This window comes from Diospyros lotus, chromosome 11 (genome assembly GCF_014633365.1).
Source record: "Diospyros lotus cultivar Yz01 chromosome 11, ASM1463336v1, whole genome shotgun sequence".
Classification (NCBI taxonomy): Eukaryota; Viridiplantae; Streptophyta; class Magnoliopsida; order Ericales; family Ebenaceae; genus Diospyros; species Diospyros lotus.
In genome coordinates this window covers 28,626,309-28,882,030 of record NC_068348.1, presented here as the reverse complement: position 1 = coordinate 28,882,030, position 255,722 = coordinate 28,626,309, and the positions used below count along the sequence as shown (strand labels likewise).

The 255,722-nt window shown below is 35.2% G+C and overlaps 19 protein-coding genes across 43 annotated transcripts; 12 read left to right on the top strand and 7 right to left on the bottom strand.

Annotated features, from left to right (window-relative positions):
• The first annotated feature begins 12,832 nt into the window (after positions 1-12,832).
• On the top strand, positions 12,833-14,354 carry LOC127813617 (zinc finger CCCH domain-containing protein 20-like). Its single transcript, XM_052354666.1, has one exon. It carries the CDS (start codon positions 12,901-12,903, stop codon positions 13,933-13,935), a length of 1,035 nt encoding a protein of 344 aa, XP_052210626.1. The 5' UTR covers positions 12,833-12,900; the 3' UTR covers positions 13,936-14,354.
• A 14,776-nt stretch (positions 14,355-29,130) lies between these two features.
• On the top strand, positions 29,131-30,562 carry LOC127813434 (transcription factor MYB87-like). The gene is made up of 3 exons (XM_052354394.1): positions 29,131-29,335; positions 29,562-29,691; positions 29,864-30,562. The coding sequence occupies exons 1-3, from the start codon at positions 29,200-29,202 to the stop codon at positions 30,390-30,392; spliced, it is 795 nt and encodes a 264-aa protein (XP_052210354.1). The 5' UTR covers positions 29,131-29,199; the 3' UTR covers positions 30,393-30,562.
• A 9,135-nt stretch (positions 30,563-39,697) lies between these two features.
• LOC127813680 (vacuolar protein sorting-associated protein 32 homolog 2-like) lies at positions 39,698-51,084 on the bottom strand. Its single transcript, XM_052354783.1, has 8 exons — positions 50,917-51,084; positions 50,716-50,808; positions 47,044-47,143; positions 46,442-46,527; positions 46,247-46,338; positions 44,212-44,326; positions 43,920-44,118; positions 39,698-40,190 (listed from the first exon to the last, which is right to left on the bottom strand). Exons 2-7 carry the CDS (start codon positions 50,785-50,787, stop codon positions 43,924-43,926), a joined length of 660 nt encoding a protein of 219 aa, XP_052210743.1. The 5' UTR covers positions 50,788-50,808; positions 50,917-51,084; the 3' UTR covers positions 39,698-40,190; positions 43,920-43,923.
• A 1,564-nt stretch (positions 51,085-52,648) lies between these two features.
• Positions 52,649-64,702, top strand: LOC127812969 (clathrin interactor EPSIN 1). Its single transcript, XM_052353590.1, has 11 exons — positions 52,649-52,860; positions 52,937-52,988; positions 54,863-54,942; positions 55,031-55,109; positions 55,239-55,322; positions 55,442-55,587; positions 55,673-55,936; positions 56,669-56,826; positions 60,629-60,822; positions 63,148-63,532; positions 64,128-64,702. Exons 1-11 carry the CDS (start codon positions 52,820-52,822, stop codon positions 64,328-64,330), a joined length of 1,686 nt encoding a protein of 561 aa, XP_052209550.1. The 5' UTR covers positions 52,649-52,819; the 3' UTR covers positions 64,331-64,702.
• A 1,371-nt stretch (positions 64,703-66,073) lies between these two features.
• On the bottom strand, positions 66,074-92,165 carry LOC127812970 (uncharacterized). Of its 3 annotated transcripts, XM_052353591.1 has the most exons (11): positions 92,007-92,125; positions 86,299-86,516; positions 85,524-85,690; positions 75,091-75,222; positions 74,959-75,009; positions 73,755-73,851; positions 69,401-69,447; positions 68,247-68,463; positions 67,187-67,316; positions 67,035-67,077; positions 66,074-66,400 (listed from the first exon to the last, which is right to left on the bottom strand). In XM_052353591.1, exons 1-11 carry the CDS (start codon positions 92,060-92,062, stop codon positions 66,323-66,325), a joined length of 1,236 nt encoding a protein of 411 aa, XP_052209551.1. In that variant the 5' UTR covers positions 92,063-92,125; the 3' UTR covers positions 66,074-66,322. The 3 variants fall into 3 exon arrangements, with proteins under 3 accessions (XP_052209551.1, XP_052209553.1, XP_052209552.1); XM_052353593.1 differs by lacking the exon at positions 86,299-86,516 and having other exon boundaries at positions 92,007-92,165; XM_052353592.1 differs by lacking the exons at positions 86,299-86,516; positions 92,007-92,125 and adding an exon at positions 90,530-90,605.
• A 6,105-nt stretch (positions 92,166-98,270) lies between these two features.
• LOC127812619 (F-box/FBD/LRR-repeat protein At1g13570-like) lies at positions 98,271-114,159 on the top strand. Of its 11 annotated transcripts, XM_052353069.1 has the most exons (9): positions 98,271-98,513; positions 99,343-100,193; positions 100,300-100,458; positions 100,543-103,858; positions 103,941-104,056; positions 105,369-106,753; positions 112,221-113,107; positions 113,207-113,365; positions 113,433-114,159. In XM_052353069.1, exons 2-4 carry the CDS (start codon positions 99,381-99,383, stop codon positions 100,840-100,842), a joined length of 1,272 nt encoding a protein of 423 aa, XP_052209029.1. In that variant the 5' UTR covers positions 98,271-98,513; positions 99,343-99,380; the 3' UTR covers positions 100,843-103,858; positions 103,941-104,056; positions 105,369-106,753; positions 112,221-113,107; positions 113,207-113,365; positions 113,433-114,159. The 11 variants fall into 11 exon arrangements, with proteins under 11 accessions (XP_052209029.1, XP_052209030.1, XP_052209028.1 ...); XM_052353070.1 differs by having other exon boundaries at positions 100,543-101,036; positions 103,357-106,753; XM_052353068.1 differs by having other exon boundaries at positions 100,543-101,053; positions 103,357-106,753.
• On the top strand, positions 112,268-113,876 carry LOC127812825 (F-box/FBD/LRR-repeat protein At1g13570-like). The gene is made up of 6 exons (XM_052353351.1): positions 112,268-112,522; positions 112,721-113,107; positions 113,207-113,365; positions 113,433-113,465; positions 113,517-113,666; positions 113,850-113,876. The coding sequence occupies exons 1-6, from the start codon at positions 112,268-112,270 to the stop codon at positions 113,874-113,876; spliced, it is 1,011 nt and encodes a 336-aa protein (XP_052209311.1).
• A 6,763-nt stretch (positions 114,160-120,922) lies between the features above and the next one.
• LOC127812660 (F-box/FBD/LRR-repeat protein At1g13570-like) lies at positions 120,923-140,374 on the top strand. 2 transcript variants are annotated; one of them, XM_052353154.1, is made up of 5 exons: positions 120,923-121,066; positions 125,668-126,551; positions 126,657-126,815; positions 126,900-127,237; positions 139,998-140,374. In XM_052353154.1, the coding sequence occupies exons 2-4, from the start codon at positions 125,715-125,717 to the stop codon at positions 127,191-127,193; spliced, it is 1,290 nt and encodes a 429-aa protein (XP_052209114.1). In that variant the 5' UTR covers positions 120,923-121,066; positions 125,668-125,714; the 3' UTR covers positions 127,194-127,237; positions 139,998-140,374. The 2 variants fall into 2 exon arrangements, with proteins under 2 accessions (XP_052209114.1, XP_052209115.1); XM_052353155.1 differs by lacking the exon at positions 120,923-121,066 and adding an exon at positions 121,126-121,273.
• Positions 140,375-142,924: 2,550 nt separating this feature from the next.
• Positions 142,925-145,264, top strand: LOC127812663 (L10-interacting MYB domain-containing protein-like). The gene is made up of 3 exons (XM_052353158.1): positions 142,925-143,168; positions 143,842-144,192; positions 144,283-145,264. Exons 2-3 carry the CDS (start codon positions 143,842-143,844, stop codon positions 144,904-144,906), a joined length of 975 nt encoding a protein of 324 aa, XP_052209118.1. The 5' UTR covers positions 142,925-143,168; the 3' UTR covers positions 144,907-145,264.
• Positions 145,265-152,724: 7,460 nt separating this feature from the next.
• LOC127812659 (F-box/FBD/LRR-repeat protein At1g13570-like) lies at positions 152,725-159,293 on the top strand. Of its 4 annotated transcripts, none has more exons than XM_052353153.1 (3): positions 152,725-153,062; positions 157,663-158,489; positions 158,596-159,293. In XM_052353153.1, the coding sequence occupies exons 2-3, from the start codon at positions 157,671-157,673 to the stop codon at positions 159,094-159,096; spliced, it is 1,320 nt and encodes a 439-aa protein (XP_052209113.1). In that variant the 5' UTR covers positions 152,725-153,062; positions 157,663-157,670; the 3' UTR covers positions 159,097-159,293. The 4 variants fall into 4 exon arrangements, with proteins under 4 accessions (XP_052209113.1, XP_052209111.1, XP_052209112.1 ...); XM_052353151.1 differs by having other exon boundaries at positions 157,616-158,489; XM_052353152.1 differs by lacking the exon at positions 152,725-153,062 and adding an exon at positions 156,423-156,834 and having other exon boundaries at positions 157,616-158,489.
• On the top strand, positions 153,060-155,178 carry LOC127812664 (F-box/FBD/LRR-repeat protein At1g13570-like). Its single transcript, XM_052353159.1, has one exon. The coding sequence runs from the start codon at positions 153,890-153,892 to the stop codon at positions 154,649-154,651; it is 762 nt and encodes a 253-aa protein (XP_052209119.1). The 5' UTR covers positions 153,060-153,889; the 3' UTR covers positions 154,652-155,178.
• A 13,010-nt stretch (positions 159,294-172,303) lies between the features above and the next one.
• LOC127812661 (F-box/FBD/LRR-repeat protein At1g13570-like) lies at positions 172,304-189,957 on the top strand. 2 transcript variants are annotated; one of them, XM_052353157.1, is made up of 4 exons: positions 172,304-172,319; positions 185,118-185,999; positions 186,112-186,273; positions 186,358-189,957. In XM_052353157.1, exons 2-4 carry the CDS (start codon positions 185,193-185,195, stop codon positions 186,634-186,636), a joined length of 1,248 nt encoding a protein of 415 aa, XP_052209117.1. In that variant the 5' UTR covers positions 172,304-172,319; positions 185,118-185,192; the 3' UTR covers positions 186,637-189,957. The 2 variants fall into 2 exon arrangements, with proteins under 2 accessions (XP_052209117.1, XP_052209116.1); XM_052353156.1 differs by lacking the exon at positions 172,304-172,319 and adding an exon at positions 184,416-184,579.
• LOC127812824 (uncharacterized) lies at positions 187,915-189,612 on the top strand. The gene is made up of 2 exons (XM_052353350.1): positions 187,915-188,211; positions 189,478-189,612. The coding sequence occupies exons 1-2, from the start codon at positions 187,915-187,917 to the stop codon at positions 189,610-189,612; spliced, it is 432 nt and encodes a 143-aa protein (XP_052209310.1).
• A 10,405-nt stretch (positions 189,958-200,362) lies between the features above and the next one.
• On the bottom strand, positions 200,363-206,466 carry LOC127813296 (uncharacterized). 7 transcript variants are annotated; one of them, XM_052354205.1, is made up of 10 exons: positions 206,294-206,466; positions 206,148-206,206; positions 206,004-206,054; positions 205,609-205,856; positions 205,403-205,502; positions 204,462-204,682; positions 203,969-204,384; positions 201,772-202,177; positions 200,896-200,973; positions 200,363-200,758 (listed from the first exon to the last, which is right to left on the bottom strand). In XM_052354205.1, exons 7-10 carry the CDS (start codon positions 204,352-204,354, stop codon positions 200,678-200,680), a joined length of 951 nt encoding a protein of 316 aa, XP_052210165.1. In that variant the 5' UTR covers positions 204,355-204,384; positions 204,462-204,682; positions 205,403-205,502; positions 205,609-205,856; positions 206,004-206,054; positions 206,148-206,206; positions 206,294-206,466; the 3' UTR covers positions 200,363-200,677. The 7 variants fall into 7 exon arrangements, with proteins under 7 accessions (XP_052210165.1, XP_052210167.1, XP_052210164.1 ...); XM_052354207.1 differs by lacking the exon at positions 204,462-204,682 and having other exon boundaries at positions 205,973-206,054; XM_052354204.1 differs by lacking the exon at positions 204,462-204,682 and having other exon boundaries at positions 205,983-206,054.
• Positions 206,467-209,401: 2,935 nt separating this feature from the next.
• LOC127813310 (vacuolar-processing enzyme) lies at positions 209,402-215,950 on the bottom strand. Its single transcript, XM_052354230.1, has 9 exons — positions 215,639-215,950; positions 213,644-213,808; positions 213,399-213,555; positions 212,462-212,547; positions 212,182-212,381; positions 211,780-211,828; positions 211,323-211,535; positions 210,474-210,680; positions 209,402-209,898 (listed from the first exon to the last, which is right to left on the bottom strand). The coding sequence occupies exons 1-9, from the start codon at positions 215,846-215,848 to the stop codon at positions 209,716-209,718; spliced, it is 1,470 nt and encodes a 489-aa protein (XP_052210190.1). The 5' UTR covers positions 215,849-215,950; the 3' UTR covers positions 209,402-209,715.
• A 3,243-nt stretch (positions 215,951-219,193) lies between these two features.
• Positions 219,194-221,120, bottom strand: LOC127813418 (probable protein phosphatase 2C 72). The gene is made up of 5 exons (XM_052354378.1): positions 220,895-221,120; positions 220,387-220,698; positions 220,172-220,289; positions 219,857-220,080; positions 219,194-219,736 (listed from the first exon to the last, which is right to left on the bottom strand). Exons 1-5 carry the CDS (start codon positions 221,069-221,071, stop codon positions 219,533-219,535), a joined length of 1,035 nt encoding a protein of 344 aa, XP_052210338.1. The 5' UTR covers positions 221,072-221,120; the 3' UTR covers positions 219,194-219,532.
• A 2,596-nt stretch (positions 221,121-223,716) lies between these two features.
• LOC127813740 (uncharacterized) lies at positions 223,717-233,280 on the bottom strand. Its single transcript, XM_052354871.1, has 4 exons — positions 233,262-233,280; positions 230,661-230,928; positions 224,621-224,779; positions 223,717-224,299 (listed from the first exon to the last, which is right to left on the bottom strand). Exons 2-4 carry the CDS (start codon positions 230,919-230,921, stop codon positions 223,943-223,945), a joined length of 777 nt encoding a protein of 258 aa, XP_052210831.1. The 5' UTR covers positions 230,922-230,928; positions 233,262-233,280; the 3' UTR covers positions 223,717-223,942.
• A 2,048-nt stretch (positions 233,281-235,328) lies between these two features.
• Positions 235,329-242,783, bottom strand: LOC127812886 (uncharacterized). Of its 2 annotated transcripts, none has more exons than XM_052353430.1 (6): positions 242,365-242,783; positions 241,269-241,558; positions 240,986-241,078; positions 240,824-240,895; positions 240,497-240,613; positions 235,329-236,721 (listed from the first exon to the last, which is right to left on the bottom strand). In XM_052353430.1, the coding sequence occupies exons 1-6, from the start codon at positions 242,687-242,689 to the stop codon at positions 235,543-235,545; spliced, it is 2,076 nt and encodes a 691-aa protein (XP_052209390.1). In that variant the 5' UTR covers positions 242,690-242,783; the 3' UTR covers positions 235,329-235,542. The 2 variants fall into 2 exon arrangements, with proteins under 2 accessions (XP_052209390.1, XP_052209391.1); XM_052353431.1 differs by having other exon boundaries at positions 242,392-242,783.
• Positions 242,784-245,764: 2,981 nt separating this feature from the next.
• Positions 245,765-250,349, top strand: LOC127812530 (uncharacterized). The gene is made up of 5 exons (XM_052352940.1): positions 245,765-246,678; positions 247,759-247,811; positions 248,100-248,266; positions 248,350-248,501; positions 249,590-250,349. The coding sequence occupies exons 1-5, from the start codon at positions 245,883-245,885 to the stop codon at positions 250,021-250,023; spliced, it is 1,602 nt and encodes a 533-aa protein (XP_052208900.1). The 5' UTR covers positions 245,765-245,882; the 3' UTR covers positions 250,024-250,349.
• Positions 250,350-255,722: the final 5,373 nt, after the last annotated feature.

The window sequence follows — 255,722 nt, the reverse complement described above, 5'->3', positions numbered from 1 at the left end:
GCACACAGCGCTCGCGGCCCCTTCGCCTACCGGCCTTGCTGCCGCTACCACGGCCAGCACATTCGCCGTCGGTTGCACCCCGCTCAACCACGCACAGCCACCGCAGCCACCAACCGACCTCTTGTGCGCAGCCGCCCAGCTGCAACAGTCGCGGCTGCCATGGCTATTTCCACGCACACCAGCCTCCGCCTCCCCCAGCCGCACACTGCTCGTTGGCTTGCCTCCTTCTACATGCTGCTGTTGTTGGTTCGTTCGGCTGCCATGGCAGACTTCGGCCCAGCTCTCACGAGCTCTTTTTCTCCTATTCGATCTCTCTCTCAGCTTCTCTTTATTTTCGGCCAGCTTCTCCCTCAATCTCCTAGACGATTGCTCAATGCCTCAGCCGCCCATGTTTGCTTCGGCCATTGCTTGCAACTATCTCTGCTTCTTTCCATTTGCTTCCATTTATCTCTATTTATAGGCCCATGCCACAGCCTCACGCCATGCCTCAAGCCATCCCTCAATGCATGAAGATCACTCGAGTGCAGCCACACGTCATCTATTGCGTGCAAATCCATCCAAATGTTACAGGAGATTGGCGGAATTGCAGGGGTATGCTTCATGCCTCTGCCTCGTACATATATATATATATAATTATATAATTATACATTATATTATACATTTAAATCTCTTTTCTTATTTTTTTATTTTATTTAGACAATTTCGTAATTATAATTATACCCCCAAATATTGAATTAAATTGCATTACAATACCGAAAACGCATAATTAATAACTTCAAAGTTACTTGATAATAACGATTTCGCCCCAATATTCTCACCGGGCTGTTGTTTCATCCCGAAACCACTGAAAGGTTGCTCATTACGCAAAATCGGAGCCCTCCTAGGGTTCCGTTGATTTTTCGAGAGTCTCCTACAATGATTCGTTTTTACAGCCTAAATAGCGGCTGTATTTTAGCTGTACCGAAAACCGTTCTCGATATGATTTCTCTTGATACCATAAATTCTATCTCGGAACGCTCATCGAAACCATATAATTTTTCTTAGACAATTTCACCTCGAGACACTCCCTATAACTGATTCGGTACTTATAATTGCTATCAAGCTAATTTTTCGATATTTTAAACTCATCAAAATTACGTGACATCCTCATACGAATATGGGGTATTACAGTAAAACCTTCAATCATTGGGCCATGTCAATGTTCCATTTTATAGGCCTTATTCTATTGCCCAACCTCCTAAATTGACTAATGCGAGACTAGGAACTCATTGGAGATAGTAAGTTGCTTAGAGTACCTTCATCGTAACCTACCATGCAAGGATGCATCATCGTCAATCGATATGCAAGTTTTTTCTTGAATTTTCACATTGACTCTCGCGGCTCCTTTGAGAATTACGCCCATGTCCCTCTTTTTTTTTTCTTCTAGTTATTCACTTGATGCTTCTAAAATTGCATTTTGGTCTCCGTCAATGTTTTGATTCCTCCACAACCCTTTAAATTTGCAGATTCTCTCATTTCACTTTGTTTTGGTTAACAGTTATGAATCTTTCTATTTAAGAAAATTACTATCTTGCCATTATATATATTATTTTATTTTATTTTATTTTTTCACACACATTTTTTCCCAAAAATTTTATAAAAGAAAATTATTGGGGTATTATATGCATGCATAGATGCGACACCTATCCTATTTTTTTGTCCCAATTACTATTCTTTTTTATCTATTGTCAAAGTCTAATTTAGTTATGGAAGGCCCATCTTTGGGAAAGTCCACAAGCAGTTGGCAACATTTATAGACGCATAATAGGCAATGCCACGAGCCCCGCGTCTGATCTAACTTGACTTTTAATGGACTTGACATGCATCATCAATTACTAATACACTATTAGTGATATTATTAATATTATAATTTTAATTATATACACTGGTAGCAACAATGAGACTATTCATTTGAGACAAAAATATCTTAAATATGTACACCAACCAGAATGGTATAAATAGGGGTCACCCCTTAATCGCATTATCAACGAAGTCTCTAAAGTCTTTTCTACAAACTCTATTATTCTCTTGTTAAAAATTCGAATAAAGGTTCGGATTAGAGAGAGATTAACTTAATTATGATGAGAATGAGTGATTGGGAGTTTAAATGCTAGTACAATTCATTTGGGATTTTAGGATTATGACAATTTAACGTGAAAACAATAAATATATTCCTCACCAGCAAATGTTCTTGTGCCTCTGAGATAATTTCCTTAGTATAATAAATTATCTACCATCAATTAATTTTTATTTATTGATATTTTTGACATTTATATTATAGTATTATAATTAGTAAAATTGAAATTGCATATTTTTACTATCTACATTGAAATTAACATTAACACAATTACTATACTTTTGGTTTAGTTGAAATCTCATTTTATGTTTTCTATTTTAAAATGTCTATCATTTTCTGACTTGTCGTACTTTTTTTTTTCATTAGAAATATCAAATAAATTTATTATTTGACATTTGTAGTCAAACAATAAATTTATTTGATAATAAATATCATCGTCAAGTCATCTAAATTTGTAAAAACGAAAACAATCAGAAGGCGTAAGAAGTATCTAATACTTAAATCAGACGTTAAAAATAATAAAAATTATATTAAAATCAGTATTAGAGACGTACTTTTTTTAGAACGAGTGTGTATCTATTTATAGAAGACCATGGCGTAATTTGAAATAGTCAAAGATTGCGATTTTTATAGATAACTTCTGTCTTGAATTTTTCTAACCTGACTAGGATTAGAATTCTTACAGATAATGTTTATCTTGACATTCTGAAACCCGTTAAGATTAAAATTCTTATATTTTGGAACCCATTAGAATTAGGATTCTTTTGAATAATATTTATCTCAATATTTCGACATTCTTTTAGAATTATAATTCTTTATCGATAGTTGCTTACTTTTTCTTGAAACATTCGAAGGAATTTTTAAATGTATAAATTATTTAATTTGTGCATTGTGGGAGACCCTTATTTCTCCAATTATGAAAAAATTTACACTTTTAACCCAAAAAATTATTTTGATCGATCGAGATTTTCTTAATCTTTTAATATGATTTTGCCTATAGTAAAATAGATTTTTTAGTTAGTAGGGGAGGAGCTTTTCAAAGGGCCTGGCCATCCCCCACCCCACCAAAAAAGAAACAAAAAAAAGCGAAAGATAGAGATTTACATTAGTTATTTATTGGTGAGGAAAAGTTTTACGAAAACTTTGATCTATGCGTCTTTATATCCGTATGACACCTCATTTAACATTGCACCACACCCACCCTCAAAGTATTGATATTCTTTGAATAATATTATACTAAAATCGCAAACATTCTCGTACTTAAATTAGACACTAAAAATGAAAAAAAAATATATTGAAATCAATATTAGAGACGTACTTTTTTTAGAATGAATGTATGCCTATTTATAGAAGACCATGGAATAATCTAAAATAGTCCAAAATTATGATTTTTACAAATAACGTCTATCTTAATTTTTACTAACTTGATTAGGATTAGAATTATTACATAATGTTTATCTTGACATTTTGAAGCCTGTTAGGATTAAAATTCTTACATTTTAGAATCCGTAAAGATTATGTTTATTTTGAATAATATTTATATCAATATTCTGACACTCTTTTAGAATTAGAATTCTTTATCGGTAGTTGCTTATATTTTTCTTGAAATATTCAGAAAAATTTTCAAATGTCAAAATTATTTAATTTGCGGATTATGCGATACCCTCGTTTCCCCGATTATGAAGAACTTTACACCTTTAACCCAAAAAATTATTTTGACAGTTCGAGATTTTCTTAATCTTTTAATGAAATTTTGGCTATGATAAAATAGATTTTTCAATTAGTAGGGAAGAAGCTTTTCAAAGGGCCTGGCCATCCCCCACCCCACCAAAAAAAGAAACAAAAAACAAAAGATAGAGATTTACATTAGTTATCTATTGGTGAGGAAAAGTTTTACAAAGACTTTGATCTATATGTCTCTTTACATCTGTATGACAGCTCGTTTAACATTGCACCACACCCACCCTCAAAATATATTGATATCCTTTGAATAATATTATACTAAAATCGCATGTGACTTGAGATTGATTTGTGTTGTGCACCATCCATCCATCCATTCATTTAATTTCTCAGCTGATGGTTCATTTTCTGAGCTTCCAAACAAGAATTTTTGGATGGGAATCAGTCAAGCAAGCCACGCCTTCACAAGAGCATGACTTTGAATTGTATCTGTCTGAACTGAAATAATATTGCTTTCGGCACATTTGCTTCCACGTGAATTCATACACTTCCCAAGGAATTAATGTCCTGTGGCTGTGGGGGGCATCGTGGCCCTCTTGGACAGGAGCCTTTCGCCACCACTTAAATGAATTTTTCACATATATATAAATATATATATATTTAGGAAAATTGTATTAGAAAATACTTTTTTATTTAAGAAATTTCGTAGTAATGGAACGGTGCTCGTTTGCTATCCTTTTGAGTATATATATATGCAACAAAAAGGAATTTATGGAGTATAAACTTAGGGTGAGTATATATGCAACAAAAAAGATATTTCAAGATATACACATCTCTCCTCCCCTCAAAATAAGTATATTTTGGTTCCTATATATAAGAAAAAAATGACTTCTGTGTTCTCTGATGCATTTCAAAAAATTTAACAAATAATTTGATAAAAATTTTGCTATCTTTTTGAGTATATATGCAACAAAAAAGAATTTATGGAGTATAAACTTGCAAATTAGGTGAGTTATGTCCGGTACACAAAGTTTTTGGTATCATTTATTGTCTTCAAATAAAATGGCAAGAGATTCTAACATGAATTATGTAACAATTTTCATAAAAATCATAAGAAAATAAACTTAGGGTACGTTTGATAGGAGTGAAAAATGAGGGTAGAATTCATTTTCTATTCAAATTTTAGGAAATTTCATCAAACATCTTCTTTTTTTTTTTTCCATGTAACTTGAATTTCATCTTGTTTCAAAAAGTAAAGATTTTTCTTGAAATCAATAAATTTGAATTCCTAGGGGATGGGCTAAGAATTGGAATTCCATGAAATTGAAATTCCACCTCACTTTCCATCCTCTAATCAAACGCACCCTTAAAGATAACAAAAAGATTAATGATTTTTATAGTTACCGATATCTTTGTAATGAAAGGGTATGATATATAAGGGGAGCAAACGTTTGATTTACTCAAACTAATTGAACCAAATCTATTGAACTTGTCAATTCAGTTTGATTTTTTTTTACATCAATTTAGTTCGGTTATTTCTTTTTTTTTTCAAAAGTTCAGTTTTTAGTTCGTTTTTTTGATTGGAAAAATCGAAAAAATTTTAAAATGATATTATTTTGATATTTATAAAACAATATCATTTTATTCAATTGAACATAAATTATGTAACAATTCCTTAAAAATCATAAGAAAATAAACTTAATAATGACAAAAAATTAATGATTTTTATAGCTATCAATATCTTTGTAATGGAAGCGTGTGATATATAGAGAGAGCAAAAGTTTGATTTACCCAAACTAATTAAATTGAATGGACAAAACTTGTCGGTTTAGTTCAATTTTTTTTCTTACATCAATTCGGTTCGATTATTTTTTTTTAAAGTTTAATTTTTTTGTTAGAAGAACCAAACTAACCAAACTTTAAAACGATATTATTTTGATATTTATAAAATAACATTATTTTCTTCAATTCTGTGTATTTTCTATCGGTTACTTAAGTTTTATTCGATTTATTTGCATTTAATCAATTCGGTTCGATTCATACTGTTTGGGTTCAATTTTTTTTGTTATTAATTAGTTTAGCTTTTTTGGGATTTTGTTCTTCAATTTAGTTTAATCAGTTAATAAATTTTGATCAGTTCGACAATTGAACCGACCGTTTACACACGCTTATTAATATACAATACAAAAAGTTTATTGTACAAACAAAAGATATGTATAAACTTCATATATATATATATGTATATATATATATAATACACTATTCATATTATTTATCATACTTTTTACATGATGGACGACATTGATGTACTTAAATATTATAAAACTCATAAAATATCAAACTTTGGTTTGGCTGTCTAACTTTACTTCCCATGCCAACCATATAAAAGAAGTGGAGGACGCAACGCATCATGGCCACCTCAAAAGCAAACACCAAAAAGAAACAAAGTTAACAAAGTCAGAGTGACAATAAAATCAAATGTCACAAAGACAAGGAATGTGTCTCATTTCTCCATATTAAATAATTACCATGACTCACACCCTTGTCTCTATTTCATGGACACTTGTGGGTGGCTGGCTGGTTGACTTATCCATTAAGTAATGAAATCTCTGCACCAAAACATATAAAATAGAGGGAGGCTGCTTTCCAGCATCTTATCCCCACAAAATTGGTAAATGTATGAATTGAAAGAAGTCAATTTGGGACATTTTTTTAGTACTAAAAGTATTTTTTTAAATATTTTTATTATATTTCTTATAAATTTGGTACTACTATAACGTTTTTTTGTTGCCGTAAATGATTTTGTTTGATGTGAAAGCAAAGTGACTTTTTAAAAAATATCAATTATCTCGGAGACAATAGATTGAGCTTTTTCGAACAACTACTCTTCGTCTAAACAGACTTATTCTTCATTAGGGCCTGTTAATTTTTAAATTTTTTCGAATAAACGTATTTTAATTGTTATATTTCGAGTAAGAAGAACAACTAAGTATACGAGAAAATATTTTATCTATTCTGATCTATCAAAATTGCTTTCCATCTACACACAAAAATCACTTGATTTTTAAAAGCACAACCGCCAATGCAGCCATTGAGGATGAGGGCGACCAGTTACTATGATCACTCCCCAAAAACCAACCCAAGTGAGAAGAATTTGGGCTTCTTCTGTTGGGCTTGCGGCCCATGTGGGCTTGACAGAGAGGGATTGTTTGTTGGGCTTTCACTATTTTGGGTCAGCCCAACCCATCTGTACCATTGTTGGGTTAGTTCTTCTTCACTTAATTCTTTTGTTATTTGAGTGCAATCTAATAGGGTCCGTCAGGAGGTTGGTGCATTATTTTCTTCACTTTTTTTGTAGTCAAATCGGTTCGAGTTTTATATGAAATCAACTTTGACTAGCTGATTTAATTATGATTAGGTCTATGATCTTGGACCCAAAACATAACAAATCAAATCACGGGATAAAATCGAACTAACTTAATTCAATCAAAATTGAATTTACCCTTGGTTTGAATATTTGGTATAATCGTACTATAGACTATCTTTTTAATAATCTTTTGCAAATCATTTGCAACTAGAACATGTAAAACCAATCCATACTAAACAAGAATATTGCTTTTAATTGTATCGATTGACCAAAGAGTTCGAATCTAAGCTCGAATATCTTATTTTTGTCAAGTAAATTTTTTAAGTAAAAAATAATTAAATATTAATAAATTGTATCCAAACCCAAATCAAAACTAAACTTAAAAAGAAAAATGAATCGAATCAAACCGATCTAATTTTCAATCATAGACAACCCATGAGCAGCTCTCATAATAAGTTTTATAATCTCTCTCATGGTATTAATATTATTAAGTTATATATTTTATATCAAAATTTTGGATTTTTTTTACCCGTGTAGTAGACAGATAACTGTACCAAACGAGGATCCGTACGATTTGTTGGGCATGGCATCAATCAACGGTGGAGGGGGAGCCCAGTGGGCCCAAAATCTTATCAGATTGACTGATTGAACAAGGAGCAGGCTCGATTCATTGGATTTGGACGGCTCTGATTTGATCACCTGATGCTACAAACATCCATGTGCAAAACTTCCCATCAAATGTGCTTCAAAACCAAGTCTTCTTTTTTTAAATTTTGTTGATTGATGTGCTAATAATTTATATTATATTTTAGGACAAATTATCCTAAAAGCACCTTTAAAATTTCATTAAATTAAGCATAAATAATATATATATATATAAATTTATAATACCCATTTTGAATACGAGAGATAATTAATGTGTTTTTCGAAACTTAAGAGATCTAATCGTATTTATATCAAATCTTAAAATATCCGATATACTTTACTCTTTATTTTTTAGTAACCCATCTTAGTCAATTTTTATTTTTAAAATAAAATCATCAACCATAACACCACTCACAAAGAGAGAAGATTGGACATGATTAAAATTTATAATATAAAACTAGCAACTGGTGTGTCTGGCTGGCATGTGTGATAGATAGGTCACCGGTTAAAGCTACCATTAAAGATTAATCAGGGATTAACAAGAGATTATAATGACTAATTTTGCAATTAGAATTTAATAATAATAATAATTATTATTATTAAAATCAAAGTGGGTCACTACATGGGGAAGCATTTGTGAAACCCGAGGCCATGAATTGCGGTCCAAGGAGATTTGTTTGGAGCAATCTTCTGAATTAAGTAATTAATTAAAGAGTAATGTTAAATATTATTTGTAGTTGGTTAAGTGTGTTAAGAGGGCAATTATATGGGTTAGTTCCATTTGTGACATAGACTAGGTTAGGTTAGGCTTAACTACTAAGGCTAAGATTTAAACATTTATTAATTTATTATTACAAGCTAACCCCTCAATTATAGTTCCCTTGTCCAGGGGTAATCTATTATTTGTTTTATTCGTCTCCAAAGTCATCACAATATTTATTTACACTTATTAAATGAATTATTATTTGATAAGTTAGTTTAAAACCTATGCAATTACATCCAAAATTAGGCTAGTTTAATTCTTTAATTTTTAAAATAATGTCGACTTTCAAAATTATACATATATTTATTTATTTATTATCAATAAAATTTGTATCACTATCCTTTTAAGTATATTGAATAAATTCATCAGACATGCAATATTTCACGAGCATACATTTTATTCTTAATAAGCAATAAATGACATTTCAATTTTATCATATATAATCTCAATATAGTTTTACTTTTCTTATACATGATTCGTAATATATGTTCATAACAACTATACCCACATATATATAATTTATATACATTAGCATTTTATCGTTTGATGTGAGTTTTAGGGTTAATCATCATTTGATTCATGATGAGGGTACATTTTTTTGGTTATATTTCTTTAGTTTCGAGATTGTCCAAATGATCCTCAAGCATGAACTTATCTAAACTAACTCTTCTCACAAAGAAAATGCATGTGAGGTCTAGTTCCCCTAATAAATTATTAAGCTCAATTTTATTTGAACTACCTTTTCCTGTGAAGACAGGATTCAATCATTTAAAAAATCTTTAACGATCAAGTCAATCACTATATTTTGAAAATAATACAATAGTAATGTAATAAATGTCTTATTTAAGTTGTGGGATATAACAAATTTATATAGACAATTTAAAATGTTAATAAGAGCCATGATAAAATTATGTACAATTGAATTTAATTTTTAAATGAATCGAGCAAACTAGCCACGGGCGTGTGCTTGGTTTAAATGTCACCTTGGTATTCGTTTAGGTTGTCCTAGATCAGACTTTCAAGCAAGCTCAACCTTTCGAGTCTCTTCTAATTTGATCTGAATTGTAGATTTAAATTGTTTTGAATTTTTTATGAGAAATTTAAAACCTTGTTATCACCCCCTCAATAATACATGCTAGCATAATTAAAATTATCTTACCAAACGTTATTTTTATATCATTTTTGTTGTTTGTGTTATAGGAAAACTTCAATAATTTTTACTATTTGAAGCTAAGATGTTTTAATCATTTTAGTTTGGTCAAATAAGCATAGAGGCCGAAGGGGAGTATCCTACTCCTAGTCGGGTCGCCCGTACAACAAGCGGAAGGATGGTCTGAATGGAGCTTCAGATCCGACTCGAAGGGAGCCGACAGGAGATGGAGTGGCAATCGGATCAAAGACAGGCGTCGCTTTCTGTAGCCTTGCCGCCAAACATGTCACTCGAAGACCCAACCAACCACCACACCACACCACGCCACGCCACTCCACTCCCTCATGATCCGCGTAAACACGATTCGACCCACCAAACCTTCTCCCCGTCCCGGGGGGACCCGCCCCATTTAAGGTTCCATTATCCGAATGCCACGCGGCGCAATCGCCGCTGAGTATCGTACCTGCCATCTTCATTGCCACCGCACACTTGCAATCAAAAATCAGCCACTGCTAGCATAATTCATAGGTTATAAATTCGAGTAAATGCTAGGCGAATTTTTATCCAATTTAATGTTGATTTTAGTTAACAATTGATTATATTTAATGCTTGAATAATTATATTAATTAATGAGTGACTATGCAATGAAACCCTAAACGATGCGTTGATGGGCCGACTGAGGTTGAATTCTTAAGTTAAATCGGACTTAATTCAATCAAATTAAATTAATATGATTGCTAAAGCAATTGCTTATTCATCTACCAAAGATGAAATGGATTTTGTTAGATCTGGCGCGATTGAAATGAAAAATGACGATCTGCTTCGAGTTGCTAGGAATAGCCACGTGGCGTGATAAGGGCGGGGGACGCAGCAGCGTCCTTGGGCTCGCTGGCGCAGGGGACAGGAAACCTGGTCCTGGAGTGGATAGGGTCGAAGATGTGGAAAATAAAAGTAAAAGCAAAGGAAGGAAGAAAACAAAAGGAGGGTCAAAATCATGAGGATCTCAAGGAGAGAGAGAGAGAGAGAGAGAGAGAGAGAGGCAGAGGCCATTATCCTAATCCGGTGGTGGTGGTGGTGGTGGGGTCGGTCGCACAGCAACGTGTCCCCGGCAGAAGAAAGCGCCACCGAACACGTGTGCTACCCGCCATTGCTACCATGCCCGCCTGTCACGTGACTCTTGCCACGTGGTTGTCCTTCCCGATTGCCGGATATTTTTATACGGTACGGGCGGACGTCCCCCAAACTCACCTCCTACGTTCTGGTCCGAAGCTTTTCTTCTCCTTTTCCAGTTAATAGCATTTACAGTTTCATCGCTTCTTTTGTGGGAATCACACTTTTCACCCCGTCTTGCTTCCTTGAAATGCGATAGTCTCCCCTTCAAGTGAAGTAATATTACCTATTACTCTATTAAACATTGAGATGGTAGCTCAAGTGGACGGCGTGAGCTTGGCCTAGTTTGGTAATCTTAAGATTTACGGGAAAAATATGCTTAATGGCTTATATTATGCCTTTAATAGTCTAACTCAATTATGGAGATTGTTAATTTTATTTTCCCTTTTTGTATGTGTCTTAATTAGTCGAAGAGTTTAAAAGTGTGATAATAAGTAGAGCTTATCACCTTTATTATAGAAAAAAAATATTATTATTTTATCAAAATGTGAAAAATATACTTTATTTTAGATAATATAAATGTATCATATTTTGTCTTAATTTTTAAACATATTTATTGGTTAATAATAACTGTATTATGTTCGAGGACACGTAATTAGTTAGTAAAATTATTTATTGTACCTTAATTATGGTAATGATTAATATTACCGAATTATGAATAAATTCCATCTCTAGTTGCTAAATTTTGTATTTTGTAACAAATTTATGACTATATTTTAATTTTTATCATTATAATTATCAAAATTTGATTCTGTTAAAATTATATAATTCTTTTAATCTTTTGTCAACTTGCCTTGAGATTGACGTGACCTACATTAATTAATAAAAAAAATCTCAAAAGTATTTAATCATAAGGTTTAGGTTAATTTTAATATTAAATGATTTTGAAATTTAATCTTTTTATGTTATATATAGAAACTAAACAAAGTGTATAATTTTTTTTTTTGGGTTTTTGAATAAAATTGTATATTTTAAAACAAGAAAATTATAATTCTCGTTTTGTTTTATGTCGGAACAATAAAAACTCACCTTGGATTATTAAGTAAATAAATAAAGTATGTTAAATTAAAATTAACTAAATAATAATTGACACTTGTAGCTTAGCTTATTTTTTTATTTTAAAAATAAAATTTGGTAAAAATAAAAAAATTATCTAATGATAAAATTAAATTTGTTTTGAACTTAAAATACATTTATTTGTTTTATAAAAAATATATATATTTCCTTCTTCTTCTCCTCCTGTTTCATGTCATTATCTCTTAAAAAATTAGTATGAATTTATAATTAACTCTTAAGGGGTGACACTAACATCACCCACCTGTCATCATTCTAACTGGAAAACAGCTCGTGTTGTCGATCTCAAACTCCAGTGGAGATGTTGGAAAATAATTTGTATAAATAATGAAACATTAATTAAATATAAAATGATTAGATTGTTTAATGCTAAATTACTCTTTATTTATTATTATTATTATTACGCAAAAAGAAAGAAAAAACACTAAATTTAAGGATTTCTGCCTTAGAGTTTTGAAATCGACTGGGCAACCTAATGAATAGGGCATTTGATATTTGAAGGAGAGAAGTGGGTTTAGAAGGAAGGATCCAACAGTTTCAGCAATAGCAGGGAGACCCTTTATATGGAGTCTACAGCTCAATACAGCTACAGCTATAATAATAGATGTATGAAAAATAAAATAAAATTTAAAATTCACAAAACCAATAGATTTTACGTACGGAAATATTAATATCAAAATGGGCCAACGAGGAAGAAGGGAGATGGATGGGTGTGTTGTGGGAGCGTTTAAGCCCACAGTCACCGAAGTTATCTTCCCACCTTATTTTAACATATAGTGGGAGGTGAATGCCGTAGATTTTTAGTGACCATGGTTAGGTTAAAACTTAACCACGGTTAAGAACACACTATATATCCGAGAGCGGTGTCCTTGCCCATACTAGACCGGGTATTGCGCAGAGAGAAAGAGAGAGAGAGAGAGAGAGAGATAGACCGCATGATGATCGCCGGCGAAACTATTCGTCCGCATCCCACCGTCCAAGTCCCCCCGTGGGACCCCCTCGACGATCCAACGGCCAGCATCGCCTCCCCCGTCAACCTCGACGCCCTGGCGGCGCTCTACCGTTATCTTCCATCAAACAGCAATAACTACCTCTCCGACGGCGATTACCTGAGCGACGATTGCGACGTTCCGGTCGACGCCTTCTCGTGCGATAACTTCCGGATGTTCGAGTTCAAGGTGCGGAAATGCGTTCGTGGACGCTCTCACGACTGGACGGAGTGCCCGTACGCCCATCCCGGCGAGAAGGCCCGCCGCCGGGACCCACGTAAGTTCCATTACGGCGGCACGGCGTGCCCTGAGTTTCGCAAGGGCCAGTGCCGGAAAGGCGACTCCTGCGAGTTCGCTCACGGCGTGTTCGAGTGTTGGCTCCACCCGGCTCGCTACCGGACACAGCCCTGCAAGGATGGGACTCAGTGCCGCCGGCGAGTCTGCTTCTTCGCCCACACGCCGGACCAGCTCCGAATCGTGCCGCAGAGCAGTGCCGGAGTGAGCGACTCGTATGATGGGTCCCCCAGTCGACTTGGTTTCGGCTCCTGTTTGGGCCTTTACTCTCCTCCGGTGTCGCCTTCATCGGAATCGCCGCCGATGTCTCCGACTGAGTCGGTCGGGATGAACCCCGTGAGCGGACTTGCCGAGTCGATGCGGAACCTGCAGGTTGGGAAGACCAGGCCTTCATGGGGACTCCAAACGGGTTCCGGATACTGCTCGCCCCGAAGTCCGTCCACTTTCCGACCCGGATTCCTAAGCCTTCCCGTAACTCCAACCCGGCCGACGAACCGGGCCGGACTCGGGGTGTTCGATCTCTGGGACCAGAAATGCGAAGAGGAGCCCGTAATGGAGCGGGTGGAGTCCGGGAAAGGCCTGCGCGCCAAGATATACGCCAAGCTGAGCAAGGAGAACTCGCTCGATCGAGTCGAGCCAGCTCCTCCGGGGCCTGATTTCGGGTGGGTTTCCGAGCTGGTGAAGTGACTGAACATGGCGATATCGGGTAATGATTTATTGTTTTGGGTTGGGGTCGGCGGCCTTTGAATTCTTCTTGGAGACGTGTAAATAGCAGTATTTGGCTTGGAAGCACAGATTAAATTTATGTAAATACTGGCGATGAAGGAAAGAGATGAATGAAGCATTAATCTCTATTTTGTAGCGGTTTTTCCTCGGAAAATGGAATCGCAAATTTTGTGTATAAACTGTAAGGGAAGGGGGAAGGGAAGGAAGGGGATTTAAAGAGGCTGCCGAAGCAAGCAAGCAAGCAAGCTGGGTAACGTTTTGTTTTGTTGGATTCTTCATTTGTATTTTGCCTGCGAATTTTCTCGAGAAAGTGTTGGATCTCTGTGATGATCTGTAAGCTGCTGCTCATTAATGTAATATATAGTTTCTTCTTCTTCTTATTATTATTATATTATTATTTTAATGATGATTTGTACTGCGTAAGTTCTTCTTCCCATCCGCAGTCTGCTGTTTGGGAGGTGAGAAAAGGGCAGGAAATCAGAAGGAAAATTTGCAGGAAGTTGTACAGTACTGTCTCGCCGCAGCCAGGGGAGGGCGGGGGTGGGTTTCGGGAGTGTGTGTATTTTCATCCTCTTTTCGGAATTATTATTTGGGCAAGTACAAGTTGCCTTTTCAGTATGTAATTTTATCAATAAAGTATATTATATTAATTATTAAATGTAGTTTCGTCAGTTTGATTTTTTCTCAAACCTTCACCTTCAATTTTATTATTATTAAAAAGCATTTGTTGTCACTGTCCATGTATACATACAAAAACATTAAGATAGATAGATAGATAGATACTATGCATGATGATGAGTTGTCCAAAGAACACTCCAAACAAAGCCATCTCTATTGGCCTTTAGGAAAGAAAGTTGAATAAAAGCATAACAAAAATTTAAGTGCATTTAAAACACACACTCTAATAATGTTTGTTTGTTTATAAGAAGTTGATTTGACAAAAACCAATCATTTTTTATGAAAAGTAAAATCACAAACACATGGCGACACAAATTTAACAACACCAATGTCAATTTTTTTTATAAAAAGTGACAATTTGCGCATTAATACTAAAAAGAGTGTTATGTAAGCTCAACCCGTGGCCTCACCCATCAAAGTTTGATGTGTAATGTGTCGGGCAATACTTTCCCTATTATCTCCAATAGATTTATTTATGTGAGAGATAATATCATTTGACCCTTTTAAGAAAAAGATAAATTTGAGGTTTAATTTATATTCTTATATGTGATTATTTATTTTTTATTTTGATTATATTTTTTAATTTAATTTATTTTTATACTTTTAATTTTTTTATTGTGTGTTTTGATTATATCTTTAGATTAATTTAATTATTATATTTTTATATTGAGGTTGAATATAATCATTATATTTTATTATTGTAATAAGATTGAGATATTAAATTAATTTAAAAATATAAATTTAGAGATATATAAATATAATAATAAAAAAGAAATTTATAAAAAAAAGGGACCCACCACTCAAATACTCCAATTGGAACATTCGTTGCCTCCTGGTAAAGTAAGCCTCATGTGAGATTAACAAATGGGGTGGAAGGTGGGCCCTACGTTATCCCAAGTAAGATGATAATTAAACGAGGGGACGTGGGAAAGAAAAAATCCGAATCCATCATAAAATATGCAAAATTATCTCAAGTGCACAATATATATATATATATAATAATGTTAAGAATTATTATTAATAATATTATTAATGATGTGACATTCTTTTTAAAAAAGAAAATAGACAAAAAATAATAATAATACATGGTTACCTACCATCTGTGACATCAAATATTTGAGGATAATATTATTATTTATAACTCTTAATATTATTTATATATATATATATATATGGGGGAAGAGATTAGACGTTGTGATGTGGACGTTGAACAGATAATCCCTGTCCTTATCTCATCTTATCTTTTGTGTTTTTTTATTATTTATATTTAATTTGTGTCAAAGCCCCTGTCTTTTTCCCTATTTCAAAATGTGCCCACTTGGTCTCCAATTGAATGGACTGGACATGGTCAAGCCACTCCCCTCTGCCTCTGGGGCCCACCCCAAAATAGTCCCCCGGCGGCTCCTTCCCTTCTCCAATTCCAAAGTCTCACAGTTTATTTTGTTTGAGTGAAACATGCCAGCCATTTTGTTAGGGTAGGCAGCCCTTAAAATCAAGGACCCACCCACCCTAAACCAACTGAACACCTTATCATTTACACCACGGACCATGATAATAACTTTTTTGGCATTATTACATTAAGCCTATCTAATGTGACCATAATAAATTTTTAAAGGATGGTGATACCCAATGAAATGAAAACCACATATATATATATATATTAAATATGACTAGATCTTTTAGTGATTTAGGTAATTAATTTTTTGAGTTAATTATGAAAATAAATCTTAATAATATACTGTTGTCACCTGCTCTATTAATTGTGTATTCATTAAATAATGCGGTGATAAATTTAAATAAATTATTTAAAAAATAAGATGATAAAGTTCACTTTGTCACCTCTCGTGACAAACATTAATGTTAGACCTTACAAGTGTGACAATATTTTCACTTCATACTTTAAATAACTCTATATATAATTTATTTCTGTTTAAAATATTATAAATAATAATATTTAAAATTATTATTTTTATTATATATATTTTTTAACGTACAAATACACAACGCAATCTACTATTTAGTGTTTGTTAAAACGAATAAGATAAGATTAAAATGTCTTTCAAATTAAGATATAGAATGATTAAAATAAAATTAAAAAATATTCTAATATTTTTATTAGACTGTTAAATTTTTTGAAATATATTACATAAGATATAGGAGTTATTTTTTTTATCTATAAAGTTTCAAAGATAATTTTATTTAAACAATTTTAGATACAAAATTATGTAAATTTTTTTATGAGTTATTAGATAAATTTAATAAATATAATAAAAAATATTTTTATCTATACAACTTTCATGTTGTTCTTATCAAATAATTCTTATGTTATGTAACGAAACATGTAGGGGGTATGTGAGTCCCATACCCCTATGAGTCCATGTCTTATCTCTCATTTTGTTCACGTCGAATAATATAAGAGTTACTTGACATAAACAACAGAATGAAATCGTTTGTTTAAAATATTTGTTATATTTTATTTTTATTTTTAAGGTATAAGTAAAGTAGTTAAATTATGATAAATTGATATTTATATTAGTAGATATTGGGTTTGATTCCTTGTCTTACATAATAAGATAAAATTTTTATCTACGATTTATCTCATTTATTAAAATTAAAATCATAAAAAAAAATTAGGCAAGAGCGATGAGATCAACTCAATATATATATATATATATATATATTAGATATTAATGGGGTTTGGATTAATGGGTGGTGTATAATAATTAATGGATTGAGTGGGTGATGGGAAAAGTGCCGACAAAAGGACGGGGTTTCCGAGATTTTTACTTTCATTTATTATTATTTTTTTGGGGGGTGGGTTGGGGTTTGTGTCCTGTCTTTGATTTTTTCAGTAAGTTAAAAATTAAAAAAAAAAAAAACAAAAAAAATTTAGCGTCACCTTATTCTCGTCGACTGCCGAGATTTATTTTCGCATGATTCAATCTTAATAAATCAAAAATAAATTAATGTTCCCAAATACGCCTGTTTGGACGAGCTTAATGAATTATCGCTTCATCGAACTAAGATAAATGTTTTTTTTTATAGTTAATATAAAATATTAATTTCCACCGAAGCTATCTTAATGCTTTCTTTTGGACTACGCTTCTTTTGATGCGTAAGTGAACACAAGTTGATGGCTTTAAGAATAATTACTGAGCATGAGCTTTTAGCACATATTGTGGGCCCCGGCCCGCCCACAGTTCAAAAGGTCCACTGGTTTCAAGGCCCACGAGATTCACTCATTAGGCCTCAACCGCACTACCCACCATTTGTATTTATTAGGGGTTCCATCATTGATGAGTTGGCTTGCTACGAGTTTTATATAAATTTATTTTTTCCTTCTTGTATAAATTGATTTATTAAGTGGAGTCAAAGTCTATATACTGCAAGGTCTAGATTTAGAGTTGACGCGAAGTAATATATATATATTTTTTATTTTACGGTGGTGAGAGTTTCTCAGGCAAATCATTACCTAAGTTGGATAACGATCGTGTGCTTTCTTCTTGTTTTTCTTGATTCGAAGTATTTCTAACAATCTTCAAGTCCAAACTTATTTAGATTAGCATTACCTACAAAAGAATGACAAGTTCGATCATTCAATAGATCTTTTGATGCTCAAATAAGTTATTGTACTGAAAAAATAAGGTAGTGATGATGTAACCGATGCATAATTGAAATACCATTCTCTTTAGTGTATATTTTTATGTCATAATTTAGCGATTAAAAAAAGACATTTTTTGTAAATTTTTTTTGCCAACCCTATGATTTACATATTCTTTTCGACACTTTCATTCGTTTGACCTTCCCTTTTTATTATTTATTTTTTCTAAATTCACTAGAAACTATTCTCATAAGTGATTATTTTTAGTAGCCTCGTCTTTTAAGCTAAACTCTTGTATTTGATATAGATTGTTAAGGCGAAGTCTTTGTGGACACACTCATTTTCACTAATTGAACCTAGTTTGATTATAATTCGTATTAAAAAGCCAAATTTTCTGAATCATTTTGAAATATCAAGTTTAAAGGAAAAGAAAGACTTTTTGAAGGCGTCTCGACCTAAAATCTCTAAAAAGTTTTAAAATAAATTTCTTAATCACTATAATTCAATATATGAACATTAAAATTGTTAATTTTTGCCAAAATAAAATAACATACTTTAAATAAGAATTGAGTTTGTAGAACAAGTTTGACATGTTTAATATATTTGATATAATTGAAATAAAGTCTATACATCATGTAAAAATACATAAGCATCTACCAAACATGACATACCACAAAAAAATATAGTGAACCTTCTAAAACCTATGGTTCAAAGACTTCCTTCTCTCTCGAACCATATGCATTGCTTGAAACATTTGAATATTTTAGGGAATAAACCCCAAGTTAGAAAATAAAATTTCTAAGTGAGAAATCCTTAAATTAAAATATTTATATAAAATATATGTATAAAAGAGAATGCAAGTTTCTATTTTATTATATCACTTGAGACCATGCCAACCTTCTTTTTAGAGTTTTTTCACCTATTGTCCTAAAAAAATATATTATATATATGTATACATTTTTTAATATATATATTGATGTGCCCAATGAAAAGCTCAAGTTTAAGGAAAGAGGCCCACAACCTATCAAAAGAATTAGATTCATAACCTATCAAGAGACCTAGGCGAGTGATTGACCAACATGTTAGTTGAATAACTCAAAAGGTTAGTTGAGTAACCCAAAAGACTATAGAGAGGTTAACCAAGAGACTAATCGATAGGTTAGTTGAGAAAGACCAAGAGATTAGTCGAGTTAGATCGAAAGACTGAGAAGATCAATTGATCTCACATCGAGAGACTCGAGTGACCTCTCTTGAAAGCCTCTCTTGACATCATCAAAGGAACTTTCCAAGAAGAGTTTCATAGGTTACTAACTCACAAGAAGAACTATATTTGGGACACTCTCGTGGGCCACCCAAACTTGGAAGCCTTTCTACAGATAATGCAAGAAACCTTTCAGGGAGACTAGTCGAGCGTAAATTGGGCTCCCCTATATTAGAGAGAATATAACGAATCCATTCGCTTGATTTTGTCTTTAATGTCCTTGATCCTTACAAAAAAAGACAAAAGGCTCGATTACACTCAGCACGATTGTGGCTATATGCTCTTCCAAATCCAAATGCAATGTAACCTTTTCATTAAGTTGAGGACCAAGAGTGGGTAGAGGGACCTTTACGTGATCAACTTTAGGAGGAGAAGCAAGAATACCTTTGGGTAGTGACATAGGACTAGAATTTGGAACGGGTATGATTGGCTTGATAGGGGGTACGACGGATGAAGTACCAACCTTTCCATCATGAAGGCGAATGCGCTTATGAGTTGAGGAATCGACATCTCTTCTTGGAGTGCGATGCACCATCACGCCTTTTCTAAGTAGTTTCTCAACTAGAGAATATGACATCCAGTTTCAACCAAGACAGATAATTAAGGGACAAACTCTAGCTAGCTTCACTGTGGAATGTACACTACGCAGTTGAGTTAGAGGGAGAAATAAATCAAAATGGATGTTGTTTGTTGAATGAGCAACTAGTTCGCAAGGAAACAAGCATGAATGGTCATGATATCTCCTAAAGGAGAAGTCCTAGAATATTCGTTGCAATTTTCTCTTCCCAACTCAAATAATATCGCAGAGTGTGAAGCATTAATTGTTAGCTTAAATTTGGCTCGAAAGCTTGAGATATCCCAACTAGTGGCCTATAGTGATTCTCAATTGATAGTTTAACAATTCCATGGGTAGTATGAAACTAGGGAACCAGTTATGAGACAATATCTACAAAAGGTCAAGGCTCTCGCGTAATCACTCAAGAGCTTTCAGTTAATGCAAATTAACAAATCACTCAATAGCCATGCCGATGCCTTATCTAAATTGGCATCAACGAAGGAAACAATTGGAAGAATTGTAACGACCCATCAGAGGGTTTAATATTTATTTAGCATTGATTAATTTATTTCATTAATTTTTAGTTTAAGATATTGTCAGTTAATTACTTAATGTGGCAATTGAGATTTTATTTGAGAAAATAATATTTAAATAGCATTAGATTCTTATTAAATTGTGAGGATTGAATATAAGGACATGGCAGTCTTTTAGAGGTTTGTTAATTAGAATTAAATTATTTAATTAAGAGTTATTATGTCGGAAGAATCCTTGCGAGAAGAGGGATTAAATTATAGTCTCCTAATTACTAAAGGAGCGTGAGTTATGGGATTTAGGGTTGTATTTCCTACTTATATATACATATATATAAGCCTTTAAACTCTAGCATAGAGTCACGCCGTGAAGAACAAAGAAAACAAATTGAAGAAGCCTAGAGTTCATCCAAGTTCCATCCGTTGGTCTTCATCGGTTGATTGATCAAATCAAAAGGCAAGTTCTTCTCCTTGTAAATCATTCTTACAAGAGCATATGTAGCAATCAAACTCAACTTTTGTAGGATCTATATTGAATTGCAGATAAGTTTTTACATACATATATATCAGCGTAACAGTGTGCATGATCAGATTATTCATTGGATCTTTATCTTTGATTCTTCAAGTTTTAATCCGTTATTCGTTCATATGATTGTTTCTTATCAATTAGGACTTGTTTTCCCAAGATTTCTTTCGGAATGGTGTTGTTATTTAGCTTTAAATTGAATCCATGGCGTCTCTGTCCGTGTCTCGTTTCTGGGTTTGGAAGATGAAGGTATCTGGATACAAGAATTCAGTATTCGGATACCCGGCATTCCAGAATATTTTTGTTCTCTTGCGGGCCAATTTTGACCTTGATAGAGCCCGAATCTCGGAAACTTCAAAACATAAAAGTTGTAGGTATTCATCTTTTCTTTCCACATCAATTTGAATCAGTTAAATCGGAGTTGAGAAGAGAGAGTTATGTCAAAAATACGAAAGGGTAACCATCTGTCCCGAATTCCGTGTTTTCTTAAAGTTGTCTCTTTGAGTTTTGTTCTCTTGCGGGCCAATTTTGACCTTGATGGAGCCCGAATCTCGAAAACTTCAAAACATGAAAGTTTTAGGTATTCCTCTTGTATTTCAATAGAAATTTGAATTAGATCAATCGGAGTTCATAACAGAGAGTTATGGCAAAAATACGAAAGAGTATCAATCTGTCCACTCAGCATTCGAGAAAGCTTTTGTTCTCTTGCGGGCCAATTTTGACCTTGATGGAGCCTGAATCTCATAAAACGTAAAACATGAAAGTTGTATTTATTCCTATTGGATTTCAATATAAATTTGAATCAGATCAATCGGAGTTCATAACAGAGAGTTATGGCCAAAACACGAAAGGGTATCAGTCTGTTCCGAATTCCATGTTTTCTTAAAGATGTCTCTTTTAGTATTCGAAAGCCTTTATCCCAGATTATCCAAATACCCTTCAGAGTATCCATATGCTCTTTATCTAGTATCCAGATGGGTCTCCTCAGAATTTCAAGTAGGCTTCCAGAAAGTCCAATTCAAGTTTAACTTCGATAAAATAGTCAACACACCTATTGAATTTAAATGCCAGATTATATTGAGCTAATCATGCCCATGCCATAAAACATAGTTCATGGAATCTTTGTATTCTAATACATTGAAGATTATATTACATGTTTAGTATATTATTATGACATGGTCAGCATTATTTGTGAGATTATGTACATACATTTTTGGTATGAACATTTGGCACGATTTTATATGGAGCACTACATATTGTGTGCCAGCATATATATGTGCACAGCATTGCATTAAGCGGGCCAGGCGGCTTGTTCGCGGGGATCCCACTAGTTTAGTTTTCAGTTTTGTTTTGCTCGCCTGTTGTCGACCAGGGAGCCAGAGGCATATTGCCCACAGTATGTGTTTACAGTTTTTGTGTATGCATGATTCAGATTAGCAAGGTATGTATTACAGTTATGTGGGTCTACGTGCCAAAGCTGCATACCTGTATTTAGTTTACAGTTTATGTGCATTACATCTTATAATGCCATCCAGTGATTATTATATCTCTCAGTACAAGTTCAGTAAGTTTTAATCAATATCGATATTTCTCGATTCAACTTCAGTTTTTCCTTTCCAGTTTATTACTTGCTGAGCTTTGTAGCTCACTTTGTACTCTTCACCATTCCAGGTCCTAGCGGGGGAGTATCAGATGTGGGGCCTAGCAGCAGTGTCCAGTAGTGTGTGTACATGGAGCCACTCAAGACCAAAGATGTCTGGGAGTTGTCAGTTTATTAGTTAGCTTTTGATCAGTCTAGGTTTATTTTATATTCCAGTTTAGGGATTTCCCTTAGATGCAGTTTATCATTTTAGTTTTTGTTGACTCAGAATTTTATTACAGTTAATTGACATATACAGTATTGGTATCAGAATTCAGTTTATCAGTCAGTTTATTTTCTTTTTCCCGTAGCATCTCTTCTCGGGAAGATCTAGGAAAGAGGGTGTTACAAGAATGGTGTTTGTGGAAGTTCTCCATATATAGACGTAATATTGAAGACAATGAAGTCTCGCGCATTGAAACCATGGAAGACTAGAGAACGTCCATATGTTAATATCTCACTGAAGGAGAACTGCCTAGTGGCCCAATGGAAGCAAGAAAATTAAAGGCATGCGGAGCTTAATTTACCCTCATCAATGGATCATTATACAAACAATTGCCTTCACTATGTCACTTCTTAAGTGCCTAGGTCCTTAAGAGGCTAAATATACTCAAACAGAGGTGCACAATGGAATATGTGGGGAACATCTGGAAACAAGGGCCCTAGCGAAAAAAACATTGCAAGCCAAATTCTTCTAGTCGACGTTACAACAAGATGACTTGGAAAAGGTTAAAAGGTGGGATAAATGTCAAAAGCATGCCCTTATCCAATCTGTTTCGGTGTCAAAATTACAAGCTACATTCTAACCTATACATTTTGCCCAATGGAAGTTGGATATCTTGGGTCTTTTCTGCTAAGCTTTGGACCAAAGGAAATTCCTCCTCGTGGTAACGGACTACTTTACGAAATGAATTGAATCCAAGACTCTACAAAGAAAGTGTAATCCATGGTGTGGATATCTTGGAAAAAAATTCCATCTCTAACTTTAAAGATGGAAAAAATTCTGTCTCTAAACGTAAAATTTGATCGATTTTAAGACTGATTACGCAACCAAATTAGAGACAAAGTTTGTTTTTTGAAACAAAAAAAATTTGTCCCTAAAACTAGAGACGGAACAAAAATATATGTCGCTAATTGTTTAGCAACGAGCCAGTTAGAGACGAACCAAAATCCGTCTCTAATTCTGTCTTTAATATTTTAAAAATGGAATTTTATGGGTTTAGAGATGGGAAAAATTTGTTTCTAAACTCATTTTTTTTTTTGGTAATGTTTGATACCCATGGAAGTTGCAGTAGAATCTCCCAAACTAAGTGCTTTCAATGACAACAACAATTTTAAATCCTTATGAGAAAATATAGATCTTATAGAAGAACAAAGGGATAAGAGACTACCATATGCATAACCGCTTACCATAGGAGAGTTGCAAATATTGGAAGCCTCTCTCAACGTCATTAAGGGACTCTTCTAGGAAGAGGTTCATAGGTCACTCACTCATAAGAAGAACTATATTCGGGAGAGTTTCATGGGCCACCCAAACCCAGAGAGTTCTCTATAAACAATACAAGAGACCATTCAAGGAGTCTATAAATCTTGAGAGACTTAATTTCTAGATACTAGTCATAAGAGACTGTGAAAAATGAGCCAAACCTATCGTCGATGTGTCTGCTTACAAATCCGAAAGAGTATTCGATATGTCATTCGAAGAATGTGGTCTTTTGGGTATCTTTCTCTCTATAAATAAAAGAACTCTTTTCCAGGTGAGGTATATTCAAAACTTTACACTTATGAGACATTTGGTATGGGAGAAGTTTTTAAATTTCAGGGATTTATAATTCTTGGAAATGCTTTTGAAATTTTTTTATTCCCAAAATTTATACAATTCTATATTTGGTTAGGTTTAAATATTCCTAGAAATGTTGAGTATTCTTTTCTAGGAATCTTACATTTTTATCTTTGGTTTAAATGAAACATTCTTGAAAATTTATGTTCTTTTTTCAAAATTACCCTTATTTGATTTTTTATTTAAAAATGATAAATTCCTTCTATTATATAAAATATTAGGACCCACAACATCTTTAAGAAGTTAAAAAAATGTCATTTTTTATAAATTATGTATATATATATAATATATACATAATATATATGTTTGTATGGAAATTTACTTTAATATATATAATATTTTATAATAAATAAGATAAATATATATAATATGTTTGTATGGGGTTATAAAATGATAAGGGGGTGTTTTAGTTTTCTTCTTTGTTAAAAACATTCCCAAGTTCATGGAAAACTTGGATGCTCACCCCCCATGAAAATTTTTTTGTGAGAAAGTTACTTAAAAATCATTTATGAGAATTTTATTTTTTAGGATTATTTTTATAAAAAAATTGTACCAAGTATGGGAATATAGATTTCTAATATAATATTCTCAAGAATCTTAAAATTTCTCCTGTACCAAACACCCCTTAGCAAATCTTTAATTGCTCAGCATTCTACATTCTCATTCAAAAATAAACTTAAACATCAAAGGACTCGCGGGGCAATCCACCCACACCCTGATCGATTTCTTTCTTGTAGGATGACTTGCAGGCTCTCATTGAGATATTCTCTCACTACAATATATATATATATATATTATATTCAAATAAAATAAATATTTTATTATATATACATATAAATAAATGTATATATATACCTACATACATTATGCACATATATACAATCATGTATAAATAAATTTAAGTCATTTGACTCATTCAATTGGTCAATTAATTTTTTTTTTTCAAAATTAAGCTCAGATTTTTTTTTTTAAATCTCTAAATATTCTAAAAATATTTAAGATAATACCATTTGGATATGGCTGAATTTAATCATTTTAAGTGAACTTGGGGAGCTAGCTATACTTTATGGTGTGAGGTTGGGCCGAGACCCCCTTAATTCAGGCCTTGAGCCTGTTCCAAGAAAGCCTAAATTTTCAAATCTAGTCTTGTTGGAGTGTCCAATTAAATCTAAATTGCTGAGCACAGGTCTCATCTCCCAAAATGGACATTTTTGTACTTGTCCCCAAGGTGGACGTCTCATCGATCGTCATAAAGCGAAGGCAAAGTTTGGTGGAAAAGAAAGAACAAATGGGTTCTTTCTCCATATTTGCCTGCCTCCATTTCACTTCACATTTCAGAGGTATCTATGACTGTCATCAAAGGGGTTCTCACTCTTGTCGGTTCTTGCTTAGAGACTGTAACACGTCTTCTTTCCAACAGACAGAAGAATCATCCCAATAACAAATGGCTTTGCAATCTGAAGTCAACCATGGTGCCCAATTATAATACCAAATGGCTTTGCAATCTCAAGTCTGGTTGCGTGGCATCACCAAAGTACGTAACGCCTTACAATTCTCTCCGTTTGCAAAGCAAAAGCAATTACAAAAGCCATGCTAATTATATATATTAATAGGGTGTTGAATCAAAGCAGTTGTCCATTTGCAGTACTTATGAACTCACGACGTTAGTCTAAGTCGCAAAACTTTTAATGATCCATATTAGATATGAAGAGTCATTTTTGTTTATATATAATCTTATTTATTAAAGATAATAATATAATTAAGTTGCGAAGAGTCGTTCTTACACATAATTTTATTTATTAAAGATGATAATATAACCAATTCGATTAGGGTATGATAATAATATACTTGTGGTCACTTTTGACTTGCTCTAGCTATATGGGTGTTTGATGTTTGGAATTGAAGATTTTTAGGGTTTTTTACTTCTAGTTGCTTGGTGTGTATTCAGGGCCGGCCTGAGATTATAGAGGCCCTAAGCTAAATTTTTTATTAGGCCCTCTACGACTATCTTTAAAAATAAAATTAATATAAATAAAAAAATTATTATATAAAATTCACAATATTTCACTTTAAATTTATTTTTTAATAGTTTTAGATGAAAAATTAATAGTTAAACTATTATAATTAATTTGTTCCAATATATGTTTTTCAATAGACATAATCGTCAATCCATTAGTGTAGATTCATAAATAAGAGAGAGATCACAAATATTGAAATATAAACACAAAATTAATTGATAATTTAAGGGCTAATAAAAAAAATCAAAAGACATAACTGATAAATCACACAACGGAATGATGAGGACAAAAATAGAATCACCAAAGAGAAGGCATAATTATGAAATCAATTGGATTGAACACCTACACCCGTGCAAATTGATGACATGTGCAGTGATAATGGATGGATAAAAACTTGGGAAGGAGTGGAACTGAAGAAGACGATGGAGTCGCGACTATTGCCATATGCATGGAAATGGTTGTGATACAATCATATAAGGGGGAGATTGAGATTAATTAAAAATACATGGAATAGTTGTGAGGGGATGAGTACTACTACTACCAGACCCATAGGAATGGAATTGATTATTAATAAAGGAAGATGAGAAATTGAGATTAATTAAAAATTATATTGATACTCATGGGAGAGATGGAGATTAATTAAAAATTTACAATGATTTTAAATAGGCATGCCCCTGATGTCTCTTTTATTTTAAAATTTATTCTTTTTAATTAATTTTATTTTATTAATTAATTTAAAATCTGAAAATTAAAATGGACATGTCCCTGCTGGCTGAAAATGGGCATGTGCCCTAGGCGGCTGCCTAGGCAGCCTATGCCCAGGGCCGGTCCTGTGTGTATTGGCCTTTATAATTATTAATAAAAGGTTTCTGTATCAAAAAAGAAGAATAATTTTACTATTGCTATTAAACTTAATCTTTTGTCTATAATAATTTTATACACATAAATTTATTTTTTTACGAGAATAATGCATGCAAACTCATTTTTAATCATATTACCATGAAAAGAAGGGAAAAAAATTATATATTAAAGTGAAGCATAATTGCCAAAGTATGATTATGATATTATTTTAACAAAAATAATATATATATATATATATTATAAATATCATGTTATATAAGATGAATATATGGAATGAGCTAAGTGGAATTGACATATAATCTCACTTATGTTCACGTCTGGATCTGTTGGCCTATCAACGTTGCTTATTAATATTTAGTTCCCAAAATCTTTGCATATTGCACTTATTATGATTAATTTATTTTCTTCGGTTTGTTTTGACTAAGCATATACCAACCTCTTTATATTTTATGGCAAGTCCGTACGGATCTGGCTTTAATTATATAATTCAGCCTCGTGGACTTGGTGATTATCTGTACGTATTGAGAACCCATTAATTTATTAATTTAAACCTAAGACGACTTGGTTAAATCGAAAGAGTTGATCTAGCTTACCACATTATTGATGATATGGGCTTAGACAATTCAAAGGTTATTAAAATCGTATAATTTAATCATTCGGGTTCCCATGACCCGTTAACCCGATTTAATGATGACACAAAATTAGTGGGTTTTGATTTAAGTACGTTGTTTATGTGTTAAAATAGGATTAACCAAGATACAACTTGAATATAATTAACATGCCTGCATGACCCGTTTAACTCTTATATCTTAGTTTTAATGAATTATCATTCTTGTAATAACTAATAAGTAGTGGATGGATAAGCTTATTTATTTTTATGTATTTTATATAATTTAATAAGACAGGTTGTTGGGTTATATATACATATAAAAGGCAAATATTGATCTCTCATTTTAATTTTTATTATGAGTTGATAACTAAATAGGCTACTTCTATCATGCTATCTCATTTCTTTTGTTAAATGAGTTATATGAAGAATTATGCGAACTCAAGTTGTGTTAATATAATTTATTAATTAAAAGACTATTATGGTATTTGTGTAAGCAATAAATGAATATTGTGTTTAAGTTTAGATATTTGACATGATTAAATAATTGTATTGTTCGTATTCAATCGAATAGAAACGTGTCATCTTTTAACACATAATTACACATTATAAAATTTATATTGATTGAATAAGATTAATAATAAATAATATTAGTATTACTTTTTTTATAATTAAAAAATTACAAATTAGAATCATAAATACTAAAGTTACGTATAAAAATGGTTCTTTGTGTGCATCACCATCACTCAAACCTAAGTGCTAGCAATGTGAAAGAAAGAAATTAACCTCAAAATCATCATTAGCAATGCCCTAAGATTCAATTCAAAGATGCAATCTTGGATAAGTTGGCCCTAGAAGAAATAACACAGTTGATTTATCACATGTGGATTTTTGGTTATTGGGACAGTTGACTGAGTCCCTAATTTTTACCCAGCAAGTAACAAAGCTAGCCAATAGGAGAACAGGTCATGCCAAAGTCCAGCCAATGTGTTGTATATATATAGAGATAGACAGCTCTCCAAAGCTTCTCACCAAAACAACAGTGTCTGTCTCCCTCCCTCTTTCTCTCTCTCCCTCTCTGATATTAATTCAGCATCGAGAGGCAGCCATGGGAAGAGCTCCGTGCTGTGACAAGACAAAGGTGAAGAAGGGGCCATGGTCTCCTGACGAAGATGCCACTCTCAAGAACTACATTCACAAACATGGCACTGGTGGCAACTGGATCGCCTTGCCTCGCAAAGCTGGTCTCTCTCTCTCTCTCTCTCGTGCTAATGCTATTGTCGGCGAGATAACCCCACATCGAGTGCTGAGTTACAAAAAATTGTGACTGATAACTAGAGCATCAGATCCGATCGATCTCCTTTCTTACGAGAACCCTTAATTTTCAGAATAAAGCTGTAAAGACCACATCCTGCACCTCTGGTCAGAGCGGACAATTCCTAACTAATCGGAGTTGATTTGATGTTGCAGGGCTGAAGAGGTGTGGCAAGAGTTGCCGGCTGAGATGGCTGAATTACCTGAGGCCTGACATCAAACATGGGGGTTTCACAGGGGAAGAAGACAACATTATCTGCACCCTCTACTTAAAACTAGGCAGCAGGCAAGTTGAATATATGTATATATTAAGATTACAATAAGAATATTGTCTCTATGTTTGGCTTTTGTCTATGTTTAGTTAGGTTCTAAGGATAATATGTTAATTATATATATTCTAATCCAAATTGGCAATATTTTGTTTTTAATTTTTTATGGGTTTTGATTTAATTATACAGGTGGTCCATCATAGCCTCTCACCTTCCAGGAAGAACAGACAATGATGTGAAGAATCACTGGAACACCAAGCTGAAGAAGAAGATAACAATGGCTTCAGCAGCCCAAACCAACAAGAACCCTAATCCTAAGTCTATTGTTGCCGTTGACATTCTTCCAAACGTAGAAGAAGAAGAAAAAGACCCAATAATCCATGGGCTTCCATCTAATTTTCTCACCGACCAATCTTCCACTTATGGAAGCTTCAATGGCTTCAACAATCAACACTGCTGCTACCCTCTTCCAGAGCTCACACAAGTGTGTGGATTTGGGGCAAGTTTTGAGAGAAGCCATGGCGGCTATGGCACTAATGGCACTTCACCATCTCAGCAAGACTCTACAAGTGTTGTTTCAGTTGCCATGGAAGCCAGTACTGGCTTGCCATGGCCCTTTGATGGGCTGCCTTTGATGGACTTGAGTGGCTTGCCTTCTGAATTTGGAAGCTCTATTCCAAATCTGGCGGTTAACTCATTTTATCCTGAGATCAATTAACCACTGCTGATGAAATTAATGGAGGCTGGGATATATTTCATTATTGGAGATTCACCTTTCTACTAAATAGCTTTGTTAAGTTAATTCTTAGGGATATATTTATATGAATTACATATATATGTAAAGATCTTTATTCAAGTTAAATAGAAGTAATTGGTAGATCTTATTATTATTATTATTATTATTATTATTGTGACTGTGTGAAGCTTGATAGCAGCAGCAAGGTTATGGCATTTTATGACACGATGGTCGTGGTTTTAAGTTATAAAAATGGTTTATTTGAAAAAATTAAGATTATATATGAATATGATCTATTATCAATCACGGGCTTAAGTTGATGAAATAATGTTAAAAAGAAAAATAAGAAAAAGAATACTTACAAATACAACTATTATCCGGAGTCCCCAACCTCTACAAAGGAATTTTATGTGAGAAGACACCATCCCTATAATTTAATACCCCAATTATAAGGTATCAATACCCCATCCCTATAATTTAATTATATCACACACCCTAATGTTATGGTGCGTTTGATTACAAGCATAGAATTTATATGAAAAAAAATATTTTCTAGATAATTGAATTGCTTAGAATTAAATTCTAGGGGAAAGGGTCCAGGGGAGATGGAGAGGAAATGGTCGCTCATTTTTGACTGCTCACCCCTTCAAACCCAATCCAAACCCCTTTAAACCCCTTGGCCGCTCATCGTCGCTCTCGTTCACTACCCCTCTCTCTCTCGGTCGCTCACTATAGATCTGCTTCTAGATTTTTGGGAAAGGGGAAGATGGAGAGGAAATGGAGGAGACATAGAGCCCTTCAACCCTTTTGGTCGCTCGCTGACCTTCTCTGGCTGCAGATCTACTTCCAGATCTTTGAGGAAGGGGAAAGGGAAGATAGAAAGGAAACATATGAGACATAGAGCCTTTCAAACCCAATCCAAACCCCTTAGTTGCACACTGTTGCTCTCGCTCACTTTGTCGTTGCCTCTTGTTTGCTCCTTATCCTTCTTTCGTTGCAGGTTAGCTTCCAAATCTTCGGGTAGGTCAGAAATGAAAACATAATATGGTCAAAAACTTTACCTTGAATAAAGATGAAGATGAACCCTCAGAGGTTTGTCTTCGGCGGAGATGGCGATGAATAAGGGGAAGATTTGACGCTGAATGGAAGAAAAACTCGAGGATGAATGAACGGTCGGGAGTAATGAGAAAGTACATGAATTGCCTAAAAAATGTATTGATCTCCCTCCCAGGAAAGAATTTCTTTTCTAGCAAAAGTGAAAAAAGATCATCATGTGACGAAAAGTTAGAATTTGTATTACCTAGAAAATATAGCCAATCAAACACCTCAAAAACTAGAATTTAGATGGAAAATGGCTATTTTTTATGAAAAATATGGCCAATCAAACATAGCCTTATTTCTCGACCTTTTTTGTTTTTTTTTTTAATACCAGATTCTTCTTATTTTTACTTTACACCATTTTATTTTGACATCACACTACTCTTTAAAATATATCATCGCAACCCTTTTATTTTTATGTTGCACTCTTACACCATAATATTCAAACAATGACCAAAAGTATATTTGTGTCTCTAAACTTTTGCATTTTTTCTTTTAAAACCCTAAACTTTTTGTGGTTTCAAATGTGTCACTGAACTTCATAAAATCACTCATTTAAACACCTACCTAGCAAGTGATATGTACGCGTGTTGACATGCTAGTTCTTCAGCATTTTCTCAACTATCTACCTCTTTCTCTCTTCGACGGCAACTCCTCAGCTCCCTTTCTCTCTTTGGCTGCGTCTCTTCTATCTTTGGTGTTTTATGTGTTTCATTTGATTCTATTTTTTTGTAAAAAATGTTACCCCTAGACTGTCCCCATCTTTGATCCCCCTAGATGGCGGGGTGATCATCAACCGGCTTATGTAACTCAATTGGAAGAGACGTAAGAGATGCTGAAGAGAGAGGAGACGTAATTAGAGAAAAAGAAGGAGTTGAAGAGACGCCAAAAATCTACCATGTTAATGCGTGTGTGTATTATTTGTTGGTCAAGTGTTTAAATGAGTGATTTTACACAATTTATATGCACATTTAGAACCACAAAAAACTCAAAGACATAACTATACTTTTAGTCTAAGTTCAACAACATATTTGAAATCATGAAAAGTTTAAAATTAAAGAAATAACTACGCTTCTGGCCCCGAAACAAACAATACTGCAGGGGATCCCCTTTCTTGGTGAAGGGCTGTGATGGAAGGTGTCAGAGTGGTGCTGAGTTATGTGTGATTATATTTAGTGTTTAGAGCAGTGGGTAAAAGATATGGACATGAATGTGAGGAGGGAGGAGGGGGGCTAGCTAGCAAGTGTTATCCTCCATCGGCATGCCTGGTTGTTGCTTGCTGTTGCTGTTGCTGGTCATCAATGTCATGAAAGTTGCATGCACGGTGAGGCCAGCAGTAATTGTCAAAAATATCACCTTTTCTGAAATCTATATATTCTCAAAATATATAACATCTCTTTGAACTTATTTTTCAAAATATCACACCTTGTCACTCTTTGAAATATTCAAGAGTCTCTCATATGGACAACCATCTTACACAAGAACCGCTAGCTAGTTAATTTCACTAATGGTTTCTGTGACCCTAAAAATTATTCTAAATACTAAAAAGATGGTATTTTGAGAATTATTTTCAAAAAAAGTGATATTTAAAAAAAAAAAAAACTAGTATTTTTCCCAATTACTTTGGGGAATTACCTTCTTCTTTCCTGTTCAAAGCCCTCTCCGGATCTCTCTCTCTCTCACTCTCTCTGGTTTTGAATCTGTCAGCTGCCTGGCCATCATTCATGGTCTTTAAAGGTCATGAAAAGCTAAAAGAACACTTTATGTCTTTGACACTTCTACGCAGAGTGGGTGTGGGTGGCCAGTTTTGGCAAATGAGAAATGTTCCCTCAAAACAGAATTAATGCATCCCATAAATGATTAAGTGAACAAAGTGCAAGCAAGCAATCAAACTCATGGCCACATGCCCCCCCCCTCCAGTGTGGCTGGCCTGCTGTCTCTTAACTCAATAAAGGACTTTGATTCTACATTCACACCACTTTTGTGACACCAGATTTGAGACGTCTGGAGATTTATCTCTGGGAAACAGGAAAGAGAACATATATGTATAAAGCAATGACATACATATTCTATATTTGTGTGCTGGGAAAATCAGCTTTGTTATTTACTTTGAAAGTCCAAACCATGAACCCATCTTGTCCACATTTCTCATCGTCACAAGCCCTTAATTTGTGTTAAATTATCTTTTGCTAATAAGCAATGCAATTTTGACTTTTGGGTTCATGGAAATTTTTAACATGTGTTACGAAATCGATCACAATGAAAAGCCAATTATGTCTTCATGTGGAGACAATTCAAACCTTGGGCATACATATTCTGACATTATCCTCATTAATATTCATAGGGTGGTGTACTAAATAAAGTGGGTTTTGGCTGTTTGTGGACAAATTAATTAAATATGAAGAATTCATAAAAAAATGCCTTTTAATAGTAAGAATGCTATTAAAATGTTTTCTGTTTTACGAGTAGAGTAGGTGAAATAAAATAATATAAGTATTTGACCACAAAAAAAAAAACAAAAAAACAAATAGAGGAAGATAAAAATATTAACTGAAACAATGTTAAATTTGATTTTATTTATATGAGCTTAGCGAAATTAAGACCATATACATGCAAATGAATAAAAAATAGAATTAATCTCTAATGGACCTTCATATATATATATATATAAACTAATTAAATAAAAGTCAATATTTTGATGTTATTATTATGTGTATTGACATTAATCAATCATTAGGGCTGATTCATTGATTTTGGTAAAAAAAACTGATGTGTGTAGGGTTTAAGTATTATTTTATGTATGAATATTAATAGGCCACGTTGTGGTTCAATATGAATTAAAAATTGAGTTCACAAGAATTATTGATCTTTTCATTTCAAAACGATTATTATTAGGCCATTGAATAATTGAATTTGGGAAGACAACTTCACAAAAAAGCTGCCATTCAATTGCGTGGTAGCCCCCCCATAGCTTACTCTTCGCTCTTCAACATTTTCATAGGCAAAGTTAGACATTTTCTTAGAACAATACCACACATTCTGCTTAGCTGTCATTCTTTTATACATCCACACACACACACGTGTACACATATATACGTGTATATATATATATACACATACACGAGAAGTTATGTTAGCTACGTCGAGTAATATAATATTTAAATATATATATATCCACATATATATATACACGAGGTATTATGTTATCTGTGTCGAATAATATAATATTTATTCTATACAAACATATATATATATACATTCACACATATATATATATATACACATAAAATGTTATGTTATTTGTGTTGGGTAACATAATATTTGTCTAATGCGAACAAAATAAGAGGGGTGGCCCCTTATAGGAGAACAAATTTGTATATATATATATATATATGTATGTGTATGGGACACAATAATTGAGCATCATACAATTATATTATTTTGTGAAGTTGAATTAATGATTATATTTATATGTATTTTTTTTATAATTTTAATATCATAAATGACTAATTTTATTATTAATACCTAAGCTCACTCCACCTCAAGATATTAATAAAATAATTGAGTGTTTGAGGGAGTTATCAGTTTTAGTTTCTGTTTAGTTTTTATATATATATTTTAAAAAAGATAAAAATTAGGCATATTATTTGATAATTTTGTCAATTCTTTAAATTTTAAAAATAAAAGTTGAATATGTTGTTTGGAGTAAAAAAAATATTAGTTTTGAGAGTAAGCAACAATTATGTGGAGTTTATAACATTAATTTTTATAGCAAATGCCTTATAAGTTAGAATGTGATTTGTTTATGACCATTTTCTAGCCTTTACGTGGCTAAAAGAATAATTTGATTTAGATATACAAAATATATTAATTTTAATTTAAAGGTAAACATTATTTAAAGTTACAAAATATATCTTAGTTTAAAAATATTAAAATAAAACGAGCTTAGAATGAGACCTCACGAATTGTTACATTACTTGACCCGTAGCTTGACGAGATAGTTTGGGTCAAACTAAGTTAACTCATTTGACATGAAAGGAGTTGGTGACTATTGCGTTAATACGAAGGAAATATTAAGTGAACTTGAAAAATGAATCAAAAAAAAAAAATGAAGTTATTTTTTTTTTTTGTATATAAATTTTAAAATCTTAAGTTTTTGAAAATTGAAATAAGGAATCAACCAAAATATTCTAATTTTATTTATAAAACTTTTAAAAATAAAAATAAAATATAATAATCACCACCTCGTCATGTAAGCTAAAATGTCACAAGTGACTAACTACTTTTGACTATATATATATAAAATGAGTTTAATTAATCATCTTAACATAAAGTTAAAACTTCTAAAGGTCAACATAGTGTAACTTGTTTCATACTTTTGCTATGCAAATTTATTTTTTAATATGAGCATCTAAAGCATATATAGGTGGTAGATCGTAAGGTGATAGATGGTAAATATTGGTGAATTTAACACTTTATGTTTGAATTTATGAGTTTTAAATGTGTTTTTTTGTTTTGTTTTATGTGCTCACTATATTTCATTGAATTTATGAGGCGGATCGACTATTCATAATTCAAAACTAATAAAATATTCTTAAACTCAAAATGAGACGCGCAATGCATAGAAGGATAAGTCTGCTTCTACAAATAATAATGAGGAGATTGAGATTATTTGAAAAAAAGAAATTTCGCCATAGTTTATTACTCATAGAAAAGAATCTACTCTCGTGTCCCTAATTGCAATTGCTTATGGTGTGTCTAAGGCCACTCCTATTTACTTAGCTGAGGTGAGATCGTTGATGCAGAATAGATTATGTTCGTTTATAGAGAAAGATATGAACATTCTTTCGCTTGGAAATTAACCCTCTGTATTGAAGAAGGACATGTGACTGGGCGTAGAGATGGATATAGAAAATAGGTGTAAGGGAGGTCGTGTGAAGGACGAAGATTTTATATCAGACAAGCCAAATAATCCCAACTTGAGATATGTGTTTGTAAAATCTAAGTCTTAGTTAAAAAAAGGAGAGGAAAAAGAAGAATGCTTTTGAGAGAACCAAAAAGGGCTCTAATGCAGCGGATTTGATTGTTACTAATTTAGCTTGATAGTTCTAGTCTTCTTTTCTTTTCAAATGTTATAAGGTTAGTTTTGTGTTAGCTTTATGTTTATTCTTTGCCTTTCATGCAATGTGTTTGATTTCGCTTCTTTTGTGATTGCTCGAGAAATACCCTAATATAAGCTGGAAACGCTTTGTAATTTTTTTTGTGAATATATTTTACTTACAAAAAGAAAGAAAGAAATATTCTCAAACTCATAGATGACATCTAAGTATTGCTTAATTTTTCTTACAATAAAATTGTCTGCTACATCATGTTTAACCTCATACGTGAGCTTATAAGATAACGAATTGGGTACAAAGAAACAATATACATGACATCTTTAGTCGTTTAAATTTAACTTTTTTTAATAAAAAAGAAAATAAATATCGAATGCGCATTTGAAATCGAGCTAGTTCAAACACCTAATAAGGATTATGTTTTTGTCATACATTTGGTTGGTTGAATCCCCACTTACATAATTTTTAGAGTCAACAGGGAGGAATCTTTGTTTAAAATGTTGGTTTCATTATGATTTAGATGAGGCATCACTTTCAATCCCATAAAATGCAAAGCTTCCAAGTCAAAGAATCCATAATCATTTGAATTACACAAAAGTTTCATTGGACCTCCACGAAGCCATAGTCATCCACAACTTGAATTAACTAATGCCCTCGTGGAATTAATTAATAATTATCAATGGGATGCGTCTGTAAAAGAACCCATTCAATTTGATATGTTCAACTAAAATGGGATAGAATTGACAGTTAAAATAAAAGAAAACAAGCCCTTGAGAGTTTTTTTTTTTAAAGTAAATTTTAGTCAGATTTATTATAATTTGAGTTGTTTTCAAGATGATTTTATGTGGTTTAGTTTTAATATTTAAAGTCTATATGATTTATATTTTCTTAAGACAAGTCCCTTTCTAGTTATTAAAGAAAATAACTAAAAATATAGAGCGTGACAAAAATAAAAAGTAAACCAGAGGGAATATAAAAAATATCTCTATCAAAATCACCCAAATGAGAAGAGAAGAGGGGTCCCAAAAAATTTACCCACTCTGAGATTCCAAAGACTAGGTTTAGATGTTTGAACTCAATGAAAGAAACTTCTAATCCTGTTTATTGTTCATATGAAGTAGGAAGCTTTCATGTAAAATTTTAAGAGAAGAGAACAAGACTTATTCCAACTAGTAAAAAAATAGCAAACAAGCTCTTTATTGGGAGATTCTGAAATTATAAGGACTTGGTTTAGTCTCTTGAAATCAGTGTGAGAACCTATCAATCTTCCAGAAACCAGCTTCTTCATTGTTCATATAAACAGGTAGCAAAGAAATTGTTTCAACCACGTGAACTCACAAGTTTGACCTTTCAATCACAAGAAAACAATCTCGTTGTTGCTATCAAAATTTCCTAATTTTTCAGTATTTGTACATCACTAAACCTTTTTGAATGCCACCAAAAGTTTCTTAAATGAAACACTTGGCAATTGACTTTCAGTAATGCAAATAAGTGGAATATTTCACATGCAAGCTGTTCAAACTTATCTATGTCAATCCCTCTTAATGTACGATATCAATACCTTTCATTTTTTTGTTTTTTTTTTTAACGTAGGAATCGAGGAGCTTCGCCTAGCGACGCCTTTGACGCGAGCGTTGCCAACCCTATAACCTACGGGCTGACTCGAACCAGACCATCGTGCCAAGCCAAGGTAAGTCCAGGTCAAAGACCCGTGCCCGTGGCCCCTTGTGTAGTTAAGCAATACCTATCGCATTGCCCAAAATTCGAACACATAACCTTGACATACCTAATACCTTCCATTAATTTATATCTTGGAGTTATTCAAAATACCAAATGGGAGAGGAAAATAACCACTAGTCTATCCCTATCTTTTCTATCCAAAAAAAAAAAAAAAACAATTGAACGCCCAAAGAAACAACGCAATATAGCACAGCATTGAGCTGTCTAGTTGATTATTTATTGCCCAAATGCCAGTCGGTCGGTCACTCCCAACTGTCACAGCACAGATGCTCTCTTATTATTACACATCTAATGATTTTAATTCAAGTTATTATTCTCTTAAAAATTAGTAAAAATAATAATAATAATACATGAAAAGATGATGCTTTATAAACAAAATTATGTACCAAGTTATCATATAGATGATAGGACTAGTCAATATTCATGAACTAAGAAGAAAAGGGAAAGTAATAAACAGAAATTATAATTGTAAAATGACACAACTATATGGTTCTTATAATATTTTATATACAATTTCTGAAAAAAAAATATTTTCCGGACAAATATAATAACCATCAAACTATTCCATCATGGCCCAAGTTGCAAGGCAGAAATATAGGCCATCTGTACCTCACCTTCATACTTTTAAGAATACTTGAAAGCACCGACTTTATAATTATTATTATATATTTTGTTATAATCAGTCTGAATCCATATCCCTCCTACTAAATGATGGGGCCTCAACATGGCTTCCCAATCTAAGTTCCAGTCACTCCATCCCATAAATATAAAGTTGAAATAACATTGCCCCACGGGTTGCCCCAACAGTAAGCTGGGGAGATGGACTAGTATGGGTAACTAGGTTCGAATCCTCCCCCAATGCAATTGCTGATGGATCAGACCTGGGTTAAACTCCTCATCACAAAAAGAGGTACTGTGGCAAGGCGTCCACCCGCAAGGGGACGTCATCCCAAAGTTGAAATTACATTAACTGTCATTGTCATTATTCATTTTACGTCTTCATGTATATATTATCTGTCATCAATTTCAATTCCCTTTTTTTATATAAAAGGACCTTTTCGCCACCTTTCGTGATCTTTCGCATATATATAAGCTAACAGATTCCTAATACAGATTCCTAATAGAAGACCAAAATGGTCCTTCCAGATGAATAAGGAGATTTAATGTCATAATTTATGCATGAAAGGAGAAATGCTACTGTTAGATAAAGGCGGTTAGTGTAAATTTTCCTAAATATAATCCCCAAAATAAAGGCAGACTACTCATTATCCTGTTTTCTCAAACTAAACTAACCATCCAAGCCAATCCGTCTGATTCTTTCATTACTAGACAGAATCACAGCTAAAAACAGATTTAGTATAACAATCATTTAACTGTCACAAAGTGAAACAAAAAAAATAATTTGCTCAGTTGACAATGGAGCAGGGAAAGAAAGTAAATTTTGATATCTCACAGCAGCCAATGCAAATATCAACTGTAAACTGATATCAGATTCTATGTTCTCCTCCCCTTCTAAACACCATCAACGTGAAAAAGAAAAACTCACGGTCAACTTAAATGCTCAATCAGGAATTTCTGCAGTTTCGAGAATTTCAGTTTCCAGTTCAAAGGATGTTTGGAAATGGAAAATAACAATAATTTAAAACCAGGGGGCGGCGGGAATATTCCGCATTCAAGATGAAGATAGCTTACTTGACTTTATCTGTACAATGATTTTTTGCTCAGCAAGTAAACTAAATTAGGCCACGGGCAGTGCAGACACAAAGCAATCAACCTTCATCTTTACAACACATCCAATCTTTACACAATTCCTCTTCTTACTTGATAACTGCAAAAACAGCGAATATAACAGAACATAACATTGTGAACATAAACCAAAATTACCATTAATGTAATATGATATTTTGGAAGGTAAATGACCCATGCCATCCTTGAGGTATGCCAAAAATGCAGGCAGTCTCCAATTTGAAATGTGACATTAAGCATCTCTTCATTCAAAACTATAGAAAACCGTGTACAAGAAATATAAACAGTTAGGCAGTTAGGAAAAATATAGAGGTAGTTTCATTAATTATACAGTTATTTGTAATATATAGTTAATTTTTTTTTGTGTGTAACTGTCTCCGTATGAGCAGTTACCATTTCTAATATAAATGTGTCAAATTAAGAAATTTTATAGTCCAAGCTTCTACATGGTATCAGAGCGGTGAGATGGATAGTTCAGAGGGGTAGACAGAGAGAGAGAACGATGAAGATGGTGAAGTTCTTTCTCGAGAGAAAAAACATTGCTATTGTCGGCCACTGCCCATCTCCATCATCTTTAGTCATCTCCTTCATCTTTGTCTACCATCATTGCAACCACAGCCGAAACCAAACAAGACAGTGATCGTCCTCCAAGGCTAATTTGTCGGCCGAAATGCCTTCATCATGTGGTCATTCAATGACAGCACTCGCAGTTGCCCCTACAATCACTGCATTGTCGTTGGCCTCACCAAATACCCCAAGAAGGTGATTCGCAAGGACTTAGCCAAGAAGACCGCCAAGAAGTCTCACGTCAAGGTGTTCATCAAACTCGTCAATACCAATAAAATAAATCTACTATTAGTGAAGACACAAGAAGTTGGAGTAAATGTCATCCTCCATAAGATGGCACAAGAGATTTGGGATGTCACAAAGGAGAAGTATTCCAACCTTGAAGACACAGGAAGTCAGAGTAAATGTCATCCTCAACAAGATGGCATAAGAGATCTAGGATGCCACAAAGGAGAAGTATTCTGACCTTGAAGACACATTAAGTCGAAGTAAATTTCATCATCTACAAGATGGCACAAGAAGTTTAAGATGCCGCAAAGGAGACATATTCTGACACTAAAGACACAACAAAGGCGTTGTCAAGTAGATCTCTCAGTCACCTAACATGTTAGTCATCTAACTAGATATTGGCAACAACTCAACATGTTCAACATGACCTAAATAGACAGGTGTCAGAACTCAATTCTGACAAAGGAAATTCTCTTGCAATTCAGTGGGAATTGAGGGTTCGAATGAGAGAATGGAAGAATGAAGGGAGAGAATTAAGAGACAGATTGAGAGAAATTTGGACGGAAAACAAAATCAATTCTTTTCCATTCATATGGTCGCAGGACTTCGTTTATATATCAAGCCTTGGCACCACATTTGAATTACAATCACCATTTGAATTATTCTCTAACTACCTTTTGATCTTATTACAATAATACCATTCTCTAACTACCTCTTGATTTTATTATAAGAATACCCTCCTCCACTCTCACCTTAATGTTTCCAACTACGGGACCATGACAACAGACACTTTATAAAGAGAAAAATTGAAGGTGGACAAGGATCTATTGAAAACTTAGTTTGAAGATATGAAAATCCAAGATGGGTTTTCTTAATATTTACCACCCAGCTTGAGGGGGTGTGTAGAAAACCATGTACAAGAAATATAAGCAATTAGGTAGTTAGGAAAAATATAGAGGCAGTTTCATTAATTATGCAGTTATTTATAATATAAAGTTAGACATTATTTTTTTTTCTGTGTGTAATTGTCTACATATGAGCAATTATCATTTGTAATAGAAATATGTCTCAAATCCAAATAATAGGTAAGGAGTTTTACGGTCTAAACTTCTACAAAAACTCTTATAACAAATAACTCCCTACCATTAGAACCCTGCTAGTCAACTAGTAGGAACAATTTTTGTCAAAATCTATAAATTTTTTCATTTTCCAATCTATCCTTCTAGATGATTGGCAAGGCAAAATCCATGCCAGCTAATGGGATTAAGACTTGATGTTTAGGTGTTCCCAAGTCAAAATTCTTATCAACAGCCAAGCACTTCCTCTGACCAAAATTCAGCCATCTAATTCCCAGTCATCACCACCCCCTCAACCGAAAAACCCTCACCATCGTTGGCCATTATTCAAGGCAGTTTAGACCTTAATTCTCATGTTTATTGCTGTGTATTCCTATGTGTGTGTGTGTATATATATTTTTTGCTGAGAGTTTCCCTATGTATATTTGCATAAATATGTTGAAATAAATAAACATGGAGAGAATTGTGTCAATTATTAGTCACTGAGTGCTCTTTCACTACTAAAAACATAACAGGAATTGATAATGAGCCAATTCTATATTTTCCACGCATCCATTTTTGTTGTATAACCCCTGTTCAATTTTGGGGAGGATTCTTGAAAGAGTCTATTTGAGTCAAAAACAGAGAAATTCAGTTCATTAATTTGTGTGGTGTTAGTTCTATAAAAAGAGATTGAAGGATGAGTTGTTTGCCAGATGATCAATGCTGAAATCACTGAGTGCTCCTCTTTTCATCTCTAGTTAAAATCCAAGACAGGTTATTCTAATCCATCTCTAGTTAAAATATCTTTTTACTTTACATGCCAACACACTTGCAAATATATAGAGAGAAAGGGGTTAAGGGGGGATATGCTGTTTTTTATTAGATGGGGAAAAGGAGGGGAGGAGGTTGTCACTGCCCTTGCTGTATTTCCAATTTTTTCTTTACACTTTTTTGTTGACTTGTTTATTCTTTGTTAATCTTTGGATTAAAAAAATGATTTTACATTGTTTATTGGATTAATAAAAATAGGTAAACAAATGATTTCATTTTGTTGGTAATTTAATATCATTTTATTTGTTTTCTTTATTTTTATTGACCTATTTTTTATTTTTGTTGACATTTACTTATTTTCAACCTTATGATACAGAGACAAATATTCTAGAATCAAAACACGTTTTTAAAAGTAATGGCCCTTATGTGCAAAGTAGTATTTAACATTCACATCTAATTTTGTCAACTGAGAAACTCTTACAGGAGAGGTAAGTGTAATTTTTTGAAAATCAAGGATCAGCACCTATATTTTGGACGTAACTAAAGGATGCTGTGTAGAATTTATCATATTTTAAATGATAGATTAGTTATAAGCGACTTGCCAACCAATACTGCCCCGAGAACATACTAATAATTGCTATGAGGGATCACTATAGTCCTACTTAACTTGATGACTGAAGCAGAGGTGTAAAACAACCATCGTTTTTTGCATGGAAAAAACAGTACATTAACAAAAGATAGCATGATATTCCACTACTGTATTAGATGACAATCCAATTGTTACATACATTCTAAAATGTAATTACGTCAACATAAACAGTGGAAGAGAAGCCGAAGTGGTAAATCTACTCTGATAATGTATTAACCGATAGAATGCTTAAAAAAGAAGGTTGACTTCATTTTTTATCCCATTATATGCCAAAATGAACTTGATCAAATACAAAAAAGGTGTCCACACTATAACTGTCACACAATGCTAGGATAACAAGAATGGAGCATAATAAAGTAATCATTCTTTATCCTTTTTATGAAATGACTCCCTCCTGTAAATGAGGGGTCATAGTAAGTGCTGAATGCAAACAACTGAATCAGCACGGACAAGAAGTAGATCAGAAGTACGATGCTCCAAGTCTCATGAAAATTTGACACATTAAGCAAAAAAAGAAACATCAGAATCGGTATCTAACCTCCTTAAAGTGCCATTTCTGCCTGTAATGCAGCAAGCTCATCTTCTTCGGCTGTGTTCTTCTTCTGAGGAGTTGGACGGGCAGGTACCCTTCCAGCTGGAACTTGCATGGGCACAATGGGAGCAGTTGTGGCAGGCTGGAGAAGTTGTTCCTCCAACTCAGCTCCTTCCAGTTCTTCAAGTTCAGCTTCTAATTCGTCCTGCAACAGAGAAGTGTGAAACTACATCTTTAACAAAAGAAAGGCAATTAATGAAAAATATATACTTCCTCAAAGGAGTTGTAAGATGCATACTTCATCAAAGTCAGCTGCAGCACCAATAGGAGTTGATAATGCCTCCTGGATTTGTTTCATGTTCTCAGTTTGCTCATTAATCTCATCCATTGTTTTGTCCACATCATCAATATTCCTGCATTGTAAGTTTGTATCAGATATAATATAGGTCAGGAAATTTATAATATACATAGGAAATATGTAGATCACTATATATATATATATATCTCCATCTCTGCAGAAATATAAAAAGATCTCTCACCATCATCCATATAGGGGAAATTGGACATATTGGAACGGCAAATGCTTAATCTTAAACCAGCAACTACCACATTGCTAGAATGCTATATTATGTATGCTTAACATAAAAAACTTGTTACATGTGCTAAGGCCTTGCAACAAGGAATACTGTGAATAGTCGGCATTAACTAATTTTAATTATTACAGAAGAACATATTTAGGCTTTCGCGATAAGATATCTCAGTTTTCCCCATGGCTACCTATGGTAAAAGGCCTGTAAACACAACTCATTGATCCCAAAAATGAAAATATTAAGCTTGTATGCAAAAACAGTGTTGCCTAACCATGCCATCTTTTTCCAAATTTGCCTAAATATGAACTATAACCAGTTTCATACTCCATGCCATACTTCCTATTAGATTCATATTTGTTAGTAATAAGGCAATGGTGACTTAATACTGAAATGGGTAAAATACAGAAAAAAAAAAAAAAAACACCCAGGTTTCTGAAAAGTACAGGAGTAAAGTCCACCCTCCTAATAATGCACTGACCCTCCCTGTGAGGCTATCAATTGATCAGAATTTACATAGGCTTGGGTTCCATAGTTAAATAGGATCAATTACACCAACACTACCAAAACAACCCTCCCCCTTCCGCCCCCCCCCCCCCCAAAAAAAAAAAAAGAAAGAAAGGGCTTCGTATAAATCCAAGGATCCTAACTACAACAACAATGATCACAGAACCTTTAGGACACTAACTATGACAACAATCCCAATTGGTGGGGTCAGCCCAAGAATACCAACTATTTGTCCAGAAATTTTACAGGATGTTGGTGTAATTTACCATAATTAAAAACTTGATATCTATCAAAAGGGACCTATTCTTCTATGAAATTTTTTCCTCTTGTAGTTTTATTGAAACAGTCAACAAATTTGCTTGATTTCCTATGTGAGGGTAATGTGGTGTTTGTCAAGCAATATACAAACACTTTAAGGACTCTTCAATTTTTAATCTTCTATTTTCCTTTTTATGATTTTGGAAATGAAAACAGGAAAAATCATTTGACTGTTTTTGTTTTCAATTTTTTTAAAAAAATTCAGAGAAAACAACAAAAAAAGGTGTTTCCACATTTTCCAGCAAGGAGAAAAGGGAAGGAAAAAGTCAAGAATCGGAATCAAAACTGGAAACAAACCAAAATTATCAAATAAAATGTAAAATTTTCATTTTGAAATGAAAATTGGAAACAGAAAACTGGAATCTCATTCAAACGCCCCTAAACAATCAGAAGATGCACTAAGACAAAACCAGCTAATAATGACATCAGTTATTAATTAGGTCCATAAATTCTTCTAAACTATTTTTTTTTCCCTTAGTTGCATGATAAAGTGTGATTGCTTCCTTCATATATTATTACCATACTTTTTTTCTTTGGAAAACTTGAATAAAGTTTTTTGCGTGATTTACAAATTCAAATTGTACTTGGTATGTTACATTTCATTAAGAACATAATTGTCTTTCATCCCACCCAGGCTATTTTTGTCTGAAAAATTATCTTATACACATAACAAGGTATTTTTGTTTTATTTTACAATATTAGTGATGTACAATCTTCTGCTAGGTCATTAACGTCCTGTTACCACAAGGCATGGTCTTGCATATTCCCAACCAAAGCAAAAGGCATAAGTATCATTTTTTAAGACAAGAAGATGTATCTCTGTGTTTTTCAGAAACCAATGTGGGTGCGTGTGGATTTCATACCCATAAAATTTACTTAAGAGCAAAAAAATAGCTACAAAAATACCAAGCTGCAACTTACGTTGCCTTCTGCATGGCTTTCATTGCAGCAGCTCCAGTTCTTAGAGCATCAACAGTCTCTGTAGTAGCTTTTGCACCTTCGAGCAAGATCATCTGATATAACAACCAAAAAATCATTATTAATAGACAGAGTTCCTAATTACCTAAAACAAACATATTGCATGAATTGATTTGAATATAAATACTGCAACAGCACTTGATCGTGAATGCGCAATTGGAAGTTGCCCAGCTGTTCAATTTGCTGTTCGTAGAGTCTCTTCCTTTTTAGACATTGTATTGCCGCTGCACAAATGGCAACAAGGTGCAAAAATTTAATAGGAAAGCAGTCAAACAGCATGGTAAGTGGATTAATGTGTATTCTAGTATTTAAATCCAGAAGAAGGAAAAAAAAATAGTTTGGTTTCCAGTACTCTTTTGGTTATTGATCTATTATGAACAAGCCAAACATTATAAGTTCTGATGAGGAAGCATGATGTAACCATTAAGTGCAGTCTATGCGTGTTGACAAGATATAATGATTGCTCAAAAAGTCACAGGGATTAGCAACAAGAAAATTAGAGAAAATATTAAATCAGAAGCAGAAGGGTTTCCTTCCAGTAAATCCTATGTTAAAATAAAATTAAGTGACAAAAATTCAATGCTCCTAATAAGAATGCAGAGAAGTTCCACAACCTCATAGAAAGAACAAACAACATAAATCTCATACACTAAATGCTGAAGAAAATATCAGACAGCATCCACCTTCATGAAATAGTAATCATAATAGTGATAAAATACTTTTAACAGTTTCAATGGTACCTCTTTTGTTCTTTGCTCGGGTGAATTCCTTGGCCTTTTCAACCTCTGCAGCAGCCTTCTTCAGTAGTACTTTTTCTTTTTTCTCCAGCATTTCAAGTGTCTACGAGGAGTACCATAGAAAATTCTAAGAAATCTACATGCAACAGAGATGATTGCTAGCATTCTATGGCATGAAAAGTAAATTTACACTTTCATGATTCATAAGAAGCATCATGTATTAAGCTTGCATTGCAAAGAGTGAACAAGTAAGGATTCACCTAACACTTGCATATTTCCCATGGTAGTTTTTGAGAAATATTATCAAAACACCATTCACTATACTGCAAGTGTAACAAAGTAAATTCACATTCCACATTATTCTATTATCCAAACTTCATACCATGGTTGCTTGTATTGGGGAAACTTATTGTTGCTAAGGCTCATATTATGTTTTCATAGGACAATACTAACAGACTTAAAAGTGATATGTAGGTGCCAAAATTCAGCCAAAGGTATTTAATGAGCAAAAATATCAATACTATGTGGCATGTATAACTTGTCTTTCCTTCCTAGAATATAGGAAGCAAAAGAGAGAGAGAGAGATTTCTTTAATGACTATAATAGCTATGATTCTATTAAGACTCTATGAATATGATAGGATACTGATTATCGAAAGGAACTACAAGCTGGAAATTAACAAAATGAAAAGAAAACTGGGCATTCGAGAGGCCCTTAACTTTCCCAAGAACTCAATACCAAAATCTTCTCTCTCTACCAATATCTTCACCCTCTACATATATCCCTCTCTCCTCCTCAACCGCATTCTGTTACGCACACTTGCTGGGTTGTTACACAACTCAGCAATTTCCCCACTCTATCCTTTACGCACATGGCTGATTGTTATGCCAGCCAGCCAATTTACCACCCTACCACAGCCTCTTGGACCTTCTTTGATAAGTCCAATGAACCGGGACCTATCATTAGTCCCCCCCAACTTTCACCTTGTCCTCAAGGTGAAAAAAAATGGAAATTGTTGCTGGATCAAAAGGTAAGGCTCCCAAGTAGCTTCCCATGGGAGTAGCCCCTTCCATTGCATGAGCACCTCTAGCACATACGTTGGGGGTAGAGACCGCTTGTACGCCAGCCCCCCAATCCTTTCCTCCACCTCCATAGATAACTTTCATGCCCAAATTCCCATCAATATTAAAGATCTTTGGGTTTATACCATTGGGCTCCACAACAGAATGCAAAATGAGCCCTCGACTTCTAGAAAGATGCTGCCCTTCCACCATCATGACCTGCTTGGATGAGGCACCCACCCCCTCATGATGGTGAGAATACATGGGGGGCCCTCCATTATCAACCAACCCCCTGTACAATTTCTAAGAAACATGGCTAAGAATCAAACCATCTTCCCAGACAACATGGACTGTTGATGGCGCCCCCTTCCTTGGCAAGATGCTCTCCTTGGTTGTCACCGGATCGGCTGTCTGTGGCCTTTTAAATGGACCGATTGTCGGCTGCCCTTCTGCCTCGCCGTGGAACTCCCCAACACCATCGTCGTCGGCAGCCACTCTGCCTTGTGACACCCTGTTCTGCTCAACCGCCAACCCCCCTTCAATATGCAACTCGTCCGACTTCTCCCCCGCGCCTTCTTGCATGGACCCTAAGTGATTCCTTAGCATCCCCATCAACTCTTCCCAGCTTCTCACTCTTCGTCTCTGTTGCTCGCACTGGACCCATGAAAGTGCAGCACCCTCCAAACACAGTGTTGCTGTGTCCATCTTCTCCTTGACCGCCAACCCATTCACCGCAACTCCCAACTCCTCACCTGTCGCCTTAAGCTCCCCTCAACTCCTCAACCGTCGCCTTTGCTGCTCCCACTGGAACCCAGCAAGAGAAACTCCTTCGAAGCCGAAAGCAACAGAGTCTAACTTCTCCGCATCCGACAACTGAATCATGGAAAAGTATCGCTCGGCCCGAAACACCCAACCGTCCGGGTTGTCTTCTTCAATCATCGGCATCTCTAGGCGTCGGCCCCTTCCTTCCGACCTCCCATAGACGTCGTACTCACCGCCAACTTCCTTGTGCCGATTTCCCAGCTCCGGCGTGGCTTTCTCAGTGAGGGACGACCCCATCGGTAAGTGCTCGCCAAACTGTTTCGCCTTCCTCTCTTTCTCCTGGTCTTCCTGTCTTTCCTTGTTCTTCCTCTCCCATTCCTGCTCTTCCCACCTCGTTCTCATCCAAGCGAACCGTTCCAACAAGCTCGCTACCTTCTTCCCCACCGATTGAACCACACCCCTCATGGCATCAAGTTCCCGTTGCATGCCTTCCATCCTCCCTTCCAATTTTCCTACTCAGTCCGTCAAGTTCACCATTAGGATCGATGATGCTCTGATACCAATTGATAGGATACTGATTATCGAAAGGAACTACAAACTGAAAATTAACAAAATGAAAAGAAAATTGGGCATTCGAGAGGCCCTTAACTCTCCTAAGAACTCAATACCAAAATCTTCTTTCTCTACCAATATCTTCACCCTCTACATATATCCCTCTCTCCTCCTCAACCGCATTCTGTTACGCACACTTGCTGGGTTGTTTCCCACTCTACCCCTTATGCACATGGCTGGCTGTTATGCTAGCGAGCCAATTTACCACCCTACCCCAGCCTCTTGGACCTTCTTTGATAAGTCCAATGAACGAGACCTATCAAAATAGTGATAGAAGGATCTACACGGCTCTTAATTTGAATCAGTAATCCCTGCAAAGATGTCAAAGACTTGCAGAGGAAATAGTTCAAGTTTTGTTTTGTGCCTAGCAAGATATAGATACTTAACAGCTTGGGTTAATAGCATTGCCTTCGGAATGTTCTTTATAAAGCCTAACACTACAAAAAACAGCAGACAAAACAAGCTCAGTCGGACTGAAAAAAAAGTACATAATAACTGTAAAAATTAGTAAGCACTTAATGGCTTTATATTCTTTTTCTTTTTCTTTTTCTTTTTCTTTTTGGATAAGTAAATCAATTGGATTCTATATTAATCTGCAGTCTTCAGATCAATTTCTCAGTTATCGATGTTATGCAGGCTATAAAAACATTTGAAAGGGCCTAGCACTCCTAAAAAAATTCATCTATTTCACTCCAGATCAATTTTTCAGTTAAACTATCAAACGGCAATGCAATACAATCTGGCTTAGTATATTTATGACTCTCAACAATAAGAATTAACCCTGCCCCTGCAAAGCCAAATAACAATGGAACCCATTCAGGATTCAGCAATGAGGTAAGATCCATACCAAAGCAACCAAAGTCATGAAATTGCCAATATGCTGTAAAAGTACATCCATATTGATACAAATAATCTGTCATTCACTACCTGAACCATCAAGCATCTGTATATGATGCGGGGTGTCAGGGATGAAAATCTACCAAGCAGCTTGAAAACTACTTGAAAATAAATGCAATTATACTAGGGGAAGGGATGAATTTAAATGACTCATGGACAGAGGAAACTCATAACTGCACACATATAACACAGGAAGTTCGAGTTCCAAAAGAATCCACAGATTTTGCAGTTCTCTACCAAAGAAGATACAAAACTAAACAAATTAAAAGTCACGAATGAAGAATAACATCCTAATTATACAGTACAATCTGTATAGTTAAAATCATATTAATCGTAACTATACCTCGTTTAATTTCTCCAAAGTCGCTAGCGCATTGGTTTCTTGCTTCGGCTTTCCAAAAATTCGCGTAAACATGGTTGATTGAACTCCAACGATCTGCTCAACCAAATCAAATTATGTAAAACACGTCAATCTTTCCAATAAAAGCACGTTTACACATATTCAAACGTCGATTGTCTAAGACGCGGAAGATCAAAAACTGACCTATGAATTGGAACGAAAAATCGCGGGGGAAGAGATCGACGAGAGAATCAATTTGGACTTGGAGATTGTGATGAGGAAGGAAGCCTTAAATAAACTAAAATTTGGAGTAGAAGGAGGGGTCTCTCTCTCTCTCTCTTACTCCCACTTGGAGATTGTTTGTGCAGAGATAGTGGTTAACAGTAGGTGACTTAAGTTTTTGTGACAGACCAATCATAGCTGAAGTTGGCATTAGCCGACCAACCGCAGTGCCACGACATAATATTGGCATCGTCAAAGATATAAACTATTCAACTAAATTTATTTGCTTATGGTTAGGGAAAGGGTACGATGCGCGGAGGGATTTAATACGTGGCCGATGCTGACGTGGCACAACCATATCTCAAATCCGGATGAACGGATTCTCCTATTTGTTCTTGTATTCATATTTTCATTTTTTTTAATTTAAATAAATTTATATTTATAACTTAAATAATTGTACAATAATTTAGCAACAAGAGATTCAAAATTAAAGCAACCAAGCAAAAAAATAACAAGTGTAGTATTTTAAATTTTAAGTAATAGAAAATATTAAATTAATTCGTCGATAACTAAGGTAAAAAGTAATAGGACCTTATGTATATATTTTATTTTTTTAAATATATTTGATTTTAATTTTTTAATATATTAATTAGATATATAATTTATTAAAATAATATATATATAATTATATTAAGTATGGTATAAATAAAAATCTCTATTTTCGTCACGTTATTTATATTTAATAAGTATTTTAAATACATTACCTTTCACATTTCAAAGAGTATTTTTTGATATCTAAAAACTTCTTATTAATGTAAAATTTAAATAAATTAAAAAAAACTATTTACTTATAATCCAAATAAAAAATATTCATTATCTTCTTGGTTGATTTTGATATTAATCATCCATTATAACAATCTTTATACTATGTTTGGGATGAAAGTGTGAAAGTAATTTCTAAATAAGTTATCATATTTAATAATATAGAATTAAATTAAAATTTCTAAATTTATGTTTAAAATAAATTAATAATTAAAATTCATTTGTTATAGAAACAACATGTTTATGAATTGTTTCGTCTTTGATCATAGTCTTTAAATATTTTAAAAATTAAAAATATTTATATTTTAAGAAGTTACAAGAACTTTGAAAATTAAAAATATTTATAATTTTTGAAAATTACACATTTTTTATATAATAAAAATGTTTATTTTTCTTTATTTTTTATTAAAATAAACCCAACATTCAACAACCACTCAAAATGCATATATAGTATTAAATGTTATTACTTTGAGAAAATTGATTTACATCCTTAAACTTTGATTTTTTTAGTTTAAGTATTTTAAATTTTATAATTTATTTAATTAATTATAAAAATTTTAAAATTAATCATACGACCTCTTTAAATAGATAAAACTTTTGTGACTAACTTAGAAATGCCTTGAATAATTTTTAAAAAAATAAAAATTGATTAAATAAATTTTAAAATTGAAGAAATATCAACGACAAATAAGCAACCTTAAGGCATTTGGTTAATTTACCTATAATATTATCAAATATGTTAAGTAATTTTACATTGAATCTGGGTAGAAAACGTCAAGTTTTGAAACTATGAGCGAATTTATGCATTTCGCGTTAAACAGAGAGGCAAAGTGTAATTCCTCAAAATACCAAACCATCCTCGTTTTCGGTAGATCTTAGCCATCGGATTATGAGTCCAATACAGCACCCAACCCCCCTCCCCCCTCCACCTGCCGGTTTTCGGTTCGAATCCATCCAGTCGAACGGTGCTTCAAATATTCTCTCTGGATCTAATCAAGAATTGTACCAAAATTGATTCACACATCTCCGATCTGTGATTCGCGTTTCTTTTCCAGATCTAACCATGGATTTCATGAAAGTCATCGATCAAACGGTCCGCGAAATGTGAGCTTCGCACTCTCTCTACAACTTGCTATTGATTTCCCGTGGCTTTGCATTTACGTGTTTTTTGGTATTGCAGAAAGAGGGAGGTGAATTTGAAGGTCTTGAAAGTTCCCGAGATCGAGCAGAAGGTAAAAGCAGAACCTAATTTGCCATTTCAATTCTCGAATCCTTTTGTAATTCCGTTTCAGAAATATGAACGAGATTATCTAGGTATGTAGAAATATACGTGTATTGTTTATTCTTGGGTATGCTGCATGGGGCGTAATTTGGGTTTTGTATGAGCGTTCAATCTTTTCGAAGTCTTTGAATTTAATTGGTCCTATGTTAGATGTCACCAGGTTTATATTGCTGACCAATCGATTCCACTTATTTGAGGATGCTCATTCAATTCTGACGAATTGCCTCAATAACTGGCCACTTTTCATTTTGAATTTATTTTTTGTTTGTATGAGAAACTTCTTTCATTTATAATTTTGAGAAAAATAATGATGTAACAGTGATATATACTCTCTGCAAATATTACAATACTCTTCAAATATTATTTATGTAGTTGTAGGGGAAATTTGGTAACAAATGAGAAAAAAAGAAAAGAAGATGAATGAATTCTTTTGCATTTAAACAAAAGGGATTTGAATGATAGCTCTTTTTTATGACGTGCCTGTAAGCAGGATATATGGCTTTCAACTTGGGCTCTCACATATATATATATATATATATATTGTATAAAAGCGTGTATTGCAGCAAGATTAAAAGGAGTGGCTTTGGTGGAGTGTTAAGAGAAAATGTTGAGCTAATCTGTCATCATGGAACTGTAGCATTGATTGCATAGGTTTATTCCTTTTCTCATGACTTCAACTTATTTGTAGGCTGCACAAGTTGGATATCAGCAGTCAACTCTTTTATTCATGTCTTGTCTACATGGGGCGATCATGTTTGATGACACCCTCTTTCACAAACACCTGATTTTCCAGAGTCTGATACTATATCTGTCTAAATGTTAAACCCTGAATATTTTACATCTGATGTCTTTTTGGATTGTTAACACGTAACTACTTGTTGCAAATAAGGATACGGTTGGATAGAACATTCTTATTTCCGCTCCTATCTATTTTCAGAGTCACGATCCTATAATTTCTAGCCTTTCTTGGATATCCGGTAAAAGAAAGTATGTAGTCAGAATAGTTGCAATGGAAAATTACATGAAGTTTCAAACTATTGAGAACCAATAATTCATGCAAAGAATGCATATTGGTAGAACAACAAAGCTTCTTCAAACAGCTGCAGTCTTATAGAATAGAGGTGTATTGTTACATTTTCTGCCATATTTGCATTTATGTTTCACAAGATTTCCTTGAATGACGTTGAACTTCTACAAGGTTCTTGACTTTTTGGTTAGTTAACACCTCCTCCTTCAGTAAATGATATTGAACTCCATAAGGTTCTTGGTTAGTTCACATATTCTCCTTTGATAATTGTACAGCCTGAAGTTTTCTTAAACACATTTCTTTAATTATTTTTCCCTTGACCATTAAAGATATATGGAAAAACCTATTATGTTAGAAATACAGATGCTGATGTGAAGCAGTTTATATTTTTCCTTTTCTGATTTACAGCTACAGTCTTTACTTTCCATACAGCATCTGAAGTACTGAAATGGAACTACTAGAAATGGATTTATGTTTCACACATATCAGTTACTGCCCCCACCCTCCGGTGCTACCGCCGTGAAAAAGAAGGAAAATTCATGTCAACTTTTAGTATTCTGATGTAAATTGTGTCTTAGCTACTCAAATAAATTCTGCCTCCTCCCCAAATTCATTTTATGGGTGAATCACTATAAGTGTGTGTCCATGTTGAAGTGTTTTCAGTTTCTAGGACTAGTCTATGGGGTAAAATTATGAAGTTTTGTATTGCGGATTGCAACTGTTATGTGGTAAAAGACTTCAATTTTTTTTTTTTTTTTCAATATTGCCACTTTTATGACTTACCTCCATTGCTACAGGTGCTGGATGCAACAGACGATGAACCTTGGGGTCCTCATGGTTCTGCTTTGGCAGAGATAGCACAGGCCACCAAAAAATTGTAATTTCAATTTTTTTGTTATTTTCATTTTCTTGAAATTATCAGTATGATATTTCTCACATAACTGAACTGTTGAGAGACCTTCCAGCTCTGAATGTCAGATGGTGATGAATGTTCTGTGGACAAGATTAAGTGAAACTGGACGGAACTGGCGCTATGTCTACAAGGTGGTACTTTTGCTATTTCATGTAATTTATCCTTTATGGTGTGATAATTTAAAAATAAGCTTCTGCACTTCTAATTTTATTGGCCTGTATAGTTTCTGGATTCTTGTTCTGAAATCATTTCTATACCAGGCATTGGCTGTTATAGAGTATTTGGTGGCTAATGGATCTGAACGTGCAGTTGATGACATAATAGAACACACATATCAAATTTCAGTATGTGCTCTTTCTTCTCCCGGTGTATTTCTAATCCTGTTCACTATGCTGATTGAAGGATATTAGAATTTCATCATATGTTCTACTTACTGTTCTTTTTTTCCTGAAAATTTGTGAAGTCACTGGCAGGTTTTGAGTATGTTGAGCCAAGTGGGAAGGACTTGGGGATCAATGTCAGAAAGAAGGCTGAAAGTATTGCGGCTCTACTGAATGATAAAGATAAGATACAAGAAGCTAGAAACAAAGCTGCTGCGAACCGTGATAAGTAAGCATGCATTTTGATCTCAAACTATGCTTTTACTTGATTGTCCCTGAATATTGGCAATTCTGTTTCATGTCACTGTTTTTAGGTATTTTGGACTTTCATCTACTGGAGTAACATATAAGTCAGGTTCAGCGTCATTTACTAGTAGCAGCAGTAGCTTTCAGAGTAGCGATCACTATGGAGGTTTTAGTGGTAGAAAAGACAGTGACGCGTATAAAGATAATTACCAGGACAGGGATCAATTTAGTGAAGAAAAATTTGGCCAGAGTTCTTATACCAAGTCACATGGAGTGACTACCAGTGACAAGCAAGGCAACACCTCGAAGTTGGGATCCATACACTATGGCAGGTTTGTATATCAATAAATTTGCTTCTGTTAGTTTGCAAAGAGATTGCAGATTTTCTTGTGAAATCTATCATGCTTGTAGCATGAGTATAGAAGGTTGTGTTAAAATTCCAACCTATTTTGGTGGTTGGGCACAAGATGCTGCAGTCTCCACCCTAATTTGGAAACAACACCATGTATTTCATAAAACATCGGAAAATGAAATTTTGTAGATACTAAAAAAGTGAATTGCTTATGCTAGTTAGGAGAAAGATATCTAAAGTCCTCTTGTGGCTGCATGCTTCATATTGAGAGATCGGCTGTATGTTGCACTGTTCCTTTGTTATAAAAGAGAATTATGTCTGTTATCTTTTGTTTTGTAGTCAAATTCTTATTTGCCCCTTTTAATTATAGCATGACTTCTAACGAATAATACTGTCCTACTATTTTGATTGGGACAAGTGAAGTGATATTCACCAGTTTGGCAGAGGGAGAAAATTTACAGAAGTTGCTTCAATAGGTGTCACATTCAATGTATTAGCCTTGGATTATAGAACTTGGTAGTTGTGTGAGGATGGAACTCTGTGATTGACGAATACCGAGATAATCTTATTATTTGATATTACCTGATCAGATTAGTCAAACCTATAAGTAATGAAATCAGTGTTTTATTGAAGGTTATGTATTGGCAGAAGCAGATATGCCTCCTCTACAAGTTCATTCTTGTTAATAATCTTGATAATTTTTGTTCTCCAGCAAGGGTCAAGGTACTTCAGCATTTGGTGCATCAAGGCCCACAACAGCACCTGGCGATTCGAAGCATGGTTCAGTTCCTGAACAAAGCTCAAGTTTACCATCAAATGGTTATGATGATGACTTTGATGATTTTGATCCCCGGGGAACTTCCACTACCAGTAAGTATTTGTAAATAGTACCCGTTGATTTATTTCTCTTTATCTAACTCATAGATGAAAAAAGAAAGAAGCCTTGTGCTGCATGCATTTCAATTGTTGTACAATATTTCCTTAGTGCATGTTTCACCTATAATCAGGGTGTTGTTTCATGATCTTGTTGGTAAAACATGGAACCACATTCATCAGACTTGAGAAAGGTGCTGCTGACATATTGACTGAAAATTTTGAATTTATCAATGAAGATTCTACTCTTGAATTCAAAAATTAATCTTTTTTCTCATTTGGAAGGCTAGAGATTTGGTAAAAAACAAAGTGGGAGGCACTACTATATTATATATTTTGGTGTACTTTAACACATTTTTTGCAGGGCTCCCCATGTTGTTGAAATCAATGCAAAGTTTATATCTGATGGTTTTGTTGTTATTTTACTTCATCTGCTCAGCTTTAATTCTACGTAAATCAACTTGTATGGAGGTTTACATTTATAATGGAACCTACTTGTTGCCTGACAAAATAGAAGCTTCTAATTGATTCTCTCATCAAAGCTCACTTCCACCTGAGTTTTATGCTTATGGCACTTTTGCTTATTCATAAACAAAAGAAACAAGGACATCTAGAAGAAAATTTACATGTCTATGCTGGAAACTGACACGTGTGGCATTTCTTAAAATGTGCCCAGACACATCTCCATTTGTCATTTTTGTCTTTTTAAAGTTTTCTATGACACTTTATAGGTATCTGCCCATTGCTTCAATACACGTGTCATGACCCCAAGGACATTAGTTGTAATTGTTTCCTGTTTGCACTTCCTTAGTTTGTAGTTACTTGAGTTGGTTAGTGTGTTAATTAATTAGTTGGTTACTTGAGTTGGTTAGTGTGTTAGTTAATTAGTTGGTTAATAATTGAATGGTTGTAAACAACCTATAAATAGGTTGTAGGTTAGAGAAGAAGGGCTATCAATGAATTGAATGAACATTATATTTTTCTCTCTCTTTGTCCCAACCATTCCCTTCTCTTCTCAATTTCCCCCTCTTTCTGTTCTGTTTCCTTCCTCTATTCTATCCTATCTTCTGCAATTTCTTCCAAAATCCCATTCTAAACCCTAGTAAATTCTAGGGTCGTGACAAGTGGTATTAGCTGATGATTCTCGGCTGTGAGTTCGAGAAGTTTCAATAGTTGTTTTGATCTGATTTTGAAGGAATCAAAGTCAGATTCTGAGCAGAGCAATTTGATCATTGGAAACAAATTCTAAGAGTGATTCTCAACTTGATAGGCGATCGTTTTCAATCCAATTATAAAGGAATCAAAGACCAATCCTAACGCAGAGAGAGAGCAAAACCAGTTCTCAACCTGAAATTGAAGGTGTACAGAGCCAATTAAGTCCGAATCCCATTGGAATTCTTAAAAGCCGATCAAGAAGTTGTTTCAGAGGCAAATTTGCAAGGATTTGAATTGATAAGATGGATACATGAATTGCAAATACTTGGGATAGTATTGACAGGAAATTGAAAGATCTATCAAATAAGTTTGATGAATGTTTGATTAAGTCTATCAAGAAGAATCAGGTTGGAGACGAGAGTTACAACGAGGAGTTCAACAAACTAAAACAGGAGACTCAGTTATGGAATATTTGGTCAAGTTTGAGAAACTAAAAGCGCAGGCGCTCCATTCCCATCCAACCTTAAATGAGTCTTATTTTGTATCGAGTTTCATTAATGGTCTTGACAATACACTAAGGATTATGGCGAAAATGTTCTGTCATGCGATGATACAAGAAGCAGCCGAGAGGGCTAGGATGCAAGAGTGGGCGCTAGAAGCCATTTACAGAAAGTATGGATTGCCGCCTAAAAGTTATCTTAAGAGCAGTCGACAGAATGGAAGTAATTCTCTGGCTATTCCCAGGTTGTAGCAAGAAGTTGATGGATTTTCCATAATTGATCAGGAAATTCAAGAACTAAAAGATAATATGATTGAGGAGATATCTATGGAAGATGAGGAAGTAAAAATTGCTGTGAAATCGAGAATGGATATGATCACAACAACTATGGATTTTGAAGACTTCATGTCTGTTTTTCTTGAGGAAATAGGTACTCCTTCAATACTTGATAATACAGAGCTAATTTTTGAGGATCTATAGAATAGAGCCAAAGAGGAGGAAAAGGTAGTTCGAAAATGTCAATGTGTGGCAAAAGAATTTGTTGATCTTTTAGGCACTACCATGGAAGTCACAGCGGATGCTATTGTTGGATATTTCTTAGCCGCTGAAGATGCAAAAGAGTTGGTGCTGATTTTAGAGCCTCTTTCATTCATCAGATAAAGCCAAGAAGGAGAAAGAAAAAATAGGCCAAAGCAAGTAAGAGAAAAGAACAAGAAAAGGCGAAGAAGAAATCAGATTGTGAAGGCTAGAATTGGATGAAGAACAGGGTCAGCAGCTGCAAGTTCTTGGGGACAAGAACTCTTTCAAGGAGAGAGGAAATGTCATGACCCCAAGGGCATTAATTATAACTGTTTCCTGTTTGTATTTCCCTTAGTTTGTAGTTACTTGAGTTGGTTAGTGTGTTAGTTAATTAGTTGGTTACTTGAGATGGTTAGTGTGTTAGTTAGTTAGCTGGTTACTTGAGTTGGTTAGTGTGTTAGTTAATTAGTTGGTTGATAATTGAATGGTTGTAAACAGCCTATTAGAGAAGAAGGGCTATCGATGAATTGAATGAACATTTTGTTTTTCCCTCTTCTCTTTTCTCTCTCTCTCTTTGTCCCAACCATGCCCTTCTCTTCTCAATTTCCCCCTCTTTCTGTTCTATTTCCTTCCTCTATTCTGTCCTTTCTTCTTTAATTTCTTCCAAAATCCCATTCTAAACCCTAGTAAATCCTAGGGTCATGACAACATGAAATATATTGTGAACTTGAATAAAATAACTTTATACGCAGAGATGAAATAAGGGCAGTGTAAATTTGTCAATATTAAATATTAACAAACCCCCCCCCGCGCTTGCGTTATCCCAAAAACAAATAACTCCTGATTTAAACTTTCCAATTTTAGGATTTTCTAGAGGTCAAGAAGTTGATTCCGAGATGAATATTAGGACTTTATTCGTATCTTGTTGGCAGCATGTAACACATGGAAAATGATTTGTTGCCTAGATTTGTGTAATTAAATAAGTATTTATTTTTGAAAATAAAGAAATTAAATTATCATTTTGTGTATAGAAATATATTCTTTTGTTGTGTGAATTCCATGTTTTGTCTCGATTATTTTGGAAATGATCATGTTGGCATGTTCATGTAGTGTCCTATTTGTTTTTCTTGTACATCTCTCTCCCGCTCAGTCCACAAGTAATTTAATGATACTTGAGAATGAATTCCTTAGTGTTAAAATATGGACTTATGTGAAATGGAACACATTGATTATCCTTTTGTCTCATTGTAACTATGGAAATACCATCTTAACATGAAGCTCAATTAAAATTAGTAGTTATTTTCAAATTACTCAATTGGAAGAGAGAAATTTCTCTTGAATTGAAGTTGCTTCTCCAGAGGAGAATCCTTTTTGTGTCTCGACTTTGGATGATTATTGGTTATTAAAAAGTAAAGCTAGATGTTTCTACTAGCCAAATTCTTGTGTGAATTCTGTTTGCATAATTTCAAACTTGAAAGTAGAAACTTCTATACATTAAAGCTGCTGTCTTGGCTAAGTTTAAACTTGTGGCCACTAACAATCAAAATGCTTGTGATCAAATCTGATTGCTAGAGTTTGGACTACTCTTATGTGACACAAAACACTTTTATCCCTTCTGTTTAACAGAACCTGCAGCTGGGAATCCTATTGAAGTGGATCTGTTTGGAGAAAGTTTGGTTGGTGATCTCATGGATGCCCCATCCGCTCCCAAAGAAATATCTACCGTAAATATGAATTCATCAGAGGCTGATCTATTTGCTGATGCAGCTTTTGTATCAGCGCCAGCCAATGTAGAAGCAGGGGGAACTTCTGAGGCCAAGGTAAGAATCTTCTTGGGGGGGGGGGGGGTTGTCTTGATTCACTAAAAATGTGGTCCCTACAGAGTTCCTTCCTAGGAACCATGTTAGAAAAAATAACTTTTTCATTAATTTCAATTGCTTAAATAACCTGAAAACTTTTCCAGTTATATGATAACGTTTGCTGCATTTGTTGGATTAGTCATTCTGCATATTACTTGATCTCAAAAGTAACGCATAATCAAGATTAACAAAAACATTTACTCCCTTTCTTTTTTTGAGACCATGCTTTCATTTCCATTCTTTATCTTCCTGCTGATAATATTTCTTAACTCAACTCAACCTTATGGTTTAGAGCACGACCTAGCAAGAGTCTTTGAGAAAAGAATGAACACGCCCTGATTTTATTATACATTTCTGTTATCTGAAACTAACTGGCTAACTAACCACAGTTATTACTCAAGCCCTAAGGGTTGAAATTGTCTCAACTGTCAAACCCTAAAATCCCAAATAGCAGATAACCTGCAGAGCAGCTGGGTACACACACACACACCTTGGGCGTCCTATCTATTAAGGCCACATAAACCCTAGTCCCAGCCGCCCGTACTGAGAACCCTTTGATACTGGAACGAACACCTACATGGTCCTTGCCTCAGGTATATTGGTGACTTGCCGAAGTTGAGTTTCAAGTATGGAATTGGATGGACTGCAGTAGCCCCTTACTGGCTGCTTGCAGGCCCTGACCTTTTTTTTTGTTTTCTAAAAGCTGCAAAGCTTCAGTTCATCTGAGCAACGTATGTTGGCATCAATATCTTTGTTTAGAAGCTGCAAAGCCTCAGGCCCTGACCAATTCACTTGAGCCTCAACGAGGAACAAATCCCTGACCAGTTCACTAGACCTTAAGAAAGCCTTTAATTTCTGCCTATTCAGTTGACAGCCTAAGAAACCTGAGCTGTCCATGGTGAATTCTCTACTCATCATCCACTAAGTCCTAATTTAGGTCACTAATGCCCTTATTCTCCTTGATTATTCTGAGCTCAACCTCAGAGAATTAAGAGAATTGGCTGACTCTCCCTCAATTTCATTTTTGTTGACATTTCTTTCTCAGGTTGATTGCTGTGTGCAAAACAGCCACCTGATCCCATTCTAATCCATTTTAATTATGTAATTACAAGCTTAACCTGAAACCTATGCTCTGATAAAGACATTTAAACAGATTCTCCAAATAAAAACCTCAACTCAAGCAAAGTTACAGGCTCTCGACCTCAACAGCACCCCTCAGTCAGCTGTTGCAGCCTTTTGCTGCACAGCTTCCTGCTTTCTGAGCACTTCAGCTCAGGAGCAGACTGAATCTTTATGCCTACACTCTAGCCAAGGTTCTAAACCGAGGATAGGTTCTTAAGAAAAATCTCAATCCTTAAACCCAGTAATACCACAGCTGTTATCTCATTGCTCATGCTACAGACAGCCTGGCATGTAGCCTGACTGGAGACCTCTAACCAGCTAGATTTTTGTTTGTGTCCTGCATGCTACCTAGCATGATATGTCAATTCAGCAAGCAAACCCCCTTTTCCCAATCAATCTTTTATGCACAACATGGTGTGGCAACCAACATGCAGGCCATACCCTACAGCATGCACAATACGCCAATGCATTCAAGGGTATTACAGGGTGTTTTCTGAAACTAGGCTCCAGAATTGGAAAAAAACTGCTCTTTCTTTTCCATATGCGGATTTTACTCATATAAAGTTTGTTATTATTATTTTATCCGTTGCTGCTAGAACACCACAACATTTGTCCCACTGGGCTTAATACTCTCACTGCGAGCTGATCTTTTGATATCCTTTTTCTTTAATAAGGATGGTGTGGAGAAAAGCAATGAGCCATAAACGTAGAACTGCTTATTGGAACTGTATGACTGTTATCTCTAGAATAAAAAGTTAAGAAATAACATCTGCCTTAGAAAAGTGAAAGAATAAATGCCAAAGTTGTCACTATTAGAAGAATTTAAGGTCCTGTTAGTTGTAGAGAACATTTTCTAATTTTTCAACTACAATTTTCTATTGAATCTCCAATTAGAAAACAGAAAAGTCAATTTTCTAACTTTTTGAACTTTATACTATGTATTGGAAGACGAAAAATATATGTTTTCTAAATTTTCTGGAAATGAATGCTATTGGTTTTTGAAACATAAAATGTTAGGGCCTGTTTAGTTGTAAAATTGGAGTTGAAGAATTAGAAAATGTTCTCTACAACCAAACAAGCCCTAAGGTTTTGTTATTTTTACATCTGGAGCTAAAACCAGTTTGCTACAATAACTGTATTAATGTATTTTGACCATTCATGCAGACTATGGTTGATCTATTTGCTTCACAACCCGCATCCTCTCCTGCTGCTTCTTCAACAATTGACTTTTTCGCTGCTCCTGAACCAGTTGTGCAACCTGGGAAAATTGCTTCAATACCTGATCCGGTGAATGCTAATGTTGTTGATCCCTTTGCTGCAGTCCCACTGAACAATTTTGATGGGTCTGATCTTTTTGGTGCATTCACTTCTAATACTGATTTGACATCAAAAGAGGCCACACAGATCCCTGACAGCAGCCAAAATAACTTGAATGCAAAGTCTTCAGTGGAGTCTAAGCCTCCACCCAAGAAGGACACGTTCCAAGTAAAATCTGGAATTTGGGCTGATACTTTGAGCCGTGGACTCATTGATCTGAATATATCTGCTCGTAAGTTATTCCCTCTGAACTTCAGTAGTTTCCCTTTCTACAGATCTGTGCACGTGTTATTAAAACTGCAGGAGCTAATTAATGCTTTCCTGAGTTTTTGATGATACTAAGTGATTCCTGGCATGCTGCATCCAAAAGTATTCACTTGCAAATTAAATATGGTTGACTTTCTTCCAGTAGGGATCAACTGAAATCTGGGTTTTTAAGAGTCCACTAGATTGGTCGCATACAATTTCCCTTTTTGGACAAGTAAACAAAAATTATATGAAGTTGCCATGACATCAGCACCAGCTTATTAGTTGTTTCAACTGGTTGATCCACGATTTTAGACCAGTGACCTAGTGTCCAGTCTCCTAAGATTAAAACTTTCTCCTGGCCTGACAAACATATGATATGGACTTTTTTTTTTTCAATTTTTATTAGTATAAAAAAATTATTCAAATTTTGAAGCCATTGTGTTGCAACAGCAGATGTTATCTCCCTGTGCAGCGTTTTTTTTTTCTTCTTTCAAAATGAGTTATTCAGCGTGTGAGAGCAGGTGCTAGGCGTTTTTGTTGTTTTAATTGCCTTTTTCCAATCTAAATCCTACTTGCAGCCAAGAAGGTATCCCTTGCAGATGTCGGCGTTGTGGGTGGGCTGAGCTATGGATCGGATGAGAGGGAGAAGGCACCCTCAACTTCATTTTACATGGGCAGAGCCATGGGTGTAGGGTCTGGCCTTGGTAGGCCTGGAGTTTCACCATCAACTGGGACAGCAGCATCAAATGACTTTTTCTCAAACTTCGGCAACCAACAATAGCAACCTCTGGTGGCTTCAAAAAGTAATATTGCCCCATTTCCTGGTTTGATTTTCTCCTGGTATCTTTTGAGTGGCACAAAATTGGAAGGCCATTGAATATATTTAGGGTGTCTGTCCATGCATGCATCCTTTTGATGTGTTTGTTTGTCTGTCAGATGCGTATGTAATGTGGATGACAACCATTCTGAAAATTGTTAGCATATGTCCCCAGAGGACAATTGAGGTGTTTTCTGAACAACCAGCCTTCATATAAATCGCGCTCTCTCTCCATCTCCCTCTCAATTTTTCTTTTGTTTGTGTGTGTTTTTCTCCCTACTTTGGATTTGTTGATCATTTTCAACCGACCTTTGTAATGCATGTTTACATTTTTCATATTCCCCTGTTGTCACGATCTCTTATGTTTTCCTTCGGAGGCGACCTCGTTAAGGAACCAACAGAGACATGAAAATGTCGCATTTTGTACCTTAGTGCATGTGGTCAGTCGTATACCTTATTAGTTTCCTTAAACCAATGAGGAATCCGGCATGGCTCCATGATTCGAGCTTTTCAACCTCAGATAAAGGTACATGAACAACCATTTGATTCCCCTCAAAGTCTGCATTGAATGAATCCCTTCCAAACTAATGGACATAAACAAATGGCACACCCATCGACAAAATGGGCTGGAAAGCTTGTGTGCAGTAGGATGCCTCTGCATGCATAACTTCATGAAGTATTTATTTCCAATACAGTTAGTTGATTTCTCCGAATTTTACTCTTCGCAACTCCTACATTGGAAGAAGTAAGATTTTGTCTAATTAGACCACGAATTACTATAAATGTTTGAAAAACCTCTATTGCTATTTCGCGGGGCAATCTGCATCCATATAATGAATTTTGCTGTGTATTATTGTTTTTGTATATGAACTTGGCGTGATACTAAAAGGCCAAAAATAACACACAATCAATAGGTTCGGCAAAATAAATAAAAAATTCACCACAACGGGAATTAGGACATTTCTATTGAATTTACATACAAAACATTAACAGGGTAAACTGACATTTTTTTTGGCTGATTGAATTAACTATTGTTGATTTTTTTTTTCTTTTCTTTATAAGCAAGTTAATAAAATAAAATAAACGTTACTCTGAATAGAACCCATATAATTTTTTTAAACTTTTGACAAATAAATTTCTCTTCACACACATAATTGGAAAAGACATCTTAAAAGTTGAAACAAAGGTCCATTAGATTTACCATTAATACAAAGCATATGTCCTTCCCTCTGACCAGATGCATCTCATTAATATCAACCAATTAAAGATGGAGAATTATATCATGCATTCGTTCTTAAATGAAACTTCCAATACCTTAAAATGTTGCAAGCATAAATTAAAACGTAATGCAAGTCTACCAAGGTTACTAAGTAGTTACATGCAGTAAACTAAATTACTATATTTATCGAGTACATATCAATCCTTAACTAATAAAACTAGTGCCAAACAAAAGGTCTTCCTAGTGTACTAAATTTTTGACTTTCCAATTTTCAAAGAGGGAGAGGGAGGATTATTTTTTTGTTTGTAAAAGAGAGTTTTCATAATTTGAACCTACAATATTCTATTCATAAAGAAACAATCTTACCATTTTAAGAGACCAGGCTATGATCATTTTCAAGAATTAAGAAGGCATATATATTTGGCAAAAGACGCAGAAAATGAAAAGGAAAAGGGAAAAGAATAAGATAGAGAAAGAAGGAACAAGGAGATCAGGCCAAACAGATCAGATTTGCAATCTCGCCAAAGCAGAAGGGGAGGATAGAAGGCAACTATTGCCTAAACCAACCCTGTCTGTCTATATATACAGAAATGTTGCAACAGCCAACAGCTCACAGGGCTGGGCCAACAGTTCACAGGGCTGGGAATTCTATAAGAGCGAGCAGGACTAATATCCAATTTCAGGTCTATTACTAGGAAGATCAGGTAAAAGAAAGAGAAGGGAAACAGATTGACTTCTTAGTACATTTCCATCAGTCTTCCTCTCAGCATTGCTTCAGCCTTCCTGACCTGCTTCACTGGTCCTATGATGAAAACCTGCAACAAAGCAACAGTATTACAGGCGTGGACCGATGACCCGCGAGTTCTTTTTTCTTTTCAGTATTTGAGAAACAGATTACAAATTATAACACTCCCAGAGCAATTTCAATTCAAATGGGATACCAACCTGAAGTTTTCGGCAAACCCAAAAAGGTTATTTCACTTTCATTTGTTTGAACCAATTGAATTTTGCTTGAAGTTTACCATATTTTCTTTGAAAATGTCACACAACCGCAATACGACAACGTAGCAGGTGAATCCAAAATTCTTTGGGAAATATATTCTGTGTATCATTTTGTAATTCAAAAACAATTTCAAGCCCAATATGGCTTTGGTTCCATTTTAGGATTGCCATATTTAACCCGCTGAGAATGGTTGAATTGGGTTCTGGATGAATCAAGAGCATAAAAAGAAAGATAAAAGTAGGAAGGTAGAACTAGAAACAACATAGGATTCTAGAATTCCAGAAACAAATGTTTTGAGTTTTGTTTAGCATGCAAATATGAAAGATTTATTACCAATGTGACACATATTTTCATATCTGCTGAAAACCTCCCGAGACTGGTTCCAATGTTTCTAGATGAGACACCAGACAAATGTGCAACAGAAAAATTTGGGACATCCGACTAACCTTGTCAGGTGGACCCTTAGCGCCTCCAATGAGTATTTCAGCACTGCAAGTAGGCAAAGAATGACAAAAGCAAGGTTGGCACTTCCACAGTGAAAAGAAACAATCATTTGGTTGTATACACATATACATAAATGTTGAGATTGAGAGAATACTTGCAAGACTCCTTTATGGACAAGATGGAAGATCCTTTTCTTCCGATAACACGCCCCATTTTTCCTGGGGGAACATTCAAGACTGACAGAATTTCCTCCTCTGGGAGATTCCCTTTTGCAATAAGAGTTTCTGCAGCAACAAGTGAATTAAATCAGGAATGAATTTAATTTTTAAAACTCTTCAGGTCAGGTCCTAGCCTCAACTCATCACCATCATCAACTACGCATTCATAATGTCAATTGATTTCTAAAAGTCACATTGACAATACAAACCAACACAAAAGAACAATGTGACAAATTTTACGCTAGATGCCCTTTTTGACACAACCCTCTATAGGAGGATGATGAGATAAAGTTTTAACACCATCTTCATGTGGAAAAGTTTAATGAGATGGCAGTAAGTGAGAATAATTGATATGGTCGTATTCCATCACATGGCTGATATTGTGAAAGGCCTTAGCCCCAACTGAATACACTTTTTCAATTTTTCCAAGACTCAACTAAATACACTTTTCAGCAATTAACAATAAGTTTATCTATTTCATAGTTAAGATTCTAATTTTAGTCAACGCCATCACCAGCACAGGACGTGATACACTTTAGGTTTTAATTTAAAATGCTTCAAAATCTTGTTTTGATGAAACAATGGAACTCCACTAAATAGCCTTATCTATTGTCGCTAAAGGATCCATCTCTGCAAATACTAGCAACTGATTCATCTATAAAAAATTCAGGGTGGTAATAGAAATCAAAAGAAGAATAAATAAATCACAAGGATGGCACCATTCTGACGGTTAAAATGACTGAAAAAAGGTAAATTATACATTTTTTTATGAAGGTAAATTATACATTTGGAACCACAGATGCTTCATGCTAACGCACTTTCAGCCTATGAATTTTAAGCCTTCCCAGACTATAGTGATGAAACAAAAAGTAAAAGATCGTAAAAGAGAGAAATGCATGGGGCATTTGTTGCTCTTAAAGTCTTACTTTGTAGCTCAACCAAAAGTTGGCATGCAGGTGGTCCCCAAGACCATAATATCATCTAAAGGTTATATACCTGGAATTGGTGGAAGAGGTGGCCAATCAGCATAAGCATTATCAATGTAGCAGAAACATCGACAATACAGTGCACTACGAACTGCAAGATACCACAGGGATCTTTCATTCAATTTCTCCATAAACTTGTGGTGTATAACAAGAAGAAAACGAACATCATCTGCAGCTGCACGGACCATCAGTTCAGATAATGGTCTGTATGTCCAAAAATTAGGATCCTGCATATGTCAATGAAGGTATTATATATTGGTTTAGACTTTCAAGAGAGTTAAATGTAATCAATATGCTACAGAATAATGTAATTCTCAACACCTACACTTCTTGCATGCCACTCACAGAGCATGCATGCAGCAAATACCCAGTTACCATCATCAGAGAAAGATATATATATATATATATATAGAGAGAGAGAGAGAGAGGCTCAAGTTTTGTTGCCACAAGTGTCAGATCTTGATTAACGGTAGAGGCACTTCAGAAATTCTTTTATTCTCTTCCAAGATACTATATGCTTGGAATAGGTTATTTCAGAAAGCTGTTTACAAATTCAACTATATAACATGAGTGAGGTAAATAATTTTGCTGAGCCATGCTTCTATATTACACACAATATATACATGTCCATGCAAACCAACAATAGGACCCCAGTTGTGTCCACAAGTATCTTTAAGGAATCAAATGAAAACTCTGCAGAGTTCTTTTTTCTTTTTGGGATAGGGATAAGTAACTCTGCAAGTTCCAAAGAAGAAATCCACGACTGCCCATTACAACAGAAGGGTGACAGGGAATATCCTTATTAGTTAGATAAGTATAACAAAACAATCCACCAAAAGTGCGACCGATGGCAACACAGAAGTAATGTTATATTTCTGGGTACCCACTGCCGCCCTTGGGGTGGGGGGGATTTGTGGGATTTACACCTTCCAACTATTGGCTCTAGTAACATGCAGATATAACAACACATACTAGTGGTCTGATGAACTTCTCCTAGTGCTGTGACAATTTCTTTTTCTTTTTGAGCCAAACCCAACATGACAGAGTTTCTTTTCTTGTTTTTACATCGAAGCCACTAGAATGATTTTTTCTAATCCCTCTAAATGAAGACAAAAAGTATTATAACGATGATGGTATCAGAATAATCAAGATATGAAGACCAACCTGCCTCAGAAGGACACGGACTTCTTGCTTCTCATTATAAGAGACACCTGCATTCAAATCCCCAAGGTCAAAACCCCCAGAATATAGGGAATTAATTTTGCAATGAGAACTAAAAACAAACTAGTTCATAGCATCATTGGCAGTTAAAGAAAAAGAAAAGCTAAAAAGATTACGCACACTTGTACTACACAGCAGTTTCATCAAGCTGAAAAAGTTTCATCCAAGAAAAGGTTACTTAAAACAAAGAAAAGCTACAGAGTGAAAATCCATGAATTTGAAAAATGCACACCACCACCACCACCAAATATCACAAGCCTCTATCTCACTAGGAAGGTCAGCTACATGATCTAGACCTCTAGCCACCTCTATTCATCATGTTTAAGGGCTTCCCATCAAGATTTCATTAGTATTCCTGATACAGTGAAAAGTGGGTACCAATTCCACGTTGAAAAATCACCAGACTCCCTTGGGAGTGATATAAAAACCATTTTTGTGCTGTAGAGAATACACCTTTCGAGAATATCTTTTGAGTCTATAAATAGAAGGTTTTTCCTTGAAATCTTTTCTCTAGTTGAAGATTCCTAGAGCGTGAGTATTTTGTATCATTGAGGTGGCCTCTTAAGGTGGTGATTAGACCAAATTGTAGTCATAGTGGGGTTATTAACCTCGCCAAGATCAACACCTTTTAAAGGCGTCCCTATGTTAGTTGGTATCATAGCTCTTGGTAATTGGTCTGGCTTAGCCAACTATACTTTAGTTTCTGTATTGGTTTGACTCAACTGACTACATTTTAATTTCTGTCATTGGTTTGACTCAGCTGACTCTATTTTAATTTTTGTAATTGGCCTGGCTCAGCCAGACATATTTTAATTTTTGTAATTGACTTGGGTCTGTCGCTTATATTTTAATTCTTGTAATTGGTCTGCATCATCTATTACATCAGTGCACAGTCATTGCCATGCCATAGCCAGTCAGCCTCATGTCCTAACAATCAATTTTGGACCTGCAGAGTTCATTCTCAAGCTTCATTCTCTCATATTTTACTTTCTTGAGGTGTTTTGAGATATTGTGGTTGCAAAAGAGAGGGGAGGAATGTAGAGTTATTCTGGTGTTTCGGGTGTTTGGTGTGTGGATTTGAGAGACAAAACAAAGGAAAGTGAAAAGTTAAAAAAAAATAGTACTGATGATATCTTTAAAAAAAAAAGGAGAGAAAGAGAGTAAACATTTTGTTCATGCAAGAAGGAAGACACTACAAGGAAGTCATCCACCATTGTTGGGGTGGGGTTACTGACTTTGACAAAATCGGCATCCTTTAAGATGTAAGTCATTAGAAAAGAAGCTGATCAAGACTCAAAGGCAAGTCTTTTCTAATCAGGGGAGAATCATACAGTGAAAATTGGGTAACCCCACATTGAAAAATTAGCAAGCCACAATCCCTTGGGAGAGTTACAAAAATCCTTTTGGGTTAGTTGTAGAGAACACACCTTTTGAGAATTTTTTTGATTCTATAAATACAAGGTTTTTCCTTGAAATCTTTTCTCTAGTTTAGGATTCTGAGTATGAGTATTTAGTATCATTGAGGGGTGGCCTCTTAAGGTGGTGATTTAGCCAATAGTAATCTTAGTGGGGTTATTAACCTCACCAAGATCGACACCCTTTAAAGACATTTCTACGTTATTAACCTCTCCTTCTTTTGCAACAAAACTTCCTCCATTTCATCCACTCGCTTCATAGGCACAGCTATCAATCATCTTCTCATATATTCCATCTATTTGAATCAAGTCTCCCACATCTTATCTTCAATAGGTGTCCAACAACATACCAAGCCTTTAAATTACTATGTCAGGTCGGCTAGATAAATTCTAGCTCTTGAACTATTTCTATCTATGGCCTTATCTTCTTCAAGGCCCTTACAACTCATATAATACTTAAGTGTCTCTAACCAAGTTTTTCTGAGTCTTTCTCTACCTCTTTTACTAAATACTTGTTCCATTTCATTATCTCCTCACAAGAGCCTCCATTGGTCTTCTTTTCACATGGCAAAACTATCTTAATTGTGTTTCATGCATCTTTTCTTCAATATGAACCACTTCAATCTTATTAAAAATAATCTCATTTCTAGTTTTATCCTTTCTTGTATGGCTACACATCCATCTTAGTATCCTCATCTCTATTATACTCATATTTTGCATATGACAGTGTTTTACTACCCAACATTCTATGTCATACAACAAAGCATGTCATATAGTTGTTTTATAAAATTTTTATTTTAGATTTAATGGAATCTTACTATCACATAAAACGACTGGATATATTTTTTCATTTTAACCATCTAGCTTTAATTCTATGGGTAACATCCTTCTTGTGGTGAAGTTCTATACTATGGGCAATAATTGATCCAACATATTTGAATTAATCTTCTCTTGGTATGATTTGATCTTTCAATCTTCAATAGGTGCCCAAAGAAAATAACCTTAAAAGGTGCTACACAAACCAAAAGGCCTTCCCAAGAAAAGAAGTAGTGCCCTTGCTTCACTAAAGCTCCAAACAACTTCACCACCAAACTACCGTATCTTGAAGTTGGTCCAATGGGCAACATCCTTCCTTTCTAGCCAGGCGGTAAGGAATAGAGAATCCAACAACTCAAAAAACTCCTCAACCTCCCAATCATTAAGATTCCTCCTTAAAGCAATGCCTAAACAATTTGCAAATGCCAAATCTGAGGTAATTGCAAACTCATCCTCTAGCCTCAAACCACTTAATCCATCAGTGTCAACTCATAACACCACCATTGATTCCAAAACTACCAGCTACCACCAAAACCCATACTTGGCTAACATTGTCCATCTCTCTAGCAACTAAGACTTCCCATGGGTAAATATAATGCTGGTACATAGGATTTTATTCAAATTCCCATATTTAAAAATTTAGTCAATTGGCTTTGATATGCTTTATTTTGGAATTGGAAATGATTATACATAATAATCTTGAAGTAATAGCTATTGAAGATAAGATATGCAAGATGTCATTAAGATAGTTTAGAGATATGAAAAGAAGATCAATGAACACATTTGTGACACGAGTGGATGGAATGAAAAGAAGATATGCTTTATTATGGAATTGGAAATGATTATACATAATAATCTTGAAGTAATAGCTATTGAAGATAAGATATGCAAGATGTGATTAAGATAGTTTAGAGATACGAAAAGAAGATCAATGAACACACTTGTGACACAAATGGATAGAATGGAAGAAGTTTGCAACAAAAGAAGTATAGGAAGATTGAAGAAAACTTGTGGGACCCTTAGAAACTACATGAGATATTATGGCCTTAGAAAAGATATGGCCATGGATAGAAATCCTTGGAGAGCTACAATCTTGTACCTGACCCCACCTAGTGAGATAAATTTTGTCGTTGATTGATTAGCTGTTTTAACATACTTTACATTCTAAGAGTTATTTCACATTATATAACTAACGAATCCTTATAGAAAGAAATGTAAAAACCTTATTAATGGGACCCCTCTTAGAGAACCAAGTCAAGAACAAGCACACAGATAAAAACAACCATGCCCTAAGACCATGATTACCAAGCTTACTAATTTACAGGCCTTACTTTTTGTTTCTTACTTATATACATCATTGAATACTTTAGGCACCATGGAGCATAAGTGAAAGTAATACATATCAGATCACTGTGCGTGTATGCATACACAAAAAGAAAATTTCAACATGAGATTTTTGTTAAAAGTTGGGAGCATACAACACATCATGATGCGGGACAGTAATGAATCACAGAAAGTTGAAGACAGGGAATTGATTAAGAAGAAGCTGGAGAAGAGAAGAAGCCAAGAAGAAAAGGCAAGTAGAAGAGAAAAACAGAGAGAGAGAGAGAGAGAGAGACAAGAGACAAGAGAAACTCAAGAAGGGGAAAGATATTTAATCATTTATCAAAATCTGAAATGTTACATTATGTTGCCTCTTTATAGGCAATTAAAAGATAATCTATTGAAAAGATAACGACTAATCAAAGTATGATTATAACCTCTAAAATCAAATACAACTCTATCTAATCCCTAAATCAAATAAAATTCTATCATCTAAACAACAATGACATATCAAAAACAGAAAAAGATAAAACAAGATAAAACCTAATCTAAACCTTGTTTCTAAAATCAAAATAGAAAACATATCAAAATATCTCCATCACATCAATCTTTGAGATTCTTGTAAGCATTTATGATATGCAAAACTGCAACCAACAATTCCAGAACCAAAAGTGTAGAAAAGAAATAGACAGAAAAGCTGAAAAGATAAATAAAAACAGGGGACATAATGGCAAATTAAATACCACAATAGCGTGGATCTCGGAGGAGGTCAACAAATGATATGTAGTCATCTATCATCCTTTTCCTTCCTTCTTGCTCCTCAATCAGAGAATAAGCAATCTGCAGGCAAAAAATGACAGACACTAATTTGCTAAAGAGTAAACCTTGGTTTTGCTTAATCATGAAAAAAAACTACTTCCAAATAGTTACGAGAACCCTCCTTGAACCCTAAGAAAATAATGAAAGTCGAAAGTTCATTGATTTGCTCCAAAGTTGTTTCTAGATCTGCTCAACCAACAAAACCTTAAAACACTATCAAAAGAAAAGAAATGAAGCAATATCTGATCAAAGCAGCAGAATATCAAATAAGAGACGAAAACCTAAATACCAAGAAAAAAATTAAAAATAAAATTCCGGTATCAGCCACAATTGCTTGGCTCTAAACCTCAAGAAGGCATAAGCCCATCACATAACCAGCTGCTCTTAAAATTGGTGCTTTGTCTCTGACCACTGGTCAATGAGAGTACGAGTTTTGGCACCAAAAAGGTGTCCCTGACTGCACCCATCACCACATCCCAACTACAAGTGAGTTTTGCACACAGATGAGTAACTCACCAGGCCAGTAATAAACATTACAGAAGCAAAATTGAAGAGTAAAACCATAAGAATGCCAAATCATCTTTTACAACCTTGAAGCAATATGGATCTTTGTTCTGCCTATGAGTTGAGTAATCCCTTTTAACACTTTACTGCTAAATGTATTAATCCTTATCAGTACCAATCCCAAAATTGGATAAAGGAGAAGGATGTTAGGTAGCTGACAGCTAGCTAAGAATCGTCAGATCTCTTATTATATATTCTAGACAAAATTTGATTGGCGAGATAGAATTCATGTTAACAATCCCACTTAGTGAGATTAAGGTTTGATATGTTGTCATTGAAGTAATACAGACCTTATAAGCAAAATCCTAAAGGAATAAGCCTGGTTAATCCACTAGGTCCATGTATCAATTGACTATTAGTTTGGCAAGTCTAATAAATAGATAACAATAAAAATCATAACGTCTTTTCTGCTAGACATTCAGATTGGCCTTGCTCTCATGTGTTTGAGAGATGTATAAAAATATGGTCAGCTACAGCAAAATCTAGACACCACAAAAGAGGGGGAAGAGATAAAAGAAGATAACAATCTGATCCAATAGTTTTTGGCAAGTCATTAAGGATTACCTGTGTATCCACAACATTGGCCAACTTGATGCCAAATTGATAATACAGCGCCTGCAAAATACGAATAGCTTTATGAATTCCAAACTTGGGTAAAAAATGCACCAAGCAGAAAATATTGCCATTTATAGAGACCTCACTATCTCGCTTGCAGTCATGAACAACTTTAGTGACGTTACTAGACTCAAGTGCTGCCTTACAGGCTTTCATAAGCATCTCTCCTCCTTCTATTGCATCAACCAAATATATAGCATCTGGAAAGGCAAGCTGCAAAATACAAAAGCCTTCTATTAAGTAAGATAGTTACTCTCTTGTGATAACTACATGAATAAAATACATGCAGGTATGTTTAGTATTTATGGTTGCAAGGTCTAAAGAGTCAAGAAATGATGTCAATGTACATTAAAATGCTCCAAAACATCAACCACTCAACTCAACTAAGCCTTTTCTCACCTACTTAGACTCAGCTACAACAATCCTTTTCTAGCATTCAGTTCATCAAATGCCATTATCAACTACGTAACATTTCCGTTTGTGTTTGCCTAATTCAAGTTGGCATTGACCTCTCAAGTCCCAGTTCAGCATCCACAATGTTGATGGTATCATTTATCTTATTGTTGATAGTATCAGTTTTAGTTTTACATGCTCAAACCATCTTTATCGAATTTTCATCATTTTATGCTTAATAAATGCTGACTCAGCTGTATCAATAATTTGTTAATACCTAACTTTAATCTCTCTTAGTATAGAACTCTCTAAGTATCAACATGTATAACTATAAGTTTTTCCTTAACATACATTATGCCTAGGTATAGTAAAAAAATTCAATCTATTGGGCCCTTGCTCTTTGGTTAATTGGTCAGGTTTGGAGAGATCTTAAATGGATAAGACTGGTTTGAGTTTAAAGGCTAATTTGCTAAGCAACCTTGGATTCAAGCTAGAGTCAGGAAAAGGGCAGCTTAGCCTGACTGCAATTGGGTTAGAGATTAATAATATAATACACCTTTTTATCATTTCTACAGGCAACACTTCCTTATTTTGTTTTCCTGAATTTGTATTCAAACCAAAATTTCAACAATTCAAATACAATATTTGAATTTTTTTGAAATAAATAATGCAATTTTTATTGTGTGCTCATATGCAACTATCATGACCTAAGGACATAGTAGTATTAGATAATAAATGAATTTCTTTTAGTTGTAGTGATTTGAATATTTGGCAGCCCTATTGGCGCCAAACCTTAGCTACTGGATCAACATATAAGGCTGATCCAATCTAATTCAAGACATACAAGAATATTATTGAATGAAATCTGATTTCAAATCTCTCAATTTCCCTCTCCTTCTCTCGGTTCTCCCTAATCTCTCGCACTATTTTTGTTCTTCCCTTATGTCCTCCCATTTCTTCTGATCTGTCTTCCCCATTTCCTTCCCTTTATCTCTTAAACCCTAGGTTGAACACCCTAGGTACATGACAAATTGGTATTAGAGCAATCGTTCCTTAGCGATTTTCTCTGTTGATTAATTTCTGACGAATATCAACGGCTACTTTCCAACACAATTGATTCTCGAAATTTGATCTTGACGCACAAAGGTTGATTCTTGGAATTTGAAGGCGAGTACAGAAATTGGTAGCAACAGGCAAGTTTAGGCGATCTAGGATGATTCCTCGACTCCGGCAATCTAGATTATGAAGGAGACTCTGGCAGCCAATCGCGAATTGGGAAGCAATTTCATAGACAACTGCAGCGATCGATTCTCACTTTTGATGAATTAAGGTTAGGTGATAATCAAAGTTGTGCATCGGAAGCCATCTGTACGAAGGCGATCTACAAGTGAATTCCAAAGACTCTGCCAAAGCAATCAAGCAGTGATTTTTCGCGTTTCAGATCTAAGTCGGAAGGAAACAAAGATTGATCGAAATCGAGAGGAGGCAAGCAAATCTCGCTCGACTCAAAATTGTAGGCGACTCTACGGTGATTTCAAGCATTGTTGCAGTCAATCAAAGAAGGCAAAGCAGATTCAAGAGGCAGTTTTAGAGAATTGACTCTGTAACCCTAGGCGATTGTTGTGGTGATTTTCAACTGCGTTTTCTAACGCTCCATGACGATTGTGAATTTTAGTAATTTGGTTCGGAATTAAAAGGCAACATCGAGACAAGTAAATTCAGCAAAGTGAGGTTTCAAAACTAGAGGATTGTTGATAGCGAACAACCGCAGTGAACAAAGAAGAAAATTCAGAGCAAATTCCTGGCCAACGATCTCTCAAGCGATCAAACCACAAATGGTTGACGACACCCGAATGAAGCAAGTGAAGGAGACAATTGCAACAAGTGACGACAATGGTGGTGGAGTTGCAGACTCATATGGGATCCATGGAGGAGAAGATTGGAACGATGGTGGATAAGAAGCTAGATGATGTCGGGGATTGGTTGCACGAGGATATGCGCAATAAGATTCGAGAGGAGATGCGAGAGCAAAGCAACATGCTGCGACAGCAAATGCAACAGTTCATGCTCATGTTCTCAAGCCAAAATCAAATAAGGATCTCACCTAGCTTTCCCCTTAGAGATAGGTTGGAACCAATCTTCCCAGGAATTGGAACCAACCACAAGGTGGCGAGATCCTTAGAGTTTGAGGGTGAACCGGCCATTGTGGGAGAAAATGTGGTGGAGAAGAGACAAGAGATACAGGTGACCACCCACCAATCCAGTTTTCTGGTGCCAAAACTAGAATTGCCTCTATTTGATGGGCAAAAGCCTAGATGGTGGGTGAGGCGATGAGAGAAATTGTTCAACATCCACCACGTGCTTGATAACCAGAGGGTTACCCTAGCATCTGCCTATCTAAACGATGTTGGAGATGTGTAGTTCCAAGGATGGTCCAGAGTTAGGGATGGTTCCACCGATAGCTCTTGCAATGAAGCACCCTCAGCTGCTTTCTGCATTGTCTTAGGCTTCAACATCTTAATTGTAGGCCTAAGGTCATCACTCAAGCCACTGATGAAACTTGAGACGAAATATTCCTTAGTCATGTAGGGGTTATGGCTCAACATGAGTGATTTCAACTCCTTGAATCTGAGTAGATATTCCTATACTATCCAATCTTGTTTCAACTTATTAAATTCCTCAACTATATCCATCATGATATGATCTCCAAACCTCTCAAGACTAAATTCGGACACCGGTCCTTGGTTGAGGGATTTCAAGTGGGGGTACTTCAACCGTAAATACACCTTCTCTCCAACTTCAAATTCTCTTTCACTCCTCTTCTTGTCTGCATATTGTTTCATCCTATTCTAGGCTAAGGCTAGTTCTTGCTTAAGTTGTTGCAATACCATCCTCCTCTGTTGCATATACTCCTCAACAGATGCAGCTATCGCATGTCCCTCTAAAGCTGGTAGGATGGGAGGATTGTAATTGTAGTTGGCCTCGAAGGGTGACATTTTTAGGGATGTGTGGTGGTTCAAGTTATACCACCATTGGGCCAATGCTAACCACCGGTGCCAGCTCTTAGGTTGTAGAATGCACACACACCTCAAGTAGGTCTCCAAGCTTTGATTGACTCTTTCCGTTTTCCCGTCCAATTGGGGATGATAGGCCATAGACATATTAAGCTTGGTTTCCATAGACTTCATCAATTCTTGCCAGAACACACTCATGAAGATCTTATCATGGTCTGAAACAATGGTGCTTAGGACCCCATGCAACACCACTACCCGATCCATGAATGCCCTTGCCATTTCTTGGGTTGTGTAAGGATGAGCCAATCCTATGAAATGGGCAAATTAGATAGCCAGTCAACCACAACCAAAATACTATCCTTCCCTTCAGATTTAGGCAACCCCTCAATAAAGTCCATTGAAACGTTGGTCCAAGCTTGGTCAGGTATAGGAAGGGGTTGAAGGAGACCGGGGTAGGCCACATTTTCATGTTTACACCTCTTATAGGTATCGTAGGTCAAGATAAACTCCTTAACATCAGCCTTTAGCTTGGGCCATTGGAACAGCTGCCTTACCCTAAGGTAAGTATTTTGAATTCCTGAATGTCCTCCTATAGGAGATTCATGCAAGGATTGCATAATCTTCCTCTTGAGATTCCTGTTGCTGCCAATAACAATCCGGCTATTAAATCTTATCACCCTTTCACTTAAAGTGTAACCCTCAACCTTCTTAGATCCCTTTGCTAGTCTTTCCAATATCTTGTTCACCTGTTCATCCGCCTCATAGCTATCTACAACTTCTTGACACCATTCTAGTATTACAGTTGTGATTACGAATACGCTTCCCTCCTCTTGGCACCTCGAAAGAGCATCAGCTGCTACATTTTCTTTGCCCTTCCTATACCGCATTATGTAATCTAATCCCATCAATTTTGCCATCCCTTTTTTCTGAAGTTGTGTTTGCAATTTTTGCTGCAACAGATACTTTAAACTCTCATGATCTATTTTGATTATGAATCTCCCACCTTCCAAGTAATGGCGCCATTTTTCTACAGCAATAAGTACTGCCAAGAACTCCTTCTCGTAAATGCTTAATCCTAAATGCCTTGGGCTTAATGCCAAGCTTATAAATGCCAATGGCCTCCCTCCTTGTAACAGCACAGCCCCAATGCCTACCCCACAGGCGTCTGTCTCCAGTACAAAGGGTTTGCTAAAGTCTAGCAAACCCAAAAGAGGTACCCTTCTCATCTCCACCTTCAACTTTTCAAAGGCTTCTTCAGTCTCCTGCCCCCAACTGAAATTGCCTTTCTTCAGCAGGTTGGTTAGAGGTTTACTAACCACTCTATACCCTCTAACAAATCGATGATAGTACCCGGTAAGGCCAAGGAACCCCCTTAGAGCCCTCACTGTTGTGGGTTTAGGCCAAGTTAACATAACTTCCACCTTTCTGGGATCAGTTCTAACACCCTCGCCTGATATCAGATGGCCCAAATACTCGACCTGATCTTGACCAAAGGAACACTTAAGACTTTTTGATGAAGAGCTAGTTAGATCTACGGACTTTTAGGGTGGTCTTTAGGTGTTGTAGATGTTGGTTCAAAGTTGGGCTATAGACATGGATATCATCAAAAAATACAAGTATGAATTTTCTTAAGTAAGGTTCAAAGATTTGGTTCATTAGGGATTGAAAAGTGGTCGGTGCATTGGTGAGCCCAAATGGCATCACCAAGAACTCAAAATGTCTATTATGGGTTCCAAATGCCGTTTTGTGAACATCATCAGGGTTCAATTTTATTTAGTGGTATCCTGAACAAAGGTCAAGCTTTGAAAAAAATTTGGCATCATGCAACGCATCCATTAGATCTTCTACAAGGGGTATGGGGTACTTGTCTTTGATGGTCAAGGCATTTAATTGGTGGTAATCCACACAAAAATGCCAAGATCCATCTTTCTTTTTTACAAGAAGGACTGGTGAAGCAAATGGGCTCTAACTGGGTCTTATAAAGGATTGCCTTAGCATCTCCTTCACCATTGTCTCAATTTATGTTTCCTGGGCTGGAGAATAACGGTAAGACCTGATGTTTACTAGTTCAGGGTTCAGGTAGGGGGTTGTTATCCTAGGACTATGCGGAATGACCCTTGGATGATATATGCCTCTCTCAACACTCTCAAATCCACCCAGCAATTATAGGAATTGAAAACATAAAACATAAGAACAAGAAACAGAAAGCAAACCACACAACACGAAGATTTATCCTGGTTTGGTTTCATTTGAGGAAACCTACATCCAGCCTTCAAAGAGTCCTCCTAGCAGTCTTTATTTCCAGAAAGAAGATCAGTACATCACAGCCCTCATAGCCCACAAACCCGAATACAATACCACACTGTTTCCCCAAGAAAATAAACCCAAGACTTGCAAATAGTCTTCCTTTCTTAAACAATGCCTTGCACTCATAATACAAAGGACTAGAGCACTCATAGAATAGTTCTCTCTCAGCAGGCGCCTTGCCCTCTTATTTATAGAGGAGGCGGACACACTTAGGCAACTAACTAACTTAGGGAAATTACATATTAACCCCAACAAAATGTACTAATTACACTTTAACCCCTAGCTGCCTAATTTCTTCAGCCGAGACTACTCCTTCAGCTCCTTTCTAGTTCTGCTATCTTCTAGGACAAAACTCGAGGCAAACTTCAACAGGGGTAAAGTAACAAGTTCGGTAAATAAGTCCTTAAACTCTACCAGCAGTTCATCAATAGGGGTTTGAGGGTGTATCTGGTCAAGTTCACATTGCTGATTGTTGACCGTCAGGTGCAATTCTCCATATAACTTCTTCTCAGCCCTTTCTTCTATTGCCACAATGGAGAACAATTGGGTCAACTGGCACCACTTGTTTTTGAACACTCGGTAGAGCCTCTTCCCTGTTATCATCCTGCAAACCCCAAATTCTTTTCCCCTTGTGACAGTCATTCTCTTTCCCCCCTTTGTCAAAGGATACCTCCATCCTATTGAAATCAAAACTTATGGGGCTCACCCCCTTCATCCAGTCAACCCCCAATACCACATCACAACCTCCTAATTGCAACAGTCTCAAGTCTGCTTCAAACTTCTCCCCTTACATCTCCCAATTAAATCCCGGACAAACTGACTCACTGATCACCCTATTCCCATTAGGCACAGTCACACTTAGGGGTTGAGTTTCCTTAAGTGGACACCTCAATTTTCTAGCAGAACCTTCATCCAGGAAGCTATGTGTGCTTCCACTATCAATTAAGATCAACAAGTTGTCGTCCTTTACCTTCCCTTCTACTTTAATTATCTTATTATTGGTCACCCCCTTCAGTGCATGCAGTGAGATTTCACCCTTATCCCCTTCTCCGAACTCCTCATCCTCTTCTCTTTCTTCTTCTTCTAGCCTTTCCCTAGAGTCTCCCTCTAGCAGCAACAGCTGACGTCTGCATTGGTGCTCGGGATAGTACTTATCCTCGCACCTAAAGCATAGCACAGGCTGCCTCCTTAGCTCATTGTATTTTCCCCCAGAACCAGGTCCCCCTAAATTCCTGACACCCTGATTGCCTCTAACCCAATCATGGTTGTGTCCCTTTTCCCCTTGATGAGACGTGCCCCCGGTTATAGCCCGATGTTGTTGCCTCTACTTCCTCATCAAGGCCTCCACCACCATCTCTTGCAAACGTGCACTTTCTACCACTTGCTCCACTGTCCGTGGCCTAATCATCTTCACCATAGGCCTTAAATCATCGCTGAGCCCGCTCAAGAAACTAGACACAAAATAAGCTTCCAAGAGGTGGGAGTCGTTGTTGATCATCAGTGATCTCAGCTCCTTAAACCTCCTCAGGTAGGTATTCACCTCTCCCGCTTGTTTTAATTTATTAAACTCCTCAATAACGTCTAACATACTCCTCTCTTCAAATCTCTCACAGAGCCTATCAGTCCCCCCATGTAGGATTATCCCTGACCCTAGTCCACCCTTGGTACCAAGCGTCTACCAGGTCATCAAAGTAGGTTGAAGCCAAGGCTACCTTTCTCCCCTCAGGTACATTATACCAATCAAACATGCGCTCACACTTCCTTACCCACCACCAGGGGGTTATTCCCATCAAACACCGGAATCTCCAGCTGGGGCATTGGAAACCCTGGTTGTTGTGGACGATTCGGTCCTTCTTGTCCACCTTCCATCATATTCCTTATGTCTTCCTCCGGTTCAATCTCGATTCCATCATTTCCCACTACTTTGTCTCTCCTATTGTCTAGTATTAAGGGTTTTGTTCTATCTCTAGGAGGAAACTCAGGAGTCAGTCTCACCGTGTTTTGGCGAGTGAACATGACCATAAATTGTTGGAGTTGGGCTCCCAGCTCTGCTCTTATTTGCGCATTATCCTCCCGCATTTGAGACAGAGCCCCATCAAACCTTCTCTCCAGTCCCCCTACCGAATTCTCCATCTTGCAATCCATTGCTATGATCGCCTCGTGATTGCATTCTGAACCCAGCTCTAGTTGATCTACGTGGTTCTGAAAGTCAGTCACTATAGAGCTGAACTGCTGCAACTGCGACTCAAAGTTCCTCGTGCGGGTACCTTCCACCATAGAAGAATTCTCTACTAACTCTGACCAAGACTGTAGCTCTAATACCAAATTGTCACGAGTAGTGACAATGGCTATCTCACTGACTTAGAATTAATTGGTGAATAGCAGTAGAAGATAGAAAAGTTAGACAAAAAATAAAGAAGAAAGAACATAGAGGAACAGAGAGAGAGAAAGAGAGAGAGAGAGAGAGAGATGTTGAATTTCAATGATATTCTCGATATATCTTCCTGGAAGGTCTAGGAGGGATATATATACCTCCTAGCATGGGGGTTGCCATAGCAGATTCCCTCTTACAAGTGGTTATAACAACCAGTTTGTCCTATTCTAGCCCATACACATGGGCTCTCCCTAGAATATTCTCCTAGTAACAAACTATTATAGCTGGAATTTAAAGCAACAACCACGATAGGTAATAATAGAAATAAACGAAAACGATTACAACATTTAAGAAAAAGAAATAACAGAAAGTAAGTCGCCGTGTGTGACAGACTGGAGGATGGAGAGAAGAAGAAGAGGAAGTCGGGATTGGGTGAAGAAACGGGACCAATTCTAGCAAGTTCTTGGGGACAAGAACTCTCTGGGGGGGGGATTGTCATGAACCAAGAACATGGTAGTAATTAGATAATAGATGAATTTCCTTTAGTTGAATTGTAGTTGTGGCGGCTTGTACCTAAAAGACAACTACATATAGCTGTGTTGATTTGAATATTTGGCAACCCTATTGGCGCTAAACCTTAGCTACCAGATTAGCATATAAGGCTAATCCAATCTAATTTAAGACATACAAGAATATTATTGAATGAAATCTGATTTCAAACTCTCTTTCAATTTCCCTCTCTTTCTCTCAGTTCTCCCTAATCTCTCTCACTGTTTATGTTCTTCCCTAATTCGCTCTCATTTCTTCTGATCTATCTTCCTCAATTCTTTCCCTTTTATCTCTTAAACCCTAGGTTGAACCCTAGGTACATGACAACAACTACTTGAGCCAGTGTCTGAATGATGGTCCTACCATCAACACAAGATATGTTATCCAGATTACGGGTATTTCTCATTGTGGGGTGGGACATGACTGGGACAAGGGATGGTGCATGCATGGTGGCATGTGTGGGGCCATAGGGAAAGGGTTCACCTAGATGAGGCAAAGTGACTTAGGGCTCCCCTGACCCATACTTGGTCTGTTGACATCCATATTCTCTCCCCATGCATCTTAAAGAACCAAGTTTTGTTGTAATTCAATTTCCATATGCAACTCTAGAAATAGGTAAAGAAGTATCTTCCAGACAAGTGACAGACATCCACAAGACCCTAAGCAATGATTACCAATTTACTGTTAGATTTATCATAATATGTAATTGCTATATGGTAAAGCATAACATTAAGGACTTGACCACATAGCTACAGGAGCCACCAGTTACATTAACCTATCTTTACTCTTCTCTTCACAGTCTAACCGGTGAGCATTCTTCAAACTCTTAATTTAGTTCAGATCTTTTGCATACATACAAACATATATAATGGATACAACTTACAGCAATGTTATTGCCTAAATATATAGAAGCGAAGCAACTAATTAGGAGTGAAAGATTGTACAAGTTAAAAATTGAAATTTGTTTTACATCTAAAGTCCATGTTGGAAACCTACAATTTTAGAATGAAAAAGAAACGGAAAGCTTCCAACATAAGTATCAAATTATCTTTGCATGAACTATCTCACAGTATTCACCAAAATACTCCATCTGACTCCTGCATCCTAATCTTAAATGCAATAGCTTAGGGAATAATGGGATAACTGCACAAAAACTACTTTTAACATCTACATAAGGCTACTAGCATGAACATGCTGTATCTATGTACATTTCATTCATTCATAAACAAATAAGCACAGGCCTCCTTGTAATAGCACAAGGAATTGCATTAATTCAGAGCTTTATATCATGTTGTTTTATGATACTTTCAATTGGATCACATAGTTAATTTAGTCGAGCAGTGATACTTGGCAGCCAAAGTCACACTAATCTTGCAATAACACAATGGTAACTTGTAGCCATATCTTTCTAAAATAACACCAAATATTGCAAGGTTCAGATGGGATGGGACAACATGAAAGGATATATGAGATATGCCCTTAAACCAGTTATGGTATATCTGTCATGGAACCTGTAAATTGGCTGGGAAAAGAAATAAGTAACACAAGAAGAGGTCTTCATTCATAATATTGTATTTCCATGCTACACCTTTACAAGTTCATCATACTAGGTCGTTCATATTATAGAGCTATACATATCCAATCTGAACAATAGCTTAAATATTTTGCCAGTCAAGATAATAACCAGTGAAATGAAATACTTCCATACAACTATTTGTGGTATCAAATCCATATGAACAACAAAAATTTAGCATATGGAAAATGACTAATTTTGTAACACAGTTGAAATTACAGAAGAACTTGATGAGAAGAGAACACTTATAATTCCAGGTACAATTCTTCTTCTAAGGTAGAATGGTTTTGGAAGTGTGATTCACCTGCATGATACAAAGTGATCCATTGCGACAAAGATCTACACCTTCACAGTCAAAACCAATCACCAATTTCCTCTCAGGTGAAGGCTCCAAGAACTCAGGTGGAAGTTGACATGCATTAGTTACAATATGGACTGGAACCAAGGGCAAGTGAATTTCTTGTTCTCCACCTTCAGGACACAGAAAAAAACATCACAATAAACAAAAAACTAGTGGAATATAGTCCAGTTACCGGGAATTTCACCAAGTACACACAAAAACATTGAAAAGGAAAAGACAACCATTAACACAAGCGCAAATAAAATAAAACTATTCTGATAATAAAACAGTCAACTAGTTGTCATTCAAGTAGCATTATGTAGTGCAAATGAATATCTATTTTATCTAGCTAGAGAAAGGTGGATCACTGCAAGCATCCACTTAACGAACTCATTATCAACTACACAGAGGCTCTTCCTCATAAGTAAGCAGATTTACATATTTAAAAAAAATGAAGGGAAAGCTGCATTATGCACCAAAATGAAAACAAAATAAAAGCTATACATAAAATTAGTCCATGAAATCCTCTATGGTTGGATTAAAAAACCATATGAACCCATGTATTGCAAAAGATTCACAAATTCAAAAACTAAAAAGGAGATCATCAACACCCCAAACCCAGCCCCTTCCTTTTTTTCCCCCAAAAGTACCCATATAAGCAAACAATAACCACCTTCCCTGCATTATTTCTATTCTTTGTAATTCTAAGACCAATTGAACAGTGAGTCATTGGGGACACCTGTTTGACTCCAAAAAACCAACAACCTGTTATCTCTAGCCATCCCAAAATGGACAAATTCCATCAACATCATAACTTCTTTTTGCATGGAGCACCAATGTAGATTGTAATGTGCTTCTTGGTGACCAATTTTTTTCTTGAGTTGCTTCGCAAGAGAAAAAGAAGCAAACTGATGGGCTTTGGTTATCCATGCTTCTTTGCATGCCACTAGAACCACCCTAAAATGAAGGATATGCAAAATTAGCTTTGTAGGTCAACAATGAAAGCTATATACTTGCTAAGGCACCTAATGTAAGGATTGAGATAAACAAAACAATTTATGTATGGAATTTATAGATTTAGAATATCTTATGACAAAGTTCCTAAAGAAGTTTTATGAAGGATCTTAGAGAATAAGGGAATATGAATTAAATATATTCAGGTTACTAAAGATATGTATTATGGAGTAGAAACACGTGTAAGAACATGTGAAGGAGATACTAAGGCTTTTCCAATTACAATTAAATTTATATCAAGGATTTGCAATAAGGCCTTTTTTTTTCCCCTAGTAATGGATGAACTCACTAAACGTATGTAGGTAAAGTTGCCTTGGTGTATGATATTTACAGATCACATCGTCTTGGCGCATGAGATAAAAGAATGCGTCAATACTAAGCTCATGATATGGAGGAGCAAATTAGAACCTAAACGTTTAAGTTAAGTAGATTGAAAACCAAATATACGGAATGCAAGCTGTGTAAAAGTGTGGATGATATTAATGTAAATTTGAAGATCAAGTCATCCCAAGAAAATATCAGTTCAAATAATTTGGATTTATAAGGAGTTTAATAAAGATGTCATCCACAGAAAAGTGCCTCTAGTATTTTTATGTGATAATAAGATTTTGATAAAGCTAAAAGAAAATTTTTAAAGATGACTATAAGACCAACTTTGTCTATCTAGCATAGAATGTTAGACAAAAACCACAAGCATGTGCAAATATGAGCATAGCAAAGATGAGGATATTACGATGGATGTGCGATCATACAAGAAAAAAAATAAAATTAGGAAAAAGGTTATTTGAATAAGGTCAAAGTGGCTCCTACTAAAGACAAAATGTGTGACACGTGACTAATATGGTTTGGTCATTAAAGAGACCAATAGAGTTTATGTGAGAAGTAAATGGAATGAAACAAGTCTTTAGCAAAAGACGTAATGGAACACCAAGACAAAATTAATGGGAGATTCTTAGGTATGATATGAGCTACAAGGGCCTTACAAAAAATAAGGTCATAAATTGATATGATTGGGAGTTAGAATTCATATACTAGGATTAAGGCTTGATATATTGCTAAATATGCCAGATTTTCATCCCTCCTACATAATCTTAGTTGAAGAACTAGACAATTTGTTAACTAGAGCAAGTTTATAACCAAATCTGCAAGTAGAAGGCGATTGTGCAAGTTAGATCAAAATTACAAAATTCAAAAACAAGTGTGAATGTGTAAAATTTAACCAAAAAACAGGAGTCGCTCATTTTTTATATTAACACAAATTGGAACTTCAAATTACTCAACAGGTGAAGTATTTCATCTTTCCTTTTGCTCTATGAATTTCAAATTGCAGCACCCTCACCATCAACAAAAATATGTGCAAGCTCAAATACTGGGCAGCCAAATAATTAAGAATCAAGACTCTAAATTTGTCACTTCTTCCTTGTCCCGCTCCAAAAAAGTATTGTTGTGCTACACAGAGATAATCATAGCAGTTCCTCACTTGCAAAGCCCCCTCTAATACTTTCAAGTGTCTAATAAGTAACATTATAAATACAGGGTACCCCAATTTGGTGTTCCCCTTCATTTGAAGCCACATCACAGATTAGAATTACAATTTTACCCTTATTTCATGCAAATAAAATTTATCAAAAAACATGAAGTGGATGTGGAAAATGCATAGATAATTGCATCTTGCAATTAAATTAACTATTCAAAATCATAACTTGATAAAAGAAAGAAAATGTGAGAGGAACCAGAAGACAAGAGGGGGAAAAAGAGAAAGAAAGAGAGAAATCACAAAGCATTTAATTACACCTAGATAACTGAAGTGAATTCTTTTAATTTGAAAGGATAAATCAAGTAATAGTTGATAACCCTACTCGTGAAATCCTCTGAACTCTCAGAAGCAGTTGGAGGAAACGACATCAACACACATAAACTCATAAAATAAAAGAAAGAACCAAAGAAAACATTCACATGCCCCAAATACTTCATTAGTAAACAAGCCATTCCGAAACACACGCCACTCAGAACTTCAACTTCAAATAGCCAAGAGTACATTGAAATCACAATATTTAAGACGATTTTCAAGAAATTAAAGAATCAAAGAATCAATAGCCAAAACAAAAATAAGCCTTGAAAAACATACAAATGATGTGCATATTCATCAATATACACAAATTATGTTCAACAAAAAATACAAATTTTTCAATTATATTGAAGATTGACAAGAAATAAAACATACCCAGGCTCGTCAGGCTCGACTGAGGCTGACGAGACAGAGGAGGGTCTGCCATGTGATCAGACCGTCCAATTCCAAGCAGACGACCAGAACTCTCTCCTCTCTCTCTCTCTCTCTAAATGGGACCAAGTATATGTATGTATATATATCAGGATAGCGTGAAAAGGAATCAAATATATGTAAAGCCTACGCCAATGGTTTTCTACCACATATAAATAGTATTTAATAGGACTGGCACTTTTAAGCTGTCTTCCAACACGCATGCCAAGCAAGCACTTTCACGTGTTTATGAGCTGTCTTCCAACAGCGACAATTGCCAAGCATGCACCTTCACACATTTTTGAGCTCTCTTCCAACACCGCCAATTGCCAAACAAGCAGCTTCATGTGGTTTTAGCTGCCTCCCAACGCAATCAATTGCCAAACAAGCAGTTTTACACGCTTTTAAGCTGCCTTCCAGTGCAGCTGACAGCTAAACAAGCAGTTTTATGCGTTTTTAAGTTACCAAAATAATCAGTTTTACACGTTTCCCAGCTGTCTTCCAACACCAATTACCAAACAAGCAGTTTTACGCGTTTTTAAGCTGCCTTCCAACGCAATTAATTGCCAAACAAGCAGTTTTATGCGTTTTTAAGTTGCCAAAATAAGCATTGCAGGATTTTAAGCTGCCTCCATGTAGCTAACTTTCGAAACAAGCAGTTTTATGCATTTTTAAGTTACCAAAATAATCAGTTTTACATGCTCTAAAGCTGTCTTCAGGAGCAACATTGTGAAACAAGAGTTTTTAGGTGAAATTGCTTCTAATATTTTATCAATAATAAGTAATAAATAGTTCAAAAACTATTTATTATCAATAATAAGTAATAAGTAATAAGACCATTTTTTAAATCAAAAAATCCTAAATTTATCATCTCTTCCTGATGCCACTCCTAAAATTACTGCTGCCTACACAGATACAATCAAGAAAAGTGCCCCACTTGCAAAGCCTCCTCTAATACTTTCAAGTGTCTAACAAGAAGACGTCATCAATATAGGGTACCCCAATTTGGTGTTCCCCTTCATTTGAAGCCATACCACAGATTAAATTACAATTTTACCCTCATTTCATGCAAATTAGATTTATCAAAAAGAAATAACACGAAGTGAATGTGGAAAATACAAAGATAATTGCGTCTTCCAATTAAATTAACGATTCAAAATCTTAATTTGATAAAAGAAAGAAGGAACCAGAAGGAAGATAAGAGGGGGAAAAAGAGAAAGAAAGTGAGAAATCACAAAGTGTTTGGGTGCCTTTTACACCTAGATAACTGAAGTGGATTCTTTTAATTTGAAGGGATAAATCAAGTAATAGTTGATAACCCTACTCCTGAAATCTTCTGAACTCTTAAAAGCATTTGGAGGCAATGATATCAACACACTTAAATTCATAAAATTAAAAAAAAAAAAGGAACAAAGAAAACATTCACATGCCCCTATTACTTGATCAGTAAACAAGCCATTCTGAAACACACACCCCTCAGAACTTCAACTTCAAATAGCCAAGAGTACACTGAAATCACAATATTTAAGATAATTTTCAAGAAATTAAAAAATCAAAGAATCAATAGCCAAAACAAAAATAAACCTTGACAAACATACAAATGATGCACATATTCATCAATATACACAAATTATGTTCAACAAAAAAAAAACAAAATTTTCAATTTTATTGAAGATTGACAAGAAATAAACCATACCCAGGCTCGTCAGGCTTGTCAGGCTCGACTGAGGCTGGTGAGACGGAGGAGGGTCCGCCATGTGATCAGACCGTCCAATTCCAAGCAGACGACCAGAACTCTCTCTCTCTCTCTCCCTCTATTTCTAAATGGGACCAAGTGTATGTATATATATATATATCAGGATATAGTGTTAAAAGGATCAAATGTACGTAAAGCCTATGCCAATGGTTTTCTGCCATGTATTAATAGCATTTAATAGACTAGCACTTTTAAGCTGTCTTCCAACACCCATACCAAACAAGCAGTTTTACGTGTTTCTGATCTGTCTTCCAACAGAGACAATTGCCAAACAAGCAGTCCTACGCGCTATTAAGCTGCCTTCCAACGCAGTCGACTGCTGAACAAGCAGTTTTATGCATTTTTACGTTAACAAAATAATCAGTTTTACGCGTTTCCCAGCTGTATTCCAACAACATTTGCCAGACAAGCAGTTTTATGCGTTTTTAAGCTGCCTTCCAACGCAATCAATTGCCAAACAAACAGCTTTATGAGTTTTTAAGATGCCAAAACAAGCAGGTTTACACGCTCTTAAGCTGCCTTCAATGCAGCCAAATGTGAAAGCAAACAGTTTTGTGCGTTTTATAAGTTACCAAAATAATCCATTTTTCGCACTCTAAAGCTGTCTTCCAGAGCAACATTGTGAAACAAGTGTTTTTATGCAAAATTGCAACTAATATTTTATCAATTATAATAAATAAATAGTTCAAAAACGTGAAGGCCATTTTTTTAAGTAAAAACCCTAAATTTATCACCTCTTCCTGATGCCACTCCTAAAAATTACGGCTGTCCTACACAGATACAATCAAGAAAACTGCCCCACTCGCAAAGCGTAGTCTTAAACAATCAAGAAGACGTTGTCAATACAGGGTACCCAAATTTGGAGTTCCCCTTCATTTGAAGCCACGTCACAGATTCGAATGATAATTTACCCTTAAAATTGCATCTTCCCATTGAATTAATTGTTCAAAATCTTACCTTCACAAAAGAAAGAAAATGAGATAGGAACCAAAAGGAAGACAGCAGGAGTGAAAAGAGACAGGAAGCCAGAAATCACAATTGGCATTCCATCCAAAAACACTATGCCACTGATTAGCTTCTAATTTAAAAGGCAAAAGCAAGAAGTAGTTGATAACCCTATTCCTGAAATCCTCTCAACTCTCGGAAGCATTTGGAGGAAACAACAACAAAGCCCACACTTAAAACTCATACAACAAAAGAAGAACAAAGACAACATTCACACGCCACAGCCAGAACTTCAAACTTCAAACAACCAAGACTACAACGAAACTGCAATATTTAAGTCGATTCTCTGGAAATTGAAGAATCAGATAATCAATAGGAAACGCCGAAAAACATACAATGCATGAACAGTGTATTCCTCAATATACACAAATTTTCGGATTATATAGAAGATTGATGCAAAAAAGGAACATACCCAGGTCCGAGGGAGGCTGACGAGACGGAGGAGGGTCCGCCATGCGATCGGACCATCCGATTAAGCAGAAGACCACGACTCTCTCTCTCTCTCTCTCTCTCTATTTCTAAATCGGGCCAAGTATACCGTATACGTATAAGTGTATATATACCAGGATCTAGTGCGTCAAGGACTGAATATACGTAATGTTGTCGCCAATGGATCTCTACCACGTGTACTTGAACTTTTTGAAACCTTTATAATTTTCTTCACGAGTCCTCTTGAACAAGGTTCCTTACTTTAGTTTAGTTTATAATTTACTTGCTTTTATATAAAATGTTTAAAAGTTCCTTTTATTAGTTTTAATAATTATTAAAATTAATATAAATGTATCTATGATATTTTATACAAGTACGATCAAATACCATTATTTATGTCATTTATATATTAAGTTTTTCAGACAATTTTTACATTGTACGTTATATTCTTATTTATATTATTATATTTTATATAACAATATATCTTATATTTTTGGATATGTATATAATAAATTTAATTTTTTATATAATAAAATTTTAGAGTAAAGTATAAAGAAATATTTCCTAACAATACCATAAATTCACAGTTTATATATATATATATATTTGTTTAAAAAATATAATAAAATTCAAGCATTATGCACTTGGTAGAACTTGAAAAAATATTTTAATTTGAATATGCCGGATAAATTATATTACTAGTTCTTAAACTTTACATTTTGAAATAAATTGGTCAATGCACTATATTTTAACTTAACTTTGATTTTGATTATAATTTCGTTGATTTTTTTTTTGTTAAGTCTTATTAACAAAAACTAACATGTGTAAATTAATATAAATTTTAAAATCAACTTAGTATGGGTATTGGAGGGAGTTACTAATAAATTCTCTTCTCATTAGTGAGTTTATGTGTGTGTATGCCTGTTCCAATAATAGAAAGCGCTATAAGTCTTTTATTTTATCCTTGAATTGATGATAACGAGATAATAGTAGATAAATTTTAAGGATCTTGTTGATAGTTTCTATTTTTTATTTTGTTTGATATATATTTTATTATTTTATAAATTTATATTTGGGTAAACAAAAATATTATAATGAAAAATAATTTCAAAATGATAAATTTATTGATGTTTTTTACACTTTTGTGTCAGTTCAGTCAAAATCAATACACAACAAATGTGATGCATGTGTTATGATAACTATTAACATACAAATGCAAAGTTTGGCTCCGGACATAATCAATAATCGAGTAATGTGATTGAATAAATTTTAATACGCATATCAATTATAGGATGTATTATATATAGAAAATAAAAGAGATTTCAATGAAATAGATTAAGATAGTTATTTATCAAGTTATATTATTGTTATGAGATAACTCAGCTTTCTTGTTTTTTAAACAATGATAGGCTACTTTACCCTTAACTTGTTTGCATAAATTCTAAGTTGTTTTATAATTTGATATTAGGATCTAGTTTTTCATAAATCCATTTACTAAATTGAAAAATGATATGGGTCTTATTTCAAAATTAATAAGCCAAAGATATAAAAATTGAAAAAAAAATCCATTTACTAAGGAATCTATGATCAATAAAATATAGTTATAAATTACAACAAATACGATAAAAAAATCTATCTTGCAATATAAAGTATGTAAAATATGAAGTGAAAATTCCATCAATCAAAAGGTATAGTTGGTCATTGATTTATTGAGTCTTTATTGTTAACGATATCCCATTACATTTATTGTATTATGATTTTTTTATTGGTGGATAGATTTCCGACCTTATTTATAATACAATATATTTTGATTACGTAAAAAATGAGATGGAAAATTCGTCAATAAAAAAGTATTTATAATGTAACAAAGCTACTAATGAGCATGCTTATCAAATAGTAAACTGAAAGTATCTAGAGATCCTTACTAAGTGACTAACCTATATGGATAACAAACTTTCTAAAAAATGTTAAGGGTTGAGTATTGTGAACTTTGAGTACAAGGTATGCCATGCCTATTACGAAATAATGCTAACAACATATTATAAGGAAAATGTAAATATTGCCACAGTACATTTTAAGTAAACATAAATACTATATCTTTAACATAGATTGAAAAAATCAAGACTCATTGAAGAATACACAATTAGTGGTATGTTAACCTTCCAACATCATCTGAGTTTATTTTATTGTCATTTTCCACCAAACCCTATTTTGAAGTAGCAAAAAATTAGTTATACATTAATTAAATTAGATATAACTATTACTCTAGTAAGGATATACAACGTAACAAAGTGTGGGATAACTTAACACAACTAAATGTTCTTTATACTGTGTATAATATGTGATGACATTTAACACTCAAACTTTTGGAAAAATTGAGCATAACCCTACAAACATAAACAAATAATAGATAGTCATGACATGCCAAGATCCACGATATCCTTGTATTAACTCTATCGTGGATGCCAGTATTCTATTTAACCTAGTCCCACTATGTCATGATAATAGCTGGTGTTATATTCTAGAATAAATAATATAAATACATTTATCATGAACATTCAAATAAAATACAACAAATTTATTTCAATACAATGAAAACATTTCATGAATTTTAAAACAATAAAATTTTGTAGTTAATTAATCATGCTATTGAATAATCATGATATTAGATACAATTTTGTAATATAAAATGCAATAAACAGTTAATAGTCTATTTACTTGTTTTGAAATTAAAAAATACGAATGTGGTTATATTCATATTGAGCTAAGTCCAAAAATCCTACACATATATACAATGAAACTACATATTAACACATAAATAGTCGAAATAAACCCAAAAACAACAACATTGGTAAGTTTGGATTTTTTAAATCAATAAATTTATGTTTATGGACCAATTTAAAGTTTAGAAACTTATGGTCATTTTATTGAATTTTAAAAACTCCATAGGCCATTTTTATAATTTTAGAGACTGCATGGTATCTTTTTGTAATCTTTAGAACCCAGGGACAAATTCATAATTTTCAAAACTTAAGGGCCATTCTGAAATTTTATCACGAAATGATCAAATCATCATTTCTATAATCTTATAGCTCAATATATATTTTATATAATCTTCCACTGCCCTACCCAAAAATCTCAGGGATATGGATATTTTATGTTTTTCACTTTTCATATTTGTTTACAAAAAATTAGAAACAAATATAAAATATGTGACAGTGGTAGATTTGCGACTTATAATAACATATGGTCGACGATAGATCCACAACTCATGATGGCCAACAACGGATTGATGATAGATTTGCAACAATCAACTACAATAAGTCTGCAAAGCTAAATGAATAGAAACAGTCATTGGAAAAAGTTGAAGGGTTTGCGACAACTGGTGACAATCAACAACTCATGGCGAATGATTTGCAATAATGACAATGACATATATGTGATTTTGAAAATAAAATGTCAATGAAAGAATATGAGATAATGATGGTAGTCGATGATGCACAATAATGGTAAAGATATAAACAACGATTGACGACTCATTACTAGGTAACGATGGACATGAATAATATGACCAGGATGGAACTGAGGAAGAATACTACAAGAAGAATGCATGAATAAAATTATGGAGATTTTATAAAACCAAGTTCGTTCTCGAGATGATCTAAGGAAAAATCGTGTTTTCTCAAGGAAAAACTTTAAAAAATATGGTCAATTTTAAAAATCCATTTGGTGGCATCAGTTTTTAATTTTCTATTATTGTGGATTTTTTTTTTAAAAAAAACTAGAGTAAATTTTTGTAAGTGAACAATCCTTTAGAAAAAATGAACCAGCATTTGTTCGTTGACAATAGACGCTGATTGATTGGTGATTTGGAGATCAAAACCACTCACTAGATTCCCCTAGGTGATCAACATATTAAAAAATTAAAGTAACCTTATAATTCAATTTGCATATATCTAAAAATTAAATTTTGAACATATTGTTATCATCGCCCATGTCGATGATTTTGATGATTGAAGCTAGTCATCGAACTCTCTCGACAATGATGATTCACATATCTACAAATCAAATCGACCTAACGACTAGATTTTATTATATCTAAAATTAATTTTTGTCAAAAATCCCACTTTTGGAAAGACATCACTGGTAATCATCCATGTAAGATTTAAGTGATCAAAATTGATCGTTTGACTCATTTTTATCTTGTGACTCATATACCTACAAATTAGAAATATCTAAAAATTAAATATTAATAGATCTAAGTTTTAATTTTTGAAAAATCCTTTGCGTGTGTGTGTCTGTACGTGTGTAAATTAAAAGTGAGGGGTCATCAAAAACTTACCAGTAACTAAAAAAATAGTGAGATAGTGATGATTGAGATGGTCGAAGTTGGTTGTGGTGGTCAGACAAATAAAGACAGAGAAATATAACGGTGTTGATGGTTCAACTACTGATCGGAAAAAACAAATAGATAGAGGCCAAGGATAGTGACAATGGCAAAAAAATATAGAATTATATAATTAAATTCTAAATCTTAAACCCCAGCACTATCTATTGTATTAGTATTAGGTAGTTTTATTTACTTTTGAGTTTTTTTCTAAATTGATCTCAAGTTGCCTATTACTTGAAAAGTTGAAACTTGTAAATTCCAGTGACTTTAGCTAGCTTGAAACAATGCTCCTAATCTTATGTTTCAAAAATAATCAAGACCGCTTAAGTTAGATATTAAGTAAATCTTACTTAGATATTCAATTATATTTAAAAGCTAAAACTTAATCAATGTCATTTTAGTTCTATGTGTTTCAAACATATCTCTAATCTTGCTAGAGTTTCAATTGAATTTACAATTCCATGAATGGGTAAAGAATATCTAATTGGCTCACACATTTTGTTGCTTTAGTTCTTGTTAGGTTTTCACACATTTTGTTGCTTTACTTGTTGTTGGGTTTTTGCAACTGAACCGATAAGTGTGAACTATTTAGATATTAATAAGGATAATACATTAGGAAGCTATTATGTTCAGGCTTAGGATATTTGTTATTTGTTTGTTATTACCTTAAATAGAAGCTGCACCTTGGCGTTTCATTTATTATTTTTTGTATTATTGGGTATTGTTATTTTAGTATTACCGTTAAAGTTTTTATTTTACTGATAATACAAATAATACAATCATATATGTATGAAATTGTTATGTTGTTTGCGTTGAATAATATAACGTTTGCACAACGCAAACAAAATCAAAGAAAGGGCGTATGATGCTTGCATCGGGTTTGGCAAATTAGACGCGAGTAAGAGAACATTTTTATATATTTGTATCTGTCCATATTGTCCCATGTTTATTTGCCTTTGTTATATTAATTTTATATTTATTTTTAGTAAAAAAATCTTGTTGATTGGTGGATATTCATCAACATCACAACAAAAACTGAACATAGTTTTAAATATCTATTATATCAACTTGAACAAGTAAAAGGAAATGTTTTGATGCCACCATTGTTCTTCTCATAGTTGATAAATTATTGCATAAATCTTGTAACTTAAACCAATTAGAGATAAATCATTGTTTGTCTTGTAATAATGTTAAATGTTTTATGACATATAAGAGTTTACACTATTCTCACTTGATGAATCAATTCTTTTTGTTCATATAATACTTATTCAGCTTATTTTACAATTATTTTTTAGATCTGTATTCTAAATTTCTTAATTTTGTTAAGAAAATTAAAATAAACTTTTGAATCTTCAAATTTCTCATTTGACGATACAACTGTACATATGTTAGGTATTCGGGTTTTATTGTCACAACTAAAATTTTTACGAATAAAATTATCTTTTAAGTGAATTTTAATCTTAAATATTATTTTTTCTCTTTGTGAGTTCTAATATTCAAGGCTTGTGAAATTTTGTAGCCAATATTTTATAATTTCTTATAAAATCTATTTCAATTATGTTAGTTGTCGCTAATGCTTGATGTTGATTGTGTTATTTGTTCATATAACTTACTTTCTTGTCAATTTTCAAAAAAATGAATAAAGAGAGAAAAATTCCGTAAGGCCTCGTGAATTATTGTTCTATACGTCCTATGTAATCACTGGAAAAAACAAGGTGCTCAAGTTAAAATTGGGGAAAATTTGAAAGGGGTCCATGTGAGCATATTTAAAGTTAAGTGGAATAAAGAGAAAATATTGGGCAAATGTGTAATTAAAGATAATTATGCCGAAGGCACGCACGTAATGGAATGCGCCGGAAACCGAAGAAGATACCAGAAACAGGGGGAAGAAGAAAGAAGGAAGGAAAGAAAGGAGCCCGGATGCTCGCAGGTGTCCAGAGGAGCTTGCCGGAGGAGGCGGTTCGCCGGACAAGGGGCTGTGGCCGGCGGTAGCAACTGGGACGCAGTGAACAGAGAAAAAAAGGGACAACTCCAGCGAGGGTTTTTTTCTCCGTTTTCAGCGAGATTAGGGTTCCGATTTGCTTGAAGAAGGTCCCCGAGGTGAAGTACAGACTTTTCATGAACGATTCAAAGCATAGATATTGCATGGAATTAGTAACAGGCATAAGAGGCTCGTTGATATCAATAGTCAGGGTCTTCCTTTGATGGGGGTCAACGTCGGTCATGAACTCCCATTTTAGGGTCGTGACATCCTCCCACTCCGGAGTGTTGTTATCGATTTCTTAGGAAATCTGTTCCACCTACTGATATTTATTATATTACTGTTCATGTCTTCCCGGGCAGATTGTTTTTGGGCATGATTGTATCATAGAACTAATCACTTGTTACAATTTTCAAACCCCTTTCAGGAAACTGGACAAAGAGATAAAAATTCCAAATCGTTTTGAGAGAGAGAGAGAGAGAGAGAGAGTCCCTGTCTTCATTCCACAGCAGCATTTGTTTTTCCCAAAAGAAAAGAAATGATTTTGCTCATGCTTCAAGTTAGAATGTTGGTCTAAAGCTCTGGCCAATAAAACCATAGCTTTTTGTATCTTTTTATATGTGTTTTCTGGAATTCTCTTCTTTTTAAGGGGAGGAGGGAAATAGGTTTTTTATTAGGTTGGAGAAAGAGTTAGCCCCATACAACAAAGTAGTAACCAAAGGTTTTTTATTAGGTTGGAGAAAGAGTGAGCCCCATACAACAAAGTAGTAACCAAACTGTTGAACCCTATGGTAAATGCAAATTTCTATAACAGATAAGATCCAGAGATCTTGCTACGACAAGGTTTCTCTTTTTTCTTTCTATAAATGCAAAATTGAGTTATTAATAACCTTATAAAAGTATATGCTAGAATGGCTACCTCTTGATGTTTGTTTACTTTTGTGCCAGGAAATTCAATAAAAACTACTATCTGAGTAGCTAGTAACATGCAGAAAGGTTGTGTGAAGAAAATACAAGGCTCAACTTCAGACATGATTAGTTGCCTTCCTGGCAACGTGATAGAAAAAATTCTAACGTGCATGCCAATACACGATGCGGTGAGGACAAGTATTTTGTCAAGGAAATGGAGATATGCCTGGGTTACACTTCCCCATCTTGTATTTGATGACGCATTCTGCAGAGAATCGAGGAGAACTCCAAAAGATAAGCTTATGATGACTATTTATCAAGTTCTATTACTTCACCAAGGACCAATACTCAAGTTCAAATTATCCTTATCTAAGTTGGAAAGTTGTGCTGAGATTGATCAGTTGCTACTTTCTATATCAAACAATGGTATCCAAGAATTGATCTTGAATATTTGGAGAGGTGGACCTTATAAATTGCCGTCCTCAATTTTTTCATACCTACAGCTTAAACATTTGAAGCTACATGATTGCTTGTTCAATCCCCCTCCTACATTTAAAGGATTTAGCAAGCTCCTTATTCTTGAGCTTGAGTATGTTTCCATTACTTCTGAGGTTTTCTCTAGTTTGATTTCCACTTGTCCACTACTTGAAGAGCTGAATCTTGTAATTTGCACCAGCTGTGCTTACCTTGAAATTATTGCCCCTAATCTTAAGTGCTTATATTTTGAAGGCGGTTTCAGTTCTATATGTTTCAAAAATACCCCTAACCTTGCTAGAGTTTCAATTAATTTGTACGATCTCATGAATGGGGAAGAAATATCCAAGTGGGTCACACTTTTTGCTGGTCTACCTGTCATTGAATTTTTGCAGTTGAATTGTTGTTGTTACAAGGTAAACTACGTTTATTTTAACCATGTGATTCATTCAATTAATTTCTTGTTTGGGGCCAAAGTGAGGATGCCATTTTTCTTTATTTGTTTTCTTTTCTTGCTGTTAGTTGTCTCCTGTAGGTGGCGTACCAAAAAAGCTTCCAACTAAGTTGAGCCATCTTAAGATTCTCAAGTTGTATACTATGTGTATGGAGGACGCCAATGTGGTCTCAAGTATTCTTTGCTTAATTAGAAGCTCCCCAAACTTGGAAAAAATTGCAATTTGGGTAAATAATGACAAAGTTATGTTTCTTGTCCTTATAATTGACCTTTTTAGTCTTGAGGTTGAGAGTATGATTCCTTCTTTGCAGGCATGTACTGATGAAGTTGAAGTTGATGAACCTGTTCTAAAACTTTTAGAAGAGCAAGGATGGTGGGACATCTCTTTAAATCGGCTTCGGGAAGTGGAATTGCAACCGGCATCCAGCACAGGGTTTGAATTGGAGTTTATTAAGGTTCTATTAGCCACATCACCTGCCCTGGAGAAAATGGTTATTGAGCCAAGTTCATTGATGGATCTGGAAAGATATAGATTCTTGAAGGAGGTGACACAATTTAGGCGCTTATCACCTCTAGCAGAAGTCTCTTATGAAAGTCCATTTGATTCTTGAAGGCCAAGTTTAGCATATGGATTATGTCCTCTTTGACCAGCCATGGTCTTTGTGAGGCAGGAAGATGATCTTTTTTAGTTCTGTTAGGTCCAAGTCCAAGTGACAACTGCAACTTGCCATTTATTGACTTTCATCTCTGTTCGGTAAAAGTTGCAACTTCTTTGGCATTTGGTCTAGTTCTGAATGTTTTGAAGGTATTCTTGGTAACAGAGTGAGTTTTTCTGCCAAGTACTTGGTGATTTAGATGTCTGCTATGACAAGAAATGCATTTGCACCTGTTTATTTTGGAAATTCAGCCTTTGCATGTCTTCTTGAGTTGTTTATTTTTTTTCTTTGGTCAGAAGAGTTTAGAATGAGCTGTAGAAGAGCTGAAAAGTTAATCATATTATTGCTAGACATATTCTTTGAAAAATTTAAAACTAAAGTAGGATTGTTTTTCCAAATTTTAACTTTTGATATCCAACTTCAATGCTTTTTTGAGAAATAAAAATTTCAAGGTAATTTATTTAATTGAAAGTAAAAATTGGTAATTTAAAACCACTTCCACTAAAAATGTACATAGTGCTCAATAATAGGTTAGATATGCCTAATTTGAGATTACTACAATTGCTAAGTCAAGTTTCAGAATTAAATATGTAGCTATATCTATTACTTTTTTGTTTTGTTTTTTTTTGGGAGAAAAGGGGAGGGACAACCACGTAAGTTTTAAGTGCTATAAAATCAGTTGTGTCTATATTTGAATAATATTTTATGCAGAAAACACAAAGAGAATAATATTAAGAATCTGCATTGTGCTTCCTAATATATGCAGAATCATATTAATTTTTATGTTGCATCTTGTGCTTGCATGTTATAAATTGAAATGCAGAATGTTAGTTATTAGCAGCAAGTCGATCATTCAACAAAATGGAATGATTGGACATTTCAATGATCAATGATCAGAATGTATAACAGATTGCAAATGGATGAATTTAAATAAGAACAAGACAGACTTTAAATCATAGCAGATATGGTGATATGTTACAAGCCATCTCTCTTCATTACAACAACGTTGTGGCTGGTCTTCAAAGTGAAAACTCATTCCTTTCTGCAAAACCATTCCCCCCCCCCCCCCTCTTTCTTTCTCCTGGCTTTTAATTGCTATTCCTCTTCTTCTTCCCTGGGTAATTCTTCTTAGAGACATCCTCTGTACTTCTGCTTTGCGGGCTCTTGGGAGGTGTAAAGGCACTTTCCTTTTAAGCTCCTTTTGGTTTATACTGTCTGGCGGTTGCCCTTTGTGTTGATGTAGATATAAAGGAGAGTGGATAATGAAGATAAAGAGCAGAAAATATGATGAGAAAATCACGGAACTGTTCCCCAGGCTTCATGATAATGATACAGGGAAGGGTGAGCCAACAAGAACATTTGCAAGGAATAAGATGGCTCTTTATGAAAAGCTTAGCATCCCTATATTCAATATTGGGGGATTTATTGCTTCTTTAACACCAACAACAGTGCCAATGGGATTCCGCCAGCATCCTCAAGCCGTTTTATGTTTGATTTGATCTTAGCTTCTGATGGTTCTGTACTCTATAGCATTATCTTTGATTTACTACATATTTGATTCAATATTTTATGTCTCCAGAACTGTTTGAAGATTGATAGAAAATAATGTGGTATGTAGTTGGATGACTTGATGAAGTTGTGCATCTTTTGTGATTTGGTTGTGTCATTGACAACCTAATAGAGCAGTCTGTTGTTTTGATTTTGACAGGGATGAAATAAATTTTGGACGATAGATAAGAATTATGGTGATGTGTCAGGGTCTCGATCCTGACAAGGGAATTCTGATTGATGAGGAGAATTAGAGTTTGGTTTTAGGAAAGAAAGAAAGAACGAGAGGGAGAGAACAGAAAGAGAGATAGAAAATTAGAGGAAAGATAATGGAGAGAAGAGTGAACAGAGAGATTTGGGAGAGAACTGAGAGATAGAATGAATTGAGAATTTTATTACGAATTCATCGATGCCCCCTTTATTGAGAGGGAAAGGCCCTTATATAGGCCTATCCTCATAGGCGGTTCAATTGTTACAACCACCTTCAACCGTATCAACTACTGCCAACAGCGTCTAGTTACACTACCCTCTACTTGTTACAACTAACTTCCTTAACCACCGTAGGGTCCTGACATGATGTTCATATTTGGTCCAACAATTTATTATTTGGAAGGGCGAAACTTGGTTGGACGAGATGGAGTTTTAAAATTCAACCTCTCTGAACTGTTTCTTATTGCCATAATAGTTCACGATAATTGGCTAACTCCTGTGGACTGACAGTGATTGAAAGGCACTTTTTAATTCAAGTCTCAGATGCCACTCCCATCGGATCTTTATTTTTGTTTATTGAATTTCCATGAATTATTGCCTTGCACTTTTGTGATGCTTGGTTTACATTTGAAGACCAAGCACAGCCTGTTTGTATCTGTACTGATGCAAAACTGCTTTTGTGTGCCAAATAATTTGAATGACTTGTTGCAGGGAAGTGGGCATGTAGGCTTGTGTATTTATACATCTCTTACCTCATTCAACGTATCCAACAGAGAAGTCATATGGTAGATATTTCTGTTTCATCACTCCAATCACACTATTTGAGCAGAAAAAAAAGCTAGATGAGGATTTCACAGGTTATAGAGCTCCAGTGCTTGATCACATCATGAATCTGGAGCCTGGTCACTGATAGGCAAAAGTGTGCGTGGCACCAATGTCTCATTTGAATCTGTGAGGGACATGAAGAAGGGATGTACTTATTTCTGTGAGAGTATTGTGCAGATACGCTGGGAATTCCTAACAACACTATTGATAGCGGATATTGTTAAGACAATATCACAGGGCATTATTGGTAGAAAATGTGGATAGAGGATATGGTGCTGCGTCTAAAACTTCTGTAGTGGATTGTACATGAAGTGGATATATCCTCCAATGATGTTGTAGGAATAGTAGGTTAGGAACATTTTCTGAATTCAAGACGAGCCATAATCAAGTAAGATCTTTTGCTTATTAATAGCTTTTCTCAAATACCTTGTTTTCTTGATGCGTCACTTTTGAAATTCCATTTTGTGTAGATTTTAGCACCATGATGAATTTATTCAGAAGTATCAAGGTAGAACACTGAAAGTAAATGCTTGTGGAAGTGTCCTTTAAGGCAAACTAATGACTCTTTGCCCTTGCAGTTTTTCATGTAAGTGGAAGTTGCAGTGACTCTGTGAGCCTTTTGGCATTTGGACAAGATGCTTCTCTCTCTCTCTCTCTCTCTCAGATAAATTCATCTCCCCACCCAAAATAACAGATCTCTCCCCATTTGAGTATGCTTTTAATAAGAAAGACTGTAAGGAGGCACCAAATGGGGAAAACCCTGTATATCAAGTCCCCTTTGAGTATTTCTCTGCCTTACGAGTATTATTTCTTGCTTAGAGTGTATCTGTCATTTTCCTTACTGAGCATTTCATACCAGTAACATTTTTTTTCCAGTAAGTCATACCAATATATTAAATTGAGCTTTATTTTTCTATTTTTTTTCATTGCTGTGAGTAATACATTGCCATTTATGTTCTTCAGATTTGATTGTCTGTTTACAAAGGAATTTGTTACTTCCGTTATATATTTTCCAGTCTAATACTTAACGTTTACATCAATGGTTGAAGATGATAAACATAACCAGGTCCCACAGGCATCTACTTATGTACCTAGAGAAACTACAGAACTAAATACACATCGCCTTAAGTAGCAGTAGTTATATGTAGTCAAAAAGTACTTGATAGTCTGGCTAGTCATATCCAACACCATTCTATGCTTTAAAACTTGAAAGATAGTTTCAAGTCGAGCCCAAAAAAATGGTGCTGCACTTCATGAAGACCATAGTATACTGTCTCCAGTATACACCGCATCATTGAGTGTATTGGTTGGGTACACAAAGAAGGAGAGAGCTGCCCTGGCCTTTATGTTCCTGTAGTCCCTTCTCCACATGTATGTGCATGTGTATTTGTGCTTAGGATGGATGAATTAATATTGATGTTCCATGGGAGTCTGCATCTTTTGGTGTTCAAACATGTGATTCATGTAGGAAATAAGAGGAAAAGCAACAAGATTTTTGAAGAACCTCTAGACTTGTATTGGCCATCTGAATCTAAAGTTCCTCACTTTGAAATTTCCATTAATTTGTTGTTTGGAGCCGCTGTGTTTCTTTATTTATTTTCTTCTCTTACTGCTATTTCACTTCTGCTGGTGGTGTATCAAGAAGAGTTACAACTAATTTGAGGCGCCTTATCATTTACCTAAGAAGAAGAAAGAAATTGAGCCTTCTTAAGATTCTCAATTTGTATCATATGTGTCTAGAGAGTTCAGATGAGGTTTCAAATATTCTTGGCTGAATTAGAAACTTAGTGAACTTGAAAAAAAAAAATTGCAATTCAGGTAAATAATGACTTGTGTTTCTTATGTTTATAATATACCTTTTCAGTTTTTAGGTTGAGATTATGGTTCCTTCTTTGCAGGCACTCCCTGATGGAATTCCAGATAACAAACCTATGTTAAAACCTTTAGAAGTGCAAGGATGGCAGGATATCTCTTTAAATCTGCTTCAGAAAGTGGAATTGTGATTGGCATGTGCCACAAAGTTTGAATGGGAGGTCATTAAGGTTCTATTAGCCATGTCACCTGCTGTAGAGAAAATGTTTATTGAGCCAAATTCATCGATGACTTCTGAAAGGTTGAGGTTCTTATAGGATGTGACACAATATATGCGCTTATCTACTTACAGGGAAAAAAAAAAAAAATATAGGCATTTATCACCACAAGCAGAAGTCTCCTATGAATTCTAGTCTTTCCACTTGAAGGTCAAGTTTAGCAAATGGATTATGTTCTTTTTGGCCAGCAAGGATTCTGTGATGTAGGAAGATGATATTTTTTTTATTCTGTTATTTGCTAGATCCAAGTTCAAGCAACAACTTGAAATTGATATTCATGGACTCCCATTTCTCTTTTGTGAAAGTTACAACTTCTTTGGAATTTGGCCATGTTAAGAAAATTTTGAAGATATTCTTTCTGACAGACTCATATTGGCCATCAAATTCTATAAAAATTGTTCAGTGTAGTAATGTTTCCTTATTTTTGTGTAAAACTATGGTGGATGGTGCCTTCAATGATCTTACATGGCGTAATTGATCTTTGGTCACTTAATACTAGAAAGGAGAACCCAACTTGGCCTATTTGTTCAAGTGTTGGCTTACTGATTCAATCTGATTCCCTATAGGGTCTATTTTATACTTACCCCCATGTTTGGTCTAGCTTGGCTAGGACTTTTTGGTAATTTCTATTCATTCAATCTTGTGGTGTTTTTCATTATTGAAGATTATTGATCTTTTCTCTTGAGACATGAATTTTGATGTTGTCTTCTAATAATATAAAATTAAGCAGCTGCAAATGTTAATATGTTTTGAATCACCTCTTAATCCTCTGCCAATTGAAAACATAATTTGATTAGTACTTGGCTTTGGAAGAATTTGACCATTATAAGGTGAAAAGCTGGAAATAAGGCCTTAAGGGAGGGAAGATTCATGAGTGGAGTCTGGTTGTTCCCCCAAGTCAGTTTTTTTTTGTATTCAGCAGCTCTTCAAGATTTTTGGCAGTGGATTGTTGTGTATCTCAAATGTGCAGGGTGAGCTGCTAGATGGTGGATGATTGATTTGAACTCATTATCTATTTGTGCTTACCTTTTGGATACTTGATAGTTTTCATTTTGCTATTATATTCATCAGGTTATTTCCTCTGCATCTCTGGAAATTCACCTTTTCCAGCAGTCCTGCTCTCCAAGTAAGAAGAGGATCAAGCTGTGGTGCATATTCTGAAGCCCTTAAAATACGAGTTGATGGTTATCCAAGTGAGTACACAGAATCTGAAACTATCAAAATGATGATAGTATAGATTACTTTCTCTTAGAATTTTTGTATACCAAGAAGCTCCATGACCCCAACCTGCATACAAGAGTGATCAAAACTACATCAGCCACTGGTGATTGAATCAGTGGCTCAAAGAATTTTCCATTTTATGGGAATAGGGGAAACATTATGCGACTAGGTTAAGCTCACATTTACTTGAGACTTAATCAATGGGCTATTGATGTCCATGAAGGATCGCAAATTGGTTGTTTGTTGCTATTTTCTCTCTGCTTCGGGGAGACTATTCTACATTTCCTTCCTATTATTGTTGCTAAATGGATGAATTCTTCCTATTATTGAAAATAATTTTTAAAAATATATTTATTTAATTAATATCTAAGATATAAAAATACTTTTAAAAATTTTTTAAAATAAAAATTTAGAATGTAGAAGTTAAAAGTTTGAAATTGAAACTTTTAATAGTTTACAATTCTACTTTTACAATAGTATTAAATTTTATAAATATTTAAAAGTTATCAAAAGTACTTCATATTTTGAATTCAAACTCCAACAGTTGTGTATGAGATACATATTTATTTATATATTTAGAAGTTTTTAAAGTGATTATGCCTTTTTGTGTATGAGATATAAATAATTTGTGATTTATTGATTGTCATTGTGAATTTGTGACATTGTTTATATAATTCTAATGTACTAGAGTTATTAAATTAAAATATCAACAATTCAAAATTCAAATTCAAAATTGAATTATTTGTAATTTTATTTTGTTTATAAAATTAAAATTCAATTCAGCCCAACGAGCCAGGTCTATAGGCCCAAGCCAAGCCCTTAGACAGGTTGAGCTGGGCTAAGCGAGGCCATGGGCCCAAAAATCTTGGGCTCGGCTTGGCCCTATATAACTGGTGAGCCGAGTTGAGCCTGACTTAGTACAATAATGAGCCATGGACACACGTGACTCGTTTGTCATCTCTAGGTTAATGGTACGCAGCAACTCTCCATTTCAAGCGTTTGTTCATTGTTACCTTAAATGGGAGGCTGTTATTGGTGCTTTAGTTGATGTTCATTACATTCTCTGTCTTTGGCAAACATGAGTTTCCTCATGCCTGTAGTGAGATTATCTTTATGAGCAAATGCGTGAACCACAATATGCCACAATAATTACATTCAGAGAATAAGTATAGTGATTTTAGGACAACTTGTACTCTGAATGTGCCAAACCAAGTAGAAATAGAGTGTTTAGCTTGAGGTCAAGTCAAACTTTTCTGATCATGTCTATACTACAAGCTTGGATCACCTTTGTGTCAAAGAGCTTGACCTTCATTCAATTATCTAAGAGAACCAGAATTGAGGTTGAGCTTGAGTTAACTCTCAATTGAGATTTTTTGAACTAGATATTTAATATTTAATTTGTGTAAAACATGAATACCGAGTCATTAAAACTTCAGCTAGAAAGTAAAAGATATGAACCCAAATGATTTGGAAAGATTTCACATAAAAACTTGCTAATAGAGCAGCATTTGTTTTAAATGCATCCTTATTAATGAGCCTCTACAAGCCAAGTTGGGCCAACTTAATTATCAAATAAGCTTCAAATTTATTCTAGCAAGCATTATATTGTACAAGGTTATTGTGAACATCTTGATTCATTTGTAGCTTATGGACAACAAAACAGTTGATGCCAGCACATATATAGGTCATAGCTCAAGGAAGCACTTGTCAAAAGGGCATCCTCAATGCGTGAAACTCCCTAATTTACGAGAGTTTGAGGGGTGAATCCTTCTTACTCACAGCCTTACCCTTGCATTGCAACGAGACTATTTTACAACTTGTACCCATGACTTTTCAGTCAAGAAGGAGCATCTTTACTATTGTTAGTAAAGTTTGTTGTCTCAAGGAAACTTGTGTACTTAAAACAAAAATAGTATGGAAGGGTTTGGAACAACTATATCAAAATGTTACATTCTTTGTTAACTACAAAAATTAAAAATTTAACTATTTAAAAATTACTCCATACTCCATTTTTATCATATTTACATGCTTGCTTATCCAAATTGACAATCATATATATTAAGAAAGCTCTTGATAATTTCTCTATTTGCTTTTTCTTTTTCTTTTGGGGTTAATTGGTGTTGGCAATCCTACTTGGACTTGAGCGTTTCAAACTCTCTATTAGCTAGGATATAGGAGATGTATGGGGACCTCTAACGCATTTGTGCCATATCTTGACCCCCTACACCACTAACTTCAAATGGATCCATTAGCCCCAAGTGGGGATAAGCAAGGAAAATACAAACACGCTACACTAAACTGACCCAAACTGCCAAACCATGGTCTCCCTTGGGCAGCAGTTTGCCATGGTTCGGGAAATTAAAAATTGACCAAAGTGGTTCATTCTTGGTTTAATGCTTAGGTAAATCAATGCCAAAACAGACCATAGTTTTCTTGTCAACCAATCAGAAAGTCTTGCAGGCCGTTTGGTACACGGATTAACTAGTGATGGATAAACTAGTGTTGATCTATGTTTGGTAAATGAGGTATCACTTGAAGGTATAAACTATTCCATGTTTGGTGTGTAAAAATAAAAAAATGGGGTATTGCTTGTTATTAACCACCAAAAGACCAAACTACCCTCAGCACAACACAGTAAAATCTACTCAAACCCATAAAGCCAAAATCCTTCCAAAACCCCCAAATCTGATCAAACCCACAAATTAAGATACGTTCAAAATCACAGTGATCAAACCCAAAATCATGGGTCAAAACCGGAATCTGATTCTGAAGGCAAAGGCAACTAGAGGGAGAGCGTAGAGGTGAGAGGGAGATTGAGAAGGTGGAGGCAGTAGTTGGTTGCAGATGGCAGAGAATACCAAGAGAGGGTGATGAAGGTAGTAACTGAATGGAGAAAGAAGGGGTCAATGATGGCACTGGCAACGGTGGAAGAGGGTAGTGGTGGTGTCAATTGCAAAAAGAATGAAGGAGAAGAGGAGATCGAAAGGGAGAGGGAGGATCGAAGAGTCCTTGATGGTGAAGAAGAGATGATGGCAATGAGTGGTGGAGCAGAGGTAGCTAGTTGGAGGAGGAGGAGGAGATGATGATGGCAGTGCATGGCCAGATCGACGGTTTACGAAGGTCCAACATCATTGATGAGAGAGAATGTGGTGAGGGCTTTTAAAGCAGAGGGGCAAATTTGCCAAGTGAGTTTATAATCTTAATCCCCATGGCCGGCTTATTTTATCCCAAGGGTGCATGTGGGACAAATTATCCCACACTCTGATAAACTTGTCCTCAGATAATTTTATCCCAACCACAATTGGATACCAAACACGATATTAATTGTTTCAATGGTATTACTGCTTCTTTATCCTTGTACCAAACACGTTGTTGGTTTTCTCAAGCCATGGTGAAAAAGTCTTCAGCTTAATACAAATCAGAAAGTTCTGTGATTTTCTCAAGCTTTGGTTTCTCAAATCACACCATTCTCGATGTCTCGTTTATCCTCTCCTCTTTTTGGTTCTCTCTTTAAATCTCTGTGAGTGAGCAAGATCCAGAAGCAAATTGGTGGGGTTTCATGTGAAAGCTCCATTGCATGTGCTCAGATCACTCCAATCTTTTCTCTGGAAGGTACTCTTCTAATCTTTCTCTCTCATGATTTGGCTGTCTCCAACTTCCCACTAATCTTTTGCCCTAACCCCCATTTACAATTAAAAAAATGAATAAAAAAAGGGTTCGAACCTAGATTTCCAGATTTAAGAATCAGTTTCAGATCTGGGTTCAACCCAAATCTGAAAATGAACCCAGATCGGACACTCATTTTTTATCTGATTTTGAAATTGAACCTAGATCTGAAAAATGAGTTCAAATTTGGGTTTGAAATTGAATCCAGACCTGAAATGAGCCATGCTTCTTGGCCATTATCATTGATAACAAAAATCATCATATATTCAGTGTTGTTATGTTATTTGCTAGACTCTGGTACTTTGCAATATCTGATGTCATGTGCAATATAACTCTGCTACTATCACTGCATAACACCCTATTTATCCCTTGGTTATGACACCCATACATCACATGCGAGTTCTGGGGAGACAGGAATAAGTGAACTTCAATGTCTTGTTTTCCTTGCATATTGCACTTATTCTTTAATTTCTATTGGAGTTAATGGGCACTGTCTTGGAGCTTCAAGGCTTCTTGGTTATTATTATTATTTTTCCTGGTCTCCACGGACAATAGTCAATAAGCTATGACAGGATTCAGATTTGTGGATGGCATTCTATTGTTTCTAAAAACAGTGAAATTTGATTCAGTTGTTTCTTTATTTTTGGAATTCAATAGCATTGTTGCTATGGATCTTTTTTGGCTACTTCTATTCTTTGTTAGTTATTGCTATAGCTCAAACTGCCCGAACCAGTTTACCAGCATATGATGGGTTACTTGTGGTTTTGATGATTTGGGTGCTTTTAAGCATATGGTGGGTTAGTTGTGGTTTGGAAGGTAGGTAAATTGTCTAATGGTGGTTTGATTTGAAAAAAAAAAAAAAAAATGAATAGCCCAGATTGACAACCACACTCCTAACCCCAAGTCATCTTATTGGTGGAAGGGACATGAGTTGAACCTTTGACAACGTTGCTCTATTATTAGACATTAGAAAACTTGGCCAACCACCTTGATGGTAAAAGCTCTTTATTTATGTGTGTGTGTATTTTGCTAGAAAGCTTATATTCTCAATGCTAAATAAAGCTTGCCATCTTGGACTGATGTATGTACTCACCACAGAGGAGCTTGTCCATGGGGCTAAGATTTGGCCATAATTTTTGATGAGGTAATGAAATCTAGTTGATGGTTGGGAGGATCATACCTGTGTCCTTGTGAGGGAGAATGTGCCCACTTTTCTGCTGAGTATTTAATGAACAATTTGATTGGTTTACCTTATTAAAAGGACTATCAAAAACTGAAAGAACGTTGATAAACCTGTGATGCATGAAGTAGCCAGGTTGTTCTTGCTTTTGCTAAGAGGTAAAGATATTTTCTTCTTTTTTTTTCCCCCTTTATTTCTCGTTATATTGATTTGAAAGATTCCTTTGGAACATAGTTCTGCAGACAAATCAATGAATGGTATAATGGGGAAACAATTGTCCCTAATGCAATGGGGCAGTAGCCAAACTGCACGGGTTACCAACTAGCAGAGCCATGAACATTTGTTGAGCCATTAGATATCAAAAGTAAACTAAAACTCTGTCCCATGAATACCTAGCCTTTTGCCTTTTGTATCTTTTTATGTGTATTTACTGGAATTCTTTTCTTCTTCTTTTTCCTTTTAGGGGAAGGGGAGAGGACTGGGTTTGTTTTTTTTTTTTTGGGGGGGGGGGGGGGGGGGGGGGGGGTTGATAACATCATAAAAGCATATATCAAAATGGGCTACTTCTTGATTTTCCCTTACTTTTGTGCCAGGAAATTCAATACAACCCACTACCTAAGGAGTGCGCCACTTTGTTAGAATGGCTGGTGAATTGCAAAGAGGCTGTGTGAACAAAATGCAAGGCTCAACTCTGATCAGTCACCTTCCCGACAATGTGATAGAAGAAATACTAATACGCATGCCGATACAGGATGCGGTTAGGACAAGTATTTTGTCAAGGAAATGGTGGAATGCGTGGTTGAGACTTCCGCAGCTTGTATTTGATGAAGGATTCTACAGAAATTCAATGAGAAGATCAAACAATGACCTTATGATAACTATCAATGACCTTATGGTAATTATTTATCTTGTTCTTTTACGTCACCGTGGACCCATAATCAAAATCCAAATATCCTTGCCTGAGCCAGCAAGTTGTTTTCTGATGGATGAGGTGATACTTTTTTTGTCAAATAATGATGTGAAGGAATTCATCCTTGATATCAAGAGAGGTAGACATTACAGATTGCCATCCTCAATTTTTTCATGCCCACAGCTTAAGCATTTCAAATTGCGTTCCTGCTTGGTTGGCCCTCCTCCTAGATTTAATGGATTTAACAGGCTCCTTTCTCTGGAGCTCAAGGATGTTTCCATTACTTCGGAGGTGTTTTCTAGTTTGATTTCTATTTGTCCACAGCTAGAGGAACTGAAACTTGTAACTTGCACTGACTTATGTGACCTTGAAATCACTGCCCCAAAGCTTACATGCTTATATCTTGAAGGTGCTTTCAGTTCTATATGGATCCAAAATAGCCCTGATCTTACTAGGGTTACAATTTTTTTGTATGATGTCATGAGGACGGAACAATTTTTTGACTGGGTCACACTATTTGCTGGTCTACCTGTCGTTGAAGTTTTGGAGTTGGATTGTGGTATTCTTCAGGTAACACTAATAAATTTTTTAAAGTATGTTATTCATTTAATTAATTTCTTGTTTGGGGCAAGTGTGCCATATTTATTTATTTTTCTGTCCTGCCTGTAGTTAATTCCTGTAGGTGGCATACCAAGGAGACTTCCAACTGATTTGAGCCATCTTAAGATTCTCAAGTTCTATGAAATGAATCTACAGGATGAGGATGAGGTCTCGACTATTCTGTGCTTCATTAGAAGCTCCCCTAACATGGAAAGAATTGAAGTTCAGGTAAATAATGACAAAGTTATGTTTCCTTTTGTTTCTTTAGGTTGACACTATGGTTCCTTCTTTGCAGATGGATATTGATGGAATACCAGATGACGATGCTGTTCTATAACTTTTAGACAAGCAAATATGGTGGGACATCTCTTCAAATCAGCTTCGGGAAGTGGAATTGGAACTGGCATCAGGCGTAGGATTTGACTTGGAGTTCATTAAGGTTATATTAGCCACATCGCCTGTCCTGGAGAAAATGGATATTGATCTAACTTTATTGAGTGATATGGGAAGATATAGGTTCTTGAAGGAGGTGACACAAATTAGGCGCCTATCGCCTCTAGCAGAAGTCTCCTTGTGAGTTGAATTAGAAAGGCGCTAGTCAATTTGACTACTATACTCTATTGAGTTTGATCTTTTTCAGTTCTGTTATATGAATTTGTCCTAGTTCTGAAAATTTGTAAGGTATTCTTGGTAACAGAGTGTTTTTTGCCAGGTACTTGGTGATATGGATGACTGCTGAGACAAGAAATGCATTTTGCACCTGTTTATTTCTGAAAATTCTGCCTTTGCATACCTTCTTGAGCTGGTTATTCATTCTGTGAGTGAGAATAGTTGAATATAAACCATTTTCAATTGTGGGAAAAGTAGCGGAGCAATGATAAGTTTATTTATGATTTGAGATTCCCTACAAGGCTACAATCCACTTTCAACTGTAGCTATGCGTGTTGTCAATCAGAATCATCTCTACTTACCCTTTGTTAAACTGACTTTTTGTCCATGGGAAGTGTGTCTATTTGCCCCCAGTTGGTGTACTGATTTTATATTTGTTTTCAGTTGGGAAATAGAGTTGATTTGTTGGTGTTCATCAACATCACAGCAAAAACTTGAAATATGCATTTTGTTTACATTGAAAATGAAGATACTCCAAATTAATTAAAATATGTCAATTAATTATTTTATTTTTTTGTTTTAACCAAATGATTTTTATACATAATAAAAGATATAATAGTTTCAAATATATATACCTATAAATAGAGATAATTTGAGATTTATATAGGTTGGTAATGACAGGGATGATGATTGTGTGGTATTCGTTGATTTTGTTATTATTTTTTATATATTTATTTTCAGTTTAAATTTTTAATTTTTTGTGTCTAGTTTTCACTTCTAATTGGATAAAAAAATTGAATTTATTTTTTGATTTTTTATCTTTATTTTCAATTCCTATTTATTGATTGATAGCAGAATGTTGAAGTTTAAAGTGACATAATTTAGATGTTTATCACCTCTAATGGAAATCTTCTACAAAGCTCGAGTCATCAGGGATGAAGATCAAATTCAGCATATGAATTATATACTCTTTGATTAGACATGGCTTCTTTGGACCTTGACCAAGTAATTAAAATTTTGATAATATTCTTAGTTAAATATTTTTTTTGTTAAATATTTACTGATATGGATGACTGTTGAGATAAGAAATACTTTTGTTTCAGCATATATAAATATCCGAGTGGTTTCAATCATTTAATAAAAAATTAAAATTAAAAAAATATTTGTTACAATTGAAATTGCCATCAAGTTTTGCATTTATCTTCTTTGAAATGTTTATTTATTTGAGTGAGTTAGAAGAGGTTTTGCCTCTTGAGTTAAACCCTAGAAGAGTGGAAAAGGAAGGATGCTGTAAGCCATTTTCAATTATGAGATATATCTCTAAATACTGCTTAGAGATATATCTATTACTTTTTTTTTTTTGTGGAAGTAACTTAAATAATTTCTATTTGTATCAAATTCCACAAATGTTTAGATGAGTTAAGGTTATACATTTGATTACAATAAAAGAAAATAACTAAAGATGAAAAGGTATCACGTCTTGCCCCATGATCCCATTTTATATAATATACATATAAATTTGAATGATATTATATAACTATTCTTTTTGTTTTACATAATATATTTGTTCTTTTAGTAATACAATAATTAAAATTTATATATTTGAAAACCTCAACAGATAGTCGGTAAGGCTAGGCAAGAAGGAAGAGTAGAGAACCACCAGAAGAGATCGGTAGCTGGCGGCTTGACCTGTTGTTCGTGAGAACATAAGGATGGAGCATCGAAGGAGTAGGAATGCATCGGATGGGTCTTCGAAGAATGCTTGTGAGGTATGTGGATGAGTCTTCAAAAGGGTTTGCAAGACAAAATGCAGCCAAAAAGACACGCAGGACTTTCTTACAGACCTTTCGATGCCTAAGTCAGTACAGGTCATGAAAAAGTAAAGATGCATTAAGATGCAGTGTGCTTGGGTGTGTCACATAGATAAGATTCGTAGGTGCACTATAAGGAGGTGCACATGTGAGTAGTATGAGTGAATTGTGTAGATGGACTTTTTGGTGAGTGACACAGAAGGATAAAGAGAGATTATGTGGTTAGAATGGCTTGTCTGAAGCCAAGGGGACGACATATATTTATAAAGGTAAGTTGTGGCTGGGACACGTGATTGGCACGTGACATGTGGATGTAGGGAGTGCATGACTTTCTTGTTACATCTAGTGGTTCTGAGGTTAGGCATACATGAAAGGACCTAAGTGAGAAACCCTCCATTTGGGAAGGGTCCTGGAAGAGAGGAAAGCCTTTGGAGGCTAGCCTTATTGCCATAAGACGATAATGGGTGAGATTTTGGGGGGTCTTCGGGTGACTTGGGAGGTCACCGGGGACTTGACCAGTTGCTTACATCGATGCCTGAGAGGGCCATTTGCAGGTGCTTGTGAATGAGGAGCTCGTGGCATGACACGAGGCGTGGTGAGGCACGCGACATAACATGAGGAGGCACGCATGTACATTGGTCGAAAGGTATGCGACAACAGGGTGCGCATGGACACACGTGGGGCATGCATGGACACAAGGTTTCGCGGTTGAGTGTGGATATGCGTTATTGGCGTGTGTATGGGCATGGATGGCATATGCTGAAGAGCGAGCAAAGCTGCATGGTCTTTGGGGCTCATGGAAGCTCGAACCTCAGAGGCCTCAGCCCCCATGGCCCTATGCACCCATGTGTACGCTAGTCTTGCTCATTCCCACCTAGCTGTGCACCCTTGCACTCATGTGCACCCACGTGGCCCATGTCGTGCCTGTTGCCATGCCATACGTGCCCTATGCACGCCCTACTATCACATGTTTGCCGCACTTCTTTCTGCCAATGTGCCCACATGCTTCTTCATGGCATGTCGCATGCCTCGCCAAGCCTCACATCGTGCCACGAGCTCTTCCTTCACATGCACCTACGAATGACCCTTTTAGGCATCCACGTAAGCATCCAATCAAGTCTTTGGTGACCTCTCAGGTCAACCAAATACCTCCAAGATCTTACCCCTTGTTGCCTCATGGCAATAAGGCCAGCCTCTTAAGGCTTTCCTTCATCTCGAGACCTTTCCCAAGGATGAGAGGTTTTCTCACTTAGGTCCTTCCATGCATGCCTAATCTAGGGATCATCGAATGCAATGGGAGAGTCATGCACTCCTTACATCCGCATGTCATGTGTCAATCACGTGTCTTAGTCACAACCAACCTCTATAAATATCTGTCATCTCGTCAACCTCAAGAATGCCATTCCAATCACATATTTCTTTCTATCCTTATGTGTCACTCACCTAAAGAGTCCATCTACACACAACTTACTTATACTACTCACTCGTGCATCTCCTTACAATGCACCCACGAATCTCATCCCTGTGTTACATCCCAACATATTGCATCTTACTTCTTCGTGACTTATGTTGATTTAGGCATCGGAAGGTCCGCACGAAAAAAATCCTCTCATGCCTTATGATTGTCATTTGTCTTGCAGATCTTCTGGAAGACTTATTCATGGACTCTACAAACACTCTTAAGGAGAAACATCCAAGGAACGCCTTCTTTCATTGGTTTTCAAACGTATAAATTCAATTGTTATATCCCAGCAACAATAATATTATATATCAAGCACAACTTTGATGCACGAAAACACTAAAACAATGTCGTTTTGGCCTTTTTCAAACATTTCCTATTTTAAAATGCCAAGAAACACCAAAAAAATATTTTGGGCCCATTTTTATAATTTAAAAAATATTTTGACAATTTTGCAATATTAGAAAAATATTGAAAACACATTTCCATTCCACAACCACATTAGAGATAGAAGCAACTTGTGTTGATATTCATTGAATGGATGATAGAATTTATATTTATATTTGGTTGAATAGTTATTTTTTTATATTAATGAATTTTATTTATAAAAGATCCTTATATTTTTTTTTGTTTATGTGTTTTCTCGCATTTCTTTTTTCTATATTTTTAAAAAATATCATTTTTCTGTTTTCGTTTCATATCATACTTGTTTTCTATTTTTATTTTCATGTAACTTAGGAGCATGTTAAAAATATATATATATATATATTTTATTTGAGGCATATAAAATTTTATATATTTTAAATCCATTTAAAGACGAATATTCTAACATTATATCATTAATAAAAGGATCTATAATTAAAACTTTAAATTATATCATTATGTCATTCAATCTATTTTGTATTCATAAATTTATTATTAGTATTTTTTTTATTTTTCATAAATTTAATTTCCCTTTCTTCCCTTTCTCTCTCCTCTCTCTTCTATCTCACAAAATATATTTTTTAATTAAATATTATTTTTCTAATAACAAAAAATATATTTATTGTGTCACAGGTAAAAAGCCAAAAAAAGCCCAAAAACTCATAATATCTTTTTGGACTAAAAGGTATAAATTTTCAATATACGGGGGTCCCACACAAAAGACGCAAAAACGATAAGTCTGACATTTAAAAATTCTTTTGAATATTTCAAGAAAATGATAGATAATTATCCATAGTGAATTCTAATTCTAAAATGATTATGAAATATTTGGATAAATATCATTCCTAAGAAATTTTATCCCTAAAAGGGGCAAGATAAATACATCTATAAAAGATACAAGTTATTTGTATCTTAATTCTAATAGGTTTTAAAATACCAAAATAGATGTTATCTATAACTATCATAATTCTAATTATATTAGAATTAATTAAGATAAGCGTTATTTATAAGAAACCTAATTTTGTTATACTTTAAATCACTCTATATTTTTCTATAAATGAGGAGGCATTTATTTCTAAAAATTGACAACATCTTTGATACTAATTTCAATATAGTTTCTTCATCATACTCAGTATCTAACTTAAAAGTCAGAGTGTTTGCACGGGGACCTCCTCGCACCCTTTGACTGTTTTTTTATTTTTGTAGACTCAGGTGATTTGAAGACAACGTTTTCATTCAACAAATTTATTGTTCTATTTATGTAACAATAATATTGTTGAAATAGAAAATATAAAATTAAATATACAAAAATAAGTTAATAATAGAAAATTATATTTTAAGTTACAAAAATTATTTCTAAATATATATAATATTTTCTTTTTTGGATGAAATATGTATATTAAAAAATATGTTTTAAATTTATAATTAATTTTAAATTATAACAAAATAAAAAAAAAAATGTTACTAAACCCTTTGATGATATAGTTTTTACTTTGAACTCCATTATAAATGAGATCGTTAAAAGTAGGAGAGAGCAAAAGTTTAGTTCATTTGAACTAACTGAATTGAATTGACTGAACTTGTTGGTTTGGTTCGATTTTTTTCTTGTATCAGTTTGATTCAATTAATTTTTCTCAAATATTTGATTTTCGGTCTTCGGTTCAAATTTTTTGTTGGAAGAACTAAACTAACCGAACCAACTAAACTTTAAAATGATATTGTTTTAATATTTATAAAATATCGTCATTTTCTTCAATTTTGTGTGTTTTCTATTGATTTTCTTTGATTTTTTTTTTTCATTTATTCATTTAATCGGTTTGGTTCTGTTTATATGGTTTAGATTCGATTTTTTTAATTATCGATTAGTTTAATTTTTTTATTTAATCGGTCGATTCAGTTTAATCGATTAGTTCAATTTATACCATTTGCACACTCCTAGTTGAAAAAAATGAGAGAAAAAGAGAAGAAAGAGTTGGGTTTAGTGTTTGGGGCAATGATCTTGACACGATAATGCAAGGGGTAGGGGTTTATGCTCTTTTCTGATTTTGTTCACGTCGATCAAACTATTATTAGCAACAAAACAATATCCGATGAATGTAACATAATAATTGGGTTAGTGTTCGTTAATAGAAGTGTGGGTAGAAAAAGAGAGTGAGAGGGGAAGAGACAACCCAAGTTGAAAACCCCAACACCAATAAAAAAATCAACTCTCAAAACCCAATCGAAGAAATTGAAATCCCCCAACTCCAAATAGAAATTGATACTAGAAACCCCAATTAGTGTTTGCTCTATGCGTCACTGACGATAAAAAGGATTGAACCCCACTGGTTTTATTGAATTGAGGTTCCTTTACTGGAGACAGAAATGGGGTAGCAAGGGAGAGAAGAGAAAAATGAAAAACAATAAGATAAAGAACAACAACTCACATTTTAAATCAATCGATGAAAATACAAAAATTATATATATACACAAAGAGAGAAGGATGGCAGGGGTAACATAGACACTGACCATGAGTTGTGGGCTATCATCGACCATGGTTTGAAGGTTGAATTGAGATAGAACGAGGAGAAAAAAAAAAAATGATTGAGAAGAAAGAAAGAAGGATAAAAAAGATTGATATTTATTTAAAAATTAATTGCATCGAACAGACAAACAAAAAATTAAGAAGGAGAGAGATATCGAAATTGTTATGTTATTTATGTTAGACAACATAACGTTTGTCCGATACAAATAAAATCAGATAAAGAGCGTGGACCTTATTCTCTCCCTCTTATATGTTCATTGTGGGCAGGAGAATATTTTTCAACAGGAGATATGAAAGTTTTCAAATTTCAAAATATAAGAATAATTTAATTATTTTAAAATATTTAATAGAAGTTAACTAATAATAAGCCCCAAAACATTATATAATATTAAAGTAAAAAAAAAAATACTTGTTATATTTGTTTGAATATAAAATAATATTATCTATAATTATGGGGCCTACATCATTAGCTGTTGACAGACCCTGATTGAAGCACCCTTAATTTATTAAATTATTAAAATCTTACAAAATTGAATGATCTAAGAATCAATTGAAATTAGTGATCTAAAGATCACATCTTATTTCAAATTAGCAAATTGAACCCATGAATGTGATACTTTACAAACATGCTTCATTTATTGGATGATATTAATTAGTATTTTAAATTACTTATTGAGGTGTAATAAATATATTTTATTTGTATATAATGTATATTTGTTATATTTAATTTTAAATTTAAAACAATTTTATCAATACAATATATTTTTTTTTAAAAATGTGTTTTATCACCAATCATTAATAAAAATATATGAGAGTTGAAATATATATTATCTAAAAATCATACTAAAGAACACAAAATATATTATTTTTTAAATTAATTTTTAATTGTATGAATGGGACAAGAATATATATATATATATATATTTGGTGGAAGAGTATATATATTTGGTGGAAGAGAAAGAGAGAGAGAGAAGTAACGGGCACACATCAATGATTTGAGGCAAAATTGTGGAGGGTTTCGGCGGAAATGGATATCGCGATGGAAGGTTCTTGGAGCAGTGGATCCTAAACAACAGCGCATCGAGATCAAGTCTTCATCTCAGGTGAGCCCCAATTAGCCTTCATTCATTTGACTTAAAACCCTTAACAATCCCAAAGGAAAGATTAGATGAGAACCCTTCTTCTTCTTACTAACAGACAACGGATTGTTGGTTGAGTTTTCACTTTTCTTGCTGCTCATGTAGCATTCATCCGTAAGAAGCTTCACCTTCAGCTTCTATGGATCAATGAAATGTGCAAGAAGAAAAGAGGTATTTGTTGTTTTTGTTTTTGTTTTTGTCAGCAACCACCACTCCACGGAGTGCTAACTGTTCATGATGGAGAATCAATCTCCAGTCTTTGTTATCCTTCTGGATGGAGGACCCGAGGATCCAGCCATTTTGAGCATAAACCACCGTGCTGTTGGATTGGAACACCCAACTGTTGCTTCATTGAATTTGGGTTGGTAAGTTGGTGTGATTTTAGAAGCCAGGACAGTATTAAAAAAATGGGTCCTTCTTTAGTGAGCAAATGCGTGGACCTCAATATGCCACAGAAACTAAATATAATGATTTTAGAATAACTAGTACTCTGAAGGTTGCCAAACCAAGCAAAAATAGGGTGTTTGAGCATGTTCGTACTAAAAGCTTGCGCCACCTTTGTATCCAAGAGCTTGACCTTGACTCATTTATCCAAATGAACCAGAATTGAGGTTGAGCTTGAATTAACTCACAAAATTGAGCTATTTTTTGAACTAGCCGCTTAATATTTCATTTTTATAAAGCATGAATACTGATTCATTGGTTTGGAACATTAAAACTTTAGCTAGAAAAGTTAAAAATATGAAACCAAGAGATCTAGAAAGATTTCACATAAGAACTTGATAAAAGGAGGGACCTTGGTTTTAATTACGTCCTTATTCATGAGCCTCCCCAAGCGAAGTTAGGGAAGCTTAATTATCAAATAAACTTCAAAATTTAGCTTAGCAAGCGTTATGTTTCATAAGGTTATTGGGAACATCTTGATTTGTTTGTAGCCTGTGGGCAACAAAATAGTTGATACCAGTGCATGTATAGGTCATAGCTTAAGAAAACAATTGTCTAAAGGGCATCTGTAATGAATGAACTCTCCACTTTGCGAGAGTTGAAGAGGGGATCCTTTTTATTAGCTATCAATGACTTCCTATTCATGAAGACAACCTTACTATTATTGCTATTAAAGCTCGCCCTCTCAAGGGACACTTACCTATTTTTGTATGGAAAGGTGTAGAACTGTATATCGATGTTGCATTGTTTGTCTCATTAGCATTATTATTATTTTTTTCTGTTGAAAAATGAATAGGGATGCCATATCACTTATGAGGGTTGTAATCGAACCAAATCGAGCTTTGCTGAGCTCAAGCTTGGCTCACAAGTCAATTTCTAGGCTCAAGCTCACCAGCAGGCTCAGGCTCGCCAAAATATGTTTTTTTACTTGAACCAAATTTTCTATTTTGCTTTATTATATATACATATATTATATTGTGTTAAATGATTAAATTAATATATATATAATAATTTTAAACATATTCAAATTAATTATATTATTATAATAATTTAAAACTTGATAACTTTATGTTAAATAATATATTTATAAAACTATAAATAAATGTATTAATGTATTTATAAACGAGGTTGTTCACAAGCTATTTAAGAATTTCTAATCCAGTATGTTTACGAGTCTCTAATCGACCCTATTAATATTTATGAACTTCTAATTGAACATGTTCACGGGTTTTAACAAGCCGAGCTTTACCGAACTCAACTTCGACTCATTTACAAATCGAGATTCAAAGTTAGGTTGAAGTTCGACTCGTTTACCTTAACGAACAAACTCAAACGAGGTTTTGTCAAGCTGAACACCGAGTTGCTCGTGAACAACTTGGCTCATTTGCAACCCTGCTTCTAAAGTCTTTTTTGGTTACTTTCAAGTAGCCTGCTTTGTTGATTTAACTATTGAAAAGTGAAAACCACTTTATCATATTTACAAACATGCTTATAAAAGTTAACAATTATATTTAATAAGAATGCTGTTCATAGTTTTTATTTTTTGCTGGATAGTATGAGGTGATTGTAGGCAATCCTACTTGGACGTGAGCATAACAACCTCTTTATTAGCCAAGATATAAGAAGAGGTATGGGATACATTTGAGCCATATCCTGACCCCCTACCCCATTAAATCCAAGTAGGGGCCATCATCATTAATTGCATCTTATTCTAACTAATTTAGAGTTGGTGGCATGGTGTTCATAATATCAATTGACTTCTAAAAGTTACATTAATAATACAAATCCATGCAAAAGATCAATGTGGCAAAATTGTACTCCAATTGACCCTCTTGACTTGACACAACCGTCAAGCGAGGGAATGATAAGATCAAGTTCCAAGAAGGTCTAAGTAAGGAAAATATAAACCGGCGAAACCAACCAAACCAAACCGACCCAAACTTCCGTACATTGATCTCCGCCAAGCAGCAGTCTAGTATGGTATGGGAAATTAAAAGTCAGCCAAAATGATTTGGTTTCAGTTTAATCCTTCAGTAAACTGAAGTCCAAACCGATTGACCGCAGTTTTGTTGTCAGCTATAAAACCGCAGTTTTGTTGTCAACTACAAAATCAGAAAGTGTTGTTGGTTTTATAAAAGCTTCAGTCGAAACGTGTACAGCTCAAAACAACTCAGAAAGTTTTGTTGGTTTCTCAAGCTTTGGTTTTCTTGAGTCACGCTGTTCTCGCCTTCTCATTTCTCCTTTCCTCATTTGGTTTTCTGTCTGTCAGTCTTTTTGCCTGACCAAGATCTGGAAGTGAGTCTACACAGGTTTAATGTGAAGGCGATGGAAAGCTCCATTGCCTGTGCTCAGATTACTCTGTTCTTTTCTTTGGTGGGTACTATTCTTCCACTCTTTCTTTCTCTTGTGATTAGGCTTTGTCTCCAACTTCCCAATACTCTTTTGCGATTCCACAATTTACACACAAAATGAATGAACAAAAAAAATTAGGGTTTGAACCCAGATGTCCAGATTTGAAAATGAGTTTTAGATCTGAGTACAATCTGGATCTGAAAATGAACCCAGATCTGAAATGAGGCGTGCTTCTTGGCCAATTGTTTATGACAGAAATCTTCACATATTCAGATTTCAGACTTTGTTGTGTTATTTGCTAGATTCTGGCACATGTGTCCTTTGGTTATAACACCTTTGCATCACGTTTGCATTTTGGGGAGATATGAATGAGAATTGAACTTCAATATCTTGTGTTTTCCTGGCACATTACACTTTACAATTTCTGTTGGTAGTTAATGGGCACTGTCTTGGAGGTTCAAGGTTTCTGGTTATTATTATTATCTTTCCCTGTCCCCATGACAATAATCAATAAGCTGTGATGGATTCAGGTTTGCAGGTGGCATTCTGTTGTTTCTGAAAATAGGGAACTTTGATAAATTTGTTTCTTTATTTATGGAATTCAATAACATTGTTGCCATGGATCTTTCTAGGCTATTTCTATTCCTTTTTAGTTGTTGCTATAAACTTCCCAAACTGCTATTCTATGAATTGGTTGGTTTCAAGCACATGGTTGGTTTTGGTCTGGGAGGTAGGCAAACTATAGGCCGTGTGTTTGATTTAGAACACTTTTCAAACTGCCCACCACCCACCCCTAGTCCCAAGTCATCTTATGGGTGCAAGGGATGAGATGTGTTCCTCTGACCACTATTGCTAGTATTAATAGACCTCAGACCACTGGTCTAACCATCTTGATGGTAAAGCTCTCTCTCTATATATGTGTGTTGCTGTGGGTGTGTATGTGTGTGTGTTTTGCTAGAAAGCTCTTTATATTTTCAATGCTAAATAAAGCCTGCCATCTTGTAGTGACATACGCACCATAGATGAGCTTTTCCATAGTGCTAAGATTTGGCCATAATTTTCCATGAGCTAAAGAAATCTAGTTGATGCTTGGGAGGATCATACCTATGTCCTCGTGTGGGAGAATGTGTCTAGTTTTCTGCCAAGTATTTTAATAAAAAAATGAAAGAATGTTCTAAATCTTTGATGCTCTTGGTGGGCAGGTCGTTCTTGCCTTTGCTGAGTGGTACAGTTTTTTATTTTTTGTTTCTTTATTTCTTTATCTTGGTTTGACACCTCTCTCTGGAACATAGTGTTGCACACAAACCAGTGAATACTATAATGGGGAAATAATTTTCCCCAGTGCAATGGGGTGGCAGCCTAACTGCACAATTGGCCAACAATCTTATTAAAGATGATCATTTATTGAGCAATTAGATATCAAAAAATAAAATCAATCTCTGGCTGATGAAGCCCTGACCTTTGTATCCTTTTATGTTTGCCTTTTGGAATTCTTGCCTTTCTATCTTTTTAGGGGATTGGGAGGGGACTACTTTATCTATCTAGGATTAGTCCCACACAACAAAGCAGTATCCAAATTGCCGAGTCCAAAAGTGATGCAATTTTATGTAACAATAGATAAGTTCCAGGGATCTTGCTTTCATGATTTCTCTCCTCTTCTTTTCTTTTTTTCCTTTCTAGAGATGCAAATCTGGGTTGTTAATAACATTATAAAAGTAGATATCAGAATGGCCCTCTCCTTGATTCATTTTTTTACTTTTGTGTGCCAGGAAATTCAATAAAAACCACTACCCAAGGAGTGTGATACTTTGTCATAATGGCTAGTGACTTGCAAAAAGGTTGTGCAAAGAAAATGCAAGGCTCAACTTTAGACATGATCAGTGGCCTCCCTCACAACGTGATAGAAGAGATTCTAATGCGCATGCCAATACAGGATGCAGTGAAGACAAGTGTTCTCTCAAAGAAATGGAGGTTTGCTTGGGTGACACTTCCCCGGCTTGTATTTGATGATGCATTCTACATAGAATCAAGGAGAACACTGGAAATGCTTATGATGACTATTGGTCGAGTTCTACTCCAACACCGTGGACCAATACTCAAGTTTGAACTATCCTTATCAGAACTGGAAAGTTGTCCTATGATGGATCAACTGATACTTTTTTTGTCAAAAAATGGTATCCAGGAATTCATCCTTCAATTGCCAGCTGCAGTTTCTCCGACAGGTGGACGTTATAGTTTGTCATCCTCAATTTTTTCATGTCTACAGCTTAAGCATTTGAAACTACGTAATTGCCTTTTCAATCCTCCTCTGGGATTTGAAGGATTTAGCGGGCTCCTTTCCTTGGAGCTTGAGGAAGTTTCTATTACTTCTGAGGTCATCTCCAGTTTGATCTCCACTTGCCCACTACTTGAAGAGCTGAGACTTGTGAATTGCACCAGCTTCGGTTACCTTGAAGTTATTGCACCTAATCTTACATGCTTAAATTTTGAGGGCCGTTTTGATGCCATATGCTACAAAAATACCCCCCACCTTGCTAGAGTTACAGTTTTTTTGTTCGATTCTGTTATTGGGGAAGACATATCTAAGTGGGTTGCGTTTTTTTCTGGTCTACCTGCCATTGAGTTTTTGGAGTTGAACTATGGTTGTTTTGAGGTAACACTATATAAGTTTATTTTAGCATGTTATTCATTTATTAATTTCCTGTTTGAGGCAGAGTTGAGGTTGCCATGTTTATTTATTTTCCTGTCCTGCTGCCAGTTGATTTCTGCAGGTCGCATACCAAGAAGACTTGCAATTAACTTGACCCATCTCAAGATTCTCAAGTTGTTTGCTATGTATCTAGAGGATGCCAATGAGGTCTCAAGTGTTCTTTGTTTAATTAGAAGCGCCCCAAACTTGGAAAAAATTGTAATTTTGGTAAATACTGACAAGGTCATGTTTCCTGTGTTTATAATGTACCTTATCAGTCTTCTGGTTGAGACTATGGTTCCTTCTTTGCAGGCATATACTGATGATGAATTTGAAGTTGATGAACCTGTTCTAAAACCTTTAGAAGAGCAAGGATGGTGGGATATCTCTTTAAATCGGCTTCGGGAAGTGGAATTGCAACCAACATCAGACAAAGGGTTTCAATTGGAGTTCATTAAGGTTCTGTTAGCCACATCACCCGTCCTGGAGAAAATGGTTATTGATCTAAGTTCGTTGCCGTTTCTTGAAACAAATAGGTTCTTGAAAGAGGTGGCACAATTTGAGCGCTTATCACCTCTAGCAGAAGTCTCTTATGACGCAATTTAGGTGACATGATTATCTCCTCTTTCACCAGCGATTGTTTCCGTGAGGTAGGATGATGATCCTTTTTTTTATGTTGCTGTTTATTATTGCCTTGCGTTCCTGTGTTCCTAGGTTTACATTTGGGTATATGCAATTTCTACTTCACCTACCATGTTCATCTTACCCACCAGAGAATTCCTATGGTATATATTCAGGTTTTAGCTGTCCAGTGACACAATTTGAGCCGGAAAAGATGCTAATGAAGAGGACTTCCTAATATTTGTTGAAGTGTAGGTCAAGATATTAGCAAAAATGCCAATAGCATGGTTAAGGAAAAAGTCTCTCCCTTTGGTTAATTTATTTGCATGATTTGGTGAAAATTCAAAGACTGGTTTTAGGGAGGAGCCAAAATGTATTAGTATCACTGGTTCAAATTTGAGATAGGATGACAAAAGCGGGGTTGAAGAGAATTGGGAAGAACTTATAGGAGGTGGGGAACAATTATTAAATCTATTGAAAGTTTGTCAACCAAAAAAAAGATTCAAGGTCTGTTGAAGCAAGCTGATGCTTCGGCTGATCCAGAATAGGGAGTGTGCTTTCAAGCAATTTTGACAGGTTATAGAGTGTTAGATAGCGTCACTGATAGGCCAAAGTGTAACACCAAAGGTCCTCACCCCCAAAAGGGCCAACTAAAGGTGGCTTATACCCAAGACGTCCCCAGTGGATTGCCAATGTGGGATTGGGCCATGGCAAACTCCCCTCCCTTTAATCTCTGGCATCCTTGGTAGGCCAAAAATTTCATATCTCAATTTGACCTAAGTCAGATTTAAAACACTTTCCTAACCTGCACCCTATGATGAATGTAATTTCTCTATTGATAGTATATCGAAAATTGTACGTGTGTTGTGTATATATACACATAGAGGATTTAATTATATTGCTAAATTTGGAAATTCCTGAGAATCTATAATCACCCTAATCAAAGGAATAATCAATGAGATTTGAAAGCTTTATATTCTCCTAGCTATACATTGCCTAAAATAGGAGGATATAAGATTTTGACACTCCCCCTCAAGCCGGGGAATATAGGTTTATCTTTCCCAGCTTGCCAACAATCTTATGGAATGTTTGACTAGATAACCCCTTAATGAGAACATCAGCAAGCTAATCCTTGGATGAGACATACGGTGTGCAAATTAATCCATTGTCAAGGTTTTCTTTTGTAAAGTGTCAGTCTACTTCTACATGTTTAGTCCGATCATGTTAAACATAATTGTGAACAATGCTAATGGCTGACTTGTTGTCACAATACTATTCCATAGGACCTTCCCACTTATTCCTAAGATCTTCTAGTATTATCTTGAGCCAAAGTAGCTTGTAAATACCCAGTGCCATAGACCTAAACTCAGCTTCCGTACTTGATCTGACCACTACTAGTTGTTTCTTGCTCTTCCATGTGACCAAATTTCTTCCAACAAAGGTGTAGTAATCTAAAGTTGATCTCCTATCAACTATGGAACCTGCATAGTAAGCATCCGTGTAGGCTTCAAGACTAAGACTTGTACGCTTCTTGAACAGAATTCCTTTACCCATATGGGTCTTCAAGTATTGAATAATGTGATATACTACATGAAGATGTGTTCTCTTGGGATTGTGCATAATTGGCTAACTATTTTGACTGCATAAGTTATGTCTGGTTGAGTGTGTGATAAATAAATTAGTTTCCCAACAAGTCTCTAATACATTCCTTGATTTATTGGCTCATCATCAACGGCTTCACCGAGTTTGTGGTCAACCTTAATTGGCGTGTCTGCAAGCTTGCATCCTATTTGCTTAGTCTCATTAAGTAAGTCAAGAATATATTTTTGCTGTGACATGAAGATTCCTTCTCTTTCTTGACCGTGCCACCTTTATTCCGAAGAAGTACCTTAATCATCCCATATCCTTAATTCAAATTCCTTAGACATGCATTCTCTCAGGTATTTTTCTTCCTTCTCGTCATTATTAGTAACAATAATATTATCCACACAAACTAGAAGCATAGTCATTCCCCCTAACTCTGTGTGTTTCACAAACAAGGTGTGGTCCCTTTGACTTTGTCGATATCTAATCGACAACATTGCTTTTGTAAATCTACCAAACCAAGCCCTAGGGGACTGTTTTAATCCATAAAGAGCCTTCTTGAGTCTACATACCTTATTCTTCGTATCAGTGTCAAATCTCGAAGGGTAGACCATGTAAATTTCCTCTTCTAGATTCCCATGTAGAAAGGTGTTCTTCACATCAAACTAGAACAAATTCCAATCAAAATTTGATGCCAACAATAGCAAGACTCTCACGGTATTCATCTTAGCCACTGGTGCAAATGTGTCTTGATTGTCAACACCATACATTTGGTTGTAACCCTTTGCAACTAGCTGGGGAGAGACTGGTGCAAATGTGTCTTGATAGTCAACACCATACATTTGGTTGTAACCCTTTGCAACTAGCTGGGCCCTGTATCTCTCCAGAGATTCATTTGCCTTGTATTTTACGGAAAACATCCATTTGTAACCCACTGGGTCTTTTCCTCTCAGTAAATCAACCACCTTCCATGTTTTGATTTTCTCTGGTGCATCCATTTCCACTTTCATGGCATGTCTCCACTCCTCACTCTCTAGTGCCTCAAACACGATCTGTGGTATCTTGATTGAGTTAAGATGGATGAGGAAGTTTTTGTGTGAAGGTGACATTCTATTAAGAGTCACAAAATGGGACAAAGGGTGGCTTGTGCACTTCTAGCTACCTTTTCGGAGGGCATCAAGATCCTACTTCCTATTATGGGATTCTCAAAGGGGAAATCATGGTTAGAATCAATAACAAGAGGAGTTGAAGTACTAACCTCTGTGATTACTCCAAGGTCGGGATTTGGTTTAGGCAGTTGAGCGTGCTTCGGTGAAGCCATGGTACCCTTTCTTCTCGAATAGACCGACTCAATAGGCGGAGAAAGAACTTGAAGAGAAGGTCATGTGATCAGTTGCATCAGAATCAATTATCCATGAAGTGGGTTGCCTGGAATTTGAAGCACTACAACCATGAAAGGCGAGAGACATACTTGACTACGCAAATGAGCAAACATCGGGGTTGTTTGAGGATGTAGTTAGAGTCTCGAAAAAGGAATTCAACCTTTTGATATCTTATTTGTAAAGTCTCATTGTGCTAGAGGATTCTTGAGATCCCAACTCCTCCTTTGATTGAGGCAGCTCTTTTGACTAGGATAGATTGACCTGCCCCTTCCGTTGTCCACCATATCCATGATCAGCTTCTTGGGGTCTGCCACAAAGCTTATAGCATTCATCCTTGACATGCCCCTTCTTTTTGTAGTAATTGCTCACGAGATGAGACCGGTTATTTGGCTTAGAATCAGACCGTTTACTTGCTGGTAGCAGAGCAGTTTGTCACAACCCAAGAGTTATTAGAATAGCTATGCTGTATTTCTTTTACTTTAATTGTTGCACCTATATTCCAGCTATCAATTCTGTTAGAATTAGAAAGGCCACATGTGAGGCCTTAGGAAAAGGACAAAATAGTTTGTTGTAACTGCTGGAGGGGGGGATGATCTGCTACATCTACACCCGCGCCAAGTAGCACCTATATGTATTCATCCCATTCCATGGGAGAAGGCATGCTGAAAATTGATATTGAATCTCTGATTTTTCTCTCTACATTTCTCTCTAATTCTCCATCTCGTTTCTCTCTATTACTCTCTCCCTTTCTACTAATTTTTCCCCCCCATTTCTGCTCCATTTCCTTCTCCAATCATTCTGTTATCAGTTCTATTTCAATTATGACTTCTTCCCCAATTCAATTCCTCCCCATTTACTTCTTAAACCTGTTATGAACCCTAGGTTCATGACAAATGGTATCAGAGCAGTCGTCCTCGGCTATGAGTTTAGAAATTCAATAGTGTCCGATCCGATTTGGAGGTAATCTAGCTAGAGTCGAAGAGAGCAACGGTTCTTGGCTGTGGTTCCAATTCGTTTCGAAGGCTGCTGAAATCAATTTCAGTGATTAAACGGAATAAGCGAGTTCAAGTATTCCAGCGTGCTTGGAGGGTATCTTGGCGGATGATTAATTCTCAGCCTTCGTGATTGCAGTAGATTTGAGTTGGAATATTGAAGACGAGTCCGCCATGACTCTCGATCGCAAATTTAGGAAGCGTGGGTTGCGCTAGGGTTGATTAACGTATTAGAGTGGCGCCAACTGAGTAACAGAACCGATTAAGGAAGGTGAGCAACCCAGCCGTTTGTGGATAGGCAGAAGTTCCGAGGTGATAGCAAGTCCGCTGGTGTTGATGCGAACAGCTAGGAGGTCGCGATTTGGACTTGGGAGTGTGGCGACTGTCCAAGGCGAGCGTGAGTCCGTTGAAGGTGAAGCAGACGGCCTAGGCGTGTGCGACTGAAGCGGAAGATAGGTTGCAGGAGCTTTGTTGGAGTTGACGGCAGGGGCGAGGAAGGTGTCGCGACCATTATCAAACGCGACTAGTGGGTAGGTAGAACCAGAGGAGGATTCGCGACTAGAGAGAATGACTGGTACGGGAGATCCGTTGAAGTTGGCAACGTGGACGGCATTAGAGGCAACGCAAACTGAGAAGCCCTCGCGATTGGTGTGGGAGTCCATCAGAGGTGGTGACACAGACAGCCAGGAGGGCCAGCAACAACAGAAACGGTGGTGTTGGTCGGTAGTTAATATCCAAACAAGCGAGCACCCTCAGTTCGGAATTGGACGGCGCAGCAGGTGAGTGACCCTCGGCCAATAATTTCGGTAATTATTATATGGAAATCGGGAGCAACAGGTTGAATTCGGCTGAGATTTTTAGTGATTCAAAGCAGCAGAGTTGATTAATTTAGTTAGGTGAAGGCATAGCAGCTATTTTGGAGTCAATTGATTTTCTGGAGGCTGTTTATCCGTTGCGTTAGTTAGCTTTAATTGGCAACTCAGTTGTAGATCAGAGTGGTGCAGCGGATTCGGCGGGTTTCATGTGGGAAGTGGACTCCTTCAGCTTATCCAGCTCGTTGGTTGTCGGTGCTTGAGGCTGTGAGCAAAGGGAAACAAAGGCAGCCAAGGGGAGCAGTGCATACATGGAGCAAATGAGCCCTAAATGGCAGCAAAAGAATGCTTCATTTTCAGCTGGAATGGAGCTTCAATGGTAGCCAAAGAATGTTACATTTTCAGTTGACCAGAAGCATCAAATTTGGGAAAAGAAGTTTGAGAATGAGACTAGCCGAAGGGACAAAGGAACTAGTAGTGGGTTTGATGAAGAGTGCAAGGAATTCGGTCGAATGTTTTGCGAGAAGTTGCAAGAGTTTGCAATGATACTATCTAAGGAGTATCATTACAATTTTTCCGCCGAATACTTTGATGACTATCATGGAAGTTTTAATAAGGAGGAGTTTCTTAAAATGGAGAAGCCGAAGGAGAAGACAAGAAGGTGGGAAACTGATTCATCACTGACTTCCGAGTATGTGCTTGGGTATTTTGAATTAGGCAGCAATATCAAAAAGGATGTTGGCAGCATCAGAGATGATATTGGTGATGGATTACATCCTTCGAAGGGAACTTGTCATGAACAGATAGATAGGGCAGCCAATGTAGAGGGGTCATTTGATATTGCTGAAAAAGAAGTCCAAATAGAGGGGAATTGCAGCCAACAAAAGGGAAAAGAAGTTCTCGATGGTGATGTTTTTGGGATTCTGCAACAAGAGTAGTCCAACTTTAAGGAAGAAGGGGAAGAGGAAGAAGATGAGGAAGAAAAAAGTGAGGAAAAGGGATTCGAGGATGACACTCAATCAATTGACAGCCTCTCAAGCACTCTTACTAGTGCTAAGACACTTGGCCAGGTGTCAATCATTGAGCAATCGTTGGTTGGAAGTGAAGTTGCAGCATCTCCTAATGTTAATGCTCACAAACAGCCTTGGTATGAGTATTCAAGGAAAGAATACAAACCTCCATTGCTGCATTTTGAGGCTGCTGTTGATATTTCTGCAGCAAAACATGGCTGTGGGTTGAATGGGGATATAGTAACAGCAACAATGGCTGTAGATCTGCCCTTCTTACTTGTATTGGACGGTGATGAAGTTTTCCCTACTGAAATTTTGGGCCAATTTATGCTTGGATTTGATCTTGTAAACTTAATAACGAAGAAGAAGAAGCCTAGAAGGAGAAAGAAAGAAAGAAAGAAAGAAGAATTAAACAGATGGAGAAAGTGGGCATTGGTTGAAGAAACAATAGCTCGGTTGTAATAAGTTTCTTGGGGACAAGAAACTTTTCAAGGAGAGGGAATTGTCACAACCCAAGAGTAATTAGAATAGCTATGCTGTATTTCTTTTACTTTAATTGTTGTACCTATATTCCAGCTATCAATTCTGTTAGAATTAGAAAGGCCACATGTGAGGCCTTAGGAAAAGGACAAAATAGTTTGTTGTAACTGCTGGAGGGGGGGATAATCTGCTGCATCCACACCCACGCCAAGCAGCACCTATATGTATTCATCCCATTCAATGGGAGAAGGCATGCTGAAAATTGATATTGAATCTCTGATTTTTCTCTTTACATTTCTCTCTAATTCTCCTATTCGTTTCTCTCTATTACTTTCTCCCTTTCTACTGATATCTTCCCCCCATTTCTGCTCCATTTCCTTCTCCAATCATTCTGTTATCAGTTCTATTTCAATTATGACTTCTTCCCCAATTCAATTCCTCCCCAATTACTTCTTAAACCTGTTATGAACCCTAGGTTCATGATACAGTTCACTTGTCTTGTCCTTGTTGCCCCATATGGTTAGTGTTGATCCTTCCACTCCTTGGTCTATAAGTGTCACATTCCTTTGACTCTCCTCTGCCCAGATGGCTATGATCTCATTCAGCGATGGCAGTTCTTCCTTACCAAAAATCTGCACCCGAGCTTGATCGAATTCAGGTTTGAGCCCAGCCAAGAAATCGTAAATACGATCATTTTCTATAAATTGTTGTAAAGTGGCAGCATCCTCTTGGTCTTTCATTGGAAGGGAACGATAGTGATCCATGCAATAGGTTCTTCAACAAATTTGTATACACTATGACAGAAAGGTTACCTTGTTTGGTAGCCATCAGTTTGACGTTAATTTCATAAATCTGGGCTTAGTCATTCTTCTTGGAGTATGCTTATGATAGGCAACCTATAACATTCCACTGCCAAAGACTTAAGCAATAAGGACGTAATAAGAATTGAAATAGGAGAAAGCCAATTGGTGCATGTGTAGACTAACAAATTCAATTAAGGGGTAGAATGGGAAGAGCAAAGAAGGGGGGGGGGGGTTGTTTCGGAGAGGGTGGGCGAGCTAGAGCGGAGGTTGGAGACTTACCAGCAACAAATAGAGGGGAGGATGGATGGTCTGCAAGCGGGAATGGACTTGCTTAAGACCGAGTTTCAGAGGATGCAAGGAATTGAGAAGAGTTTAGCAACGGTACTTGAACAGTTTAACTTGTTGGCGGAGAAGTGGGGAGAGTAGGAGAGGGGGCGAAAGGGGAAACGGGGAGAGGAGGACATACCGGCGGACCCGTCCCTTACCATGGTTGGCTCGCCAGCATAGGGGGAACGTAGCTGCGAGGTTGGAACAGAGGATAAAGCTCCTTGGAGGCAAGATGGTAGAAGTCGGCAACTGGAGATGTCGATCTTCGAAAGGGGCGACCTTGACGGGTGGGTTTTTAGGGTCGAGAGATACTTCACCATCAACCAATTGATGGAGGCTGAGAAATTAGACTCAGTAGCTCTCTGTTTTGATGGGCCTACACTCACCTGGTTTCAATGGGAACAAAGGCGGTGTAGAGTCAGGAGTTGGGAGGAGTTGACGATCCATCTACGTAGACGATTCTGGTCTTCGCAGAGATCAATGGAGGAGAGGCTCTTGGCCCACAGGCAAGAGGACTCCATGCGGGAGTACCACCTTCTCTTTGAGACGTTGGAGGCCCCGGTGGGCGAAGTTTCGGAGGCCATACTGGAGGGCCTCTTTGTTAATGGGTTGAAGCCAGAAATCAAGGCAGAGGTTAGGATGTTACAGCCATCGGGTCTATCGCAAATCATGGAGACAGCCTAGCGAATTGAAGACAAGATTCACATACTCCAAGCCCAAGTGGGTCCTGGACCACCTGGGAACCCTATAACAGTTTCCTGTTTTTCACTTTGAGGACAAGGTGAGTTCTGTGGGGGCAGTATTGATAGGCAACCCATAACATTCCACTACCAAAGACCTAAGCAATAAGGACAGAATAGGAATTGAAATAGGAGAAGGCCAATTGGTGCAGACTAACAAATTCAGTTAAGGGGTAGAATGGGAAGAGCGGGGGGGGGGGGGGGGGGCATTTGAGGGCAACGTATTCCTATAAATAGAAAAGCAAATGGAGTAGAAGGGGGGGGGGGGATATTTTGGTGAATATAGAGGGAGAGCGTGGACCTCTCGAATGTTCACTTTTATTTCATTTTTTTAATTTCAGCCTTGTAATTCCTTTCAATTATTAGTATCCTATCAGCTTGTTGGACGGTCTCTCAAATCTCCTTTGCATTAGAGAGAAACATACATGTATCATTGATTTTTGGCTCCATTGCATTCCATATCCATGCCATAACCATCGATTCTTGTTCATCCCATGCTTTGAACTTGGGATCATCGGATTTAGGTCCCGTATCAAGTAGGTGGCTGAGCTTTCCCTTCCTTTTGAGGAATTTAGGAACCAATTGTCACCACTTCAGATAGTTCCTTCCATTCCATCTATACGAGGCATGGAGATTTTGTAACTCTCCTGAGGATGGATGGTTGGTTGGGTGATCAGTTAAAATGGGATTTGTGGGACTGCTGATGCCAGAGGATGAGTGGTTAGACATAATGGCACAGGGAGATTAGTCTGTTGAAATCGGAAGGAGGTTCTGACAGTAACAACTGCCGACGTCAACTGGTGGCTTGGATGAGAATGGTACCAAGGATGGCAGTGACAACACAGGCTGGTAAGATTGGAATGTAAACCAGATGAATCTCGCGAACAAGGCTCGCACGACTATCTACCATCCAAGGCTATTGAACTCACTGACCAAGGCTGATGATCATCGATTTGGCTCAAATGTTCATGTCGCTCAATGCCTGACACAGACGAGTCAGGTAGGTTGGGATGCTATCAGAATCGAGCCGGGTGTACTGTGCCGGCATGGACTTAACGTCAGAGTGCTTTTGTCCGCTGAACTTCTGGTGGGCAGAACCTGTGGCTGTGGCAATCAGTTTCGACAAAGGGAACCTATAGAAACCCTTCGATAGACGAGGGCAAATTAGCTAGCAATGAAGGCCAGTGAGACTATAGGTGTCAAAAGGGCCGGCCCGGCCCACGGCCCCCCTACAAAGGGGCCGGGCCAGCCCGTGGGCTAGAGGGCCGGGCCGGGCCCTTAGCCCACAGGGCCTAACGGGCCGGGCCCGGTGGGCCCGGCCTTTTTTTTTTTCTTTTTTTTTTTAAATATTTTTTTTAAAAATAATACATATAATATATACATATATAAAAATTAATTTGTTTCTTTTTAAAATATTTTCTATCTTAATTCTTAAGTTTTAAATATTATTTCATTAATTTATATGCCTTATAATTTTTCTTGTGAATTGATATGAAAAATAATGTACATATAAAAAGGAGAATGTTTATTTATAATTTAAATATATAAAAAATTTAACTTAAAAATTTTAAATAAATTAATTGATGGTTATTATTTATATATATTGCGAAATTAAATTTTTTAATATCCAATATCAATAATTACTAAATAATAACAAAATTAAAAAAAAAATGAGTAAGAGCCTTCCTGGCCCATAAGGGCTTCATGGGCCCGGCCCGTAAGGGCCCAACGGGCCACGGGCCGGGCCGGGCCGTGGGCCCATTTTCTTTGGCCCAGCCCGGCCCCCCAATGAGGGCCGGGCCGGGCCCGGTCCATATGAACAGTAACGGGCCGTGCCAAAGCCCGGCCCTTTTGACACCTCTAAGTGAGACAGAACAAGCTGTGGGATGGAGATGATGAAGGTTGAATAGACACCCTAGGAACTTGGCTCTGATACCATGCGACGAATGTAATCTCTCTATTAATTGTATATCGAAAACTGTACATGCATATATATACACATAGAGGATCTGATTACATTGCTAAATCTAGAAACTCCTAAGAATCTGCCATCACCCTAATCAAAGGAATAATCAATGAGATTTGAAAGCTGTATATTCTCCTAGCTATACATTGCCTAAATGAGGAGGATATAGGATCTTGACACACCCACACAATAGTAATCTTGGGTTAGCTGTAATACCACTTGTAACAACACGGGTCCTCACCAAAAAGTGCTTGCTGAAAGTGATTTATGGGACCAAGTTTCATACCCAATACCTTCCTGGTAGACTACCGATGTGGGATTGGATCGTGACAAAAAGTATGCATTCTCAAATGAGTATGAGGACATGAAGAATGGATGCTCTTATTTGAATGCAAGATTATTGTGCAGAAGAGCTGGGAATTTCAACAATACCATTGACAGTGAATATTGTGAAGACAATACAGTGGGCCATTGTGGGTAGGAAATAGAGATAGAGGAGAGCTAAAACATCTGAGACTTTTGTTGCAGATCATGCATCTGGTTTGGATATATCCCTCAATGATTTTGTGGGAATAATAAATCAGTGATTTTTGTAAAGCAAGAAGAGCTTTTATAAGGTCCTTTACTCGATAGCTTCTCAAATACCTTGTATTCTTATTGCATCACCTTTGAAGTTCCATTGTGTTTGAGATTTTAATTTTAACATCATGAACTTATTTAGAAGTAAAAACAACAACAATAATAAAATAACAACATGTCAAGTCTTTATCCCATCATGTGGGATCGGCTAACTTATTCAAAAGTAACAAGGTAGAAGTTTGAAAGTAAAGAGTTGGGGAAGTATCCTTCACAATAAACTAAAGACTCTTTTCTCTTGCCGTTAATGTTGAATTTTGGTGCAAGTAGACAGTTGCAGTAACTTTGTGAGCTTTAGACATTTGTACAAGGTGCTCTTTTTGATAAGATAAATTCATCTTCCAACACAACAACAACAACATTACTAGCATTTATCTCACTATGTGGGGTCGGCTACATGAATTCTAGACTTCTATATGGATTACGCCTCAACAGATAGTTTGTCTAGAATTCATATTTGGATCTGACTAGGTTTTACGCTGGTTGTCGGTTACCTAACGCAACCCTCCTCCTTTATCCAAGCTTGAGATCGGTAGTGGATAACATCCCATGACAGAGTAATGATGAAATGAAGTTTCAACACCATCTTCATATGGAGAAATTTCATGAGATGGTGGTGAATGAAGATAATTGATATAGTTGTGTTCCATCACTTAGTTGACATGGTGAAACCAACAAGTACAATATGAAAACACAACAGATAAATTCATCTTCCCTCAAAAAAAATAAATCTCTCCCATTTGAGTATTTTTTTTTTAATAAGAAAGACATCATTTAGGAGGCCACAAAAGAAGGAGACCCCTATATATGGAGTCCCTTTCGACTGTTTGTCCTAATATGTATCTGTGATTTTCCTTGCTGAACATGTCTTACCAACAACAATAAGATTTGAGCTTGATTTTTCTTTTTATGTGTTGCCTTGAGACATGAATACTACATTCTTTTTAGCATGTGCCATTTTAATATATATATATATATATATATATATATTGGCTATCTATTGAAGACCAATTCTTGAAATGAATGATAGTCCTTATGCATTTGTTTTTTTTTTTTTTTTTTTTGAATTTGAATGCTTGTTCTTTTCTTCTTTGGATGTTAGGCTTTCGTATGGGCTCATTTTGTTGGATTCTCCCTGTTTATAAGGAATTTTGTTACTTCCATTATATGCTTTTCTGTCTAATCCTTAACTTTTCCCTCAGCAGTCAAAGATGATAGTCATAACCTAGCAAAAAAATAATGATATATACACACCTATATATATTTATAAAGGCTCTGAGAGGAAGCATTCATCGCAGGGATCTGCTTGTTTACCTTCTAGATATTAAATTTTAAAGTAAACATCCCCTTTAAGTTGCAATAGTTATATGTAGGTAAAAGTACTTGATAGTCAGGTTGATCATATCCAAGACCATTATATCCTTCGATAGATAATTTCAAATTAAGCTTAAAAAAAGTGGTGCTCCACTTCATCAAGATGAATGGGTTGGTTTTGATGTTTTTATGAAAGTCTACATCTTTTGGTGTTCAAACTATGTGATTCATGTAGTAAGGAAGAGGAGGAAGAGGGGAAAGCGACAATATTTCTGAAAGACCTCTAGACTCATATTGGCCATCAAATTCTATAAAATTGTTCAGCTTTGCTAATGTTTCCTTGATTTTGTGTGAAACTATGGTGGATGGTGCCTTCACTAGTCTTACATTACGTGGCTCAATTGATCTTTGGTTACTCTGTACTAGAAAGGAGAGACTTCCTTGGCTATTTGTTGAAGTATTGGCTTAGCTAACTCAATCTCATTCCTTAAAGGGTCTATTTTGTATTAAGCCCTATGTTTGTTCCAGCTTGGCTAGGAACTTCGGGTAATTTCTAGTCATTCTATCTTTGCTGTTATTCATTATTGGAGAAGGTTATTGATCTTCTCTCTTGAGCCATGAATTACAATGGTGTCTTCTACTAATATAGAATTAAGCAGCTGCAACTGTTTTTATATTTTGAATTATTGCCTCTTAATCCTCCACCAACTAAAAAAGTAATTTGACTGCTAATGCTGTACCAGGTATTAGTCCTTGGGAGGGAAGATCTCAAGGTTTCTTGTATCTTAATCGTGCAAGGTGGTTAATTGCTAGCAGCAATGGCAATGGCGTAGATTACTTTCTCATCGTCGTCGAATTCTGGCATGCCAAAAGGTTCCAGAGAGAGCCCCTGACTACATCATGAGGGATCTCAAAATCTGTTGTTGTTGCTGTTTTCTCTCTGTTTGGAGAGCTCCTTTTCTGTTGTTGTTTCTAAATTCTTGTCCAAAGATTGTAGCAGAGTAGTCTGGTTTGTGACAAACTTGAGTTTGCCTTGTATTGCTGATAAACTCCTGTTGTGCTGAGATGAGAAAAACTTAATTTTATTAATTTAAATATAATTCTATTCTCTGGTTTTACTTTTCTGGGGCCATGCAAGCTGCAAATTTCATCTCCCTTCCAGTGCACACTTACACTACTAGAAGGAGAAATTTCACTTCCCCTCCTCTGCGTGCTGAGTGTTGATCTTATTTCAAAAGCTACCAACACATGTTCTTCTTACTGTTCTGTTCTTTAATTCAAAAATTAAGTAATTATCCTACAAATATATTAATTAACATTATCCTACAATTAAACAAAGTTTATAAAATAATTTTAGCTTAAATTTATGATAAAAATAAAATAAAACTTTAGATCAAATATTTAGATTATAAATTAAGAATAAAAAGTTACCCACGTATTTATAAAATAATTGAAATTATTCAAATAATAGAATCAATTGTTTTTAAATATTTAAAATTATTATTATTCTTACAAAAAAATGCATCAATTTTTTCGGCAAATAATTTTTTTTATCACAAATTAAATTGATTTTTCATTTTTTTGTGTGTGTCAAATAATCGATTCTTCTTACTGTTCGGTTCTTTAATAATTATTTTATCTAAATTTAATGCAAAATCTTAAAACTAGGAGCTTAAATGCTGCTAGACAATTTAGAAATAAAGAAAAAGTAAAATAAATAAAACGTCTAAGCTACTAGCAGAGGAAATAATTAAGGGAACTTACAAATTTTTTTTAATAATAATTAAGGGGGTGTTTGGTGCTCAGTTGGATAGTTTGATATGATTAACGGAGTTTTAACACTATATAGTTTATTTAATTACATGTTTGTTAAAAATTAAGAGTTTAAATGTTATTTTAATAGCATTTAGAAAAGTTCTCCTCATCTCTTCCCAAAACGATGTTATCAACTTATTTTATTGACTAAGTAATTTATGATTTTGCCTTTCAAAAACTCTAATATTTACAATTTTTTCTCTTCTTAAATATTACAACTCTCTCATCCTTAGGATCGCAAATGAGTTGAGCTGCTCATGAGTAGCTCGGTATTCGACTCGTTAAAAACTCATTTGAGTTCGTTTGTTATGATAAGTGAATCAAGTTTGAGTTTAACTTTAAAACTCAATTTGTAAACGAGTCGAACTTGAACTCTATAAAACTAAGTTTGGTAGTTCACAAGGTGGCTCAATTATAGATTTACGAGAATACTCGATTAGAGACTTGCAAGTATACTTGATTATAGGCTTGCAAATTGGTTTGTTTAGAAACAGCAAACTCGATTATTGGTTCATGAATAAATTTGTTTATAAATATATTAATAAATTTATTTATAATTTTATAAAAATATTATTTAATATAAAATTATTAAATTTTATATTATTATAATAATATCATTAATAAAATGTATTGATAATAAGATATGTTGTGATTTGAAAATTAATCAACTAATATATGAGTTTAATAAAATAATTATCATTTTAATAGAATAAGGAAATGTTTAGTTGAATAATGATCAATAAATATTATACTCGATTTATTTTTTCTTTTAATTAAATAAATTCTAAACATTTAAGGAATTAATTGATTATATATTTATTTTACTCGAATATATAATGGAATAAAATCAGTTGAATAATCAAATAATTAATCTACTAAGTGGTACATTAGTTGAGTAATTATAACTTTTAACCGATTAATAAATCTGTATTAAAATAACAAATTTATATAATTGTATCATTAATTGATTAAGAATAAATATTAATCAAGTAAAATTATAATTTACTCAGAATATCAAAAAGATTTACTCAAATAAGTGAATATTTCACTCGAATAATTTACTTGACTTAATCGTTACAGATACCTATTTTGTTAATACTTATTTTATTTATAAACAAAATTTATAAACTGACATGGTAGTATAAAATTTATAATAATTTTATTTAAAATCACTAATAATTCATAATAACTCTATCAAAAATTAATAATGATGATTAGAAGTATTATTAATTTTAAATAAGACTATTATGAATTATGTAGCACTACATCAATATATATACATAATATTGTCATGAAAATATAATAATTATTTAAAAGATATGATTTTTTTTACATATTTTGAGTAATATGCATAATAAAAACTTATTTATTTTATATATTATATGTTACAAAACACACAGATATCATACATTAATTTTTAAACAATACATTTTTATTATATTTTATTTTTTAAATTTAATTATTTATTATTAATTAATTTTATTATAATAAATATATTATAAAAAATATATATTTAATACTTTTTAACCATATATATGAATTATAAAAATTAATTAATCAATCAAAAGAATTAACTCAAGTATATATTATAATTCATCGTCTATATGCAGGTTTTTTGTTTAACTAATTTTTTTTGAGTATTTTAATATGATGTTATAATTATTATTTTTAGTTATCATAATATTTTTTAAAAAAAATTATAGAATAGAAAATAGTTAAAAAGTAAAAAAAAAAAGATAAATGTGATAAATAAATAAAATTATAAGGGTTGAAATAAAATAAATAAAGGTATATATAAAATTAGTTTATAATTTATATGATATAAGTAGTAAACCCTAGATTGAGGCATTTCCATTTGAATTGCAAATCTGCAAAGCAATTTCAGCCTGATGAAGGCTTGGAGCAGCTAGAGGGAGACCCCCCACCACCGCCGCCTCCTCGTCGGAGTGTCCGCTACTCTCGCCGCCGACCGCCGGTGCATACTCCATCTCTGCCGCCGCCTCTCTCTCCGTCGGCGCTTCGCCTCGCCTCTCTCGCCGCTCCGGCCGCCGCTTCTCCTCTAGCCGCCGACCGCCGCTGCATGCTCTGCTCTCGTCAAGGTATGATCGTGCTATTTTGGGACTTTTTGCTTATTTGTGATATCTGCTATTTTGGAACTCGAGCCCGAGCTCGGCTTGTCAACCGAATTGCCGAGCCGAGCTCGAGCTTAGGGATATACTTTAGCATTCCCCAGCTTTGTGGTGAGGTCTGAAATTGAAGGTTAGGTTCTCTGTATTTGTATTAGGATTTTTTTATTATGAGAATAGGGTTTTATGTGGTTCACTTGTGATTCCCAAATTTGATTGATAAATTACTTAAATGTACAATCAAATTTGATAATTTGATTTCAAAATCTCCAGATTAGCTCTGGATTTTGTTGTTTGTGGGAAAAGGTTGGTTTTATTTTCTTTGGAGAATGCTGTGATGTGGTTGGGACTTAGTTGGCTGTTACCATGGCATAAACGCATACAATTACACACACAAGGAACTAAATAAAAAATTTAGTTGATGGCATGCTTGCATTGCCTTATCACTTTATTTAGATGGCTGCGGGATATCATATCTGTCTGGGGGGTGGATCAATTGGTGTTCATTTGAATCTGTTTAACTTGATCCTTGTACATTTAAGCCTGGCCTATGATGTCTTGGATATTAATTTAATCACTTTAAGATTTCTCTGTCTCCCACCTTGTTTATTGGTTATGACATAGATGTTTATTGGTTATGATATAGATGGACAAAGGAAAGAAACAGATGAATAACGTTTCCAATAAGGGAAGAACCTCTGCTAAGTGGGATGACTGCACACATCTACAATTTATAGAGCTTGTAGAAAAAGAGATTCAGAAGGGAAATAGACCAGGATCATTTATAAATAAAGACGGGTGGAAAAATTTGGTAAAGAGTTTTAATCAAATAACAGGAAAATGTTATGTAAACAAACAATTGAAAAACCACTGGGATGCTATGAAGAAGGAATGGACCCTTTTTAAGCAAATGATGCGAGGAGAGTCAAGTGTGGGATGGGATGAAAGAAAGAAGACTATTGCGGTAGATAATGATTGGTGGGAACAAAAAATTAAGGTATTTCCATTTGTCCTCCATATGCATTGTTTGATATTTAATATAATTGATATAATAAATGACAATCAGTATGCATTTGTTGTTTGACAGGAAAATGAAAATTTTCGAAAATTCAAGAACAAAGACCTATCCATTATATGGTTTCGCTACGATGGCTTGTTCTCTGACGTTGCAACAACTGGGGAAAAGGCACAAGTCCCAAGTCAATATGAAGCTCCCACTAAACTTTCAAGTACTGATAAAGATGATGATGCATGTGACAACACTCAGGACATAAATGATCTTGGAAAGTCATTCGCCAGGCAGGATAGTCACAATGTTGTCATAACTGGTGACAATTTGTTTCCAGAACCAAGTTGGCAACAAGGGAGAACATCGGCTCCTAAAAAGGCTAGGAAGGAAAGGGTATCGAGTGCTGCCATGTTAATGACAAATATTGAAGATTTAATGCAGATATATTCCAAAAGCACAAATACTTCATACTCTGTTGGAGGACCATCAGAACCAAGCATTCCAGAATGCATGATTGTATTGCGGACTCTCCCCATTCAGATTGGGAGTTCATTGTGGAATTTTGCTTCCACCCTTTTCATCAAGGCCAGCATGAGGACTTGTTTCATGAGTCAACCAAATGACGAGGCACGTGTGTCTTGGTTGGAGTACCTCCATAAGAGGGACGAGGATAAGCGGCCTGGAATTTTCCTTAATTTATAGAAAGCCTCTCCATCTCGTTAAATTTCTGTTCGCCTTATCACCCATTCTAGAGAAAATGGTTATTCAGCCAATTTATGTTATGGATCATGGAAGATTGATGTTTTGGAAGGCGGTAACACAGTTTAGGCGTTTGTCACCTTTGGCAGAAGTTTTTTTGAAATTCAAGATGATGATGATGATCCAAGTTCAGACAACTGCAAATGGACATTCGCTCACTCCTATTTCTCTTTTGTGAAAGTTGCAACTTCCTTGGTATTTGGCCTAATTTTGAAAATTTTGTAGATATTTGGCCAAATACTTCATGTAATGGATGAATATTGAGACAAGAAATGCATTTTGCCTCTGTTTATTTTGGAAATTCAGCTTTTACATTCTTCTTTGAGCTGCTTATTTATTTTAGTGGGTTAGAATAGTTTTGATTGAGCTGTAAAAAGAGTTAGAATATAAGCCATTTTCAGCTGTAGAATTAGTTGTGTTACAACAATAAGGGTATTTCTTTTCTATTGAAATTTCATGAGTTCATTTATTTTAATGGATTAAAAGAGTTTTGATGGAGTTGTAGAAGAATTGAATGTGAATCATTTTTAATTGTGAAAACAGTTGGGTTAATAACAATAAAATTATTCTTTCATTGATCAATAAGTTGTGAGTTTGCATTGTACAAATAATCTATTTACAATAAAAGTAGAGAAAATATTATGTACAAATATACTTTTTTTAATCCCCATAAAACAAGGAGTCAAGTATACTTGAAAAGTTCAAAAAATCATTTTCAAGTGTGAACAGTCCAATGAATGTTGCTTAGAGTCTTAGAATAAATTAGGAATTAATATAGGGTTGTATTTTTTTTTTTCTAAATTTTAATTTCTGATGTCCAATTGTAAATACTTCGAAAACATATTTCTAACCCAAATCAGATTTAAAACACTTTCTTAATCTGCACCCACACAATAGTAATTTTAGGTTAATTCTAGTATCACTTGTAATAATATGGGTTCTCACCTCAAAAGTGTTTGGTAAAGGTAACTTATGAGTTTATGAGACGGAGTTACGTACTTGATAATTATTTCATACCAAGTGCTCTAATACCACATGTTCTTACTGTTCAGTTTTTTTAATAATTATTTTATCCAAATTTATTGCAAAATCTTGAAAGTAGGAGCTTAAATGCTGCTGGACAATTTAGAAAGAAAAAGAAAAATAAATAAAGCATCTAAGCTTCTGGCAGAGGAAATAATTAAATTGTGGCTTGTATTTACACTGCATTTTTCAGTCTTGAAGAGTGGTTCCTGGCTTCTTGCAAGTTTATCAGTATCCGGTTGTATATGCAACGCAAGTGTACTATTGTCTAGAGATATTATATTTTGAATTATATTTTTGTTAATCAAATAATGAGTCTGGCTTTGAACAAAATGCACTAACTACGAGACACTAAGAACAGATATTTATCTTGTAATGTTATTTATTTATTTTTGTTCTTCTTGACTAGTACCCACCAACCTTTATCTCCAAAGAGATTAATTTCAGCATAGGAAACTCCTTGACAGGCACGTATAAATTAAAATAATTTTTAGTTTCTAAACACTTTATATTAATTAGTTTTAGGACACTTTTATTAATTAAGGTTAATTATACTATACTTTGAAATATTTTTAAATAATATATATTTATATCTTTCTAACCAGTGTGATTAGATGCGCTAACATTGTGCTTTAATTTTAGGGCTAATAGCCTTATTTATGTTCAACTTTGAATTATTTTTTAATTTTATTTTATTTTAAGAATTAATTTAATTTGATCCTCATATTTTAATATTAATGAAAATTTTATTTTTAATTAACCTGACACACGATCCACCTAAGATGGTGCGCTGATGTATCCAATAATCAGCGTGCTTTGATGATGCTATGGTACTCTTTATTCTCCAATTGACTGACTAAATATGGGGAGAAAGAACTTGAAGAGAAGATCATATGATGAGTTGCATCGGAATCAATTGTCCATGTGGATTGATTGGAATTTGAAGCACTATAACCATGAGAGGCGAGACAATACTTGATCGTGCAAATGAGCAAACACCGGGGTTGGTGGAGGATATACTAGAGTCGAGAAAAAGGCCTTCAACCTTTCAATGTCCAATGTGTCAAGTATCATTGTGCTAGAGGATTCTTGAGATCCCAACTCCTTCTTTGATGGAGGGAGCTCTTTTGACTTGGATAGATTGACCTGCCCATTTCGTTGTCCACCATATCCATGATCAGCTTCTTGGGGTCTGCCATGAAGCTTATAGCATTCATCCCTGGCATGCCCATTCCGTTGTCCACCATATCCATGATCAGCTTCTTGGGGTCTGCCATGAAGCTTATAGCATTCATCCCTGACATGCCCATTCTCCTTGCAGTAATTGTACACGAGATGAGACCGGTTATTTGGCTTAGAATCAAACCTTTTACTTGCCGGCAGCGTAGCAGTTTGCTTGGCTGTGGGGTTGTCCTTGTTGCCTCGTATGGTTAGTGTTGATCCTTCCACTCCTTGGTCTATAAGCATTACATTCTTTCGACTCTCCTCTGCTCTAGATGATGGTTATGATCTCATTCAGCGATGACAGTTATTCCTTACCAAAAATATGCACCCAAACTTGATCACATTTACGTCAGAGCCCAGCCAAGAAATCGTAAATACAATCCCTTTCTATAAACTGTTGTAAAGTGGTAGCATCCTCTTGGTCTTTCATTGGAAGGGAACGATAGTGATCCATCTCCTACCATAGGTTCTTCAACAAATTTGTATACTCAGTGACAAAAAGGTTACCTTGTTTGGTAGCCATCAGTTTGACGTTAATTTCATAAATTTGGGTTTAGTCATTCTTCTTGGAGTATGCTTGTTGGGCGGTCTCTCAAATCTCCTTTGCATTAGAGAGAAACATGCATGTATCATTGATTTTCGATTCCATTGCATTCCATAGCCATGCCATAACCATCGGTTCTTGTTCATCCCATGCTTTGAACTTGAGATCATCAAATTTTGGGGTCATACCAAGTAGGTGGCTGAGCTTTTCCTTCCCTTTGAGGAATGTACGAACAAATTGTCACAACTTCAGATTGTTCCTTCCGTTCAATCTATACGAGGCATGGAGATTTTGTAACTCTCTTGAGGATGGTTGGTTGGTTGGGTCATTGGTTAAAACGGGATTTGTGGGACTGTTGATGCCAGAAAATGAGTGGTTAGACATAATGGCATAAGGAGATTAGTCTGTTGAAATCGGAAGAAGGTTCTGACAATAACAACCGCCGACATCAACTGGTGGCTTGGATGAGAATGGTACCAACAATGGCAGAGACAACACATGTTGGTAAGATTAGAATGTGAACCAGATGATATCTCGCGAACAAGGCTCGCACGACTATCAACCATCCGAGGCTATTGAACTCATTGACCAAGGCTGATGATCATCGATTTGGCTCGAGTGTTCAAGTTGCTCGACGCCTGACACCGACGAGTCAGGTAGGTTGGGATGCTGTTGGAATCGAGCAGAGCATACTCTGCCAATGTGGATCTAATGTTAAAGAGGCTGTTTGGCTTAGCGATTTGATCGCTTATAAGCTATGTAGTGTTTTTTGGTTAAGTGTTCAGTAACAACAATCAACTTAAAAGCTAGATAACTTTAAACCTATTATAATACTGTTTTGCAAAAGCTGGTACCCCCAAGCTTTTGCAAAAAATGCTACTATGTTGACCAAGTAAAAGACTATTCTGCCCTCAAAAGCTGGTACCCCATCATCTTCCCTTCGCTTCAGCCATTACTGCTGCTGCTGTCGTCGCCCTTCCTTCATAACCGCTGTTGCCATTGTCTAGCTAGGTTGCTGCAAGCAGCCTCGTATTGGTGGGTCATGCCATCATCGCATCTAGTTCCAGATCCGCCACCACAAGCCGTCTAGCACCGTCAACCCCCCATTCATTATTGCCGTCACCATCAGGTGCCACCTCCAACCTCGATCGTCGCCTTTTCCTCCATTGCCGGTGGCATCCCCAATCGACTTGTAAGTGTATATATATTAATGGTAATATTTTTTAAGGAAAAAATAAAAGATGTATATATATTATATTAATATATTTTTTAATAAGTATGTATAATTTATCTAATATTTAGAAATTAATTTATAATTTTTTTATAAATAATAGTATTTTTATAAATTTTTGTTTGTATTATTCTACATCATATCTATTTTAGTCTTTTTGTCAAGTTTTGACAGCTTATCAGTTTTTACAAACTAAACACATAACTATTAATTGATAGTTTAAAAGTATATTTATCCAAATATGTTATCAACTTTTATGCTAACAACTAACTAACTTAAAAGCTCCAATAAAAAATGGTAAGCCAAACAACCACGAAATGCTCTTGTCCGTTGAACTTCTGGTGGGCAGAACCTGTGGTTGCGGCGATCGATTTAGTCAGAGAGAACCTAGAGAAACCCTTCGATAGATGAGGGTAGGATAGCTAGCAATAAAGGCCAAAGGGACATGTTGTGGGATGGAGATGATGAAGGTCGAATATACACCCTAAGAACTTGGCTATGATACCATATGATGAATGTAATCTCTTTATTGATTGTATATCGAAAACTACACGTGTTGTGTGTGTATATATACATAGAGGATCTAATTACATTGCCAAATCTGAAAATTTCCTAAGAATCTACCATCACCCTAATCAAAGGAATAATCAATGAGATTTGAAAGCTATATATTCTCCTAGCTATACATTGCCTGAAATAGGAGGATGTAAGATCTTGACAGACTCACATAAGAGTAATCTTGGGTTAGCTCTAAAACAGTAATACCACTTGTAACAACATGGGTCCTCACCCAAAAGTGTTTGCTGAAAGTGACTTATGGGTTTACGAGACCAAGTTTCATGCCCAATACCTTCCCAGTAGACTATTGACATGGGAATGGATCGTGACAAAAAGTATGCATTCTCAAATGTGTATGAGGACATGAAGAATTGATGCTCTTATTTGGGATGATCGTACTTGTGTGACTCTTAGTGCCCGTGTCCTTGATTACGTTAGGTGAGGTAAATTGCAAGTTGGGTCTTTGACCATTGCATAAGACGAGAATCGAACTCGCAACCTACCAGATTGACATCGATATATTACTCATCCAATCGTTTGACCTATACCCTGGGGTATGGATGCTCTTATTTGAATGCAAGATTATTGTGCGGAAGAGCTGGGAATACCAACGAACCATTGACAATGAATATTGTGAAGACAACACAGTGGACCATTGTGGGTAGGAAATAGAGATAGAGGGGGGCTAAAACATCTGAGACTTTTGTTGTTGATCATACATCGGGTTTGGATATATCTCTCAATGATTTTGTGGGAATAATAAGTCAAGAGACATTTTTGTAAAGTAGAAAGAGCCTTTATAAGGTCCTTTACTCCATAGCTGCTCAAATACCTTGTATTCTTGTTGCATCACTTTTGAAGCTCCATTATGTTTGAGATTTTAATTTTAACATCATGAACTTATTCAAAAATAACAACAACAACAACAATAAAATAACAACATATCAAGCATTTATCCCACTATGTGGGATCGGCTAACTTACTCAAAAGTAACAAGGTAGAAATGTGAAAGTAAAGAGTTGGGGAAGTATCCTTCACAATAAACTAAAGACTCGTTTCTCTTGCAGTTAATGTTGAATTTTGGTGCAAGTAGACAGCTGCAGTAATTCTGCGAGCCTTAGACATTTGTACAAGGTGCTCTTTTTGATAAAGATAAATTCATCTTCCCTCAAAAAAAATAAATCTCTCCCATTTGAGTATTTTTTTAATAAGAACGACATCATTTAGGAGGCCCCAAAAGAAGGAAACCCCTGTACATGGAGTCCCTTTCGAGTATTGGTCCTAATATGTATCTGTGGTTTTCCTTGCTTAACATGTCTTACCAACAACAATAAGATTTGAGCTTGATTTTTCTGTTTATGTGTTGCCTTGAGACATGAGTAGTACATTCTTTTTAGCATGTGCCATTTTAACTTATATATATATATATATATATTGGCTATGTATTGAAGATCAATTCTGGAAATGATTGATAGTCCTTATGCATTTGTTTTTCTAGTGAATTTTAATGCTTATTCTTTTCTTCTTTGGATGTTAGGCTTTCGTATGGGCACATTTTGTTGGATCTCCCTGTTTATAATGAATTTTGTTACTTCCATTTTGTTACATCCCCTTTAAGTTGCAATAGTTATATGTAGGTAAAAGTACTTGATAGTCAGGTTGATCATATCCAAGACCATTATATCCTTCAGACTTTATAGATAATTTCAAATTAAGCTTAAAAAAAGTGGTGCTCTACTTCATCAAGATGAATGGGTTGGTTTTGATGTTTTTATGGGAGTCTGCATCTTCTGGTGTTCAAACTATGTGATTCATGTAGTAAGGAAGAGGGGAAAGCGACAAGATTTATGAAAGACCTCTAGACTCATATTGGCCATCAAATTCTATAAAATTGTTCAGCTTTGCTAATGTGTCCTTGATTTTGTGTGAAACTATGGTGGATGGTGCCTTCACTGGTCTTACATTACGTGGCTCAATTGATCTTTGGTTACTCTGTACTAGAAAGGAGAGACTGCCTTGGCTATTTGTTGAAGTATTGGCTTAGCTAATTCAATCCCATTCCTTATATAGGGTCTATTTTGTATTAACCCCTATGTTTGTTCCAGCTCGGCTAGGAGCTTTGGGTAATTTCTAGTCATTCTATCTTTGCAGAAATCTCAAACTACCAAGATAGCAGCAATGGCAATGGTGTAGATTACTTTCTCATCGTCGTCGAATTCTGGCATGCCAAATTGTTTCAAAAAAGAGCTTCTGACTACTGTTAAATGAGACTAGGTAAAACTAATTCTTAAAAGATAGCTCAAAGGAAGAAACTATTCGAACCATATATAAACAACGTAACGACCCAATAACTTAATAATGCAGGACAAATGCAACTTCAACATTAGGGATCTCAATATCTGTTGTTTGTTGCTGTTTTCTCTCTGCTTCAGAGCTCCTCTTCTGTTGTTGTTGCTGAATTCTTGTCCAAAGACTGTAGCAGAGTAGACTGGTTTGTGACAGACTTGAGTTTGACTTGTATTACTAATGAGCTTCTGTTGTGCTGAGATGAGAAAAACTTAATTTTATTAGTTTAAATGTAATTATATTTTCTGATTTTACATTTCTGGTCCTCTTCTCTGCGTGCTGAGTGTTGATTTTATTTCAAAAGCTACCAACACATGTTCTCCTTACTGTTCTGTTCTTTAATTCAAAAATTGAGTAATTATCCTACAAATATATTAATTAACATAATCCAACAATTAAACAAAATTTATAAAATAATATTAGCATAAATTTATGATAAAAATAAAATAAAATTTAAGATCAAATATTTAGATTATAAATTAAGAATAAAAAGTTACCCATGTATTTATAAAATAATTGAAGTTATTCAAATTATAACAGAATCAATTGGTTTTAAATATTTAAAATTATTATTATACACGACAATTCTTACAAAAAATGCATCAATTTTTTTTAAATAATTTTTTTATCACAAATTAGATTGATTTTTCAAATAATTTTTCTGTCAAATAATCGATTCTTCTTACTGTTCAGTTCTTTAGTAATTATTTTATCTAAATTTAATGCAAAATCTTACAAGTAGGAGCTTAAATGCTGCTAGACAATTTAGAAATAAAAAGAAAAAGTAAAATAAATAAATAAAACATCTAAGCTACTGGTAGAGGAAATAATTAAGCTCTTACATTTTGTTCGCCCTTCTCTCTTCTCTCATCCCTTTGCCCTTCTCTCTTTTTGTTCGCCGCCTCCCTCCCATCTCCTTCTCCGGTCGCCTCCATTGCCGACTCCTTCGTCATCGTCGCCGCCTCGAGCGCCAGCGCCGTCGCCTCCATCTCCGCCTCCAGCTCACTGTCGCCGCCGTCGCCTCCATCTCCTCCTTCATCGCCTCCATCTCCGCCTCCAGCCCAGCGCCGTCGCCTCCATTGCTGATCGGGTATATCTCTCTACAATACTGAACTCAATTTGGGTTTTGCCGCTGGAGCTAGGGTTTCTATCAGCAGGCTTCTTCCCCTTCAGGTGGGCTTTAATCTCGAAATATACTGCTATTCATTATCTGTTCTGCCTATATGCGTCGTTTCCACTGACGCTGTATGTTGATTGTTAGCTGTTCATGTCTTCAAGGAGAGATTTGTTATTTTTTGTTCTTTTTGGTGTGATTTTTGTCTCAGAACTTTCTCCCCATATACAAATCCTGTTTTAGAAATGGAAAAAATGAGAAAGAAAATTTCCGAACAGTTTAGTGAGGGGAAAATTCTGTGAAAATCGTGCACATTTTTCTTTTTCCATCAGTTATTTGTGATGAAGGATGTACCACGACAACATTTTTTTGTGAAATGAAAAACAGTGATTTATAAATATATATGTGTGTGAATTGTTAGAAATCTCTTTACAATTTTAGTAGCCCAATTGCACAAGTTCGATTTATCTTATCAAGCACACAAAGTTATGATCATTTGTGGAACAATTAGACATCAAAAGATAAACGAAAGCTCTTGCCAATGAAACCTAGCCTTTTATGTCTTTTGTGTGCGTCTTTTGGAATTCTTTTTGTTTTTGGACATTGATTTCTTTTTCCCTGTTAGGAGAGGGGGAGGGGTCTGGATTTTCTATCTGTGAGGTCTTTTATTAGGCTAGAGAAAGAATTAGGCCCATATATATAGGAGATGAATGTCACGGATCTAGTTCTGATGATCTCTCTCTGTGTGATGAAAATTTGGATTATTAATAGCACTATAAAGTAGATGTCATAATGATTACTTCTTGATGTTCTTTTACTTTTTGTGGCGAGAAATTCAATAAAACCGACTCTTGAGGAGTTGATACCTTGTCAAACAGCTATTAACATGCGGAATGGTTGTGTGAAGAAAATGCAAGGCTCAACTTCAGACATGATCAGTTACCTTCCTATCAATTTGATAGAAAAAATTTTAACGTGCATGCCAATAGTGGATGCAGTAAGGACAAGTGTTTTGTCAAAGAAATGGAGGTATACTTGGGTGACACTTCCTGAACTTGTATTTGATGATGCATTCTACCGAAGATCGAGGACAACATCAATAAATAAGCTTTTGTTGACTATTTATCAAGTTCTGTTATTCCATCGTGGACCAATACTCAAGTTCAAGCTACACTTATCTGAATTGAAAAGCCATTCTGCTATTGATCAGTTGATACCTTTTGTATCAAACAATGGTGTCCTAGATTTCGTCCTTCATTTTATGGGAGGCGATCCTTATAAGTTGCCATCCTCAGTGTTTTCATGTCTGCAGTTGGAGAATTTGGAACTACGTTATTGCTTGTTTGTTCCTCCTCGTGGATTTAACGGATTTAGCAAGCTCCTCTCCCTAGAGCTTCATGATGTTATCATTACATCTGAGGTCTTCTCTGGTTTGATTTCCAATTGCCCACTACTTAAAGAGTTGAAACTTGTTAATCCTGGTTGCTTCAGTTACCTTGAAATCACTGCCCCTAATCTTAGATGCTTATATTGTGATTTCACTTATCTATGTTTAAAAAATGACATTCCCCGTCTTAGACTTCCAATTAGTTGGCTGATTGAAGTAGAAGTATCTAACTGGTTCACACTTTTTGCTTCAGTTATCTAGATGATGATGATGATCCAAGTTCAGGCAACAGCTGCAAATTGACATTCGCTCACTCCTATTTCTCTTTTGTGAAAGTTGCAACTTCCTTGGTATTTGGCCTAATTATGAAAATTTTGTATATATTTGGCCAAATACAATACTTCATGTCGTGGATGACCATTGAGACAATAAATGCATTTTGCCTCTGTTTGTTTTGGAAATTCAGCCTTTACATTCTTCTTTGAACTGTTCATTTATTTTAGTGGGCTAGAATAGTTTTGATTGAGCTGTAAAAAGAGTTAGAATATAAGTTATTTTCAGCTGTCGAACTAGTCGTGTTAGCAACAATAAGGGTATTTTTTTTTCTATCAAAGTTTCATGAGTTCATTTATTTTAATAGGTTAGAAGAGTTTTGACGGAAGTGTGTAGAAGAGTTGAATGTGAAACATTTTCAATTGTGAAAAGGGTTGGGTTAATAACAATAAAGTTATTCTTGCATGTAAGATAAGTTGTGAGTTTACATTACAGAAATAGTCTATTTATAATAAAATTAAAAAAAAAAATTATGTACAAATATAATTTTTTTCAATCTCTATAATACAAGGAGTCAAGTACACTTGAGAAGCTCCAAAAATCATTTTCAATTATGAACACTCGGCTTGGAGTCTTGGAATAAATTAGGAATTAATATAGGATTGCTTCTTTTTTTTTTCTAAATTTTAACTTCTATGTCTAGCTGCAATTACTTTTAAGAATAAAAATTTCAAGTAATTGAAAATCAATATTGATTATAGGATTTTATATTCCTCCAAACCACATGCCCTCAACCCCAAAAGGGTGGCTTATACCCAAGATGTCCCAAGGGGACTACTAATATGGGATTGGGCCATAACAAAAAACTCCCCTTCCTTCCCTTAATCTGTGGCATCCTCGGTAGGCCTCCAAAAGGGTTAGCTAAAGGTGGCTTATACCCAAGATGTCCCAAGTGGACTACTAATATGGTCCCCTCCCTTTAATATTTGGCACCCTTCATAGGTCAGAAATTTCACATCTCAATTGAGATCCCCTGAAATTTATAATAATTTCTTAACTTGCATCCACTGATATTGGATTAACTCTAATATCACTTGTAACGATATGAAACCTCACCCTAAAAGTGTTTGCTGAGAGTAACTTATGGGTTTATGGGATAGAGTTGTACACCCAAAAATTATTTCATACCACGTGCTCTGATTGGTTTTTAATAATTATTTTATCTAAATATAATTCAAAAATTTGAAAGTAGGAGTTTAAATGCTGCTAGACAATTTAGAAAGAAAAAGAAAAATAAATAAAGCATCTGGCAGAGGAAATAATTAAATTGTGGCTTGTATTTACACTGCATTTTTCAGTCTTGTATCAAGAGTGTTTCCTGTCTTCTTGCAAGTTTATCAGTATCCGGTTGTATATGCAATGCAAGTGTACTATTGTCTAGAGACATTATATTTTGAATTATATTTTTGTTAATCAAATAGTGAGGCTGGCTTTGAACAAAATACACTAACTACGTGACACTAAGAACAAATATTCATCTTATAATGTTATTTATTTATTTTTGTTCTTCTTGACTAGTAGTACCCACCAACCTTTATCTCCAGAGAGATTACTTTCAGTATAGGAAGCTCCTTGACATGCACGTATAAATTAAAATAATTTTATAATATTATTTTAATTTTAAAATAATTAATGATAAATATTTCATATATTTATAATATTTTATTAATTAATAAAATTATTTTAAAATTAAAATAATGCATGTTTTCTAAAATAAAGTACATTTATTAAAACTCAACCATTGCAATGGTTATCACTTATTATTTTTAGTTTTTAAACACTTATATTAATTAATTAAGGTTAATTATATTATACTTTAAAACATTTTTAAATAATATATATTTATATCTTTCTAACCATTGTGCTTTAATTTTGTCAATTGCTCCGTCGAAGAGAACTGAGGAGGAGACGTCTCGGTTTTTAAATTTTTTTTACTGCTGTCAGTTTTGCTTTTTTTTTAACAGCCTTCTGCCACTCACACGTGGCGCTCTTTTGTTGGCCCAATCCACGAGTTGGGCCGTGGATCGGATCCGGCGGTTGCCAAATTGAACTCAACTTGGGTTTTGTCGCTGGGAGCTAGGGTTTCTATCAGCAGGCTTCTTCCCCTTCAGGTGGGCTTTAATCTCGAGATATACTGCTATTCATTATCTGTTCTACCTGTATGCGTCGTTTTCACTGATGCTGTATGTTGATTGTTAGCTGTTCATGTCTTGACGGACAGATTTTTTATTCTTTGTTCTTTTTGGTGTGATTTTTGTCTCAGAACTTATCGCCATATACAAATCCTGTTTTAGAAATGGAAAAAAGGAGAAAGAAAATTTCTGAACGGTTTTGTGAGGGGAAAATTCTGTGAAAATCGTGCACATTTTGCTTTTTCCATCAGTTATTTGTGATGAGGGTTATACCACAACAACATTTTTTTCTGAAAAGAAAAACAGTGATTTATATATATATATATGTGTGTGTGTGTGTTGTTAGAAAGCTCTTTATAATTTTAGTAGCCCAATTGCACAAGTTCGATTTATCTTATCAAGCACACAAAGTTATGATCATTTGTTGAACAATTAGACATCAAAAGATAAACGAAAGCTCTTGCCAATGAAACCTAGCCTTTTATGTCTTTTGTGTGCGTCTTTTGGAATTCTTTTTGTTTTTGGACATTGATTTCTTTTTCCCTGTTAGGAGAGGGGGAGGGGACTGGATTTTCTATCTGTGAGGTGTTTTATTAGGCTAGAGAAAGAATTAGGCCCATATATATAGGAGATGAGTGTCACGGATCTTTCTCTGATGATCTCTCTCTCTCTCTCTGATGAAAAATTTGATTATTAATAGCATTATAAAGTGGATGTCATAATGATTATTTCTTGATGTTCTTTTACCTTTTGTGGCAAGAAATTCAATAAAACCTACTCTTGAGGAGTTGATACCTTGTCAAACAGCTATCAACATGCAGAATGGTTGTGTGAAGAAAATGCAAGGCTCAACTTCAGACAGGATCAGTTACCTTCCAAGCAATGTGATAGAAAAAATTTTAACGTGCATGCCAATAGATGATTCAGTAAGGACAAGTGTTTTGTCAAAGAAATGGAGGTATACTTGGGTGACACTTCCCGAACTTGTATTTGATGATGCATTCTACAGAAAATTGAGGATAACATCAACAAATGAGCTTTTGTTGATTATTTATCAAGTTCTGTTACTCCATCGTGGGCCAATACTCAAGTTCAAGCTACACTTATCTGAATGGAACAGAATTTGTGCTATTGATCGATTGATAAATTTTGTATCAAACAATGGTGTCCAGGATTTCATCCTTCATATTTTTAGATATGTGCATTATGAGTTGCCATCCTCAGTGTTTTCATGTCTGCAGTTGGAGCATTTGGAACTACATTTATGCTCGTTTGTTCCTCCTCCTGGATTTAAAGGATTTAGCAAGCTCCTCTCCCTAGAGCTTCATGATGTTATCATTAATTCTGGGGTCCTCTCTGGTTTGATTTCCAATTGCCCACTACTTAAAGAGTTGAATCTTGTTCGTCCTGGTAGCTTCTGTGATCCTGATAGCTTCGGTTACCTTGAAATCACTGCCCCTAATCTTAGATGCTTGTATTGTGAAGGCGATTTTAGTGACATATGTTTAAAAAATTCTCCTAACCTTGCTAGAGTTTCACTTGATTTGCATCATTCCATGTATCAAGAAGTATGGGTCACTCTAGCTGGCCTTCCTGCCATTGAGTTTTTGGAGTTGAAGTTTTTTCGCCTCAAGGTAACGCTTTGTATGTTTAGTTTAACCACTTTTATTCATTTATTTAATTTCTTGTTGGGGTCGAGGTGAGCAAGCCATGTTTCTTATTTTCATGTCCTGTTGCTAGTTGATTCCTCAAATTGGCGTACCAGGAAGACTTCCAACTGATTTGAGCCATCTTAAGGTTCTCAAGTTGGATGGTATCAAGCCAGTCTCAAGTTTTCTCCGCTTAATTAGAAGCTCCCCAAACCTGGAAAAATTAATTATTTGGGTAAATAATGACATGGTTCTGTCTCATGTCGGGCCTATTCTAGAAGATTTTGAAGAGCAAGGATTCTTGGATATCTCTTTAAATCGGCTTCGAGAAGTGGATTTGCGAATTTGCTGCAAACGAGGGTTCCAACTGGAGTTCGTTAAATTTTTGTTAACCACATCACCCGCTCTAGAGAAAATGGTTATTGAGCCAATTCATGCTATGGATCACGAAAGGATGATGTTTTGGAAGGCGGTAACACAATTTAGGCGTTTGTCACCTTTGGCAGAAGTTTTCTTTGAATTTCAAGATGATGATGATGATGATGATGATGATCTAGATTATGACTATGATATGCATTTTCTACCAAACTAACTTTAGTTCTTTCGCTTCTTTTGTATAAATATATTTTGAAAAAAATAAACGACAAGGAAAAAAAAAAGCTTATTGATATTTTTTTTTTTTCTTGTTTTCCATGTTAGTTGTGTAATTTCCTTATAATTTACTGGTCTTCAAAGGCATTCATTATGTTTATAATTAATCTCTGGTTCTAATCAAAGAGATTAAATCGAGTGAATTATAGATAAATGAATAAAAAGTGTAGAAAATTTATAGCACATGTAACCAATGTCATTTAGAGGAATTAATACTTGATTTGTTCTTTATGTTGTATTACCATTTTTTTTTAATTTTAACGTTGAAGAGATTGTGGGTATCTCATACTTGATTTTGCACCTTATTTTTATTATAACTATTATTATGTACAAGACTTTTTGTCTAAATATTGTAATCGAGTTATTTAGTTAATGTTATTTTTTTGTTATACGATATGTAGTTAATATTTTGGTTTTAAAAATATCTTAGGTTTTAAAGATGAAATCCCTCACTTTAAGGGTCTCGTAGTTCACTCTCAAGATTTTTGTAAGAAAGGTTAATTACAGAATTTAGCGACGAGATTTGAACACGGGATCCCAATCGGCTATATAGTGGTTACAGTTCAAAGACTTCTTAGGTTCCAACTCGTGTTCGCCCTTAATCATTTATGTCCGTGAGGGCTTTTGAAAATACGTTATAATATCGCAAGCTTAATGCAACAAATAATATTTATTATCATTATAAAATCTTAGAATATTTTTTAAATATGCCATTCAAAGGTGTCTTTGAGGCACATTTTTACACCATTATAATAAATATAATTAGATATCGCTTAACAAAAATGACATAAGTCTAATGAGACATTGCCAACAAATATTTTAATATAATAAATATAACAAAATATCATGTTATAAAAATGTTTTAATATAGCAAATATAACGAAGCATTTTTCAAAAACATCCAATAATAAGCCTAATAAGACACTTACACTGTACAAATAATATAACACATTTTATATTTGGATAAATTGTCTCCAATCCCTTACCTTATATGATTTGAGTTATTTGTGTGGAGAGTTCATAATTAGAAATGTTTTTAGAAATTTTTATAATTTATTTATTTTTATCTAAACATCTTATACAAAGACATTTTTGAAAAAGCTCTAGAAGTCTCTATTGAGAAAAAAATAAACCCTAGAGATCTCTAAAGACATTTTTTTATACCACATGAGCCTTTACACGAATGACCAAAATTACTAGAATTTAAGTGCAATTTACCTGTATGTGTTAAAAAAGAAGTATGTTTTATATTATTTATTATATTAAATATTTTTGTAATCATTTGTTTCTTAAAATGATATAATTTTATAACGTCGCGTTCAAATAAAAAACTAAATAAAAACATTACAGCAAACTCTATTTAGCCAAATCCCATATCTCAACTAAAAAGAGACAAATCACAAGGTTTTTTTTTTTTTTTTTTTTTTCTGTTATCTCATCACAATAATAAAATATCTTTCTTAATTAAATTTGTTGCCTTTTGATTAAGAATCGTTTTACAAGACCTGACGGGCTTGTGCCTTACAAAAAAAGGGCAAAAAGATAAAATTGCCCCCGCCCACTGTTGCTCTCTCCCTGCTCGTTCGTCTCCCTTCCATGACAACCACCTCGTCGTTGCCCTTGTTGCCATGCTGCAGTCGTCTCGTTGCCCTCGCCTCACCTCGTTGATGGCGGTGAGGCGAGGGTAGCGAGGCGCGATGGGGAGGCGAGGGTGGTAACAAGGCGATGGCTATGAAAGGGAGACGAGCGACAAGGAGAGAGCAATAGTGGCCCACTTTGCAAAGTGGGCGGAGACAATTTCGTCTTTTTGCCCCATAATCCAGTCGATAAGGTTGTCGACTTTTTCTTTGATTGATACCTTTTCTGGTTGATTATTGCCAATGATACTAATTATTATAGCAGCAATAGCTTCGCTCAGTCTTTGATTTTCTCCTCTATTTCATGAATGATGTTAGCATGAACCTTTGGCCTTCCACTTTCGTAAGCCTTAATAGTTTTAATAGCATATATTTGCGATGAATGACTAAATGAATTGATGTACTTAAATCATATATAACAGTTGGTCATGGATTTCCATTCTTTCTTCCCCCCTCGCCCCCCCCCCCAAAGGTTGTCAACTTGGGTGGTTGGATTGGGCATACTGGCCTTAATTTCAACATTGCATTTGTATTCATAAAGTTGGTTGGTCTTATTATTGTTTCTTTTGGTTAAAAATTGAAACAAATAATCAGCTACACTGGAAAAAAAAAAAAAAAGGAATAAAAGAAAGAAAAGAAAAGAAAAAAAAAGACTTCTCAAAGGTTAGGAATACTGTTACTTGCTTGAAGCCCATTGAATGTGTATAGCGAATATTTAATATATATATATATATATTAAATATTTAGGGACTATTTTTTTTTAAAACATTTTTAAGAATTTTAGAATTGCAATTTGAAGGATCCTTGAAACATATATTATTGATGTGTGTACTAATAAGAATTTTAAAAGATTACGAAACCTTAGTAATCTTTCACAGAAATTGATAGCGACAAAAAAATAATAATAATAATAATGTGTATCTATTAATTTACATACTTGTAACATTAGTATTAATTCTTCTTGTTGTTATTGCTATAATAGAAAGAGTATTTTCTGTCATAAAACTTGTCAAGAGCTGACTGCATGATCTAACTAGAAATTAATAGTTGATGACAGTTTAGTTATGTATATTGAAAATAATATATTTAATGAAATTAATAATAATGTTATTATACGACGTTATCAAAATATAAAAACACGTCGAGAGTAATTATAATAATTTATTAATATATATTTTTAGTATTATACATATAATTTTAATTTTTTTATTATTATTTTTATTTTTGCCCACCCAACTAAATTTTTTTTGGCTCGGCCACTTTCTGTATATATTCATTTGTTAGAATACTAAATTCATCCAAGTAAATGGTTTTCATATCTAATTTCTTTGTTAGAGGACTGTTATTTTTTTTTCTTATCTTTGCTTTAGTTTCAACAAGAGGAGTAGATACACATTGAACAAATAATTGTTAACAAACTGATGTTAGAATGCCATCAAGACATCTTTTGAATGCTAATTGACTCTTATTGTAATTAAATATATATTTTTTTGGCTGGTATAATGTCATACCACTTAGGATTGGATTGTGTAAATATTAAAAGTAAAGGACTCAAATATTTATCGTGGTATGACCTAAAATGCCTCTGCCCACACGATTCCATCACAAAGGGATAATCTACTAAGGGGGTGTTTGTCGATCAAGATATGTGATGATAAAATTAAGATATGGGATGCATCTCGAACTTTTATTTTTTTTTAACATGTTTGTTAAACTTATATGACCATTATTGAAAAAATAATTAATGACCTCTTATCTTGATTTTTCAATATATGTATATCTCTCGTCCCCTCGAGAGAAGTATATCTTGATCTCTACATATAAGAAAAAAATGACGTATGTATTCTCTAATACATTCTAAAGAATTTAACAAATAATTTGATAAAAATTTTGTAATGGTTTCCAACTTTATCTTGATCATTCTATATCTTGATCCAAAAACCATTTCGGACTTATTTTGATATTCTTTTATTTTGCCCATTTTAACGAACGCTATCCAAAATGAATAGTTTTACATGAGTAAACCATGAACCATCATTCCACCACTAGGTTTTGCAGTTCTTGATACTTTGACACCATCACATATGATACACATGGCAAATATCTCTTTTTTATAAAAAAAAAATTAAAATAATACACATTATCTATAAATAAAATATATTTATTAAAACTTAATCACTGGAATAGTTAAGATTATTTATTATTTATAATTTTTATTAATTAGTTTTTAGACACTTTTATTAATTAAGGTTAATTATATTATTACTAATAAAGTGGTGGTGTGTAGTCTCACCACCCCCATGGGCCATAATCCCTATCTCAATTCACTCCCGTTAAATAATTATTACGTTGTTTAATTTAGATAACATAATAATTTTGTATATTATATTTTGATAAAAATATATATTTATATCTTTTCAACCATTGTGATTACATGCCTCGTTAACGTTGTGCTTGAATTTTATTAATTGCTATGTCCAGCCAAAGGAGCTGCAAAATTGTGCTTTAATTTATGGAAAATCTTATAACTGACCCGGCTCACTGCCCCCAACTCGTGGACTGGGCCAATAGAAGGCCGCCACGTGTGATGTGGCAAAAGGGATAAAATTTTAAAGGAAATTAAATTTTCGGCGTCTTCTCACCTCTCCCTCCCTCCGGCTGTCTCCTCATCTCCCTCTCTATCTCCGGCGGAGTCTCCTCAGCTCCGTCTCTATCTCCGGCGTCATCCCAACTCTCCCCCTCTCTCTCCGGCTGCGTCTCCTCTCCCTTTCCCGACGTCTCCTCAGCTTCCCCCTCTCTCTCCGGCGTAGTCTCTTAAACTCTCTCTTTCCGACTGCGTCTTCCCTTCGTGAATTCGGAATCTTAAAAATGTTGCTGCTCCATGCACTTAACAAATGTATTGAACGCAGGAAGAACAAATGTATTGAATGGCCAAGCAAATGCAAAACTCAAATGCGAGAGTTACTTCAAACACCATATATAACCATTTCATTTTAATCATATATCTGTATATAAGTATTTACATTTGCAGAAGTGAAAACCCAAAAAACCCTATAATTTGCAGCAACAAGAAAAAAATTCAAGATCCAAACCCACTAAAAACAAAATCATCAATCAAGCAATCATTCAAGACGCAGCCGCCAGACCTGCATCCTCCTTATTTTCTCCGAAGAACTTGTCGACAATCAAAACGATATCCTCCAAACCAACCCCAACGCAGAGCGGTACTGGGTTTCCTCAAAACAGATTCATCCCCACCCAGGAGGCAGGATCCAACCCAAAACCGATCTCGGAGAACGACCGATCCTTCGACAAGCCCCTGAGCAATTTCAGCCTCTTCTTCATCGTCTTCTTAGCCTATCCGTCCTTAACCTTCTCCTTCTTCTTGCCGCCGCACGTGATTGCCGCTGGAGTGGCCTTAATAATACTGTCTCTACGCGTTGTCGCAGAACCCCGAATCCGAAAGATTGACGCAAACGAGGCGATTTACGAAAGATTGCGGGTGGGCTTCGACTCCATCTCCGCCGGAGAACGCCGGAAGCCTCCATCGTGTTGGAGGGAGGATAATCAAAAGTCAAAGCCAATATTATGGTGACTGATTCCCTTTCCTAAGTTAGCTAGGTCCAATCCCATGATTGGGGGATCACGATTGTTTAGCCTCAAAATCAACACTGATTGATTCTTGTACATGCCTATATATTTTGTACTCCAAGACACACGGGAAAAGATACAGCCTTTGCAATTGTATCTCTTATACATCGTAACTGGATTCGCAAGGATTATCGACGCCGGAATGTCTCTCTCTCTCTCTCTTTAGTAATCTGCAAGCAATGAATCGGAAGCGGAGGGAAAAAGTTCCTAAAAAGAGGGAGAGAAACTCAAGCAAGGCTGCCGGAGAGAGAGGGAGAGGTGTGGAGACGTCTCGGTTTTTGAAATTTTTTTACTGCTACCAGTATGTTTTTTTAAGCCTTCTGCTCGTCACAAGTGGCACCCTCCTATTGGCCAGGTTCACTCTGGTTTCCAAAGTGAACTCATCTGGGTTTTGTAGCTAGCGCTAGAGTGTCTATCAGCAGGCTTCTTCCCCTTCAGGTGGGCTTTAATCTCGAAATATACTGTTGTTCATTATCTTTTCTACCTATACGCGTCGTTTCCACTGATGCGCGGTATGTTGATAGTTAACTGTTCATGTATTCAGGGACAGATTTTTTATTTTTTGTTCTTTTTTGTGTGATTTTTGTCTCAGAACTTTATCATCATATTCAAATCATGTTTTAAAAATGGGAAGAAGGAGACAAAATTTCCTAACGGTTTAGTGAGTGGAAAATTCTGTGAAAATCGTGCACATTTTGCTTTTTTGATCAGTTATTTGTGATGAGGGTTTCACCACAACCTTTTTTTTTTTTTCTGAACAGAAAAACAGTGATTTATAAATCTATGATTTTAATAGCCCAATTGCACAAGTTCGATTTATCTTATCAAGCAGACTAAGTTATGATCATTTGTTGAACAATTAGATATCAAAAGTTAATTCGAACCTCTTTCCAATGAAACCTAGCCTTTTATGTCTTCTATGACGTCCTTTGGACATTGATTTCTTTTTCCCTGTCAGGAGAGGGGGAGGGGGAGGGGGAGGGGATTGGATTTTCTTATCTGCGAGTTCTTTTATTAGGCTAGAGAAAGAATTAGGCCCATATATATAGGAGATATGTGTCACGGATCTTACTTTGATGATCTCTCTGTCTCTCTCTCTCTGAGGAAAATTTGGATTACTAATATCATTATAAAGTAGATATCATAATGATTACTTCTTGAAGTTCTTTTACTTTTTTGGCAAGAAATTCTATGAAACCCAATCTGAGGAGTTGATACCTTGTCAAATAGCTATTAACATGCAGATCAATGGTTGTGTGAAGAAAATGCGAGGGTCAACTTCAGACAGGATCAGTGACCTTCCTAGCAATGTGATAGATAAAATTTTAACGTGCATGCCAATGAAGGATGCAGTGAAGACAAGCGTTTTGTCAAAGAAATGGAGGTATAATTGGGTGACAATTCCCGAGCTTGTATTTGATGATGCATTCTACAGAAATTCAATAACAACCAGAAAATCAAGGACAACATCAACAAATGAGTTTTTGTTGACTATTTGTAAAGTCCTGTTACTCCATCGTGGACCAATACTCAAGTTCAAGCTAAGCTGATCTAAATTGGAAAATTGTTCTGCTGTCGATCAGTTGATACCTTTTCTATCAAACAATGGTGTCCGGGATGTCATCCTTCGTATTACAAGCGATCAGCCATATAAGTTGCCATCCTCATTGTTTTCGTGTGTGCAGTTGGAGCATTTGGAATTGCATTATTGCTCGCTTGTTCCTCCTCCTAGATTTAACGGATTTAGCAAGCTCCACTCCCTAGAGCTTCATCATGTTATCATTACTTCTGAGGTCTCTGGTTTGATTTCCAATTGCTCACTACTTAAAAGAGTTGAAACTTGTTATTGCTGATGGCTCCAGTTGCCTTGAAATTACTGCCCCTAATCTCAGGTGCTTATATTATAAAGGCAATTTCAGTTATATATGGTTAAAAAATGCACCTAACCTTGCTAGAGTTTCAATTCATTTGCTTTATTCCGTGAATAAAGTAAACGCATCTAAGTTGGTCACACTTTTTGCCGGTCTACCTGCCATTGAGTTTTTGGAGTTAAATTTTTGGCATGTCGAGGTAATTAATGCTTTATAAATTTATTTTTACCATTTTCATTCATTTAATTAATTTCTTGTTTGGGGTCGTCGAGGTGAGTATGTCATGTTTCTTTACTTATTTACTTGTTCTATACATTGTTAGTTGATTCCTCAAAGTGACAAACGCCTACACAATTTAGGTGTTTGTCACCTTTGGTTGAAGTTATTTTTTTTTTCTAAATTTTAACTTCTAAATGTCCCATTATGTACAATTATTTTTGAAGAATAATAATTTAAAAGTAATTGAAAACCAATGCTGGTTATAGGGTTTTATAATCCTTTAAACTCTGATCTTCATGACTCCTTGAATAATCCAAATGTAACATCCTGATGTTCGTAACGTTGAGATGGGGTTAGGAAGTATATTAATCTTTGAACATGGTTTTTACTTTGTAAATCAAACAAAAAATTGATAATAAAACTTAGTTATCAAATATGTATAGGGCTTCTTTTGGATGCATAAAATATTTTATGTTTATTAAGTTTAATTTTTTATTGAGTTATATAATTTTTCATTATAAAATATTAAATTTAATTTTTTTAATTGTAATACTAAAAATTAGAAAAATATTTTTTGATATAATAAATTTAACAAGATATCACTTAAAAATTACATCATTACAATAAATCTAATTAGATATCACTTAAATAAATGCCACAACATAAGTGTAATGAGACATTGCCTAAAAGAGATCCCAATATAATATATAAATCCAGCAAGGCATTTTTGAAAATATCTAAATATTGTACCTAATCAGAGGCTTCCAATTTATAAAGGATAAAACACATATTTTATATTTGAATAAATTGTACTCATACCTCATACGGTTTTGGTTATTTACATGAAGAGCGTTTAATTTGAAATTATCTTTAGAGATTTTACGATTTATTTATTTTTGTCTAAATATCTCATACAAATAAAATTTTAAAAATGGCTCTAGAAATCTCCATAACTTTTTTTTTTTTTTTTTCAGATGGTATCAGAGTCGACCCTTGAAAAAAACAGTCCGATGAGGGCGGGGAGTGGCGCCAGGGCGTGAGGCCTGTACAAGGAGCGGCTCCTGGCAAGCTTCTAGGATGACAGCCTCCAAAGGGGAGAATATCTGAGACCAATTGTAAGGTCACATGACGAGGATATCATGTGCTCAAGGGGAGAGAATGTAATACCCTGAGAGCCCAAAAGATGATAGTATATATCGATGATGAGTAAGGAAAGAAACAAAATCAATTGGATACCTTTTGGGCTAAATGTTGGTAAAGAACTCTCAAGTTAAGCGTGCTTGATTTAGGGTAATCCAATGATGGGTGACCCCCCGAGAAATTCGTATAGGCCTTTCAGGGTAAATTGTTCAAAGAAGTATGTTTTATATTACTTGTATTAAATTTTTCATAATTATTTGTTTCTTAAATATACTTGTTGGCTGGTATAATACCATTCCACTTAGGATTGGATTGTGTAAATACAGAAAGTAGAGGACACAAATGTTTAATATGGTATGGCCTGAAATGCCTCTGCCATGATCCCCCGAGGAGATAATCCATTAAGTGAGTAGTTTTGTATAGATAAACCATGAAACATCCCATGGCTGGTTTAGTACCAATAAAGTATGAAGCATCCCATATAAAGGTGCACTCTCTTGGTGTTGCATTCCCTTACACTTTGGCTATCAATATCTCATATAAAGGTACAGTCTCTAGGTGTTACATTCCCTTACACTTTGGCTATCAATATCTCATATAAAGGTACAGTCTCTAGGTGTTGCATTCCCTTACACTTTGGCTATCAATATCTCATATAAAGGTACAGTCTCTAGGTGTTGCATTCCCTTACACTTTGGCTATCAATATCTCATATAAAGGTACAGTCTCTAGGTGTTGCGCTACCTAACGGCTTTCACATGGTACCAATGGCAAACATCTTAGTGCGTGCGAACACACACTTGACACTTACATCTTCGCTCCTCACTCGGGCACTCAGTCTTGACACATTTGGGCACACTTAAAAATAAGGGATAATAGTAGCTGAATGTCTAGAGATTTGAGGGGTAACCTAGCGAAATTCGTGTCGTGTAAGGCCATACAATTGACTATACATGATTTAGTAAAATGAGAAAATTGAAATCAAGGTTTTCTTATAGGCAAAACTCTTAAAACCATGGCTTAAAAGTTCACAAAAGGAATTTTGGATTCCTAATTTAATTTTCTAATTACAATACTTTTTATGAGCTTATGTTATAGTTGCCATTATTTTGATAATAATTTTGTTCAAAGAAATGAATTTTGGATTAATTCTTGGATTCAGTCTTACAAATTCTGGTTTACTTTTAAGAATATATGTCTCCATTGCCTTTATAGTTTTGATAGTTCACGTTGTATTCTTTGTAAAGGATGATCCAGACAGAGGAATATATATTAATTTTGGTTTACTTTTAATATTATGTTTTTATGATAGTTCACCATTGCCTTTATTCAGGGACGGATTTAGAGGGGGCAGGCACAGGCTGCAACCACCCCCCCCCCCCCCCCCCCCCCCCCCCCCCCCCCCCTCCTCAAATTTATAAGACAAATCTAACCCATTTGAGGGAGGAATGTTGAAATGACTTATGACTGGCCAACCCTCCTCCAGATCTGCTCCTAAATCCGCCTTTACCTTTATTGTTTTGATCGCTAATATACTCTATTATCAGTCACCATGAGTTCATTTGCTTGAATGCTAAAGTTCATAGTTATTCACATTTTAATTTCTTATTTGGATTTAAGAATTAATGAGCTCTTATTTATATGTTAATGCTTTATAAATGGTGAAAAATTTATTAAAATAATTATGAAGACGTTGAAGTTTCATTACTCAGACGATAAATAGGTAGACAAAGGCAGAGTGATTACTATTAAAATTCTATAATTTTTAATTTCAATATATGTAACTCTATGAGAGATATCTATAAATAAAATATGTTTATTAAAACTTAATCATTGCAATAGTTAAGATTACTTATTATTTTAAGTTTTTAAACACTTATATTAATTAGTTTTTGGACACTTTTATTAATTAAGGTTAATTATATTGTATTTTGATAAAAATATATTTATATATTTTCAACCATTGTGATTACCTGCCTCATTAACGTTGTGCTTTAATTTTATTAATTGCTATGTCCAGCCAAAGGAACTGCAAAATTGTGCTTTAATTTATGGAAAATCTTATGACTGGCCCGGTCCACTGCCCCACTAAGTAGACTGAGCCAATAAAAGAACGCCACGTGTGATGTGACACAAAACTGTAAAATTTTAGAAGAAATTAAGACCACCTTCTCTTCGCATTTTAATTTTAAATTTTAAATTTATTTTAAATTTTTTATTTGAATAATTTATTTTTAAAAAATTAAAAAAATGTTGTCTTTTCATTTAAAAAAAATAAAGAATACGTTTTCTTTTTAATTTTAAAAATAATTTATTACAATATTTTATTAAATAAATTAAATTATTTAAAACATTAAAATTTTTATTTTTAAATAAATAAATTAATTAACTTAAAAAAATAACAAGTACACTTGTGATTATAAATAAAAAAATTAAAAATTAAAATTAAAAATTAAAAATAAAAAATAAAACTTATTTTTAGTGTTTTAAATTTAGAGTTTATTTTGAATGAAAATATTTAAAATAATTTTTTAATATTTTTAATTTTTATAAAATTTTATTTTTATTTTTAAAAATATTTATTTAAAAATAATAAAAAACATATTTTCATTCTTTTAAAAAATTAAAAAATAAAAATAACTTAAAAACAATAAAAAAACATAGACTAAATTTTCACCATCTTCCCGGTTCCCTTCTCCCTCTCTTGCTGGCCCCATTTGTTGCAGTTTAATTAGAGAAATTATAGTTTCTAACTTATCAGATTATAGTTTCTAAAATTTAGAATAAGTTGTGAACTTGTTTGTTGTAATTTCTTAGAAGTTGTAGTTAAACAGTTATGGTATTTAATATCATAAGTTGTAAAATAATTTATTTTTGTATAATTGTCCGTATTACCCTAGTTATAGAATGATAATTTAAAAATTAATTAGTGTATATGTATAAGTTTCAAGTGTTATAAAAAAATTAATTAGTGTATAGAGAGAGAGGAAGATAGCGAGAGAGAAGAAAAAATCTGAAAATGGAGATGACGGTGGAAAAAAGACACCTTGATTGTATGGACATAAGAGTAATTTTTTGTTAAAAATAAAAACAAAATTATCAAAAAATGTGACTGTTTAATTAGAAATTGTAAAAGTTGAAATACCTCAGTTTTGAAAAAATCAGTTTTTATCCTTTCTAAAAATTAGTAAAAATTATAAGTTAGAATTTTAAGTTAAAATAAATACTATATTCCTATTTTTTTAAAGTTAAAAATTAAAAATTACCAACTTTTAAGATGCAAAAAGAGGCCAGTCTCCTCGTGTCACTCTCTATCTCCCGGCAACATCTCCTTAGCGCGCGCGCTCTCTCTCTCTCGTTCTCTGAATGCGTCTTCTTCTGTCCTCACTCTCCAACGTCTCCTGCTTCTCTTTCAGCTGCGTCTCCTCTCTCTATCTCGACGTCTCCTCAGCTCCCCCTCTCTCTCCGGCGGAGTCTCTTCAACTCTCTCTTTTCGACTGCGCCTTCCCTTCGTGAATCTGGAATCTTAAAACTGTTGCTGCTCCATGCACTTAACAAATATATTGAACGCAGGAAGAATCGAGATTGATACAAGCCATGCTTAATCAATGAATGGACAAGCAAATGCAAAACTCAAATGCGAGTTACTTCAAACACTTTAACCATTTCATTTTAATCATACATCTGCATATAAGTTTTTGCATTTGCAGAAGTGAAAACCCAAAAAACCCTATAATTTGCAGCAACGAGAAAAAAAATTCAAGATCCAAACCCACTAAAAACAAAATCATCAATCAAGCAATCATTCAAGACGCAGCCGCCAGACCTGCATCCTCCTTGTTTTCTCCGAAGAACTTGTCAACAATCAAAACCATATCCTCCAAACCAACCCCAATGCAGAGCGGATTACTGGGTTTCCTCACAGATTCATCCCCACCCACGATCCAACCCAAAACCGATCTCGGAGAACGACAGGTCCTTCGAAAAGCCCCTTAGCAATTTCAGCCTCTTCTTTATCGTCTTCTTCGCCTATTCCTCCTTAACCTTCTCCTTCTTCTTGCCGCCGAACGTGATTGCCGCCGGAGTGGCCTTAGTAATGCTGTCTCTACGCGTTGTCGCAGAACCCCGAATTCGAAAACCAGCAAAAGTTTCGGGTCCCTGGGTTTCGACGACCGGGAAGCTGGAGATCGACGCAGGTTTACGAAAGATTGCGGGTGGGCTTCGACTCCAACGCCACCGGGACGGAAGGGTCGCAAGGATTATCGACGCCGGAATGTCTCTCTTCCTCTCAAGTAATCTGCAAGAAATGAATCGGAAGCGGAGGGAAAAAGTTCTTAAAAAGAGGGAGAGAGAAACTAAAGCAAGGCCGCCGGAGAGAGAGGGGAAGCGGAGGAGACGCCGGAGAGAGAGGGAGAGGTGAGGAGACGTCTCGGTTTTTGAAATTTTTTTACTGCTGCCAGTATTTATTTTGCAGCCTTCTGCTCGTCACACGTGGCACCCTCCTATTAGCCAGGTCCACTCACGGCAATAGAATTTTCCTTTATTTATAGAGAGCCTCTCTATCTCGTTTCCAAAGTGAACTCATCTGGGTTTTGTAGCTAGCGCTAGAGTAGTGTATATCAGCCAGCAGGCTTCTTCCCCTTCAGGTGGGCTCTAATCTCGAAATATGCTGCTGTTCATTATCTCCTATACCTATATCTATATGCGTCGTTTCCACTGATGCGCTGAACGTTGATTGTTAGCTGTTCATGTCTTCAGGGTCAGATTTTTTTATTTTTTGTTCTTTTTTGTGTGATTTTTGTCTCACAACTTTATCATCATATTCAAATCCTGTTTTAAAAATGGAAAAAAAGGAGTCAAATTTTCAAACGGTTTAGTGAGTGGAAAATTCTGTGAAAATCAAAAAAAGAAAAAAGCACATTTTGCTTTTTTGATCCGTTTTTTGTGATGAGGGTTTCACCACAACTACTTTTTTTTTTCAACAGAAAAACAGTGATTTATAAATATATATGATTTTAGTAGACAAAGTTATGATCATTTGTTGAACAATTAGATATCAAAAGTTAATGGGAAGATCCTCTTTCCAATGAAACCTAGCCTTTTCTATCTTCTTTGACGTCCTTTGGAATTCTTTTTCTTTTGTGACATTGATTTCTTTTTCCCTGTCAGGAGAGGGGGGAGGGGACTGGATTTTCTTATCTGTGAGTTCTTTTATTAGGCTAGAGAAAGAATTAGGCCCATATAGGAGACATGTGTCACGGATCTTGCTTTGATGATCTCTCTCTCTCTGGGGTGAAAATTTGGATTACTACTAACATTATAAAGTAGATGTCATAATGATTACTTCTTGATGTTCTTTTACTTTTTGTGGTGAGAAATTCAATAAAACCGACTCTTGAGGAGTTGATACCTTGTCAAACAACTATTAAGATGCGGAATGGTTGTGTGAAGAAAATGCAAGGCTCAACTTCAGACAGGATCAGTTACCTTCCTATCAATGTGATAGAAAAAAATTTAACGTGCATGCCAATAAAAGATGCAGGAAGGACAAGTGTTTTGTCAAAGAAATGGAGGTATAATTGGGTGTCACTTCCCGAACTTGTATTTGATGATGCATTCTACAGAAAATCGATAACAACAACCAGAAAATCAGGATTAACATCCGGAAAATCGAAGACAACGTCAACAAATAAGTTTTTGTTGACTATTTGTCAAGTTCTGTTACTCCATCTTGGACCAATACTCAAGTTCAAGCTACACTTATCTGAATTGGAAAATTGTTCTGCTGTTGATCAGTTGATACTTTTTGTATCAAACAATGGTGTCCTGGATTTCATCCTTCATATAATGTATGGTGTGCGTTATAAGTTGCCATCCTCAGTGTTTTCATGTCTGCAGTTGGAGCATTTGGAACTACATCATTGCATGTTTGTTCCTCCTCCTGGATTTAACGGATTTAGCAAGCTCCTCTCCCTAGAGCTTCGTGATGCTATCATTACTTGTGAGGCCTTCTCTGGTTCGATTTCCAATTTTGCCCACTACTTAAAGAGTTGAAACTTGTTGATCCTTATAGCATCAGTTACTTTGAAATTACTGCCCCTAATCTTAGGTGCTTATATTATAGAGGCGATATCAGTTATATATATGTTTAAAAAATGCCCCTAACCTTGCTAGAGTTTCAATTTATTTGCTTTATTCCATGAATAATGTAAACGTATCTAAGTGGGTCACACTTTTTGCTGGTCTACCTGCCATTGAGGTTTTGGAATTAGAGAATTATCGTCTCCAGGTAACACTTTATAAGTTTATTTTAACCATTTTCATTCGTTTAATTAATTACTTGTTTGGGGTCGAGGTGATTATGCAATATTTCTTTACTTATTTACTTGTCCTGTTGCTAGTTGTTTCCTCAAAGTGACATACCGAGAAGACTTCCAGTTGATTTGAGCTACCTTAAAATTCTCAACTTGGATACATCTCTGGATAGCGTCAGTGCAGTTTCAAGTATTCTCTGCTTAATTAGAAGTTCTCCGAACTTGGAAAAATTAAATATTTGGGTAAATAAAAGTCGGGCTTATTCTCTGCGTATTATGTTTCATATATGTTTATATAATATATACCTTTACAGTCTTTAAGTTGAGAGCATGGTCTCTTCTTTGCACATAAAAATCGGGCCTATTCTAGAAGATTTTGAAGAGCAAGGATTCTTGGATATCTCTTTAAATCGGCTTCAAGAAGTGGATTTGCGAATGCCATGCAATCGAGGGTTTCAACTGGAGTTAGTTAAATATCTGTTAGTCACATCACCTATTCTAGAGAAAATGGTTATTCAGCCAATTTATAGTAGAAATTACGAAATACTGATATTTTGGAAGGCGGTAACACAATTTAGGCATTTGTCACCTCTGGCAGAAGTTTTCTTTGAATTTGGAGAAAAAGGATTACGTCCTTATTGACCAGCCGTGGCTTCAGTTGTTGGGTGGAAGTTGATATTTTCTGATCTTGCTCTTTGCTAGGTCCAACTTCAGTCAATAATTTATGAGTTGACAACAATAAATTTCAAAGTAATTGAAAGTCAACGCTGGTTATAGCATTTTGTAATCCTTTAAACTCTGAGCATGGTTTTTACTTTGTAAATCAAACAAAAAGATTGATAATAAAACGTAGTTATCAAATATGTAGGGCTCGTTTGGATGCATAAAATATTTTCTGTTTTTCAAGTTTAATTTTTTATTGAGTTATATAATTTTTTATTATAAAATATAAAATTTAATTTTTTAAAACTGTAATACTATAAATTAGAAAATATATTTTTGATATTTTTAAAAATAAATGCTATTTTCAATATATATATATATATATCTTTAGTTCTTTCACAATTTTGGACAAATATTTTTTGAAAAAATAAACGATAAGAAAAAAAAAAAGCTTATTGATTCGCAAGGCATATTTGTTGAAAAGATACAGCCTTTGCAATTGTATCTCTTAAACTCTTATACATCGTAACTGGATTCGCAAGGATTATCGACGCCGGAATGTCTCTCTCTCTCTAGTAGTCTGCAAGCAATGAATCGGAAGCGGAGGGAAAAAGTTCCTAAAAAGAGGGAGAGAAACTGAAGCAAGGCTGCCGGAGAGAGAGGGGTGCGGAGGAGACGCCGGAGAGAGAGGGAGAGGTGAGGAGACGTCTCGGTTTTTGAAATTTTTTTACTGCTGCCAGTATGTTTTTTGTAGCCTTCTGCTTGTCACACGTGGCATCCTCCTATTGGCCAGGTCCACTCACGACATAGGGATTTTCCTTTATTTATAGAGAGCCTCTCTATCTCGGTTCCAAAGTGAACTCATCTGGGTTTTGTAGCTAGCGCTAGAGTAGTGTATATCAGCCAGCAGACTTCTTCCCATTCAGGTGGGCTCTAATCCTGAAATATACTGCTATTCATTATCTTTTCTACCTATATGCGTCCTTTCCATTGTTGCTGTATGTTAATTGTTATCTGTTCATGTCTTCAGGGACAGATTTTTTATTTTTTGTTCTTTTTTGTGTGATTTTTGTCTCAGAACTTTATCATCATATTCAAATCCTGTTTTAAAAATGGAAAAAAAGGAGACAAAATTTTCTTACGGTTTGGTGAGTGGAAAATTCTGTGAAAATCGTGCACATTTTGCTTTTTTGATCAGTTATTTGTGATGAGGGTTTCACCATAACAACTTCTTTTTCTGAAAAGAAAAACAGTGATTTATAAATATATGATTTTAGTAGCCCAATTGCACAAGTTCGATTTATCTTATCAAGCAGACAAAGTTATGATCATTTGTTGAACAATTAGAATATCAGAAGATAAAGCGAAGCTCTTTCCAATGAAACCTAGCCTTTTATATCTTCTATATATGACGTCCTTTGGAATTCTTTTTCTTTTTGGGCATTTGATTTCTTTTTCCCTGTCAGGAGAGGGGGAGGGGACTGGATTTTCTTATCTGTGAGTTCTTTTAATTATTAGGCCCATATATATAGGAGATGTGTGTCACGGATCTTGCTTTGATAATCTCTCTCTGTGGTGAAAATTTGGATTACTAATAATATTATAAAGTTGATATCATAATGATTATTTCTTGATGTTCTATTACTTTTTTGGCAAGAAATTCTATGAAACCCAATCTGAGGAGTTGGTACCTTGTCAAACAGCTATTAACATGCGGAATGGTTGTGTGAAGAAAATGCGAGGGTCAACTTCAGACAGGATCAGTGACCTTCCTAGCAATGTGATAGAAAAAATTTTAACGTGCATGCCAATAAAGGATGCAGTAAAGACAAGCGTTTTGTCAAAGAAATGGAGGTATAATTGGGTGACTATTCCCGAACTTGAATTTAATGATGCATTCTACGGAAAATCGACAACGACAACCAGAAAATCAAGGACAACATCAACAAATGAGTTTTTGTTGACTATTTGTAAAGTTCTGTTACTCCATCGTGGACCAGTACTCAAGTTCAAGCTACGCTTATCTAAATTGGAAAATCTTTCTGCTGTTGATCAGTTGATACCTTTTCTATCAAACAATGGTGTCCGGGATCTCATCCTTCATATTATAAGCAATAAGTGTTATAAGTTGCCATCCTCGTTGTTTTCGTGTGAACAGTTGGAGCATTTGGAATTGCATTGTTGCTCGTTTGTTCCTCCTCCTAGATTTAACGGATTTAGCAAGCTCCACTCGCTAGAGCTTCATCATGTTAGCATTACTTCTGAGGTCTTCTCTGGCTTGATTTCCAATTGCCCACTACTTAAAGAGTTGAAACTTGATGATATTCCTGCTGGCTCCAGTTGCCTTGAAATTACTGCCCCTAATCTTAGGTGCTTATATTATAAAGGCGATTTCAGTATTATATGGTTAATAAATGCCCCTAACCTTGCTAGAGTTTCAATTTATTTGCCTTGTTTCATGAATAAAGTAAACGTATCTAAGTGGGTCACACTTTTTGCTGGTCTACCTGCCATTGAGTTTTTGGAGTTAAATTATTTGCATCTCGAGGTAATGTTTTATAAATTTATTTTAACCATTTTCTTTCATTTAATTAATTTCTTATTTGGGGTTGAGGTGAGTATGTCATGTTTCTTAACTTTACTTATCCTATTGCTAGTTGATTCCTCAAAGTGACTTACCAAGAAGACTTCCAATTGATTTGAGCCATCTTAAGATTCTCAATTTGGATACAATTCAAGATAGCATCAGTACAGTCTCAAGTATTCTCTGCATAATTAGAAGCTCCCCGAATTTGGAAAAAATAAATATTTTTTTTCGGGTAAGTAATGATAAGGTTATGTTTCATGTGTTTATAATATACCTTTGCAGTCTTTAGGTTGAGAGCATGGTCTCTTCTTTGCAGACAGACCGTGATTGCATAATAACAACTCTAGAACATGTTGAAGAGCAAGGATGCTTAGATATCTCTTCAAATCGGCTTCGAGAAGTGCATTTGAAAATGGCATGCAACCAAGGGTTTCAACTGGAGTTCGTTAAATGTCTGCTAGCCACATCACCAATTCTAGAGAAAATGGTTATTCAGCCAATTAATGCTATGAATCACGGAAGGTTGATGTTTTGGAAGGCGGTAACACAATTTAGGCGTTTGTCACCTTTGGCAGAAGTTTTCTTTGAATTTAGAGAAAATGGATTATGTCCTTATTGACCAGCCGTGGCTTCTTTTGAGTGGATATTGATCTTTTCTGATCTTGCTCTTTGCTAGATCCAGGTTCAGGCAACAACTGGAATTTGACATTCACTCACTCTTATTTCTGTTTTGTGAAAGTTGCAACTTCCTTGGTATTTGGCCTAAGTATGAAAATTTTGTAGATATTTGCCAAATACTTCATGTCATGGATCACTATTTAGACAAGAAATGCATTTTGCCTGTGTTTATTTTGGAAATTCAGCCTTTACATTCCTCTTTGAGCTGTTTATTTATTAAAAAAAATATTCTAATATAGTAAATCTAGCAAGTCATTTCTTAAAATATCCAAATATTGTACCTAATAAGATGCTTGCAACATATAAAGAATAAAGCACATGTTTTATATTTAGATAAATTGTACTCATACCTCATACGATTTTGGTTATATATAATAAGAGCGCTTAGTTTGAAATTATCTTTAGAGATCTTTTGATTTATTTATTTATTTTTATCTAAACACTTCGTACAAATACAATTTTAGAAATGGCTGTAAAAATCTCCGTAACTTAATTTTTTTTATTGAATACCTCAACCAAAAACATTTTTAAATTAATGGAAAAAGCGTTGAGAAAAAAACAAGACTTAGAGATCTTTAAAGACATTTTTATACTATAAGGACATTTATGAAAGTGACCAAAATCACTAGAGTTTAAGTGCAATTTACCCTTTTGTAATATCATAAAAGAAGTATGTTTTATATTATTTGTATTAAATATTTTCATAATTATTTGTTCCTTAAAACGATGTATAATCTTATGCATTTCATCCAACGTCATGCCCGAAGCTCGTTTTTGCCAAAACTTGTCTAGCAAATCCCAAATCTCAACCAAAAAGAGGCAAATCACAAGCTTTTCTATGTTGTCTTGTCGCTTTTGCTACCAACGCAATGTCTTTCTTATTATTCCTTCGTTCCTTAAACTTGTTGCCTTTTGATTGCTATCTTTCTTGTTGATTATTGCCAATGGTACTAATTATAGCAGCAGTAGTTTCGTTCAGTCTTCGGTTTTCTCCTCTATTTCATGAAGGATGTTAGCATCAACTTGTGGCCTTCTACTTTTGTAAGCCTCAATGGCTTTAACAGTTTGACCGCGTATAAGTCATTTGTGCAGCTGATTTGTTATGGTGCGTTTGATAGTTAACTGTTTGGCTTAACATTTCAAGTTATACATTATTCCACTGAAAAGCTGTTATAGCAGCGTTTAGCAAAAGCTGGTACCCCTAGCTTTGCCAGAAAATGCTGGTAAGTTGACTAATAAAAATACCAAAATACCCATCGCGCCATCACCTATCGCCTTCTTCTTCTCTGATCCACCGGTGCCGTCTCCTTCTTTTCCAGATTCGTCGTTACCGCCTTCTTCTTCTCCAGATCCCCCGGGCTTTCTCTCCAGATTAGGCGTCGTCACTGGTGGGTCTCTTCCTTGTCAAGCCATCGTCGCCTCTACTTCCAGTCGGGCCGTCGCTAGCCACTCATTGTCGTTATCTCATCGTCCAACGACCTCTTTCTTCTAGATCCGCCCCCTCTAGTATATCTCTTTCTTTCATCAGTTTATATATATATATATATGTTGTGTATTATTTTTCTTTTCTTAAATTTATATGTATATATTTTTTTTATAATTATATATAATTTATTAACTCGTAATTGTAAGTATTATATTAATTAGAAATTAATTTATAATTTATTTGATCAAAAATAGTATTTTTATATTTTTTAATTATATTATTCAATATCATGTCTATTTTAGACAACTTATTAACTTTTGCAAATCAAACGCATAACAGATAATTGACAGTTTAAAAGTATATCTATTCAAACACATTATCAATTTAAACACTATCTAACTTTTAAGTTAAAAACTAAATCACTTAAAAAGCTATTGAAAATAAAGGCTAAGCCAAGCAGCCTCTACGTATATTGATGTACTTAAATCATACTTAACGGTTGGTGATGGATTTCAGTTTTTTCCCCCTTTGTTGTCGGAACTTGGATGGCTGGATTGAGCATATTGGCCTCAATTTTAGCATTGCATTTGCCTTCATAAAGTTGATAGGCTTATTATTGTTTCTTTTGGTTAAAAATTGGAACAAATAATTAGATACATTGCTAAAACAAGGAATGGAAAAAAAAGAAAGCAAAGAAAGAAAATACTTCTCAAAGGTTAGGATTGCTATCAGTTGCTTGAAGGCCATTGAATGTGTATGGCGAATACTTAATACACACACATATATATAATATGTATGTATGTATTCGTTTGTTAGAACACTGAATTCATTTAAATGAGTAGTTCTCATATATGATTTCTTCACCAAGGGATTATTATTATTATTATTATTTTGTTAACGCATCATTACGAGCATCCCCCACAGCTCGGCCCCACGATTCTTGCGAGAAAGGTAAATCAAGGTACTCAGTAGCCAATTCAACCCCTTGCATTTCCACAAACGTGAGAGCAGCAGATAGTCTTTCAACATTCAGTATTGTCTTGACTATTAAGTTTTCTTCCTTAATCAGGGCTTGAACACAGAATTTGAGAGCCCAAAGAATAATACCCAATATATTTTTCCTTTGCCAATTAATCTATGCCCTGTGGGCTAATTTTTTTCCTATCTTTGCTTTAGTTTCAGCAGGCAGGAGGAGTAGGCGCACATTTGAACAAATAATTGTTAACAAACTGACGTTCTTTCGATGTTATTGACTGTTATTGTAATTAAATATAATTGTTGGCTGGTATAATACCATACCACTTAGGATTGGATTGTGTAAATACAGAAAATAGAGGACACAGATGTTTAATATGGTATGGCCTGAAATGCCTCTGCCCATGATTCCATGACAAGGAGATGATCTATTAAGATAGTATTTGTTAGAATGAATAAGATAAAATTCTATTAAAATAATTTATTAATAAAGTTTAAAATAAATTATCCAAATAAGAGAAAGTGATAAATTTATCTTAAAAGTTTAAGATAAGAAGTCGTGTAACTTTTTTTCAAAAATTTTAATAAACACAATCGAAAATATTTTTGTCTAAATTAAGTATGTAATTTTGGTTAACAAATACTACTAAGTATGTAATTTTGTATGACTAAATCATAAACCATTCCATGGATAGTTTAGCACCTATAAATTATGAAGCGACCCATATAAAGGAGCATTCTTTAGCTTGCACTTTGGCTATCAATATCCCATATAAAATGCACTCTCTAGGTGTTGCATTAATGGCTTTCACATGGTACCAGTGACAAACATCCTAGCGCGCGCGCGCGCACTTGGTACTTACATCTTGGCTCCTCAGTCTTGCACTCCCCCATAACACACTTGGGCACACCTAGAGATGGTGATGGGAAATGGGCCGGTCGGCCTGCCTCATAGCTTGACCCGGTCTAGCCTATTACTGTAGCAAACGGGATGGGTTGGCCCGCCCAACAAAATGAGGCCAGGGCCGGGCGGGTAATATGTGGCTCGTGGCCCGGCCCGACCCACCAAAATGGCCCATGGGCCAGCCCACCAACTAGCCCGTTAAAATGGCTCGGCTCAACCCACCAAAAAATAAAAAAAATATTTAAAAAATTATGTTTCCTGTAAACATAATTTTATTGTAATGTTTGTAAACATAATGTTTATTATGTTTGTAAACATAATTTTAGTGTAATGTTTACAGTAAACGTCATAATTTTATAAACATCAAAATTATAAGTAAACATTAATAAACATATTTTAAAAAATATTAGTTACATTTAAAAAAAATAAAAAAATAAATTTAAGAAAATTAAAAATAAATGGCTCACGGGCCGGCCCAGATAGCCAAGCCCACAGGCCAGTCCAGTAGGCCTATGGCCTGGCCCAGCCTAATTTGACCCATTTATTAAGAGCCATAGGGCTGTGCCGGGCCCAAGTTTCTATTTCCTTGGCCTGACCCAGTCCAACCCGTCTCTCTTGTGGGCCAAATTCAATCCGGCCCACCAAATGGGTGGGCTAAGCGGGACGTGGGCCGGCCTGGCCTAGCCCGCCCATTTCTCATCTCTACCTAGAGATTTGAGGGGTAACCTAGTGAAAATCATGTTGTGTAAGGCCATCACAACTATACATGAGTTAGTAAAATGAGAAAATTGAAGTCAAGGTTTTCTTATAGGCAAAACTCTTAAAACCATGGCTTAGAGTTCACACAAAATGGAATTTTGAATTCCCAGTTTAATCTTGTAATTACAATACTTTTTATGAGCCTATGTTAATTATTTTGATAATAATTTTGTTCAAAGAAATGAATTTTGGATTCAGTCTTACAAATTTTGGTTTACTTTTAAGAATACACGTCACCATTGCCTTTATTATTTTGATAAGTTATTGTTTTCTTCTTTGTAAAGGATGATCTAGACTGAGGTTTGCATTCTATATACCCGGCAAAGAAGTGAGAGATAATATACTGCTATTATCAGTTGTCGTGACTCCATTTTTTTTATTACTAAAATTGATAGTTATTTATATTTTAAATTTCTATTTGGATTTCAAGAATTAATGAACTTTTATTTACATGCTGATCCTTTACAAATTATGAAAGATTTACGAAAATAATTATACAAAAGTTAGAGGCTCATTACTTAGATGATACGTAAGCGAGGTGATTACTATTATAATTCTATGATCTTTGTTGGTCATGACTTGCTGAATAATAGTATACCAGTTCATTCCCGTGCGATGAACGAAAGTTCATATGTATTGAATTTATTTAAAATTGATAACTTTACGACCATAAATTCCATTTGCAGATTTTAAGAACTATATATTTTTCACAAATTAATAATTAATTTAACATATAATAGATATAAATAGCTTATTCAAAATATTAAATAATATGACAGCATATAATAAATTAGTAACATAACTAATAAAAATATAAAATATAATAAAATTTTCAAAAAAAAATATGACAACATATGATAAATATAAATAGCCTATACAAAATATTAATTTTGTCAAAATAACTTAAACGACTTATTTAAAATAATTCAATTTTACCTAAATAACTAATTTAACATAACCTACAAATTAATTATTTTTCAAAATTAAGTAATAACATAAACATATATAAGATTTGTACTTTTTTTGCATGGTTTTGAAACTAATTAAGGGTTTTAGAGTTTTAGGTGGTAGCTTTATTGAGAGAGAATGAGAAGTAAATTATGTGAAATAAAATAAAAAATTAAATTTATTTTTTTTAAAAAATTTATTTGGTAGTCGGTATTTGGTTGTATTACCTTATATCTCAAGATTTTTCCCGATTTAAAAAAAGTCTATTTTTTCTATAATTTATTTTAATTAAAATTTTATATTAATATTTAAAAATTAATAATATGAATTAGATCTTGTGTCTTCATATACTAACATGCTTACACATTCTCCAAACACTATTTAACTATAAAAAAAATCATTTACAGATTTCAAGAACTATACATTTTTCACAAACTTAAACTTAATTAATAACCTATAAAAATTTTATTTTGGGTAAGAAAAAATAAATAAAATATAATAAAATATCAAAATAAAAAATAAAAATGAGTGAAAAAAAATTTGACGATTAATTTGTTATAAGATAGATATAGGTATGACTTGATGCTAAGCGACACAGCAGCATGTAAGATATTGACATGTCATGTGGGACATGGATGCTCCTCAGTCACTTTCTAAGGTGTCCAACACATCATGTCTTTTCACTTTCATGTAGTTTTCAGTGGAGAAAATTACTGCTTGTTATTAGCTAACTTAATTAATTTAAATATAATTCTATTATCGGATTTTACTTTTTTGTATAAGCTACAGTATTACATGTATAATAATAACATATAATTAAATATTATGTCCCTAAATTATAAAACTCATGTAATTTATATAATTCAATAATTAAACGCATACTTGAATTCATAAGAAATTAAGTTATAAAGAGAATTATCAGTTAGTTAATGACGAAAATATCATAATCTAATTTTTCTTACTTTACCTCAATTCTAATGATAAATACAAAATATAAATATAATTATTTTTATTTATTAGATAAAAAGATAACTAAATCCCTTATTTATAATAGTAAAACCAGTCTCTAATCAAAAAATTTTAAGAGCTATCATTCATATCTTCTAAATCAAATAGAATTATAAAGTAATTAATTATTTTATTAAATTCTTTAATTATTTCACCAAATTAACATACTTATATTTAATATTAAATTTAATTATTTTATCAGATAAATATCATAATATTTGATAAAATATTTATAAGATGTGAAATATTCTTTTAAGCTGATAAGAGTTATCAAACACTTAAAAGAAAAAAGCTCTACAGCTTATAAGCTATTATAATAGCTTAAAAGCGGTCAAACCGCTGAGCCAGCACTCTCTTCACTTCCCCTCCTCTGCGTGCTTAGTGTTAAATTTAAATTTAATTTCAGAAGCTACCAACACATGTTCTTCTTACTGTTCAGTTCTTTAATTCAAAAAGTGAGTAATTATCCTACAGAAATATTAATTAACATTATCCTACAATTAAACGAAGCTTATAAGATAATATTACCGGGTCCGGCATGGAATTTACAGAGAGCCTGCCTGTCTATCTCGTTGCCAAATTGAACTCATTTGGGTTTTGTCGCTGGAGCCAGGGTTTCTATCAGCAGGCTTCTTCCCCTTCAGGTGGGCTCTAATCTCGAAATATACTGCTATTCATTATCTATTCTACCTATATGCGTCGTTTCCACTGATGCTGTATGTTGGTTGTTAGCTGTTCATGTCTCCAGGGACAGATTTTTTAGTTTTTGTTCTTTTTGGTGTGATTTTTGTCTCAGAACTTTATCATCATATTCGAATCCTGTTTTAAAAATGGAAAAAAGGAGAGAAAATTTCTAAACGATTTAGTGAGTTGAAAATTCTGTGAAAATCGTGCACATTTTGCTTTTTCGATCAGTTATTTGTGATGAGGGTTGCACCACAATAACTTTGTTTTCCTGAAAAGAAAAACAGTGATTTATAATTATGTGATTGTAGTAGCCCAATTGCACAAGTTCGATTTATCTTATCAAGCAGACAAAGTTATGATCATTTATTGAACAATTAGATATCAAAAGATAAAGGGAAGTTCCTCTTTCCAATGAAATCTGATCTTTTTATATCTTCTATGACGTCCTTTGGAATTCTTTTTCTTTTTGGACATTGATTTCTTTTTCCCTGTCAGGAGAGGGGGTGGGGGCTAGAAGAAGAATTACCTTGTCAAACAGCTATTAACGTGCGGATTGGTTGTGTGAAGAAAATGCAAGATTCAACTTCAGACAGGATCAGTTACCTTCCTAACGATGTGATAGAAAAAATTTTAACGTGCATGCCAACAAAGGATGCAGTAAGGACAAGTGTTTTGTCAAAGAAATGGAGGTATAATTGGGTGACAATTCCCAAACTTGAATTTGATTATGCATTCTACGAAAAATCGATAACAACCAGAGAATCATGGACTACATCAACAAATGAGTTTGTGTTGACTATTTGTCAAGTTCTGTTACTCCATCGTGGACCAATACTCAAGTTCAAGCTACAGTTATCTGCATTGGAAAATTGTTCTGCTGTTGATCAGTTGATACCTCTTGTATCAATCAATGGTGTCCGGGATCTCACCCTTGACATTATGAGCGATGAGCCTTATGAGTTACCATCCTCATTATTTTCGTGTGTGCAGTTGGAGCATTTGGAATTGCATGATTGCTTGTTTGTTCCTCCTCCTAGATTTAACGGATTTAGCAAGCTCCACTCGCTAGAGCTTCATGAAGTTATCATTACTTCCGAGGTCTTCTCTGGTTTGATTTCCAATTGCCCACTACTTAAAGAGTTGAAACTTGTTGATCCTGCTAGCTTCAGTGACCTTGAAATTACTGCCCCTAATCTACACAGCTTATATTATAAAGGCAATTTCAGTTATATATGGTTAAAAAATGCCCCTAACCTTGCTAGAGTTTCAATTCATTTTCCTTGTTTAATGAATAAAGTAAACGTATCTAAGTGGGTCACACTTTTTGCTGGTCTACCTGCTGTTGAGTTTTTGGAGTTGGAGTATTTTCGTCTCAAGGTAATGCTGTATATGTTTATTTCAACGATTTTCATTCATTTAATTAATTACTTGTTTGTGGTCAAGGTGATTATGCAATGTTTCTTTACTTATTTGCATGTCCTGTTGCTAGTTGTTTCCTCAAAGTGACATACCAAGAAAACTTCCAGTTGATTTGAGCAATCTTAAGATTCTCAACTTGGATGCAACTCTAGGTAGCGTCTGTGCAGTCTCAAGTATTCTCTGCTTAATTAGAAGCTCCCCGAACTTGGAAAAAATAAAAATTCGTGATTTGGTAAGTAATGACAAGGTTATGTTTCATGTGTTTATAATATACCTTTGCAGTCTTTTGGTTGAGAGCATGGTCCCTTTTTTGCAGACAGACCACATTCTCATAATGCCTACTCTAGAACATTTTGAAGAGCAAGGATTATTGGATATCTATTTAAATCGGCTTCGAAAAGTGGATTTGCATATGGCATGCAACCAAGGGTTTCAACTGGAGTTTGTTAAATTTCTATTAGACACATCACCCATTCTAGAGAAAATGGTTATTCAGCAAATTTATGCTATGAATCACAGAAGATTGATGTTTTGGAAGGCGGTAACACAATTTAGGCGTCTGTCGCCTTTGGCAGAAGTTTTCATTAAATTTTGAGAAAAAAGGATTACGTCCTTATTGACCAGCCATGGCATCTGTTGGGTGGATGTTGATCTTTTTTGATCTTGCTCTTTGCTAGATCCAAGTTCAGGCAGCAACTGCAAATTGACATTCACTCACTCTTATTTATCTTTTGTGAAAGTTGCAACTTCCTTGGTATTTGGCCTAATTATGAAAATTTTGTAGATATTTGCCAAATACTTCATGTCATGGATTACTGTTGAGACAAGAAATGCATTTTACCTGTGTTTATTTTGGAAATTCAGCCTTTACATTCCTGTAGTGGGTTAGAATAATTTTGATTGAGCTGTAAAAAGAGTTGGAATATAAACGCCATTATCAGCTGATGAACTAGTTGTGCTATCAACAATAAGGGTGACCACCCTTTTCTATTGGAATTTCATAAGTCCATTTATTTTAGTGAATTAGAAGAGTTTTGACGGAGCTGTAAGAGAGTTGAATGTAAATCATTTCTAATTGTGAAAGCAGTCGGGTTGACAATAATAAAGTTATTCTTTCATGATTGAAACGTTTTGAATTTGCATTCTAGAAGTAGTCAATATATAATAAAAATAAAGAAAATATTATGTACAAATATAATTTTTTTCAATCCCTATAAAACAAGTAATCAAGTACAGTCGAAAAGTTTCGAAAACCATTTTCAGTTATGAAGACTCGATGATGAATGCTGTTTAGAGTCTTGACCATATTTGATAAATTAGGAATTAATAAAGGGTTTTTTTTTCTAAATTTTAGCTTCTGGTTGTCCAACTTTGTAAGTCTCACTCACCCCTATACAGCTCAAGAAATTGCTAGACAGTTCTTGGACTTTGGTCAAGATACATGGAGTTCCAAAATTTTTAGTGTCCGACCAGGACAAGATTTTCACGAGTCATTTTTGGCAAGAGCTGTTCAAAGGATTGGGAGTAGAATGATGCAAGTGGCATATGTGATATGTCTACAGCCTATCACCTGGAGACGGATGGGCAAACTGAAAGGGTGAATTAATGTCTAGAGGCTTACCTACAGTGTATGTATTTTGCCAAACCCAAGAGTTGGAATAGATGGTTGTCAACGGCACAGTGGTGGTACAATTCTAGCTACCACAGTGCCATCAATAAGTCCCCATTTGAGGCACTATTCAGGTACAAGGCACCCCTTCTATCTGCTTTGATTAATGCACTCACAACAGTAACTACAGTGGAGGATTACCTACAACAATACCAGAGGATGCTACAATTGTTAAAGAAGGAACTCCCTATAGCTTAGAATAGAATGAAGCAAGTGGCAGATAAAAAGAGGAGTGACAGGGTTTTCAATGTGGGTGACAAGGTGTATCTCAAGGTTAAGAGATTCCTCCAGCACTCTTTCTCAGCAACTCCAGCCTCTAAGTTGAGCCCTAAGTACTTTGGGCCATTTCCTATACTTGCTAAGGTGGGAAACATAGCCTACAAGTTACAATTGCCAGATGGGGTACCCACTCATTCTGTGTTCCATGTGTCACTGCTTAAAAGAGCAGTGGAACCCGAGGCCACGAGCCCAAGGCTACTTATGGTAGATGAAGACATTGAGGTAACTATGGAACCCCAGGCCATTGTGGACAGGGGGGTCACTTACAAAGATACAATGCCACTCACTCAAGTGTTGGTTCAATAGAGCCACTTACACCTAAACAATGCTACCTGGGAGTACTTACCGGACTTACTGAAGCAATTCCCGCAGGCAGCTCATCTTTTGCATTTCCTTGAGACATGACTAGTACATTCATTTTAGCATGTGCCATTTTAATTTATATATATATACATATATATATCCATGTATGTTTGGCTATCCACTGAGGACTGATTCTGGAAATGGTTGATGGTGCATTTGTGTTTGTGCAAATACCAATGCTTGTTCTTTTCTTCTTTGGATGTTAAAGATTTTTTACTGGCTGATTTTATTGAACCTCCCTGTTTATATAAGGAATTTGTTACTTCCATTATGTGCTTTTCAGTCCAGTTCTTAACTTTTCCCTCAATATTCAAAGATGATGTATATAAAGGCTTTGAGAGGGAAGCAGACCTTGCAGGTATTGTGTACCTTGTAGAAATTAAAATTAATAGCACACATCACCTTAAGTAGCAATATTTATATGCAGGTAAAAGTACTTGATAGTCAGGTTGATCATATCCAACACCTTTATATCCTCAGGATTCGGTAGAGAATTCAAGTCAAGCTTTAAAAAAAAAAGGTGTTGCACCACTTCATCAAGATGAATGAATTGATAATGATGTTTCCATGGGAGTCTGCATCTTTTGGTGTTCAAACATATATGATTCATGTGGGAAGGAAGAGGGGAAAGCGACGAGACTCATATTGACCATCGAATTCTATAAAATTGTTCAGCTTTGCTAATATTTCCTTGAGTTTTGTAGAACTATAGTGGATATTGCCTTCATTGATCTTTGGTTACTCAGTACTAGAAAGGAGAAACTGCATTGGTCTGTTTCTTGAAGTATTGGCTTAGCTGATTCAATCTCATTCCCTGTAGGGTCTATTTTGTATTTACCCCCATGTTTGGGCTAGCTTGGCTAGGGGCTTCTGGTAATCTCATTCCCTGTTTGTTCATTCGATCAAGCAGCTGCAACTGTTTTTATATTTTGATTTATTGCCCCTCAATCCTCTACCAATTGAAAAAGTAATTTGATTGCCGAAGGGTGTACCAGGTATTAGTCCTTGGGTTTCAGATAATTTGTCCATTATGAGGTGAAATGTTGGAAATAAAGGGTTTAAGGGAGGGAAGACCTCAGGAGTAGATGTCTGGTTGTTCCCCCCAATTTGAATTCTTGTGTCCAGCTGTCCTTCATGGTTTTTGGTGGTGAATTGTCGTGCATCTTGGATGTGCAAAGTGAATCTATTTGCTCTGGCGTTTCTCAGGTCACTTACTCCTATTTCTGGAACTTCACATTTTTCACCAGTGCTGCTCCCTGAGTGAGGAGAGGATCAAGCTGTTATGCATGCGATGCAACTCGTAAATTTGGATCGAATGGGGTATCCAAGTGAAGAATACACAGAAATCTGGAACTGTCAAAATGGTGATGGCATAGATTATTTTCTTGTCCGAATTCTGGCATACCAAACGTTTCAGAGAGAGCCCCTGACTCCTTGACCGCAGCCTGCATACAAGAGTGATTGAAGTTGTGTCTCGAAAAGTTACATCTGCAGCTGATGACTGATCCTGTGCCTCGAATTTTCTATTAACAATTAGTTAGTTTGTTTGTTTGTTTGTTAACTCACCATGAGGGATCGCAAATTGGTTTGTTGCAGTTTTCTCTCTGCTCTTGCGTGGTGTATTGTGCAGCTAGCTCCTTTGCTATTATCGTTGCTAAATGCATAGATTCTCGTCCAAAATATTCTACTTCCTGTTCTTACTTTTCTGGTACAACAGAAACTCTTTAAACTTTCATTTCTCCTTCAGCAAAACAGAAAAATCATTTCTCCTTCATTGCTGCAAAATTGCTTTTGTTATGCAAAAGTGCTTGTCGATCAGAAAAACACATACTGAATGCGAGAAATTTCCCTCTCTATTCTATGGTTGTTGATTGCATTGCTTTATGGATCAGATTCTTACTTTTCTTATAGAGGCTTGTGTTGTTCAGGACATGCTATAGCATAGCCTGGCTCTTTTGACACCTTTTTTATATTATTCATTTTAGAGGTTGTCTTTTACTACAACGAAATGAACATTTTGCAGCAATTCTTTTGGCAACAGTTCAAACAATGGTAAGAGTTTTCTGGAGTAGCAGTTCACCCTCCCACAGCCATTGCCCCCTCTTTTGACATCTTGTGTAGAGTTCATTCGATAGTTCAATTATGTTGAACCATCAAATTTTGGTTAGATTTAAGAGTTAATGATTTCCAACACCCGTTTTATATTTGCACTCCTCACTCTCTTCACTGATTTCTGTTTAGTAATTTCTCTCCCATTCCTATTATTATGTCATAATAATGCGAATTGGGGTTTTATTTATTTTTATTTTCTAAAATAAAGGTTAAAAATTAACATGATACTTTAAAAATGATGTTTTCAAAGTTACTTTATCTGCTAATAATCTCACATTTATACCTTGAGAAAAAATATAATTTGACAATTTTTTTTAAAAAAATAATGATATATTTAATTTTATATAAATTATTCAAATAACATGTATAAAATACACGACAAAAATATAGAAGGATGGAGTACATAAACAATAAAAAGTCCAATCAAGAAATATTATTCTTATGCGAAGCTTTTATATGTCTTTTTGTTTTTATTATTGTAAGTGAGAAGTTTGTACATGTTATTTCATATTGTTTATAAATAAAATTATTAATTAGTTTTTAAAATTTATGAACAAATGTAAATTATACAAACCACTCCTAAAATTTACTTAAATTGCAACCACTATCTCTTAATTTTCAAAAATGGCATCAATTTCTCTTGAGATTAACGTACCATTTTATTTTTATACTTAATATAAATTGTCTTTTTCTCTCTCGTCTTTCCTATCGCTGTCTCTCTTCTCTCTTTATTATGTCATCTCACTGACAAAAGATTACCCATCCCTAAACAACAGTGATTAGTCTTCTTTATAGTGGGTCATTAGCAATGGAAAAGATTTCCCATCGCAACCCACTGGTCCTTTCATGTGCCCAATTTGGATCAAGCTGTGGTGCATTCAATTGGAACCTGGCCAGTGGGTTATGGAGGGCCAGAGTTTGTTCTTTTCATAATTTTTGAGCCAAGTCCCTGAAGGGAAAAAGTATGTGTGGCACCAAAGCTGTAGCCTGTAGGGCATGGATGTTCTTATTTCCTAATTTCCCATGCGAGATTATTGTGCAGAAGGAATTCGTAATAATATACTATTGACAATGAAACCCTACCTAGTCTTTGTGTCTTTTTAAACTGCCCACTAGACACCTCTGGTCCCCTGTCAAGTAAGGGGTATGATTTGAACCAATGACAACAGTTACTAGTATTACTGGACTTGAGATCACTTGAACCTCTTTTACCATAAAACTCTTTATATATATGTATATGTATTCTTTGCTAGAATGCTCTTTATATTTTTACTTCTAAATAAAACCTGCTGTCATGGACTGATGTGCTCAGTATAGATGGGCTTGTTGATAGGGCTAAGATTTGACCATAATTTTCCACGAGATCAAGAAATGTAGTTGATGCTTGGGAGAATCGTGACTCTTCATTTTTCTGCCAAGTATTTAATAAACAGCTTGATTGGTTTACCTTGTTTAAAGGACATAAAAAACTGAAAGAATGTTACTGAATGTTGATGCTTTTGTTGGGCAGTTGCTTCTTACTATTGATCCATGGCACTGGCCTCTTTGTTTCCCTTTGTTTATGTCTTGTTATCTTGACTTCACACATCCCTATGGAACATAACAATAGTATTGCAGACAAACCAATTAATATACTATAATGGGGGAAACAATTGTTGTAGCCGATCTGCAAGTCTGCCAACTATCTCTTAAAGCAGATAAAAGCCATAATCATTTTTTTCTAACTTAGGTGTTCAATTTTGCTCGATTAATCTTGAAATAAAGAGGCCTTGTTCCTTAATTCATCTTTTAAATAAATCTAGATGAGGTCACACTCTATACACATTCGAAGTGGACTTTCAAAAAATGACTTTCCTTTTCACGAACCCCACATTTACGTCGTTCGGACAGGACTCTCAAAAAGATAACAGGGCACATTATGACCCTGTATTCACGTAGGCGACTTGCCTTCCAATCTTATTGCTGTCTTTCAACAATAATTTTTTCTTTTAAGACGCCAAAGAATTCAAACATTCGATACTCATGTTATTTTTTTTGTACTTTACTGTTGCACCATGTTTGGGGGAAGCCATAATCATGTTTTTTTTAAGCAGTTATATATCAAAACTAAGCTAAGCTCTGCCCAATATATCCCTTGCCTTTGTATCTTTTATATGCGTTTTTAAGAGTTCTTTTCTTCTTTTCCTTTCATTTCTGGGGCTAGGTATTCTATCTAGGAGGCTTTTTATTAGGCTAGAGGAAGGATTAGTGGTCACACAAACCAAGCAGTAACTAAACCTTGAATCCAAAAGTCTGAAGAATGCAAATTTATTTAATAGTAGATAAGTCTTGGGGATCTTGCTATGCTGATTTCTCACTTTTTTTTCTTTTTGTAGTTGCAAATTTAAGTATTAATAAGATTATGAAAGTAGATATCAAAATGACCACTTTCCTTGTACTAGGAAATTTAATAAAATCTACTACAAGAGGAGTGTGACACCTTGTCAAAGTGGCTAATAACATGCAAAAAGGTTGTGTGACGAAATTAAAAGGCTCAACTTTAGACATAATTAGTCATTTACTTGACAATGTGATAGAAAAAATTCTAAAGTGTCTGCTAATACATGATGCAGTGAGGACAAGTATTTTGTCAAGAAAATAGAGGTATGCTTGGGCCAGACTACCTGAGCTTGTATTTGATAATGTATTATGCAAGAATTCAATGAGAGCACCAAACAAATAAGTTTATGATGATGACTATTTATCAAGTGTTATTACTTTATCTTGGACCAATAATCAAATTCAAACTATCCTTACTTGGGCTAAAGAGTTATTTTGAGATTTGATCAATTGATACTTTTTGTGTAAAACAATGGCAACCAAGACTTGATCTTTGATATTTGGAGTGATAAACGCTATAAATTGCCATCCTTAATTTTGTCTTGTTTACAACTTAAGCATTTGGAACTATATTTTTGCTTATTTAGTCATTTTCCTAGATTTAAAGGATTTAGTGGACTCTATATTTTGATATTCTACGATATTTTTATTACTTTTGAGCTCGTTTCCAGTTTGATCTCTAATTGTTCGGTATTTAAAAGAGTTAAAAGTTATACATTAGAGTAATTTCATAACTTTAAGATTACTACTCCTAATCTTACTTGCTTATCTTTTGAAGGCCATTTTAATTCTATATGATTGAAAATAGCCCTAGCATTGCTAGAGTTACAATTTATTTGTACAATCAAATATCTAAGTGGGTCACATGTTTTACTAGTCTACTTGTCACTGAATTTTTGGAGTTGAACTATGGTATTTTTAAGGTAAAATTAATTATTTTTTTAAAGCATATATTGTTCATTTAAATATTTTTTTTATTGAGTATGTCATATTTACTTATTTTCTTGTCCTGCTCCCAAACAATTCCTACTTATGGTATATGAAGAAGACTTCCAACTAATTTGGAACATCAAAAGGTTCTCAATTTTATGCAAACTCTACTAATTCTTTTAAGGGATGAGAACATAAGAAGGCACTTATTAAATAAATTTATTGCAATACTAAAATTTTATAAATTAAATTGAATTCATTCAAAATGTACATTTCCTTTATTTTTTATTAAAAAATTATTTTTGAAAACAAAAATAAGAAAATGGAATAAAAATTCCATTCCATTTAATTTATTTAATCCCCAGAAATTTCTTCCAACTGGAGAAAATAAAAGGCCCAAACCCTTGCTTCCATCTTCTACCCTACAAACTAGAGAAAAGTGAAAATGTTTGCTTGCAATTTCCTTCCTTCTGTAGGGTTTCCAATCACATCCATAGGCAAAATTGTGCCGGGTTTTATGCTACAGCTAGGGTTTCTAGCAGCAGGATTCACACTTGAGGTGGACAAATGTTGTTCTTGATCTCTTATGAAATCTGTTTCGTTCATTTATGTCATTCTCGCTGATGCCTGATGTTGATTGTATTAGCTGTTCGTATAACTTATCACCATATTCAAACCCTTTTTCAAATATAAAAAAAAAAACAAAGAGAGAAAAATTCCAAATGGTTTCGTTAGGGTTGCAGAGAGAAAGAGACCTGGTCTTTATAATCTTTCTGGATGGAGGGTCCAAAGATCCGCCCATTTGAGCATATAAACCCCACAGCTGGATTGGACAACCCTCTCTATGTAATTGTTGCTTCATTGAATTTGCTTCACTGGTAGGGTCATGATTCTGACTTTGATCATTATGGATTGATAAGACATTGGGTCATGGACAAGTTTTACATGATTTTAGTAGCAGGATGGTAGCAAAGAAAATGGTTCCTTCTTTAGCGAGATTATTTATATGATAAAAATGAATGAACCAAAATTAATATGACACTCTAACTAAATTTAGAGAATAAATATATACTGTTTTTAGGATAACTAGGACTTTGTTCGTGACGAACAAAGCAGAAATGGGGTGTTTGAGCTCAGCTTAGCAGGATTTGATAATATTCAAGATTAAGTTGAGGTGAAGTCAAACTTGACTGAGTATGTCTCTGCTACAAACTTAGCAAAATTTGGACCACCTCTGTGCTACAAACCATGACTCATTTATGTAACTGAACTAGAATTGAAGTTGTGCTTGAGTTAAATCTTAAAACTCAACTTTTTTACCTTTGCATTTAAATTTAGCTCGTGCAAAATATGAACACTGAGTCATTGATTTTAACATTATAAAACTTTGGCTAGAAAAGTAAAACATATGAAACCAAATAATAAGGAAAAAATTTCAAATAAGAGCCTGCTAAAAGGAAGGGCTCTTGCTTTAGTTACATCCTTATTCATGAGCCTCCAGAAGCCAAGTAAAGCCGACTTAATTCTCAAATAAGCTTCAAAATTCAGCTCAACAAGCACTATGTTACACAAGGTTATTATGAACGTCATGATTTGTTCGTAGTGTACGCATGGGCAATAAAATAGCTGATGCCACTGCATATATATATAGGTCATAGCTCAAGGAAGCATTTCTCAAAAGGACATGTGATTCCCCAATCCCCACCTTCCGAGTCTTTGCTCAGGGTAATGGGGGAGGATTTTTATATGCAACCTTATCCTTGCTTTTTAAAGAGAATATTTTATAACTCGAACCTATGACGATTTAGTTACAAAGTAGTAACCTTACCAGTTACCATTGCTACTAAAGCGTACCTTCTCAAGAAGACAGTCAACTTAAAAAAAAAAAAAAAAAAAATCCACAAAATGCAAAGGGTTGCCATATCACTTTAGAATTCTTTTTGGTTACTTTCAAGTAGTCTACATGTTAAGTACTGAAACTAATTTAACTATTGAAAAATTAATCCACTCATATTTGCATCCTTATAAAAATTAACAATCCTATATATTTAGATTGCTCTTGATATTTTCTTTTTTCTTTTGCTAGGAAAAAAGGATAGAGGGGGCTGAATTTGTGTTGGCAATCACATTCATAGATATTTAGATCTTGTTATTTTCTTTCTTTTTTTGGCTTGGAAAAAAGGATAGAAAGGGGGTGAATCAGTGTTGGCAATCTTACCTGTACGTAGGCATAACATCCTTTTTATTGCTAGTAAATAGTGAGAGGTATGGGGGCCTCTAATAGATTTGAGCCATATTTGACCCCCTACCCCCAACAAAATCCAAGCAGATCCATTAAGCCCAAGTCATTATTTATTGGTGCAAGGGACAAGATTTGAACCTCTTTCTATAGTTGTTAGTATTAATGGACCTTAGACCACTTGGCCAACCACCTTGATGGTAAAGTTGCTTATATATACATACATATATATTTATTTTTTCTAGGAAGTTTTTTATATTTTGAGTGCTAAATAAAGCTTACCATCTTGTAGTAATGTAGATACCATAGACAGGCTTATCCATAGGGCTAAGTTTTGGCCATAATTTTCCAAAAGGTAAAAGAAATCTAGCTGGTGCTTGGGAGGATCGTACTTGTCTTTATGAGGATGAATTAAGACGTCAAAAATTGAAAGAATGTTAATAAAGCTTTTGTAACTTTTGGTGGATAGGTGCTCCATGCTTTTTCTGATTCTGAGTGGTAAATTTTTGTTATTTTTAACTCCCCTTCATTTCATGTTATCTTAATTTGACAGATTCCTCTGAAACATAATGTTGCAGACAAACCGATGAACCCTATAATGGGAAAGGAACTACCCACAGTGCAATGATGTTGTAGTCCAAACCCAATTGCACGACTGGACACCTATCTTACTAAAGCAATCAGAAGCCATGATCATTTATTTAGCAAATGTATATCAAAAAATAAACTAAATCTCTTTCTTTAGTAATTAATAAACTAAAACTCTGACCAATGAAACTCTTGACTTTGTATCTTCTTATGTGTGTTTTTTAGAATTCTTTTCTTTTCTTTTTTTTTTTTTTTTGCTTTTGAGGAAAGGAGAGGGGGCTATGCTCCCTATGTAGGAGGTTTTTAATTAGCTAGAGCAAGGATTACCCATACAACAAATTAGTAACCAAACTGCTGAGTCCAAGAGTCCTAAGTATCAACTTATGTGACAGCAGATAGGTTCTAGGGATCTTGCTATGACTCTCTCTCTTTCTTTGTCCAACAGATGCAAATTTGGGTTATTAATACTATTATAGAAGTTGATATCAGAATTGGCTAATTTTTTATGTTCTTTTACTTCTGTTACTTTGTCAAAATGGCTAGTAACATGCAGAATGGTAGTGTGAAGAAAATCCTAGCCTCGACTTTAGACAAAATCAGTGACCTTCCTAACAAAGTGATAGAAAAAATTTTAATGTGCATGCCAATACAAGATGCAGTGAAGATAAGTGTTTTGTCAAGGAAATGGAGGTAATGCATTCTACAGAGAATTGAGGAGAACATCAAAGAATAAGCTTATGATGACTATTTATCTAATTCTATTACTTTATCATGGACCAATAGTCAAGTTCCAGCTGTCCTTATTTGAACTAGAAAGTTGTTCTGAGATTGATCAACTTATATTTTTGTGTCAAGCAATGGTATCCAGGAATTTATCCTTGATATTTGGAGAGGTGGACATTATAAATTGCCATCCTCAATTTTCTCTTGTTTCCAGTTTAAGCATATGAAACTAGATAAGTGCTTGTTTAGTTCTCCTCCTAGATTGAAAGGATTTAATAGGCTCCTTTCCCTAGAGCTTCAACATGTTTCCATTACTTCTGAGGTCTGTTCTAGTTTGATCTTTAGTTGCCCAGTACTTGAAGAGCTGATACTAATAAATTGCACCAGCTTTGATCACCTTGAAATTACTGCCCTTAATCTTAGATGCTTACCTTGTGTAGGTCATTTCAGTTTTATATGTCTCAAAAATACCACTAACTTTACTAGAGTTTCAATAAATTTTTATCATTCATGAAATGAGCAAGAAATATCCAAGTGGGTCACATTTTTTGCTGGTTTACCTAGCATTGAATTTTCTGCATTTGGACTATGGTTATTTGAAGGCAACACTACATAAGTTTTTTTTTAAACGTGTTGTTTATTTAATTAATTACTTTTTGGGGGCTGAGATGAGTATGGCATGTTTCTTCAACTCCTTTTTTTTTTTTTTTTTTTGGCTTCTGGTGCTTCTAGTTTATCCTGCAAATGGCATTCCAAGAAGACTTCCAACTAATTTGAGCCATCTAAGTTTCTCAAGTTGCACAATATGTTCTACAGAGTGCCTATGATGTCTCGTTCTTTGCTTAACTAGAAGTTCCCCAAACTTGGAAAAAGTTGTAATTTGGGTAAATAGTAACAAAGTTTTGTTTCCTGTGTATATAATATACCTTTTCAATTTTTAGGTTGAGACCATAGTTCCTTCTTTGCTGGCATTTTAATTACGATGACTTGGAAGTTGACGAACCTGTTTAGAAACTTTTAGAAGAGCAAGGATGGTGGGACATATCTTTAAATCAGCATCAGGAGGTTGAATTGATGATAGGGTTTGAATTGGAGTTCAGCAAGGTTCTATTACCCACCTCAACTGTCCTGCAGAAAATGATATCATTGTGTCAACTCCATTGAAGGGTCCTGACCAAACGAGGTTCTGGAAGGAAGCGACTCGATTTAGATGCCCATCACCTCTAGCAAAAAGTCTTGTATGGAATTGGATATTTAGATGATATCGTTTGCGTCTGGTGGAAGAAAAGATAATGGTTTTTTTTCGGACGTGTTATGTAGTAGGTCCAAGTTAAAGCAACAACCGCGAATTGACACTCACTTACTCCCATCTCTCTCTCTCTTTAGTAAAAGTTGCAAATTCTGTAGAATTTGTCCAAGTAATATGCCATGTCATTGATGACTGTTGAGACCAGAACTGCACTTTGCCTCTGCTTATTCTGGAAATATGTTCAGCCTTTTGCATTTCTTCCTTCTTTGAGCTGTTTATTTATTTACAAATTATGGCTACATTGTTAGTTTCTTGTTTATGGGGTGGACTGTGGAGAGAACATTTTTGTAAAAGCTGTTATTGTAAGATAATTCTATGTTCTATTTCTACTTGTATACAGCAACTCTCAGTTCTGCCTCTTTTGCACCAGATAGTTTTTATTATACAAAATTACTGTATGAATGCCACTTGATATTTGTCTGTTTTTATTAATTATACAAACTTGAATTTGACATCCAACATTTAATTCTATTAATTATGATATCAATTCATTTATACACATGATTATCACCTCCCTCCCTCCCCTTCTGGAGCTAAAATTGATAGAGAAGTACTTGGGTGACAAAGGAGAAGGTTGTAAAGTCATACCGGAGATTGTCAGTGTGAGATTAATTCTTAAGGGAAGTACAAAATTTGTATCTTTCTGGAAGTGATCCTTAGTAAGTGACAGTAGACGTAGCTTCAAAAAAATAAATAAATAAATAAATCTTGATCATCACAGTCTTGATTTATCTCCAACAGTTCCATGGGCGCGAGTGATTGAGCAGAATCTATTGTCTTCTTTTCAATCTCTTTGTCCCACTCAGTCAAGAAAACAACTATGATCAAATCAAGGCTACCCATGTCTCGATGAGTTCAAGTGATGGGGTCGGTGGGGCAAAAGAAGATGGGAATAAGACGAAAAGGAAATAAGAGGTAATGGTCAAACTGCCATTTCTTGCGAATGCGAGAAAGGGTTTGGCCATGGCCGCCATTTTCGACCAGTGGGATAGAAGAAGGGGATTGAATTCTCATTGATGAATATATATTTGGCAAACTCAATAATTAATGGTAAAAATTTAATTGTTTAAAATTAAAGAATAAATAAAAAGTTAGATATCATAATTGATAAAAAAATTAAAAATTACGTATACATTTAAAATCAGATAAAAATTAATTATTTTTTTATAATTTACCCTTATAATATAATTAATAATTTTTATATTGTTAACATCATTTCATATAATTTTTTTTATTTTCATCATATTCATTTTCCATTCTCCAAATCAGAAAATGGAAATTTCCAACTTTGACCACTTTTTTTTGAATTTTATGTTCATTTTATATCATAATAAAAACACCAAGAAAACCGATGTTGCCTGCCTGCCTGTTTCATTGTTCATAAGTTTGAAATTAGTAAACAAACAAAACGGAACGACGACGCCAATAAAGTCATACTTTTATTAAAATAAAATATATTAATGATACTAAATTATTTAAATATAAAATTTTACAATTATCATCCCTTAAACCAATATCACCCATTTTAGTATTATTATTACTATCAAAGTATCAGTCCCTCTTATTATGAGTAAATAAGTTTTTTTTTTTTTTTTTTGGGGGGGGGGGGGGGTAAATTTTAAGATTCCTTCGTTACAAAAAAAAAATACTTCCCTTTTTAAAATTTATTAAAGTATTTTAATAATTCTGAAAGTTGAAGAACTCGTAAGATGATTTTCTAAACAATGGTCTACTAAATATATAAATACATTCTCTTTTGATTACCACAACCAATTTACGCTAGTTTGGAAAAACCCAAAATTGGTCACACCAAAAACTCAATAAATAAATAAATAAAAAGAGAACAAATATGATTAATTGAAACTATTTTCTGATTCAACTTTTTTTTTTTTTTTTGGGTTTGTTGGGCTTTCTAGGAACATAAGGTGACGAAATAGCCAAGCTATTTGCGAAATAATGTCACAACCTTACAAAAATAGCTGCTGCATCATCGTATTCATCATCCTCTTCAAGGGGCCACCTTTCTCCTCCTCCTCTACTCAGAATCAGAGTCCATGTTCCCCATGGCCTTCAATCCCCTTGGTCTCTGCATGATGCAGCAATGAAAAATAATTTCCATATACCATCTTCAAAAGAATAATTAACGTCAATTAGTCCGAAATTTTAGGCCGAATTGGTGGCCGAGTGTTTGCAGGCAGGGGGTAGAATAGACTAGAATAATGGACTTTAACTCGCCACCCATGTAATGTAATGTAATGTATACCTTTTTTGAGATCTTCTTCTCCCTGACTTCGTATCGCTCTAGGGTGAGATCGCACAGCCATGCCCCCGGGCTTACCAGCTGCCAACCAAACCCCACCACCAAACAGATCAGTAAAGAGAAAACAAAGAAATAAAAAAGGAAGGCAGTGAGTGGTGAGTTTCTCAATTTCCAATACTCAACTCCCTTTTGATGGATGATGCTGATGATGCCTAAACCTCCTTAACCTTACAAAACCAACAGATTTAAATGAATGAATGGGTGGGGAGCTTTACTAGGCATTTGTTTGTCTCTTTTTTTTTTTTTAATGAACAATGCTGGTCCAAAATATCATAAATTAATAATGGGGTATGACTCTGCTAAACAAGTAAATCAGCTTCCATTGCGTTCTCTCTTGATTTTTATAATAATCTCCAGCTACCATTTTGAAACGAAGATCGATAGATATACCCTTCTTATTCCATAGGAATAGATTTTTCCTACACAAACAAACAAACCCCAACAAGAAGGCTAGTCTTTGGAATATTTCAAGTGTGTGCAAAACATCTACACGTGCCCCGGCACGTGCACATTCACATTCCACTAGCAAGAAAAAAGCAACAAGGAATCCCCCACCCATTTATTTTAACCAAAAAAAATTTATAAGAATAAATAAGTATACTTTCAAAATTAATAAAAAAAAAAAAAAACTAAAAAGAAAAAATCGTTCGAATCCCTAGTCGTCCCTGAAATTCTGAATCTCCTCTTATTAGTTCATGATCAAGAAAGCAAATAAGTTTGATATTTTTCTTTACTTTTCCCCTATTTTTCAGATTTCTATCAAAATTTCGAATGAATGAGAAGGCAAAAAGTTGGAAAGAGATTGAGAGAGAGATTTACATTGAGGGTGCGTTGAATGAATTTGGCCCTCTTCTTGGGTCTCTGAGGCAGCTTGGTGCCCTTGAAGGCGATGAAATCCTCCTCTTTCTCCTTGTTGGTGAGGGCGATCACGAACTTCGGCGGCCACACCGCCGGGATCGCGTCACTCCCCGACGACGTCCCCGCCTTCTTGCTATCGTGCGCCGTCTCCGACGATCCCGATCCTCCTCCTCCACCACCATTATTATTATGATTATGATCATTATTATTACTATTATGATTATGATTGTTGGCAGCGTCGTGGTGGTGGTGGTGGTGGTGATGGTGGTTGCCGCCTCTCTTATCCTGCGCACCCCCCCTGTCCGGCGAGGAAAACGCCCTCACGCCGTTGCCGTGCCCCTTCATGGCAATCGCACTCTCCGAATTCCTAATACAATACAAAAGCAAACCCACCGGTTATTATACATATATATATTTTCATCAATAATGGAAATAAAATAAAATAAAATAAAAAAAGCAAAATGAAATTACAAATATGGCCCTGTGAGATCTGGATCGATGCCGGTTGAAAGATGGAATCCTGGTGGGTTTCGCGGAAAAGGCGGGGGTTGTTTTGGGGAAATTATACGGCTATTGTTTCTGGGTCGGATTTCGATTCATATATACATATATATATATATATAAATGGCCTTTTCATAGTCCCTCTGGGCAAAGAAAAGGAATTTTGGATAAAAAAAAGCGACGTTATTTGGTTTCAATGTCTCTAACGTGCACAGCTGGGGAAGAAAGGGCGTGTCTGGTTCCTGTCGAGATCTCAGCCGTCGGATCAGCTCCATCCCACTTTTACCACGCGCCACGTGTCGGAATCGAGCTAGATGGTGACACTTGTAAAGCGGCAGATCGGACGGCCACCAATGCTTGGTGGAGAAAAGGGCTGGGGGGGGGTGGTCTGTGATCTGGTGTACTCGACATGTTGAGAGATCCGCCACGTGGCACTAGCCTGTTGGTTGTGACCGCAACAATTGGAAGATGGAAACTGGTGGCAATTATTGAGTGGAGGACAGCAATGGTTTCAATAATTCAGAAGGTGGGCCCGGAGATGGTATGGGCAAATGGGCCAAAAGGTAAAAGCAAGTAAGAATAATAATAATAATTATTATTATTATTTCGTATAATAAAAAAATAATTAAAAAAAAGGTCAGGGCATGGCAGGTGATAAAGGGGAAATAATAGAGTAGGTGCGAGTACAGAATTGAAACTGTGACTGTATATGGAGGGGTGATGATGCAACGCTGCCTCGACTGTGTGTGTGTGTGTGTGCACATCACACGTGTACCACACGAGCAAGGCACGATACCAACAGTTCCGACGCATAGCGCATTATACGCACCACCATCCATATTCCACGACCATTTAAGCAAGGAAGCACTGCTTCAAAGTGGAATGATATATTTATCATATTTTATTTTTAAATTCAAAATAAACTCAAATATGATTGATAGAATAACTATATCTTATCTAAAATTAAAATAAGAGCAGCGGTTAACGTTATTCTATAATTGTATATATATTATAAAAAATTAAAATATAATTTAAATAAGATATTGTTATATGCAGATCTATCTTATGTTTATTTTTAATATTTAAATTTTGTGTTTTATTTTACGTTTTTCAATAGCTTCTACTATACTCATCTAATTTTGTTTTTAGAATAATAATTATTTTAAAACCAAAATTAATAAATCTTACTTAAGAACAAAATATATTTATTAAAATTTAACTATTAGTCAACACTGTCCAATTAAAAATAATATACAACAAGCTCTAAGGTACTCATAATTTTAAGATAACGAGGATAAATACTCACTTTTCATAAAAATAAAAAAAAAAAGTATAAAGTATAAATATAAATATAAATCATTAAAAAATATATAATAAAGTTAACCATTATCGTGAATAAATTTAATTTTTAGAGAAGAGATAATAAATATAAAATAATTTTTAATGTTTAATGAAATGTACCCATAGCATTAAATTTAACCACCCCCGACACCCCCCCCCCCCCCCCCCCAAAAAAAAAAATATATATATATATAAATACCTAAATTGCTAAACCTAAATATAAAGATTTCTGAAAAAATGGCCAATTTATAGGGGAACTGGAGTGAAATTTATGCTTAGTAAAAAAAAAAAAAGGATAATACATCAGACAACGTACCTGAGAATCCGGTGGGAAGGAGAGGCCGCACGGTGGCGGAGATTGAGATAGCCCTGGCCGTTGGCGGCGGTGGTGGGCGGATGGGAAGCGGCCGTGGCGGCGTCCTTGTTATTGTTAGTGTCGGATCGGACGACTCGACGATCGATACGAACCGTGGTGCGGTGGACCGGCGCGGAGGCCGAGTCGGGGTTGTGGTCCTTGACCTGGACCTTCATGCACCTCAGCCGCTTCCGGTTGCCCCACTGCAAGACGAAGTCCGAGGACGACGTAGCCAGCGACGATCGCGTCTCTGGCTGGTGGCTTGCCGTTCTCAGCAGCCCATGATCGCCGCCGCCTAGAACTCCCAGTCTTTCCCGATTGTGGCTGGTAATGGTACTCTTCTCCATATCCTCCTCTTTTTCCTTTTTTTCTCACACCTGTCACGTTAACCGGGGTTAGTCTATTACCTAACCATGGTTAAGATATCCACAATTAAAGGGGCTGAATCACAGACCCAGAAAACAGAACGGCGAAGAAAGGTATGGAAATTCAGTGACGACGATGACGCCGATATTTGAACTTTATCCGGAATTGGAAAATTGGATATTTGTATTTGGAATTGATGTGGAGTTCTAAATATGGATGTTTGGTCTGAGAAGATCTAACAACACATATGGAGATGAAACGGGTATTTGTGTTCTTCTTCGCTTGCTGCTGTTCGGGTGTCTGAGAAAACTGAGATAGAAAGACAAAAAGGACGAAATTTCATAAGTTTTTCATCCGCTATTGGGTTTCGAGAAATTGAGCGATTTAAGAACAACACACCAGAAGAGAACAGGAAAGGAAAAGGAAACACAGTTCTGGAACCCTTGACATTTTACAGGATCAAATCTCAAAAATGTTATCTTCAGCTTCTATTTTCCAGCATTTTCTTGGCAATCAAACAGCGCGACTTGGAAAAAGGATCTCAGAGTAGTTAAGGGAGGAAAATAGAAGAGGAGGGGGGGGCGGGGGGGGAGGAGGAGGCTTCCGACTCCTAGAAGTATGTTTTGAAGGTAGAAATCCCAAAAAGAGTAATTGCAGATAGAGTTGCAGAATCAATGGCGGATTGCAGCCGAAAAATTCTCAAAAGAAAAGAAAAAATTCTCAGAAAAATGAACCAAACTTAGGCTCAGAGTAGAAGCAAACAACCAAATCATAAACGAAAACCCAATAAAAGGATGAACATGCGAGAAAGAGGAGAGAGAGGCAGAGAAACCGATTGGCTGCTGAGAAACAGAAGACCTTGGAAAAGCCATCTGAACGAAAGAGGGAAACTTGGTAGAACCAAAATGCAAATCTTTTTGAAAAATACTACAACTCCAGATTGAAATACAAACCCTCTGTGAAGAACAACGGAAAAATGAAGGATCGGCATCTGCTGTTGGGGGGAGGGGAGGATCAACCTCGCATTACCTGAAATCTTCAACTTCTTTGCGCCGATAATCTCCGTATCTCTCGACACAAATAAATCAGATGCTGACAAAAACTGATTTCACCAACACAATTTGTGGAGCTGCAAAGGACGAGGCAGAACAATATCTAATCATCAAGTCAATTGCGAAGATCAAACCAAAAATTCTCCATTTTTTCCCGATTCTGCGAGAAGTTAGATTGCATACCTTCGATTTCTCTTTTGGTCAGCCGTTGGAGTTGGAAAACGGCGAATCGGGGGATTCGAAGAAAACTTCGGCTTTGGAGCCTCGTGATTGAGAAAATGTAGATTGACAGTGGATTTCGAAGAAAATGGCGGCTACCCAAAGCTTCAACAGTGGAAATTCTAGTTCAATTCCGATCTTTCAAACACGGAAACTGATCTCTGTAGTTCAGATGTCTTCCAAAACTCCCGAAATATCTCCTTCAAATGCGCCTGTCCAACAAAGATTCATCCAGAAAACGAGTTAATTCCAGGAAACGGCCATGAAAAACCTTGCAGAGCATCAGACTATGCAACTGAATCCCTCTCTAATCCACAATGAAACGAACAAATCTTCACCAAAAGCTCTGGAAAACAAACCAAATCCACTCCAAATCGCTCTACGAACCCGACGAACCAATTCAAATGTATCTGTCATACAAATCAAACAAAGCGTAAGTCAGTTTGCTCGTATTAATCAAATGGAAAGGAAAAATAAGTCGAACTCCGTCGTAAATTACACACCTCTCAGTCTCTGTCTCTGGAACTCGAAACGAAACCAAACAAAACCTCTCGAAATGTATCTGTCAAAGAAAAGGAAAGTGAATTCACAGAACGAATCACGCGAAACACACAAGAGAATCGGAGTTGGTTCGTCTCCAATCACAGACCTCTCTGGAATCCAGATCCTCTCTCAGCAGAGGAACTTCAACATTCCAGCAGGCGCAATCTCTTGGAATTCTCGATACGAATCTCCCCGGCCTCCACAATTTTCCGGGAAAGTGCCAAGAAAATTGACAGAGAAAAAAGAGAGAGCTCTTCTGATAAAACGAAATGCTCTCTCTCCCTCTCAAACCCCCTGTTTTTATACCCTCCCGTTTCTCCACCAGACTCCGTCACATCCCAACAGCCGATCACCTGCCGTCAATCTCGCATCGGACGGTCCAGGTCTCTCCTCCTTCGGAATCGCGAGGCCCGCCGTCTAAATGCCGTAACGACGCTTGGTCCGCTTCACGGCGTTAGCCCATTTGACGGAATCTTCGGGACCGTTATTACGCCGTCAAATAATTGATTTTAAAATTTCGGTTTTTTTGTTTGTTTAACTGGGGCAGACCCGGGCGATGCGTGGCGCTTAGCGTAGTTAACTTAACTAGGGTTGGTTGATATCTAACCGTGGTTAGCTCTTGGGTTAACTTCACTGATTGCATACGGCTCGTGCGGTCTTGTAGATGGTTCATAAGCAGGCATCAAGATAAAAGAGAGAAGTTCCCATGTGAGCACCCGCATGCTTCTTGTGGTGAGCTAGCATTTAAGAAAAAAAAGAAAGAAAAATCAAACAGATAAAATGTATAATTATTATAAATCAGGTCACTGAAAATAAGACCCCAAATGCAATTGAAAATGAAAAGGGACTAAATAATAATTAATCAATTAATTAATTAGTTGAATCCCAAAGTTTTGAGACGTTAATTTAACTGTTGATTAACATTAGCTGATTAATTAATTAATTAATTAATTAATTAATTTTGGTCTTGGGTTCAGGGAAAAAGACGAAACCAAACAAGATGCGCACGATTTGTGCCTTGTTTTGCTCAAAAGTCGCGAAGTTGAGCAAAGTTTTGCGTGTGATCGCTTAGACGTGTCAATTTTGTGTATCTTCCTGACGTGTCGTCTTCTTATTGATGTAGCAAATCCCAAGGGGGATCTCCATTGCTAACGCCACTCTCCCAATACTACTAATCTAATTTAGATTACGAGAACTTGGTGCTTCAACCGTTTGTACGTAGGGGGGGCGGCGGCGGCGGCGGGGTAAATCCAGCATAAACAAGAACTTTTAACCAAAGGGTAAATACTGAATAGTTAAAAATGTTAAATTTTAATCTGTTATTCTGTTTTATAAAGTTAATTTAAAATTTTAATTGGATGTGACATAATAATCCATCACTAAGATGCTATTAGATAGGATCAAACTTTACTAAAGTATATTAGCATGTGTGACACATTATAAAGTCTGGTTTTTATTAAGAAGGATGACCGGAGCTTAAGACCCTAAGCCCACCCACATGTCATAATTGCTAACACGTACAAAACTCTAAAACGAAATATTTTAACTTTTGGGAGCTAAATTAATAACATTAAATTTGTAGAATAAATCTGAAAATGGGGCAAGATTTTGTCATTTTCTTGGACAATTTACTCATTTTACTTAAAGTTTCATTGAAACAAACAAAATTTAAATAATTATTGTCGAACGTCACTTAAGATAAAACCTAATTACAAGGATCGCCTTTGCAATTAAAAAAAAAAAACAAAATTCAGCTCTAATTCGTTGCTCTCTCTTCTTGATTTCTCCTACGTGGGAGAGGAAGGCAAAGGTGGGGTAGGAAACAGTAGCCACCCAATTGCTGGCTTCAACCCAGTTGCAGCAACTAAACCAGGGACAGTAGGTTCAAGCAACCCCCCCCCCCCCAATCAAGTGTACTATGCAATGAACCTGGCAGCCAGAAAGAGAAGAAAGAGATAGAGGAACTATTGTTGTTGTTGCCACTATTGTGTCATTGAAGAGATGATGGTTGAAATAGGCATTTTGGGCTGTTTGAAAATTATATTGTTTTTTGTTTCACGATTAGATTTTAAGTGTATTGAGTTGGCTAATGAAGTTTTGACTTAGTGGCAGAACACAAGCCTTAATGAAGTTTTGATTGTACTATTTGAGGTATAAATTATATTCGTGATGAAAAGAAAAAGTTGTATTGACTTTATATTTTGAAAATGGGCGGGAAATCTTTTAAATTAAACCTTACTTGGTGGATGATTAGTGTATTTTACCCTAATATTTTTTGGCACTACAAATAGTGAAAAGTAATTATAAGATTGATTATAATAGAAATTAAGTTGAATAGCATAAGTTAAATAAGCATCCTTAAATTCCACTGAAGTAAAAATAAAACATATTTACTAAATACATGTAAACTGGGTATAAATTAAAATTAGGGTCCATGGAGACAATGATAAAAGTGATAACGAAAATGGGAAGGCAAACTTATTTGACAAGACAACAAAATTATATTTTTGTCCTAAGTAAAAAACTATTTAACCATCCCCTTAGTCATACACATTCAAAGAAAATGTTAAAAGCACATGCACCCCCCAAACCAAACAAGTAAGATGTAGGTATTGGGTAGGCTTTTAAAATTCAAATATATACTTAAAATTATATTAATACAATACAATGACAGGATTATAGGTCACAATAAGGTAGGGACCAGTAGAAAAAGATTACATATTTGAAAATTAGATCATTACGAAAAAAGCTAAATAGTGATAGTTCTGTATGTAAGTACGAATTTGTTCATTCCCTCTAACAAGGGTGAACATAACCCCGTTAGTTTTTATTAACAAGAAACTCACTCACCCTCTTTGTTTCTCTCTCTCTCCTCTCTTTCTCTCTCCCCTTCCCTTCCTTCAGCAACTAGTGTTAAGCGGCTAGAGGGTTAGCGGAGACGACAACAAGTGCTGATGGAAGGGAAAACGAGAGGAGAGGGAGAAAAAAAACTAGAAGAGTGGATGAGTTTCTTAACTAGCAGGGGTTATGTTCACCCCGTTAAAGGGGGTGAACAAATCCTTACTCTCTGTATGTTGTGGGACGTGGATGGTGCCATGTTAGTGGTTGGAGGTGGTTGGGGTTTTTTCAAGATCCCCACCTTCACTTTGACTTTGCTATTGCTGTTGCTATTGAGGGCATTGACGGATCACTCCGTAAATCTAACATCTATATATACAGAAAGCTTATCTTAAATTCTGCTCACTGTGCTTCTATATTTGTCAACATAGGCAACTTTGAAACTACGGCCTATATAGCCACTCCACGCAATAAAGAATTCACTGGAGCAGATTTGTGACCCCTCATATCAAGCATTTTTAATATTACTTACAGGTGGTTGAGTAATGCTTCTAAGATGGATTTACATTGAAGCAATTGTAGAAACAAGCAGAGATTAGAGTGTTGGCATAGAGCTATATAGACAAGACCATGCCGGGACAGAAGAGGATCGGCAGGGCTGTTCTTTGTGATTGAGCATCCAGCTTTGATTTATGCACTAAAGCCCCTCTGCAGAGAGCTCCAATGACCAGATGGGATGGTGACACAAGTTTGTGCTGAAGCTTCGGCCATCAGCTCTTTCCGGATTCCAGCATTGCAGATGTTCGCAATGGATCGCATGTGCTTCATTCCGTATTGGGATAGTGATCCACAATGTGTCTCGAATGTCCTTACCTACAGAAATGAGGAAACGGTAATGATATGTTTGGTAGAATGAAATGCTAGTGAGAAATGTGAGGCGTATGGCAAGCACAATAACAAAAGTTTATAATGGGGACTGGAGGACTGGAGCAAGCTACCATGAGACATTCTAGCAGAAAAAAGAAATATTTGAAGAACTTCCTGTATTCCTCTTTTTTCACTCCTATGAAGTCAATAGAATCTTTAATTCCCTAGCCTTCTTTCTTCTACAAGCTATAGACGTGTCTGAAAGAGTTTACGCCAGGCATCGCAAAAATCCACGGTGAACAACCAACACACGTGTCCTAAACATTTCATTGTTAATATATTTTTCCAGGGGTAGGAAGAGGCACAATGTTCCTTTCTCGTGATTTATCTACATAGTAGATAAAGTTAGTAACTGCATTAGAAAACAGGTTCAACTCTACAAGCGACAAATGCTGCTAAAATCATTTAGGGCGGCTTCCAATAGAAGTCAAATGTCATATTTATGGAACTCTGTTTATGGTTATTAAGATAAAATGATAAAGCATAAATGATGGTAAGTATGCTGAAGATTTGAGTTTTACCAGAGTTTTAAGGCAGTCCCAATCATCAACTAGCGGTTGTCCTGCAGGCCTGACAGTCTTCAGAACCTCTGGACCCTTTTCAATTCCAAACAAAAGCTTTCCAATCATCGTCATGCTATTGTCTATGTGCATTCTATGTGAGAGAGCCTCAACAAACTGCTTCTGAGCTTCAACTTTCTTGGGAGAGCCTTCAGGAGCCTTACGGAACTGTCAACAATAAAATCAGAAACATCTAATCACATATAGAAAGGAAGAGAATCATAGTTCTACAACTTGGAGCTCCTTATTCAATATGGATGTACAATCAAAATCAATAAAGCAAGAGATATATCCTGTGCCTCCAACCTGACAGTGATGCCCTTTCTCTCAGAAATTATTTTTTTAAGTTTTAACTTCCCCTTCAAATCCAACCTAAGTTTTATTTACATTATTAACACCAGTGTTCCGTATGTTAACAAGAAGTGCAGGCTGTGGGCATTGGTAGTCCCAGGAGAGTAAGCAGCTGGCAGCGGGTAGAAGCTGTCCTGGAGTTCCAAGGCTAGTTACCATTGCAATCAAAGAAATTCTCAGTAAGGGAGATTGAAAGTTTTATCAATCTGTGGCAAAAGAAATCAGTATTTGACCTTCCTGGAAAGTTTGGGGAGTTATGCGGGCTGTTCTGTTGATCAGCCTACAGACTCTCTACAATAGTATGAATGTCGCACAACTCATCACTCTTTCTACCAGTAACCTAATTTTAGCACCCTACCTAATTTTAGCACCCTTTGTTAGATTACACCTATCTTTCAGAAAGGGATATGGCAAAAAATTTCGTGGAATAGTTTGACATGGGGCAGAAAAGGTACAAACCTTGTGCCAGAAATGCAAAAGATCAGCATCACGCTGGTTAACAGCTTTTGAAGGTGGCTGCAGGAGGAAGTTGTCATTAACAAAAGTGAAATTATCATTTGCAGGATTCGTTCCCATGTACAGGAAAATGTGGTCCTTGCTAAGGGGTAAATCACCATATTGCATGACGTGGGAACCATAAGCAGAATTGCCGTTTGAAGTTCTCTTTTTAACCTACAAATCAGATATAGCATAAAATGAATTCGAGATATTCACAAAACAAAAAAAGGAGGTCCCTGAGGAATTCAAGGAGGCATAACCCTTCAGACAAAAAAACCATACCCCCTGCAATATTGATTCATGTGAAACAATTATAGGCGCCTCATGCACAATACTACCATACATCAACTAAATATTTCTTTTAAGATAGTGGCTTCACTAAATTTTGTGATGAATGCTGGATCTAACTAGCTCTTACCAGTTCATACTGCTGCCGTAAAGTTTCTGTCCGTAGGTTGTGCATGTCACTGTTCACAAGGACAGAATCAATTAGTATTTGCAGAAAAAAATTAAAATATAAGTAGTGCATCTGATTTTTATTTCCACATGGGATAATATCTAGAGAGCGACAGTGGCATAGATATAAATTGATAATTGTTTTATTTCTTTACATAATTAGAATCCAATTTTCATTGTATGTTGGAGCTGTGAACATTAATTTGAATATCAGCGTTCCATCAACTCAATCGAAGCTCGGATGGATAACTGCTTTCAATTTCAAGAGCTACTCATTTTATTGGTAGTATTTCCAATGTTACTAGTGTGATTCTCACATTTTCCTTCAACAACATAACATAAGAATTCAGAAAGACATGCATACCAGTCTTCCATCCAGGCAACACTATACAAGTCACCCAAACATGTATCATATTCTTTAGGGGGGCTAGGATACTCTCCAGGGCAGTAGGTTCCCCAGCTACTCTCTTCTGCATTAGATGCAGTGGTTGCATATATGTTTAAACCTTCTGGAAGCAGACCTTCAAAGATACTCCCAGACTCACAAGCTTCGAGGTAAAATACCTGCAAATATACAAATGTGGATCAAATTTGTGTTCCACCATTACAGACTATTTACTAAATAATAGAAGGTTGTATCATACCAAGCTTTTATAGGTTCCAGCAGCATGCTTTTTTTTCAAGACATCTATTAGATCAGCCGCATAAATATAAGGACTGGTAGGCATCCCTGAAAACATATCAGAATATGCCGTTCTCAGGGGTCACAAAACTATCCATAAACTTAAGTGTCCTGAAATAAGAGTACTGATAAAGATCTAGAAAGTTCAATAACCAAATAAGTATCACAAACCTACACTCTCTTGAGATAGAATTACAAATAAAATAAACCAATACTCAAGCCAATACCCATACATTGGGTTCCCAAACAATTTCACAATTTTCTTATTTCTAGTGTAATTTTGAGTCTAAACCTCCGAAAATAAAAAAACTGATTGCTGCTTGACAAATCTCCAACTCCCCATAAATGAAAAAAAAAAAATCTGGTCTTTGATTGCCATCAAAATTACTTTTACTTGTCAAGAAAAATGTGATGAATCTTCATCAAAATTATACTGGTCCATCAAACTCGCTGCTAGGAGGATATTGCAAAATATGGCATTTTCCAAGAAGCTGGGGGAAGTGAGAGAGAATTCTAAGATCAGGATTACTGCTATATGGCAATTACAATCTTCCCACCTTCACAGCAATCAAAAGGAGAAATAACATTCAACAACCAAATACGGGATGGAAAATTTAACTTTCTTTCTTCCCAGCCTTGCATGGCACCCAAAATAGAAAATAGGCACAAAAATAAATTAAAAATGGAAAATAGAAAGTTTCTAGACTGCAACATTCTAAAATAATCCAGATTGACCCAGATGCTTGAGCATCCTATCTGTCATTGCTTATTTATTTGTTGAAAGAGATATAAAGATAAATTGTCTAAGCAAACACTAAAAATGCAGGCTCAAAAGGATCCTAAGCAAGCTATTATATTGCAACACTTATCAAACAGAACGAGACAGTGCCAGTACTAACCAAGAACGCCAGGACCTCCATGGTCAGTGTAATATATGAAAATATGGTCATTAGGACCGCTATCAATGACCTTCCCACTGCCCCCTGTAAGTGCAGTTCTGTTTCCAAGAATAGCGGCAAAAAAGTTGTTGACAGTGACATCTTCTCCGGTATAATCCTGGTCACATAAAAATCCACCATATGACTAAGAAATGAGTACATTTGATGCTTTTACAACCAAGGTAACGCATGAAAAAGACACAAACCTTTGGCACTCCGCCATATACATCATCACCTTGTGGGCTGTTAATGATGATTCCAGGCCTAGGGTTTTCTAAATTGAAAGCAATGTCATCATACATGAAGACAATGATGTTTTCATCTTTAAGCCCTCCTTTCTTTAGGAGTTGATAGGCATGACAAACATCAGCCTGAAAAAGAAAATTACAATATTACAAGTAGAAGATAGTTTACAAGTCATTAAAAAAATAAAAACAGAAAACCCTCCATGTCATCAATAATACCCGATGTTATTAGGAAAACTCAAACTAAGCCTAAGAGCATTCATACATACATACACATATGATATCAGTGTGCCCGCGCATATTTCTTAAAAATTAATATAGTAAACCATGAGATAACTACTACACCCTTTTTACACTTAGCCTTTGATGTCCGAATTATCAATCTTCAAAAAAAAAAAAAAAAAACTTCATCTTCCATTTCTTATGCTTTTTTTATGTTACCTTTTTATTTCTGGGGAACCCACTAATTACTTAAAACAACCACCTTTTTCTTACTCAATTCCACCAGCATCAATAATATACCTCACCTGCTAAACGAATTGTGCCTAGCTGGTAAGTTTTGTGAGCAAAAATTTGATCTCAAGGTCTTACAACATGCATGGCTCAACCAGACATGAGAGAGCATAAGACACCAAACAGAGGAAAAATTGCCATGATGCTGCTAAAACTAAAGAGCAGGAGGTATGTCACTAAAAACAGACAGTATCAATCAAAGATTAAACATAGACATAAAAATAGTACGGTTAATGAAATAATTAACTTCAGCAACACAAATCACAAGATCCCATACTGAATCCAGGCGCCATAACTAAGCAAGTTGCATAGAGTACCAGTTGAGGTTTACTAATATGATTTTTAAGTACAAAAGCAAGTGGGTTCCCATTACAAGTAATAAAGCCAACCAACAAGTTTCTAACCATTGGCCCACTAAGGTTAAAATTTATTTAAGGTTGGCTGAGCATGATTAAAGTTAAAGTGGTCCTCCCATACAACATAATAAACACCCATGAAAGATAACATTCTCAATGATGAACTTTTCTAAAGAAATACCCACTTATCATTATCCCTGCAAAGAGGACGAAAATAAAGGACTCATGCCCAAAGTTAATTCCTTCAACAACAACATCAATCTTAAGCCTTAATCCCACTGGGTAGCGTAATTCTTTTGTCAATAAGAACAATCTGGGGTTTAAAATTATGGCCATCCAGGGGAAATAGAAAATTACAATTTTTGAACCTTCCCCACCCCCCGGGCAAAGCTTCATAGCAGAACATTTATTTACACACCATTAGCCCAAATTATTCGCAGAAAAACAAATAGTGCAGCTATCAAAGACCAACAATAGCAACAATATTTTTTCCATGCTACATAAAAACTTTAATTTTTTGTCTTAAATACAAAGAAAATTTTAAAGAATAATTTCACCAGAATCTTTACAATTCGAGCTCATTCCATCAGGGCAACCCACATAAAACAGAAACCAGTCCCCAAAATTAAGAAAATACATGAAAATACACCAAAGTTATAGAAATTCATAAATAACAAAAAAACAAAAACGAAAATCCAACGATAGAAACTTGTCTATATCTGTGTATATCTAGCAAAAAGAATTCATAAATAACAAACTAATCAAACCGTTCACATAAACTAAGGGAAGATTCAGGTGTAAGCACCCAAAAGATAACCCCCATCGACGTTGGTGTCTCCACAATCAAACATAACCGAAAGTGAAACATCGTATTAAAGATTACAAAGAGGAGGAGTGGAAAAATAATAAATAACTGAAATTAATGAAACCACGTTGTCAAATTCATGATCATACAGCACTACTTATCGAAACAAAAAAAAAAAGATAATTAGGACATCGGTCATATAGCGACGGTTATTCGAAGAATTACATCAATCGAAGACGATATTAATTATTAAGCTTGGGTTAACGGGAGAGGCGTAATCACCTGGTGCCTGTAATTCCAGTATCCACTCGATCCGGCAATCAGCACCGCCCATCTGGTGCCGACAGAGCCGTCGTCCTCTTCATTTCCACCGCCGAGGCGGAAGAACCTGTTTGCTTCCGACGGCAATCTGATCGTGTCGGAGGATAACTCGCGGCCATCGACGGCGGCCGAGGCCAGGAGAAGGAGGAGGAGGAGGTGGAATGCGGCCATGGCGGTTTCCGGCGAGAGAGCAGGGCGGGCGGAAGAATCGGAGATTTAGGGAGGGTTATTTATTGTGATTGGCGAATGGTTTACCTGCATAAATTCACCGACGGCGACCTCTTTGTTTCGTGTATTTTAGACTTTTAATTGAACTCGTGATGTGACGTGGAGCGACGAAAGCCGTCGGATCTGGGAACTTGCTTCCTGGTTGGGGTAAGTGGGCCCCGCATCAGTATTCAGTGGGATGGGAAGCGTGGGTGGGTCCCACAGGAACCATATCATCGGTGAGGAAGGATATTTCCTTTCTGATTTGGCTTCTTTGTTAAGCAGCGTGCTTTGCCCGTCTTCAAGTGCTGGCTGCTGCTACAGCTACTGCCTTTGTTCATATTTATATTTATATTTATATTTATATTTATATTTTCTGGGAACATGATTGTCGGGATTAATTACATCAATAATAATTTAATTTTATATTTTATTATTATTTGATCACTGAATTTTAAAATATTATATGTTAATCACTGATATTTCAAAACAATTATTGCTTAGTCATTAAACTTTGAAATATTACCTGTTAGTTACTGATATTTCAAAATTATTACTACTCAGTCACTAAATTTTAAAATGGTACCTATCAATCACTGATATTTCAAAATTATTATATTAAACTTTAAAATATTACTTACTAATCATTGATATTTCAAAATTATTTTTCACCCGTCACTCGATAGTCACTGAACTTTAAGTTCATGAGTGACGAATGAGAAACAGTTTTAAAATATTAGTGACTAACAGGTAATATTTTAAAATTCAGTGTAACAGTTTTGAAATATCAATGACTAATAGGTAATATTTTAAAGTTCAGTAACTAAGCGGTAACAGTTTTGAAATATCAGTAACTGACAGGTAATATTTTAAAATTTAGTGACTAAGTAGTAACCGTTTTGAAATATGAGTAACTAACTAATAATATTTCAAAGTTCAGTAATCAAATAGTAATATAATGTAAAATTGAGTTATTATTGATATAATTAACCCTCATTGTCACCATTCTTATTTCATGCTTTAGTTTAGTCCAATTATTATTATAATAATACATGTGGGGGCACTGGGGCAATGTCATGGGAAGATAATAGATATTGAATTGAATGGATGTTAAGTATGAAAGAAACCTTTAAACTTTTTAGTTCTCAGATTTAAATTATTTTTTTGGTAATTTGATTTATGCTTACTTTATTTTAGCAATTATATTTTAATATTTTATTTTAATCATGTTAGGAAATGTGTATTATGTTCATCATCATCTCAATTATATGTACCAAAGAGACAGATTATTCGCATATTATGTTCAATGATGATGATCTCAATATTTTATTTTAAAAGATTCTATTCGCCTTATAATATAATATTATTATGTATGGTGGATTCCCTTCCTTTTCACGTTAAAGTCACCCACAAAGGGATGAAATGGCAAGGACAAATGTGTCAGAATGAACAAAGCTTTAATTAATTAATTCTCAGATCATCAGTTCAATTATTGCATTTTAGCGTGACAAACAAAATGGAATCATTTGACTTTATTTGCTTTCACAAGAGATTTAAATTTTAATTTATTATATTCATTTTAAGAATAAAGCTTAACATAGTATTAATTTTTTTTGTATATTTTTAATTTTATTTTTTCCCACCAACTATTATTTTTTTCATAATTCTCCCACCATTAATCGTCTTTAAAAACTCTTTAAATTGAGTATCTACGCATGACTCATAAATAATCTCTTAATTTTAAATTAAATACATATGAGTTTAAATATAATTTAATATAAAATAAACATCTCAATAATTATATATTAAGTGGCCATAAAGATAGAAGTAAGCGATTCATTTCAATTAAGATAATTATTTATAAATAGATATTCCTAATAGAATAATAGAATTATTTAAAAGTAAAGACTCGACAAGGGCGGTGCCTTACTCTTTCAATCAATGATGGCACCTTGCCCCCACTCTTTGCACATTTTTTAACCCCATCACCTATTACAATGGAGTTTTATACTTATTTTTAATATATATTAAAATCATTATATTTGTATATATATTAGAAAATATATTTTATACTTCTAGTTTACTTATGTCATAGTGGAAATATTTTTAAAAAATATATATCAATAGTTAAAAATTATATTTTCTTTCATATATATATATATATGTTTGATAAAGAGGATGAATATTGATACAATTATTAAGAATATCAAGGCTTATAACAAGTGGTGAGAGAGTGAAATTCCTCTTTGTCTTGATTGTATGGGTTGATATTCTCGACAAGAATAAGATCATTATTCAAAGATGATTGATAAATTAGAATTTAAATAACCAACACTATCTGTTAACACATATTTTTGTAATATTTTGTATCAAGTAATAGAAAGGATCGGGATAACTTATCTTGATGAGTTTACGTGAACTTCCCAAGGAAGTCACTCATTCTTGAGCTTCTCTAGTTTAAACACGCTTAACTTGAGAGTTATTTGCTACATTCAGCCTAAAAAGTATCCAACTGGTGTTGCTTCATTTCTTACTTATCCTCGATATATATTACTCTTCTTTGAGCTCTTGGAGTATCACACATTGTGTCATCATAAGCTCATAGCCATGGATCAGCTCTTAGCTCTCGCCCTTCAAAGGACAAGAGCCCCAACCGTACTTATGAGCCCTTCAGTCGCCCTTTCTAGGCGATAGATGTGGGATGAACCCAGTGCTAATGCACCACTACCAAAGCATCCCCCCCTAAGTGCGGTGGCGCTCATGGGCCAGGGGGCTGATTGGCCCCTAGGCATAAATCCCACATCAACTCTCCCAGAGGGCGATTAAGGGGCTCATAAGTGCGTTGGGGCTCCTGACCGTTGAAGGGCGAGAGCTAAGAGCTGACCCGCAGCTATGGTCCCATGATGATGGCACGATGTGTGTAATATCCCAAGAGTCTAGAGAATGATAGTATATATCGAGAATAAATAAGGAATGAAATAACATCAGTTAGATACCTTTTGGGCTGAATGTAGGGAAAAAAATTCTCAAGTTAAACGTGCTTGACCTGGGAAAATCCAAAGATAAGTGACCCCACTAGGAAGTTCGAGTAGACCCATCAGGGTAAGTTGTCCCGAAACTTCCTGTCACTCGATGCGGGATGTTACAAAAAATGTGTGTCAACACTACCTAATAACATTAAAATTTGGTATGTAATTATCATGGTTATTCCTTTTCCCCTCCTAATCATGGATATCACAAGTACTTGTAGTCCCATAATATCACAACTTTCTCTCCTCAACCCCTGATCATTTCACAAACTTTCTCATCAACCAAACAAAGATTTCAGATCCAATCAGTTTGTTTAGGCTTAAAAGAAAAAGAGTGTTGTGCTTTCAACTAAGAACATGGCAGGCCAAGCCAACAGCTTGAGCCATCCCATCTAAGGCATTGAAGAGTAAAATCAAATCAAGTTTGAATGGGGTTCACCTCTATGTTTATCTTTGTTTAGAATCCTCAGTTCAACTCTCGATTATATACATGATGGGCTTACTTTATCCCTTAGGTTTATGACCTATACAGTGCTCTTTATAAATAGCTTTATATGGCAGTCATATATAATTCATTCGAAGCAACACAACATATTGAGTTTTGAGTTATGCATTTCTTCTAACACGAGTCTTGCCTCTGCCTCAGGCTCTGGCTCTTCTGCAGAAAGAGGCAGACTGCAGTGCAGTCATCCCTCTTCGAGCGAGGAAACTTCTGTTTCCACGCGTAAATTGCAGCTTCTACCACTGCTCTTGCGGCTGCCTCTTCGCTCTCTGCCGCCGAAACCACTGATGCCACTTCATTGTTGCTCAGCACACTCCATACCTGAAATCCCCATCAAGAAAGAAACAGTCTTAGTACTGTCATTCTTGAAGGATTTTATCAGACAATGCACACTTTTAGGGTACTTCATGAGAAGATAGGTACTCTGTTATTTGGACTTACCCCATCACTGGCAACAACAAGAAACAGGTCCTCGGCAGTGAGACGGCGATAGGAGACCTCGGGGATGGCAATTACACCATGGTTCTTGTGGATGAAGTCCCCGAAAGCTCGAGACATGGCCAGGCCTGAGGAGCCCTCATGGGGCGGCCACACTCTCAGGATGTGTGGCTCCTCCTTCAGGGCGAGTACTCGGCCATTGCTCTTCCTTATTCTATCTGCTTCCACTGCATGACAAATGACAAAAGCCATTGTTAGATCATTGGAACAGACAGAATGCTTATTTCCTCTGCTCTCTGTTTCTACTTCTTGTCTTACATGGTAAATCAGGCGTCAAATCAGTAGTCAATTGAACAGCCACGAGTCTTCCATCCTCGGCCATTGTTCCCAACACTGCTCTGGAATCTCCAAGATTTGCAACAACAATATCTCCACCCTTTTGAACACAAATAAGTTCACAATCAACCCAAAAAGAAAGCGAATTTGATCATCATCATCCTGCAAGAGAATTGCTGAGAAGCTTAATTAATTACCTGTCTTACGACAACAGCCGCGGTGCTTCCACTGCTAGAGCAGTCCAAGTTATCGGTAAGTTTGATCTCTTTGTCCATCACCTTGAAGGCACTTATACAAGCATCTTTCCATTTATACAAGTCCTTGTTTGGCACCATTCCACCCTCCTCTTCATCATTATGATTATGAGCAGAACTGATCTTCGTGAGAGAATTTTTTCTGTTGAGCAGCAGCAAGGGCAACCGGTTTCTCACTAGCTTGCTCACTATCTCACCATTCTTTCCATGGCCATCGAACACTCCACAGAAAGCTCCATCTTCCATTCCATAGCCCTTAGGATTGCAAAGAAGTTTCAAGTAAATTTCAGCAAATGGTTTGCGATTTCTCGCGAAAACTAAAGCCAGTACTTTCTTGAATCACTACCCTTTAATCTAAAGTGGAAACAGATTGAGAGAGAAGCTGATCTTTTGCAAAAAAATAAAAAGAAAGAATCTGAATTTGGAACTAGATGAAAATTTAATGGCATACCTGGTAGAGAATTGCAGCATCTTGGTTCGACTCTCTGCTTCCTTGATGAGAACAAATAGAACCAAGCCTTTGAGTTTCATCAGCAGCAGCAATTTTCTCTTCATAGTACACCACATTTTCTTGGCAATCGTCAGTCTCATGAATCTCTGGAGATCCAATGGATATGCAGATACCCATTTCAACTGAGACAAAAAACCTTCCTTATTCTGTACTATATTTTAAAACCCAACTGATGAAATAGTCTCCTTATATAAGCAAACACAAGATATTATATGCAGAAATTGGCTCCTTGAGAGTTGAAAAACACAGCTTCTTTCAATAATTCACTGTTTTTTAATTGTTTGGGTATTTTTATAGACTACCCCAAGATTCACCTAAAAGGCCACATGAGGTGTATCCATGTATGATTCAAGTAACTAAAGAATATCATAAACTAGGTTTATTCAGCTGGTCGCCTCGATGTCATAATCACCAGAGTTCTGATTGCTTCTGAGAAGTCTTGGATCTTTGTTTGCAGTCAATTTAAGCAGTTAGTGGCAGTTGAAGAATTTGCAAGCAAATGCAGAGAGTTCATTTGCACAAACCAGTAGGTCCTTAGAATTGTTCTATTTTGTACCTTTAGCTGGTTTCAAATTTCTAATCAAAGTTTAACAACTGTTCAAGCAAGAGGTTGAAGAAAGATCCAAAAGAAGAAAAGAAATCAATGAGATGGTTGACTGTGATCAACTTGGTAGTTGGTGCTCTTTACAGTTCAATGAGATTCAAAGTGAAGCAAATGCCAGCTAGTTAAAAGACAAGCTTCACATGCAAGTAGAACTAACAATGATCAAGAATGAGGATTAGAATAGCATTTTAGGCAAGAACAAGTGTGAAGGGGAACCAAATCAACCAAATCCAATGGTTATCCCAATAGATCTGTAGGGTTTGACAGTAAATAAAATGATCTTCAAAAATCCTTTCAAAAATAATAGGGAAGTTTTATTTGGCAGTTTTAACTAAGACCATCTTAAGTAATTGATTTGTCTTATAACGTTAGGCGGTTAAGCATTGACATGTATAAAATGTGAATATAACTAAAATAAGAATCTCATATAGATGTGGGTCATGTAAGAAAAGATAGAATTATAAATATAATTATTTATAGTTGGAATGAGAAAAAGACCTATAAATATATATATGTGAGCGAGTGAATCCACACACAGTAGACTTTTCTCTTATTAATTGGGTGATGTATGAAAATATTAGTTGACTTTATTGATATGTTAATCTTGGTTAGGGGGTCCACTCTTTTATATGTGAATCTCTTCTTATGAAGTGTCAGTAGAAAATTAAAAAGGGAAAAAAAAATCCAAGGTCCTACTAATTGGTGACAAGAAGTTTGGAAAGACAAGACCCTTTCAAAATTTGAGTATTATAAGAAATAATTTTGGGTGGTTACTTGCCACCACCATCTTCTTTCTTTATTGCAAGAGATTAACGTTTGAGAAGGTTTTATTTTTTCAGAATTCCAAATTATGAATAATTTCAAGAGCTTCTTTCCAAAAACAAAGGTAAGATTAATTACAAAAAATGATTTTCTTTTAATTTTTATAAATTAGAGAGTCTCATGTATTAAATATATGTTTTTATTGATCAAAATATAATATGCTTAGATCATATTAATATTTAGTAGAGATGAAAGTATCAACAGTTTTTTAAACCAAAACTTGACGAATAATACAAGAAGCAATGAACCTTTGATTAGTGGGAAAATGACAATTTGGCTTAAACAAATGGGAAAACTTTAGCTCCACATGAAAGGGCAATGGTGTTGAAAAAAGTTTCAAATCTTCTCCCAATAATGCAGTATTCTAATGCCTCCACAAGTTTGACTAGAGTTTAAAATGAAAGGAAGCTACCTGTTTTCAACTTCTCAATTTCAGGATCCCACAAGAAGTTTCAAGCCCTTGATCAGATGATCTCAGCTCTTATAGTCTTATACAAGCTATGAAAAGCAATATGTAATAACAAGATAACTATTTGTTCATTTGAAGTACTTATTATTTTGATGGAAAATCATAATAAGTCGTAAGTTTGTGTTAGGAAAATCACATTATTGTAAAGTAACGATAAGATCACATATACAAATGACCTTTTTCGAATCTCAAAGAAAGAGAACTCCATGCACTGTGCATGTCAATGTTTTAGGGGATGATTTTTGGCAAACTGAAAAGCTCATAGCATCCTTGCTAACCAATTATAATTGGTATATTCATTTTCAGAAGTTCTTTGAATTCACTGACCTTATTATCCCTTTGCTTTTCGGGCCTTTGAAGAGCTTATCCTGCTTATTTTTATAATCCAATAGAATACAAGAGAAAGCTAAGAGCATTGTAGGGTTCAGAGGCTAAGGTCATCAGAATGTGTTGACAAATTTGAAAATTCAATCAAATTTTTGGGATTGGATAACTTGAATTTGAATGAGTTGACAGATTAGAACTTGCAATTATTTTGCGAATGGACTGATCAGATCAATCACCAGTTGCAGATATTTCTTTATCTGTAAATGATTGAACATAACTCAGGTATGACCCAGAGATTGCAAAGCAGTTTATAACTTCGCAGCATTCTTAGCGCAAATGAATCTTATTCTGCCACAACGCATGATGGGAATTCTTAAAATTGCTCAATGAATTCTACATGTGGTGCACCCCTTCATTAATCAGCCTGTTCTTTTGTCTCCAATGTGTGGACCCAGTTCAGAGGTGATACAGTGCCTTTCCACCTATGGCACCCAAAACAGAAGATATGCTTGTATATATAGGCTGGAAACCCAAAAACCATTTCCACAGTCAAATCTTGCAGTATTCTTTTTGGGGGGGTGGGTCACAAAATCAGATTCAAATTCAAAGATATCCAGAAAAAGCACCCAAAAAAGGTATATACAAATTCATATAGAAAGGGGGGCGAAAGGATTACATGACAATACTTATAGCTTCATATTGCTCAGGACCTGGAGGAAAGGTTATACAAGGATCCAAAGTAACAACACATTTTCATTGTTAACGTTCACTGGCTGGTTACTGGAACAGGCTCTTCAGCCGGCGCTGCGTCAGCTGTGGGCGACTTTTTTGTGAGGGATTTGGGAATATCGATGTTATCCTGCAGGCATCTTTGCTGAGGGTGTGACAGAAGCACACACATGTGACGGAAAAGAACACGCGACAGCCCCTGTCCGGTCTCAAAGATGTAACCCTCGTACTCGGTGACATGTTCAAGAGCATCCACGAGTGCATCATAGACCTTCTGGGGACAATTGTCCGGCCCAGGCTTGTCGTGAAGGTAAATCACATCAAAAGTGAAGAGTTTCTGATTCACTGGCCATTGGTGTCGGGGTTGCACAGATGATCTGCAGTAGATTAGGATCTGAAATGATGGAAATTTACAATTTATAAGATGGTAGAAGAATAAGAACCGAAGCAATAAGACCTAAGTTATCAACATCATTTTGTGCATCATGAGATGCAATTACTTAGCAAAGTCATTCCAACTAAGAGAAGCCATCAGTTCCAAAGCGAATCACATGAAAATTTTTCTACGCATGAGAAAAATAAACAGAAGATGATCCTACTTTTTTGGGTACCAAAACCTTGTACAGCAGGCTTGAAAAATTTGTTAAAGGCACAATAAAGGAACTAATAGACAAATAAAGAGATGCAAAAATAAGTGTACTCAAACAGTACTCACCACTCTTAGAATCCGATTCTGGGCACGAGATTTCTTTGCTTCATGATCTGCCATTCTAAATAGCTGGGTGAGATCTGCATGACCAGAAGATGATTCAACTGTCAACCCTCGAAATGCAGCCATTGCTGACTCCACTTCACTTGTAAATTCTTTTCGGAGCTTCAAAACATCAAAAGGGAAAATATAAAAATCACACAATTTCATGTGAGAGGTAAAGATCCAGCACTTAATTGATTAGAAAGACCAGAATAATTCAATAATAACAGATATATCTCAGCCATTAAGAGAGAAGACAAAAGGTTCAGCCACAGGTTACATTTTTTTTTTTTTTTTTTTTTTGGGGGGGGGGGGGGATGTGATGAGGCTGGCAAAAACCAAAATGCCACAATGTCATACAAGATTATGCACCAAGGTAAGGATTAGATCCAATAGAGCACCTCATAAAATGGACAACTGCTTCTAAAGCATGCAGATCCTTGGAAAATAAAATTATTAAGAGAAAGATAAAGGTTCATATGCAGAACGCATATTACCCCTGAGCCAAAAAACTTTTCCTTTTCAGCAAAAACCCAAACAACCAAAGCTGGAAGTACATGATATTCTTCCAAAATAGTAAGTTCAATCCATTATGTCTTCAATTTTTCAAAAGCTAAAGAAAAGAGAAGCAATAAAGTGGATTCATTTCAACTGTGCAATGAGATTCTGCACTGTCCACACAAGGATGTAACAAATGAGTAGATTTCCCTCTACCATCCATGAAATGTGATCTCAGAAATAATGGTAGGATTACATCGGCTTTTGCACCACCATGGTCAGTTCCACAACCCATCACACCTTTCACCTCCCCTCCCCCCCCCCCCCCCCAGTCCCCATCATAGTTACTCCCCACCCCCCACCGCCCCCCAAAAAAAATAAAAAATAAAAGAAAAAAAATGCTACTGCATCAATGATGGCCCACTCACAACGACCTTTTCTAAAGAAAATAGGCTAGAACCCTTATGCAGAAGTTCTCCAATTCAAGAGAGTATATAAGCAATAGTTGACAGATGAAAAGAGAGGAATTTTGTTTAGATAGTAATCGATGTGTGGGTAGGATTTATTGAGAGAGAAATTACATGGTGGATCCGGGAGCTGGCATCTCTATCTTAGTTGATACATACAAGTATTCTATCTGTCTACATATCTATATATATGTAGTTCATGATGCAAATGTGAGCAGAAAGTGATTGAGGGATCATTGGATGGGGCTGAAGGTGGAGGTACGAGAAAAGGAGGGAGAGGGCAGTGATGGGTTACGGGTCATTGGATGACTGGTCAAGAAAAGGTGATTTCTAAGGGGTCTCAAAGAGGGGCGAGGGTCGTGGTGGGTATTGAGAGGGAGGAGAAAGGTGGTGTTGATCATAGGTGCTGGATGTTAGGTGGAAAAGATGAAAGTTGTGCAACAAAAAAATTAAACTCATGATGATAATGAGTGGCTAATAAAAAACAATTCAAAGTTCAAACACATCACAGAACCAACAGCAAATCTAGAAAAAGCAGCGAAGACACTAGCACAACAATGATAACACCAAGCTTTAATCCCACCAAGTGGGATTGGTTACATGCATTTTAGCTCGCCAGTCATCTCTATTAATAACCATATCATTTATATGGCTATTATATCTCATCTCATGCCTAAAAATTTTTCACTAAGTTTCTTTTTCCTTTTGTCTTCCTTTATCTCATTCGCAACAAACTTCCTCCATTTTATACACTCAACTCACAAATGCATTTATTGGTTTCCATTTCACATGTACAAACCATCTTAAAACACTTCTCGCATATCTTATCTTCAATAGGCACAAGTACAGCATTATTATGAAAATTTCATTTCTCATATATATATATAAAGAGAGAGAGAGAGAGAATATCGGATAATCGCAGAGAGAATAATCCAATTCTTGTATTCCACAATCAATGATCAAAATTTGAATATTCCCCATATTTTTCAGGTATTTAAAAACTCATAAATTCCTACCAAACAGAGAATCTAAATTAAAGAAGGAAACAAAAACATAACATCATAATCCTAACTAAACTCAGAATTCAAATTAAAATATGAACAAAAACTTAAAATTCTGATCTTCTAAAATTCCCAAAAGAAAATCCTAATGCAAGTATATAACTAGAATTATAAAATGCTAAGCTACATAGACCTCCTCTCCATTGTAAGGAGTATACCCTCTCAACCACAAAAATAAGGAAACAAGAATGATTCCTTTCAGACAATAATCACTCTCTCCAACCGATCAAAAACCTCATGTTTCTATAGTGCCATATGCACCTTGTAAAGCAATAAAGTGAGGCAACACACAGGTATCTACAATACCTCATCAAACAGGACAGGAGAATACCTGAGACAGAGAAAATCCAACATCAAGACTGACATGAACAACAGCTCACCAAAAACTGAATTGATGAGGCTCCAAATTCTGTAGCTACTGGATGGTGAAAAACAAGACCATCTACTGATTCTCCAACAATTTGCACATGAAACCTTGCTTCCTTGTATTCTCAACCATAAGAATGGAAACAAGGCAATCCAAACAGAAAAGGCCATCTTGAAGCTGCTATCTCCAAAGAAATTCCTAGGGGTAGTCCCTTGGCCACAGAGAAATGAACAAAAATGTTCTAATTCTCAATGAATGTCTGCCTCAAGTGTCCTCTCCCTGTCTTATTGAACAATGAACATCAAGCATGCCTAAAACACTTTCATGGATTCAATTTTCTCAATCCTACAAATTACATCTAAACTAGATTGACCTCACAAATCTACTGGCAGAAATAGAGAAACATCCCTTGATATCACCTCCCAAGTTGAAAAGGGTCCAAGAGAACCATACGTAACATCATGTGTCCGCACCAACTATCCAACAAATATGGCCCCAGACTCAGAACCTGCCTTAAACAAAAAGATATTAAATAACTCAATCCAAACACGCATCTTAACTCTCAACAACAGGCCCCTACATGGAGATATAGAATCTCCTTGGCCCAACCACCCCTAAGGCATATTTACCCTTCTCCAAAAGACTCTTCCTCTCATGAGCGAACCTCCATTTCATAGTCAAAACATGGGAGTAACTTAACACTAGCCCCTAAACATGGTAGAGCTTTCTCAGTTTGAGATCCCATTACATGTGATATTATAGGAAGCTGTGCATAGGTTGGCCTCCAACTCATAATTAAAGATGACCCAACCATATTTATATGACTATGGTGCCCCTTGTTAATTTTTAATTTTCATTTTCTATATATAGAGAGCTTGATTTTTGCCTTCTGGACTTGTCCTGATATTACAGAAGGAATGCTTTGGAAAGGGAAAGAACAAGGGGGGAAACCTAGGATTGGCGATTGAAGCCACTTATCCAACACAGCCCTATTGAAAACTTTGGGCCTTGTTATATTAAAAATAAAAATAAAAAAAGAAGAAAAGAAAACCCTGGGCCACCTAATTCCCACAGTAACATTAGAAATACACTTATAGATCCCATCCTAGCTAACTAATGGTACTCGAATTCATCACTAAGAGCACACCATAGAATGTATGCTTGCAATTTTCATAGCATATTTGCCAGATACATCAATATGGTGAAAATACGCATGACATGCAAAGGGAGGCTAGATAGGATAATAATAACCCAGAGTAAGAATACCCCCTTGGAAAAATACAGTCTCATGCCACTTTGAAGTTGAAGGAAGAACATCAAGGTAAGCATCAGTAAAAAATTCTTTCACAATCAAAATAACTGGCCAAGAACTCCAGGCCAAAATAAGACCATTTGAACTACCATTTCAATCTGGTAATATTTCAAGTTAGCATCTTAAACATTTGGAATTAAATGAAAACCATATAAGCAAAGTTGAAAAGACAAAACCACCAATGGAAAATGCAATTGTGTAGCCCAATGTGTTTGAAAGCATTGATTACTACAGTCTGACTCATAGCCATTAACATTGTGGATTTGCATCAAATAATACTATGAAGGTCAGCGCATGAGATCAATTATCAACTAAAATTCGTTGATGGGAAGTGAACCTTGATATGGAAAATGATTGATGAATTTATTGTTGTCTAGTTATAGGTTGTAAAATCAAAGACAAATTCCCTAAAGGGTCACATACAACGTATGTATATGCATCAATACACAAATATATGCTGGTTTACCTTCATGAAGCACTAAATTCTCAGAAATCACATTCTGTTGTTATCTCAAAAGGTGAGCAGAATTCTCAAAACTTCATGAAAGAAAATGACAATTCAAGGAATTGATTGTTCAAAAAATAAAGAAGATTTAAGTTAGTAAGATCTTACCTACACTATTGTTACACAGCATGAAATTTTAAGTTGGAGATAAACAAACCTGTAATAAATCTATTATTGGCTATGAAGCATGGACATGGACATAAAGACACAAAACTTTTTCACAAAATTAGGGCAACAGGTTGAGATGCATTAATCAATAAAATTTTATATTTTGAATGGCATAATAAAATATCAAAACTATATTCCAAACTCATAAATGTGCATTTAAAATTCATAAGCCAAAATTCCAAATGAACTCTAATACAATTTACCAATCAACTCAGTCCAGTCATCTTCATCCCGCACAAACCAATCAATAATGAGCTAGATAATATAAGCTTGAAGGCTATGAAAACTAAACAATCATGTAAAGAAAATGTAGAAAAACAAAATAATCATGCAATTACAAAGTTGGAAAATTAAATAGTCAAAAAGAAAACCCATACTTTTTAGTCTTCAAAGTGTCCGCAAAGGGCACATGCATGTTCTTTTAAAAAAATTTAAGTGTTGAACACACCACGTGGTCGTGTCTGACGTGTATTGTCAGCATGTCAGTTGGTGACACCTATATGGCAACCCCAATGTGTCAGGTTCCTAATCTGACAAGTGAAAATCAAGAATGGTAAAAGGAAGGAAGAGGGAGGGTTTGAGAGAATTTTAGAGGGAAAGAAGAGTGAAATTTAGGAGGGAGAAGAATTGAGAAGGAAACTGATTTCCTGATTTCATTCAACATAAGGGGAAAGGCATAGATCAGCTCTTTTATACTGATCTATGGCTCAGTTGGCATCAAAAACGGTTATGCATTTTTCCCACTTGTCTTACAACTTGCTCGGCACATGCTGGAACATTTCTCCAGCTGTGATTTAACCGAGGCTTCTTATTTACATGGGCTCAGCCCAATAGATCTAGTCCTATTGCCGAATACATTGGCCTAATTGTCTAACACAATGGAGTGTGTTGGTGTTTTAAAGATTATTGGACTTTATCTAAGTTAGAAGAATACACATATATGCATGCATACAAGTGTATATATTTGAAAAACATACATAAAAACTTTAAAATTGAGATTATTCTACAACATTGTTGAATGATCATGAGGAAAGCTTTTCTAGCAAAGGTAAGGTAACTCCTTTGTGACAAGAAAATCACAGGTTGAAGTAGTGGAAATAGCCTCTTTGCAAAGTAAGGGAAATGTTGTGTACAAAGGTAACCTTCCACCAACCCTTACAAAGCAAGAAGCCTCGTGCATTGAGGAACCCCCCCCCCCCCTCCCCCTTTCTGACGTTGAATGATCACATCTTGCAATAATCTGCCTTATTTCTTCCATACATTATTTGGGGAATTTACAATTGCCATGATCATTGTTCAAACATAGAGACGCATATTCACCCTTGCATTTTGAAAATTTCCATTTAACTTGACCATGAACCAGAACAACACTCATTTAACTCGTTTATATACAAAAGTCATCTACCAGAAAACAACCTTACAGTCAACCACATGTTAACTTCAAGTCCTCTCTAGATAGATATATAAAGATCGGCAACCTGACTAAAGCAACCTAAAATTCCAAATCAGAGACTACCCATTCTTTCCAAGCCATCGCAAAGGACACTACCGAAGAAAAATTAATTTCAAATCAACACCATCAAGAAACGCTGGAAAGGAAAGGAAATGGAGAAAAATATAGAGTACCCAAGAAGCGGATTTGGAGAGAGAAGCAAAGGCGAAGCGGTGGTCAGGGTTGATGGAGAGCTTGGCATTGATGAAGAGGCGGATGGCTTGCTTGATTGAGTCCAATCGGGTGATGGGGCGACCATTGGGGCCCGTCACTTTCATCTCAACCAGCGATTCGGTGTCCGAATCGATGCAGAAGAGTATGTCTTCGCTTGAGTAGCGAGATGGGGGCAGTGTATAGCGCACTTGCGCCGCGCTCTGCCTCTGTGTGCCCTCCATGGCTGGCCTCTCTCTCTCTCTCTCTGGTTTTCTCGTCGCCGCTCGGATATTGCAGCGGTGGCCCTTTTGGTTTCATATACTGAGTAATATTTTCTCCAAATTAATTTCGAAATTTCTTTTACTTGTGTTCTCTTATTGAAAAGAACAATTGATAGAGTTTTCAATTTTGTAAAGGTAGGATTAAATTTATACCTTCCTAGACTTTGTTATGGATAGATCTCAAACACATTGAATTATCGATCTTACGTGATCTCTTGTCGCTTGTGTCTTTGATTTTGACAGATAAAGTAAATCGTAAGTGAAAATTTTATCTTGTTGAATTATCATTCTTACGCGATCTCATGTCGTTTGTGTCTTTAATTTTGGCAGATAAAGTAAATCATAAATGAAAACTTTATCTCACTACATAGGATAAGGAATCGAATCCACAACTTACTGATACGAATCCCAATTTAACATGACCTAACTATTTGACATATGCCTTAAAAACGATTAAAGTACGGAAACATAAATAAATCAAACACATAGATTTATTTATTTTTATTCTTTACCTCCTCCACTCCTGATACATGCCAATGGATTAGGCTAAATTATGTACCAAGTTTTTATTTTTTTAATAAGAATCAAACTTTTAATTTGTTTCAAATTTTTAGTCTCATTTATCTTTCATTAAAATAATTTGTTAAAAAAGTAACAATCTTGAATCATTTGCATGCATCTATCAATAGTTAACATCACCAAATGTCTACTCTGATCGACTATGTTTAGACAATAAAGGATTAGGAAGTGTATGATATACTATTTCAAACCATCTTATTAAGTAATTTAACTTTTTTTAAGATCATATCATTAAATTGAGAATATTACGTCATCGATTAATAATCTCTTTTAACAATGAACTAATGTAAGTTTAAAACTCTTGATATTAAAAAAATACAATAAGTATCCATGAGAATTGAGTCTATATTACAAAGTTTCCTTGGTTATTAATTAATCTCGTTAAATATTATAAAAATAAATAAATTACCTTTATATATAAAAAAAAACCATCATTTTTTTTCTTCTCTCTTTTCTTATATATTCCTTGGTTTTTTTTTTATCTCTTTTCCCTCTCACAATTGCTACCTTCATGATTGGCCTTTTTTCACTATCAATCGACACTAACTTCCCTTTACTATTATCGATAAGTTTATTCTCTCTAATCTATCTCTTTAGATTCTAGGTTTAACGAAAATCAAATATGAATGAATGTTTCAAAAGGGTAATATTCAATCTTAAGATAATTATATATCAAATAAACAACTCATGAGCCTCGGCCACAAGCTTGTTTTATTTTATTATTTTTAAATTATAATATATTTTAAAACCTTATAATAACATTCACTTTAAAATTAAAATTAATATGATCTATATCTTCGTCAATTTAATTGTTTTAGCTACATAATGGCTACAAAATAGTTGTAAACTAGTTGTGCTCTAACTTAGTTGTTATCGGAATTAATATTGTAAATCTCACATAATTATTGTTTCAAATTGATCAAGATTAGGCGGTTGTATTCACTTGACTTATTTGACATCTTTATTTTTTATTCATATAATTAATATTGTAAATCTCACATAATTGTCATTTCCAATTGATCAAGACAAAGTGACCATGTGTCATTTCAACTCACTTAACATCTCTATTTTTTACTCATTAAAAATGAGATTCAAATATACACATAAAAAAATAAAAAATAATATAAAAAATAAAATGACTAACTCGAGTTAATGGATAGAATTTTAGTTCAAATTAATAGGTTTCACTCATTTTTTATTTTTTTATGACACATGGCTTGTCGTGTTTCACTCATTTTTATTTTTTATGAGACATGACGTGTCACATCAGTAATGACACATGCCTCGCAAATCGATTTAAAATGTTAGATAAAATTGCACTCAATAGAACTAATTGAAATAAAATTACCAAAATTAAAACAAGGAGATAAATATGCAAAAAGGTTCGAGTTTTTTTTTTTTCTACTTGTCCAACTAAAAAGTATTTTAAAAGTTTAGAGAAAGGGCATGACCCCTCGGAACCTAATGGCGTGTTTGGATGATAAAAAATAATGGAATTGAGTGGAATGAAATTAGATGAAAATAAATTTTATTTGTTTTGAGAAGACAATTAATAATTAATGGAATAAAAAAGAGAATGGATGTAAACCTTTTGTATTCAATCTCTTTCAAATGACCATCTCTAGTCTCGGATAAAAATACACTCATTTATCTATTATTTATATTTAATTTCATTAGTATTCATCTAATTATTTTTTTAAAAATATACTCCAACTGTTGGACTCTCTCTCTCTCTCTCTGGTTTACTAAATAATCCCCCTAATACTTAAAGGAATTTTTTTTATCAAGAGCATGTCTTATATTCAAGTAAAAAAAAAAATATTGTGTTGCATAACACTTCTAGACATAATACAGAGAGACAAAATTTATATATTGGCTGGCTTATTAAAGTTGAAGAATGGTTTATGTAGGGGTGGGTTTTGGGATTATTGCCTTTGCACGATCTTTCGTTCATGCCCTCAATTTTGACAAAAAAAGTAAATTGAAGACGGGTCTTTGGCCCTTGCCTAAGATGAGTATCGAACTCGTGATTTACTGGTACTAACCCCTAGGATATTACTTGTCCACCACTTGACCTATGCCTTGGGGGTAGGCATGAGTATTATTTGGACAAAGTGTAGTTTTCATAGCCTTAATGATTAATGTTTTAGTTTGATTATGGTGGTGTGGGAGCAGAGATAACAGACAAAAATTGAAAAATTAGGAATCAACAATACGAAGAACAGTTGGGGGCATGATCATAACATTGCAACACAATCCAAAAAGCTTGGAAGATGAATTGATAAGAATCATAGAAGAGTTGAGCATCTTTTTTCTGTCATTTACCCATAACTTTTTTCTTATTCGTCGATTGTTGCTACTCTTGAAATTGCAGCTTTGTCACTGAGCACATAGAGGACCCTAGAAGAGATGGATATGGAGTGCAAGCACTTGGCTCTTGGCTGTACACCTTCCTTCATTACGGATCTGGCTGATGCTACCACGAGTACTAATTCCAAACAATGTTTTACCATCTTCCAGTCAAAAGTGGTGTTTTTTGGATCCATCTTGGCTGCATTTGTCTTGCTGCCGTCACTCAGAATGATGTCAACATTTAGGAGACTTGCCTCTCTCTAACCCTTTCTTTCTTCCTAATTTATTTTGAAAGGGATCGGTATAATTGTTACTTTGTTTTTATTATTTTAAATAAAATAAAATTATACCACATAAGTAAATTAAGTGAGAAATCATTTGATATTATTTCCGATTCTCAGAGCCCATACCTCGCCATCATTAAACAACTCCGACGGTGAGATGATTATGATGCCTCATTAGTTGCAATCAGAGATAATTTGTCTTGTTATGTCCCGTGCACACGTAAGAAGCAAAGAGCTTCCATGATAATATAATGGATTCATTTGAACCCAAGAGGCGCGGACCCAACATGTTTTAAGTGTGAATCTTTAAAAATGTTTCACCCCGGCTGTTATTATCATGTTCAACTTTGAATAAAAGTTAACCACCCCCTTAGATGTCTTGTACCATGTGTTGCATGAAACTTAACATGCCGCCCAATACTGTGAACGGGATTTAAAAACAATGATACCGGAAACACCGGCACTAACAGTCCATCAGAAATTATCCATAATAGTCTTGCCAACCCTTTGCGTGTCGCTTGAGCAAAGAAATATCAACCTGGTCCCACAAAATCTGACCCTCATGGGCTAGACAAAAGTTGAGCAAAGTTTATTCCACATAATAAAGTCTCTTGTCACTAGCTTAACCCTTTCACCAAGCCAATAAAAATTATTAGGTAAAAATGGCATTAATCAGTATCACCGCTACTTATCATTGATGTCAACCAACATGGTCCAATTTTCATATTGTGGATCATATCGTAGGATACATGCAATTCAGGTTGTGATTCAAAGCAAAATACAATTCACTCTTTGGTTCGTACTGATTGAGATGAGCGTCAAACTGGGTCGTCCCAAACTTATCGTGTATGGTGCAATGCTAACAGCATTGATTGTGAGCACCGGAATACTTCCATAGCGCCGGGTAAGAAACAGTATCAAACTTTGTTAGCAGTTAGCACTGCAATCAATCTTCACAAAATTACACCATGCACCCGGACTTGTCCACTCCTCGCAACATAGTTCAGTCGAACCAACTATCAAACAGGTCTAGCTAAAAGGTATAGAAAGTAGAAACAATGTCGATCGTGCCTCTATTAAGGTGGAGATAACAGCGCCAGCTACCGGCCATGGTAGAGATAACACCAAAATCTAAGTTGTATGATGCAGAGAATCAACAACAACAACAACAATACTAATAAAAGAGTCGATCCATGTTCAGACAAGAAACAATTAATATCCATAAAAGGGAACTTAAAATCATTCTAGAATTGTATGTCTATTACAACTACAAAACCTGGCATGAACTAATTAACAGCCTTGTCCACAAACAAAAATACGCACCAAAATAAGATTTGCTGTTGACGAGATTATTCACTTACCACCCATTAGCTCTGAGGTGATGCTTTGGCAGCTCCGCTAGCTTGGCCACTCTGAGAAGATGGTGCTGCATTTCCCCCAGCATTGGCATCTGTAGAATAAGCTGGAGACTGAGAATAACCACCACCATATGAACTGTTGTAAGGTGGCAGCTGCTGCTGCTGCTGCCCATAACCTGGCTGAGGCAGTGGAGCTACACCATAGGGCGGGGTGCCATACCCTGGTTGAACCGTTGGAGCACCATAACCAGATAATGGAGGGCGCTGCGAAGCTGAATCAGGTGGAGCATAACCTGCTTGCAATGGTGGGGGCTGAGAGTGAGGATATCCAGCCTGCAGAGCAGTAGGCTGCACATAGCCTCCTTGAGCACTGGGTGATTGTTGGGGTTGCGCATAAACCGACTGATTGGCTGCAGGTTTCTGACCCTGAGGTGGGGCATAGTTGGGCCCATATCCGGAGGGCGGTTGAGTCCCATAACCAGGTTGGGAAGTGGGAATTCCATAACCTGGCTGGGCAGAGCCCTGAGGTGGATAACTACCCGGGTTGGGGCTTGGCTGCTGCGTTCCACTCTGTCCTTGTTGCCCTGCTGCCGATGACTGAACATTTGAAGGTGCTTGATTGGAATCCCCCTGAGCTCCCGCATAAGCTGTGAGTCCCTCTGGGGTTGGGTTGGCTGCATTACCATAAGAAGCGTACCCTTGCTGCTGATCATAACCCTGAGGATTTGGCTGAGGCTGACCATATCCAGGTTGTGGAACTGGGGCTGCATATCCACCATAGCCACCTTGAGGAAAAGATTGTCCTTGTGGATTATAGCCAGAAACTGGTGGCTGACTGTAACCATAACTGGTATTATCTGCAGGGCCTGAAGAACCACCAGATCCTTGCTGCTGCTGAGGCTGCTGGCTATAGTAATCATAACCAGCTCCCTGACCAGTCTGCTGATTTGGTGCTCCAGTTGTCTGGTCCCAGCCAGTAGGATAACCACCAGAGGTTTGTTGAGGATACCCAGGGTATTGTGGCTGAGACATGTATTGTGGTACTTGGGTAGGATATGCTCCCGGCTGTGTGTAACCATAACCAGGTTGTTGCATTTGAGGAGCAGGAGAAGCCCAGCTAGTTGGAGGTCGTGCTTGGTAACCATGCTGAGGATATCCTCCAGTCATTGATGGATTTCTAGCACGATTCTGCAGCAAACAGATATTTCATATGAACCGAGTAAACCTGACAGAACTTGTTGGAAAAATACACAAGCAGAGAATCAGAATACATATGCTTTAACACCATAGAACAGGAGCAGAACTAGAAATCATCATAAACAGCACATTAACATGTCAGAAATTAATACCAGTGTAGAAGGATGCACGATTCATATTTTATCAAGAGGGGTTTGGGAACCTACATACCGTAATGGTTTGTTGTATTATTGAGTCACTCCTGCAGAAGCCCATCCTCTCCCTATTTGAAGCGAATGGGTACCAAAAAAATATACAAAAACTACACAAGTTTGCACAAAAAAGCAGAGATAATACAAACCGTATTGCCATCAAAAGGCAACAGGTTTTATAGTCAACTGCTATACCAAGATATATCTCACAAAACATGTCATTAATGTACTGTACAACAAAAAGGATTCTCATTGGTATCTGCCCAATCCAGAAAGAGAACAAAAAACAACTGAAATGATTGTATACTATAATAAGACCATCTTGACATATCATTGATTACCTACTACAATGACAGCACCCTAATACGAATTATATTGTATACAATTGGGTTGCCACCAAAAACTACAAACATCAAACATTCCATGGATGAATTAAGAAAACTCACTTAATACCTAAGTACATAAGAACAAATTTTAACAGATCAGCCGACTTAACAAACAATTGGAGGAAAAGCTTACTGAACAATCATCAAGATTTAAGCAAGATCACTATTTGAAGATCCTATGAAGTGTTCATCCATCAATTTCACTTAATGTTCCCCACCAAATAAACAACAACAACATATCCAGCCTTTATCCCACTAATGTTCCCCACCAAATACAAGCAAAAAAATGACAAGCTTCCACACTTTCAGGAAATGAACAAGTTGACAAAGTGTGACATAAATCTGGAATAAGATTTTTACAAGCTAGAGGGAACAGAAAAACACAGCATAATTGTTGTTTCATATCTTCATTATGGCCAAAATGCCCAAACTCATCAACTGATAAAAGAACTACTACCTGGGTGCCTGAATGATTCATTGGATAGGCACACCTAGCAGAAAATATCTATAATAAGTGAGACGTAAAAACCTCAAAAGCTAAGCCCTTGTCAAAACTTACCCTTCCAAAAGGACAGACTTGAAACAGGTTATTTAAGGAAAAAATGGAAGCAAAGGTATCTTTATATAACACGTGAAATTCAAACTATAGTAACTGGAACTAACCACCAGACGACCAACAGCAGTTCAAGCTTTTAAGAATTCAAAAATTAGTTGCAATTACATGGTACTCATGGTATTGCTTGGAGCTTATTTCACAATGAGGGAAGTTCTAAAATATTATCCAAACCCAAATAAAAAAATATATTAGTAAACTCCATGTACCCATCAAAAATGTAAATTAACTGTCTTCAAGTTCAATATCAAATCAAACATCATTAAATTGACCTAAAAAGGTACTTGCACTTTCTTTCGACATGCAAGCAGCTTAGTTGCTTAGATGCTTAAAGTAATCTCTATAAAATGCCTAAAAAACATAATATAATATTCTTAGGGGAACAATAACGTAAATATTCTCAAAGGTTCATCATTCTCTCCAAAAATTTCCAGTTTTATCTCCACAATATAAGCCCCTAGCTTCCCTTTGCCAACTGAGATATAATTATCAGCATATAAAGTTTAGAACCATACCAGAACAATGTCGTAGGAAATGAATACCTCAGGGACTCCATGGTGGTGTGACCAATACACCAATACCTACTAACCCTACAATAGTTCCCAATGACAGCATCAGAAATGAGATATATGTCAAAGGACATGAGGCTACAACTGACAATCCCAAAAGTTATTCACTTGGATTCAACAGAATGGGCAAATAGTTGATTCACATGCATCCTCAACAGCCACTTGTGTAGGCCCTAACTGCCTAATTAGAAAAGAAATTAGGTGAAACCTACCTCATATCTTAAATATCCAAAAAAATCACCATAGCACTTGATACACATCTTAAATGATCATGAATTATCACCATTGTTAAGGGGTGACTATATGAAACCAAACCAAATACTGCTGATGATTGCATTTCTTAAACACCCGCCAATATAAAAAAGACCTTATTGAACCAATTGCAAATGGTAAACCTGCACTTAAAAAACAGTCATACTCATCCTGCACAAAATTCACAAAGAGAACTCCAAATATCAAGAGCACAGAGGAATACTGCTGAACAAATTACCAATGATGGCAAGGACTCAATTAAGAGGTTAAGAGCACCTCTCACAAAGGAATAAGAACAAAGAAAAGTCAAATTCCACCATCCAGAAGCCATTTTGGTACACCAGAAAATAACTTTAAACCAACCAATTTCTACACATCTATTTAGAGACTTCAGCATTTCCTAAAAGCAGAATAGGAAAGAAAACCGATAACCAGTAACATCTCTACATGTAACCAGTCTGACTTGCAAAGATTACCACTTTTGTCAGCATAGACCAAAAGGCTATAAGCTCTCTACAAAATTAATAACAGTTAATGTTATATACCATAAAAAATATTAACTGTGAGATCATCTGATAAAGCAGAAATATGATTTCAACTTCACTCTTGAAACAAGAGAAACAAGGCGCACCAAGATGCATGCCAAGTCACATGTCCATATACTACTGTGGCAACTGCAAATGCATGAAGCCCCAATTCCAAGGAGTGTCATTCATAGGAGGAATCTAATCCAATAACATGCACAACTAACAACTTCTTTAATTTGAGAAGTCAAAATACACAAAAATGGAGTAGAATCTTGATGTGCCAAACAAAATCTACAGACTTAAAACACAACATGTCAAAGAGTTAACATGAAATATATCAAACCACGTGGAAATCAATGATACAAACAATAACCCCCTAATCCTAATGCTAACTAATTATACTTAATGAAGCTTAGCAAATAGCAACAGAAAAACACAGCAGAACTTCAAATACCAAACATAATTGCAGGAAGAAAAAATAGAAGGAAAACAACAATGAAGTGCCATCAAAAGATATTGACTAAAGATTTAAAAAAAAAAAAAGAACTAAACTGCTACGCTTTGAGTCAAAACTATCTCACTTGATAGTACGGCCAGCAAGCCCGAAAGAATATCCATTGCATAATTGAAGGATAATATTCAAACAAAGAGGAAATAGAACAAAAGGAAAGAATGTGAGAAATTTTTGCAAAATAATATCAAAGCTCCAAAAGAGAACCATTTTCCCATGAGATAGAGCACAAGCTATATTTTCAGAAAGCAAGGATTGATGACCATTTTTAATTATACATACATTTAATATAATCATTTGAATAAATTACTGAGAGAATTTTGGTTTTGATTAAGAATTGTCACCAACAGATAAATAAACCCAAATAGATGCTTTTGAAAAGCATCATGTAACTAAATTATAAACACTATTTAAATACTATTTTTTGGCAATTGACATTTAATTTTTAAACAACAAATCGTGGAATTGTCAAGAAGAAAAAAACAATTCCGAATACCATTAATAACCTAGAGCATGCTGAACCAGAAGGGCTATATATGGATCCTTTAAGCAAGGCTGATCTTCCAATTCTAGTTATATACTGACAAATAACATAGAGAGGACACGTTGCTTGCCTTCAGAACCTAGCTTCTAGTTAAAACTATAATGAACAAGCAAAAAAGCAAACTCGAGGTTGAATAGACTGCATCTGCAAGAATACAAAACAACCAAACATACCTCACTGGTAACTTCATTGACCAACTGTTTTGCAGCCTCAATCTGTTCACTGGTCCCATCTATATGTACTGTCCTCTCCATCGATGTGTCACCTGGGGGAAGGTGCAGCGGAATCACCTGTGTCAAATTAATGAGAAGGAAAATAATTATCATCGAGCCAACAATTAAAATGGAACCTCATACACTGAATTTTACGTGACAAGGAAAATAATTAATGCCATGAGACTAAAGAACCAAAATCTAACAGAAAGAAAAAAGCCATGAGATTGTGTGGAACTAGTTATAGAATCAACAGAAAAACAACATGTGCAACATTTAATAACAGACCTGAATACGAGCCCCTGAGCTGGCTTGCATATTCTTTATGGTCTCACCTCCTTTTCCAATTACAAGACCAACCTGAACACATACAGGTATCAAAATAACAGTCCATCCAGGATTTTAATTGTGACGGACAATTAGCAACTCCAAATTAATATGCCAGTTTACCTTGTTGTTGGGAATTTTCATTTCAAAATGCTCAGCGCCATATTGCTGTCCGCTTAATCTCCGAGTAACAGTTCCTGATCCCCCAGCTTCAGCCTGTCTCAAACATCAAAAGGTTTGGTTAAAACACAATTCAGCTTATTATCGTGTATACATTTCAACCACACAACAAGTGCAAGCTTCAATTGAATCAAAGACATTCAACCCATACCCTTATTAAAAGAAAAAGAGTTTGGGGAAAATAAAAAGGAGTAAAATACACTGATTTGCTACTAAACCATGGTACCTCAGAAAGTACATCTTGTATCAACTGCTCAGCTTTGGTTATTTGATCTGGAGTACCCATAAGTTCAACTGTCCTCGTGGGGGAATTAGGGTCTGCATCCATATCCCTAGTGACTTGAATCTTGGCTCCAGATTGATGCTGAAGGTACTTGATAGTTTCTCCAGCCTTCCCAATAATGACACCGACCCTCCCATTCGGTATTTCAATCCTTTTGCTTGTTCCCTGGTAACCATATGCAGCAGGCATTGATGAGGGAGTCACACTTGACAGGAGAGGCTTCTGTCCAGCATCTGCATTTAAAAAATTCAGCAACTCAGTACATTAGCTAACTTTCAGAGGACCCAATGGGAAAATCAAGCTGTAATATTCTCACTAGAACATGAAAAGTGAAAAAAATCAATACAGAAATCAGATAATAGGTGTTGAATTTAAGCTCTGTATCCACTTATGTCAACTAGCAACTAGTAGAAAAGAGAAAAATGAAATAAAGATGCAACCACCATCAAGTCATTAACAGAAATCGTGATTTTTTTACCCCCATTGAAAAAAGGGAAGGGAACAACCTAACTCGTACTACCCACTGATTTAATGGACTTAAGAGGGTATAATGTCCGTCCACAGGATATTCCCATTGAAATGAGAGGAGAACTAGAATGCTTGTAGCCAACCCCACTTAGTGAGATAAAGGCCCCTGATAATTGTTGTTGTTGCTGATGTTAGATATACGGTATACCCACTGATAGATACCCAAATTAAGAACTGAATATTGGGGAGATCCTTAAACAAATGAATACTCGGACAAACATTTATTCAACTTCTTCTCGTTTTCTAGCGCGACCAAAAACGAGTATGCAAATAAATCTGGCTACAATTCCCTCGTTGGCTTTTTTCTGTCATGTTGTTCTCCTTGTCTAAACCCTGTAGACATGAAACCCTATGAAAAATGTCCCAAACTAAACAAGAAGCATCAGAATCAGCAACTGGACGCAAAAATACCCTATCTACCATCCGTATCCAAACCAATAAAGCCAAGACAGTGTAAATTAAGCATTTCAAAATAGTTAAATCTAAAACATAAATGACACCAAAGAAATACCATCCAGGACAGAGCCGAAACCCTTACTGTCCGCGGAATCGAAGCCTGTAGCGCCATTGTCAACCCTAGGGCGCTTTGCCTCGGCGCTGTTGAAGAGTCGAGCAGCGATCTCCTGGGCGCGCTGCTTGGCGAGCTGGATGTCGTCGACAGGAGGAGGAACGCTGTTGTATGAAGGCGCGTTGGCGGAGTCTGGTGACTGCGACGCGACGGGAGCCGAGAAGCCAGTGGGCCTACGAGGGCCAGAGGGCGCTGTCTCGTCCTCGTACTTGCGCTTGCTGCCTAACGAGGAGTCTGTGGGCGATGCGTACTGAGCCTCGTCCGCCATCTGTGCTTCGCGCCCGCCGGAGAGAGAGAGAGAGAGAGAGAGTTGCGAAAACCCTAACAGATAAAAAAGCGCGTCGAGAACTGAATGCTGCGAGCGGTGGTGGTGATTTTATACCCTAGTTCGCCTAACTGTATCGGGACCCGACCCGTGGAATATGGTGTTTGGACCAGTTGCGTTGCTATCCTCCATAATCTAAATCACAGTACTCTTTTAACGCAATTTATTGGAACCTATTTTTTTTTAGGTGCGTTGTTTCTATTTAAACCTAGTTAGATACATCAAAATTTATTAAAATATTAATCATTAATGTTAAAATGAATATTAATCAACTTTTAAAGTTCCTATTAGTTATTATATATATTGTGTATTTTCTTTTTATTATACTTATTAAATATTAAATTTTTTCGTTTAATATTTTTTGAGGTCAAAATTATTATTTAAAAGTCAATTTAATTATTTAAATATACATTTATAAATATTATTTATTAAATTCATTACAAAAAATATTTTTTTAATCTATTTATTTAAAATTAAAGTATATTCTTCTAAACTTTTATTTTACCAAACACACACAAATATATAATACATTTTACACTATATATAATTATCAATTTAAAGTACATTTTACACATCCCTAGTCATAGGATAATACTAGAGAGCCAAACGACTCTACCGATAGCCTTACAAAAGACATTTAAAATTTTTAATTTTAATTTTATTCGCGTGGCCCAATGTCTAGTTTACCGCCCACTATTTTCTCTCTCTCCCTTTCTATCACTCAGATACCCTCTTTTTCTCTTTTCTCCATTGCATCTACTCCATCTTCTCCTTTCTCCTCCCTTCTCTTTCTCTGTTTCGTCTACTACTTTCCTTCTAGTCCTTTCGCTGTTGTTAGCCTCTAATGCAGCCACATCCGCTGTGGTTCGCCGCCACCATCAACACTTCTGGTCGTCATTCGGTAAGATTGTAGCCTCCATCGTTATGTCTCTTCCCCTGCTCTCTCTTTCTCCTTCCCCCCACCTCTCTTCCCCTCATCTTTCTCTTCTCATTCTCGTCATCATTCACCGCCGTTGAAGCCGTTGCCATCAACGCTTCTTCTCGGCGTTCGCCTCTAGTGCTGCTTTCATCCCTATTACAACTGCCTCCTCTGTCATTTGTCGCCATCAACGCTTCTGATTGCCGACACCTCTTTTTCTGGGTCTTCTCTCTCTCTCTCATTGCCATTTCCTACTGTTCTTCAATCTGGAAGTTGTATTTATTTTTCAATATATTCCACTTAATATTTTTAAAATTTTGATTAAAAAATACACATTTTTAATCTATCATAAATAATAAAAACATCTATCATAAATGATAAAAACATCGGTTTATGGATTGATCATTTTATTTTTAAGTTTTAAAAATTTAAAATTAACACATATATAATATATTTATTAAAATATATTTGTTTAAACAAAAATATAATTTAAACAGTGACAAATAAATATATTTTAGGTTAAGGTATAGTTTTATGATATTATCTAGTTGTATTATTTATATAAACGTAAAATATGATATTATAATTTTGTATAATTTTACATATAATTGTTGATTTTTGTGAAATGTGATAATTTTATACAATTTTACATACAATTTTTAACTTTTTAATTAAAGTAATGTAAATAAATAATAACATAAGAATATATATATAATTATTTATACATAACATAGTTACAATCATAAAATTTTATATTTTGTATGAATGATAAGGAAAAAAATATAATATATTGTGATGAATATGAATATATTTTTATTAAAAATTAATATTATAATTTATAGTTTAATTTTTATTTAATAATTTAAAAAATAAAACAAAATTGCGGCTGGCCCCCAATTTGGCTTTTTTGCCTTTTTGCTATTTTTATTTTATTTAATTTAATTTCCTTGGATTTTCGGCTACTTTATTAGGTGTTTTCGGCCCACGTTTGCATTTTCGTTTCATATAAATTTTTCAAAAATTTGCAGGTGTATCAAATGTAAATCTTTTATGTAATATATAAAATTAATTTGTATATATTTACATATTCAAATTAGAATATACATTTTCAACAAACGATGAGCAATAGCAGCGAACGACGATAGGAGAGGAGAAGCCGTCGGCCAGAACGAGAAGACCCAAAGAGAGAGAGACATCGGCAACCAAAAGCGTTGATGGTGGCAAACGACAGAGGATGCGGCTATAACAGGGATGAAAGCAGCACTAGAGGCAAATGCCGAGAAGAAGTGTTGATGGCAATGGCTTCAACAGCGATAAACAACAGTGACAATGAGAAGAGAGAGATGGGGGGAAGGAGAAAGAGAGAGTAGGGGAAGAGAAATAACAATGGAGGTTGCAGCCTTACCGAACGATGACCAGAAATACTGATGGTGGCGGTGAACCGTAACGACGATGGCTGCATTGGAGGCTAAAGACGACAAATGGACTAGAAGAATAGTAGCAGATGAAACACACACAGAGAGAGGGGAGGAGAAAGGAGTGGAGTAGATGCAATGGAGAAAAAAGAGAAAGAAGGTATGTGAGTGATAGGAAAGGGAGAAAGAGAAAATAGTGGGTGTTAAACCAGACATTGGACCACACGAATGAAATTAAAATTAAAAATTTTAAATGTCTTCTGTAAGGTTGTCGGTAGAGCCATCTGGCTCTCTAGTATTATCCTTGGGTCGCACGAATAAAATTAAAATTAAAAATTTTAAATGCCTTCTGTAAGGCTGTCGATACACCCGTCTGGCTCTCTAGTATTATCCTTAGTCATAAATTTAAATATTATTAATATAGTTAAATTTTAAGTGAGATATAAAAAAAATATTTTAAAAATAAAATATTTAACACAATTTACACATTTAATTTAATAAAATAAATAGCACTAGACTAGAGAATCAAAGAATGATAGTACCGATGAATTATTGAATTAATAACGAGCAAAAGGAAATATTTATTTTAAATAATATTTGTTGTGGCGAACCAAATTCAAAATGTTGCCCGTTACAAAGGGGCCCACACGGGTTCACTTTCCATGTACTCCCCCATTACAAAATCGAAAAACTAGGGTTTTGATCTTACCGCTAAACCGAAACCTCCCCAAGAGTTAATAGTAGTCCCTCAATTCAGCACCGGTTCGGGTCCGATTCTCTTCAATTTTCCAAGCCGCCGATCATGAACGGCCGGCCGATCGACCGCCCGAAGCTGCTGGGCCACAATTACGAGCTCATGCTCGGAGAGTCAATCACTCACTTTCTAGCCGAGTACAGCAAGGGCTCGACCGATTTCTCGGAGCTGAGTTCGATTTTTTGCCGATTGGTGCAGACAATGGACGATCCGCCTCTCGAGATCACCTGGTTCTACGCTGCGGTGACATTTCACAGCTCTGCGAAGTTGATTGCTGAAGAGCCTTCGAAGAAAGTTGCTCGGATGTTGTGGGCTGCAAAGGACTTGTTTCACTTGCTGGTTTCGTGTTCGAGTCCGGCTGTAAGCCGGTTGAAGAGTGTCGCCTTGCTGGCTCCTGCTGTGTACCGGCTGTATGACATTGTGGTTTATTGTTCGAAGAATGGCTTGTGCTTGAACAGAGAGATTGATGGTTTGGTGGAACGGATTTGTAGTTACATAAGCATGTGCTGCTCGAACTGTTTCGAGGGACCAAAAGATGGGGCAGATGGATTGACGGCTGGTTTTGCGGATTTGGTTCGGGTTTGGACGGTTGACGGAGTTGGAGAGAGATGCGAATCTGGGGATGATTTGAGAGTGTTTTTTCCGCTCGTTAGCGGTCAGCTTTGCAGTGGGCTTAGAGGAGGGTGTGGAATTGGTTACATAGCAGGGATTGTCATGATTGAGGCTTTCTTGCTGAGGCTGTGTTTGAACTTTGGTTCGAGCATTTCAAGAACAGAGTTGAAGAAGGATATGCAGCACTGGGCTGTTCAAACTATAGCAGGGTTTCAGAGTTGTTATTTCTTTGGTGAGAATAGTTCTTGTATGGTGGAATATTAACTTACCTGTTATGAAGTTTTCAACTTGCACTATCAAATTTTTTAAAAAATATATGTTTTGTGGAACACGAGGGAGACCCGAGATAAGTGAAAGTTTTCAATATACAAGATATGAAACCTAGTTGCATGATCGAGTATTAGGTGTGGTGTTACTGGTGGAAGGAAAAGAGGATGCAAGTTTCATGACTAGGAGTGACACTATAGTGATTGATTGCTAGAAATGTTTTCCTTTTTATCGCATAACTGTCTTGATTGAATCCATGCACATAATTGCAAGTAGGGCCCCATTTTCAACAGAGAAATCCTGTATCACTATCTGCGGGAGCCATGTGCTATGTTCTTGCTTACATTTTCTCATCATTAGTTTCAAGGACATTTAATTATGAATTCCCAGCTTTCTCAATTGAAATTTGTTTCGGTCCGGTATCCCTTTTACTATAGAAAGCCAGCTGAAGCTTTGCACATATAGCAAAATGTGAAATTGCAGTATGGACAGGCCATTTGAACCCTAATTTCATCCTACAGTGTCCACGTAACATGCTGCAAACAGCTATATGAGCTGGTTTCTTGGTCATTATTATTTTTGCTCGCTACCATATTCACAGAAATGAAAAGTTCTTGCAGTTTTGATTTATTAATTTTTTTTCAAGATTCCCTTAGAAGATTGTGTTGCTCCACTATCAGTTAAGCAAAGGTTCATGGTTCAGTGCTGGGCAGTGTTTTGATGTTCATCAAGCCAAATATTAGTTTCTATTGAGTGCTATAGTTACCGGATCCATAAATTATTATTTATATATCTGTGTTGTTTTTAAATTTTTTATGATGGTGGGAAACCTGTAGCCATTAGTCTTCAAATGCACACTGGGTAAACTTATTGGGTGTATAATACAATAGCCCATAAACCACGTGTACTAAGTTGGCACACATAAAGGTTCTGTCCTTGGTGGCAGAAAACGGCCACTATAGACCTTTATTACCATGCCAACCCTAGGGGTATATTTTGGATGTTTAATATGAACGCTTCCTGATTTCCTCGTGCTTCTTCTCAGATATGCTTCTCAGAATTCTTATGGAGCCAAGTTTGCCCGTCACAACTCTAGTGGTCAGTATGTCTATGCCTTTGCCTTACATTTCTACCAAAACTCTATTAATTTCATCGAGTCAAAAAGCCATTCACTAAAATCTTACATCCTACTTCATCACTTTAATCATTTAGTTGCATTTCGTTAGTTGGTCAATTGGCTGTCAAACATATGGTGTCAAAAAATCTAAGTAAAATATTTTTCCCTTCTCTTCCCTTAATATCTGCTAGGGGGTGTAAAGACTATGTTTATTTGGAGCATATGGAGAGAAAAATAGTCCCACTGATAGAAATGTTCTGTTGCTGCAGAGTTCTGAGGATGAAGTTTTGCTTCAGGAAGTGCTGTATGATGGCATCATATTGGTACAGGATCCATTTCTAAAATCTCAAGTGTGGCCTGCACTACCCAGTGACTACTTGAAAAATTTTGCTCTGATGTGGTTGCTAGTTGCAGACAAAGCTGTTCAGTTTGCCAGGTATAGGAAAATAAATGTCTGATCTGCAAAATTTGCATTTGAAAATGTGCTGCTTGATAAAATCCTGAATTGTATTGCCTCAGGGTACGTGGTGACCAGAACAGAGCCATTTCTTACATAGATGCCTTCTCCAGATCTTCCTTGCCGAATCAATTAATTAAGTGGATAATGAATCAAACACACCTGGCCGAGAAAATTAGTGGACCAACTATTTCCACTCCCAAAGCTCTTATCAGTGAGTTGTCCCATGTCTACACATTGCCTTTATAGTAATACTGGTTCTTGCGGTTGCAAATCTTACATGCACTGTTGTATTGTGGAACTAAGGAGCATAATCATAGATATTGACATGTGATCATGGCATGATATACAACACGACAATTTTCAGAGAGAGTTAAGAAACAATGCAGAGAATACATATGTAATAAATAAATATATATGTTATATGTATATAGCAAAATAAGAACTATTTTTTCAGTTTTTTGGTTACAATTACATTCATAATTTATCTTGTCAAAATATAAATAAATTAATTTTTCAAATTTTACATAATAGGAAATAAGCATAAAAGAAATTCCTAATATCCATTAAATGTCTGTTCATAAAGGAGTTAAAAAGTTTTTAGTTCTCAAAATTCTTCAAATTGAATATTTCAGAGGAAAGACTAATATAGAGAGCAAGAACAGTTAGGATGATCACCGTGAGTTTGCGTTGTGAAAATAGTTTCTTTGCAAAAAGGTATACATACAAATGCAACCATTCCCTGCCTCTTGCAAAGCAAGGAGCTTTGTGCATTAAGGATTTCCCAAGGACTAATATACCTACAAATTGCACACTGGTTTGTATTTTATCATTGATTTCCAATTTGTCCTTTTAAACTTGTAATGTAGGTCCAATTACTTTGGTGCAAACATGTTTGCAAAAGTTCTAGAAATAACAGGTCTTGTTTGGACTTGTAATGTAGGTCCAATTACTTTGGTGCCAACATATTCCAATTCTAGAAAAGTTAGAAATAACAGGAGTTGTTTGGACGAGTTTCTGGCACAGATTCAAAAGTTCTGTTGAGTGTCAATATCGACATGTGGTACAATATGACAAGTCACCTAAGTGTTTTTGTCTTAAAAATCAACTCTTGCTGCCATATACTCGTCATACTAACCAATTGTTCAGAGGTCAATTGTTCCACGATGTAGAGAAATGATGTCAGAACCTTCTTTTTTGTAGTTTTTTGCTCTTAAACAAGTAACAAGGTCTTGCATGATGGTTTCTTTCTCACGTGCAAGTGAGCCTTTGCATGTTAAACGAAGTTGGTTTCCTTTACAGGGTGGTTGCTGATCCTTGCAGATCGAGGGGTTAGAGTATTTGACAATGAGAGTTTGCAACTCTATGCTAAAGAAGTGACTTGGAAATCCAAAACAGGGCATGAGAAGTTAAAATCCAAGCCTGATTCTGGTAAAACAAACTGTAGCTTTTTCTTCTTCACTGAAAATAATTGGATGGCACAAAACGAAGCTGAAGAGGACCAGGAGATGGTTGATTGGTTCAATGATCCATTTCTTCCCACTGGTTGCGCTGGACACCCAACAGACGACGGTAAAAGTAGAAAACGCCAAGAAGGAAGACCCGATGAAGGGGAAGTACGGTATAAGCTTGCCAAGTTTGATCCCGGTGACAATTCAGTCGGTGATACATGTTTGCCTCATCGTGATGATAATTTCAACTGCAGGGATGAGATTAAACTTCAATCCATGGTTTGAGTACACACCAGATTGTGGGGATGGGCGTGCTGTGAGCCTGGGTAAGTCGTAGTAGTCATGGGCTGGATATCAAAGCCAGCTTGTTTTGTCCATAGGAGGTAGATGTTTATGCAGAAGCATATAGAAATGCAGCAGGTATTAGGCTACCCTCATATTTGTTATAGCTAGGTTCACAAATGCATGCACAAGCACAAATTGTGTCTATGATTTTGTACAACCTTTGTTCTACCATTATTCTATTACACTGATCGCATTTTAATCTTCAATATTAGTAGCTACCTCTATTAAGAGTTCAAGTTATAGAAGCAATCTCTTCGCACTTGATCATTGATGAGATCGTTTATTTGAGATTTGGATATCTTGATTTGAACGGTGTGTGTGCAGTGTGCCCCTCTATTTGATGTGAAATTTAAGTTAAATGAGTTTTTTGGTACAGACATTTACATCTCAAAAGAGTTTGAAGAATTGGTAGAGATTTGTCTTGAAGTTTAATCCATTGACATGGAGGTCCTTTAATGTTGGCTCCATCTCTTCTCCTTTGTTGACCTTTATTGCTTACACAAAATTTCTATTTTGCCTGCCATTTGAATAAACTTAATTTTAAGATCCATTTAAAGTTGATTATTATGTATTCTGCTTTTAAATTTTTTCAAATTATAAGCAATGTATAAATAATATAGTGAATGAAACAAAAGAATGTGTAAATATTATGATTACTTTAAAATATAAATTTTAAAACTTAAACAAATTGAAAAATCAAATTTAGAATGTAAATTTAGTGGGAAAAAAATAAAAGCTAGTATGGATGGCATTACCGTAAAACTTAAAAGATGAAAGTTGTTTCCCCAAAAATCAAATATCTTGAATTAATTAATGATGCAAAATTTTGAAAAAAATAATGAATATGTCATTTGTAAAATTAAGATTTGATGCTTAAAATATAAACATGCAGTCAGATTTTGATAAAAAGAAGGATAATTTTACAGTATCATCTATGTTAAATGACATAAAATGTGGTGGTAACAACATTTGGGGTCACCCTTTAGAATGTTGGACTGAAATGGAATTATTTACCAACTAAAAATTTATCTAATTGAGTTCACTTTTAGATAAAAATAATTGATATGTAATTTCAAGATAAGGCCAAAAAATAAAAGTCCATTATTTTCCGAAAACTCTCTCGAAAGTCTCTCGAGATACCTTTGGGAGATTCTCTAAAAGGCATTTCCCAAATACTTTTGAGTTTAAAAATGTGTCAAACTCATATTTGATGTCTCTACTTGAAAATTCAAAACAGATGACTTAAAAAATATAGATACTATTTTATTTGTCAACTTTGACCTCTATAAATAAAAGATTATTTAGGTAAAATAAAAGCTCTACTCATATTATGATCTTTTAATTTTTTTATATTCTTTTACGAAAATTAATTTCAGCATTAAGACCCATGTGGGAGACAATTTATGCCTCCAACCACTTCCTTTTTCACATGTCTCTTAAAGATTAAAAGTTTTAAATGGATATTTATTTATAATTATAAATTTATTATTATATCTAAATAATAACTGATATATTTATTTTTTATAAGTAAAATAAATATCACTTAAATTTTAATTAGAAAGTAATTGAGATTTTATACTCAAAAAATCTCAAGATCACTAAATCCATCACTCATGACTAGGCCACAACTTGGATCTTAAAACTTGGCATATTTTTTTGAATTAAATAAGATAGTTTTCATATAAGATGTATTTATTATATATTATTTTTAATTTTTCAATAATTTTATTAATTAATTCAATAATTCAAAATACAATACATTTAACATAAGTTAATAAAATTATTTAAATATTAAAAACAACATACAATAAATATATTTTATCTAAAAAATATATATTACTACTTAATCATTTTTATATCAATAAAATGTGAGGCTGATATTCAGACGCTCACAAGAACTAAAGCACGGGAGAAGGGCGATGTAGTATGAACAGAAGGGACCAGTGAGCGGCTGCAACGTGGCGTGACTGTTAGTTTGATTTATGTTGTCGTCGGTGATGGTAATAAAATCTGACGTGAGGTCCACGAGAGACTTTCTCTGGACCATGAAAGCTCACCAACCGCCTTTTGTACTAGTCTACACGAAAATGACGTGGAAGCTCCCTCTGGACTAATTAGCCTAAATTACACTTTTGTTCATTGAATTTTATATTTCCTAATTATGTAATTATTATTTTTTCATTTTTATTCATCTCTCCCGTCACTATAAGTTTTAATTTTTATATGTCCCACAATTGCCCAATTTCATTGCTATCCTTACGCTTCCCACAATTGCATTTTAGACTCAAAACATTAATGCCATTAATTAAAATAGTTAATAAAGTTACCCATTAACATGATATAGTAGTAAAATATTTAAAGTTTCACATAAAATATTAGGATTCAAACCAATGCAGAAATTTGTTGAAATGTTTAACTCCTATACGAACTGTCCTAAATATCCAATTCTGAATATGTATAAATTGTGTTTGCATCTAGATTTACTCGAAAAATACATCAGAAGAAGATCATTCGTCCCTAGAGATTAGTCGACTGAAGTTCAGACATCCCAGGTCAATAAAAAAAAATAAAAATAATTAGTAAAGTTTTATCTAGATATCTTAAAAATACATCAATTCTATCAAATTAAAATATCATATGCTTAAATTTCCATGTAATTAATTTTGTCTAACTATCTCAAATGTGTCAATTCTATTAAATTAAAAGATAATTAATATATTATAAGGGCAATCAAATTTCACTCTAAATTCAAAATTTTAAAAATTCAATTTTGTTTTGATCTTAATTTTGTATTGAAATCAAATCAATTATTAAAGTAAAAAATAATATAATACTTTAAATAAACAAAACTAGAAGCAGAAACATTTGCCTAAACAATTGGTTGTGGACTTTAATTTATTTCAAACAAAATTAATGAAGAGCATGCCAAGAAAATTATTATCTTAATTAAATGATTATCCTCATTTGATTTGATTTTAATAATTTTTTTTTTTTGTTTTTGGTTTTAGTTAAAAAGGGCAAACAATGACGTCATGTTTATAAAATAAGAACTATTTAATTTTGTTAGTGTTTCCTTATTTATAGTTTTGTTTCCTAAGTCAAAATTTTCAAAGTAATAACATTCATGCAAAATATAAAAAATAATTTACCATGTTAAAATTATTTTATTGGTGATGTAAGATACAAAGCGTGTATATTTATTTATCATTGTTATTGCTCGAATATACAATAAATTTATTTGTTCAAGATTTCGTTTTCAAGTTTTACAAAGTTTGTAGGAAAAAAAAAAAAAACCATTAGGAGACACATAACATTTATTATGTAAACACTTTAATACTTAAGTCAAATTATCATAATCGAAAGAGCTAATAGAACTATTGATTGAAAAAAAGTTAGTTATCTTTGTAAAACGATGACTCATTTATTTATATATAAGTCGAGAGATTTGTGATAATAATTTGTGATATTTTTAGATTAACATAACTTCCCCCTATTTATTACACAATTTTCAAATAGGAATTCAGAGTTATTTGTTTGTATTTTTTGTTCTAATAATATCTTGTGCACTTGCGAGGCTTCTAGGAGACCTTGTCAAGTCAACTAAACTTTTTATTTTAGTAGTTTATCGAGAGAGTCTTTCGAGCTCTACCCAATTCAACTAGACTTTTAATTTGAGTAGTCTGTCGAGAAAGTCTTTCGGGCCCTACATAACCCTCTCTTTCTCTTAAACCTTTATGTTTTATCTTTTAACTTTTTTTGTAAAATTAATTAGTAAACCAATATTAGTATACATATTCATTTGATAGATCTTTCCGTCAAAAGGGTTTTTCCTTTAAATAAACACCAATGCAAAAGATGTTGGTGAAATTTAACATCAATTCAAACCGAATTTGCTAAAGGGACAATCTCATGTGCAGGCATTAATTAGTGAGTGATATTATTTCTATTTCCAATATTGTGGGAATTATTTTCGGATCTGCCTCCTAATTTATAGCCACGTGGCTGTTTATTTTTTTTCCTGTCTAAAGCATATATATATATATATACACAATTAATTAAATATTAACTTTTGAAATTTACTTTAACTTCCTTAATTTATCAAATACTTTTTTTATAATCAAACCCATTTCATATTTATTAACAGTTTTTAAGATATATAATCTTTCTAGAAAGCCAATTAACGTTAATTGGTTGAGTATATTGAAAGAGACTTAGAAAGGAATTTGAAACAAATGCAAAATGATGGTCACAATTCACACGATGGCAAGCAAATAATTAAATCAATCAAATTATTGGGGGTGTAAAATTGGGACCCACCCACAAACATTAAAATTTTAATGTTGGGGTTTGATGAGAAAATTGACGATGGATGATTGATGTGCACCAACTGATCTTAGGGTAACCAATGTAGTTTACCCCTTTTTTTTTTTTTTTTTTTTTTTTTTGTGTGTGTGTTGGGTCAAAGGTAAAGTTTAATGTAAGTGGTAGTTTAGCTCTTATTTTTTTTAAAAATAAATAATAATAATAATAATTAGATGTTCTCCTTCTCATTGTCATATTTGACCATATGATACCTGATTATTATGTATTTTAGTGTTCAATTTTTATTTTTGAATATTTAAATTATGTAATTTATAATTTATTTTTATTATTGATGTGTTATAGGTAAAAGTTCATTAAAATATCAAAACCCCAAAAAGCGTAAATTTCTAGCATCCATAGAGGGTCTCACATAAATGCACAAACTAAATAATTTTGATATTTAAAAATTTCTCTAAATATTTCAAAAAAATTATGAACAATTATTCATAAAGAATTATAATTCTAAAAAAATTTCAAAATATTGAGATAAATATCATTTATAAGAATTATAATCTTAACAGCTTTCAAAATATAAGAAATTTAATCCTAACAAAATTATAAAATATCAAAATAGACGTTATCGGTAAGAATCATAATCTCAGATTACTTAAAATTACTTCATATCTCTCGATAAACAAGAAAATACTCATTCTTGAAAAGATGCGTTTATAATATTGATTTTAATACAATTTTTATCATTTTCAGTATCTGATTTAAATATCGGAGTGTTTGCGTGAGAACCTCCCCATACCTTATTAAAAGGCCAACTCGAGACAAGTCTATACCTAGGCATCTAGGTGCCCAAAAAATTAAGGGCTTCAAAATTGTACTCTTCAAATATTAAATAATTTTTATCATTTTTTTGAGGACCCCAAAACTTATTTTGTCTAGGGCCCAAGTGAGTCTTAAGCCAAACTTATTGTTTTTTATTTTTGTTTTATAGACTTAGTCACTTTGACAACGATATTTTTAATCAAATAAATTAATGGTTATATCTTAATAATAACAATTATATTATTTCATTTTAAAACTTCTGGTAGAAGTTTGAAGCATAAGACATTAACGCCGTATAAAAGACATACTTTTTTTAGGTTATAAACTAGTTTTTGGAATTAGTTTTAAATTTATAAATAAATCGATCCAATAATGAGGCTTTAACGGCTAATTAGAAAGAAATAGGAAATACTTGTCGGAGCCGACAGACAGCCAAATAACAGCGTATTAACGGCTATAATTAGAAGTGCCCTCCTGTTTGTAAATGAATGAAGACTGATTCT

Coding starts and splice junctions, on each gene's coding strand:
- LOC127813617 (XM_052354666.1), top strand. CDS start 12,901: ATGATGATCGCCGGCGAAACTATTCGTCCGCATCCCACCGTCCAAGTC.
- LOC127813434 (XM_052354394.1), top strand. CDS start 29,200: ATGGGAAGAGCTCCGTGCTGTGACAAGACAAAGGTGAAGAAGGGGCCA. Junction 29,336..29,561: donor CGCCTTGCCTCGCAAAGCTG/GTCTCTCTCTCT, acceptor TTGATGTTGCAG/GGCTGAAGAGGTGTGGCAAG. Junction 29,692..29,863: donor TACTTAAAACTAGGCAGCAG/GCAAGTTGAATA, acceptor TTAATTATACAG/GTGGTCCATCATAGCCTCTC.
- LOC127813680 (XM_052354783.1), bottom strand. CDS start 50,787: ATGTTTACGCGAATTTTTGGAAAGCCGAAGCAAGAAACCAATGCGCTA. Junction 47,144..50,715: donor CTTTGGAGAAATTAAACGAG/GTATAGTTACGA, acceptor TACTCCTCGTAG/ACACTTGAAATGCTGGAGAA. Junction 44,327..46,246: donor AAAGCCATGCAGAAGGCAAC/GTAAGTTGCAGC, acceptor CTTACAATGCAG/GAATATTGATGATGTGGACA.
- LOC127812969 (XM_052353590.1), top strand. CDS start 52,820: ATGGATTTCATGAAAGTCATCGATCAAACGGTCCGCGAAAT. Junction 52,989..54,862: donor TTCCCGAGATCGAGCAGAAG/GTAAAAGCAGAA, acceptor CCATTGCTACAG/GTGCTGGATGCAACAGACGA. Junction 60,823..63,147: donor GGGGAACTTCTGAGGCCAAG/GTAAGAATCTTC, acceptor CCATTCATGCAG/ACTATGGTTGATCTATTTGC.
- LOC127812970 (XM_052353591.1), bottom strand. CDS start 92,062: ATGGTCCGATCGCATGGCGGACCCTCCTCCGTCTCGTCAGCCTCCCTC. Junction 69,448..73,754: donor CCGAGATCCACGCTATTGTG/GTATTTAATTTG, acceptor ATTTGAATGCAG/GTGTCTCTTATAATGAGAAG. Junction 67,317..68,246: donor ACCTCTTCCACCAATTCCAG/GTATATAACCTT, acceptor TTGTTGCTGCAG/AAACTCTTATTGCAAAAGGG.
- LOC127812619 (XM_052353070.1), top strand. CDS start 99,381: ATGCAGAAAGGTTGTGTGAAGAAAATACAAGGCTCAACTTCAGACATG. Junction 100,194..100,299: donor TGAATTGTTGTTGTTACAAG/GTAAACTACGTT, acceptor TCTTGCTGTTAG/TTGTCTCCTGTAGGTGGCGT. Junction 100,459..100,542: donor TGGAAAAAATTGCAATTTGG/GTAAATAATGAC, acceptor CCTTCTTTGCAG/GCATGTACTGATGAAGTTGA.
- LOC127812825 (XM_052353351.1), top strand. CDS start 112,268: ATGGCTGGTGAATTGCAAAGAGGCTGTGTGAACAAAATGCAAGGCTCA. Junction 113,108..113,206: donor TGGATTGTGGTATTCTTCAG/GTAACACTAATA, acceptor TCCTGCCTGTAG/TTAATTCCTGTAGGTGGCAT. Junction 113,366..113,432: donor TGGAAAGAATTGAAGTTCAG/GTAAATAATGAC, acceptor CCTTCTTTGCAG/ATGGATATTGATGGAATACC.
- LOC127812660 (XM_052353154.1), top strand. CDS start 125,715: ATGGCTAGTGACTTGCAAAAAGGTTGTGCAAAGAAAATGCAAGGCTCA. Junction 126,552..126,656: donor TGAACTATGGTTGTTTTGAG/GTAACACTATAT, acceptor TCCTGCTGCCAG/TTGATTTCTGCAGGTCGCAT. Junction 126,816..126,899: donor TGGAAAAAATTGTAATTTTG/GTAAATACTGAC, acceptor CCTTCTTTGCAG/GCATATACTGATGATGAATT.
- LOC127812663 (XM_052353158.1), top strand. CDS start 143,842: ATGGACAAAGGAAAGAAACAGATGAATAACGTTTCCAATAAGGGAAGA. Junction 144,193..144,282: donor GGTGGGAACAAAAAATTAAG/GTATTTCCATTT, acceptor GTTGTTTGACAG/GAAAATGAAAATTTTCGAAA.
- LOC127812664 (XM_052353159.1), top strand. CDS start 153,890: ATGCGGAATGGTTGTGTGAAGAAAATGCAAGGCTCAACTTCAGACATG.
- LOC127812659 (XM_052353153.1), top strand. CDS start 157,671: ATGCAGAATGGTTGTGTGAAGAAAATGCAAGGCTCAACTTCAGACAGG. Junction 158,490..158,595: donor TGAAGTTTTTTCGCCTCAAG/GTAACGCTTTGT, acceptor TCCTGTTGCTAG/TTGATTCCTCAAATTGGCGT.
- LOC127812661 (XM_052353157.1), top strand. CDS start 185,193: ATGCAAGATTCAACTTCAGACAGGATCAGTTACCTTCCTAACGATGTG. Junction 186,000..186,111: donor TGGAGTATTTTCGTCTCAAG/GTAATGCTGTAT, acceptor TCCTGTTGCTAG/TTGTTTCCTCAAAGTGACAT. Junction 186,274..186,357: donor AAATAAAAATTCGTGATTTG/GTAAGTAATGAC, acceptor CCTTTTTTGCAG/ACAGACCACATTCTCATAAT.
- LOC127812824 (XM_052353350.1), top strand. CDS start 187,915: ATGAAGCAAGTGGCAGATAAAAAGAGGAGTGACAGGGTTTTCAATGTG. Junction 188,212..189,477: donor TGGTAGATGAAGACATTGAG/GTAACTATGGAA, acceptor TCTTGTGTCCAG/CTGTCCTTCATGGTTTTTGG.
- LOC127813296 (XM_052354203.1), bottom strand. CDS start 204,354: ATGGAGAAGAGTACCATTACCAGCCACAATCGGGAAAGACTGGGAGTT. Junction 202,178..203,968: donor CCTTCCCACCGGATTCTCAG/GTACGTTGTCTG, acceptor GTATTGTATTAG/GAATTCGGAGAGTGCGATTG. Junction 200,759..200,895: donor AGAAGAAGATCTCAAAAAAG/GTATACATTACA, acceptor ATTCTTTTGAAG/ATGGTATATGGAAATTATTT.
- LOC127813310 (XM_052354230.1), bottom strand. CDS start 215,848: ATGGCCGCATTCCACCTCCTCCTCCTCCTTCTCCTGGCCTCGGCCGCC. Junction 213,556..213,643: donor TATATGGCGGAGTGCCAAAG/GTTTGTGTCTTT, acceptor TTATGTGACCAG/GATTATACCGGAGAAGATGT. Junction 209,899..210,473: donor GGGACTGCCTTAAAACTCTG/GTAAAACTCAAA, acceptor TCATTTCTGTAG/GTAAGGACATTCGAGACACA.
- LOC127813418 (XM_052354378.1), bottom strand. CDS start 221,071: ATGGGTATCTGCATATCCATTGGATCTCCAGAGATTCATGAGACTGAC. Junction 220,290..220,386: donor CGGCTGTTGTCGTAAGACAG/GTAATTAATTAA, acceptor TGTGTTCAAAAG/GGTGGAGATATTGTTGTTGC. Junction 220,081..220,171: donor TTTGACGCCTGATTTACCAT/GTAAGACAAGAA, acceptor TTTGTCATGCAG/TGGAAGCAGATAGAATAAGG.
- LOC127813740 (XM_052354871.1), bottom strand. CDS start 230,921: ATGGAGGGCACACAGAGGCAGAGCGCGGCGCAAGTGCGCTATACACTG. Junction 224,780..230,660: donor TCTCCAAATCCGCTTCTTGG/GTACTCTATATT, acceptor GATGTTTTGAAG/CTCCGAAAAGAATTTACAAG. Junction 224,300..224,620: donor AGAATCGGATTCTAAGAGTG/GTGAGTACTGTT, acceptor CCATCATTTCAG/ATCCTAATCTACTGCAGATC.
- LOC127812886 (XM_052353430.1), bottom strand. CDS start 242,689: ATGGCGGACGAGGCTCAGTACGCATCGCCCACAGACTCCTCGTTAGGC. Junction 240,614..240,823: donor GCTCAGGGGCTCGTATTCAG/GTCTGTTATTAA, acceptor AATTTGACACAG/GTGATTCCGCTGCACCTTCC. Junction 236,722..240,496: donor TCAATGAAGTTACCAGTGAG/GTATGTTTGGTT, acceptor TGTTTGCTGCAG/AATCGTGCTAGAAATCCATC.
- LOC127812530 (XM_052352940.1), top strand. CDS start 245,883: ATGAACGGCCGGCCGATCGACCGCCCGAAGCTGCTGGGCCACAATTAC. Junction 246,679..247,758: donor TCAGAGTTGTTATTTCTTTG/GTGAGAATAGTT, acceptor GCTTCTTCTCAG/ATATGCTTCTCAGAATTCTT. Junction 248,267..248,349: donor AAAGCTGTTCAGTTTGCCAG/GTATAGGAAAAT, acceptor GTATTGCCTCAG/GGTACGTGGTGACCAGAACA.